The sequence below is a fragment of the Nyctibius grandis genome, chromosome 8, assembly GCF_013368605.1.
Source record: "Nyctibius grandis isolate bNycGra1 chromosome 8, bNycGra1.pri, whole genome shotgun sequence".
Taxonomy (NCBI): domain Eukaryota; kingdom Metazoa; phylum Chordata; class Aves; order Nyctibiiformes; family Nyctibiidae; genus Nyctibius; species Nyctibius grandis.
This window is the reverse complement of record NC_090665.1, coordinates 7,781,583-8,069,940: the sequence shown is the minus strand read 5'-3', so window position 1 is coordinate 8,069,940 and position 288,358 is coordinate 7,781,583. Positions and strand designations below refer to the sequence as shown.

Sequence of the window (288,358 nt, the reverse complement as noted above, 5' to 3'; positions counted from 1 at the left end):
CCATTGTGTGAGGGAAACCTACATGGAAAAAGTGCTTAGGTGCTCCTACACCCATTGCCCAGGGCTAATTCCTTTTTTGTTGCGCCTATTGCAGTGCTCATTCCTGTTCGTAGGGTGAATGGAGGGTTCCCTCAGTGATTCAGATTAATTATGTCTCAGGCACGTTAGAGGCAAAAGAGATTTTTGCTTTCTTCTTCAGGAATTCATCACTTCTGATTGTCATGGGACTTAACAGCTAACCTGGCTTTTGCATGTGACTGTGCAGGGAACCACAGCTGGGCTGCAGGGATTGAAGCTGTGCCTGTGATTTCCAAAAGCATAAGCCTCTGTTGTCTGTACGAAAGCGAAGAGTGTTTGCCATACGTGGCAGATGGCCATACCTGCTGTCAGAGCCACCAGAGGGACTCAGTGGCACGTAAAATGACTTTGTGGCTCATGGAACTGAACTGAGGGGGCATGGGGTCCGGTCCTGGGCAGTGGGACCTGGGTGCTGGACCTGCTAGGGTATCTGATGCATTTTTAATGGAGAAAATGGTCCATGGCAATAAAAAGACCGCTCTGGGGGCATGTGAGGAGGATTCATGTTGTAATGTAGAAGTCAGAACTCTGTGTGTGTGTGTGTGTGTGTGTCTGTAAGCCTGAACAATATCAAAAAAGCTGTGAAAGAAGCTCGGCTTGGCAAGTGCCGCAGTGACATGGCTGTATGAGTCACTGCTGCTGCACGGTTTTCAAAGCACTCTTCTCTGGATGATGCACACTGAGGAGACATGGTTGCTGCCCCGATCAGTGTGCGGTCTGACTAGACAGGCAAGCCATCCTTCATATGGCAGGAGCTACTCATGTGAGGCTGGGTCCTTCCTCTGAAGTCTTGATCCAGGTTTTCTCCTACCTGAAGGGTAAGGATCAGAGGTTTGGCAGCTCTGCTATTGTTTTTTTTTTTTGTATCTTAGTGTGGTCAGTGAGTGGTGTAGAGACAGGGTACTGTGGAGAGATTAGGTACACTGTAAATAGGAGAGAGGAGCACCTTTACCTGTCAGTGGGTATTCCTCAGTGTGAAATTCACTGTTCATCGGCTCCCAGCAGTCAGAAATAGAGGAGTTAAATCATTGCTGTGAAGTAAACAAGCCTCTGTAGCTATTGCAGAGGTACAGCATGTTTGTTCAGTTGCTTTCCATCTGAGGCCAGGGATTTGCCTAGATCTCAAGAAATTTGCAGATTCTTCTGGAGGCTGAGGCAGGGAAAGTGAAGTTCTTGTAAGAATAGTGTGGGGAGCGCTTGAGAGTGTCCTAATCCATATGCTCTAATTCTCTCTCTCGTGTTGCCTGATGAAGATGATACTGGTCTCAGTCCCGGTGATTCAAATATTTCGACGATTTAACCTTCTTGTGTTTCACATGCTGTCTCTCCCTTTGCTGCTAGATGGGATCCAGTAAACCAGGTGGCCGAGTGATCTTGGCCACAGAGAATGATTACTGCAAGCTTTGTGATGCCTCATTTAGTTCTCCGGCTGTGGCACAGGCACACTACCAAGGGAAAAATCATGCCAAACGGCTGCGTCTTGCAGAAGCACAGAATAACTCATTCTCGTAGGTATTGTTCAACTTCATGCTCAGGCTGAAAGCATGTGGCAGTGTCTCTGGCGGGCTTTTTCTCAGATAACTCTGAATTGCAGCTGTTCATATTTGTTTAATCTTCAGGGATGCATCGGAACTAGGCAAACGGAGGGCAAGGAAAGAAGGGAACGAATATAAAATGATGCAGAACAGAAGAAATATGTATACAGTTCAAAACAACACAGGTAACTGGGAGCTTGCATCTGTTCTATATTTGGAATAACAATGAATACTAGAGACTTGTTTTTCTTCTGTTTCTGAGGTCTGTTTCAGCAGAGACAAGTTGTGAAAGGAGCTGGTCCTAGCTCTGCTGATCCTTCATGTCTGCATGTTTTTTCCCAGCTGCTAAAGTTGCTTTGTTTTGTCAGCCTGCTTGTTAGTTTGGTTTCTCAGTTTGTAACTTAATTTACCATCTGCCTGTCTCTACGGCTGCTCTAAGTGGTGACAATTTTCCTGCTTTATTTTCTTGGCAAGTGGCCAGGCACTTTGGCTCCTACTGTAGCACATCAACCTGTACTTGCACTTCCATGACCAGAATGAGAGAGCATGTTAGCCTCCCTCTAAGACCATCTGTTCCTAGAGTCGAGTCCTTCCTCAGGTGTTAGATACTAACTTTGCCTCTTTACTGTGATTTAAAGTGGGTTTTATAGTGTCCAGCCCAGCATCTGTTTCTCTTTTTTGTTTTAACTTGTGTTATGAGCACATGTTAGCTGAAACCCTGATGCACAGTGAAGCTTGATTTAATTGTGTCATTCTAACCACTGTCATGTGGAAGAGATAAATCTTTTAAAAGTTACATTTAATATCATTTTGTGATAACTTTAAACTGAGGCAGCTTATTCTAATCAAAAGACTGTTCTAGTTCTGGAATTGGAGGGTTAAGAGGAAAAAAAAAACCAACTTGACTCATGACTTAAATGATTAGACTCCTAATTTTCAAAGCTTTGTTGATTCTTAATAAGACCGGGCCACTAAGTCAACTCTACTGCTTTAGAAAATACTAGCAAGTCCCACTCCTCTGTGTGCTACACCCCTGGATCTCAGTGGAGGAATCCTGTGGGAAAATAAGGTTCAAACTCTGATCAGTTAAAGCAGCTAGTCTTTGGCTGCTTTTTATAAAATTTGTTGGACTTTGAAGTTGTCACTGCGCTGCTTCTAGCTGTTCTTTCTTACAGATAAAACAAGTTTTTCTGTTGTCTCCTCAGGTCCCTACTTCAATCCCCGCTCACGCCAGAGGATTCCTCGGGATCTGGCCATGTGCGTCACCCCCAGTGGCCAGTTCTACTGCTCCATGTGCAATGCCGGGGCCAGCGAGGAGGTGGAGTTCAGACAGCACTTAGAAAGCAAACAGCATAAAAGCAAGGTGTCCGAACAGCGGTATAGGAATGAGATGGAGAACCTAGGCTATGTACAATGACGCACCATCCTTGGTAGTAGTTTGCAAATAGAGCAGCTTGTCTCTCGCCTGCTGTTTGCCACATGCCCTGCTTTGTGCTCCATTTGATAGGAGTATGCTCTTGAGCTGTACATGTAACACCTGCAAACTTAATGGTATGGTTAGATTTTTTTTCTATCATAGTTGGCAGGATGACGCTGTGCAGGACATGAAATGTTTTTGGTGTTTGTTTGCTAATTATCTAAGGCTCTTCATTGTATTGAGTGGCGGGGAGGACTTTATGTCTTCTCCCCACCCTTCTGCATGAATATGCAAAGCCCAAGAAGTGCTGGGAACTTCTGTGGTTCTACCACACAGGTGGACCATGTGCAAAGCCCACTCCCCTCTTTGCACACCACAGAGCAGTGCTCCAGAATGCCTCCCTACAGCAGACTGAATCTCTGGGCAGCCTGTAAAGGAGGGGCAGGAATGGGGCCTGTGAATGTGTGAATTGGGTGGTGTACGTGTCCACAGATTGCTGCTTTGGCCCCCATTACAGCCCAGAGTAAGTTCTTTCCACATCCCTGCAGAAAGGCTGTGCATACCTCTCCTCCTTGGAGGGTAATGCCTCTTACTGCTTCCTCTGTGATGCAGATTTCATTCTGAAGATCTGACGCTGGTTATCAGCTGATTAGCCACATTCAGAAATACTCTCTTCTACCAGTTAACAATGAAAAAAGAATCTCAGTGTTGTTGGCTGGGCACCTTAACACACCATGGATGTAGCTCATCCCCTGAAGAGGGTCTGTGGGAGTCTCAGTGGCTTAATGAAGTGAATCGGAAGACAAACCTGCTCAGACGAGATGTGCTCTGCTCTGGTTCTGCCTTAGACTGGGTAGGGTTGAGAACACATTGGAAGGAGCTGTCAGCTGTAATTTCTTTGCATACTGATGTAGAAGAGAGGAAGTGTTGGTCTTTGGCCTGCAGCTTTATTGCTCTGGGAGAGCAGGGCTGCCTGGACCTTGGGGAGCAGGGACCGGTATGTGCCACTTCCATGCCACTCCCTAAACAAAACCCAATGGGTTGTAGAGGAGAGGTTAAATGCTCCTTTGGACTAGAGCTACCAACATTGGATGAATTTTTTCCCCTTTCTTTTCCCATCTCAGAATGGGTTTAAATTCCATTCCCTTGATGTGAACTTCACTGTTTTAGGGACCATCAAAAATCCAAAGTTAGGTAGGATGTAAATGTCAGGGGTGATGATTGTTTGGGTAACAGCTTTTTGGCCAGGCAGAAGTATTCATGAAACTTGTTAAGCAACTTTGTAAGTATTGACAAACCCAAAGGGTGTGTGTCTGTTTTAATTTTCCTTAGCAAAAGTAGAAAGGAGAAGTAGGGCTGACATTTATTTTTCTGCTCTCTTGGATAGATGTGAGGAGCTGTGATTTGAATCCAGTTCAGAGTGTTTCTAAAACATTGGCTCCAGTGGCAAGCACAGCATGTAGCTGTTGGACCTGATTCACCACTGTGCTGCTACAGCTGTACGTGGGTATAGCTTCATTGACTTCAGTGGCAGGTGCAGAGAGAGGCTAAAGGAAGCATTGTGGCTTGTCTCTCGCTCCTCTTTAGGCGGTAAGTTGAATTAGATGCAGCTCCATTGGTTTCAGTAGCATTTTACTTAGTGCATAATGTTGAAGGTAGCTCCCCCACCCTCTTTTTTTGCCATTCTGATCCTGCCTCTTGCATTCCAGAAGGATTTTCTGCTTGCCTTAAAAAATGAGTAAACTAACAAAAAATCCAGATAGTTTTTATTCATCTTTCTGGTCCACCTCAAAAAGGTTTGTTGCACTTGGCTGCTCCTCAGAAGCCAAGTGTCATTACCTTTAGCTACCTGAGCATCACGTGGCTGTACAACCTTAATGCAACCTTCCTATATCCAGGCAAGGTGAGCTCTTGCACAGTAGTCGAAAGCAACCCCCTACATCATTCTGTGCTGATCCTTGCCCTGCAGATACAGGCAGAGCAAGGGACATCCTCTTGAATGGGATTCCCTCCCCTCCTTTGTGCAAAGCCCAATTAAATAGGGTTTGTGTACTGGAGCACGTTAGAAGGTAGGAGGACAGCTGCCCAGGTTGCAAAGTACTAACTGAGCAGTTTTGACAGCCTGTAAGTCTGTTTCTTCTGTGCTTTCCTGGCTCACCCTCTGTGTGGCCTTGAAGAACATTCCCCTTGCAAAAAATCTCTAGTCAGCCTTTTGCCCTCATCTTTGGCAGTCAAAGAAGGGCTCTGGTTTTCTCTTTGTGTTCTGTCTTTTGTTTTGCTAGTCTGACACCACTGTGCAGGGACAGAGGGAGCTGGATGAGCCTTACCATAGCGTGTTTCACCAGCGATCCTGCATTACGGTTAAACATCCCTCCTGCTGTAAATCAAAGCGTGGCATTTCCCAGGGGCTGCAATTAGTAGCAGCAAAACAACACTTTGTAAAATAAGAGCTGGACAAGCTGTAGGTACTGGTGTTGTCTAGCTAGTTGCTAGGACCAAGAACGCATTTTTGTCTGCTTTCATTTGTCCCAAAAATCAACTGTTCACCACTTTGCTTTGGTTGCTGCTCCTGCTCCCAGCCCAGCAATCTGCTCCTTCTTTGGCATTTCCAGTGACTGCTGGAGGTATCAAAGCTCAGTTTGCTCCATGTGCTGTTACCTCCTGGTGACAGCTGGTGCAAACGTGCCACAGCACACCAGTGTGGCAGTGCGCTCGGGAGGGTGTGCGAGGGAGGGGCAGGGGGCTGTTCCTGCACGCTCTTCTCTCCATGGGGCTGAGTCTGGTTTTGAGGAATGGCTTGAGTCTGCCCTGAACAGAGAGGCCTGTAGCTGCTTTATTTTGTTCAAGATACAAGTGAATATGATCATCCTGAGAATTTCAAACTGGTGGCTTATATAGCAGGTATAAAGCAGACAGTGGGACTCAAGCAACAAGAGTGGGACAGGTTTCTCACATGGGAGGAAAGATTTCTCTTTCTGGGAGAAGCAGCTGAGACTTGCTTTGCCCTGGTGCTCCCTTGTGGCCCTTCCCTACAAGTGACCAAAGCTGGCCTCTCCCTCTTCAGCATTCTTAATGGTTTGTGATTTTCCCACTCTCCTTCCAGCATAGAAAATTGTTGACTGCAAAGAGAAGACACCCCACCTCACTAATATTAGGGTTCAGGCCAATCCAAACTCATACTTGTCAGCATGAGAAGCTGGGTGGATCCTGATTTTATTTTTTTTGTGAAAGCTGTTCTCCAAATCAGTATTCAAAACACATATTGAAAACATGTCCTGGCCAAACCCTATTTGACATAGATGGGCTGAGGAGAATACTGTACAGCTGTAGTACCATTTTCAGCCCCATTGAATCTTTTTCTCATGTTAAACAAAGTTCTAAACCCAAGAAACAGGACTTCTGTGAAGCTGTTACATTGGCCAGTATGTTAATGACCTTTGCTGCTAGAAACAAAATATATATCAATGTGTTCATATTTATTTTACTGTGCTGACCACTAACTGATTTGTTAATATTTAAGGCATTATTCTGTAGGTTGTTTTTGTTTAAATAGAAAACTCTACATTGCACTTTGCTTTTGGATCAGAACAGGTATTTATTACATTTGTGAAAGTGTTTTCCTTCCAACATATGTATTGTTTTCTTTCCCTTGATGCCAAAAAAAAGAAAAAAACAAACCCAACCCACCCCAAAACAAAAAAAAAAACCACAACAAAATCCAACCAGTGGATGATCTTTGTTTCTTTTCATGCCAAACGAAACAGGGATTTCCTTGCAGCTTGCTCTTAAATGTCCATTTCTAGTTGGTTTTGGATTTGATATATTTTTTTTTTTTCCTCCAATGGTTCATTTGGTAAGTCGGGATGATATTTTTAGAGACACATGAAGTTCATCCTACACTTAAGCATTTCTTTTAAGGCAAGGAAGTAAACTATGTGGAATCCATGTATTTGTGAGGAGTATGAAAGTGATAGTGTTTGGTTTGTATTAAGCATTAGCTGTTATTTTGCATTCTGCACTAATGAGTAAATGTGTTATAATCTTGCCTAACATTGGTCTATTTTTGACTTTTTGCTTTCTTCATGTACGTCAGAAGGAACCCTGAAAAATTCTGTGGAGTTGCTTAGGATGGTCATCAATGTAACAAAATGCAGATTTTTTTCTGTAAAGCTTCTTGTCTTTTTTCCTTTCCTAGATGCCCATTATAGGGCATTAGAAGGGAAAGCTCTTGCCATAAGCACGGATTCATATTTTAGCTTACTAATGCATGATATCTTTTTGCTACCTTACTTAAGCAATACTCTCACTGTAACCAATGGGAATCTTGCCCAAATCAGGAGTAAATGAGATACCCTAGCTAAATATATTATGTTGGCTAGGGCCAGGCAAGATACATTGCTAAAATTCGTCTTTTACTCCTCTATTTGAGTTACAAGAGTCTCAAGGTTTTGCTTTTTGAGGAATGTGTATCTGGTTCTGTAAGGATTTGGTCATGCTCCAGCCAAAATAGTTTGAAGTACGTTTACTTTAGTTGAGTAGGAGCAAGCCTTGAAACTCGTCAGGAATTTCATACTGCTGGTGTTTTCTCATGTATGTGGTTTTTGTTTTGTGTTTGTTTTGTTTTAAATTTTACAACCGTATATACAAGGATGCTCTGGATGAGATGGACGTCTGTTGCCAGTTTTGGAAAAACAAATGCCATGGTTGCCAAAGGATTAACAGAAAATGGAGAAGTATTTCTTTGAAGTTAGTGGCTGAGCTCCTTTTGTTTTGAGCTGGGCTGGCTGCTTTGCCATCTGCATAAAGTTGAAAGTGAAAATAAAATCCATTTTCAAATAAATGTGGTCAAACAGTAGTTTTGGGAATCTCTCCTTTAAAAATGTATCACATTTAAGATTGTATTTTTTTTTATCTGAAGTATCTGCAGGTAAAGGCAGGACTGTGGATTTTTAAAAATAAACCCATTTTTTCAGTCTGTTTTGCAGGGGAAAAATTACTTAATTTCCTTCTGCATCTGTCCAGCAACATCATTTGCAAGTGCTTTGAATGTGTTTCATCTAGAGCCTTCTTGTCAGGTTGGTTTTGTACATTTGTCCTTATTTTCTTTATATTGTACTGAGCCCTGTGAGGGAATAGTTGAAGAAAATGATTTTTTTTCTTTTTCTTTTTTTCTTCTTCAGTATATAATAAAACATCTTGCTCTTATCATTGTACAGCCTTAGTGTTTGGTATTGCTACTGCTTGTGATATGGCTGGACTATGCACGACTGAATTGATTTTAGCCTAGCATTGAGTGCGACTACATGAGTAATATGTTTTAATACACTGATAAAGGAGTATAGGCCAGTGCAGAATTTATTACTCTGGAGAGGGGTCAGTGTACTTCCAACTATTACTGAAAGCCAGCTGAGTTCTCCCTATGAGCTGTCTTGGCTTCAGGAGGGGTTGGGAGTGCTCAGCATCTGACAGGATGGGAAGCAGAAGGTACAGGAAGGGCTCCGTTTCAGGCTGTGCTTTCCCCTTGAGTAGACATCACAAGCTCTGCTACAGCCCCAGGCTGAACCACGGACTGACTTTCAACTCTTAACTGTAAAAAGGTGGGGACAAGCTGAGCCCGATACTTACATTTGCACTTTTTTTGCCACTGTGCTCTTTCCTTCTTTCATTACTTGAGGGCTCCAGAAGAGCGTATACTTATGCACCATAAATGACTTTCCAAACAGAGAGGACATTCTGAAGTGGAGCCTTGAAGCAGAGAAAATCTGGGATTTGCTGGGTTCAACTCAGGTAAGAGAAAAACATTGCCCTTCCTTGGTGCTGCGGCCATGCTGTTAGTGCAGTGAGCTGTTGACCTCAAGGGCAGTATCCTGGTGGCACCCGTAAGATATTTGGGGTGTGTGACTGCCGTTGAGGCACAGCTCTGAGTGCATGAGTAACTGTGAACAGGGGGGTGTCCCTGCACTCCCCTGTCCTCTCTTATTCAAGATATTGGGCCATTACAGGGAATAGTGACACCATGGTGGAATTATCCTAATTTGGCATTTGGTTGGGCTGCCTGCGTGCTTAGGTGACTTCTTCTGTGCTGACAAAGAAATGCAGGAGGTCTTATGTGTTCTCATTTATAGTAAATAGGGTCATAAAGACTTGTAAGTGGAGCTTAATGTTAAATCTGACCCCAGCCCTTCATTGTCTTATGCCGAAGCAGGTTGTGTTATTTTCAGTCATCCTAGGAACCAGAGAGGAGCAAACCTCCACAGAGCAGTATATCCCTGTTACCAGATGTGAAAGCACTGCCTTTTTAATACTTACATGCACAGATTGTATTCTATATTAATTCTATAGCAATTTGGTACAGCCAAACCATAGGGACATGCAGAGGTACCTGGGCAAACTAATTCAGTCACAGGTGTTTGTTAAACTAGGCAGCAAATAAAATAATACAAAAATGGATGGAAAACTAAGACTAATTGTATGATCTGAAAGCATAAATAGCCCTCTTTCCACTTCTCTAATTACCCTGGTGTCTAAGGATCTTATTTAGTTGTCTTGCAACATTTTACAGCTGATGAAATAAAGTTTGGAAAAAATAAGTGATTTCACCCAGAAAGTCTGGGTTGAACTCAAGGCCTTTAAATACCAGGCTGCTGACCCTACCACATCTCCATTCAGTCTCTCAGTTCCCAGACTGATGAAAATGACTGGATTTTAAAAACAGTTTGATAATAATAGTTTGATTTTTTTGCTTTACAGTGTGTTAGGAAATGGACTTTAGCACATGGTTTAAAGACAATGAAATTTGGCAGAGAATGCTCTCAATATTGCTTCTGCCATTAATTCTTAGGGGAGAGATGGAAAAAGCAACAGCTTTTAGGAGGATTGTAGAGGGTGCGTGCTTGCAAAGTGCAGGTTCTGGAGGCTCTTCTGTATTCATTTATGTCCACTTCACACAAATTTTCTCTATTCCTACTTCTGGTTCTCCTAAAGCATTTGGATTGAATGCTGCTTGTCTGTTTTGGAATAGTAATGAGCTGCTGTAACAGATAATACCTAGAATTCATTGGCCTAATCCTCCAGTGAATGACACTTTCAATTGGCCTTATTCCATTGGGCTTGCTTCACCTCTACCTGCATGAAATACGAGTGGATCTATGTAAAGTTGGTGGAATTACACAAGTGTAAAGAGAGATAGGAACATCATCCACAGTGTATTATCTGAGACTAGAGAGTGTCTTTGGCAGGTGTTTGCTGTACATACAAAGATGTTAAAGTATTAATCTAAGGCTTCTTTCTCAATATCCAGGTACAAAGAGGTACTGTGAATGAAAGAACAAGGTGTAGAGTGGTAAGAAGAAATGAACACAGTTGCATGGTAAACTAGATATCCTGCATATGATGTGTCTGTGGAATTTTATGCAGGAATGCAGTATTTACCTGAAGAAGCCAGACTACGTACTTAACTGAATGCAGTGAGATCAATAGTGTGAAAAACACTACATGACCCTGTTTATTACCCTGGGTTTTAAAAGATGAAATGTAGGTATGAAAAAACCTTCAAATGGCAAAATCCCTGTGCACCAGAAGAGATCATGACATATGGGTTAACACCTGATATTTTGGGGAGCTTGTAAAGAATCCTTCAGACTTAAGGATTTGACAAAATCTTTGATGGCAGCTGACTAGAGAGTTTGGGAGCTGAGATCTCATTTATGACAGTGGCTCATTTTTGCTCTGTGTGAACTTGTATAGGTGGGGAGTGTTTCAGCAAAGAGTGGAGGCTCTTGTGCGAGGCAGGGCTGGCTGCGGTCTCAGTAGCCTTGAGGGATTCACCCTTCTGCACTTCGACCTACCACGTATGCGAGTGCATATGAAACAGTCTGTTTAAGGACTCTTCCTCATTGGTATTACCCACTATTTATAAGAGATCATTTTCCAGTAGCTTCTTATTGCATCTACCTCTAATGCTGTTTGTGGTATCTCAGCAGCAGCATGTTGGGCTTAATTAGGAAATGGCCAAGCTACCAATACATGGGAGTCTCAGACAAGTAGCTTCTGTTTGTTTGCTGGTGAGCACCTACTACTCATGTAACAGTGATACTCAGAGCATATTTGGATTAGCAGGTCCAAATTCAGACAGAGGAACAATGCAGTTTATCTCCAGGGTATTGCATTTGTTTATGTCAGGTGGGATTATGGGCTGCTGTACATTCTGCTGGTCTGTCTGGTAGCTGGCACCAGGGTACCCAGGCACGAGAGCTGGGTGCTTCTCATGCCTTCTCTTATGACTGGTCTCTGTGACTATGTCTTTGGGGGTCTGTTTTTGACTAGGCTGTCTTTGGTTTACCTTGTCACACAGTCACAGAAATGTAATTAATAGGACAGCTTTGATAATGTTTGTTTAACGGCTTTGATTTAAAGTTTATTTGTGTGAAGCATGGATTTTTATTATGCAAAACCCAAGTAATTTCTGATGAATGTTATTGAAAAGTACAAAGAAAAGTGGTAACAGAAGAATATAAATAAAACCAAGACAGATGTTTCAAGGTTGCAGTGACCCCAGGCACACAGAACTGACGAGGTAGAAATGGGAGGCAGCAGTGGATGGTACCAGCCTGTTTTTTGCCAATCCCACAGTCCCAAGACACATGGTAGATATTCAGCTGCCATACCTGCAATTATACCCTTGAAATAATATCTGATAAAATCTGAGCTATACCGCTGACCGTTTGTATTAGCCTTCCCTTGAGGCTGATCTACTGCAGTCCCAGACAACAGGCAGAATGCAGAAGGGCTGGGGATCATTACGCACAGCTGAACAGCCTGCGCCTTCCCCTGCACTCTCTTCCCACAATGGCAAAATGCAGCAGGGCCCAGTTAAGCCCTTGTCCCCAGGGTGGGCTGTGTATTAGCCCAATATCAGCACAGCAGATGTGACAACAATTGTTAAAATGTAAGATGTAGCTGCATACCTGAAGCTTTGAAGGAAGTGTCGGAGGTTGCGGGTGAAGAGAGTATGAAGAGAGGCACTAGAAGTCCAGGGTGGATGTGGACGTGGATGCGTGGAGTGGAATCTCTCCTCTTAACAGATTTCTCGATAGAGAGACAGTTAGATCAGCCTGGAGTCCTGTCGTGCATTGCCTAGTGTCTAACACATGGGACGGATTTCTGAAGACATATTGTTAGTCTAGATTAGCATTGATCTTCACATAGTTTCTCACAGCTGCTAAGAAATACAAGGATGGATCAGACCACAGCTATATGTATATACATGCTGGGTATATATTAGGACATAATAAGCTTCCAAGGGTGTAGTTCTTAATTTGGGTACAGACTATATATGCTAATTATACGGCAACAGTCTTGACAATTAGCATGCATGCTTTTAACTGGCATTTCTGTTTGCAGTAACAAAGCCAGCATTGCCTTCTCCTCTCGCAAACGTCAAAGGCATTGTCTTGATTTAAGAAATGGTGTCTAAAGTTGTTAGGAGAAAGTGAAGCTGTATTCCTGTGACTGTCAGGCTGCCCGCCTAACAAACTGCATGGTAAACGGATGGGCAGCCAAGCTCTCTGAGATGGTTTGTGAGAGCTTTGAGGTTACAAAATGCCAGCCAACATTTATTGTCATTGGCGTACAACATAATATTCTCACAGTGAATACAGCACAGGTCTTCCAAATCAGAGCATGCCTCCCCAAAATATCAGGACCTAAAGATATACCCTGGGTCCAGATTGTAGGCTGTAATACTTAAAAGAGAATATAACATACACGTCCCAGATGGAAATGTAATAATCAGTGGAATAAATGAGAATAGAAAGAGAGAGACAAAATTTGGAGTTCCCTTGGGTGATCCTGCCAACCCTTGGACACAAGAGTGGCGTAGGTCATGGGTAACATTTAACAGCATTTGGCACCTTAATCTGCTTGAGTGCTTTCATAAATCTCCGCAGACATTTTAAATTGCTGTAGCATTTTTTTTAATCTGGTTGCAAGTCGTCTTTGAAAACAAGGCTTAGAAACCCAAGTGAGGTAGTCTTCTGCAAAACTTAGCCCTACAAGGAGTGTCATTAGCAAGTGGTTGTGTGACTGCAGTGGTGCAGTTGTAGCCTTTGACCCTCGCTAGGGTTTTCCAGGACAATTCCCTGCACAGAGCTGGGGTTACCTGAACTGCCTGCATCAAGATTAGACTGCAGTCCCCTGTCTCTGCGAGGGTGCAGCATTGGTTACCAGTCTCAAGCTATGTGTTCCGTATAGAAACCCATCTCTCAATGCTGCAGTGCCACAGTCAAATTATAAATATTTGGATGTCTTCCTGGAGACTGGTTGAGGTCACCCTGTTCTCAGCAGGTGCTGCTGAAGATGATCTAGATTTCCTCCAGAAGGAAATGAAGCTGTGTCACATCACCCAGGAGCATCATTTATGTTTGGCAGTTGGGATAAAGCTTAATGTTCTACCATTACAGGGTCGGATGGCTGGCAGCAATTTTGCCAGACAAATACCACGTGTCTTTCCGAGAAGGATTCAATCTTTAATATTGTTTTGATGCTGGAGGCTTTTCCAATTTCTGTTTACTATAAATGACTTACCTTTGCTGGAAGTGCTGCCTTTAAGCCAGTGTGGCTGGTGCCACCTGCAGCACTGGGGAACGATCACAGCTGCAGCGTTTGGCTTCCGTGGAGTTGCTGTACGACCCAAGCAAACTGTCACCTTGCAGGAATTAGGCCTTTGAAGGGGTAAATGTGTGTTAGCTCTTCATCTGCTTTGTGTGCTTGGAGGCTGTTTCCAAATAGTTTCCCTTTTACACCCTCAAAGCATGGAAATCTATTGCTGAGACTGCAGGGAAGTGTTGAAAGTCAACCGGTGCGTGTGGGAAGCTCGTGGAAGAAAAAGCAAAACAGGAGCTGTGTGATGGTGGGGCTGCACTGGGCCAGAGCCAAGCTGAGGAGGGGTATGTCCACCTATATACCTTTGTGTTCTTACCTTTTTTTAAACCCAAATCACCAACCACAGTAGAGGTTCTTGTTCTGGAGTTAAACTGGTGATGAAATGTAGTATTTTGGGGGGCAATCTTGTTCATTTGCAGCACATGTACAAAGCCAGGTGCCCTGACTCCAGGCGGACTCTGTTACTCAGAAAAGATATCCGTGTACACAGCAAGAGGCCCGTTTTAGTCGGCATCCTCGTGCCCAGTCTTCCTTTGGAGCAGAGCATGGGGAGCAGCTGTTTGCTCTGTCCTCACCTATTTGAGCCACCACTTTTTTAACGGGACCTTGGTGAAGCCGTGACATTTCTGTCTCAGGGGAATCTTGCCTGTCCTGGGGAAAGAGCAAGTGTGGGGTGACTGGATTCATAGCTGTTTTGTAAGAATATAAATAATATACAAGATGTAATACAAGAGTGGCAAATCTGACTGTGCTGAATATTCATGTAAACGCAGTGATGCACTTGATCCTTCTTCTAAGGGCTTTCACTGAGCAGCTCAGGCATTTTTCTGATGCATTTTATGGGGCAGAGGAGACAAGTGAGCAGTCATGCTGTGAGATCATGTTACCCTCCTGAAATGCTCTAACAAGTGTTTAATCTTTATTCCTTGGAGGAACGGCTGTAGTAACTGAAAAACTGAGAACAGTACAGAACTGAGGCCAGTTTTGGAGGAAATGGGTCACAGTAGTTCATTAATTCCAAAATAACTCATATTGGTTGGTGTCCACCTCCCCGGGCTGCGTTTTTCCCACCTACCTGCTGGTCCAGCAGCTTTGCTGGGGGCCACGATGTGCTGCTTGGGAAACACCAACCAGCCTTGCGCCCGTTGCAGCTTCAGGCCATGGTTTCCTATTGACTACAAAAAGTCAAGAGTGAATTTTTCGAAAGTCTTGTAGCCCTGTAGAAGACTACAAGTTTTCATGTGTTTGAGCCTTCTGGATGCAGAAGTCCCATCAGTCTTGAGCCGAGTTGAGGGTTTGAAGTCCTGGCTGCAGCCGGAGGGGAGGTTGCAGAGGTGGCTGTACCTTGCGGTGGCTCTCATGGGTACCTGGAGCTGTCAAGATGCAGTTGTCCCTTGAAAGATGTGTGTGGGATGCCTGTCCCCACGTCCATGCGCCAGCATCAGTCTGTCCTGATGGCTGTACTGCCTAACTGAGCCGGCTCAGGCTCAGCTCAGGGGAGCTTTCCCATGCTGTGATCACACCTCCTGATGGCACTGCAGACATACCGATAGAAATCCCAAACAACTCTCTCCTTAAACCCATATTTCAAGCTCTTATTTAATATTGCCCCATTTTCAGAGGTTTTAAGAAAGGTGGCAGTGCTTTATTGATATTGGTTTGTTGTTTTGAGGCAGGTAAAGTGATGGTATTTTATTTTGATCTCACCAGCACAGCCATTAGGATTGTGAAAGGTGGTAATATCCCCGGGAAGCAGAAGAGGGCAGCTGCTTTTTGAGAAATGAAGAGTGTGCTGCCTGTTTTTGAGAATGAAATAGCAGTCACTCAGATCTAGATGAAAAGGCTTTTTTTTTTTTTTTTATGAATGAATAAAAATAGCACAGTATTCCAGGGCCCCTGCTAGTGTAATTAGTGTATAAAATAGCTGGACCCCCATCACCTTCCACAGAGTCCCTGGGCTTCGTCTGGCAAAATTAGATTCCTTGCAATTTTATTGCAAAGTAATTAAAAAGTAACCAAGGGAATACAGAACTCAGTCTTCAGAGATGTTCAGCGTCAGACAGAATAAAAAGCATTTGGCAGCTCACTGGATTAAGAGCCGGTTTCTTTGTTTACTGCCTAGACAGAAAAAAATAATTTTTGTGAATTGTCACTCTGTACGTATGGAAAAATATAGAAAAATCAGATTTAGTAAAACCTTACTCATCCCTCCAAATGCATATTTTTTTTAATTGAAAGACGTTTTCAATTTGTATTTAACAGCAAATGCATAAATTCCAAAACACAAACACCCTTCTGCAGTGAAATCTTTCTTCAAATCCAAAATAAGGCATTTTGTTACTTCTTAATTTTTCAAGCTTCAATTTCCAATGCAAACAATTACACAAGGAGTTTACCATGAGGTTAAGTCCATCTGAATCTTTGTTTCCTGGCAAATATTTAGCTGAAAACCCTGCAACTTCTCTTGTGAGCAGCCCTGAGCCCTGTATTTAGCCCCAGAGCAGCCACACTTGGGCAGCAGCCCCAGCCTGCCTCCCTGTCTAAGCCTCTATACCTATATTTCAACGTATGCAGGCTGCATATAGACAGTGTAGCCTTGCAGCACAAGGTGGCCAGTTTTTGCATAAGAAATTTCCCATATCTGGTTTGCCACACGATGCCTGTTCCCTGTCCAGCACTAACAACCCCTCATCCCCAGATCCCCACGGCTGGGGCTGTGCTGGGGGCACGGCTGGATCCAGAGCCAGGAAACTGAGTATAGTTTTAAAGCCAAATTAATCATACTGGTTCACATGGAAACATGTATGCTGCATGAGGTACTTAATGAGAGGGACAGTTAATCCCTGTTCTCCATGGGACTAAACCGCACCTGGAGCAATGGTGGGAGGAGGTGCCTGGGTGGTGCTATCTCTGCTAGCAGAGTAAAGTGACAAGCAGGAGAGATGGCACAGGTAGCTGCTGAGGTCAAGGCAGGCTAAATATCCGCGTGGGATTTATACCTCCCAGTGCCTTCGTTGGTCCAGTCATTAGGTAATTCAGAAAACTCAGCAGTGACTCCTTCCAGTGCCTTCCCAGTGTCCCTGTGCCTTTCTGGCTCTGAACACAAATAGGAATTTTTTTATTTGGCTTCACTGAAGAGCATGTGAAAAGCAAATTGTAGTCTTTTTTTTTAGTAGCTTTGAGGCAGGAACGATTAGAGACCCTCTATAATGAAACAGTAGACTGAAAGGATAACCCAAAAAGACCCCTCTTCTGGTGCAGAAAATAATGAGGGCTGCCCTAAACTTTTAATGAGGAGCTCAACTTTTATTTGCAGCTCCTGACAAGGATAGCATCCCTTAATAATGCTTCTGACAGTTCCAAACTCCTGAAATTAATATGAGAGCAATGAGAATTTAATGGAAGCGCTAATTACAGATGCTGGAATTATTCTGCTGCAATTCAAACCCTCTGATGTGGAGAAACTCTTAGCACGGATGGGCTGTCATCTAATTTCTATGAAGTTTTGCTGTGAAAGGTGACCCTGGCTTTACGCACCTTCATTCTGCAAGACGTGGGCATCCTTCCCTCCTGTTGACTTCCACACCTTGCAAAGAATTAGGATGCAATCAATTAATTCCTCTTGCTCGGGAGACTGTACTACTCATAACCCTCATGCGTGCCATTCCCTCTATTTCCCCTCTCCTGATTAGTCATAATGTCCTGGACTAGCAGGCTTGTATCCAGGCTTTCTCCAAAAATGCTGACTGATTGTGCAGGTGGATTAAACCCAGATGGCTGTAGCAGTTTGCACCTTGGTTGCCACCTCTGCAGCAGAAATAGCCGAACCGCACATGAATCAGCTCCTGCTTCACTGTACCTTACAGTCTCATGTATTAGGACAAACTGGTACCAACAATTTAGTGCCACTTTGCATGGTTATTCAGGTATCGGTGGCGCAAGGGATGGAGGTGGAGGCCAGGCAGCCTCTAGGAGATGTGAGAGAAGAGTGATCCATGGGGAGGAGCCACCTCAGTCTTTAATCCACCTGAGTGAGCGTCCCCAAATTCACAGATCTTTGGAAAAGAGATTTGACATTATCAGTGGACATTCTCATGCCTTGCTCCAGAGCCACCTTTCACCCTGGGCTTCCTCCAAAGCTCACAGAGGTGCAGGGAGGCCCTGCCAGGTCCTTGGGTCCTGGTGGGCTGTGGAAGGTTGTCCCCACACCGCAGAGGAGCCAGCCAGCCCCTGGTGCACGCTGTGCTGGTGGGCTGCACCCTTGGTGCATGACCTGGCTCTTTGCAGCCTTCGTAGTGATGCTGCGAGATTGCTGCCATCCTGATGAGATCCTCTAGACCCCCAGAAGCAGCCTGTCATCATCCTTCCAAAGGCTGTATCAGGTTTTTGGAGGCTGGCTACACGGCAGCAAGCCCACACTGCCCTCCTTGCACATCCTGAAAATGCTCTGTCTGGCTGTTTAGAGCTCAGGAGATCAAGAATTAAGTTTGAAGGCTTTAAAGGGAGACTTTTGATTTCAGACTACTAGTTGGAGATCAGAGGAAATCTCAGGTCTTGGGGCCGAATGTGGATCTTCCCCAAAATGTGAGCGGTTTCTGGTCTGTGCGACTTTTTTCCTGTCTCTCTCACAGCCAGCTGTGAAACCTGAACCTTCATATTAGTGCCAACTGTTGAATGGCAGTAGATGATTCATCTCTTCTATTAATACAAAAAGTAATACTGTTTTCTGCTTTGCACATAATGCCCTTTGAGAAATAGATGAAGACATAAGGGACATCGAAGAATTATTTAATCTGAGCTTTTTTTCTTCAGTCCTGTATTTTGTTGCTTTATTGAATGATTACGCTCTGGTTCCTGCCCTTCCCCAGTTACTCTGGAGATGGTGCACAAAGGCAGGAGCCATCTCGTTCTGCTTCAGTGCCTCTCTCGTAAGGGAGGGGTGTGCATCTTTTATCAAAAAGTAATAAATGTCCCTTGGTATAACAGAGTGAAGAAAAGGAGGGGAAAAACAACAAGCTGGTTCCACTATTCTCGGTTAATAAGCCAAAGCCGCTATCATAAAAATGCCAGCATGAGCATTGAAAATCGAAGTATAGTCTCAATGATTCAGCTGAAAAATCTAATTCAGACAAAGAGGTGGCTTGGAGATTTTCCACCCTATCTGGTCAATGTTCAGAGTCATGTGCATAAACACAAACATTCCCGGGAAACATTGCAATGAATCAATACGCTCTGTGGCAATAAAGATGGAGAAGTTGTTATTGGTGTGGTGATACTTGGCATGTGACCTGGATTTTGCAGCTGAAAGACGATGGCCAATTTTATGGATTTTTGAGCTCTTACTACATTATGAGGACCTTGATAGAGTGGAATTTGAACACCCCTTTCTTCCTCCCCTTCCCTTCTGCTATTAAGAAGGGAGCAATAGATCAAAGATGAATGGATAGAAGTAAAAATGAGAGTCAAGAGAGATCATATGGCATTATATTTTGGGGAAGGATATTAGTAAACCCAATACTTAGTTCCAAATATCACTGTAAAATAATGTTCTCTCTACACTTCCCTGAAATCATGGACCACATAGTGACTGTGAATGCTCTCTACCACACTTAGAGAGAACAACCTTCCCACGCTGTCAGAAACATATGCTGCAGACCCCCGTGTTGAACTTACCCAGCGCAGGGAGGAGTGGTGATGCCTCTCTCGGGACTGATGCTTCTTGGCACATTATATCCTCGTCAACATGCCGGCTGCCTCCAGCCCCAAACTACAAAACTAGTTTCCAAGGGAGAGACACGACTCTTCCACCTCTCATCACCCTGCTCTGCTCACCAAGGGAGGAGCTCTGCCAAGCCAGTGGGGCTGCCTGGTGCTTGGGTTGAGCTGTCCCAAAATATGTCTGTACATGGGTTCTGTGAATAAATACATATTCGTACTCTTTTCTCTTGGCTTGCTCCCCCTGTTCCTCTTTTTTGCTGCATCTGACAGCAGTTTCATGTCCTGTGTAGAGTCCAAGTTCACCAGGCTGTGACCTTCCTTTACATTATATTTTCACAGCCTCTGCCATGGTGAGCCCCATCCCCACACGAGATGGGAGGAAAAGGGGACCCTGTGCTTTCACTTCAGGGAAGCTCAGTCTTTGCCTTGTTATTTTGCTGCATGTTGAAGCATTAGGTAGCACTATCAGAGGCAGGCTGACCCCAGCTCACACTAAAGCTACTAAAAGTAAAAAAATTTTTACTGTTTTTTTTACTAAAAATAAATCATTTCGGGTGCTGTGAGTGGGAGGAGAGTGACATTTTACATAAGCACCTTAAAAGTGCCAGTTACCCCTATAACTCAGTGGTAGGTAGCCTCATAACAAATCCATATTTGTTGTTTACTGGGGTTTGTAAGTGCTATTATAAAAACGGTAAATTACACAGAAAGAAATGAGTTAACTTCCTGGGACTGGGAACAGATTGTCCTTTCTCCTTTAGTGCAGTTCTCGCTGCTGTCGAAGGTTTATCGAGAGGAAGCTGCATTTTTCTCAGCACGTTATTATTGTGATTATTTCCCCAGCACTGACAGCACCCTTGGTACTTTCTCATTATTTAGTAGATGTGCAAGAGCCTGGTCTGTCTCCGGTTAAAGTCAATAACTATCTTCCTTAATTAGTGTTCAAATTACGATCAGTCTCTTAACATTACTATCAATTAGGTGCAGCATGGCCATGCTCCGTTGTTCGTTTGAATCCGTTGAGGTGAGCCGGGCCTGGAGAGGCCGGGCAGGATCCTGAGCAGGAGGGAGACCCCAGGGATTTGGGTTGCATTCACTGACGATCACAGGCTCCCTGAAATGCTGCTGGAGGAGGAAGAGGAGGAGGAGGAGGATGAGGATAAGGAGGAGGAGGAGAAAGAAGAGGAGAAGGACGCTCTCCCAAAACACCAGACCCAGGACAGCTGCGCTGCAGCAGCAAAGCAGAGCAATCTGACTGCTGCGCCTGCGGAGGGGCAGTTTAGTTGCCCTGTTCCGATCAAATGAATAACTTGAAAGTGTCAGAAATGTAATTGTATCCACAGAAAAGGGAGCCTTTCCTCCTTTTCCCTCTGTGCTGGATCACCGAGGGCTGTAGTGACCTTGACACGCAGTGAATTTTCACCAAGAGCTGGGCTGGGGCCCAGAAATTAAGACATGCAGGTTTCTAAGGCCAATTACAGCACATGGGAGAGAATAATAACTGGCTCGGATGCTCCAGCTTGGAAAGCCAATGCGTAAGAGCTCTGGGTTTACTCTGCTCTGAGCGCAGTACATCAAGGAATTGATGTAGGCTGAAGAGGTACAAAGGGAGTTTGCAGTGACTGATGTGTCACCATGACTCCTCCAAAGTACCTGACAAGTGGGACGCGGGACGGTGCAATGCAGGTACTGGGGACTGCAGCTTGTGTTTGCTGTGCACGATTATTTATTCAGAGTGGGATCAGAAGTATTTGCAGTACTTCAGTCAAAAAAAAAGAAAAAAAGAAAAAAAGGCAAGAAAGAATGTGCTTTGATGAAGTTAAAGCTCAGAACAAGCCTGGCTCCCTGCTGACTGTACCAAGGTTTGCTGAAATTTAGCTTATCAGCACATGGGGATATTTGCTAGCAAAACAGACTAAATGATCTAAGGCAAAGCACATGGGGCTGTTATAAACCTCCTATGCCTTAGAATAGAAAATCACCTAGCACTGGCCATTTTCTCGTAACATCCCTCCCCAATCTAATAGAGACTATCCTCTGCAAATGTCTGTTTTCATCTATGAAAACTCAGGCTACCACCTATTTTTCTCTCACCCCAAAACCTGTATTATATTTGCACTACTTAAACTCCTGCCATTTTTTTAGGCTGTTGCGTTTCACAACCAGGTGATACATTTAAATTAATTCTGTATATAGAAAACCAAAGCAGACAGAAACCTGTGCTTTGCCCGAGGTCCCATAGGTTAATGCTGGAACAAGGACTGTTGCCGCTTGGATCCCAGACCTTTATACTTCGCTCCCTCTCTCCCTTTCCTTTATCTGAGTCAACAGAAGACCCTCCTGGCAAGGATAGCAGTGGAAGAGTGATCTTTTAATCTATATTTTTTGCTTGCTTCGATGCAGTGAACCTCTGGAAGGAGCAGTGCAGCTAGTGCCACACTGCCAGAGGGTTTTCAAGGACCACCAGCAGCTGGTCCATGGAGGTAAGACAGGCAGCTCTGGGCCAGAATGAAACTGTTAGCATTAATTTAGAGACAGAAGTATCTAAAGGAGATGGAGGGTGCTCCTGGAGAGGGCCCTCCCTCTTACTGATTAACCTCTTTGCTACATCTTGAAGGACAAGCCCCAGCCACCCCAGCACAGTCCGGTGTGGAAAACATCAGTAAATAGTGGTGGACCCAGGACTTTTCCTGCAGGATGGAGAACATTAGCTGACACGAAATACTAGCGTGATGCCCAGGCACCACTTTACCTGGACATCTTGCCAGGACTGCCTGTAGAAGCGAGCTGTTGCCAGGGCACAGCAGGAGATGGGGATTTGGGGACAGGAAGAGGGAGCAGGGCCCCCCATCTCCACCCCTCTGCCATCTTCTTTATTCATTTATATCTCGCAGCTGAGTTTAGTTTATCTAGATGTGCCAGCTCATCGAAACTTCAGTTTCTTCTCTTAACTGCTGCGGTAATCTCACCTCTGCTGCCTTTTGATAATAGAAAAAGCCATTCAGCTAAAATGGACCATTTTGATGAGTATCTTCATGCTTTTTCAGCTCACTCTTTGCTTCACAATGTAGAAAACTTCAGAACTTCACCTCAGCACCTGAAGTGCTGATTTCAATTTACATTAATTTCAGACACCACAAAGTGATTCCCTCTTAGCTGACAGCATTGTTAACGCTTCTGTTTTTTGAGGTAAAGAATGAAGAAAAGGGTCTAAAAGAAATCCATATATTGTACATAATAACAATTCGCAGTGAAGCAAATACCCTTAATGTCCCAGTGAAAGTTCTTGCAATAAAATACATACAGTTCCCTCTTTGGCTGTTAATTCTTACTTCACACTTTTTATCTGCTGAGCTTTGCAATTTTCTGAGCAAGATGAGAAAAATGAAATCTTGGTGCTCAGGAGCAGGAGCAGTCTCATTGAAGAGAAGAGGGTTTCCTCTCTAACCTTAGGTAATTCACCCACCTTTTGCAGGTAAGGTGTGGAAGGGGGGAAGTCCCCACCCTGAATAGGGTTTTCCAGGTACATCACAAGGTCTGGTGGGGAGTCTCCGGAGGATAACTTCAAAGAGCCGTCACTTAAAAACCAAAATTGTGATACATATTCTGACAAAAAGGTCATAACTTTTTTTTTTAGTTTGGTAAACTGAAAAAAGGCTTTGTTTAACAGCAACGTATTATCCCCCTTGGAATGTGAATGAAGATTAATCCTCAGTCACACTGCGAAAGACTTAGCTCTGAAATTACTGTTACAGCGATTTTAAATTAACATATACAGCACGCAGAGTGAATTCTTTTCCTCTGAGCGTGTCCACTCTGGGCACTTTTTACCACAATTTAATTGACTGCCAATTAATGTAAAGTAGTCACACATTTTTAAGGCTAGTGTAGACACTCTCTCACATTAATGTCTGAGTTGGCTGATAATTAATCTGAGATATCTCCCCCCATCAACCTTAGAGATAGTTTTACCTATCAGATATGAGGCACTTGTTACTAAAAAACCAATTAAATCTTCATTTAAAACAGCAGAGGAGCAATGTTTAATTAGTTATATGCTATATATTGTGGACAACTGACTTTCATGTAGACAGGGACTTGAGTGGTCTGAGTTATATACTTAGCTTTGCTGTCAGGTTTTCCAATCATCTTGGGAAATCATTTACTCCTTTGTGTTTCTCTTCTGACCTCCTCTCTAACACCAACAAAAGAGAACGAAAAATGCTATACCAGAGTTAAGTTAAGCAATTTTTTTTTTTTATACTGAGTTTGTGGGGTTTTTTTCTGGTAAAGGAAATCTCAAAAATGAAAGAAAATATTTCTCTCTAAATATTTATTCAACCTGAAGTTATTTGTGTCTGTCTTTGAAAAAAATGAAAGCGTTTTGAGAAGAGCCAGTCTTCTGCAAAGCACACTGCTCTTCTTGCCTGCACCTGGTCCATGTGTCATCATCTGAAGCCGGATGAAGTGACTATACAGGTGCTTTTGCATTTACATGACATTTTCCATTCACTCTGTACACAGACACACGATAATGTCAGGCTCACTACAAGCAAAGACCCTGGTCAGTACTTGCACTATTTTCTCCCCTTGCCTGGGAGCGATACCGTACCACGCACAGGGGAAGCATCAGCTCGCTGTACAAGTGTTCTGCACCCTCATATCGCACAGCCCTTTGCAAGGAGCCGCGCTGGGAATGGTGGTACGTACAGGGGAAGGAGCAGCTTCGTATAAATGCCAGAAACACGTGTTTCATGTCCTATCTCATTGCCGAGTGAGCACAGCCACCTGCTTACAGCTGCCTAACGAGGAAACCCATCCACGCTGCTAGCTGATAACCGTGGTTGAGCCAAGCTAGTCCTTGAAAGGGATAAAAAGGAGCTGGCAGCACCTTCTGCTTTCTGCTGGTACCCACCCCACCTCCCAAAGCGCTGGTGAGTCACACTCAGGTCTGGAACACCAACAGACGTGTTGCCCAGTGTTGTTGTGACAGATGCTGCAGAAACCATTGGGGCCTCTTTTCTTCACCTAAACAAAGCAAAATATTTAAGCAAGAGAGTCCCAAGTGGATTATTGTGCTCCCAGGACCCTGGTTGAATTCATTGCCTCAGGACTTGCACAAACACTTCCATGACTAGGTCTGCTGGTCGCACAGAACCCCCAAACCCCAGCAAAAGTCTCAAAACTGGGGTGCTGCAGGCGTGCTCAGCAGGGTCTGGCGACCACAGGCTGGACTGGGCTGGCCAATCTTCCCCATTCAGCCACACCAAATATATATTTGCCATACGGGGGGGGGGGCAATACAGCATCTGGAGCTGGTGCTGCAATACAGAAAACAGGGACATTCACACCCCACTCCCCAAATAATAGCAACAAAAAAGCTGTCACCTTTCGCTTGCAAAGATGAGCTTCAGCTTTGTGGCTTCCCCCTGCCAAAGTCCCCCCAAGTCTGTAGATACTCCTGTGGCTTCAGGAATAGAAACTTCTGCCAGGCTGATTGAAGAAAAGCGCCTGTACAAACACTGAAAGTGTCTTGATCAAGGTCAGTAAGTGCCAGAGCAAAATGAATTCAACTTTAGGGAGAAAAATGGCTTTTCTTTTTAAGAAAGGTGGATACTTTCCATTGATTTTTTTTTCTTTACTCAGATTTTGCAGTGAATCCATAAAGCAACTTTCACTGCAATGTTCTTGGAAATAAATGGACCACATATTATGCACATTCATTTAAACCCAGCAGATCTATTTAAAAAGAATAGGAACTGATTGAGTTAGCTTTCTGTAACTGAACAGGGGCTTGGCTGTACCAGTCTTTTTGCGAAGTAATTTATCTGCTTGAAAGTCGGATCATCAGCTGTAGTTAAACCTCATTCTGCTTTCAGGATGCTTGTTTTGTGTCTCCGGTCTAGGTTTTTCCTAAACCATCCTGAGCTTAACTTTTAGCTTAAGCCTGCATAAACTTCAGTGAATTAGACCAGAACTAGGGATGAGCCCTGCTGCTAGTCCAGTCTAACCACTACCTCAACCCCTGACCCGTGGCAGTGGATGGTGTAACCAGGGCAGCTCCTGGAAAATTGGTCGTTGGTAAAAAAAGTGACACCGATGCAAAGTATAAGCTGTGAGGAATTCTGCTTTTTTAGTGGGGATGCTTATTCACTATTCAATATGAAGTCCTGGTGGGCTGCTTGAACCTGCAGGCTCCCACATCCTATTGCCCTTTTCATCTTCTCTCTAGGCAACTACATAAGCCATGAAAAGAAGTTTGCTTTTGGACCTGTAAAACCACTCTCTCCTTTTTCCATGCTATTTTTATGGAGAGTACAGAACCCCCAAATCTTTCACTACCACTAGTCATCTCTCCTTGCTGAGCTTTTCTCTCCACCACCACAGGTCTCGGATGTTAGCTATCCTCCTGCCCACGTGCTTCCCTTTGATAACCTCCCTTGCAGACAGAGGTTAATCCTGAGAAAAACCCTCCCAAAGGATCCTCTTTCCTTTCCGCCTACTCACATGAATCAGTGAGTGGTTCCCATGAGGAGGGTTGGGAAGAGCAGGTCAGTGCTCAGGGCACATCCCCCAGCCCTAGTGTAATGGTTATGGGGGGAGCTGAGAGCTCAGCACCCCAGAGGTGCTTTGATGTCAGGAGAGCATCAGCTTTTCATTTTCGCTCACTTTAGCTTGGGCTGGCTCTGAGGGAGGTGGCACGCTGCTCCCCTCTTGCACTAGTCAGGTCTGCCCCTCGGTGAGCACAAAGCTCAGTGGGGGCCACAGGCTGTAACACCAGAGGAAGGTCGGGGTATCCCAAGGGCGCAGCAGTTTGCAGGCACAGCTTGAACCACGGTCACACCAGCAGACGGTGCCTGGGCAGTGGATGTCACCCACCTGAGCAAGGAGCCGAGATGTGAGTGCCCTTAAAAGCTTGAGCAGCAACATCATTTTGCAAGTGAGGAAGCAGGAAAAACAATCTGATGTAACATCCTCAGCCCGAGTGAGTTACAGCAGTCCTTCCACTTCGAGTGAAGTTGATACAGTCCATGATATTTATGGACCAGGACAAACAGAGCCAAACCAGCAGCTGCTTTGTTGGTTGTCCCCTTACCTGCCGAGAGGACTGCAGAGCCTGGGTGGAAGGTGCAGGAGAGCTGCCCAGCCCACAACGGCCACACTGGGTGCACGGGCTCTCCCCAGAGCTACTGGATCCTGGCTGAGGTCTGGAGGAGATACTGGGCACATGGGTGTGCTGCCAGACCCTGACAGCATTTTTCCTGATTTGCAGCCTTGAGGGAAGAAAAGCATTCAGAAATCAATATTAGTGGATTTTAAATCAAGTACTAAATTATCTCACCTTCAGTCATAGTGAATTTACTCCAGAATGATTCCTACAAAAAATTTACTGGTTTTCAATGCAAAGAAATATATGGTGAGCACAGCATTATATATCCCACTTCCTGAGCAGAAAAAAAATATGAAACAGTAACAATTCCCCTTCCCTCCCCAAATCTATGTAAAGACCTCCAGATTTACCTCACAGAGAGTTAGTGATGAAAATAGTGTGCTGTAACGTTATTTGTGGAATAAAGCTCTCTGCATTACTGCTGCACGTGGCATAGATAAGATAATGATATCATACATCAACTATGGTGAGTTTATAAATGTATGAATAGAGAATGAACTGCAAGTTGTTTTTCCTTTTGGCTGTGGGACCAGGTGCCAGTAACTTTAATCAATGTGCACTTACATATTAGTGTGATGTGAGTGAATCTTTTTTTATACTAGGAGAGAAACACCTGTGAGAGAAAAACAGCCATATAAATACTTCATCATTTCAGCCACAGCTGCTCTGTGGCTCTTGTGCTGAATTCTAAGAGATAGTAAACCCTACAATCATGTCTCTCTTCTGCAGTTTATAGCCAAAATATAATTACAGTAAAACACCAAGATTTGCGAAATGAAGAAGGTGAAATCATGACCCCTAGCACCGTTCCCAGGGTGGAATGGGGATGAACTTGAGGATAGCAGTACCCCTGTGGAGCTGAGTGCCCCAGAAGGAACAGCACCTAGACCATGGAGAAATAATATTAAGCTCTAGTAGAGGGTCCATGGTGAGGCCATAAAGCCCCATCCACTCACCAGGACCAGAAGCAAACAAGCACAGACCCAAGGACAGACCTTAAATGCAGCAGCTGGGCAGGGGTGTGTGGGTGGGGTCCCAGGTGAGGATGGTTAGGGTGGTTAAAGCTTATTGGTGCACCCAGGGTCCCACACTTTAAAAGTACCTCCTTTGGAAGGTTTTAGCCTTGTTGGCTAAACTAATGAGCAGTTATACCCCAGTGCATATTTCCCTAAAGAAGCTTAAGAAGAGTGAAACTCCATACCCTGATGCACACATTTTCTCTAGTAATTAAAGACTCTTATCGTACCAAGCTCTGGTTTAAAAATAGTTCACAGTTCCCCCTGGACTAGAGAGGGGAAAAAGTAATTCTTAAGCAATGTATGATAGAGAAGCTTATGCATTTACTATCACTTCTGAAAGCTGTGTGGAAAGCCCTTTCCTGAGGAGGGAACCTGGAGAGACAGTCAGTGGGAGAAAGGGGAGAGGAAGAGAGAATCACAGCAATGAAACATTCATCTCTTTCTTTAAAGAAAAAAAGTCTAAACCAATTTATCATCCCAAATGGATGGGTGTGGAAAGACACCCCTAGCATGGGGAAATGCAGAAGGAAGAGGTGATGTGGTGTCACTCTGGCTTGAAGCAACCCCTTGTGAAGGGTGCAGGAAAGCCAGCAGTGCCACCAGGGCTTGACCCTGTTCCTCTGGGCTTGGTGGTTGTGTTTCTGGAGCATTTTGCTACATGGGTAACCAGCCTCCCTGGCTACCATTTTAGCTCAAAAAAAAAAAAGAAACTCTGGTGTGCTGAATGAGGAAATGAGGGTGGCTTTTGCAGCAAGAGAAACCTGCCTTCCACCTTACTCTCTACAGCCCGTGGCATACTCTGAGGGATCTCCGAATTCTCTTGCCTGATGTCTGAGAAATATCAGCATCTCTGTGGAGTATCCATAATGTTCTGGCAAGAAACACAATCCAAGAAGATAATCAAAGAATAGAAATGGGCATTTGTTTCTTTACTTTTCTATTAATTCAGCTTGACAATATAATAAGGGGAAGGTCACCTCATGTGCTGCTGGTGTCAGGGTGATGCATGGCTGGGGTGGACCACAGCTGAGGAAGGAGAGCTCCCCCAGCACTGGTGTGAAGCCCCCTCCTCCCCACCATTCTGCATGAGCATGTGACACACGCTGCACGTATCACCCAAATTACACGCACAGCTGTTCCACACCAACTAGTCACATGATATTTGAAACATCAAATATTCTTTCTCTGCTTATCAACACTGTAATTATGGTCTGTCAGGGTTTTATGCTCTTAAAATAAACACCCAAATGTTCATGTTAACCCTTCAGCTCTCTGCTGTGGGCTTTCATGGCAGCTCGTGGGGTAAGCAGGGGCCACAGGGCTTGTGTTGTGGGGCAAAATGGGGGAGAAGGGCAGTGACTCTCACAGGACATGTGGTGCCAAGGCCAGGATTAGGACCTAAACTCTCAACTATCTACTAAATGGCCTTCATAATAATGTCACCTTCTTTGGCACACATGTGATGTTATGAATATACTGAAGCTACCTTGGCTATGGCAAAGTTTTGGAGCATCCTGGGCAGAATTGATAATTTTTCAATGAACCTCTTTTTATCTGCGAGACATGTTTTTTTTTCTGTGTAATCAAAGTTTTACAGGAAAGAACCACATTTTGAGAGAGCTTTTGTTTTAATTTTGTCTAGTAGAAGTCAGTTTACTCTTGATCTGTCAGCCAGTTTTCCTTGCTTTCAGTTTAGAAAAAAGGAATGAAACCCAAAAGGTTTGTTTTAAGTATTCTTTTGAGAAAAAGAAATTTTCTTTCTGCAATTTCACACAGGAAAATGGAGGTTTGCTTTGTTTTCTCAGCTGCCTGCAGCTTGAGGATGCATTACTGCTAACTGATGTTGGGTGTGCAACTGCGAAAACTTTTGCCTGGGCAAGGGCTGTGAAGACTTTGCATGCTTCATTTTGGTGGCCAGACAGGTCCTGTGTGCTGGGCTGCACCACTTGCAGCCGCTGCCGCCATTCCTTGAGCTGCTGCCCCACTGTGATAGGTACTGTGAAGGCAAGAAAGCCTCGCAGTGCTTTGGGGTCGCAGGGGGGAGAGGTCAAGTTCTGCTGAAGTATGTGCAGCAAGTACAGGCAGTAGCTTACTGCTGCTGCAGGTGGAGTTTTCAGATACTCCTGACCTGGGTCATGTCTCCCAGGCCATCTCTGCTTTTTTTGTGGGATGAGCTTTGGCAGCCTGTGCTCAAGAAAGACCCTTGGCTATGTTGGCTCAGGAGCAATGGGCATTGGCACAGACAGCCCTTGGAAACCTGCCCTGCTCCCACCTTGGGGATTGCTGGGTCCTCTGGCTGCTGTTTGGGCTTTGAATTGCCCAGCACTAAATTAACTCCAAAGGACTGGTTAAGTAAATGAGCAGAGAGAGGCCATGTACACACGTTGGCTCCAAGTGACAACCTAGCTCTGTTCTCCCCTTCTCGGTGACCTTAGTCTCTCCACTTTTCATGCCTCCATTGGCTTTGCTATGCAGCATTTTGTTTGGAAACTTGAAACTATACAGCGCACTGCAGTTAACAGTAATGATGTGCAAGCTTGTTTTTTTCATTATTCTCTGTTGCTGCTTAATGACCTAAACATCTTGAACACTTTTGATAAGTTGGCTGAGGTGTATAGATTAAATTCCTGGAGTTTCTGCTGTGAAGGGCTCTTGGTGATGAGCAATAATGCAGCTAATCTGCAGCTCTCAGGGCATGGGACATGCTGCAGCAATGTGGGGAACCACAGCTCAGCTCAAGTGGAAGAAGTCCTGCTTTATGGGTGCAGCTCCAACATCTGCCTCTGCAGCACATGTCAGTATAAAGCAGAGGAGAAAGGTGGTGGGATTGGCTTGGACTAAGAGAAGCTCAGCTGTGTCCCATCCTGCTCTTTATGGGTGTCCCATAGGCCTTTCATCACTCAATTTTATCTCAGCCTTGTGGTTACTTATTTCTTGGAGGGCAGAGCTTGCTGCTGGTTTTCATCTTGAATGGCAGCACTAATCCATTGCAACTGTGTAGGGACAGTCACCCAACTTGTGCTTTTGCACCCATTCTTTAAAAAAAAAAAGGCAGTAGTTTCATTATTTATAAGAAAATTTTAAGAATTTATATTTTCAAATGACCCTTTTGCTGCCATCTATTATTTTGCTGTTAGAGGAGGATGATCTGAAACCTTGCTGTTGATCAGATCTAGGAGATGAGCCCTTGCACAGGTCTCTGTGCTATGCTGGCCAGGTGGAAACCTCTTTTACAGGTCCCTCACAGCCTGCCCTGCTCTGTTTGGTGGCTCCATGACAGCAATGTGGCAGATGCAAATGCAGCTGGACTGAGGGGGGATGCTGCTAATGAGGGGTATCAGCCCACCATGGTACCTCAGTGCAGGCTGGTAGGTGCAGACCAAAGAGCTCAGCTGTTAGGCAAGTGTTTCTCTGCTTCTGAAGGGCTGTCAGCCATTCAGGACCTGAATTTGCAAAATAGTTTTAGAACAGCTTCTAAAAATCCTGTCTGTAACACATCCCTGCTCTTCAAAAAGCTGAGTTTTGTATGTATCTGGTATTACAAAGGCAATTCAGTGAGGCAGAATGGGCCTGTAGCTGTCTGATTACCAAAGCCTGCACCCTAGCATGAGCTGGGCACAGCAGCCCATACTTTGAAATATTCACCAAAGTTGCATAGTCAAGGACACAAGGTCAGCATCTGGCTTTGAAAATATGCCTCTAAGTGCATAGTAACCACTGACTGAGGATTGTGTGCCTCAGTTTCCCCTTGTGAATGGGCCAGCTCAGCTCTCTGGCAGGCCCTGGGACAGGCTGCTATGCCCCTCACAGCACCCAGCTCCAGCCCTTGCCTGCTCCCTGGGACCCATAGGTGGTAGAAAAAGCCCATCTCAGCTTCAGCTTTCAAACCCAAAACATTACCCAGCCTTCGAGCGCTTTCCCTGCTGAGCTGTTACTGCTGCAGGCTTTGCTCCATGCCAAAACCAATTGCCCTTGACAAAGCTGAGTGCAAGTCCTTCAGGTCTCCAAGTCTCCTGGGCTGAGTATGACAGGCGTTTCCCTGGTCTCTCCACTGTGCTTTTGCTCTGCAACTCCCACATCCCCAGAGGCTGAATGTTTCCAAATTCTTCCCTTGTGCCCAGTAGCAGAGTTGTGTGTGCTGGGGTGTTCAGAGCATGAAATACCCACTCTGAGTGCAGTAGCTAGAGCCTGGAATTCATTGCTCTGTGCAACAGTCTGGTTTGTGGTTTCTCTAAGTGACAGTTCAGGTTAGTGCAAACACCACGCTGGGTGATGTCTCATTTTGGTACCCAAGTAATGTTTGATTTGTTTGTGATAGAAAATAAATGAAAGCAAGAAATATGTCACTCTGAATTTCAAACAGAAAACCCTCATCTGAAGAGGTCAATGCCCTTTTTTGTATCTCAGGATAAAATGTTATTGATATTGTCACAATCCCCTTTGGAAATTTTGGGATAAGAAATACTATTATCTGATAGAAAAATATTTTGCTGAGAAATCAGTTGTCCTGCTTCTGTGAGTAATATCTCAGACACCTGTAGAAAGGCATGTTGCTGGGGAGCCTTTCAGTAGTTGCACATAAGGACACAGCTGCTCCTGACCTGCCAGAGTGGCCCAGGCCAAGGTGAAGGGTACAATCCTGCACAAGTAGCGTGTGGCACCTGGAGGAGGCAGAGGCCAGCATCTCTAGGTCTATTGCTGCCATGCTTTGGCAGTGGCTGCTGTCACCTTGCTCGTTCTTTGGATGCAACCAGACCTTTCTCTGGGCCTGAGATTTTATAACTTTGTGATTTGAGACAGGAAAATTCCCACTGCCAAATCCCTGCTCAGAGCATGGGCTACCACATGAGTTAGCAGGACCCATGTTAGACTGGGGCCCATGGGACCTGCTGACAGCACAACGCAGATGAACTCCAGGGCTCCATGAATTCCCACTCTGAATCCTATTTTTCTCTTTGCTACTTTAGTTCACTTGATGTTTCTCCCTGTAGATTTTGACCTTTTCTTTTCCCTGTATTTCCTTAAGTGTTATTAAGCATTCCAGCAACAGATCAGATTTGCAGGGAGATATCAGCTTCCACAGAGCAATTCTGCCTTGCTCTGGCAGAGGAAAAATCCTTCCTGCTCCAGCCAGACCTGATACTCTTAGCAGGGGAATGCTAAAATATTGAAGTGCATATATCTCAATCAACCTCAAGTAAAAAATGAATTCCCTGCAGGAGCAGTACAGTTCCTTCCTCGGAGAGCTGCTGATTAACAAGGTTAATTGTGTACCTGCCAACAGCAGTCAGCGTGAGCTTGCCTGTGCCTTGTAAAGGACAAGCACTGATAACAGCATCCTTGCTATCCTTGGGTATCTAAGCACACACCAGCAGCTATAAGCTCCAGCTGTGCCAGGCTGAGCTGGGAATTTGTGAGCAAGAAGATCTGGAGCTGAGGTCAGGCAACTCAGCTCACAGATGAGCCACACCAATGCCTCCCACAGCTGCTGCCAATGCATCACCTCTGCCCTGTACCAAGCCCTGGGCACTGGCAAGGTCAGTGCTACTGAGTATGAAGAGGTTGAATGGTTTATACTGGATGAAGCCAAGCTTCTGCATATTGATACTTACATGGCTTTTGCATGGCTACAAAAAAATAAACTTGGAACTTCTCAATGCTCATTTTTTCCAGGAAACACCCTGTGGAAGGAACTTTTTTTAGCTGCATCATGATTAACTGCAAACCCCTTCTGCAAGACAGACCTGCATTTTGCTGACTTGAGCCACCCTCTAGAAATGAAAGTGAGTCCCCAAATTTCTGTAAGAAGGACATTCTACCCATAACCACGAGCATATGCATTTACAGGCTACATTTATGCAAGGCAATGCACTATAGTTTTTAAAGGCTGTCCTTGTGCCAGCCCATCTTATAAAAGACCATCTGAACAAGCAGGTATGGTGCTCCATCTCTTCAGAGCGATGGTTCAAGGCATCGCTGGTGCCCCTGTTACTTTTACTCACCACCCTTAGCACTGCAGAAATGCAGTGGGAGAGGAGAGTGGCTCTGCGTCCCATCACTCGCTCCCCAGGTTGGCTGTGGCCTGAGATGTGCTTTCTTCATTTAACAAAATCATTCTTTCTGAGGTATTTTTCCCTAGCTGAATTTATCAGTTTAAACAGCTCAATTAAAAGGGCAGCAAAAAGTCCTTAAGGGCGCTGCCTTTCATCACTGAGAAGATGAATGCTTTACAAACACTGCAGATATATGGCAAATAGCAATGAAAATAGACCCCAAAAATTAAAAGGAAAGAAAAAATTTCCCAAGCAAATATCTAGCTCTTCTCTACGTGTTACCCCAATCAATCCTGGCACAACAACACAGCCCTGTGTACCCTGGATGTGCCCTTGGCTGATAGGTTAAAATTGCTTCTTTGTGGCTGGTGGATCATAAAGAGGTTTGGTGGTTGTACCCTGTGCAGTTCCCATCCTTCAGGGATGCAGCCCTGGGGAAAAAGTGTTCGGAGACCCAACCAGCCCCATGCTCCAGGCTGCAGAGAGTTTTTTTTCACTGGAAAATCAGCCATAAAGTTGCCTCTGGGGCTTGTGCTTTCTTTAACTGTAAGGTAGCTTCAGCTGTATGTCAAGGCTCAGCTGTACTCAGCACTGTAAAACCAGAGCAGTAGATGGCTTCATGCCCAAAGAGCTCGTGGTCTGCAGTGGGAGATCCCAGATGGACACCACTGGGCATGGGGAGCAAGCAGCTGATACTGGTTAGCATGGGAGAGACAAAGACTTTATTGTAGGACAATTTTCTGTGTTGCTGACCTGTTCTATGAAAGGGAGCTTCTGGGCTTCCATGACGTTTTGCTGGTTTTACTCTTTCCAGTCTCTTGCTTCCTTCTTTTTGCAACAGCCCTCTGAACCACAAAGCTAGTAGCAGGACTTGTACTTCTGAGGCACCCCAAGCCCAACTGCAATTAATTATGCATGGAAGGTGAGGCTCAGGTCCAGCTTGAAACCCACAGTCAGGAGGACACAGAGAAAAGTATTGAGCTACTGAGCAGTCCTTATCTTAGTGTGCTGTTAGACTGTCTCATCTTCCATAGAACTGTGTAATACTGAGAAGGTAAATGTAATTCATTATTTTTTCCAGTTCAAAAAGCTTAAGGATTTGCGACTTGCTTATGCTTATTTGCTTCCCATGAAGCAGGAGGTGCTATGCAGTGCAAACATGTGCATTGAGGTTGCATTAATTCTTTATATTTCCTATGCTGGAGATATTCTGGAGTCACTGAGCAGGAACTCTGCCAGATCCAAACCAAATGTAAAAAAAATAAAAAAAATAAGGTGGAGTCACTGAAAACAAGGACCAGTGAGAAAGAATCTGTTCCACTGTCTCCACTGCCTGTGAAGCAGGAGTCACCGGGGGGGGAAAGTTTTGAAACAATCCAGGTAACACAATTAGTTTTGCTTCATTTCTTCATGATTGTTGATTTGCCTTATCATGTTTCACCACATTTTACTGGAATATGGTGATGTGCCCCATGGCTGCTGGCAGCTGGTGGTAAATCTAGGTGGACACTCGTGGCTTATTGTGGGGATTTTCTGGGAAGAATACCCTGTGAGGCAAATAGGACTTGATCTGTCTGTGGGGCTGATGGCTGGTTTTGACCTGTTCCAACTTTTTCAAGTGCATGAACACCTGATCTTTGGCCTGGCATATGGGTAAGGCCAGGATGAACTGGAGGAACACGGTCTCTGGTGGCTGTGAAGTCTGTGTGTCGGTAGATTTTTATTTTAATTGGGGAATGGCCAGAGATGGGGATTTCATGGAAAGTCTGTTTTCTGGTCTCATTCTTGTCTATCTGCTATGCCTTGAAAAAAGTCGTCAGACCTTTCTGGGGAGAGGTGGGGCAGTCAGCATATGTGGGCTCCTGGAGCAGGGCTGGTGGAGGGGACTGGCCCTTCACCAAGGACCCCTTTGGCTGTAGGATGCAGTGAGTGGTTTGGTGACATGCTGCTTGGCTGGTGACAGCCAGCGAGAGCCAAAGGGCTAAATTCAACCCTGGTGCAAGGCACTGAAGGGGAGCTGATGGGGGCTTCTGTCCTGCAGCGCTTTCCTAGGGTTTTAACACTATGGAGTTAAAAACTAAAGGTAAAATGGCTCTGCTTCCCAGGGTTCAGAAATGTCTGATCCATCTGGAGCTGTCAAAATGTTTCCTTCAGGTTGTTTATGGTGGGGAGCTGACCTGCTTGGGCTGTGCCCTGCTCTGAGCAGAGACAAGCGGTTGCATTGCGCCAGCCCGGCAGATTCACTGATGCTTGGCAGAGTTGAGCAGGAAAAGGATCTGCAGGATTTTGGGGAAAGGAAGACTCTCCATCAGCCTTCCTTAATTTAATCCTCACCACCCTCCCAGGCATCATGGCAGTGTCCTCTGAAGGATATTAGATGTGTCTCCCTCTCCCATTCTTGCTCTGACCGTATGATACCTTGGCTGTGACCCTACCCTGGGTACCAGAGACTTGTAGCTAACAGCATGATGCTCTGCTGCAGAAAAACAGCTTAATCTGCGTGTATGCTGGTTTTCATCTCTGAGCTGGGCTGCTCGGGCCTTGCATGGCTATCTCTGGGCAGAGCTGCTTTGTGCCCTGGAGAAGGAGCCAGACAGTTCTGCTGGCAGAGCAGCGTTTGGCAGTGGTGCAATGAGGCATTGAGGGCGCACACTGAACAATGAGGGTTAAAAAAGATGTTGAGGAATGACTCATTAACTAAACGTCATTTATCTGGGGCAGGGCCAGGGGTCCTGTGGAAAATGATACATCACTGTATAGTTAGAGCCTGTATCATAATGCCTATATACAAGCAGTGCTGCATGGAGGCTTTTCAGGCAGCTCTGTTTCTGGCACTTTAACTTTTGAGTGCTTGCTTTTGCAACCTGAGTAATGTTCTTTTAAGTGTAGAGTTTGGGTGTTTTTTATTAAGATGTAATTATAGTCTTGTTCTACATAATTTAACAGCATTGGGGCAGGAGATTTTTATCTAAGGCTGGAAGTAATTGTCAGGCTAGCTTGTTAAACAGCAAAGGCAACACGAAGGAGGGATAGAGGTGCATATTTTCAGTCACATAATGGAGAAGAGGACAAGCCAACCCATGGGTGTGCATGCACAGCCTCTGCAGTGGGCAGGATGGCTTGTGAGCTCAGGACAATGGTTACAGCATTGCCATGCTCTAGGCAGCTACTGCAAACCACTGCACGTGGGGAATAAAGATCATCACCAAGATATCTGCACCACAGATGCAGAAGAAATGAAGTGGCTATTTGGGACTTACTCAGTGCCACATGCCTGATGGCATGCCTAGGGTGGACCTGCCACCTCCTGTCCTGCTCTTGGTGTGAGGTGTGAGAGCTTTGAGGGTTATCTCAGGCATGGGGTGGTAAGGCTTGAGGGCTGGTGATGTGGTTCAGCCCAGCAGAAGGGTTAGTGGCCAACGACTGTGTGAGAGGGGCCCTGAATGCTCCTTCTTCACAGTCCCCTTTGGGGACCCTTGAGTCATTTGTGGTAATGGGTGCACAGCAAGCTGCAGCTGGTAATGGCCAGCACCAAAATCAAAGGGCTGGTGACACCAAAGCCTCCTTGCCCAAGCATCTGGGTTTGGGTTAGTGCTGACCTAGTTTACATGGCTCCAATGATGGGAAGTGCATGGCATTTTGGTTTTGCTTCTCCTGCTTTCCTGCATGCCTTGACCAGCATGGCCAAGTGCTCACCTGGAGAGAGGCCAGAAGGGGTGGGAGGGGACTCTAAAAGGGTATGAAGGAACAACAAATTTCCTAGATCATTAATTTGATATTTGCGGCCAGAATGTTATTGGCTCGAGATGAAGGACTGGCAGAGATGGCAGCAGAAACCTGGGACTGCAGATGTTTTCTCTCCTTAAAGTGACTGCTCAGCAGCACAGAGTTAATGGCAAGGACACCAGAAAACTGGGAGGGTGAGTGCCTCCCAAATTCCTGCACACAGACCTGTGGGAGCTCAGGAGCAGGCACAACTTGCTGTCAGGGCAGGGGCATGTGAAGCTGCCCAGGCTCCCCTGTGCCCCTCTGTGACATGGGCTCCTCCCTCACTCCTCGCTCCTTTCTTGGGAATAACCTGCTGGTTGGAGTTATCATGCAAAGACCTGGTTTTGACAGGAGAGGATCTGATTTCCCCTCTAATGCTTGTTCTAACTTTGATACTCCTTAGCATGAGGAAAGCTCTGCCTGGTGTCCTTCATAGGATGCTTTGAGTTAAAAGTAAAAAATGGAGTGTGATGGAGTATTAGCAGAAAATCAGGTTTTTAAACAAGGCTGATCAAATTCTTCATTCACAGCCGGCTCTGTCATAGCTTCTGACTTGGCTCCTGTTCATTCAACAAGCCCTATACTCAAGGCACTTGCCTATCAAGTGTTGTGGTGTCCTTTCCCCGATGTCCCCAGAGCCCAGCCCAGCATTCCTGCTGCCCTTCGTGTGGGATTTGCAGTCCCTCCTCACCCACTGCCCAGCTGGTGGGACCCAGGTCTGTCAGTTTGTCGTGGTGCCTCTGATGATCACTGTGGGGATGTACCATGAGGGGAACTGAGCAGCTGAATATTCAGCCCCAAAGCAGCTGAATGTTTCAGTGCTTGGTATGCAGTGTGTCTCAAAGGCAGCTGGTCCTGGGTGTCTGCTCTGTGCCATGGAGGAGCACATCTGTCTTCAACCTCTTGTCTTTGATAAACAGAGGAGAAAAAAAAAAAAAATCACCAGTGACTTTGGAGAAGGTGGACCCTTTGGGTCAAAGTTGGGCTGGAAATTTTTCCATTGCAACTTCCTGCAACATTTTTTTTTGAGCTTTGCCTGACATAAAACTCTTTGACACAGAGGTTGCTGGTAAGTTAATTAGGCTGCCCCTGAGCACCTACTGAGAGCACAGGTGAGGATGGCTTTGCTATTGGAAAAAGTACTGGCTTTCCACACTGATTCACTCTTTGGGCTGCTCTTGAAATCAGTGGAGGTTTGGCTGCTGATCGCAGTGGACCAAGGTCAGATTTCCAGGCTGGATATTCTCTTTCTTTGGAAACTTTTCTTAGTTCTTTGTTTTTGATACTGAATACTTAGTGTTTAATGTTTGGCTCAGTGGGAGCAAATAGGCAGCTACTCCTTGGGAAGCAGCTCTTTGCGAAGGACCACGCATTGTGCACATGAAATGAAATCCTTATTTCCAAACAGGACATGCCACCTGCACAAAGACACACCTACAGGGACAGGTCCCTTGGCCGGAGAGGTGGTGGTAGCTAGATTGAGGGTTGTTTGGTGTGTCCTGGCTAGTCAGACTGCAATGCCCAATGCTGCCTGTGCAGAGTGAGGTCTCCGAATGTCTCATGCCCTGGGAACCCGTGACTGGAAACAGATGATCCTCTTTTCTCCCAAGCAAAGAAGAACAACTCATTTATTCACGTTTGTTTTTTGCCGTGCTTGCTTTTCCACTCTTTCCTGGATGCTGTTTAATAGAAACCTGGGACTGATGGAACTTTCCCGTGGCAGTTTACGTGCTATGAAATAACACAGTCTGTGACAGATTTCATGGCCTGTGTTTTGCTATTGCATGCGAGATAATGTGTAATACTTGGAGGCTGAGACCAGCAGCTCCTCTGTGCAGGGGTGGGAGCCAGCATGTGCTGGGGAGGGAAGAGAGTGGCCGACAATGGGAAATGTTCTGCCCCTGGTACTCATTTGCTTTCCCACCCATCTGTAAGCATATGGTAAAGTGGTGCAGGGGAAGCGGCAACTAATTACACCAGGGTTCCCTCTGTGTAGGGTTTTGCAGCCTTCTGCAGTGTTAGCAAACTCCTATCCTATTGTTCAGCTGTCTTGCTGTATTAATGGCTTTGAACTCTTGCTTGTAAGGGGAGTGATTAAGGTGTTGCTGATCAGTCATCAGACTTTGCTTCCTACTTAGTCTGTGATGAATATAACAGAGCTTATGTGCATGGTGATTAAAACCATAGGTGTCTTCCACATGGAAGGATTTCAAAGTGCTCTTTCTTCTTGCCCAGTTGATTTTGGGTCTGGAGCTGCCTGGCAGCCTCTGGCACAACAGATCCTTCGCTTGTGATCTGGAGTTAAGTGTGCAGGTGGCTGGGTGTTACAAACTGCTTTTATAATGGAAAACAGAATAGTAACTGCAGTTACACAAAAGAATAGCCAGGTTGGAGACTTTAAGGAGAGAAATGATGAAACCTCCCACCTTCCTCATATACATTATAGCATGATATATTAGAAAATCTACCCTAGCAGACTTTCTTGAATGTTTTAGCCTGAGTTGTGGGGGAAGAAAGTTTTCAATTCCACAACACTTCAGCTGTTTTTTTTTTCCTATCCTGCATATGGGATGAAAAATGTAAGTCTTCAAAATTTTCTGCAAACTGAAAAAAATACTGTTGGGTCACAGATCACTGCATTCAGGTTCAAATTTTGTTTGTGTATTTTTTTCCAAACCAAATTAATACAACTTTTGAAACAAAATGGTGTCTTTAAAAATGGAGCTAGTTTGGGGTGAATGGAATGGCAAAAACAGTTTCAGAAGTTTTCTAACATTTTTCCCTGAAATGTATTAGAAATGGAGGACACTCCTGAAAAAAAATAGCCATAAATATTTTTGCAACCTATGGCAGTGGCTGATCCTGCTGTGCTGTACCAGAAGGGGTGAACATATCTGCTCCCCTAAATCTGACCTGCCTGACTCCTTCTGGAGATGCCTCTACTTCTCACCTGTTTTTCTCAAACTTCCAAAGTAAACAAACCTTTTCTGTGTTTTGGATGAGAAAGCTGATTCCTCATCTCTACTCATCTTTTTTATGAGTCATTTGCTGCTCTTCTGCCTGGAAATGGCCACGCTTTAGTATTGCGGGACATACAGAGTTCGCAGAGCATTTTAGAATGAGCATCTCTTACCCTCTGTATTACAATAAAATCACTAGGCAATGAAACATGCTAAATTCTCACCTGAATAAGTGTAGTTAAGTTAAAAATACATACTTGCCTACCAGCTCCCTGTATGAAAATGGAGAACTATAAAATGTAGACAGGTTTGTATGGAGGGTTCTGCTAATGCTAACACACTTTTCAGTGTTTGGAGAAATTTGATTCGTTTAAAGCTTGGTGTGAATTCACCTGGCAGCATTTCCAATATGTTTTCACATCACTTCTGAAGGACAAAAAAGTCCTTTGTGTGAAATGAGGTTTGTTTTACTTCCAGCAATTGCAGGTTGGGGCCAGAAACGGCTTGTCAGGGGACTGGGATGTGGCCAGAGGCTGTGGCTTTGCTGGGCAGCGAGTGAGGCACCCACCCCTCCTGGTTCACTGTGATTTCTCAAAACAAGAGAGGGCATAGCTTGGGAGAGCCAACTCATAATGGGCCATGCACTGTGCTGGCCATGCTCCTGGGGCTAAAAGGCATGCTGAGTCCACTTGCCCAGGTGTACTGGCCATGGGCTCTGCCTCCAGGGTCCTCAATTTGCAACAGTTCAAACAATTGGATTGCATGACCTGATCACTCCATTTTATGTAAACAAAAGAAAAAAAAAAATAGTTTGGCTTAAAGCTATTATACCCTTTGAGGTAGGTGCTGTGATTTACTTTACTCATAGTAGTGACCAGTGATGTTCTCGGAGACAACGATCACCCCTGGAGCCTGGCCAGGGCTGCTGCTGGTTATGTCTGTGTGACTGACTCTGTACTTCACTGATGGGTGAGAAAAATGGAAGACAGGAAATGTTGCTGGTCAGCCTCAAAAAAAAAAAAAAATGTTCAAAATATTCGGTGAACGGAGCCATTGCTGATAGTTTTGTTTCATGTCCCTGGATTTTAAAAGGCAACATCAATTCAAACTGAAAAAAGGAAACATTTTGTTGTCAAAACACTGAAACAAAATAATTGATGTTTACCTCTGCTTTTCACTTTTTCCTGCACAACAAAAACAATTTGGTGAAGTTTGTATCCAGTTGCAAGATGTTTGGGTACAAAACAAACTGTGTGGCTTCTTTCTGCAAAATCGAGTGCTGGGAAGTGACAAGTGTTTGGTGGAGCAGAAAAGGGGAGGTTTTTTTCCCAAATCTTTGGTAGATGGTGAGCAGTACAGTGGCTAACAGAGAGCTGGTGTTACCATGCTCAGACGCTGAGTCTATGAAAAGATTGTATTGCTGCAAAGATATTGGTTCAATCCTCTTGAATGGCTGCAGCTATTTTAATAAAGGCGTGATGGTATGAGAAGGGAAATTATCTGACCGATTTCTAAGGAGATATGACCTTGAAATTATCATTCCCTTTAAAGGTTATACTAGTTGTATGGCTGTAGTCACAGCTTTCATGGTCAAACAAGTGCAGGAATCTGCTTGGACCAGGCTTATACCAGCCTGTTCTTTCTCAGCAGCTTCTTCCATTGAATTCTTTACTGGCTGGTGATGAGGATGGAGATGAGGCGATGAAGCCAGCAGCATCCCCAGCCTTGCCTTGGGACTGTGGGACTTCATTCCCTTTTCCCCCCCTCAGGTTTGAAATCACTGCACTTGTGTCTTCTCACAATGTGCAGGCTCTTGTGTTTCCCGAGTTATCTCTCCTTTCTGTATTCACCTCGAACTCATGCTGGAGCTGGGTGTGCTTGCACTCTGGGTACACTTTGTGAGATAAAGCGATGTCTCCTCAATTACAAAAGCTAAACCAAAACAAGCTTGCCGTTGTCCTAGCTGGTGACATTTAGTAAGGCTGCTGCAAGGTGCCAAGCTTGAGTATTACAGCAGGGATGCTCACACTTCAGGTTTAGATGTTCCAGAACAGAAGTAAGACCTGACATAAATAATCTAATTAAGAAAATAACTATTAAAAGGGCATGTGAATTTGGCACCTGGAACACTTACGCATGCTTTAAATGCCATAAGGTGCCTCTTGGAGGCTCGTAATGCCTTTGAACACTGTGCTGCCGTTTTCATACCGCACTTTTCCATTCAGGGGTTTTGCAGCACTGGTTGCTCCCTGCTGTCCCGAATGCCCAGCTGGGACATCAAAGGTGAAATGTTTGTACTGGGAAGACCCAAGACCAGTCTCAGAAATGCGGTGGATTTGCCTGATCACTGAATTTCACTACCATGTATTTCTCATTCATTTGAGCTGCCTACAGGAACATCAGTTCCTCTTGCGGGGGATAAATGTGCTATTAAAATGGAAGCAGAGAAAGAAATAGCGCAGGGTAATATCCCCTGTGAAACACAACCTCTCTTTGGGGCAGCAGGAGTCGTCAAAATTGCGTTTGCAGTGTTAACACTTCCGTGGGGGGTGAACTGTGCCAGTGATCAGATGGATAATTCCCTTCAAAATTATTGTTTTGCCTCACTCCATCCAATTACTTGAGTTGTTTTGCTATCCCACAGATCTCTCCCTTAATGTCAACAAAATGATTATAGACTGCAACAGCGCCGAGATGTTTTGCCCACAGGAGCGCTGGTGACATGTTTATGGCGCAATATGTTGAAAGCAGCATTTGATGTGTAAATGTCAGGAACAATCAGCTTTGCTGTCACCAGAACAAAAACGTACTAATATAGGTGCTAAAAATGTCACACACACAACCAAAGAGCTACTTTATCACAGGCCAAATAAATCATCATGTAAATGGCCAACATTAGTGTCAGTAATGGTGTTGTAAAGCCACCACAGCTCTTTGCTAGTGATGCTGTGCACCATTTCTGGTTGTGACTCTCAATTGGCAATGTGGTCTTTCCTTTGGCATTGGTGACTGAGCTGATGGTGGGGAGACAGATGAAGGACATCCATGAGGATGGCAACACCGGCCATGGATCAAACCTCTCTGCTTGAAGGGAAAACAACTTTGTTAAGGATGAAGATGCACCCTGTGAGCCACCTAAGCTGTCTAGAAATGGGTCAAGATGCTTCCTTGGCTGTGTTGCTCTAAGGGCCTCACCTAGATACCTCCCTTGGCAAAACTTGCAGAATAAGGTTTTGTAACAATGATGAGCATCTGCAGCCCCTCACGTCATGGGTACCAGGCGAGGAATACCCGTGTCCCTGCATGGTGGTACCCATGCCCATGCAGCGGAGGGGTGGGGTACCCCATCTGTTATAGAAATTTTCCACACGATTAATGAAAAAGTTCTTATGAGTTAGAGAAACAAGAATCAATAGGGGTGAAATAGAATAGTGAATAGAATAATTAATATAAGTCTATCTGAATAAACACAGGTGGGCTTTCACAGTCCACGAATATTGTTCGCAAAGCTCCTTGTGTAATCCTGACCTAGGACTGAACAAATCATCAATCAAAGCTTAATGAGTAGCTAAGCAGGAGTAGGCCTAGAAGTATTACCTTTTGATGATTTTAGTAAAGGGGATGTATGGTTAACCTTTTCTTTACCTTAAAAGAAATATAGGACATTTAGAAATAAAAATTAGTATAAATAAGGTTTTAAATATAATTTTAGTTGTTGTTAAGGTTGAATGTTTAGGAGACACTGGCGGTGGGAACCGGACTCTGATCAACCTGAATCAGGACGGGACGCTGATCACAGCAAGAACATTAAGGACGCCGATCACAGCAAGAACATCGAGGACGGGGTGTTGACCGGAGTCGGAGCGGAACCAGAACATAAAGATCAGCTAAACAATGGAAAAGAATGGACTTTTGTGGACTCTTGATGAAGGAAGAAAGAGGAATTGAAATAGTTAGTGGATTATTAACAGAAGCTTATGAAATGTTATGATGTAATTGATTATTAGTTTCTATATAAACCGGTAGTGAATTTGAGTCAGGTACCATTCACTGCGGTGGTGGTCCAACTCTGAGTTGTTAATAAAACCAGCAAACCTAGAGACCCGGACTCTGCCAATTTTCTTTAACAGAATTTGGCACCCCAGATGGGACTCTAGGACACTGCTCCGATTCTCTGAGCATTCCCGTCTCCAACGCCTAATTGCCGGCAACAAGGGTGAGTTCACCTGGTGGTCTTGGGAGCGGGTATACTCAGACACTAGGAGCCTGTGTGTTTAAAATTGCTGAGGAATTTTTTTGAAACAAAGGTAACCCGGGAAATTAAGGAAAAGGTAAAATGGGAATTGGACCCAGCATTGAAAGGGGGACGCCCCTTGCTGAGGTGTTGGAGAATTGGGATAAGATCCCGTTGATCGGGACGTTAGGAAAAAGGAGATTGATTTTGTTGTGTCAAGAAGAATGGCCATTTTTAACTAGGGTCCGAGGTGGAGGACCTAGAGATATTTGGCCCTCTAAAGGGACCTTTGATGCGCATAAATTGAGATTCTTAAGGGTAATCCTCGAGGATGAAGGGAGTCAAGATCTTGATTTTTGGTATATTTGGTACTATTGGGCAAATGCAAAGAAAGGCAAAAAAAGAGCCTAAACAAGTGAAACCTTCCATTCCTTCAGCACCCGTGCTGGAGAAATCGAATCCTTTCACTGACAAGGGATTTGGCATGTATCCCATGAGGTTGGAATACATCCCAAACCCTAGAGCTGGACCTGGAGCTCCGCCAGAGGTTCCACCAGTCCAACCTGTTGTGAGACATGAACCTTGGAAACAAGGAGATTTAGTAAACTGGCAATCAAAATGCCACGCATCAGAGAGGATGCTGAAAAATGTGCTGAGATGCTATCTGGCAATTTTACTGATTATTCTCCAAATTGGAATGATGTAAAGACCCTCATGAGAGAGCTCTTTACAGCAGAAGAGAGGAAAAAAACCTTACAAAAGGATCGGGGAATTGCACAAAGAGATCAAACTCAAGGGCTACAGCCCTGGCCCGATCAAAACCCAAACTGGAATTTGGCCACTGAGGATGGCGCCAGACTCCAACGAGAAGCCTTACAGCAACTGGTGGAGGCTGTTCGGCAAGCTGGCAAAAAAAAAAAAAAATAAAAAAAAAATAAAAAAATTACTAATTGGACAAAGGTAATGGAATGTAGGCAAAAACCTGATGAACATCCCAGTGATTACTGGAGTCGGTTAAAAGCTACCCTCCTGAAATATGGAGGAATGACAAGGGACAATTTTCAGGAACCCCTTGCAATCAGTGTATTTGTGGATCAGTCTGCACCTGATATTAATAAATATTTCAAGAAACATATGCCAGGGTGGCAAGGCGAAAGCCTCACAAAGATTCTTAGTATTGCCACCTTTGTATATGATGGGAGAAGTGAAGAGCAAAAGAAACAAGATCAAAGAAAAGAGAGAAAGGAGCGAGAGAGGGATATTAATTTCCTGGCAGCCGCAATTACTCAGAATTACCAACGCGGCAGAGGAAGAGGTTTTTCACGAGGCCGTGGAGGTCGTGAAGGGGGGGACCGAGGAAGACAAAGATTCGTTCCCTCTCGAACTAATGATCTTGAATGCTTTTACTGTCATAATTTAGGACATATTGTTCGGTATTGTCCTTTGATACCATCATCCAACAACGGCGGGAGAGACGGAGCGGAAAGACCGGGACGTCCACATTCTCGCTGAGAAATTTATGGATCGGGACTCTGGGATTAAGGTAGATAACGAGGGACTTATCACAGCTAAGGTAAATGGCATTCCTGTTAAATCCTTAATAGATACTGGTGCAACTTTATCATTGTTAAATTTTCATGTGTCACAGCTATCTGATGAATTTGTAAAGGTTACTGGGGTTTTGGGTGAAGAGAAGTTACCGCTTTCTCTTCCCCTTCCTATTGTTTTTGATGATCGTTTGATATGGGGTCGATTTGTTATCTCGCCAACTTCTCCTATTTCATTATTTGGGAGAGATTTATTACAGGAATTGGAAACATGCATAGCTCTAACTCCCAAAGGAATTCGATTGATCATAATGGGAATGCAAACTATAGAAATTCAAGAAGGTGAGCTTAAAATCCCAAAAGAGTTAAAGAATGTATCTTAAAAATTATGGAGTCTCTCCGGAGATGATATTGGACCGTTAAAATCTACAGAACCTGTAGTGATTAAAACAAAAGGAGGGACTCCCCCGTCTATTAGACAATACCCAATTGTGGCAGAAGCTATCCCAAGTATTGGAAAACAAATAAAATCATTTTTGGAAAAGGGGATTTTAAAAGAATGTCAAAGTTACAAAGATGGGGATCCAGAATATAGATTTGTATTTGTAATTGTTCCCCATCCAGTAGTACCTGATCCAAATTTGATTGTTACTCAAATACCTATTTGGGGAAAATTTTACACTGTATTGGATTTGACTGGAGCTTTCTTTAGCATACCTGTGGCTGAGGAAAGCCAGCACATATTTGCCTTCACTTGGCAAGGGAAACAATTAACCTGGACTCGGTTACCCCAGGGATTTACAAGTTCACCAACTATATTCTCCCAGATTTTGAAAGGGGATTTGGCTGATCTGGTTTTTCCGTGTAAGTCTGAATTGATACAATATGTAGATGATTTATTGTTAGTATGTCGTTCAAGGAAGGATTGTGTTACAGACACTCGGTATTTGTGTAATAAATTGGTTGTAAAAGGTCACCGAGCATCTCCATCAAAATTGCAACCCATCAAATGGGGTCTGGAGAGGCAAAAAGCTTTTACAACTTTGAAAGGTGCCTTAATGCAAGCACCGGCTTCAGGTTTACCAGATTATAGTAAACCTTTCAAATTATATTGTGATGAGCAAAAGGGAAATGCTAGAGGAGTTTTAGTCCAAACTTTAGGACCACATGAAAGACCAGTAGCATGTTTTTTCTGCTCAATTAGATCCAGTTATACAAGGAACACCATTTTGTATAAAATCAGTAGCTGCAGCAGCAGAAATGGTAGAAAAATTGTAGATCAATAGTGCTGGGACATCCCCTAACTGTATGCGTACCCCATGAAGTTGAAATATTTTTGAAACAATATGCAGAAAAATCACTTTCACCGCAACGGGCACATAGATATAAACTGGTTTTACTTTTGGCTGACAACATCACACTTCAAAGGTGCAATACTTTGAATCCAGCCACTTCAATATCTTTGCTGACTGAAGGGGAAAAAGATCAACCTGACTGTACCCAGGTATTAGCAGTATCCAGTAAACCACGCAATGATCTTCAAGACCAACCCCTGAGTGACCCAGACATCAACCTTTTGACAGACGGCTCGTCTTTTTACGAAGAAGGAAAAAGGTATACCGGCTTTGCAGTAACAACAGAAAAAACTGTGTTAAAAGCTAATCCTCTTCCTAGTGCTGTGGGGGCACAAGGTGCAGAAATCATAGCACTTACTGAGGCTGCAAAGTTAGCAAGAGGCTTAAAAGCTAACATTTATACAGACTCTAAATACGCTTTTGGAGTTTGTCATGCTACAGGTACCCTGTGGAAAGAGAGAGGATTTTTGACCTCAGCTGGAAAAACCATTGCACATGGAAAGGAGGTACGTGAACTTTTAGAAGCTATACAGTTACCTGCACAAATAGCAGTAATTTATATAAAAGCTCACACAAACCACCAAGATGCACTGTCGCGAGGAAATCACTTGGCTGATCAAGCTGCGAAAGCTGCAGTCAAACAAATTCATCTTATTATGGCAGTTTTGTGTGCAGCAGAGAAACTTGACAGGCTTCCAAGTGCAGAAGAGATGTATGAGGCTCTTCCAGAAGAAGAAATGAAATTTTGGAGACGACTTGGAGCGGAACAACAGGATGGACAATGGACATTGGCCAACAAACCTCTACTCCCAAAAAGGTATTTACTACCTCTTGTTCGGTGGTTCCATGAAAAATGCCATGGGGGACCTGAGGGACTTGCACAGAGAATTCAACGGCTGTGGGCTGCACCCGGAATCTACTCCGCAGTGAAAAGGATTACTGAAAGCTGTAAACTTTGCCGACAGTATGCTACCACTAGGATTCAGCCACCTCAAGGTAAAAGACCGCCCGCGGTGTTTCCTTTTCAAAGATTACAAATTGATTATGCTGAAATGCCAAAAGCAATGGGGTATTCATACTTGCTAGTGATTGTGGATCAATTATCAGGATGGGTAGAAGCCTTCCCAGCAAGAAAGAATGATTCAAAAACTGTAGTGAAAGCGCTGTTGAAAGAATTAATACCCCGATATGGAGTTCCTGAGGTAATTGATTCGGATAGAGGAGCTCATTTTTCAGCAGCGATTCTGTTCCAAGTTTATAATGCTTTAGGAGTCACAGGGAACTTACATACACCCTATCACCCTGAGTCCTCTGGACCGGTAGAGAGAATGAATAGGACCATAAAGGAAAAGATTGTTAAAGTGTGTAAAACAACAGGGTTGAAATGGCCAGAGGCTTTGAATTTGGTTCTGTGGGACATTCGGAACACACCCAGACAACCTGTTGGGTTATCGCCAGCAGAAATATTGTTTGGGTGAGTTTTGGCTGTTCCAGGCACTTATTTGCCAGAAAAAAAAAAAAAAAAAAAAAAAAAAAAAAAAAAGTTTATTGGATGGAGATGAACGAGTGACACAATATATACTATACTTACAAAATTCTTTCTTTGAAATGCGAAAGCATGCCTATTGGTATTGAGGTGGATCTCCTGAGATACAAGTACATAATATTCAACCAGGAAACAAAGTATTGATAAAAAACTTTAAGAGGAAAAATAGATTTGAACCAAAATGGGAAGGACCCTATGTTGTACTTTTAACTTCTCTTTTTATGCTGTCAAAGTTGCAGGGAAAGAAACCTGGATCCATCATTCTCATGTCCGCAAGGAACCCGAGGAAAGATGAAATATTTAGTTTGTTCCTTTTTTTTTTTTTCCCATCTGTAAATGTTGCTGTTTCACCTTGTGTAAGATTGCTATTCGTTACCAAGATTTCAATACCAATACCTCTCGTGTGCTTTATAAGAATTATTCTTGATGATCTGCAGGCTTCTTTATAGCAATTGAGACAAAGACTGGGGAACTCATTTTTACATGTAGCTATCCAAAGATTGAGCCCAGAGGAATTATTTATCAATTTGGAAAAAAACGATAATAAATATATCTGGGGAGATGATAGAAAAATTAGCCAATGCCTCAATGCACGGATTTCTGACATTGCAAAAGGAAATTACAGAGCTCTCTAAAATCACAATTCAAACTAGAATGGCTCTAGATATGATATTAGCCTCACAAGGAGGAGTGTGTACAGTTTTAAATGATAGTTGCTGTATGTACACAGACCGATCAGGAGAACTGCTCACAGATGTGCACAAAATTTGGGAAGTGAGTTCTGTGATGCAAAAGGTAGAAAGGGACGACACCTCATGGGGATTTACTGAAACACTTTCTTGGCTCACTTCTTGGTTCCCAGACTTGGCCTTATGGATAAAGAAGCTGATTGTAATTACCTCGCTTATAATTATTATCCTTGTGATTATACTAGTGTTGGGACAATGTTGTATGCGATGTTTTTCTTCTTTTGCTTTAAAATTAAAATCATCATGGAGATACAAATAATTGCAGGGATGCAATAAAAAACAAAAGGAGGGAATTGTTATAGAAATTTTCCACACGATTAATGAAAAAGTTCTTATGAGTTAGAGAAACAAGAATCAATAGGGGTGAAATAGAATAGTGAATAGAATAATTAATATAAGTCTATCTGAATAAACACAGGTGGGCTTTCACAGTCCACGAATATTGTTCGCAAAGCTCCTTGTGTAATCCTGACCTAGGACTGAACAAATCATCAATCAAAGCTTAATGAGTAGCTAAGCAGGAGTAGGCCTAGAAGTATTACCTTTTGATGATTTTAGTAAAGGGGATGTATGGTTAACCTTTTCTTTACCTTAAAAGAAATATAGGACATTTAGAAATAAAAATTAGTATAAATAAGGTTTTAAATATAATTTTAGTTGTTGTTAAGGTTGAATGTTTAGGAGACACTGGCGGTGGGAACCGGACTCTGATCAACCTGAATCAGGACGGGACGCTGATCACAGCAAGAACATTAAGGACGCCGATCACAGCAAGAACATCGAGGACGGGGTGTTGACCGGAGTCGGAGCGGAACCAGAACATAAAGATCAGCTAAACAATGGAAAAGAATGGACTTTTGTGGACTCTTGATGAAGGAAGAAAGAGGAATTGAAATAGTTAGTGGATTATTAACAGAAGCTTATGAAATGTTATGATGTAATTGATTATTAGTTTCTATATAAACCGGTAGTGAATTTGAGTCAGGTACCATTCACTGCGGTGGTGGTCCAACTCTGAGTTGTTAATAAAACCAGCAAACCTAGAGACCCGGACTCTGCCAATTTTCTTTAACACCATCTCTATCCCCCCCTTCCACGCTGGCACTGGTGGCGTCAAGCTTTCTGCTGGCGGATGGATGGTTGAATAAAGGTTCTGTCAGTCCACCAAAGACTCTGTGACTCCAGTCCCACTGACGATGGTTTCTGCGTATCCCACAGACTGACCAAAACCACAGTTTTGCAAGTAAACCTTTATGAATTCCCTGTTGTGTCTGCACTCCTCATTTCTTGGTAATAGAAGCTACAAATAAAAGTCTGATGAAACAAGCCAGATCTGAAGGCAGAAGATATTGAAATCTGGAAGATTTAATTTAATATTTTTATTACATATTTTTGGAGCCCTGATTATACCCTCACCCTCCAGGAATTTGTTTACTTAAGGAAAATCATACTACTGATTACAAGATTGCAGGTTTGTTTTCACTGCTGAGAACTCATTTTTTTTTTTTTTACAGCTCACATTATACTTGCATGACTTGTAAAGTTTTGTAACATCTTGAAATTTTTAATGCTACATTGCAGAAAGGTACTTATAGATGAACTAGGCAGAATACTTGCTTTGCAGTCTTTTTGAGGGGAAAACAATGTTAGTTTCTTGGTTTGAATAGGCTGTAGAAGGTTTCTTTGAGCTTATGGGATAGTGAATTCACAGGGTGCTCACAGGAGCTGCCTTGTGTTTGTCCTTCAGGCTGAGTGCAAAGTGAGAAACTGTGAGAGGTGTCTTTAAAACATAAATAAGGAATGCTTTTTACAGGGGGATAAAGATAAATTATGCAGAAATTATGACTATAGTGTGCATGAAATTATACTGGCAAGGTCCCCATGGTAAATATTTGACAGATAGGGCAACATCTTAGTCAGAATCTCAGTTTTTCCAATAAATCAGTGCACCTGGGCCTTCTAAATCATAATTCATGTCAGCCAGCACTGCATATTGAGTTAAGGTCAGGAGAGATTTCCAGACGTATTATGATGATTATCTAACAATTCAGTTAATAGAGCTATAGAACTGGATGAGATTTCTGTCAATTCCGATGTCACAGCAACAGAGACCTTTGACTGAAACAACATCATGAATATTGGATAAGATCCCACAGGGCTGCTCCTCCATGTTATGATATTATCCAAGGATGAAGATTATAAATACAGGAGTTATACTGTTCACTTTCCAGTTGGTAAAAACAAAGAAAAAAAACCCCCCATAATCAAGTTCCCATACACGACTAGATATAATATAGCTTTTTCTTTATATATATATATATATATCTGTATATATATCAAGTAAAAAAATCTAAAATAGTTGGAAGTAAAAAATGAAAAAATAGCTGATTGTGTTATTTTTTTCTTTACAGTGATATGGTAGCAAATACAAGACAAATGAATAATAAACATTTACATAAGGTGTTCTGGTCCCATCTCTGTCAATAGGGCTCAGACTACAATAGAAAATGGAAAAAGATGATTTTTGTCTTTTGGCTGCAGCTTCTGCAAGTGACAGATGATGTTGGTAAGACAAAGAAATTAGAATACTAAATAAAATGAAACTCCAAAGTGTTTTCCAAAAGGCCTTGAATGCCATAGGGTAAAATTTACTTCTGAACTGGGGGAGCAAACACAAAGCATCACCAAGTTCTACTTAGGCTGAAAATACTGTAGGCTTATCCTGGCCTCAAAATATGTCCTTTTTGTGCCATCTTACTACAAAAAAAAACCCCTATCAATGCCTTTTTTTCCCCTGCAGCCAATAAGAAAAATGCAAAGCCACAAATCCATTGGATGGATGGAGCCAGATGTGAGACCTCAGTGATGCACAAGTGGTTGGCTGCCCTTTGTCCAGTGGTGAATTTCCCCCAGAATCCTTTACATTGAAAATGTCAGTTGACTAAGCTTGGCAAATGGTCACACTGAGCCCTATTTTGGCTGTAGAAAAGAAAGAAATACTAGTCGCAGCATAAACCAAGATCATATAGACGGTCAACACAAAACAGTATTTTTTTCATTTGTCTGCATAATAATAACATCATGTTTGCATATAGAACAGCTTTTGCATTATTGCTCTACTTATAAGAATATAGTAAGGAACTTATAACAGACTTGCACATTACAAACTTAAGGTTCTTTGGTGAAGAATGAGAAAACAGTATTTTCACTGTAATTAAATCTCAGAGAAGTTTTTCTTTTTATCTGTTGATCCTTTGGAGTCTCTCACAGAGGAGGGAAAGGTATTGAGTCAGCTTTACCATTGCGACGATAGCCACCCCGCCGATCATCATGCAGGTGGGCCAGAAGAGGGAGTGGAACAGCACGTTGGAGCTGTACAGTTTGGTTAATATCACATTTTTCTGAACACCTTCGGGGTCATAGAAGCAGGAGAAGTGTTGGTACTTTCTGAAGTTTTCCATCACTATGTTCACCAGTGACATGGATTCCTCATAATTCTTGCCGCACTTGGGTATGTATGAACACTGAGAAGAAATCAGAGGGAGAAAAATACATCTTCAAACCAGATACAGTGTCTATTTTCAGGTGGCAAACAGGAAAATCTCAGGATGATTATGCTTTTCATAATAAGAGTGGAACACTATTAAGCTAATAATGAATTTATCACAGACAAAACTCAATATTTTGCACATCTACGGAATTTCCCATTGGAGAACCTCTGAGTGCTGTACAAATATTAATGCTTTAATCTGCACAGTGGCCTCATGAGATAGGTGAATATATTATTATTGCTAATTTACACATGCAAAAATGGAACTGAAGTACCTCTTCATCTTAAGTGGCATGCATATGCTTGCAGTTAGATGGGTAATTGACTCTCTGTAAATACAAATCTGGTAGTTCAGATCTCGCTTGGGTTGGATCAAAGTGATTGCAATGGGCACAGGAGTTCACCCACAGAGGAGAAGGCTGCTGAGAGACCTTTATACAAAGTGCCTCAATTAGGGACAAACAGTCTAGGAGAAAATGCAGTTTTCCTGCTGACAACCCAGAAGACTTTCATGCAACCTCTAGCTAAAGATCAGCCTGGCTACCAGGATGGCTCTTAGTCTTGTTTTTGCTCTTGACCCCAGCGTAAGTCCAACAGTTCCTTCTCTCTGAAGATGCTGCTTGAATTTCGGTCTCAGTCACAAAGAAAAGAAGATTTGGGGTTGGCTTTGTCTAACACAGTTTCAACCTTGCGTTCCCAAAGAATACTGAATGAAAGTTAATTTAAAAACTAGCTTATGGAATCCATGCATTGAAGATATGGGACATGTAGGACAGTGGTCCTGGGCTGTCCTGGCCATTCTCTGCAAAGAGCTACTGTGGGCTGGTGAGGTGGTGAGCAGACACACAAGGATTGAGGTCATATCTGGATTTTGACCTAGAGCAGAAACACCTGAATTTGTTGCTGCTGCTGCTGGTCTGGAAGAGGATTGATGAGAGCAGCCCAGGGCCCCTCCTTCCCTCCTCTCTTCCAGACACTCACACCCCTCTGCACAGGAAGGTTTTCAACACTTGCACAGGATTTTGATTAAATTCCCTACCTAGGCGATAACTGCTTCAGGATGGGTGGAAATCTGCTGCTTAACTTCTTGTTGAATGTGCGTGGGGGGACCCAGCAGGTCACTGCTCCCTTGCAGTTATGGAGTGATTGTGGGTCCCACCGTGCTCCCTGTCTGTGCTGCTGAACCTGCTTGTCCTGGCTAAGCACCTAAGGTAGCTCCAGATAATTTAATGAGAAAAAGTGAGTTTTGCAAAGGAAAAAAAGATGTTTTGATTAAAATAATGTGACCCATGGCTTTTGATTATCATTGTTTTAATGTATATACTTTATAAATGTTCCTCCGTTCCTTTTCCATGGCTGTGCTGTGACTTTTTTATAATGTACTGTGACAAATCTCTAGTCCTAATAATGATCAAAGGATTATCTCCTAACAGGATTTGATTGATTCATTGGCAAGTTTATTAGCACAGAATATGATTTGAAGAGCGGCAGAAAGATTGTCTGGTGTTAGCAGACTGGAGCATTAAGGGTAGAGCATGGCAGCCCTGCCATTATGAATATTTCATAGAGCTCTAGAAATTAGAGATGGAAAATATCGAAGTAGTAATCTCTCGTCCATTTTCCTGCTGGTGCAGGTCTGCTCCCTCCAGAATATTCTCTTGCACTCTGCCCAGCTTTGTCTTAAACGTCCAAAGCCACAAGCCCTCTTCCAGTGCCTATGTCTCTTTAATAGAACATAATCTAATAAGTAAGGGAAATTTCCCAGTGAAGCATACCTCATTTTCTTTCACTAAATTATGTGCTATCACTGTCATAACAACAGTATTTCCAGCCTAGATTTTTTTTGTTGATGTTTTTTTCTTTTCTTGCAGCTTTGGTGCTATATGTTTTTGTTTCTTGAAATCCCATGAAGTATCCTGGGGAGGAGATTAAATGAGGTCACTCTTGCTAAAGTCCAGCCCTTCCCTCTTGGCATAAAACAGCAGACACTTAAAAGCCCAAATGATGACAGATTTTTGGACTCAAAGTCTGTGGAAATGTCCCAAGAGTGCAAGGGGGGGCAGGTCTGACTTCCTGCAAGTCTGAGTATTTTCCAAGCCTTTTCAAAGGAGATCTCATGCTGAAGCAGAACTTGAGCTGTGGCCTCCTACACCTGATGGCACAGAGCCACCAGCTATGTGGGCTGCTTGGGCTGCCCATGACATGAGGGTCTGGTAGCATGAAGCTGTGAAATGCAGTTGTGCAAGGAAGGTTGATTTACTTTGCCTGTCAGCCAGGCTCCTTGTGCTGAAACTGTCTCTCTCCAGGCTATGGTCTCCCAAGCACAATCCAAGACATAAGTGCCCTTTAATGCATGTGCTATCTGCCTCATCCCAGTTCTCCTGAGCTCCTGGAGACATCTTAGCCTCAGCTTTGAGGAGCTCCTCGGTGCAAGAAATCACTGTGTGCTCCTGGCCTCCTTCCACTCCTTGACTTCCCCAGTGAGATCCTCTGCCGTGCTGGTGTCTGCAATGTTGCACAGGTCATTGGCAAGCAAGTAGGCAGACACAGATAATGGGATGTTTTGAGTGTTTTCTTTGGTTTGATCTTCATTTAGTTTTCTCCAATGCCTGGCAGGGAATTTTATATCCACAATTGTTATGCTGTACCTGTGAACGTAGACTACTAAACCTGTGCTGGTCTATGACATCTCTGCATTGTCAAACACTTGGAATCTGCAAATCTGAAAGTAAACAATGTCTAGCTCTTTACCTCAAGTGGGGATTCTGTGATACACTGTGAGAAAAGTCGTTCTTGGGTTACTTGCAATCTGATCACAAGAAGGAGACGATAGACAGTTACAGAGAGAACTTGCTATTACTTTTCCAGCTCAGCTTTTCTAATTTAAAGGACTGGAGAGGTAGCCTGTACAAACTACCTCTGGACACATCCAGTCCAACGCCCTGCTCAGTGCAGAGTTGCTCAGGGACTTGTCCAGTCAAGTTATGAGTATCTCTAAGGATGGAGATCACATAACACCTCCGGGAAAGCTGAGGGCAGTTTCATTTAGTCAATGAAGTTATGCTAACAACCCTATTGTCAGAGAGGCCCCCAGTTCAGGCTGGGCAGTGAAATTCATGGCTCTTGTCATATGTCTGTGGTTGGGGTGTATGTCCATGTCACGCTGAGCGTGGAAGCTGGGACTGGGACTTTTGATAAGGTGTGCTGTGGCAATCTTTGTGAGAAAGTGGTCAGGACAGCAATTTACATCTCTCTTGGAAAGTGCAGCAGGTTTGAAGCGAGGGCTGAAGGAGGAGTTTTGTGTCTGCGTTGGCCTGATATTCTCCAGCCCCAGCCCAGAAATGGGTCTGCTGGGAACCACAGCCAAACATTGCTGCTCCCTCCTGCACCAGGAAAACTCCTCCCTGGGTTATAAATACCTGAACCTTCAGTGGGAAACCATGAGATCTCCCATCACTTCTTAGTCTCAGGCAGTTATAGCTGGCATAGCGGTGATTCTGGTGATTAAAGCCTGCTTGTTATCTCACTTATGGAGCACGGCTATAAATCAGCAGTAGCTCCGATGACATGAAAAGAATCAAAATGATATAGTATAAGATGGAAACGGGGCCTCTAGAACTGTTTTAACTACCGCAGCCCTTCCTCATGGTGACAGCCTGGCTCCGTGATCTGGGCGCAGGGGGACACCGGCTGATTTACCTCTCCCAGAGGCTGTAACAGCCTCTGACAGCTGAGAAAGGAAAGTGTAGCTGTGAAAGCATTTAAGCCGCTATGGTTGTAGTATTGATGAGGGGCTGGGCTTGTCTTAAAGGCTAGAGATAAAGTATGCACAGCGAGAGCAACGAAAAGCCATGAAAAACCTTGTACACTTCCCTGAGAAAGATCGAGCAGCTCGACTGGTATCCATTTACTTCCCGCTAATTCCCAGCAGAGACTGGCAGTGGCACGCTGTACATCTCTATATGAATTGCACCTACTCCTCACTGCACCTTGTGGGCCGACAGCTAGGTTAGGCAGCAGGTCTCTTAGATTAATCGTTACTTAAAATCAAAGTGCATTGTTGCTCCATCCGCGCTAGCTGGTGGGGAGAGGAGAGAGACGGGCTCCAGACGCCGCTCTGTTTGTGCAGCAGTGCTCAGCGAGGCAGAGGGGTTGGTGGGGGGATGCTGACCTTTAGAAAGTCACTGCTGTTGGCCTCCAAGGGTAAGCACCGCACTCTGCAACGTCCCCGGTAATGTCAGGGCTCAATGAGCCAGGGATGGGGTTTTGTTTATTTGGCAAGGAGAAAGGTAGGAAATGCAGACCCGAGTAGGTGGATGGAGAGAGACAGCTAGCATGGAGCTGGAGCATCACAAAACCAGCCGCGCTCAGGGCTGCTCGTCCTGCTGCAAGGGGCAGCTCAGGCTGGGTGAGAGGGAGCTGAGGTGGGCTGTGCCGATCTGAGCTTGGAGCCTCTGCTGATCCCCGCCAGGCACGGGAAGCCAGGTATTTTATAGACAGTGCAAACTTCCATTCAAAACTGCATTTGGATTCAGGTCACATAGCCGGCAGCATGTCAGGCAAACCTAGGAATCCTCCCGAGAGCAGAGCTTAACCTGTAAAACAACCTTGGGCAGGAGAAGTATTAACTGTGCCTACATCAAATTAAGAGGAGGCGGTGTCTGGGAGAATTTTAAAGTCCATTTCAGCAAGCAAAAATCATCAATAACAGAATGAGAAGGTTTATGCTGAATGTCTTGATTTGTTTGAATCCAGTGGAGCGCAGAGACTGATCTGAGCTCTTTTAATCGAATTGTGGCATGAGCATCACTGGATTTTGCTTCTGCCCCAGCAGAAAGTGGAGCCGGTCCTGCCGCAGGCTTCACGGACAGCGAGTGCCTCCTTTCTGCACTGCTAAAGCGGAGGAGAAGATGGGGCACTCTTCTCCATTTTATCGTTCGTATCCAGGGGACTTGGTCTCTCAGACACAGGAGCTAATTATCCAGCAGAATAATCGGGCCGGTGCAACCACTCAGCGCTTTGACTAATTTTAATATCGCTTCATCTTAATATGCAGAAGTAATTTGGTCTACTGAACTGCTGCCATAAATAGAAACACAATAGGTTACGTTGTCAGCAGCCTGAACTGGGGCTCTGCTGTTACGGGCTGCGCTTTGCCAGGTGCCCGTCGTTTGGGGTTCAGTGACCTTGGATAACTAAGGAGTTAATGCAAATCTGGCACTTGCACGTCTAACAGATTAGCTGTGTCCCGGCTCACTGCAGCTTGCAGCCTGAGGTACCCAGGTGCTGTATATACACAGCAGGGAAGGAGGGGATGGGGCCATTCCTTGGTCTGATCCTGCCTTGCTACGTGGAGGGAGCAAAGGGCCACCTGCGAGGAGGCGGTCGCTAGCCAGGGTGTGATGCTCAGCACCGTGTCAGCCGCACAGCTGTGGCTGTGGGCTGGTGAGGAGGCAGCTTCTGTGCATCCGCTGCCTTCGTTATAGCCTCCAGACAGGAGCTGTCTCCATCCCACCTGGATGGAGTTATGCTGGATTTTGTACTTGCTGAAGCAGAGAGAGGAATTCTTCTGCAGATTTGTTAAAAATAATTTTTTTGGTTAATATCTGGAATCAGGGAAGTTGTGCAAGGAAGACAGGCTGACTCCTTAGCTTATACATGCCCAAAATCCAGACCTTTTATCTTTATGCTGCTGCTTTTATCTTGACAGCCCCTGCTCCGCAAACTTTCAGCGTCTTTGCACCATCCGCAGGGGTAAGTGCTGTGCCTTGACCCCAGCAGCACATCTGACCTCAGCAGAGATGCTGAAGGTGTAGAGTTTGTCACCAAAGATCGAGATGGAGACACGTCTGCTGTTAGACTCAGGGCTCTCGTCTCTCCCCATCGCCTTGCCTGGCCCCGCAGTAATAAGGCCATTTCTATTCTCACTGCCATGGATGCTCCACGCACGTCGCTGGGGGTGTTCGCTACCATGCAGAGCCACACGCGGGTGGGAAGTGACTTGTCCACAGCTCTATGAGAATATCAATGTGACAAGTGCTCAGCGCTAGCCTGTGCCTGTAGAGCACTGCTTGCACTGGCAAAGGACGAGGCATTCTCCAGCCCCTGGGGCCACCACCCTGTCTGGGACAAGCTGTGCTCCCTGCATGGGATGGAGGTGGAAAACTGCCCCTCCAGAGATGTGAGCACAGTTTGTGCACTGATTTCTGCTTTCTCTGCTCCGTGTTTTCCAGGGAAGCAGGAGCTGGAAGCCTTGTGTTGCTTTAAAGTGAGGAATGGGTATAATGAGGTGAGCAGCCCTCCAGAAACCCATTTAGGAAGAAATTTTATTCCATGCTCCTACCTCAGAATTAATTTTCATTGTTTCCTCGGTGTGGTAGAGCAGAAGCTTCTGGCCAGAAGAGGTGAGATTAACGTACACCTGGAGGCAGGGGTACTGGGAGATTTTCCAGCAGTCTGGACCGCAGCTAAATGAGCAATTGAAGGTTTCTGTGATGGATGCATTGAGAAGTGAGCACTGAGCCTCTTCTGTCCAGACACTAAATAGGAAAAAAGAGACGTTAGAGCATGGTGAGAATGGGCAATAAGCACTAAACGCAGCTCAGGCTTTCTGTCAAGGATATACCAGGGGGCATCTTGTAGGAGATGCTACATGTTGCAGGGCTTTGAGCAAAGGCTGGACTTTCTCATGTTGCACATCGTAAACAGTGTATTATTCTGTAATACCCAAAGTTTGTGCTTCTGGAACAAAAATACCGGATTCACATATGTCTATGTAGAAATGAAAAGGGAACTGGAACTTTTAGTCTGGAGAAGGTCTATTTGAAACCAAAGGCAAACAGCAGAGATATTTGGGAAGAAAACTGAGCAGCATGCCTTGGGGAGAGCACAATGTATGTGGTGCTGCACGAAGGAACAACCTGGACCAAGGCTTGATGGTTAACCACAAAGTCCAGTTCAGCTTAGAGTGGAGGCTGGAAGGATGACCTTACATTAGCAGGGTATGTATCTTCACGTGCATGAAGACAGTAACACACCAGTGGTACCACATGCAGCTCCACCTGCGGAAAAGCTTTTTCTAAGTGGCAGCTTGCTCAGTTTTCCCTAAGTCAAGTCAGTGGTTGTAATCATTCTGGAGGATTTCAGCTTATCTCCAATGCACCAGAGGCTAAAACTGGAACGATGGAGCCGGGGTGTGCACTGGCAATGTTCACTTGGGTTTCTTGCATGTGTTTAAAAATCTACGTCTGTATTTTCCTTAGGGACAAGAACAGTGGGAAGGGCACAGTGAGGGCTCTGTGCGAGGCCCTTCATGGGCTCGGGGAAAAGTTTCACCCCAGGGCTCCCCTTTAGCCCTGCTCAGCTCCTCAGCTCCCAGCCAGCGTGGCTGTCCTGCCCCTGCCCACAGGCTGAGGGTCTGCCCACCCCTTGCCAAACCTACAGTCAGTGATATCAAATATTTCTGACTAATTCTCTTGGTATTTTACTTTGGCAGTAATTCTGCTTGTATATTCCATTTCACATATTAATTTATGCTATGATTTCTGCAGGGAAATCAAGTGAAAAGATTTTTTTTCACCTCCCAGGCAGTATTTTGTTGGAGGGGTATTTCTGTCTGTAAAGGAGAATACCCCTAAGGAGATTGGGCTGTGCAAAGAGAAGTGACAGCAAAGACTCCTGGGTTGTCTTCTCCTCACTTTCACCTTTCTGACTGCTGTTTTATTCATGCATGGGGTAATAAAGTAACACCTACCTACAACAGACTTGTGAAGATGGAATATTTAATACTTCATAGGTGCTTTGATATCTTCTGGCAATTTTTCACATAGTTTGTAATATAAATCATCTCTTTTCACATGAGCAATTTTGACCTTAGCAGCCTCTGCAACTGACCCTGATATTGCTGAAAGGTCTGGGAGAGCAATTTGGAAAAGCGAATGCTCTTGGATACTTAATAGGTCTTGATCTCTCTTTTTGAAATCTAAACTTTGCCTGGATTTAAAAAAGGACAAATGCCTTTATCACACAAATCAGGTGCTGCAAATCAGTACAGCTTATCCTCAGGCATTGCTACTTTTTCCTTATTGTTGCAGGGTCAAGAAGGAATATTTTCCTGCAGGTGCACCAATATAAATGAGGATGTTCATACCAATCAATGGCAGGCACTTATTGCACCTGCCTAAAGAAGAAGCCTGTGGATAACCCAAAATGTGCCAGGTATTGGCCACTGCCTCGGGGTGGTTTCGGGCATGACAGACTAATGTTTTGATCCCCAATTACACATTTGCATTCTCCTAACTCCACTGATCAGGGCAGAAAAAACATTGTTGACAGTCTTATTACAGTCTGGGCTGGATTTTAAATAGGGCTGGTGCTTGAAAACTGATTTCAAATGCTGCTAATGAATCACAGGCCAAACTTCCTGCTCCGTGGCAGAGAAGGAAGCCAGAGAAGGCCTCAGAAGAATTAAGTGCAGTGCAGTAATGATGAAAGATGGTCTTTCACTTTCAGCAAATTACTATATTTCAGGGGGATTTCACTTGTTAAAATGAAAGTAATAACCTACGTGGAAAACCACATGCTACAAAGTGGCTTGATTTCTTTTCCAAATTAATTCTCCACTCGTCATGTGAGAGTGCGTTGTTTCTCGAGGCAGCTAAATATTTGTGCTGTTTTCTCCTCAGTTTGACTGGGCTTTGCAGCAGCAGCCCCTGAGAGGCTTACAGGGTTCAGCAGACTGCTGACCAGCTGATATGGATATTACACTGATGTTAAGACTGTGGCAAGTCTAAAGCCTATGGATCAAGATTTTGTCAAACAGGGATCTAATTCTTCCCTCGCTTGTGCTGGTATTATTCAACTAATTTTCAGTGTAGTTATGCCTAATTTATACTGGGGTAAGGAAGTGGAGAATCAGGTCTATGTTGACCAAAGGAAAAATTGTAAAACTTTAATAAAAAGAGTCAAAAGAATAAGCCATGAGATGTCAGCTGGAGCAGAGAGTGTGAGATCAGGGGTAACCATCACGAAATTACCTTTGCATGTAAGACCGCAGCAGGGTGATTCCCAGGAGAAAGTACATCATGATAGAGCACACCATCATGGCCAGCCCGAGGAGTATGGCCCGGTCTTCTCCGGCTTTTAGGGCTGTGACTGTTTTCCTTTTGTCCAGTAGATCATGATCCCTGATTTTTTGGTAAATATTTCTAAGGTTGAAAATAATACATTCGTATGTGAAGTTCATATTTAATGACTGAATCCTCTACAGGGTGGATAGTTCCACCTCCATACCCATCTCGTGAGAGAGAAAGGCTTAAGGGTCCTCAGGTGTCCTTTTTCATCGGATTCACTCTGACCTGGTGGAAACTTATTCATCTCCAAAACTAATTACAGCCATTTCTGAAAAGGTAAAAACCTCTTATAGCAAATATAAAGATTAGACACTTGTGCCAGCTCAGTAAATCCTTCTTTGGTACAGCTTCATTGGCTCAGTTGAATTATACCATAGGTGAATTTGACCTGTCAATGCCAACTTAGGCCACTAGATTATGTTTAGGTATACGAGGTGTCTTTTCTTCAGTTGAATATGGTAACAGGTCTTATGTTACCATATGTAGAAAATAGCCTGAAGAAAGTCATCACTAAAATTATCTGAAAGGACCACATTCTTTTTTGATTCCCTACAGGCTAGTGGTTTGGGTAATTTTGCGCCCTGAGTGTGACTCAAAGCTCATGAAACACTATGGGGATTTTGTGATTGATTTCTGTGGGTTTTTTGATTGGGAGCTTATTTACTTTATTTATAAAATAGCTTTCTGGAAGCCCAGTTACTGATTACAGTGAAAACCCTCGCAGAAAATTATCCACTAAAGCTATTTGTTCTGGGATTAAAAAAAAAGAAGATACAACAAACCATTCCCCCTTCAGCAGAGAGTCCTTTGCATTTTCTAACCATAAGTCCTTCTTTCATCTCTGAGCCTTTGATGATTCAATGGGTCATGAGGACACAACGGTGAAGAAGGAAATATTTGAGTACATTTCAAACACACTCAAACTTTGTGGGTTTAAAATGTACTTACAGACCTGAGGCTGGTCAAAATCTCCTGTGTTTTCTGTTACAGTTCTTTTGAATCATCCAGGCAGCACCCGAAGCATGTGAACCGCACGCCTCTGAGCCCTGGCACCACCATAACATGGACATAGCAGTACACGTGGGAGAAGTTCCTCTTCTACCGTCTGCAAAATGGCAGGTGAGCAACATCAACGTCACTTTGGGCTCTAGCAAACCCACCACTCATTTAAGCTGAAACCACCAAGTTTCACTCAACCTTGGAAAAAAGCACTGTGTGTCAGACCAACCATGTAACTTACATTCACCAATAAAGGCAAAGAAATAGAGTTAAGATAGATATGAAATCATACATAAACTGCAGAAACAAGAAAACAGGTTTAATCATAAACTCCCTGAAACTAGAATTGAATTTGTATTTAGATGATGAGTCATAGCCAGGAAAAGAACATATGGTGTGGGGTTTTATAGCAAAAATTTTGCTTAGATGGTACTGCCATCAATAGTCTCGCATACCTAAGACCCCTTGAGGTTTCTTCATCCAACTGTAATTCACATCTTTAGATGTCCATGGTTTCTCTTCAAAACTATTCTTTAAAGCTTGTCAATGTTTTCCTAGTTGGAAATGTAACAGTAATTCAGCCTGTCAAATTTTTCTCTGATGTTGGGGAGAAAAAATATATTGTGAACTGACAGATGCAATTGCCTTCAAAGAAGTAATGTAGAGTAATAACCTAATATTACTTTTCTATTATTATTTATCAAACCGTATTTAACTCTGAGAGCTGCTATTAGGATTTGCATTGCTCCCAAATGGAAGCAGGCAAGAAGGCAGAGATTGTCACGCAGTTCCAGCACATTAACCGATCACACAGCATAACTTATGTCAGCGTGTAGACATAAAACAGAGACAGGGCAATCGCTCACTAATGTCATCAGAGCAGCTAGGACATAAAAGGGATACAAATGGACAATTTAAAAACAAATAGCTAATTGAGAATGGTTACAAATACTTCCCATGTGGCCTTGAGCCAAGAAATGTGCACTGAGAGGTAAAAAAGGATGGACTGCAGGGTATGTTGTAGCAATGATCTATTTGGCAGGTGACTGGCAAAGGGGATGGTGTGCGGTGACTGCCTGCCAGGCGGATCTCCCATGCTCGCCTGCCATGGTAAATAAAGCTAAATACAGCTCTGCCTCAGGGGTCACGCTCGGAGCAGTGGTTTGGTTGCTCTTTTGCAAATATTTGTTATGCAAAGCCCTGAACAACAGGAAAGTGGGAGCCTGGCGCACCTTACTGAGGGCTTTTTTCCCCTGAATCCCTGCCAGGAGTCAGTGTGGTAACACTTGCGGAGGTGTGCGGTGGTGTGGCACGTGCCAGCATGTGACACACCGGTCCTGATGCAGCCCGGGGGACACGCTGAGTAACCCTCCCTCCTCCTCCTCCTCCCCGCTCGTGCCTGCGCCTGGGAGGTGCCAGTTTGCTCTGTATGATGCTGGGACCATCCACTGTTACCTGACTTCACATTTTTCCCCCAAGAGCCTTGGTTTTGGGGGAACAAGGTATGTTGTGCAGAATATTTTGCCGCTAACAGGGCAGCCTTGGCATCTCCTTAGCTGGAGCGGCAGCGGTGGCCTGCACACGTGCGCGTGCTGCTCGGTGGGGGGGTTTTCGTGTACGTGTGAACTTCTGGCACAGCTGAGGGACCTCTTTCTGCTCGGTGAGCTGGAAGAGCGCTGTGCTTAACCAGCTGGTTTTGGATCCCAGGGCTGCACAGCCACAATTAGCTGACTGCTGCGGTGTGTTTAAGTACAGATCGCTGCATGCCAGACACTACTCGTCTGGGTGACTCCATCTAATACTTATGATTACCTGTGATAACTCACCGAATATCACACCGAGGGGGGCTGTTTTTAAAGAAGTCCCAGCTGTCAGAATGTGGGATCTCTCTGCCCTGTACAAAGACACTTAATAGAAAGCAAGACTCCAAGGACAAAAGGTCTTTGCTCTCCTGATTGTTCCCAAACTGAAGTTCTCCCCTGCTAAATCTCTGTGTTCCTTTTGCCAAATTGCTCAGAGGATACGTGCTGGCTGCTCTACCTGGGCTCAGCTGCCAGAGAAGAAATCTCGGTCATGACCATGCCTGCTGGGGACAGAGCAGACATCTCCTGCTCCATATCTCTGCACAGCAGCAGTGCAGGGATCCCTCTGCAATGTGGTCAGCAGCTCGTTACGTCACCTCCAGAGGAAGGCTTAGGGAGGACCTGTGTGGTGAAATTAGGCAGCCCAGGTTATGTTACTCAGCCTTAACACAAGTCAGTCAAGGAGAATTACAGTTCTGGTTTAAGCCTACTGGCCTTAATAAGAAATTCTACGTCTTCTGTAGAGTTACTCATATTTGCTGCAGCCAAGACCTACTTTTACCATCATGAGGGACATGGCCTTTTAGCACTTGATTATACGAAGGATGAGGCATGCCACATGCATCGTGTGTGCTCTGTGCTCTGCTGGTATAGGACTGCTCTGCAGCTCCAGGGATATGATGAATTTATTGGTATGTTATAGGAACGGTCCGGTATGCCAAGGGCTTGCAACTGGGCACTGGGCAAGGCTTCTGCTTTTTCTGTAAAGCAGAAGAAGCTAAAGTAATGCTTCTTTTGACCCAGTACAGCAGTTCTTCTTTTGCTCCAAAATGGGTAGATCTAAGAGCTCTGTAAAGGGGGTCTAGTTTCCTCCCTGGAAATCTAGAATAACCAGGCACCTGCAATTACTTTGTTTTTTTTTTTAATATACACAAATTACCTACTCTCAGATTCCTTCCCTTGCAAATGGGCCATGGTGTAGCACTCAGGGAGACACTGCCTTCTCCAGCACTGCACGGTCACGGGGCTTGTCAGATGGGGATGCCTGCCTGCCTGAATTATTCAGAGTGACTTTGAATTCTCATTTAGTTCTCTGATATCACAGTTGTTATGCAGATGTCACTTAAATTACCTGATGTTGAGGTGTTTACTGATATCAGAAATCCTTGAATGCAGGGGTCAAAAACCCTACTGTATCTTACCTGCAGAATTCCCAATGCTCAGGGATTTTTCTGCTCAGAAGACAATTTCTTTACTTTTTATCTACAGGGTATATTTAGGGCATCAATTTTTGTTATTAGAGTTATGACAACATGAAATCTCTCTGGAGCTCTCACAAAAGTCTTGGTGATGGTTGTAGAAGGATTCCTATCAATACGAACAGATTTCGTTCACTCAAGTCCTTCCCACTCCCCCACCAAACGGGACTGAACTGAACCAAACCAAATCAGTGCTTTGGTCTTCCAAGCTTACAATGTTGTGGAAATATAATTGACAGCTGAGAAAGAATGAGGGCTTGACTAGTTTTCTGAAGCCTAAAAAGTGGCAGTTGGGGAACAGCAGATGTCTAAAACAGCAATGAAATACATAAATTTTGGGCTTGATCCTGCAAAAGCAGATGCCTGAGAGACACCTTCCACCCAGGAGGAGGCAATTCATCCACAGCAAGTGACCCATTGCTGCACAGGGTATTATTATGGTGTGACCCCTCAAAAGTCAGCAGTCGTGGCATGTGTTAGGTGAAAAGTTTGCTGTTCCGGCTGACAATCTTCCTGTCTGAAGTTTAAAGAACAAAAATTCCTTGGAAAGGGTCATTTAGGCAAAGTCATTGCTCAAAAACACATCGCCTGTTTGTTATAGTGATGCTGCTGGTGACCTTACACGTGTTAAAATCACTGCCAGACGCTGGCGGATGAATTTCTCCCACCAGCAACACTTGCTCTGTGTTCACACCTCTCTTCTGCAGTCCTGAGGCTGTGGTTGGCACTCTTCTGTTTCCATTTTCTTTTCCTCCCTTTCCCGCCTGCATTTTATTCATCACTCAGGACATGAACCATTCCTTCTGTACAGCTCTACAAGACCACCTGGGAAATAAACCCACCCAAAGGCTTGAAAAAAGGCATCTGAAATTACCACAGCTGGTGTGTAAGTACTGAGATACTGCTCCCTACCTCCTTAGTTCTGCAGGCAGACAGGGGCAAGCTCTGCCCAGGATTTAAGATGACCACACACCAGTGAGCCCTGTTTAGCACAGTGCTCAGTCCCAGTTAATAAGTCCCACTGAAAGGCATGGTGTGAGCTGAAGGCCATGCTAATCAGGGGCATGTGGCTTCCAGCCAGCCCAATGTTTGGGCAGATATCTCCTAGAAGTGTCTAACCTTGGACCATTCTGTCCATGATGGTGTTTTAAGACAGAAGAACATTAGCCTGGGGAAAATTCAATTAAAGAGGAGACTTACAGAAGTACATGAGGCAGCTAGATAACCAGCTCCAATCGAAAGTTCATGGAAACCTGCTGCCAAGCTGGCCTTTGTGGCTTCAAAATATCTGTTTGGGATCGGATTAGCCAAAGAGCTGCACACCTATGCAGCCTTTGCAGAAAAGTTCAGCAAATAGACCAATTCTCCAAAGAGACTCAGTGTCCTGAGGGCAGCTCTGCTGCCTGAACTCATGAGCGCGTTTTCCCAAGCAGATGCCAGCAGTAATGTCTCATTAGAATAACTGAAGAGTGTGTTTTGCTAATTGGCACCATAGATACATCGACCTCTGTTTTTGTTCCACCAGAGTCTGATTTTTTGTGATTACGTTTAGTAGTGACAGCAAGGGGAACTGAAGGAGGGGAGGCAAAGGAAGGAAGGGGGAAAGAAAAGAAAAGAAAGGGAAATGTGTCTGGTTGTGACAAGACAAGCTGTCCGGCAAATCTCAAGACAAAGGAGAGAGATTTTGGAAGGATGAGTCTGAGCATTACTGACAATTGTTCTTTCATCAGTGTTATTTAACTTCTTTCATTCCCAGCTGAGTGCTGCTTTTGTCTGTGGACTTAAAACGTCTCCTTCCCTTTCCTTCTCTTCTGTGTAATTCCCTGCTCCCCTGGGAGATCCAGTAACTCATTTATTCCTCTATCTCCTTCAGCCTATTCCCTTCAGCAACACCACTAAAATGGGCTGGTGGGCTACCCGTAATCAGCATATAAACAGGAAACATCTCTGATAGCTGGATGCACCATCCAGACGTGTAAAAGTTATATAGGGCAATGATTTGGCTGGGGGAGAGGAGGCACTGTGTGTGTGTTGTCTGGAGTATTTTATGGGAGTGGTGTGGGTCAATGGCTGGAAGCAGGACACCTGCAAAAGCCATAAAGGCTTCACAGGGGTTGGAACTGGGGCTGCAAACCTGTGGCTGGGGAATTAGTGTGCTTTTAAATGTGCAATGTCTTTGTGCTGACCTCAGAGGTGGTCACGGTGTGCTGCTGATGACCTGGGGACAAGGAAGACTTTGGCCACAGCTCTAGCATTGTCCCTCCACTCTGTTTTGGCTTGGCATGTTAAACCTGGCACTCATCTGCTGGTCCTGTTGGTGGAGCAGTAGCTGGTGGGGGTGAGAGGCAAAGGGGGGACACCTTTGCATCCCTCCTGCTTCTCCAGTGCCACCACTGAAGAGAAGCTACAGGCCACACTCCTAAAGTTTCAAAACCCATAAGAGACAATCAGCATAGATGCCGTTTACCTTTTCTCATCATGTCTGTAAGATGTAGAGCTCCGGCCACTGGTCCAAATAAACATTTTAGAGGGTTGCCCAGTGTTGGCTTTGCTCGCTGCAGTGGGACGATGGAAGGACCTGAGGGAAGAGGGATAATTTTTGTCACTGCCAAGCCAATGGGGCAGACCACATTATATCCAGCGTGCCAAATCCCCTGTGGCCATGCCCAGTGTGCTCTGAAGATGGACCATTTGTTAACTCAAGGTGAGATGTAAAATAATGGGGATGACAGATCAGTGTGTGGGAATGAAGGATAAATCTCACGAGCCCCACCGGTAAAATGTAGTCCTGGCTGATCATGCTTAGCTATGCTCCACACTGCAAATGATTTGCACCATGGACAAGAAATCATCAGTAGTTTAAGAAAAGGTAATAGCTGCATCCAATGCTCTTGTGGCAGTATTTTGAGTGTGGAAAGTGGCTATTGTTTAAGCACACACGCGTTCATTACAGCTTATTGGTTGTATGGCAGCTCTCAGTGCAATGAGGCTCTCAAGGAATGTATCTGAATGAGGCACAAGTATGAGATGTAAATGCAGCATTTTGTGGAAATGTAACTGATGTGATAAATATGTCTTTTCCCACAGAGAAATTACTGTCCCAAAGCCATTTGGCCAGACCAGTTAGATTCCTGCTCAGGGACTTCTTTGTTTCACAGCAGGGTGTGAGACCTGCTGCCTTCTCTCAGGCTCTCAGGGTCTTCAGACAAGGGGAAAAGTCTGAGGGGTTTAATTTTAAGGACTCAATTTGACCCCTGTACTTCAATTAGATCTCATAGAATCAGAAATACAGAGTTGAAAGCATCTCAAGAAGTGTTGCTGCTCTCTTGCCCTGATTCAAGGCATATTCACTGTTTCTATGTTATTTGTAGCAGATATTGGTTACCCTAGATCAACTGAATTAAGGGGCAATGGGCACAAACTGAAACATGGGAAGTTCCATCTCAACATGAGGAAAAGCTTCTTTACTTTGAGGGTGACAGACCACTGGAACAGGCTACCCAGGGCGGGTGTGGAGTCTCCTTCTCTGAAGATATTCAAAACCCGCCTGGACACGACTCTGTGCAACATGCTCTTGGTGAACCTGCTTTGGCAGGGGGTTGGACTAGATGATCTCCGGAGGCCCCTTCGAACCCCAACCATTCTGTGATTCTGTGAATGTGAACAACCATCTTTCCGGATGGCAACTTCATTACCAGGCTGGAAGCATAGGCTGTATTGGATCTGCTAGTGGGGCTACAGCTGCCCTCGTAGCTCCTCCTAATCTGCTCCTGGTTTTAGTGAGGGTCAGTTAAAATGTCAGTCTCTGAGAACTGGGCCCTTCTTGGTGAGGGCTGTATTTCACATCATTTCATGGCACAGCACTTTGTGCTTTTGCTGCATTCAGAGAAAGGCTTAAGAAAAAAAAAAGAACTATTCCAGATACTAAATATTTTAATGCCAAAGTTTTTCACATGCTGCGGGCCATTCTTTAGCTCCCTGAAAAATAAACCTGGCTGTTGATGCTGTCAGCAGAGAAGGCACATGAATTCCTCAGTGCTCCTCGCCTGAAAAAGTCTGTAATGTCACTATCTACATAATCATGCAAAGGGCTAATTTCAATATTTGCATAGTGGTGAACCTGAAAGAATACTTAAATACTGTAGAGGTGGCTTCAGGGGAAGACTGACATGGATGGGAGCCAAAATCCATCCATATGCAGACAGGTCTATGGGTGCCAAGGGACCGGGCTCTCCGTCTGGAGTCAGCCCAGAGCTGCACCACGGGGCCCATGGCACAGACCCAGGCCAAACTCATGGGCAAACTGGCCAGACTGGTGACCCCGTCACCTCCTCCCTGCTGGGCTCCTGCTGCTCCCCGTTGCTGTGGTGCTCAGAGGCACTGGCTCAGGACTGGGACTTGCAGGCAGGGACCTCGCTTGAAATAACATACAGTAATGTCTGACAAAGCTTTTGTGCTGCATTCAGGCACAGCACATTGGACAAGAAGGTGGCCCAAAAGAAGGGAGGTATAAGGAGGGGAATCTCCCCTAGCCCTCTCTAGATCTCACTCTGTGGTCATCACTGCAGCTCTGAGAGCCAAAAAAGTCTTTTCTTTCCTTACAACCACATCAGGGAATAAACAATAAGAAGTGGCACTTCCTTCCTGAAATAACTATAGTTTAGAAGGTGAAGTAGCATCTACCAGGATCTAATCAATATAGCCACCAACTAAGAAGTGCTTTTATAGTGGTCATAGCCGGAAATTTGGGTCACTCATCCTTGGGTCTAATCCTCGCTCTGGTGTGTAAGATTGCACCTACACGGCCCCAGACACACAACAGCAAGTGCCAAGCCTGCACAGAATGAGCTGGTGTTTCTGCATCGAGCAATGCGGGAGGGCTCAGAGCAACTATCCAAAGGCCTGGAGGCCACATTGTGTATTGGACTGAGACCTGCCCCAGGATGAGCCCCTTAATGCTGGAAAATAAATTTTATACATATATATTTACCACTACACCCTTTAGGATGCCACAGGTGAGTTGCACAGCAGGAAAGCCTGGCTGGCTGTGCTGGCACAGCCTGAGTGGTCCCAGAGCTGTCAGGAGACATTGGTGAATGCTATTAGAGAGTCTGCTCTTAATTAAGCAAACCTTGGGCACACATTAGAGATGATCAGCAGTTTCTGCTGCCTGTTTGAGTCAACAGGGACACCTGGGCAGGACTGCCTGGGCAGGGAGGCAGGTTCACAAGCTCCAGAGCAAATTGCAGGAGCACCACCAGTATGAGAGCTGGGAGAGAGGGGTCTGTCCCGCTGAGGGGATGCCAGGGGAGGAAAAAGAGTGTCGTTCTTCCTCTCAAAGTCAGAGTGATTTCAGACTCCCTTATAGTCCCAGTACCCTGGAGCAGTCCATATATGATAGCATTAATGCTGCCTGCTTCATTAGTTGGGCAATCCAAGCTAACCATCACTATTTAACACACTATTACACGCCTAATTTTGTGTAAAATTGTTACACTGATGACATCACAGCAGAGGTCAGATGTAAGCAACTAAAGTCCGTGTTTCCTTTAGGTGGGGGTTAGCTGTAGAGTAAGAGCCTTTTGCAGAATGGTAACAACACAAACTCCCCGAGACCCTCCTTTGAAGGCCTTTTGAGGACTTGTAACTTAGAATGGTTACAACCTACATGACCATGCCCTGCTCCACCAGGTCAGCTAGCAAACTTCCATGCATTTCTTCTCCCTTGAGTCAATCCCAAGGCAGGACTGTGAACCCTGTTCCTTCCCTGTCCCATTTCTCTTTTCTGAGAAAAGACGTAGCACTACTTTTTTTTTTCCCATTGCCTCTCTGAGTCAGCTGCTGGCAACATATTTTTATCGTGCAACATGTAATCAGCCTGTGAAACTCATTACTGCAGGATATCAGCTTGGCATTTTGAGTAAAAGTGAATTGTGTTATTGCTTGAACAGATGGAGCACCTGAAGTCATGACAATACCTGTTAAAAAAACAGTTTAGAAGCAGTGCTTTGAGCTGCTTTTTGACTATCAGGAGTCTGTGGGGGATATTCCTGTAGGGCAGGTTACCAGCAAACTTCTGTACTTGATGTGACTTTTGCTGTGTACTCTTAGAGTCAGGATACTGGGTTCAACCCTGGGTTTTCTGCTTGACTTTGCCTCAGCATTGCTGTCTCCTTCATTACTTACCCCGTGTAGCATCAACACAGTTGTCTCTTGGCGTGGTTGCCACAGAGACAGGCAAGGAGGCCATACTTTGGTTTTTACAAAACACACCTTGTTCTTGGTGTTTGGGTCTATGCTGAATAAATGCACAATGTTAGAGGGAGAAACGCAGAGTAAAAAGTGTACAATCTCCTATAAATACATGTGCACCCATACCCAGGGCACTTCACTGCTCTGCACTGGCTGAGGATTCTGACATACTGGGTCTCGCCAGGGCTGACCCACTCCTCCCATCTTCCCCCATTCTCATCCTTCTCTTGAACATTATCTTCTGGTGAATTTCATGGGCCTCACTAGAAAACCTGACAAGGTTTCCACTTTTTCAGCCATCGCAAAGGAAGACTTGAGATCTTATAAGATTTGAACTACTCTGCCCCATCCTAAGGAGTGTTAACAAGTCCACCCAACAGCAACCACCTGAGAGGACTACAGTGTGAAGAAAACATGCTGGGGCAGCATTTGCTTCAAATTGCTCAAAAAAAAGATGTAATTCTGAGGATGAATCGAAAAATCCTTAGCTGCTACCTTGGTAGCTATATTACATGCTCTGTTGTCCTCACTTTCACCCTGGGCTGGCTGCTTTCCTTCCTCAGGCTTCAGTTTGTCATGATTTATATGAAATGTCCCTTACCTCTAGGTCACCACATCTGTGAACAGCCAAAGAGGGATATTGCAGACCATGTTTTTAGATGGAAAGCTGGGTTTTATATGTGTGTTTATTTGTAATTGTCTCTGTTGATGGTTATGTTAATCGTAGGGTTTCTGAGACCTTGGAGAACTGTTTATGGCACCAAACTAATGAGCTTTGCTCCCCTTATGACATTTCATTTCCTGGGCAATGTGGACACTGTAAAAAGAGAAGCACTTGCATTAATTTTGCCTCATAAAAGACACCCTGAGTCATCAAAAGCCAACAAATCTAGACATTCACCTAAAGATACAATCACTGACCTCTTAAGCTTTTTCTGAATACACACACGTCCTGCGCTGTCTATGCTGCCAAGTGCCCTGGATGCTTCATCCCAACGTTTCCCAGCCAGAGGACTCATTTGAACCCCAAGGCAGTTCCCTGTGAGCCCTGAAGTTTTCCTGCTAGACCACCTTTTAGCCTCTCTCCATGCCACAACACAGCAGTCAGTGCCAGTTCTTGAACAGACATGGCAGCTACTGTTGAGTGATGGGAGATATGTGGTCTCTCTCATGGCTGGAGAGACTTTTTTTGGGGTGTTCCCACCCGCCATCACCCACGGGAAAAGGAAGAGGCTGAAACCAGGCATTAAAGGCAGCCCATAAAAGGATGGTGATTCACTTTGAGGTGAATTTACTGAATATGGGCAATTAGATTTTATGACCCAATATGTCTTACCCATGCCTATGTCTGATGATAGTATGTTTTCCTATGGCCTTGCTGAGCCAGAAAACAGGGAGCAGTATTGTGTGATGAGGGATGGGAGATAAATAAAATGGCCTGTTGAATTTCTGATATAAAGTGTAGCCTGACTGCCAGGTAGTCTGTCATTCAGGTGCCTTAGTGCGTGGAAGAGTTTCCCAGGCAGAATGGTGGAGGTAACTACCAAATTAAGATGCTTCTGTCTGATTCAGGAGATGATCCAGGGGAGTTTTCTAGTTCTGGTAATAAAAGAAAGCAAGACCTGGACCCAGGACTAAAACCAGTGCCTGAAATTCCTGACTCCTAGGTATGGTCCATGGCAACATGAAGAGGTAGATGGAAGCAGAGTTACACCAGGGAGACTGTGCAGAGAAACCCAGCTGGGTGCTAAAAAATGAGCTGCCTGGGGTATCTGAGTGAGACCTGCCGTGGTCGTGGTGTGACTCAAAAGCCCCAATACACATGTCCCAAGGAAGGTTTCACACACTAGCACTGAAGATGCAAACCAGAAATCAGGTGAACACCTAGCTGGCATTTCCCCTGTTCTGACACAATTCAGAGGGCAGTGTCTCTTGTGTAGTCAAAATAACCGTTTTCTCTGCAGGTCTCCCTCTGAGCACAGTATCTGCTTGCCCTAATCCCACTTGTCTGCGGCCATAACAGAAGAGCAGCAAGCATGGACCAGGAAGAACAGCAATAAGCTAACTCAATGCATCTGCATTAGTAGGAGACAGTTACCACTTAGGGAACATTTAACGCTCTGGCAGCAGCAACACTAAATTGCGAAGCAGCAACAGCAATATCAAATGTATTTCTGCCTCGTGACCGGACTTCGCTGTACCACAAGCTAATGGGCACAGTGCAGGACAGAGCGACATAAATAACTGTTCTTGTTGGAGCATCTCAGGAGCTCTGGCTGTACTAACTGACTAATCCAACTGGCAGATGACCTTGAACTTGGGGTTCCTCATTATGGCAAGGTAAAAATGGACAATGGACAGCTGGTGTTAATGTATTGACAAGAGTTTAGGAAGGATGACGGCTAATGATGCTTCATTAATGAATTCATCTCTATTTCTGGCCCTTCTCCTAAATCTCCCCAGAACTTGGAGCTCAGAGCTGAGCTCTCCATCTAGTTTTTGAGCTGAATGAGGGAGACACCCTGGACCCACAGCAGTCTTTCAGGGCTCCCATGGTACAGGCATGTCTAAGACACTCCATGTCCAAAGGAGGAGGAGAACGGGGCTGCCAGTAACAACCGAAGATATCACATGGGGATGCAGCTTAGTTGTGTGCAGAACATAGCAGCGTTTGGTTTTGTTTTCAAAGGCAAAATTTCTTTTAACTTCACATCAACTTTACAATTGTTAATTTCCTCTCCCCAGTATATACAGGAGTAAGACAGGTATTCAGAAAGGCTGAGATATCTATACCTCTTTGCTATGTGACAACATGCAATATGTTCACACTTCAAAGTAACCTCTAAATCTTCCAAGTTGCCATCTCATGATGTTTTTTCCTCCAGTGCTGGCTTTCTGTTTTGAAAAAACTTTCAAGCCTTGTCATTTAATGATGCCTGTCATCCCTAGGCTTCCCCTTTCCTAAGACCTGCCTAGTACGAGTCTAAGTAGTCCACACGGCATGGCTGTAGACTTTATAATCTTTATTCCTGATCTTTTTAATCTTAACTTCCTTCTCCACTTTTTCTTTTCCCTTTTTTCCCCCAATGCCTCTTCCTATACATTACTATCCCCATGATGACTGGCTTCACTTACCCTGGCTGCACTGTGTTAGTCTTAAGTGTTCTGATTTAGCTGATCAAAACAGCAACCTCTTGAAGACATTCCTGTGTCCCCAGGTCAGCTACAAAGGAGGGAGCTACTGTCTGTCATCACAAGCAAGAAAGTCCCAAGTTCTCTTCTTTGGTGACTTTCTGGCTACCTCGGAGCAGTCTGACTATGGCCTCAGCTTCCTCATCTGTACAAGGGCTGTGCTAGTCCTATCACTGTACCCAGCAGAGGACATTATCAGGCCACATCCAGGTAGCAGAGCATCTAGTGAAGAGCCAGCCCTTATTACCATCCTCGTGTTTTGGTGCGGGTGAGTTTGCAATCTGAGCACGAGGCAATGCCTCTCTTGGCATGTTGCAGTCACTGGGGATCAACGTTTGTGAGGAACAGCTGAGGATAATTGTCCCCTTTGCCTGTCAGGACTCTACAAACATTCTTAGCTTTCTGTGCTGAATTTGAATTTATGTAGCAAGTGACACAGTGGACAAGCACTATATTCATCGTCTCAGCTGCTCTCTGGCTTCGGAGAAGGGCACAATCCGCCTGTAAAATGGGCGGGCTTTGGGAGGGGGTGCAGCAGTGGTAAGCACTGGGTCACCCTCTTGCAATATGCCCCTAGTCAAATGAGCCAAGAGAGTTTAATGGGGACATCTGCTCTGCCAAAGACAAGGCAGCATTACACTGATGAGGAAGGATCCTGTGAAAGTGCTGCAATACCTCACTTGACGCTCTCCTTTAAATCTCAGCACACTTCTCTGTAATTGCAGAGGGATATATCACCTTAGGTGCTGCACTGCACCAGAAGAGCTATATGGCCCTGGAACAGGGTGGCTGGCTAAGAACACACCAGTGGCAGTGAAGATGCTCTGTGTCTTGTGATGATGCCATCATAAATCCAGTGGGAATTGGAGAAAGGGAGAGAGAAAGGAGACAAAGTGGAGGCTCACTGATGCATTGCTCCTCCACTCCCAGGGCTGGGAGGTGTTTCCAGCTCTAGCTCCACGCTGAAGTCAGTCCCTTTGATGGTCATGAAGAAGGAATGACCTTCTCCCCAGCTGACATTTTGTGCGTACTCACTTGACCAGATGTTAGAGGAGGCTCTTTTGGATACTAAAAAAAATATTCTTAAGAATAACTGGTTGCACAGTGGGAGCTGGACACCTCTGACTTTGCTGAAGTGAAGTGGCTTCTGACTCAACTCACATCTCCTTGCACCACTGTCATCTCAGGGCCCTGGGATTTACACCCCAAACTGTGAAGCAACAGGGTGTTGGCACTGTCTTTTTACAGGTGATGAACAGAGGCACAGAGGCTGCTGAGACTTGGCCCAAGACTCCCAGGAAGTCTGTGGTGGATGTAGTGGACAAAATAGCCTAAAAGATGGTGGACAACCACCTTCCACCCAGTGAGGAGGGAGGAGACCCAAGACGCATACAGATTCCTGTGTCAAAGAGCAAAGGCAGAGCCTTGCTTTGAGGAAGTGCCAAGTCCCGTCCATGGGGACATCCCCTCCAGCTCCAGCTTTGTGTAGCAGTGCCTCAGCTTTACACCCCTCCAGAGAAGACCTGATTTGAGAAGTACATGGCTTTTAAATATCCTTGAAGAGAGTGTTTCATTTCAGGAAAGCAGTGCTAAAACCCTCACGGTGTGTTTGCTGGTGGGAGCACAGGGAGGAGAAGAGTGATGCACTGCTAGGGACAGGGAGGGTACCAGCAGCCCTTAGGGAAGCCACTAAGAAGAAGCAGATCACACAAGCAATGTAGCTGGGGAGAGAGGTGAGAGCAGAGAAAGATAAACAGACGCAGAGCAGCACCCAGAGGAAAAGCACAAACAGCCAGGGCAGATATGGCAGGAGTGGTTTTTCTCCCACCTAATTCCTTGAGCAGGTCAGTCATCTTTTATCTCCTTTGAGTCAGTCCCTGTGCCATGGAGAGCACTGGCTGGAACAAAGCAAAGGCAGACGCGAGCTAAAACTACTGCCCAGTGGGAAGTGAATGCTCTGGCACTATTTATTTTTGAGTCCACATTTGGATTAGCTGTAAAGAGCTGTGTGGATAAGCAAGCAGGCAATTACAGCTGGGACGTGCTGCTTGTGAATGGAAGCAGCTCCAATCTGCTCAGGACATATTGAAATTCTAATTCTATTAGATTCCTTTAGTTACAGCGCTCATCACAGACACTAAAAGAGATGGGATTAAAAAATAAATACAAGTCTTATGTTGCCTTTGGTCTGCGTCCTCTGCTCCCCTTTCCCCCTTCTCCTCCCTAGTTTTAGCTGCTGTTTGACTTTATTTTCTGTGGCAAAATACAGCAGTCTGCATCTCGCCAGCTTGTTAATTTTTATGAGGATCTAGCAGATTAGAACATGTGCACTGCTAGGGAGTGGGCAGTCAGCATGAATACTAGACCACTGCTGAGGTTTCACATGTCACATCTTACCAAAGACAATTACCCAGAGATGTCTGTTAATACTGCAAAAGTGCAGGTGTGACACTGAGGTGCAGAGCAAGGAGGTGATTTGCACAAGCTCTTTACTGGCTTCATCCCTGGTTCAGACCAGTGCTCAAGTCCACCAGCCCGCACTGCTCCCCCAGTAAGCAGGTTGGCTTCCTGCTTTGGGTATTGGTGTGAAGCTACTTTGCCATTGCAGGCAACTGCTTTTGCACTGGGTTTGTGCAGGTAAGTTAGTAAAAGATCTGATCCAAAACAGTGGCCAGGGAAGAGGACCAGGAGTGCTGCATCAGCCCTGCCAGTGTGACCTGGAAATTCAAGCAAGCTATTTAACTACGTGCTGGTTGAGTTTCCCTGGCTGTCAATGAATGATGTTGTATTAAATCTACTGGCATATGCAAGGAACAGTTAGTTAAGATCTAAATGTCTGAGATTGCCATATTGGAGGAATGAGAGGAGCATGAGGCTTGGGTCTCCAGCTGTCTGGCAGTCGTGCTTCCCTTACAACCGGTCTCTTGGACCTGCTGGAGGACCTCGGAATGCAGAGGGATGTCTACAGACAGGTTGTGAATAAACCACATCAGCTCAGAAACGTGATTATGACAGACACTGGGTAGAAATTACTTGTCTCTGTTGAAACTAAGAAAAAGGCTTGATGGGGAAGGATAGATAGAATAACTCCACACTGCTGATACTGAGGCATGGAGCTGTGAAATAAACACCTCTGTGGTAAAAGCAAACACTCAGCTTGGATCTCATGAGCATCTTTGTCTTATTACAAAAGGGTAAATTTTGCAGCATAAACACTCTGTGGTAGCTCCTCATCCTTTCAGGACACAGACTTCACCATCTGTACCCCTCTTAGTTGAATATGATCAACCATTGTGTCAGATTCACAAAACAGAATTTTGTTGCCAAGTGCTGTAGAAAAGCACCAGAAATATTTTTTCCTGCATGAATTTCATGTAATTTTCACAGAACTGAATATTTTAAGAGTCCTTGTTTTTTTAAATGTAATTCTGTGGAGGCAGCCGCCTCGTGACTCTTGAGTCTAAGTTGTGCGCACTATGGCTACCTGTCGCAGACCATTGAACTCATGCATGTACTCTCTGGAGCTCCCTGTTTGCTTTGCCCGCTGGTAAGGATCTCCAAGTCACATATTAGGGACAGAAACCTACTGCACGACTGGAAAAACAATGCAAAATCCCAATTCCTACAGGGAAGGTGCATGCCTCAGAGAACGATTTACAGCGTAAGAAGAAGGAAGCGTTTCTAATGGAGTCATTTGTAGCTAGAACATAGATCAAATCCAGCCTGATGAGCAAGACTGGGAGAAAGTTAGAACTTAAGTGGGTTACATTAAGGCAGAGTATTAGAAAGACAGGGAACACAACATAAAAGGTAATAGTGATGTGCACACACAAGAGAGAGTAGGAACGGCTGCATATTGCAGAAAGGTAGTAATGAAATCTACAGAACTGGTGACGTGAAGTGGATGGGAAATTTGGCAGAGTCAGTGAGTCAAAAGACTACTGAGACGAGGCTGATGAGCCGGGCTTAGTGCGGTGCTGCATCAGTCCATTAGGTCAAAAATCCGTGTAAGCACTAAATCACCTGCTTTGTGGATGAGTTCAGTGCATGATACACTGGACAGTACAGATGCGGATTTAGACTCCTTAGAAAACCAATAGCTTGAGAGCTTGTGAATCTCTTTATAGATGTGTTCTTGTAATGTACTTTTTAGCATAAAACCAATTTTTCTTGAGAGTCAGGAAAAAAGGCAATGAGAAAGAACAAAAGCAAAGTCTCTCTAAGAGAGAACACTGTACATATGCCCTCTACGCAGTTTTGAACCAACAAAGGGAACAAAATCTCTGCAGTCCTCTGGGGCTAGAGGAGCACTCCAAACAGTGAAGGGGCTACGTCCATGAAACAGAAATCCAGTGTATTTTGGTCTCATAACTGGTCTAGAAATGAAAGCAACGGTAACAGCAGGCACAGACACTTCCATTCCTCATATGGCAATAATATATATTAATTACAGCAAGCATCCAGCTTCGAACAATGTCACTGCAGTGCTATTACTGTTGAAGAGTATTGAGCTTCAAGGAGGTGAATGTCTTTTTCTCTCCCTAATCATGATTACTTGGCTTAGTACTTGAGCTAAGCTTTTATTTAACCAAGATAAATGGATATTTCCAAAACCAGCAAGTTAACACTATGCATCACATTATTACACTCTTCTCAGATTTCTTGCCTTGTATGCTATTTTATTAGGCTCCTAAACACAAATAACAAGAAGAATAGGAAGGAGGAGCTGTTCAGAATCCCACATGGATTAAAGATCAAAAAATAAATAAATCTGGTTTTGACCCATTACTTTGTCCTATTCTGTGCTAGCATTTTCCCTCAATCAACATAACAACATTATTTTGTCCTATAATTTCCCTTTCTTGAAACATGAGTGCCCACACCACATTTTTGCAGACACCACCAGCCTATCTGACTAATATTGTGTTACTTTCTATTTGGAATCCCTGTCTATCATTTAAGCTTACATGCCAATACTGTAGGTTGACATTCAGAAGAGCAGATGAGGAATTAGAGGCAAAACTGTCAGTGATAACGGGACTTCCATGCTTCATTTTCCCCAGGGCAGAGTGAATGTTTTGCTTTTTGACAGTGCTGGGCAAAACTACCTAAGGAACCAGTGGCATCAAAACTGTGTACTGGCAACACACTGAAATTGTCAGGATTCAGGAACAGATTTTCAGTTGCTGGGCCATTTGTGGGAAGTTATTTTGCAGTAGCTCCTGGAAGATACCCATCTCGGTACAGAAGTTCAAGTGCAAAATAGCCAGCAAGAATTGCCTTTCTAGCAAAGTCAGTGAGAGGTCTGGCACTGATCAGCTTCTCCTACGCAGATGGGTTCACCTGACCACATTGCTGACCAGCAATCTGGCTTTTGATGACCAGGGCACGCTGCAGATCCAGGAGAGGTCCTAACTCATGTCCCTAAACTATGCAAATCCCGTTATTTCAGCAGCCATCCTGCTCCCCACTCCTCTGCCCTGCTGCTGGGGGGAAGTGCAAGGCTGTGCATGGGCATCTTAGTGTGTGTGGCTTCCTACCCACCTCCCACAACTCCTTACACAGTTGTGGTGTCCAGGACATGTCATGTGTCCACGTGTGTGGATGTGTGAGGTCCACATGTGTTGTACCCTTCGTCAGGGAAAAAAGCTCTCACTTTTCTCGAGCAGCTCGGTGCACCATCCGCTTTCACACGTGCAAGGGAAGCTAGCTGGTGCTTTGGGGACCAGCACTTGCAATATGAAGGACTTCAAAAAGCAGGAAGCAGTTGATCTGCTGTAGGCACAAAACTGCCCATCATCAAGGAGTGACAGTCAGATGAACGTCCCACCTGTGTCTTGGGGACACTCCCAAGCTGGAAAGCCCCGTGGCACCTCACTGGGATCAATTATCTCCGTACTCTGCCAGCTTTGCTCTGGGCAGCAGGGCTGCGCTGCCAATGCCGGCCAGCTGCCACCCAGCAGTTGCTGAATGACAGGAACTATCAGGATCAAGATAAAATTCAGTGTCCTAACACACCAAATGTCACACGGGCGATTAAAAGCAGATTCTGGCTGCTAAAGCTTGCTTTGAAGACACGCTAGAGACCTGCCCAGAGAGCAAGAACTTGTCCTTACCCTTGAGTGCCACACAGGTGGGATTTGTTCAAATAATTACCACCAGATACAGCTGTACCATCTTACCTTCTCTGAACTTTTTTTATAAGGTATCCATCATTTGGCCAGCCTCCACCCACCTTCTTCCTAACAACAAAAGGCTTTTACTAAGCATTTGATACTGCTATTAACAAAACAAGAAAATAGATGATGAAAACCAGAACATGTGGTTTATGTCTGTATTCTCTACTTTGTAGGGTAGTTTAACAGTTGCCTGTTAATTTTCACCCTTTTTGATGCTTTAATGAAGGCTCTTCCTGCCTCTGTTTCTCCCAAGAATCCCTGAGCCCCAGTGATCATGTGGATTACATTCAAACCAAAATGCAGAAAAGCTGTGTTTTCAGATCGACCTTGAAATCTTGAAGGCCATTTCCACCTCCCACGGAATACAGCAGGTGTGTATCTCATTATAAAGGTTCTTTACGGGGTAGCTTGTGACTGAGAAGGCTGCTAAGGTAAGTTTAACTGAAAATGGTTTTTGTATGTAGATATTCTCAAGATCCTATCTTGCAACTGAAAGCTGGCATTTGAATTCTTCAATTTGTTTAGATCAATTTAAGCAAACATACCAGTAGGAAAACTTGTTAAGGTACCAGCTAACAGCAGGCAGGTGACTTGAGCTGGCCCTGTTGTAACACTTGTGTGCCTTTTGCTGTAACACAGTGTAGTAGGTAAATAAAATCTAGTAGTCTTCCTCCTAATGTGTTCAGAGGGCTTTTCTCCGTATTAATTTAATAGTAGTAATTCAATTACAGAAAATAGTATCAGAGGCTGCTGTAATGTGGACTGCATTTTTATATCATAGGGTGTAAAATGTAACTTTCACCTCCACCTGCTCCTCTTCGTTACACTGGAAATGCTGTCGGCAATTCCCCAGCTCATATTTTTTTCTGTTCCTTTTAAAGATGATGTATAAGCTTAATGAAGTCTATCATTTCAATGCTCTTTGATATGTACTTCAGAAGAGACTGAGTACTTGATTCTCCTCTTATTTACATCAGTGAGGTCAGGAGCTGAATGCAGAAGCAAGCAAAGGGGTAGGGCAATGCTGCAGAAACTGTCAGCTCCAGAGCAAAGGCATTTCTTCAGTTTGCTGTGGTCTCTTGGGGAATCCTAACAGCTGGACTAATGTTGGATGTAATTTAAGAAATACTCTCCTTAAACTGGCAGGAGGTTCAGTATCCAAATATAATCCCTGCTGAAAGAATGCTCAAAAACTTTGAATTTTGACCTTCATGCAAGCCAAAAAAGGAGATTTTTCAATATCTGTAAAGATTTTTAAAATTATGTGGAACATTTTGTCCAATAGTAGCTTTTTGATTTCTTCATGCTGTTTGGGTTTACTTTTGCCTTTTGCCACAATGAAAATTCAAGTCCAATATTCAATCAAAGTCAAGAATTTTATTGCCTTTCCACTCAAATGCCTGAGTCAGATGCTTAAAAAAACAAAAAAACAAAACAAAAAACAAAACCCAAAAAAACCCAACAAACCAGCAGCTCTGTGAGTAGTGGATATATAAGTACATGGAAAATCAACCTTCTCCACTGTAGCCCAAGGAAGTGCCTTTTCCTTTTTTCTTTATCCTGGTGGAGTAATTTGCTATCAGAACTTGTTGCCATCAAAAGTGATCTGCTATTGGTGCCTTACAGCTATTGGAAAATGTTGCTACCAGAGCATTTCAGTTGCCAGAGCACTCCCCAGTCAGATCAGTTTGCTGGGGCAAAGTTCTGAGCTCGTGGTGGGAGCTCTGGTATCAAATGCATTTGCCAGTTGGGAATTGGCAATTTGCTTCCTCTCACTCGGGTGCAGACAAAAGCAAAGTTTGTTTAATCTGGAAGGTGGAAAGCTGGAGTGGAACAAGAATGACTATCATTCTGCACCTTTCCAACTTCCCTTTATGCCCCTGGGAATTTTGCTTTTCTTCTACCACCAGCTCAAAAGCTCTCACTTGCTTCACCACTGCTGGAGCAACAGTGCTTTTGGCAGCCAGCTCCTCCTGGGGCTTTCTAGTCCCAGGCTTGGCCTGATGTGAAGGTGACCATAGGGTGACAGAAGATGCTCATCCAACCCATTGCTACCATCAATCCTACCACAGGATGCCAACACTGGTGTTAAGGTGGTGGGAGAGGAAGGCTAAGTGTCAGGTCCTGCACTTGTGTCACAACAACCCCATGCACCGCTACAGGCTTGGGGAAGTGTGGCTGAAAAGCTGCCTGGTGGAAAAGGATCTGGGGGTGTTGGTCAATGGCTGGCTGAATATGAGCCAGCAGTGTGCCCAGGTGGCCAAGAAGGCCAACAGCATCCTGGCTTGTATCAGAAATAGCGTGGCCAGCAGGACTAGGGAAGGGATCGTCCCCCTGTACTTAGCACTAGTGAGGTCGCACCTCGAATACTGTGTTCAGTTTTGGGCCCCCTACTACAAGACAGACATTGAGTTGCTGGAGTGACTCCAATGAAAAGCAACGAAGCTGGTGAAGGGTCTGGAGCACAAGTCTTATGAGAAGCAGATGAGGGAACTGGGGTTGTTTAGTCTGGAAAAAGAAGGCTCAGGGGAGACCTTATCGCTCTCTACAAATACCTTTAAAGGAGGTTGTAGAGAGGTGGGGGTAAGTCTCTTCTCCCAAGTAACAAGTGACAGAATGAGGGGAAGTGGCCTCAAGTTGTGCCAGGGGAGGTTTAGATTGGATATTAGGAAAAATTTCTTCACTGAAAGGGTTGTCAGTCATTGGAACAGGCTGCCCAGGGAAGCGGTCGAGTCACCATCCCTGGAGGTATTTAAAAGATGTGTAGATGTGGCACTTAAGGACATGGTTTAGTGGTGGACTTGTCAGTGCTGGGTTAATGGTTGGGCTCGATGATCTTAATGGTCTTTTCCAACCAAAACGATTCTATGACTGAGTAGGAGACAGCACACCTAGTTCTGTTTCTGCAAGTTTTGATGCACAAAATGAATTCCTGTGGGGTATGCAAGTATTGAGCATTGGCCACTGAGCCAAGATATCCATGTGTGGGTTCTTACTCCATGTACCCTGCAGTAAATACAAACCAGCTGACTGACCTGGAAAGTTGGGTTGGCTCCAGGAGTGCCCTGGCCCCACTTTCTGCTCATCTCTTAATGAGCATCACCCCAAGTGTTTGCTTGGCCGTACGTGGAAGAGTATCAGCAATTACAATAAGTAACTGACAGTATTTCCTAAGAATCTGTATTTTCACTTCTATGGAAAACATAGAAGGAGTACTTAATTTGGGAGCTGTAACACAATCACAGTGAAAAGCAGCAGTGGAAGACCACCCGTGGATTTCAGCAGATCAGATCTCCCGTAGTTAAACTAAATGTCATCACACTGTACACAGCTGCTGATTTCAGGTTTGCTAATTTGTAAACAATGTGAAGAAGATGCTGCAGTTGTGAGCAGAGCAGCTGAATTATAGGTATTTAGGCAGCACTGTAGGGATATGAATTCTGTTTATTGCACAAACCTGCCTCGGTAATTAATAGAAATAGTAAAATTTCCTTGCTCTGTTTTCATTAATTCAGACTGATAGCTTTGGAAGATCAGCACGGATTAGGAAACACATTTTTGGAAGAACAAGAGAGAACCAGAGGACTTTTTTGGCTCTTCAGCATCAGTCCAGATCTCCTTCTTCAATGTGCAAGAAGCAAAATTACTAGCAATGCTCTGTGTGTAACAGAACATCTGTCACCATAATTGTACCTTTATTTTATTTTTCACTGCTTCCAGGAGAAAAGATCCAAACCTTCCTAACTGCCTGACTGACCTGAACATTATGGAATGTATTTTAAAACCTTGAGCAACAGCCACAGTCAGTTCAAAGCCTGCTTAAACCCTAGCAGCTCTCTAAAACCAGTGCTGGCACCTCCCAATAAAAATTGGCTTCAGGGTTTACCTAACAAGCTGCAAACAATCTGAACAGCCATGTCTTCTCTAGCAGGAATTTTATAGGCCTTTCCCCCTCTCTTAGGAGGCATAAACATATCAAGGTTTAAAATTGTGCTTTATTTATCTCAGTGGTCTAGTATGATATCGTTCCCACAGAAGCACTGGTGATACTTTATCCTGGTAGAGAGGAGGGCACCGCATGAAGCAGAGATGAGGCATGAGCCAGCTTAGCCATGGCTGGTGACAACCGAAACATGGCACAGGCTTCAGACTAGGTGTTATTTTATTATTTTGGATGCTTTGGGGACTGGAAGCAAGGGGTGTCCAGAAATGAGCATGAAAACCACACAGCTACACAACGGGCTTTTCACCTCTTCTGGTGGAAAGCTTTGCCCCCAGCCCCGTCCCTTTTGGGGTCAGAGGCATAGGAATAGGTATGTCAGAAATGAGTTATATTCCCAATGATTCATTGAAAAAAATATTAATCTTAATAGCTTTCTAACACGAAGTACATACTGACCTCTGAACCGCTCTGACTAGGGAGGGCCTTTTATTGATGTGACTCCTTAGCCAAATGTAACGCAATTAAATGATTGGATTTCGTTGCGCATATTGACATGGTGTCAGTGACAACTTCCATTCTCCCTATTATTTCTATAAATAAAGTCATCTGCCATAATTAGAAAATATGAACATGCTAAGACCTCCATTAATTCTTCCCTATATTAATCTAAGAGCTGGGCAGATGTTTATTAATACCTTGTTACACTGCGTTCATCAGCTGTTACCAAGAATAGAAAGGCTGAGACTTGATCTCACGCTGAAGGTTAAGAGCAGATCTGGCTAAATCTTGGCTTCTGGTTAACTTTTTGACAATATCTTGGGTTTTTTTTTTATCAAAATGCTTTTTAAATCTTTAACCTCTCCCTTTCTTCCCCTCAGTGTGCTTTGGACCATGTATGAAACTCAGCGGCGTTCACCTCCCTCCAGCACTGAGTTCAGCAGTCCTTTAGCTGCAACCTTATGTCTGTTTTGATTTCAGTGGAGCTGAATTACATCAGCCTATGACCCGCCCTCTGCTTCTCCCTCCTGGAAGGTATTTAAGGGGCAGTGGTGCTGGGTGAAAGCCCAGGTCCACCCCATTTGGTGCCAGGCACCCACTGACAGGTGCTTGGGATGGATGTGAAGAACAGCAGGTAGGGATGGACCTGCACCAAGCCACGATGGGTGCTGCGACCAGCCTGTGAGACCTCACGCTCCCTCCTGGGATCTTGTGGTTGGCAGGTTTCAGAGCTGGTCTAACCTCTGTCCAAGCCATCTCCCATTGTCACCTTCACTGGGTCTTCTGCCAAGAAGCTCCACAATCTACTTATGTTTTCTGTGAAAGTACCTTTTTTTGTGTTTCTTTTAAGTCTGGAGCTCAATAACCTGAGGTCACTTCCTGATCTTCTCCTTTCCTATTTGTCTGGCGTTTTCTGTCTCTTCCCACTCTCTGTTCTTTCTCACCACCACCTCAATCCGTTCTCTCGTCACTTACTGTCTGGGTTTGGTGCCCATCAGGGCACCTCTGCCGTCTTTGGCAGTGCTGCATTTACTTGTACCAGCAAAGCAACTGACCTGTGACCTCTGCAGTCATGGCAGATGCTTGGCTTTGTCTGTGTCTATGTGGCTGTATCAAGGAGCTCTGAGGTTCAGGCTGGTGCTGAACTCCTGCTCACTCACGTTCCCAGTATGCTCAGGCTGTGTACGGGGAGACAAGGCATTTGATTTCTGGGAAGAGCCAATTGAGTACAAACAATGCTGATTCACATCAGATGTTCAGAGAAACAGTGCATAAGATATATGTCTGTTTTACTGCATTGGGACTGCAATGGAGCATATTTCCTTATTTTAGGACAAGTTTAAATCTTGCTGGCAAAACTTGATGAACTTCTGAAGGACTCAGCTTTCCAGGCTAAACCAATTTTTTTCAGCTGATAATTACTGTAATTTTTTGCAAGCTCTTAATGTTTTCATGTACACTAAAGTGGATGAGATGAAATTGTACGTCTTGTGACCTTTTCTCCTCAGAATACTGGGCTCTTGTTGTTCCTCATTTAAAGCCAAGAAAAGCATGGCTGTTCACAACTCGGATTTACATTGTAGGGTAAGATGTAATGCACTGAAGTGGGTGAGGCAGCACTTGGTCTGAACCTGCCTTTGTATTTTTGTCTGGGCCACACCTGAAGTGAAACTAGAGCATGTTATGAGTTGTCCAAGGCTGGAGCTGGCCTTTCTTTACTGCTGTACCCAGCACTGAGTAGTTGGGGGTCCTGGTCTTCATCAGGCCTCGAAGAATTTAAATATTTTCAAGATAGGCTGGCTGCAATGCAGTGTAGGATAGGCACGACCCAAAGCTTACCATAGGGTCATCAGCCTAAATCTGGAGCTGATCAACTGGCTGATACATATTTTGAAAGAGTGGTGGTGGTGGTGGCTGACCCAGCCTCATCCCATCCCAGCTTCAGAGGCAACCAAGGCAGATGCAAAATGGCTCAAAAAACAAGATTAATGTCAAAACTTCTGTTGACCTCAGAAAAGAACAGAGGTGCAAAATCAAACTGCCCACCCATGGAAAACACATGCATGCAGATACCCATGCTACTCCCATACTCTCCCCTGGGCTGATTTCTATAATGGTGCTCAGACCTTGTCTTGTACAAAGTCATTTTGAGTTCATTTATGAAAAAAAAATTGAAAAAAATCCAGTGTTGCTTCCACCACTTTCTAGCCTTTATCCATCTCCTTTGAGTTGGATTCTGTTTGTCTGTCCTCTTGTCTGCCACCTCTGAAATGATCCACTTCCTTTTTGCACTCTCTTTTCCTTTCTCGGAATTGCCTCTGCAGAGATGCACATAAACAGCTATTCTTCGGGTCAGCATTTCAATTAGTTTTAAATGGGACATTTCTATTTCCTGGGTTTTTACTTATTTATTATTATTTATATTGAATCTTTTTCTGAGTGTTTGCATTGATTCCGATAACTCTGTTGGGTGCTTATCGTATAAATAGATCAATAGTGTTTGGACTGTGCTTTCTGAAGCAATAGACTGAGAGGCTTGCTTTGAACTCAAAAGCTTCTGTACTGAATTTATTAATACAGCAAGCTATTACAAATGTATGATCCATAAAATTACTTCAATCCCACGCTAAAATAAGTGGATTTTGTACCTTTTCTTCCTGGCCAGTTGTATTTAAGCAGTTGTCAATCTTACACCTCCTTTTTCCATTACAGACACCTCAGTTCATCAGGGGAAAGGACACTACTGATGTCATGATGACACTCTTTCTAGACTTGACAGGGATGGCTTAATTGCTGGTCCCAGCAGACAAGGGTGTGTGGATCATCCTGGGCTCCTCTAAGGGACCAGTCTAAAGGGAGGATCTAATAGGAGTCAATCTCCCATCTCAAATGAGAGATGCTCCCTTCTCTTAAACTGCAGTAAAACAAACCCTCCTCTAATCTGATCCGAATTAAAATCAGGCACAAACTAAGACTTTTGTTTCTGTTTCTAGCTTGCTCAAGGAGAGACCTCTTTGCACTGTTTTCCTCCAAGCCAATTTTGGCCTAAGTGAAAAAACATAATTCCACAAAATCTCTGTGTGAAGCCACCAGGAACGCAGCAAGATAATAGTGTAGCAAGATAAGGGGGATTAAGATTACTTCTGGGCTTTTTAAGAAATAAGGGGTGAAAAAGTTAATGGAACACTCAACTGGGAGACATTGCTGGGACCTGCAAAAAGTGACAGACTGAGATAGCTGGGTGCACAGCAGTTGCGTTGTATGAAACACCATTGCATGGCCAGCCTTTTCATGTACATTGAAGCCTGCTGGATTCCACATGGATTATGGCATGGAGGCTTTAGGAGCTATGGGTAATGAAGCCGATCATTTCCAGCTGATGTGTGCAACAAAGAAGTAGCTGAAGTACAAGAACTGGCCATTAGAGAAATGAGAAATACAATGGCTGGCAACACAATGGCATAATCATTGCAAAGACGGGCAACACGTCTCTTGTTGACTATTCATGGATCCCTCAGAGGATGAGCCTAGGATTCATGTGCAGGGTCTGCCTGTTGATTACACCTCATTTAAGAGGGTCTGACATTTGCCTCCCACCCACTTGTGATTTTTCTGGGCAATTTGATTCTTGTTTAATGCAGGAAATGGCTCTGGCGCAAACATAGTGGTGCCTGCTACGCTCCGTGTTCAAGAGCAGCATGTATTGAGAATTTGCTTGTATTGTTGTGGAAATTAGATGTTACTTTAATCGTGGTGGCGAGTTTGAGTGGAATATTCTGTAGAGACAATAACAGCCACCAACAATCCAAATCCAGTGGAGGCCTGATCCAGCTTGTATTGAAGCTGACAAAGTATTTCTATTGTACTTAATGGACATTGGCCTCAGCCTCAAAAGAGTGCACTTCAGATTGAACTTCTCTGCTTTTGCAGAGATTTTATTAGATCTGCAGAGTTGGTATTAGATTTGCTCAGTGGTATGAGAACATTACTATTCTTTTAAATTACTTTTTCAGTTAATAATATATTCTTTTCTACAGGGGTTTTTCTTTCTTAAGTCCTTTTTACCTGTTTGCCTTCAGCTGGTTAGGGAATTCATCCTCGCTTTCTGTCTTGAGCTACTACATATTGTGTCTTGCAGGATTAAACAGCTCTCATCCACTTCTCAAAGGAGTGCCCTGTATATTAAACTTGATTTTTGTTCCTTGGTCAGGGTGTTCCTTTTCTACTGTTGGAAGCAAATGAGAAGAGCCTCGTGAATTACAAGGAAACTTAAGTCAAAATAGGTTCTTGACTCCAAGATCTTCCAGGGCAAGGCTCAGCACTAACTTCTGGGGAAGCCCTTCTCATGCCTGAGCCTTTTCCATCACAATATACAGATACACTTCGTGAACCCATTCCTAATAAAACAGATGTCCGAGATCTGAACTGTTATATTATTTGCAGTATTTACACCTGTAATATCAGCAGCATGCTAAGTGCTTTGAAGAGATGTTGGAAGACAAAGTCCTTGCCTAAAGAGTTTAATATTCATATTTTATTCAAAATAAAAAATATCCATACTTTGAGTCTGTAAGTATCAGATTAAAAAAGCTTTTCTGCTTAAATTACCTCCCAGAAATATAACCCCCTGAAGGGAGCGCAGGAGACAGCTGTGGAGGGAAGGGAGCCAGCACTACCAAGTACAAAGCAACTTTCAGCGGCCTCCACCGGAGATGTGCTTTCAGCCACAGCCTGGGGTCCTTATGGAGATGCTTTTATCCCTGGGAGCCCAGATGGAATCAGAGAGGATCGGATCTGCTGTGCCCCTCTGTGTGGAGTTCCTTGCTCAGAAGTGAGACCCAGCCCTGCTCCATCTGGGATGAAGGAATTGGGGGCTGTATGACAGGGATGCTGCCTTCATATCTACCTGTTCAAATGGCAGCCCTCGCTATCGGAGCAACATTAGATCGCTCTTCCTTTTTGTCAGAAATCAAGGGTGCATAACGCAGTTTCTCAGTTCTGATTGCTGTGCACAGATAGCACGATTCCCAGTGTTTTGTCACAGTACAATTACCTGCTGTTTGTATTTCTGTGACATCACAGTGTCAACATTCTTTATAAAAATATGTTGAATTATTTAAAAACAAAGGAAAACTAAATAACAGCATATGAAGAAATCTTTCAGAAAAGGTTATATTTCTGCAGTTTAGTGGAAGTAGGGTACTTTAGCCATAATGGACAACAGTGAGAGAGAAATGGAGCACAGTGCTCAGGCAGGGAACAGCGAATACAACTAAAACATTTTTGAGGAAAGGAAGGCAAACCCACCTTTACATGTTGACGGTTGAGACACAAAGCTTACAAGAGTTTTGAAGCCATAAATTCCAGCTTGTTTCAGAATTTTAATGTGTTTCCACATGAGTGATATTTGGTTAGATGTTGTAAGCACAGTACTGGAAAATTAGGATTAGCAAATGAGTAAATTAAACTGAAGAGATTTGAAGGTAGACATAAGCACTTCAGTCACGATGAGCTTTGCCCTCCAATGATTTTTTTTTTTTTTTTAAATAGTGAATTTTTATTGGATTTGAAATTTTTTGCATTACAGATGCTGGAGATTTTGCAAGGAAATCTGCTGGGGTTGTAGAAGAACAGTAACAGAACAACAACAGAAGAGATGTAGTTTGAAAGTGATACAGTTTTGACTTAATGATCTTTTTTGTGAAATGCTTATCACAGATAAAATTTCTGGGCTTCGTTCCTGGCCACAACACAATGACAAAAACACTTAACGCAAACCTCACTGAGCCACTCCTGGTCCTTAAGAAAACGTCTGTTCCATGGCCAAACCCCGCATCTGTCTTTGCAGACTTAATTATTTCTGAAACCCAAGTGAGACACAAAGAAAGCTCACAGATAGACGCAGGACATAAATAACTCTGGCTATTAGCTGCATGGTGAGGAAATCACCCAAAGGCGGCAGGCAGAGGAGGTGGGTCCGCTGTGGACCCTGGTGTACGCCAGCGTGCCCAAACACCTGCACCGGAGCACCCTCCCAAATACCCTAAGCTAAATCCACTTCTGAACAATGGCACTTTGATTAACCCAGGAGTCGGGATGCTGTGCAAACCGGCCTCGTGCTGACACCAAATGAACCAGACAGCTCAAATATGGGCAATGGAAAAAGCAATAAGCATTAGTAAAAGAAAACAGCAGGTTGTGCGTAGCCCCGATGACTTTGTCAGTATATTGTCTTTTCCATGAAGAGCTGGAAGACCTGACATTTTTTGTATTGGTTCTCAAGGAACACTGCAAGAATATTAGACATAGGGGAACAGAGATGCGGAGCAGTCCGATAACTTACCATGGTAGTACCTCCCGAGGCAAAATTACATCCAAGGCTTCCTTCTCTAGTTTGTGAGGTTAGATCATGCTGATTTTATCAGCAAGGTCATTTTAGCACCCATACTTAATCCAAAACCTACTCTGATATTTGTTTAGGAGATTTGAGTAATCTCTTTAAGAGAATTAACAAGTGCTGGAGTCCTAAGGAGCAATCTTCTCTCAGCCCTGTCTGGAACAGAAGGATTTGAGGTCAAAGCTATGTGAAGGGTTTTCTTAAGGCAGTCTGGAAACAAATTAAATTCTCTTTAGAGCCAGTTTGGTTATGGAGAATGGAAGCACAAAACCTGCAAATGATTTTAGGTTGTTTTTTGGGTTCAGTTGTCTGGCTGCCTGGAGGTAACCCATGATGTGCTGCATGTATTTATAACACGATATGCAGAGGGCCTTGCTCCGTCAGAGTTCCCCTCTGAGCCACGTACACCTGCAGTCAGAGGCCAAACAACATGTGAATGTTTTGCTGCCTTTTCCAATGTCACTGTATGCTGCCTGTTGGCCCTTCACGATACAGTGCTGGCCCTGGAGCTGGGTGATGGGAGGTAACTTCTAGATAAGGGAGTGGATGGGAAAATTCAGTGAAACAGTCACTGATGCTCAAATGCCAAGCTGTTAAATCTTCAGTCTTAGTTCAGAAATCAGTTATCTTTTTTTTTTCACAAATAGTTAGAAAGGTAATCAGTGGATATGAAGTCAAATGTTCACTTGAGGCTCTTGGGTCAAGTTTTGGGAAGGGCTTTGAGGAATTGGCTTTGAAACCTTGCATCCAAAGCTACTCTGTGTGTTCTGGTTGTTGGATGGATCTAAAATAAACCATTTCTACATGTTCTCATCTGAGAATATGTGGCTGACATGGAGTAAGATTAGCCCTTCTCTTGCAATTGGGTCCAAGTAAATAATGAAAGTCCCACAAAAGCAGCATTCCCACAAGAATCCTATCATGTCAGACAGAACAGTCACCTAGCAGCTTGTGGCGTTGTTGTACTATTAACCCTTACACCCTTTTCCTTCCCAAAAGGTTGATGAATTTTTATCTAGATCCAGAAACAAAGAACAACATCCTGGCCCACAGGGGTGCTGTGGATGCTCATCTCAGGCACCCTGCCGTTTCACAGCTGGCAGCAACAGATAAATTTATCAGTCGTCTGAGCCAAGGTTCACCAGATGGAATTGCATCCCACTTAGAGAAATCATTGGACTATTGCAGCCTCAAGAGTAGAGGTACGTTTGGGTATTAATTCATCTCAGCTTCCAAGCTTTGGACTAAAAGAAAATTTGGAACATAACTGGGAATCCTGAGGCCAAATACCCCAAAGTTAAGAGCATATAATGCAGCAGCTACAGCTGGAAGGGATATTACAACTAACCTAGTGAAGTTTTGCAGTGACGTTTGCAATCCAAACCATAGGAAGGTTATAATCTTTGATTGGCTGATAAGTTGCAACAACAATGATTTTACTGTAAAAACAAACCAACCTCCCATTAGGCAAGTGAAAAGCAGTATTAAATCTCATTCTTCTACATTTGAGAGACATTTATGTAGAGGCCTATTAATATTTCGATATTTAGAGAAATGGCAGCTTATACGAGCAAATGGAAGCATCTAACGTAGCGTATAGGCAATCTCCTTGGCAAGGCCTATAAAATTGAAGGTAAAAGAGGTGTGGTGGGTGTTAGCTAAAGTACCACAATATTTGCACAAAAGGCAGTAGGGAATATGGTAAATATGAAAAGAAATTGTTGATAAATTCAACATGTCCTTGGCAGACCCTCTGTAGGGGTGCGGAGGACCCTTGCCTTTAAGTCACCCGCTGCATTTGTCAAGATTTGCCATTAAATTATATCCCAGCATCCTTCCTGTATGGTGGCTGCTGTAGAGCAGAGAGGTGAGCATAGGTGGGAAGAGGACACTGAGCGACTGCCCAGCCTTGGGGCTCAGAGGGTGCTAAAAGCCCGACAGTAATGCGGGTCCTGACATGTCTCCTTTAAAATGAATGATGAGGACTTGCTGCAAGGCAGCCTGCCTGAAGGAAACAGTCAGACATATATCAAAAGGCCCATGAAAGTGTGGTCCACCAAACCACTGCTTAAAGTCACTCAAAGGTATGGTGAGCCAGTCAAGCTGGCCCGTCGAGGTGAGCGTGCTGGTACGAGCAGCGGTGCTCCTGCAGACGGCCTGATGGGGCCCCTGTGCAGAATGCAACCCTTCAAGGGTTAAATACTTATCTTGGAGCTTGCAAACTTCCATAATAAGAAAGCTTTAAAAGAAAGCAGCCATCTGCTTCAGGAAAGCCATCATGCAGCGATCAGCCTGTACTGCTTACCAAAGCAGCGAGACGGGGAATCAAACAAGACTGGACCAGCAGTTTAGCAGCCTAAACCCCAACTGCTTTCAAGCTCTGCGGCAGGAACTCAGCCCTCCCCATGCTTTCGTGGTGATTTACAATTACAAAACCAAACCTGCCTGGCATCCTCATGAGGGTCCTCTGAATGCCCCAACAGGAGGCTGGAGCCAGAAGTCACAGCACCGAAAATGCCCACGTGCCCCGTCCCTGGCTGGGGGCTCTGGCAGGCGCTGACTGGTAGCTCCCTCCACCTGGACAACCACCGGTAGTGCCTCGGACTTTTCTTTTTCTGACACTTACAAAACTGTCAGTGAAATGGAGAAATAGGCAGCCCAGCTCCTACTGCATGGGAAAACAAAACGAGCCCCTAGCAAGGGAACAGGAGAGGAATGAGGCACGTGGTATTTCCAGCTTTCTCAGTGCTGTGTGGTAGCAGACATGAGAAATGACCCCCACTGCTTAAACCCTAAACCCTTAGATACTTTCTTCTATTAATGCCAGATGGAAAATCTTAAAGTCTGAAAGTGTACTGAAAATACTTTACAGAAAGTCATGCAGAGTTAAACAAGTCATCGAATGCTCATTTCTTCAGTTCAGTACATCTTGATGTACCATTTGACTCAGCAGAAATGCTACCAGCTCACTGGGATCCATTCCAGATTTATTCCAGAGCAATGCTGAACAGGTATTGCCCAAAGTCAGGGACCCATGAGGTTGCCAAAGAAAAAAATCTGGGGTAAGAAATACTGGCTGCCACTGCCCAGCTCAAAGGTTTGACCTGAATTTCAAGAAGGAGCAGAATTGGGCCTGATTCAGACTCCTGGTTGCCATATCTTCCCGTGATCAATCAGAAGAGCTCCAGGCCATGCTGGAGACCTATGAGGCGCTGCAAGCTTAGCTAAGCTTTTGAATGATTATCTAGATGGAGCCTTAAGTACAAATCTATAACGTCTGTCAGTGTTAATGAGAGCCTTGTAATGGGCCTCTCTGTAACATTCACAATTTATGATAGCCTAAAAACACCTGGTCCTATATCAAACTCATCACTATCTACAGAAACAAAATAAAACCATAAAAAACCTGAAAAAAACATAAAGAAATGAAACAGCTACTTCTTTGGTGGCTTCTCAGAGGCAAGGTGCCTGAGGGTATGGAGGGACCACATAATTTACAGGTGGAGAGTATATGTAACTATCATATGGGAGTCACATTCACATACCAGCACCTTTCTGTACGTAAGCACACCTGACCATTGTATTCCTCGGCATGAACTGAAACTTCAGCCTCCAGGTTCATGGCCATTAACCATGGTGAAAATAAGTGAGGCATTTGTCTCATATGAGTTTGCCTGTGGAAGCTGCAGATGGTTTGATTGACTTACAACTGCACACCTGGCACACCTGGTAAAAGTTAATAACCATGCCTTCTTTTTCAACCACCACATCTGCAAATTGAAGCCTACTGTTGCCACTGGTGCAACGCACAACTCACACAAACATCTGTTTCTGGTGGTAGTTTCAGAAATTACTAGGTGGTTTAGTAACTCAGGCCTTGGTTGTATTATGTGAGGGGATCTAGAAAGCACTGGTATTTAGTGTGGTATCGTCAAGGCATTTTTGGCATAACATATCCTAATGTTATACCCTAACGTTGCCAGGAGCTGTAACAGTGTGGAAAAAATAGCGTTTTTTTTCTTTTTCCTGTGTCTATTTGAAGAGTTAGATGTAATTGTTAATACACAGCATGCTACTACTACAAGAGTATGAATATAGATCTCCTGTTGCTAGTGTTTTTTATTATTATGTACTACTTATAAAGTATATTTTCACATGTGAGTGGAAGTATGAGATAAAGGCATCCCTTAGCAAGTTTGCGCAGTTTGCTCTCCAGCCATGACTCAGCCCTGACTCTGAGAAGCAAAGCCCAAGCGACCCAGCTGCGGTGAACTCACAGGCATTGCGGAGGCAGTTTCCTCAGCAACACGAGCCACGCAAAAACATCCAAAACATTTTCTGCCTCCTGCTCACTGTCCCTTGAAGTTGTTGCTAAATAAGTGGGTGCTAAAACTCTTACCTGTATTTCAGAAGTACAATCAATGTATCACAAAGCAAAACCTTTTGCTTGCAAGCAAGTTAACTTTTGCTACTGCCCCAACTTCAAGCTTAAGAGGAAAAATAACTTTTTTTTTTTTTCCTACTATGTTATTTCCAAACACTGCCTGGGCTCATAAACAAATAAAGGAAGCAGCTCCTAGGTCCTCAGGTGATACTAATTGTATTAGGGATCTGTTGAAGTTAATGAAACTGTGGCAGTTCAGAGCAATCAGCCCAGGATGTGCTGGGTGTTTGTGGGTTCCAGGTGCTCGTGATCAAGGCTCGATTAAGAGCAGATAAATAGTTCACCCAGGAGCAGTAGGGGTTGGTTTGTTGGGGACGGTTCTGTGGAGTTCCTTGCTGAGGCTTTTTGAAGAAAACAGCTTTTTGGAGGTGCTGGATCAAAGAATTGGGAGCTGTTTGAAATGGGGAAAGATGTTTGCAAGCAAGTGGAAAAAGCGCTTTTTGTACATCCAAGGTATTGTGTCCATTAGTCTGAAGTATTTCCTTTTTATTTGTGCTTTGTTTCTTAAAGTATCTTTACTCCTTGCATTGCAGCCTTCTGCGGTAAAGTATGTATGTTGTACTGCATCAAGGTGCCACTTTTTTGTGTTTGCTATAATCTACATTAAAGTTTAGTAAGGCTGAATGTGTATGACTAGGCATGCTGTCATGGAAGAACTGTGCAGAAATGAGTGTATTGATTTATGCCTGTCACTGCCTGACAAGAGCAGATGGGGGTCTTGGAGTTTTAGTTTAGCTGATGGACTGTACTGAATGTGGCCTGGTTCTGCTGCTATTACATGTGAGTTATCTTTGATGCAGCCAAGTCACTTTTGAAGTATGGTAGAAGGTGAAACAGAGCCAGCTTTATAGGCAATGATAGCAGAATGATATTATTTAGGCTAAAATGAGTCAATATTTGGAAAATTCCTCTCTTAGTAATAAGACCTAGCCTGAGGGAGGCTGATTGATGCTGCCTGTACCAGATGGGAGAGTGGGTTAGTAGCATGAGGCAGAGCCCTGAGTGCTCCTGTGACCACCAAGAAGCAACGCTGGGGTTGCAGCTTAGGGGGAACATGAGGGTGCAGCCAGGAGAAGACGCATGTGGGCACTAAGTAATCTCATATGGGGAGAATTAGACATGAGAAACAGAGATTTAGTTGCAAAGGGGTACTGATGGTAACCTGCTTGGTGTTGGGAGGGGATGCAGACCTGGTTATTGAGACATAAGGTGAGCATGGCATAGTCACAGGTTTCGGTTAAAGGTGGAGGAAGGAAAGGCAAACTTGGAGAAGGTGTAAAATGATGGAATTTTGAACTTTTGGGGGGCTTGTCCCTGGTAGCCCTTGATAGTGATCCTGTCCCCACCTGGGGCCCAGCATGAGGCTGCCTGACCTGCTTTTCCAGGGCTGCTGGCATTGGAAGCACGAGACCCTGGCTTTGTTATGCTGACACTTGTCCTATAAAACTGACAGCAATAATGAATGATAGTCCATATTTCTGTAATATCTTCTTACTCAGGACACCTAACCTCATGCCATTGACTACATTTTTGAGGGTTGGATTTCAGCCAGTTTCCTGAAGAAGCAATAGTTTGGCCATGGTCCCCAGTCTTTAATGCTTATGAACAGGGACCAGGGACTTGCTTTCCTTTCTCCCTGCTGACTAGCTCCCCCAAATAAACAACCTTTCCTAACAGCATATGTTGTATATGCAGGACTGTCTAGAGGGTCTTTAAGGATGTTAACTGTTCAACCTGAGCACCTAGTTGGTCTCAGCTTGATGCTCAAACTCTGAAGCCACCTCCTTTAGTTGAACAAGTGCATGTGCTCTAATCAGCATTATTGGATGGGAGCAGCTGTCTGTAGACCCAGACAGCAGATCTAATGACATATTGCTGGAGGAGTTCTGGGCTAGACTATAGCAATAACTTATTAAATATAACTCTGAGGGAGACAATTTTGCTAGTTTTGGAGAGATTACAAGCAACTGAGAAATAAATGAGTTGTCTTTCTATTGTTGGTCCATTGCACAGGTCAGGACTTCTCTAGTTATCTGTGGGCTGAATCTGTTATTGACCATTGTATTCCTCGGCATGAACTGAAACTTCAGCCTCCAGGTTCATGGCCATTAACCATGGTGAAAATAAGTGAGGCATTTGTCTCATATGAGTTTGCCTGTGGAAGCTGCAGATGGTTTGATTGACTTACAACTGTGTCTGGGTACTTGTATCAGGTGCCTACAAAAATGGCCAATCTGGAATGGCTGCTTGCTTGTGTGCCATGATGGTCCCTCCTGCAGCTGCTGGGCCCTTGGCTAGGAGCAGTGCTCCAAAACAGCTGTGGCTTTCTGGTGCCCTGATGAGATTTGCTGCTTCTGGGTTGAGAGTGTGGCTGTAAGGATTAAAAGGGGATGGATTAAATTCACCTGATCCCTTATCACAGATTATGGTGGATCCTGGTAGAGCTTTTCTGCTCAAACTTTTCGCCTTGCTTTCTCTGACCCCTCTGACACTGGTCACTTGCTGATCTTTTTGATTCAACAGCAAAAAAAGAAATAGTCGTGATTTGTACTGCAGGAGTAAGGATGGGAGCTGAAGCTTTCAAGCACCTCATGTGTATGCAAAGGAGACTGATGCACTTGAGGCAGTGACTACACTAAAGACTACTTTAAACCCTTGAGTGTGGGCCTGAGTGGAGTTTGAACAAGCTGTGTGCTTATGCAATTAAGGCGAAGCTGTGCTGCTTCTTGAGCACTTACAGCACTTGATAGGGATACAGACAGGTCAGCTAACTGCTATGTGGTCATCTATTTAATCCCCAGATGGAGGGAAATCAGCATCTGTGCTGCCTGGAGGAGGCAATGGGTTTCTGTCTCAGGCTGTGTAACTGCAGGCTCAGATCCTGAGGAGTGATTGCCATTTTAGCAGCACCTGTGCTCTTGTTTTGCTGGAGTTGTTGCTTATTTTTATGGATCAGGAGGTTGCAATCAATTCCAAAAATACCAAGAGTACAGTTTGAGCCCATGAGATCAGGAGTGGATGCATACTTTGAAGCAAGCACTGAAGAAAAAATATTTTGAAAGAAATATCAATTTTATAATCACTGTAAAGGATTGATACAACAAGGGACTGTTTTTTTCCACTGAGTGAAACAGAAAACAAGGAATCAAAATTTCCAGATTCTGTTTTCAGCTTTTCCATCAACTTGTGTTAAAAGGCAAATGAGCACCTTCCTTCCCTGCTTTTGCCTCCTGTAGGCAAGGCAGAGCTGTAACTGGGAACAGAGGGGTCCTGTGGCTTTAAGACTGTACAGTGATGGAAAGCTTTGGTGAATGCTCCTGTGGAGATATAAAATGATTAATGTGCAGGCATCTGAGAACACTTATGACTTCGCTTTTGGTCCTGTATATGTCATTTCACTTACAGGGCCGTTAATATCTCGTAATGCATATCAGGCCATATCTTAATGATTAAAAAGGGTCTGTTTTATCTGTTACTAGTGAGAAATGCAATTATTTTTAAGTAGCATAACTTCCATACCAGTCAGACAAGTGGTATTAAATGGCTTTAATAACTTGGCCAGAGGCTTGTTTTGAGGTGATGGAAGAACACCATCACTCAGATCAGCTCATTGCTACAGCTCTGGAGCTGGTGTGGGGTGAGTGCAGAGGGGTGGGAGCCACAGAGGCCATGAGAAGGAGGGCAGAGATGTGGAGGCTGGGGATAAAGCAGTTTGCAGTGTCAGAAGTAGCATCTTAGCCTGAAGACAGCTGGGGAGGGAGAATAAGACCTGTGTGGGACAGGGGGAATCTAATAAGGATGACAGAACTGGAGGACACTGAAAGATGAACATGTGCAGAGTGGGAGTGGGCTGGAGACCCGGTGAAGGGAAGGAAAGGTCTTTTGCTTCCACACCAAGACTGTGTGCTGACGGCAAATCCCATGCAGGAGCAACCTTTGCCTCCTAACGCTGATCTGCTAATAGCTGGGAGGCAGCCTGAAGTGCTGAGACCTGGCAGGTCTGCTGGCAGCAGCGGGATGCTTCCCACCACCCTCCCCTGCCTCTGAAACTTCCAGCGCTTGTCAAAACCACACTGCTTCCCTTGGAGCTAATTAACTCTGTATTAGTGCAGACAGACTTTGGTTTTAAGCAGAATAAACCCAACTGTGAGCATGTGGGTAGGACATGGATGGGCTTAAGCTATTACTGAGATTTTCATTCTTGCTTCCCTTGTACAAGACATTTTTTTTCTCCCCACCAGCCTTTATGCATCAGCAGTAGAGTTAAGAACTAGAAGCAGAGTAAAAAATGGCCAGTTTCCCAAGCTTGCCACATCTTAATGCAGAGGGCTACTGTTCAATGCAAATAAACCCAGTACAGAAGCTAATTGCTGAGAAACAGCGGGATCTTTCAAAGCTCTAATTAAAGGCAATTTAAAATCTCCACTGATATTAGCAAGAGCATAAAACTGCTGCTGGACACATACCAGTTAGCAAGACCAGCTTACCAACCGAGGGGTGCATCTGACCCCTCGGTTTTAGAAATGGACGTGGCTCTGCTGAGCAAATTGGGAGCTAAATTGACTGACATTGGGTAGGAATTTGGCCGTTATCCCTCCTGCACACCCCTGGCAGCGCAGCTGAGAAGTGATGTTTTGGAGCACTACATGGCAGGTATGTGCCTGTGCTGAAGGGCGAGCGTGGTGCTCAGTCATGTCAACTCGATCTGGACCCAGCCCAGCAGAGAACATTGATGTGTGCACAGGGGTTACGAGTGCCTGTGGGGCTGCATCAGGAGTGCAGATTGTCAGTTCTGTACTGAAGTAGAAGCTTTACCTAAATGACAACTAAGACATTTTCTGTCTAACCCTATGCTTTCCATATTGCTTCATTTCTGGTGAAACACCTATTGAAATCATGCTGCCTTGTACTTTTGTAAACAACCGAATATTCCACCCGTCTGTGTTGCCTATGAGTGGGTGCACCCAAGTGAGTCCCTGGCCACGTGGGAGCCAGAGGGAATTTTACAACAGAGTTCAACTGGCACTAAAACTATTCCTGTAAAAGTGCATTTCTACAGTTGCACTGTAATACCTCTGCTGTAGACCTCTAGTTAAATGCATGTTAAAATCTAGGGTCAAGCCACCCGGCAGTAAATTAATGGTCCATAGTGTAGCTACTGCTGTGATGCCTCTCTTCCATTAAGAGAGAGGCAATGTTGCTGTAAGTGGCTTATCTGACAAGAATAATGGTGCTCATGGCTTGCGCTTGCATAGGGGAGGATGCTAGTTGCATTTAAACACGATTATATGAGCCAAAAGGCATTGCTCAGCCCAAGAGGCACTGCAGAGCTGCAGTGTCCCAAAGTCAGACTCTCATGTGGGTGAGGACTTCTGGCATGTCCCCCATGCATCATGTCGGGGGGGTTCACACAGACCCCTGCACTGATTGGGTTGTGCTGCCTCTGCCTGCCCTTCACATGGAGGGGTATTACAAGCATCAGTATTTGTGTTTGTAGCCTCTGAACAAGCATGCAAAAACCAGGAGGCTCCTTTGCTGGCACAGCATGCAGCACCTGGTTATCGGCACACTGATCTACCAAATGGTCCTTACATTTAAAGGAGAAATGTTGCGTCATCGTGGACGCATGCAATACTCCAGTCTGCTAGGTTGCCTCTGGGCTTTTGAACGGGAGCCTGGAAGGAAAGGTTCAGTCCTCAGGATTGGGATTTCCCCAAGACCCTGCTGCTTGGCATGCAAAGTGGCACATAGAAGGGGTGACTTCTCTGGCTTCTTTAAAAGAAAGAGTAGAAAGGGAAATAAGAGGCATTTACCAGCTTTGAAGGTGGAAAGGATGCTGAGGCCTTCTGCTTTCCTTTCCCGTTGCCGTGATCCTTGTCTCTCTTTGGCCCCATGTTGCAAATCCCATGTTCCCATCTGAAGAGCACTGGCTGCGGGCTCCCTCCAGAGCCAGTTGATGCAATCTGGGTCATTTGGAGAGGGTTGTCAGGAAGGATCCTGCACCTCCCTGCTGTGCTAGTGCTGAGCTTTGCCTTCCAGGGAGTTCAAGGGGCTGCACTGGTCCCAAGTCCTGCTCCCAAACCTGGCTTGCTCAACCCACTGCAGCCTCATACTCCCTGGGTCTCCCCCGGGGGGACTGGCTGAGGTAAGGCAATGGTGAGGCACCGCGTCGGGGTCACAGGGGGAAATATCCTGTGGGATCCACCCAAGCACTTTTTTGGGTGGGGAGAAGTCAATGGCTGAAGCTAGCACAGAGTATCCCCGTGAGGCAGAACCCACCTGCCCTGCCAAGGGGCTGACAGTGAATAAGGGGATTTCTAGCAAGGCAACAAAGCCCTCCTGGGTAAAGACAGGATTTCTTCAAGTGGGACTGAGTGGATTACAACCAAGAGCTAATCTGTACGGCTGTTTCATAAGTTTCCCCAGTGCCTGCACTTCGTGCTCGGCAACAGACGCTATATGTGCTGAGAATAACTGATTTCTCATAAACACCATGTAAGAATATACGTATGCAGAGATCCAGAGCAAGCTATATCAGTTTCTTTGTATTTTAGCTTTATCTGTAGCAAAATCTCTCCCTGTTCCAACACCAGTTTATCTCCGAGGGACCAAATGTGCTCTCAAGCACTGTGGCTTGGTGGAGACCACCCTCCACCTGGCAGTTCATATTCGTCATGAATCCCCACTTCTTTCCTTAACCTTATTCTAGGTATTTACACAGACAAATGCTTGTGGCAACAAATCTCACTCCAAAGCCAGCGTTTAGACGATTGTCAACCTCCTACTCATTTACTACAGTCAAAATTCACAAGCCAAGGCATAGTGCAGGTACCCCTCCAGCCCAGGGACCACACCACACAGCGGCTGTGCTGCTGTTAGTCTCTTTCTTCAGGCCAGCTTTGCTGCATAGCAGAAGTCATATGAGCAATGAATTTCCAAGACTTTCTCGACTAAAAGTTACTGCAAAGCAGTGGAAGCGAAGACTTAAGTTCCTATCTGGGCACTCTCTTTAAGCTGCAGGTTTTTATCTAAATTACTTAAATGCTCCCTGCCTCTGTGTCTCCATTTGGAAATCTCTAACCTGCCCATGTGCTATTCCTGGATTAAAAGCACTGCGTAAGACACAGTTCATGTTCTAGCAGCTGCTGCTTGTACACATTTGGAAAAACAAACTCTGAATGCTTTCTGGGGATTACGGATATCCAAAATCAGCCCAAGGCTAGAATAACAGCACTGTTGTGGCATAGCATGATGTTTGTAAGCTGGGGAGTACCTGGAAGTTTGTGTTCTGCCTGTGGGAAGCTTGTCTGCAGTTACTGCTTCCCCAGCCCTTCTCAGTTTTAAATGCAGGCATATAAATGACTTTAACTTCACCCTAAAGTGAATAAAGATTATAAATATGAAGTCAAATAAGACTCAATAGCCCATTAAGTGCATGAAGGCTGGGAGCCTGTTTTAATTTGCTGCTACAACACCTTTAATTTGCCTGGCACAGCTGGGGAGTGCAGCAAGTGAACGCTGTACAAGCCCCTGTGTGTGAAGTTGGAGGGGGATGGACAGCGAGTTACCCACTAGCTGTGAGCCACAGCTTGGAATTTCCTGACAATTTTTTTTTTGTGGTGCTGAAAGCAGCTTGCTGTCAGCAAGTGTTTCTTGTGCTCCTTCCCTACTCCATATGCTGTTTTCATTCTCTGTCGCAGCATTCTGGAGTATTTTGCTTTACAAATGAGGCCCTAATAACTTGTCCCCCCATAATAACATCACAATATGCATTACTAAAACATTACTGTAAGCCTCTAGCTCCAGCCCACAAGTGCTACCAGCAGCTAGTTCATTCCTCAGACGAGCAAGTGTAATGTATATCTCAAAACAGCACTTGAAACTGTTTGCCTATAACATGTCCTTCACTTGAATCCTTGGTTAAAGCCTGGCTTGTGTCTGACTCATCAGATGTAACTGCTCTAGGAAATACTTTTCCAGGGTGCACTTAGAGCAAATTCAGGCTTTATTGCTAACACAAGCTTTAGTCTTCACTCCCCAATACTTCATGGAAGCCCCTCTAAGCTCTCAGCACCGTCCCCATCCCGAACGCCTCGGTGCGTCCTGCAGCTTCCCCCATAAGGATCAGGTTTACCTTAGCAGCAGCGGAGCAGCAGTGCCCAAAATGGAGATTTCAATGGGACCTGACAGGGAGATTTTCCCTCTCATCTACATCTGTAGTTTCCAGCTTTGGGAAAAAAGCCTATCTGAAAGGACGAGGTGTCCATGTATCTTGTCTCTTGATGTCTCCAAATATTTCTTACTGCTTTTGCAGTTCCCAGGCAGTTTTAATGACTTTGTGTTTTTAAATAGAGGCAAAGCACCGGTTTCAGTAGTTATTCAGAGACAACTTGCCAGAAAGAAGTGTGTGCGAAGACCCTCTGAATAAAGTCTGCCCAAAAGAGCTGAGCTTTCTCTCTCCAAACTTTATTTCACAAAGCTCCTCGTTATCTCCACTTTTATAAAAACTCCTCTTCCCATCTGTGCCGCCTGGGGTCCCCCGGGGCATGATGGCCATGCCCATGAGGGTGGGATGCTCAGCGCAGAGTCGGTGCCTTTGCTGTCATTTGGCAAAATTCATCCCTCTCACTTGCTCCTCGGAAGAAAACTGCAGGAGTTGGGCAGGAAAGTGGGTGCAGGGTTGTGGCAGTCCCAATATTGTGCCGAGCACGTGGATAGGCAGCACCTCGCCGGGCCGTGCAACCTTTACTTTCTGAAATGCCAGGGCTGTGTGGAAGCAGGTGTGCAGCTCTGACTCCAGTGCTCACTCATCCCTGTGTATCCTTGCATGTGCCTGTGTGAAATCGGGGGCTTCCCAGCCCTTCCCTCAGTCACCTCCATCAGACCACTTTGTCCTTGGGTGGTATTTGCTTTTCTGAATCAAGAGCTTGCCGGAGAGATGCTCCTGTTCATCTCGGGCTGCTCACTGCTTTCCCACACTGTGCGCTTGCTGTTTGCTCCTATGGCAAAAATAAAATCTGCTTTCGCTGGCGTGGTCCATGGTTGGTTGTGACAGGATCTTTTTTTCCCCCTGTTTAAAATGTAAGGTCTCACGAATTAAGAAGCTACAGCCTGTCTAGATCTTATACCAGTCAGTCTCTGATTCATCAGAGAATCTCCTTGGTAACTAGCTGTTCCTCTCTGATGATTTGTTACAAAAAAGCTCTCCCAATTTAAAGATAAAATACAGTGAAAGCAGAAGGAGGAGCTACATCATATAGATACCTTATACAGGAACATATGCCTTGTGTGCATGCAACTATACTGGATATTTTCTGATGCATGTGGGAAGCAGCCTCTCCATGAAACAGCATGGTATCACCCCATGGGTGGGAAACGTGCCCCAGCTGCCCCATCTCTGCTAGGAATCCTTTTTGCTGCTCTGGGGCCAGTAACCCCATCTGCAGGGTAAATAATCCCACAGGAGATGATGGTGTTGGCATCTAACCAGGGGCTCAGCAGGTCATGCTTTAATAAGCCGCATTTCTGGACTTGTGTGGGACTGATCGCCAATTACAGAGATTCAGAGAGAGGATGTCTTTCTGCAAGAGGTGTGCCCGGTGTGTTTGATGCTGCCTTGTAGCCCTCCTGCTCTGGTAAGGAGCCCCGCTGCCTGACCCCCCTCAGCGTGCAGCAAAATGCTGCCTCTGCTCTGGCAGCTGCTCCTGTCTAGAGAAGGTGCTTGCTAAAGATTTGAGTTGGTTTTTTTCTGGGAACTAGCATTGCTGGAAAAGTTGATCCAAGGTGAGGCTAAGAACGCTTCGTGTTTGAAATAGCTGGTAATTGTGTTCAAAAAGTCAGTGTAAGTGAAGAGTTTGACCAGTGAATGCCCAAGGACAGGAAGCTCTGTGGTGAGAGCTGCCGCGGTCACAGAGGGACGTGGCAGCGGTACGGGGCTCGGAGCAAGTTTTCACATTGCGCACGTCATCTTCCTCCGTGTATTTTCTCACTGGCCTTATGCCCTTTCTGTCCTGTGACGCTAATTGCTTTGAATTAATACAACAGCAGCAACAAATCCCCAGGTCTATGAGGCATCTTGTATCTCTGTAAGAGGCTTTTGAGCTCACCCTTGAAACTCTCCCGCCCCTGGGGAAACGCCCAGCAGCTGGAGGAAGGCTCTGGCAGTAGGGCTGTCACATACCACAGGTGTTGGTGATCTGGGACAAAATCTGTGTTCCCACAAGGTGTTGTGGCATCTCTAATGTCTGGGCAGGAGAGACCCAGGGTCGTGTACTCTGCTTGGGGAGGCCTGATCCAGCCCTAATCACATTCAGACCTGTGGTTTTCAGGGTGTTTAAGTGTTTGCAGGCAAAAGCTTGGGTAAATGCGCTGCCCCTACCAGCAAAGCCTAAAGTGCTCAAACCTCCATTTACCAAGTAATATGGGTGACGATGAACTGGCTCTGATAAATGAGGGTTAAGATAATCAAGCTCATTTGTGCTGCAATTGATCCAGGAACATGACCTCATTCTGGGTAAGGGAGGGTTTTTAGATAATCAAAGTTGTGATAAGTGAGGCCTCCCCACCTTCAGTCAGGGGGAAAAGCGGAGAGGGATGCTTGTCCTTCCTCTGTTCCACTCTCCTGCTGCCACTGTGGGTGCTGAGCTGTGGGAGGGCAATCGAGCCCCACTCTGTCCCCACCTTGCCATGTGCTGCTGTTTCAGGCCCGAAGGGAAATACAAGGGGAAGGCTCTCCTCTGCCTCTTTCCTGCCTTTTGGTTTTCTTTCTGGAGCTTAAAAGAAAGAGCAAAGCCTTTGTTGCTATCAGATCTCCATGTCTGTGTGTCGTGGTGGGAGGGAAGCAGAGAAGCAGACAGAGCCCCTGATAGGAGGGGTGTCCATGGGGCATGTCCTGGCTGGCTTTCTCTCCAGGCTCCCCTGATGGAAGGAGGTCAGGACCAACAGCACCGGTGCTTGGTGTTGGGGTCTCTCATACCAGGTACCATCCTGTGACCACGGTGTGGCTGAAGACAGCAAGCTGGGAAAAGCAGGCTCGGTTTTGGTCTGCCCAGGGGGAGCAGGAGCTGCATTTCCCCCAGGCACAGTGTCAGGGCAGAGCTTGGGTGCCGTGCCCCACCGTGTGACTCTTCTGGAGCAGGGGATGCTCCCTAGGAGCCTGTCCTGCCTTGTGGGTGTGGTCGGCAGACTGTTTACGCTTGCTGAAGCTCTGGAGCAGCCTGAGGGGCAGATCTCAATTTTTATGTTACACATTTTAATCACAGTGTAAGTGACTTGGAGCTTGGCATGGGGAGAAGTGGAAAAGCATCAAAACCTGCTTGTTCCTTGTCCCCCACCCGGTGCCTGCAGCCTTCAGCTGGTTCCACGGCAGGTGCCTGCAGACAGCATCTCCTTGGCTGTACTATTGCCTACCTTGGGTGGTTTGGATTACAAATTCATATTTATAAAAAAAAAAAGAGCTTAAGTACAGTGTTTTGCTGTTCCTGTCTCCTTTGCAATGTGCTGTTATTTTGGGAAACAGAGCAAAGGTGGCTGCAGCTATTTAGAGCAGGGAAAGGTGGGTGGATCTGGGTGCCTGCGGCCTGGGGTGGGCATGGGGCTGCCAGCCTGAGGGTGGAAAGAGTGTGCCCTGTGACCAGAGGTGGGGTTTTGTTTGTTTTACTGTGGCTTTTCCATTTTATTTCAATTGCTGGCCTAATCCTGAATCAGATTTGAACTTAAAGGAATGTCAGTGGCAGGGGGCAAAAAAAACCAAACCAAACCAAAAAAAAATGTGCACAGCCTTGGCGAGTATTTTTTATGAATTGGATCTCTTGGGATGAAAGCTTCATTACTGCGAAACAATGAGCCAGCTACACTCTCAGTAGTACAAATGGTTTTCATTTGTATTTGGAAAATACAAGCTTATTATTTTTAGTCTGTTCCTGTAGCACCAGGAATGTTTAATGTGATAATCAATGTAATTGAGGAACTGAAAGTACAGATAATTACAACACTCTTGGGGGTGATAATGACTACAACTGTAGTGCTGTTGAAAGGGCTGGGGGACAGGTACGGGCGTAGGAAAAATTGGCTTGCATCCTGAGTGTGGATGATCCCACGTCACTCCGGGGTCTGTGGGAGGGCACCAGGCAGCTTTAGGGCAGCCCTTGGAGCAGGGGCCAGGCTCTTCTCGGTGCCGGTAGGATGGACCCTGCCCCAAGCCCCCAGCAAGAGGCTCAGGGCCATGGGATGCACATGAGGACGGCTCTGCTGGAAGGACACAGGGAGAAAGAGCTGCTGCCTTCTCCCCCAAGGGCTTGGGAGGGGCAGTGTCCCCTCCTGTGGTCCCCGTGGGAAGAAGGACACCCAGGAGCAAGCCTGGCTGCAGAATTTGGCAGCTATGTTTGTTTGAGCAGGTCTTTACTGAGTGCTTGCAAACCTTGACAGGTTCACAATTTGGCCAGTTCGACTTCTTTTTTTTCTTTTTCCAGAAATAGCAAAAGGCACACTTTTGACACCAAAACCCTCCTGCCAAATTCCCAGCTCCTCCTCCAAAGAACAGGGTTGATAAAGCTTTTCAATTAAACGCTTCAGAGCCTTTAACATGGACAAAACGTGGCGTTTCCTCTCCAGCCCTGTGCTTGGAAACTGTGAAGCTGTTTTGTGAAGGTTTCCCTTCCCAAAACAGCCTGCGGCAGGTACCCACCATGAATATTTTCACCCTGAATTCTATGGAAAGCATAAGCAGCAAACTCACCGGAGGACTGGCCAGCTAGAGGTGGGTCACCTATAGCACTCTGGCCACCGCTCTCATGAGCCTGGCCACATGCAGCTCCCGCTCTGGGTTTGGGGAGCTGCCAGTCGCCACATACCAATTTCAACCGCTCCTGTACCTCCAGGCAATTTCACTGCTAATTTTAGTCCTTCCATGACACAGTGGGTTTTTTCTTTCTGTTTGCTGGTGATTTACTCTGTGTGTTAGTCCATGGGAGCGGTGGCAGGGAGGAAGGTGGCTTGTTGGCTCTGCCCTGGATGCTGCTCCCAGGGCAGGAGAGGAGCCTGGGGCAGGGAGGCGGGACAGGGTGGCAGGACTGGGTGGTGATGGGCGAGAAGAAATGTCTGGGACACAGGGGAGATTGCATATATTTTAGATGCAGCCTTCAAAGCTGCTAAATTCAGAGCAAGCCTGAAAGAAATGACAGCTTCCAAGGGCGCAGTCAGGTTTGTTTTCAACCCCCTCTGTTTTAATTTGTTTCACTTAGAGAAGGAAAATTTTCTCTGATAGCTAAGTTGCCTTGTTCTAGTAATTTTCTAATAAATCACAGCTTTAGAGACCAAAAGCTGTTTGGTGCCCTCGCTTCCAGGGATTGCTGCTGGAGCTCCCCTCCCTTGCCTGGATGGGCTCCTGGCTGGCAGTGTTAGAGCCAGTGCCCAGTGCTGCCCCACAGCACGGGGCTTTCTCCTCTGCCAGCCTTGCACAGACAACTACAGAGAAGCCAGGTTTGACCATTAAATGAATTCACTTTAGCATATGCAATCAGTTGTGCCACGAGTTATATTTAAGCCTACTGCAATCGGAGGGTACTTTGCTGAGGGAAAGACCAAAGCCAGAGCTGAAGGTGTCACCGGAATCAGGAACAAAACTCCTTAACACCGGGTTTACCATTAACGAACAGGCATTACTTTATTTGGCTGAGGGACGGGACGGGGATTGCTCCACCCAACGTGTCCACCGAGGCACAAAAGCACACTCATTGTATACATTATAGAAAAATGAATATTCATATAATTCCTGAGAAAAGCCCGCCTATTCCAAGAAACCTTATGCATACGCTAATACATTATGTAATGCCTTTGCACACGAGTACTGAATTGGGGAAGGGGTCTGTGGTGGTCTCTGGGGGTTGCAAACCCCCCATAGTTGTGCTGTCTGCTGTATAACCCCGCTTCTGCACAAGCGTGGTTGAGGCCTTTCTGTTGACACATGCAGGTGGCTCCGAGGAGAAGATACTGTTCTGGTTCTTACTGGATTTATCTCTTCTGGCGTCAGAGCTACGAATCAAGTCATTTTAGACACTACAAAGATGTGTTCACAGTCTTGTTTATCTTTGGCCCTTCTTTGTAATTAGTGAGGAATTTAACAGAGACCTTGGATTCTCTAAGACTAAGTGCAAGCAAGAGTCAGTGATAGCTATAACTTTAAGCGTTATCAGTCCTAGAAGCAGACACTGCCTGTGAAATGTGCAGTTAGTTTCAGAAAGTGCAGCTATTTTAGCTGAAAGGAAAATTACTGAAAAGAGAGTTGATTCTGTCTAAAGGTTACACAGAGCAGGCCTTTTTGGGCCTACTCTGAGGCCTACTTTTACTAAACAGTCTGGTATCAAAGGTATGGCTGCGGTGACGCGTCGGCCACGGTGTTCATGCTCATAATGCAATTGCTTACATTACAAAGCAATTATCAGGGTTTAAAATTCTGATAGCATTTTGAAGGCGTACATGCCTGGGGGTTTTCCATTTGCAGAGATGTTTCTTTTATTGTACCGACTTGCCTAAAAACTTTACTGTTTTAAACACATCAAGGTGTTTATAAAGCTATTTGTAATCTTTGAAAAACAAAAGGCAATCCAGTCAGTTCCTGGCAGAATACTTGCTCCACTGAAAGCTGCTCCTAAGGCCTAATTAAGGTTTTGTGCAGGTTTAATAAGGTAAAATCCTGGTGCAGTGTTTCCTGCTCCCTTTTTTAATTTTTGGCAGCACATCCTTCACATCCTTGCTCTATCACTGCGAAGCCATCAGCTTTTCCCTATTCACCCAACCCCTCCGGGAGCAGCAGTCACTCTTGCAGTAAATTTTCACCCCCAATAACACATACATCATTCTCACAGCCCGCTCCTGGTGCTCTGCAGACAGGCTGGTGAGGGGGTGGGAAGGGCAAACTTTCTCCATCAGCTGCTAAAGAGCAAATTTGCTGCTGGTATTTTGAGGTGGTGCCATGTTGGAGAGCTGGGTGCTGGGGCAGGGCTCTGGATAGCTCCAGTCCAGCCCAGAAGGGCCAAGAACTGAACTGGCATGTACCAGAGGAGATAATTCAGACAACCCTTATCACTTATCAAGGGAGAGACTTTCTGCAGGGAGGACAATGTCCAGACCTGACGATTCAACACCTCCAGGAGTGTTACAGTTCCCTTAAACAATATCATCAGACTTGTTATCACACAACTGTTTATCACGTGCAAAATGCATATGAAACAGCATAAGTAATTTCCATAGTAACCATAATCGTATCCTTCCTATGTAGGGATTCAAATGCCAGATTGACGCATACTTGATAGAACCACATACGTACATGTCCTTGCATAAAGCACATATGCTCCTGGCAGCCAGCATTTTGTTTCTAAGCACTCACAAAACCTTGATTACTCATGTGTAATACCTTTGCACTAGACACATGCTTCTATAATGTCTTTAAGATTTTGTGGAATTCTATTTGCAACTCCTTTTATAAATAATAATACAAAACACTTGCTGCTAAATCTGGCTGTCAGCAAGCAAATGCCAGGAACCAAAATGATTATTATTACTGTTATTTGCACCATTCCAAAATCCATTAATTTGTTTGTCGAGGCATTAGGTAATGAACGCCCCTGCAGCAAGGTCGCAATTCAGTTTTACATCAAATAACTCTCTTTTCTCATGTATGATACATGAAGCATATTTCTTGCTTAGGGCATAATGTTTTATTAAAATTATTTTCCTTTGTTCTTTCTTACAGGTTGTCTGTTATGACTCTAAATATTGCCTGCATGACATCTCTTTTTAAATTCGATGCATAATTATATAAAACAGAAATTCATCTGATGCTACATTAATAAACCTCTCATCATTTTCTTTGAACAGGGGGACACGCTGCTATTATTTACCAGACAACAAGGATTTAGCTAAGCTTCATGGAATTTCGCAGTCACTGATACACATATTGGATACAAGCAGAGCAATGATGGAAATAATGTGAAGGCCAACTGCTCAGTTCAAGCCAAAAAGACTAATGGAAGTAGTAAAAATAGTAAAGATATGAAAGCAAGAACTACCGAAATAAATATCTGAGATGGGAACTTGCAGGAAAGGTTCACTGCAGCTGCAGACACGCCTAGCTGAGTGTCAGCCTGGGTTAATTTGCAAGGTGACAGATGTCTTGGGAATGAGAAAATGCTGAAAAAAAGAGTTGGTGTCCCTGGGCCAGGTCTGCTTGTGGAGCTGAGCCACTCTCAGGTGTCCTTGGAGCATTGCTGATTTACTGCAGCTGTGGCTTTGGTGCTTGTGTTTAAGGATGATTATGCAGTCCTACACCTTTCTTCTTTTAAATCTTCGGCAATGCAAAAAGCCTCAACTCCCTCCTGGCAGAACAAATACAAGTTTGATTGACTGGCCCTATACTGTTTGTTCTGCTTCATCCACTTCAGCTGATCTTGTCTCACCTCTGGCTCTTCCTTTGAGCCCAGTTTTCCCTTGACTGGCTGTAACCATCTCTTGCTGGGCTTCTCAGTGCTCCTGCCAGCCACCGTGCCCACCTTTCTCTGGTTCCCCCCGGCTCCTCCTCCATGGGGGCTGCACCTAAATATCCACATGTGCTGCCCTGAGAGGGGACTTCACTGTCTCCTTGCTCTGGCTGGAGGAGTCTCAAGGATGTCCATAAATGTCGTAGCACCCACCGTGCAAGGACAGAGCACCAAAGTGGTCCCCACACACTAAACTTGACTCTGAATTTGCAGGAGGTAAGTGCTGCTGTTTGTGTTTTGTGGATAGGAAACCACCTGTGTGGTAGATGTTAAGTGTTTGGCTCAAGGTCACAGTGCGCATCTTTGAAATTACCTGATAAACACTTCATTCTCAGCAAAGGATGTGCTTTGGGCTGTGATCTTATCCTATAACAACAGCTGAGATATGTTCCTCCTCTTTCATTCTAGTCCAGTGGTATATTTTGTTCACACTTGATAATAAGTGGAAAATCATTAACTTTGCCTTCTGATATATGTTTTTAATTTCTTTATTCATAATGAGTTCATTGCTGCAGTGGCAGGAGTGAAATATGTGATACTACTGGAATTTCTTTGCAATTCAGTGTTAATTAATGTCCACTTCTTACACAGCGTTAACAATAATGTGCCTAATCTTTCAGAGGCGGTTGTGGGAAATTCTTTGCTCTTTTCTACCTGGCAAGAAGTGAGATTTGTTTTTTAGCCTTTTGTTTAAAATTGCCTATTAAGGGTTTTGAAGTGTTGTGAGAGAGCTGAATGTAGCACTGTTGTCTGACCCTGCGCCACGTAACTGGGATTCCAGTCAATCTGCTCGCCTTGTCTCTTTGTGTTTGTCAGTCGGTGCAGGGAAGGACACCTCATTTCCACAGAGACCATGATAAACTTTTTGTTAGAACAACAGGTCTGTCAGCCCTCATTCCTCTTCTCCCAGCAGAGTTTTAGTTAAATGCACTGTGTCACTCGCTACTGCTGGGACTCTGCCTCCCCTTGCGTGGGATTGACTCCGGGGTCCATAAGGTGCTTTTCCTCACCTGTCCATTGCAATAACAATGTCCCGCAAGTTTTGTTGGTCTTTGGCTCTCTGGAGGGTTAGACATGCAGTTTAGCAGAACTGGCCATCCAAATGGTACAAATATGACACTAAAATCAAGTCGCTATTTGTCTATACTGTGAGACTTGCCTTAATACCCTCCCCAGGTTAAACCCATTTCTTCATGTGTCAAAGGGGCTGGACTTACTGGTCTGTAATCCTGATTTTTCAGTACACCTCGCTGCTGCTTTGGGTGTGCAGTGTGTGGGGGGGGGGGCCTCCTGAGCCCTGCCTGGGGGAAAGGAGGGGCTGCGCCTTGGAAATCCTGACCTGTGGCTAGCGGTAGAGACTGGGGAACAGCCAGGCTGATAGTTCATGGCTTATAAACGTTGTGCAGCCCTCTGTATTTTAGTGATCTCTCTAGGTCAGCAGCAGGATTAGGTGGACTTTTTAGGCCTTCAGCACCACACTGAATGCCTCTGTTGTGAGAACCAAAGGTATAACTTGCTGTCAGAAGTCAAAGGCTGTTCCACTCTCTCTTCATGACCCTTTGAAGCATGGTGTAGTGTGTCCTTTCAGTGTAGACAGAGAGCTGAGAACTTCATTAATGCACTGAAATGCACACAGATTTAAACATGAGATGCTGTTTCCTTTTCTGAGAGCCCTGTAAGGCTGTGTGGGAGTGGGATGATGCTGCATGGCAAACTTGGGAATTTCTGTGTGACCTTGCTGCTAAAAGCTTCATCTTTCTGCACCAGGGGATACCGCTGAACTTGTGCATGAACTCTTAATTTTTGCTGTACTTAGGCTGCTTAATAAGCAGCTGTGGAAACCAATGGGTTTGAGTACAGAGATTCACTCTTAGGTGCAATTTCCTGTGTGGGTTTTTTTTTTTTTAAAGTAGAAAATTTGGTGATCCATGGAGGGTGTAGACCTCTGTGTGGGGACCAGATCCCCCTCTCCACCTCTCCAAGGCCATGTGGGAGTTGGAAGCACACCTTCTCTGGGGTCTGCATGCTGCCTGTGTCCCCTTCCCCTGCCTGGATGGGGCTGCCTGGGCTCCGAGCACCCTGTCATGCAGAGCAGGCAGTGCCCAGCTACCAGGGCAGCATGAACTGCCAGGGTGGCTCTGACCCCTCTCCAAAGTGGGCAGCTGAAATACCACTGTCAGCTGGAACATGCTGGCACACATATTGCAGGAGGTTGAACTGGTTGCATGTAATAAGCCCCTTCTGCCCTAAAAAACCTAGCTAAACTGTTCCCCATCACCAGAGAAAGGGCACGATTTGTCAGGAGAATGCTAAGGGAGCTAATGGGCTTCACCAGCTTCCTCTCCTTCTGGCACCACACTGTCCTCCTGAACAGCTCTGTGGCTCCTTGGACCCAAGTTAAAGAACAAGAGAGAGCTGTGTCGCTGTGCTGAGACTGTGAACGATGCCATTGTTGGGGCAGATTGTAGGAGGTGGGGATTTGCGGGAGAGCTACCCCTCGCTGGACCCTGCTGTCTGTTTGTGCCTGAAGCCACCACCTCATAATTTTGCATGCCACAAAGGGAGCTCTCTTGGACCTCCCTTGGTCAGGCAGTGGAGAGAATCTTTCGCCTACCAGCATGGATGAAGGCAGGGTGAATTGCTCATTTGCTGCACAGTGCTTCACGTCAGGGCTTACACTCTGCGTGCTTGGGATGGCATTCCCAAAAGCTCTTGCCATGGCCCAGGTCAGAAACACCTTGTGTCCGAGGACAGCCTGGGGATGGAACACCCTTGTGGTGTGGAGGGTGTGCTAGAGGGGGCCTGTCCCTCACCTTGTCCCCGTGGCTGCCTCTGAGCGGCTTTGCTGGCTGGGACAAATGCAGCTGAGGAATCCCTCACACTAGCACGAATCATCTTCTTGCTACTTTTCATCTTTCCAGCCCTGCTTTGCTCCAGGTTGGAGCTCACCCAGTGCTTGTGCAAAGCGGCAATCACAAAGCCAAATTTTGGGGAAGCTGTGGGTTGGGAATGTGGAGCCACTTTGGGCTCTTGTGCGCTGGGGTGTCTGAGAGGCACTGCTCTGGCTGCGCTGCCCTGGGAGAGCAGCCGGGGCAAACTGCTCCTTTCGTACCTCTGCGCTGTCACATCGGAGAGAGAACTGGAAGTGACAGTTATTGCCGTTTCCCATCCTTGCTCACCGGGGCTTTGCAGGGAGATGGCGCTCGCTGTTACAGCCAAGCCTGCCATCTCCTGACCCAGCAGTTTGGTGGGAAAACTCAGAGGGAGGGATGTTGGATCTGCTCCATCCTGCTTCCCTAACCTTCCATTAGTAAAGTTTCTTGCTTTTGTTTTTGTGCCTAATTTGAAACATATGTAGATTTTGGTCAAGAAACATGAACAATGAAGAACACATTGCACCCTCAGGCCAATGGAATCAGCCTCCCCATCCTGCACCTAACTTGTTGGGACTAAGCGGGGGTTAAATAGAAACTCCAGTGGTAGCACAGGCTCTTTAGTAGTATACCTTCTCGCTTATAAATGTGCTTTGCAGAAAAAACCATAAACCTTCCTCTTTGCTATGCCCACTGACAAATGTAGCCCTGATTTAATATAATGCTGTATTTCCAAAGCTCCCATTTGCATCTGTCTGTGCTGAATTAATACTCAGAAGTTTTTATGAAGAAATGAATTGCTAAAATTCCGGATGAATTTGGTTATCAGAGAGGCCGTTCTAATAAAGATAATATACGTCAGCAGAGCTGGCAGGTTTTTACTGGGGCAATTTTTCATTGAGTCCAGAGTAGATGTTCTTTGATAGATCTTGTTAGTGCTGTCACTCTGGGTCTTAATGGCATGAATAGCTATTGAGCTCGTGAAACAGCAGAGCCATTCAGTGGCTCATGGGTTTTGGCATCATGCTCAAGTGTTCTCCAGCCTTTCCTGTATTTTACCAATCTCTCTAATTCACTAACTTTTTTTTATAATGCAAGAGAGGCTCCCACAATATATCTCTTAATCCCTGCTCTTCAGACTCTTATGATGGATGCTGCCTACTTTCACTGCAGGATGTGATCGTCACTGCAGTTTACCTGGCTGCATTATCAGAGAAGCGTAGATGGAGTTAACACTTTGTTCTTAGAGCACCTATATGGTTTGTTTTGTATCTTTCCCTTTCAAAAGCTTTTGAATTGGACTTCCACTCTGGCTTTCATAGCCAGTCATAGCTCTGGACCAAACCGAAGCCTTGGAGATAAATCACGCTCTGTATTTTTCGTGCATAGTCTTGTACAGCAAGTTCATTATGGGGGATGCTGCTGCTTGCTGAGCCACTGCCAGCTAGTTGTGTATCTCCTGAGCATCGCAGTCTGTCTCACTGAGACACCCGCAGCCCGAGGCTGCGAGTCCACAGCTGCGATGTTTGCTTGCTATCATGATGACAATGACCTTGTTTCCCTGGCTGAGCCTGAAGTCACGGCTGCGTAAGGCAGGGCGTGCATGCCCTGCAAATGGGGACAAGTGGGGAATTTGGAAACAGCTGCCCTGTGCTGCCCTGCACTAGTGCTTGTGCGCCTTCCTCGCCATGTGCTGTGCAGGACCAGTGGATCTTAGTCCTGCTGTGAGAGCCTCACAGTAGCAAATGGTGGGAGGTTTTTTCTTTATTTCTTCTCTTTGAAGTATCTGTTGCTGAGCTTACGCGTCAACAAACTCCAGTGTCTGCAGCAGAGACAACATCTTAATGAGTTCATTAGCATCTGTGGAGGTCTCAGCAGAAACAGAAAAATGAGTAAATGCCATGCAGTTTAGTGAGACCTGTGTATCAGCTTTATCTAATACCGACCTTGCGAGAAGTCCTTGGATCGTGTGAACTGATAGCTCTTATTGCTAGCAGAGAAAATAAAGTTGAAGCAGTTTATACCAGCTGAGCACCTGGTCATTATATCTAATGTTGTAAAAGCTGCTGTGGAAGCACAGGCTAAGACGGCTATTCGTCTTTGATCCTTTGGCAATACAAGAGTCTCTAGTAATCTCTAAGATGAGGGTTATAGAGAGCTCAAATTTTATCTGCAGCCTGCTGAACCCTGTTTACAAAATCTTTCAGTTCAAAGAGGGAAGTACTACACATGCAGCATTGCATGGGTCTCCCCTCCTTCACTGTCCCTCTTTTGGGCTTTTAAGCATGTGTATGTGGTGCCTTGAAAGTGTGACTTTGCAACATGCTGGGTGTGCTGAGCTGAAGGTCAGCACTGCTGGCCCCAGCACCTGGTGTTTCCAGGGCAGGCAGCAGAGTTGGGTGGGGTGGGTGGTACCACAGGTTTACCAAATCACCTGTCCTCAGGGAGTAGGGATGGAGCCAGATTGGATTTGAGAGATGATGTAAAACCAAGTTAGAGGAATACACTGTCCTGCAAGACTGGGGTTAGTGGCTTTGCTGTCAGCTGGCTGTGTGGTGAAAGACACTTCAGATTTCCAGGTGGCTTTAATTATACCCCCTCTGCAGGGGAAGGGGTAAAATACAACTTCACAAATAAATCTGAAAATGATGGACCTAGTAGCACAGTTGCAGGCTCTTAGTTTCCAAGCCAACATACACCCCAGCTGTTGTTTCTAGGTTCCCTGTGTATAAATCCATCTCTTATAAAAAGCAATTAATTGAAAGGCTTTCAAATGCCAAAGCAGAAAGCCACAGAGGCCAGGAGCCAGCTTGTCTTTGGCTGTCTTGGGCCAAGCCTGGGATTGCTCCTCAGGCTTCAGTGGAGTGACAGGAGGTTTGCTCTGGGAGAACAGTATGCCTGACCATTAAGAGAAAACATGGCTCAGACTGCAAAGCAAACCAGGATGAATGTTGTGATTTGCTTTCAAAAGTCTTGTTCTTTGTCTGCTCTGGTCTTGTGTATGATAATGAAAAAGGATGGATTTGGTAAAGATCGGGGTGCTTCACTGATGGATGGAAAGCTGTTTTCTTCCCTCTCAACTTGTAGTAGTAACACTATGTATCTGTTCAGAAGTTTCTTAGGAAACTATTTGTGTCCCTTCCGCAATACTCTGTACCCTGGGTATCTCGGAGACAGCAGGAAATGTTTCCTCTGTCTTGTTTGCCCCTTTTCCCAACAATGCACAAAAGACAATTTGGAAACGGTTGTGCCTTTTGATTGACAATAGAAATTGTTGCTTTGAGTTTTGGCAAAAGGTTCACAGTCCCTAGAATGCTTTTCAGTTAACTCTCATTTCATTTGCATCACTAAACAGTGGTTCTGCATCGCTTCCTTACAAAAGATTTGCAGAGTTCCAAATGTGTTTCATTGCTGGAAAAAAATCCAGTAGTAAATTAAGCTCTATGTATGGTTAAATTGCTTTAGACTAAAAATCTCAATAGCAACAATTCCTTTTATCCCTTCAAATGTAGCCTTAGGCAATACAAAATGGTGAGGCTTCAAGCCCCAGAAGAATCTGGGTGTGGATGGTGGAAACAATGAGAGATGCCTTCATTTAAGAAATAATCCTGGTTACTGTCAGTGCAATAATGTGAAATGCTGATGATTCACTGCTGGAACTTGCTATCACATCAAATGTGTTGCCATGAATTATTTAGCAAATCTAATTGAATATTAATTTTGCTAGTGGAGATAAGTAGCCATTGAGCTTAGGCCGAAAAATCAATTTGTATGTCATAGTTATGATATCCCTTAGAACTTGCTTGGGATGATCCACAGTGTTGCCTCCTTTACGCTGCGGTTTTATACTCTTCTGTTGGTACTAGTTTGGCCTGGGATGTCCAACAGCCCTGAGCTCTCTGAAATTTTATGTGCAGGAAGATGTAAATCTTCCTGGATTTCGAGGGTGGGGGACATCTCGAACACTTCTTTGTCCTTTCTGGAGTATTTACAACATTTTAGGGCAGTACAACAAAAACACACGGTTCACTGAGTGGTGTAGAAGGGCTTGGGTTTGCTCCCTGCAGCTGGCAGGACTCGCAGTGGAGATGTCGTGGATCTGCTGAGCCACAGTGGAAACAAGCCAGGATGTCACAGAGCTGAAAAGTAGCTCTGCAATGGAAGCTGGGAAACAGCGTAAAGAGGTTGTGTAGGCTAAGAAGCCTAGATTTGGTCTATCGAGGTCAACGTCATCTATTGGGGATTAGGTAGGATCAAGTAATTAATGAAAAGGATAATTTATACCAGTTTTCTAATCCCTGCAGACAAAGTGGATGACACACTTCTACTGTCGACCCTTCTATATTTGTTTTTTTGTGAAGAAGTGGGAGGGGAAGGATGGGCAACAGACTGCAGAAGTTGTCACTAACGCTCTTCTCTGCCAGTCCCGCAACCCTCTTCCTTGCAGATATCTGGTATGTCCAACTCAATGCCTGCTCTGGCAGCCTCACTGCAAGGGTACTGAAGCTCCCTCCGAGTCCCCTAAAGCATCGAGCAGCGCAACCCGTGCTTGCTCCAGCACACTGCTGCCATGCCACAGGGAGGACAGTGATGCTCCTGAGTCAACTCATTGCTGAAACTATTGCTGGAGACATAATCATGAGTGATACAAGCCTCCATTGCTGTAGTTCAATAATTTGAAAGCAGCAGAAAAAGCAGCATCTTTGGGGATGCCCAAACTCTGGTCTTAGCTATGTGGTTTGGCCTAATCGCCTCCACGGCTCACACAACTGGAGTATTTGCATGGACACTGGTGTGTGACACGGCTGGAGCAGGAGGCTGGCGGGTCCTGCTGCTCTGCGGAAAGGGCTGAATTCTGAATAAGCTGATCTCCCTGTTCCTGGTTTTTCTTGTCGGTTATAACTAGGAGTATGGGGGGAGGGGTCTTTCTCTTAGAATATACATCTAAATGACAAAAAAAATATTTGCAGTCAAAGGTAAATTGACCGACCAAGGATTATCTACTGCAAAATTATCCACTTGGTCCATGAACAAATGGATTTGCTACCTTGTGAAAGCTGCATCATATCAGGTGGATGTGCAGGTCTTAGCAAACTACAACTCCATTTGACATCTCCAGCAGCAGGGTTGAATGAGCTCGGTGGAATTTTTCTGCTTCAAAGTACTCAAACTTTTCACAAAAATGGCCTAAATCAGAGTGATAGTTTTGGCTGCAGATAGGAGGAGGACTTCTGAAACTGTCACTCCCTTTGTTTTAAAGCTCACAAATACTGTTTCAAAACTTTCAAAATTAAACTCTTGGACTCCGTTTTGAAATATTTTCTAGTTTAAAAATTTTCCTTTAATTTAAAAAAAGCTAGATATTAGAATATTTAAAGTAGACTCGAAATATGGGTTTCATTATTTAAATGAAAAATATTTTTTGGATCAACTGCAACTAAATTTTCCTCTCTGACCTGCTTTGTCCATCAGACTGGAAACTCCATTATTTGTCCATCTCTGCAAGAGATATTTGATACTCGGCAAGTGGAAATGCTGATCTTCTAAAGCGGGTGCTGCTTCTGCCCGTGCCCAACGTGGACCTTGGGATGGGAGAGCACACAGCCGGGTTAGCCATAGGAAGAGTTTGTGCCAGGGAATCCCCTGCTGGGTTTTGGGGTACAGAGTGTGATGTTTCAGCACACCACTGCACTGCTCTTCCTGACACAGCAGCTTTGATGCCAAAGCAGCAGAGCTTGAGTGCTCTGATGCTTGCAGTTTCAATATGGATATCAAAGGTTATTTCTCATAATGTTCTCGCTTTTATTGCTGAAACATGACACTCCAAATTACTTGATTGCGATGTCTGGAGCCGTTTAGCTGTGTGCGAGAGCGTGTTCTGGGTGTACATTGCAGGGCTGTGTCTTGCCCTGCTCCGTAGGCTGTGCCCACTGCCACTCTCCTGGTCCATGGTTGCAAGGGTGTCCATCCACCCTCTCTGGTGCTCTGTTACAGGGACCTTAATGCTAAATTAAAGTTGTGGAAATGAGTCATTTTCTTAGTGCCTGTGTTCCTGCTTTGGCTGGAGGCTGCCAGGGCAGGAGCAGGCAGAGAGCAGGAGCTCAGCTGCAGTCCCCATGTCAGAGCTGCAGGGCTCAGGAGGGAGTGGAGTGCTGCCACCCACAGCTGTGGGGATGTGGAGGTCCCCTGGGGCCAAAAGCCATTTAAACTGCTTCAGCCTTCAGGGACAGATGTTCAGATTTGGAGGCAGCTTTGGTCCTGCTAGGAAAGGTTTTGCTGTGCTTTCCTCCCTGCTCCCATACCCATTTTGCACAACGAGGGGCACTTACCATCTCCCCTGCTGTATACGTATTGCCTCTTCTAAAACTTTTCTGGAAGTTTGCAATTTGCTTTGCCTCTGACATCAGAGAAGTGGTGCACTCGCACCCTTTGAAACCAGTGTCTGAAATACAAAAGCAGCATATTTGATTACACGGGATTTGGCCTCTGCTAGGCAGTTCCTTGTCCCTCTGCTGCGGCAACTTGCTCAGAATAATGTTATCTAGATTAGCATGACCAAAGTGGGAAACAGCTCCTGAAACGCTGGGAGACATAAAGCAGCGTAATCAGATGCAACATGCCTGTTTTTTCCAGCACTTGCGAAGAGATGTGATAGATGGTCACCCCAGCAAAGGCAGATAAGAAACGCCTTGAGGTAAAGGGAAGAAAATGGGAAGCTATTTCCCACTGCCTGTTTGTAATAGTTTGTAGGGCACTACAAATGAAACTCTATATTATTGTCAGCCTATAGCATTTGGGAACGTTTATGATTTAGAACAGTTTTTATGTGCGCCCCTTTTTTTTTTGTATTTTACGTCATTTTACAGCTGTGTGATACACCACTGAGGCCGCAGCCAGATGAGGAAGCTGCCAATGGGGCTGTGGTAGGACACAGAAAATGCAATGGGATCTTTTCCATTGAAGGTACATTTCCATTTCAAACATTTCTCCAGCAAGACAAGCGCTTTCCTCCACTGTCCTCTTCACCTTATCCTTCTCAGAGTGAGCCTGAGTCCTGGGAAGCCTCATGTTCCCAGCGAGACCTTTGCATCATTATGACCCTGGTCCTCTAAAGCCTCGTGCATGTATTTTGCACTTAGTCCCCCTCCTACAGCACTAACCACATGCACACAGGTATGAGGGATGATGGCGCAAGGCATTTCCCAAGGAAGGAGGAAGCTTTGCTCCCTGCTTGTGAGTTGTGCTCCCTGTGAGCATTATGCACAGCCCGGGCTGGGGGGCTGCTGCTGCGCTTGTAGGTTTGAGCACAGGCTCAAGTATTGACTTGGAGAGGATAATGGTAAAGCTAATGTCAAAGTGAGAACAGTAGACCTAGAGAGCATGAAAGACGAGCAGGTCAAAAGCTTTGGGAATTGCATGCAGGCATCCAAAAGCAGAATAAAACGCAGAGCTTTTGCCAGCTGAAGTGGGAAGAGGCACCCGTTAAATTTGCAAAGAGCTGTTGGGAGAAAGGCCAGATTCAGTAGTGGGCTGTCCGTGGCTCGTGCCTGGGCCCCTGTGCCATAAGCTAGCAGCCACGCTGTTTTCTGTGGCCCTTGGGATGGGCAGTTTCCCTCATCCCTGCATGGGAGGAGGGTGATGGCATGAAGTGTCTCTCCTCCAGGAGGCTTTGCAGGCAGGAATCCCACCCCAGCTACTCTTTCCCTGTGCAACAGCTCCCTGGGGCTTCACTGCCAACTGTATGTGAAGCTCAAGGCCCCGAAGACACCTAAAAATCACCACCACCATTCCCAAAATGTGCATTTAAAGCTGCTTTATTTCTTTTCATTGTTGTGTTCTCTGGGCCATACTCTCCCCTGATAGTATGGGTACTGCAGGCAAACTTTACCTTGACATAGCTGTAATGGTTATTGAGCTGTACACTGAGTGTCTTTGCACGCATTAAGGGCGCAATCAGTGTAATGGGGCTCAGCTGCCCTGCTCTTATAACTGATTGAGCAACACAATGGTGTTTTGACTGGCAAAGGCTGTGATTTAAAAGGTTATCAGCAAGAGGAGGAGGATGGATCCCATAAAAGTGAGGGCACAGTTGGGTTAAGTTCTTTCCACCACCCATTTGCATGGTTTGATACAGCAGAAATGCTAAAATGAGCAAACAGGCTGTGCTTGCTTCACAGCTGCACGGGGCAGAGGATTCTTCTGCACACCTGGAATTCACTGACCCTCCCTTGGCAGCTGTTTTGGCCCTTGTTCCTGCCCAGCCTCTTGATACTACTGGGCCTTTTTGTCTGCTGAAAGCCCTGCAACTTGCAGCAGGAAAGCAGTTAGCTGGGGTAGGAACCTCTTGAATGGCTGGGGGAACAGGTCTGTGGTGGAGGACAAGGTGGAGGGGCCACAGGGAGCAGGGAAGGCTGTCCTGGGCTCGTCTGGAGGGGATGGGCAAGCAGCCAGAGTCTGGGTGGAGTAAAAAGGAGAAGAATTGGAGAAGGAGGGGCGAGAAACTGCAATAGCCCCACTCCCTGGTTTCATAGATCTGTGGCAGATTAGGATTTTCCTGAAGAGTTAATGTGGAGTTGGAGCACCAGGAAATCAATCAGCAGGAGTCGTGCATTGATCTGTTTGGAAGCACTAACCTGAGGAATTTCTCCATCTACATTTGTTTTCATTTGGGTGCATGTTCACAGGGATTGATTTTTGAGCATTGAATTAGATGTTTTTTCTGAATGCACTGGTTCAACCTCAGCTTTTGTAAGGCGGCATCAGCTGGGATTTCACCTAATTTGACTTTGTTATTGAGATTCACTGACAGTAAGCAGTAGGTTTGTGACTGCATTTTCCTCAGCAGCCCTTGAAAGGGCAGAGAGCTCTTTTATCTGTAAGGCTTAACTGTGTTTTCACCAAAGTGCTGCTGGAAAGGAGGGGCCAAACACAGCTATTGCTGTGCAACAGGGTTGTGTGGCATGATGTGCAGCTGAATTCCTACCCCAACAAAACACAGTGGCCTCTTGGCAGGTGAAGAAGACATTAAACTGTCATCTTTTCTTAGGAAAAGTAATGTGTATAGATACATATGATGTGTATGTAAATATATGTGTGTGTGTGTGTATTTTCTTCCCAAATTGCTTTGTTGCCCTCTGGCCATAGAGGAATGAGAGTGGAGCCTTAAATAAAGGGAAAGACAGGTGGTCCTAGGCTGTGCAATTCTGGTGAAAAACATTTTTTGGGAGAGAAGTCAGTCACAGGATATACCAGAGGGCTAGGGGAGAGGCTCCCCCATTACATCTGCTTGGTGAAGGTGATGCCCATCTTCCAGCTAATCTTGTCTGGCTGCAACCATGCCTGCCCCTTGCTGTGGCTCTTGGTGAGTGCCAAGCCCTTTTAATGAAAGGAGGAGATATCTGTGCCCAAATCACTAAAATGGGCATTAATAAGGTCTCGCTTCCCCTGTCTTCACCTCCTCCAAGGGCTCTCTGTATGCTCCTGCACACTGCTTGTCACTTAGCCCGGGTTGTCCCAGAACAGACTGCCCTGAATCACAGTAAGACTGCTCTAAAACCAGCTGTGAATGGAGCCACTGCATAGTTACAGAAATAAAGGAAGAGTGACTTTGTCCTCTGTAGGCTTAGCACCTCTTTACCTTGAACCCATGAAGAGCTCAACATGCAGGGGTCAAGTCGGACTGAGATAAAGTACGATTCATTTCAGTGGTATTTTGTATGCAGGGTCTGAGCTCAGGCATACTGTGTTACCAAAAGCTGATAACAAATAGATATGAAACACCTTTGAAATGTTAACTTATCCCAAAAAGCCTCTTTCTTGAATACTTTTAAGCAACACAAAGCTTCATCCTAGACAATCTGCTCCCTCCTCTATTTTAATAAGCAAGAAGCGTAGCATATGGCTGGAAAGGATGTGACGAATATTTTTGCATTCACACAGCTCAGGAAAGACAGTATGTTGCAAAACTTCAAGAAATCCCAGTTTCAAAGCACAGAGATGAAGAGAGAGAAGAGAAGAGAAAGCCGGGATCAGCGAGTGTGCCTCTCCCTCCCAGCTGTACAGCCCCATCTTTTCCCTTTGGGCTCTAAGTGGCTGCATAGGCTGTTCTCTTCCAGGGGATGTTTTATTTTTGACCTGCATTGCAAAAGCAGCCAGAAGACCAGGTTTCTGTTATGCCAGGCTCTGTTTAACGCAATACATGCTTGCTCTCCCCAGCTGCGTTTTCCCTGTGCTCCTTCTGAAGTCGGGTTTGCTGCTGAACTCCTTGTGTGGGTACACTGTGACCCATTTCAGTTCAGATGAACCAGGTTAGCTAAAGCAGTGTAAAATGTAGGTCTCTTGCTATTTTGCCTCGCTTTAAGTGAAATCCATTGGACACAGAAGACCAGTCCCTCAGCTGATGTAAGTCGATGTATCTCCTTTGACTTTGATGGAGGCTCGCCTCTTCGTTCCAGCTGCAGCTCTCGCTGTGTGGTGTTTATTTTAATAGCCTGATAAAACTATTATTCTCAAGGGGAGACAGCAGCTGGTAGCTGTGTGTTTAGCAAAAATCCCCACCCATACAATTCCATAAGTATTTTCTTCAAAGTTGTAAACACCACATTACCCAATTAAAGGAGTGTCCTTAATAATTTATCAGGCAATTAAAGCATTCATTGCCCTTTATCCCAGAGAGCTCTGCCAGTGATATATAATCTGAACCTAAGTTAAAATGCTACAATAAATGAACAGTGATGCAATGTATCAAACATAATGAGAACATTAAGGCAATGAAGGGTGGTTTGTCAAGAATGGAGGATATAACACAGCTAGTGAAGCTAACTTAATTTCTGGAAATACCACTGCGCTTGAGGAGTGGGGCATGGAGCCGGGGGTGTCTGGGGCGGCAATCTCAGTAATATGTTCCAGAGAAAATATACCTGTTATAAAGTTAGAGATGGAGAAGATCTGTCTCCCCAGTTGTTATTAATAAGCCTCTTGAGAATGTCATGAGAAAGGGAAATGAGCAACTGAAAGAGAGGGATTATAGCAGAAGTGGTGTTTCAGCTTAGCTCTGACTGCCTGTCATAGCACAATATTGCTTCATAAACATGTAATGAAAAATGCAAAAGCAAAGGGAAAAAAAAAACCCAAATGCTTTTGTTACTAATTCTGGCCTGGATGTTTTAAAAAAAATGACCCAAGAGGTTAGGAGTCCAATTCACACTGAGTTGTAATCAGATTTGGACAGTTCATTTCCCTTCTGAAAATCTCAGTCACTAGTGTAAAAATGCCAGAGCCTTGGTGGAACCAAACCTCCTGTCTGTTCTGTTACCTCTCCTGCTGGGGGCTGCTTCTGGTAGTGTTTTGTGGTGTGAATGTGCACACGAAGATGTGCAGGTAATGTAAAGATACAGCTGGGATGTGTCGAACTGTGGATGAAGGAGGGATGATGGTTCCATCTTCCCGTTTTTAAATAGTATCTTGAGGTGAGGGTATGACTAAGGGCCATTATTACTGCTTTTGAAAAACTGTTCTTGAGCCATTCAATTCTGGATATGAAAAAGGATGGGATGGAAGTGAATGGAGGTACAAAAATGATGGTCCCACAGTTCCCCTTTCCAAGCTCTGAGGTTCAAATGTGTTGGCAAGTGATTTGCTTTAATGGGAAAAACCCAAATGAGACTTGTTCTTAGACCAAAGTTTGAGATGGGCTTCACAAATATTCACAGCTACTTTGACTGTGGGCATGAATGTGGCATGGTTTGAAAACCAGTTCCCACGATAGTGGTTTTAGTGGGTGTATCTTTGATCTTTTTATGGTGACACCCATTATCTGCCAGTTTAGGAAAGAACCACCCTGTTCGAGGTGCTATTCCATACTTGCTGGTTTATTTGTAAGCCTTTATAGAGCTATAAGATGATACCTATGCAAACTACGGTCATTAATACTGGAGTCTTAGCACAGCATCTTACACCAAAAGAAAGTGACCAACCAAAAGGCATGTTGTGGAGTCCACTGCATGCAGCAAGGACAAGAAGGACATGGGCTCTGTTCCTGCCTCAGTTACTGACTTGCTCCCTAATCTTGGCAGCTTTGCGCTATTATTATTTTTCCTTTGCTTACTTGGTCTCTTGTGAACTCTTTGGAGAACAAACAGCTGCTTGCTGCAGGATTGCGTGGTGCTTAGCACGGTTACTATATGGCTACTCGTAACAATAACAGGGAGGGCTATGGTATAGTAAGCTTTATATTAACTAATTTGGAGTGGATTATATGGACTAGAACAGTGTAATTGAACGCAGGGCTCATCTTTTCCCCACCACTTGCAGTATACATTAACTCCATTTATTTATACTGCTGTGCTTTCTCCTTTATGTGATGCAAAGGAGAGTCAGCCTCCTGTTACAAACTCCCCAAAGCCTTTTTGGGGTTAGGATCTGCTCTTTACTACACATCAGAAAGCTTTTGTAGTTGTTGGTAGTCTCTGGAAGAAGCTACTTTCCAGATGTACATGCAGCTCTGCCATCCTAGCCTGCACAGCAGCGTCTGTGCTGGTGCACTGTTACCTGCCCTCCCTGGAGTAATAGGCTGGGGAGCAGGACACTTCTTAGCAGTCCTCTGTCCTAGTTTAAAGAATAACTGCATCTATAGGGATAAAATATTTTGGTTTGTCAGGTCACTTCAGAAACAACTTTTTCACTGGAGAAAACTTAAGGACAAAAGAATACATGTAAGTAAAAGCATGAGCCACAAAAACAATAGCAAAATATGCTTTTAATGTGATACTTAATACAAATAACTTGTTGTTGGTTTAACTCAGCCAGCTTTTAGTTCCTTGTAGGTTAAAGCAGGCATCTCCCTCTCTTAGCTTCAGAAAGGCCCACACAAAAGTGATATCCTCACTTCTGCAGTTAGGAGCCTGCATGTCCTTGCTTTTCCCTCTTGCCTTTTGCACTTGGTTCCCTTCTTTTTGGAAATGAGCATTTGGATGCCGTTCAGCCCGATGGGGGACTACAGCTGTTCTTTTCCTACTCATTCTGGTCATTGGCTGACATTTCTACTGTGTACCTAAACTTTCCCATTCCTGGATCCAGTCTGCGTTTTTTTGCACCCTTTTGAAGACAGAGCAGTGAGACCTTTGTATTTTTATGAGATTAGAAAAAAAATATCTAGGCTTTTTAGGACAGTCATAACTATTTTCTCTTGAATTAAGATGTCTAAATGAGAAATAGCTTGTGTGGTTTACTGATGCTCCACTTCACTGTGGGATTATAGGGACTGATGAAGGTCCCTCTGCAGCTAGATACTGCCACTATTTTCTTTGTATAACTGCTCTTGCTTGGCATAAAACTTAGAAGATGACCTGCACCAAAGCCAATGATCCAATATCCTATCCTCAGAAAATCAGGAAAAACTCAGCTTTAAATTTGCTGTGAAAATATTTGATATGTGATGAATTTCTAGGGGGGAAAAAAAAAAGCTGCCTTCTAAAACCACAAGAATTTCAGTAGATACAAGAGAAGGGTTCTTTTTGATGACTGCCTGAATCCTCCTCATGTCATGTAATTTATGTTAATTAAATGCTGATGGAATCTGAATAAGCATATTGATGGAAGATGTATTTGAGATACTGTTATTAATTCATCACTCAGTAGCTAGTGCGTGAAATAATACATTCCTAGGCTCTGATTTAGGACATTTCATTTTCAATATTACCAAGATGTCTCTTTCCTACAGAAATAACCCTTTAATCTACGATTTCATAAAACACAACACAAGAACACAAAAACAAACAGCAAAAAATTCATCAAAAAAACCTCACTGGAGGCAGCCTGGTTGAACAGCTCTGAAGCAGTAATTATTTACGCACTTCCAGAGCTGTAGCACATACTGATCTCAATTCTCCAGGCAAACGGACAATAAACCATTCATTTAAAAATAGTTATAACATTCAAGTGTGAAGAAGGAGAACCTCTAAACTCAACAGCATGTGCTTTGCCACACCCCAAGCTTAAGTTTCAGCAAGTGTAAGGACATGGCAACCTTTCTGGAACTACGCTTTGTACCTAAATCCTCACCTCACTGGTAGCGAGCTGCAGCCAGGACTCAGCATCCTCTATCCAGCCTGGTGTGAGCTGAGGCTTGCGGCGAACTTGACCTTGTGACAAGGTGATGTTGGGACACTGGTGATGTCCGCTTGATGCGGATGGCTTGGTACTGTCCCAGCAGGCAGATGGTGGCCTCAGGGGTCAGGGATGGTCCCTGTTCCTGCTGAGTCTCCCCTTCTGCCAAGGTTTCCACTAGTGCCAGTGCTTGGGAGGGGTTACCCTTGGCTGGCCCTGCCACCAAAGGGACTTCAGCAGCTGAAAACATGGAAAAGGGGCAACCTTGCCTCAGCTCTTGGCTCACCACCTTTCCTGCACAATGGCATAAGCAGTTAGGCCAGGTGAGGCTATAGAGCATCCCAGACAGTGCATCGCTGCTGTGCCTGCTGCCAGTGCTGACAAAGAGCAAAGTAAGGATGGTCTGGATACCTCAGACCCTCAGCTAGAGCTGAACTAGGAAGCAAACTCTACAAAACAGTAGAATGGGACACTTTGGAGTACAAAAGGCTAAGGAACAGTGGTAATGATAGTCTAATACAAACCTGAAAGTTGCCTTCACTTAAGGGGCAGCATTTCTATTGACTTCTATGTTTTTTGGACAAGGTCCCAGGTGACTAGGGTGCTCATAAGTGGTCCTGAATACTTGGAAGGAGGGAATAAAAGCATGGGAACCAGTCTCCCACCACGTCATGATGTTTACTGGTGCTGGAGCTGGTTTCACAGGTCATCTGTAAATGTTTAGTGAGTATTTTATAAGCTCATTTGAGGAATCAACAGTGCCCAGAAACAAAACTGCTTCCACTATCCTGAGCTGCACTGGAAGAAGGGAGGCAATCTGGTCTCTAAAAGTTACAGTTCTTTGCTAAAGGTTAGCTCTGTGACCTGCACCACCTATTATGCTTAGTGTCACCAAAAGGAAGGACTGACACATGCAGCCTGAAATTCCCTCAGCTGAGGGGCAGGAGAGGTCTAACCCCAAATCCAGGAAGAGGCTGGTGGGAGGCTGTGACATACAACTCTCACTGACTCCATAGTGTCTCTAAAAGGGCTTTGCTGCTTTTGTGGGACCACATGAAACTGGGTCCTGATTTGTCTGCAAAGGTTTAAGGTGTTCACCCAAGGCTCACAGCTTTCTCCCCTCTATAAAAGCGTCATTGCTTCAGGAGGTGGGGAAGTGTTGATGTTGACAAGTGTTACGTTAATGCATGAGGATGTTCACGCTTTACCCATCACTGCATTGAGCCCTGGGGATGAGTTCAGAAACGATGGAGAAACCTAATGATGAGTTTCTCTGAGACAATTACAAATGCAATGGGGAATGGAATGAGATAAGCAATGAAAATTAAGGTGAAATTTCCTGACCAAATGAAGCTAAACTAACTGCGGGCACTGATGAAGGAAGCTGTCTGATCCTCCGCTCCTAGGTGTGCAGGTTTTGCCACCTTCCTCACCCAATACCACCACGTGGGTGGCAAGCTGAGTTGTCTTTAGAGCTATGGGGTTAGTTTTCAGGGGGATCACTAAGGTTAAGTCAGTGGGAGACTTCTGCTCTTGCTTAAGATGGAGTGAAGTTGCAGCATTGCCAAGCTGTACTGTATGCTTGAAAGTATAATGGGATAACTGGTAATGCTGTAGGTTGGATATATGGGCATATGTGACAACCATGCTCTCTGCAGCGAGGAAAAGTTGGCTTCGCAGTGCTCATAAGTAACTGGAAGTATTTAATATTAGGTTTTAGCCTCCAGGGACCTTTTTATTGCACCATCAAGAGAGAAATTAAGATCTGGGAAGAGGTTTCTTTGAGCATCTGCATGGAAAGGACAGAGGCGTTCCAGATTGCAAACAGCCTCTTTCCCCTTCTGCTCCCCGAGACTTAACAACCCCAGAGTCATTCTGTATTTTGCTCATAACCATTCAGACTGGTGAACACTTTTATTTAAATGTAATTCCTGCGGCTTCTCAAACGGTAGCTGGAAACCTTTCCTTGTGACTCTACCAGGTTGTTTAGAAAAAAGGACTTTTAGCCTATTGTGTTTTGCTGAGGAGACTGTGTTATTCAAGTAGGTATGAAAGGGGTTTGAAAACAGTTTGTGTGTTTGTATACAGCAGGGAGAGGAGGCTGCTGACTTTAATTCCCAGTTAAGGCTGTGCTTGAGGAAGGCTCTGACTATCCCAAAGATCAAAGGTGACTGTATATATAACCCGCTTCTCGTTGCTTTCTGCTAATGATGGTGTCTGGCCCAGCTACTAGCAGTTGTAATACATGGACAGGTCAATGTAAGAGGCATAAAACTGGAAATACTCAGGAATTGCTCTTTGCCCCCCAAATCATTTGAATCGCTGGAGGACTGACTGAAAAAGGCCCTCACAGGAGACATAGCCAGGAGCTACCTGCATGTCACACTGGTTTCACTCATGGATTTGGGCATCACTATAGCCTGCAAACCTGTGTTTTCCCTCCCTAGTTACTATTCTTTAGCATTAAGATGCTTTCATGACAGTAAGGCTTGTGAATATTGCTTGTGAGGGCTGCAGTTGGTTTGCTGCTTGCCTTTGGTTTTGGCTTCTTCACATCCCAGGGTTGGGGCATGGTGCACAATCAGAAGCTGTGCAGTCTGTAGAGCAAAGCACAAGACCTTTTTAGCTTCTGCATCGTGTTCACGTCCTCTTTGTTTTGCATTGCTGTGGTTTTATGTACATCCACTTGCCTGGGGACTTGTCATCTTATTTGTAATCTATTGTTTTAATTATTTTCTGTGAAGGTGCCCAAAGACCTTGGGGTATTGGGACATAAATACATTATTTATTCATTAATTATTCATTATTGCTAACTACTTGCTACAATGTAGTTGTCTGCAGTAATGTGTCTGGGTGAACCTTCTCCCATGGATAAGAGGGTAGCTGCTTTATTTGCCAACTATTCCTGGGTTGGGGTAAGATTGCTAAAAGAACTGAGGGGAAAAATAACTACATTTGGCCAATAACTTTTTTCTGATGTGAATCTCTAAGAGTTGACTTAAAATAATCAGATGGAACATAGGCTCCCTAATCAACGTCTGGGGGTCATAACCTATTGCTGATTTGTCCCAAAATTGCCAGGACAAGGGCTTTAATTGCCCTGCTTATCACTGATTTTCCCACTTAAGAAATGTCTCCTCCTTCCTCTGCAGCTTCATCTAGGTCTCAAACCACTCCAGTCACCTCTGCAATTCAGTGCACAGGTAGTCTTTTTCCCTGCATTTTTTTTTTTTTTGAAATGCAGAAATAAACACAGAAATATTAAAAATAGAAATAACCCTGAGCTGAAATAACTTCTCCTTCCTGGCTGACTGCCTCGCACACCAGACTTCAGCCGTATTTCAGCTGAGATTGTTGAGGCTTGAGCCTACCCATTGCCAATGTCAATGATGGTTTTCTCAGAGAGATACTTGGTCCCAATTCTTTATGGGCTTTTTTACTCATTTCTTGTCCCTCTGTGATCTGATTTCCATGATTTCCCTGCACTGATTGCTACAAAAGAGAGGCCTGCAGCAAACCTCCAGATGCCATCCTGCCTGATTTCCACAGCAGGAGATGCATCTTCTTGGCCAAAACTCAGTGACTTCAGCCTGCCTTCCTCCCTAATGCTGCAGTTCATCGCACCCCTGGGTACCAGGGAGTAATTGTGTGGTATTGTCAGGTAGGGGTCTGAGCTCTGGTCCTGCTGGGGGCTGCAATCCTCTGTCAGCCCCACCGCTGCACGTGTGGCTGTGGGTCCAGTGGGGATGACACCCGCTGTGGCTGCTGCTGGAGGACTTGCTGCTTTGGGAGCTGGTTAAATACAACTCCGATGAGCAACAGCTTTAAACAAGGTCCTTTGAAACCCCAGGGAAGTTTTAACAGGCTATAGGAGATCTGTTTTGGTGTTTTGTTTGAAATAACTAATAATTACTGAACTTTTGATTTTTAGCTTGAGTGGAAACCTCTTAATTAGGTAATTGATTGGTAATGGGTCAGAGAGGTTGAAATACCTCAGGTGGATTGATGAGACCAGACTTCTGGGGATGGGAAGACTGACTGGAGGGGCTGGAGGTAGGGAAGAGCTGTGTGTAATATCTAGTTGACGGCATTTTGTCCTCCTAAAAGAGCGTCTCCTCAGGGACTATTGCAGCAACCTGAATTTGTGTGTGCATTTCTGGAAATAAAGCTCCCCCACACAGGAAGATCAATGCAGGCTGCCAGGCACTGTTGTGACTAACAGGTCCCATGAGACCATCAGAAGAATTTTTTGATGTCTTGAGATCATTTCTGGGAGCTCTGAGACTAAGAGGATAACCTCTTTGGCTTCATAGTTTCATCAAAAATCCCCCTGGGACATATTATGGTCATCATGACTGTCTGCTCAAGAAATTTTTGCATCTGCTTGATTAGTCTGTTGGATTGCTGCAGTAATCAAGGAAATTAAGTCTTTAGTGCTATGAACAGGTTTTCTGACAGTCTTGGAGAGGGCAGAGAGGAAGCTTGGGTAAAAAATTCTGGCACTGGAAGGGTAAATCGAGCAGCCAGCATTGCTGTCAGCTGTTTAATGGAAGACAGCTCAATCACCGGCAGGATCAATGCCTATAGACTGAGCCTATGGCTATTATCAACTTTTCCTGTGTCCTTGCTGCTTATAAATTTAACTCCACCTCTCAATAATTTTAAATGAAAGGCACGGCAGTGCTGCAGACAAAGGAAACAAAATGCTTTCCTATCATGTTGCTTTTTGATTACATCTCTTCTCTGTATGAAACAGCTTCTGCCTGGGGTCGGCAAGGGTTTGTAGCTTGAGTTTGTACCTCTCTCTGCCCCTCTATAGTTACAAAATCCACTTTGTAAATACTTTAAAGAAAATGTTCTTGGGAGAGCACAGCCCATTACACACGGTTGTGAGTGTCTCTAGCAGAATTGCATATATTAAATGGTTAGCGTCTTAGATGTTTTGCAGGGTAATTTTCCCTCTGTTGCTCTCTCCAGTACTCCCAGTGCTCCTGCCACGCTTGGAGCTGTGTGAAAGTAGGACTCAAGTGTTTTCAGTCTCTGGCTGATCTACCTGAAGGGGTCTAGAAAGCAAGGTGGGAAAGCACTGAGAAAGTGACTATCAGCACTCTTGCACTTGCCAACAGCTTTGGAGCCGTGCTGCTCCATGAAAAGGGGCATCAGTGACCACTCCAAAGCTGTCGGGGCAGTGGCTGAGTGCTGCTGGCTCAGCTGCTGGGAGGAGATGGCCTGGAGCTAGGGTGAGGAACGACAGAAGAAGCCTGCCTAATGCAAGCGCCAAATTTGGCTGTAGGTGCACATCAAGTATTTTTAGCTTTCACGCTCTCCCTGACACTTAGGTGTGAATTTTATAGCACCCCAATCTGTTTGCCTACAACTGTCTGTCTCGCGCAGCCCTGCTCTCCGCTTCGCGTCAAACCCAGGCACGAAGCCAATGACTGGAGGCATTGGATATGGCAGCAACAGGAGCATCCTATGCCAAAACCACCTCCTAGGCCTGGGTTAATGGAATACTGCTCAAATGCTTGCTCAGTTTAACAGAAAAAAAAAAAAAAAAAAAAAGAAATGTCAACATGTCCTGGCAACTGAAGGCCTTAGTTTGTAATTGTGTAGAGACTAAAATTGTGCAGAAAGTGATAAACTCAGAGCGTCTCAGCATTTATGGGAATGAATAACCCATATGCTATCATCAGACATTATCATATAGATTATCACCTTCTCTATACCTCCCAATTGTACTATAATCTTCCATAACGCTGCTCCTCGCCATGCAAGGAGCAGTGAGGAACCTGGTGCTTCACACTGCTTTTCATACAATAAAAGTGCAACATTATTCTGACAGCCATTCTGTTTGGTGCCTGGAGCACATCCAAAGCCATCTACTCCACACCTGTGAGACAAGCAGAGCTGATCTGACACTGCATTCGCATGCTCTGTCCAATGCTCTTCATAAATAAAGAAACAGTTCAGACCGACATCTGTAGAAACTGGATTTTACAAGCTTCGCTGTCACATATATTTCAATCTTTGCTCAAAGGACAGAGAGAGAAACAGAAGTCTGAAAGGATCCTACCTTTGATGTACGGTTGCCATAGTAAAACCAAACTTCTTCCATGCAAAGGGTGTGAAAAGGTAAAAGTTTGTACTTAAAGCAAGCAGGTTCATTACAGGGGGAAGAAATAATAGAGGGAAGAGCCACAGGGAAGGAAAACACTCCTTCAGAAATTTCATAATGGATCACGTGAGACAAAGGAGCCATTGAAAAAGCTTTAACGCATTTCAATTATGTTGCTTTCAACAGGTCTTGCCAAAGTCTGAAACCACAAGCTTTCAGGCAGAATGTGGTAATGAGGAAGATGGGGCTCACAAAAATGCAGATGATGGAAGCTGGATCTGATGTGGGGAGTTTGCTTGAGGTTTTGCTTGAGGTTGTTTTGAAAAACATTTCTCTCCCAATCCTCCCTGTGTCTCAGTCTGTGAAGAAGATATATACACGTATATAGGATGTGCTCAACACCAGAAGTAGCAGCAGAAAGATATATCACTGATGATAAAGAACTTTGTAGATTAATACCTGCAGGTTTAACACATAAACAAACAGTCTTTGCTATAGTAAGTTGCTGCCTGTCGCAAGCTTCTAGTAAGCAAAAATATGGTATGGTAAGCTAACACCTTTTTGCCAACACGTTATCTTCAAATGCATAATTGGTATCGAGTTGTGACACTACAAAAGCTAGCAAAAGATGTACCTGATGATCAGAAAGCAGCATTTGCTAGAGAGAAAGTCTTCTCCCTGGTTTTGCAGACCCTGTTAAGCTAATTTAGCTGACCATGTAGGGTAGATGAGTGCTGTAGCAGCTTACAGCTAAGTGCCTACAGCTGCTCTCCACATTCCCCTCTGTCCACTCCTCACAGCTATTTTGATCCCAGGCATATTTTGCCAGCACCTGAGAAGGTTTGCAAATAGGCATTGCCCTGTCTCCAGCCAGGCGGGCTGTTTGCCTTCTGTGCTTGACATGGGAGCTCTGCAAGGGAAGTGAGCTGCAAGGACGCTGTATGCAGAAGTCTGGGGCTCCTTCTGTTAGAAAAGCAAAACAGGACCCATCCTCAGGTCTCTTCCCTGTATGAAGGCAGTTTTTATTCAGTCTTTGTCACAATATGCATATGAAGCCATTCTCCCTTGACCTGTGATAACTGGTCTGTGAAGATCACGCACCACTCTCAGTGATTACAAGGTCGCTTTATCCAGTGTGGGGCAAATTCCAGGGCTTCTACTCGGATTTTTCTCAGCTGTTATTTCAAGCCAAAGATCTCCTTTAGGTAAACCATCTGTAATTGTAGCTGAGCTAATGTTTACACCATTCCCCCAGCAACCACCTCATTCCAGGTCCCCGGCTTTCACCTTGCAGAGTGTGCCTGGCTCGAGACCTTATTTTGCCTTGGACGAGCTCAGAGGAGGCCGAGGCGAGATGCTGTGATTTGACCCAACTCTAGCTGAAGTCAACACAACTTTTCTCTCTCTCATCCTATTAATTTAATATGCATCAGGGTAGGGTTTTCTAGATGGGGATGGTATTTGCAGTAGTGCTATGGCGTGGTAAATAAACATCAAAGCCCACTGTGCTTATAGAAAACAAATTTGCCCAAGTGAGCTCGCTGTGCAGGGCAAAGGTAGTTGCAGTATGTTGAAAAAAGACACTGAATGTAAGGACCTGGAGGGAAGAATAATAAACAAGAAACTCTGCTCCACAAATACATAGAGAGTTTGTGATCAAAAGCAACATATTTTTTAGATTATGGAAATTATTTATGAAAAGTATCTGGGGATTTTTAACTGGTACAAATTAAAGGAGCTCATCCTCCCCTCCCCACAATTTGTCTGTCTCCAACTTCCCACCTCCTAGTTGCTCAACTCAGAACTGGGCTTTTATCTGAGGAAATGAAATTTAGAAAAAAAATATTTTTATAAAAGCAATCTGATCCCTGAGACTGGGGGAAAACATTACAGCTGCAGTATTTAATATAATTTAAAAGCTGATTACCCTGCATGTGGAATAAGTAGTTTTTGTAAGGCTTTCTACTACGTATGGTATACAGCCTAATTCGTATTAACAGCTCCTAAGGAACCATCATAGTTTATCAAGAAAGTAATATGCATTTTAAAAGCACTCAAATAGAGATTTATATGATAAACCTTAATGACTCCGGAATACATTATTAGCTATCCTACACTCCCAGAAGCAGTCACTCACTTCTGGCAAATTAGATAATTCAAGAAGCCCATGAAAAACTTCAGCTCAGAATTAAGTTGTTGTTCAGTCACTCTCTAGGAGTTATTTCATGCATTAAAGGGCACTTTTCACCTCAGCCACTGTATGGCAAGTGGCTATTTTGTGCATAGGAACATCGCTATGATCCCTTCTAAAGAAAACAACCTGTTAAGCTTTAAAGCTCATTATTTATATTATAATGGCCTTATATCTCTGGCAGTATTTCCCTGCAATTGTCCTGTCAGCCAGATGCTAAGTAAGATATCAGTATAAACCAGTTTCACAATATCTGTGAAATATGGCTGGAAGATAACGTTACTGAGATGATGTTTTTAGATCATGACAAAAGCCAGCCAGTAAATTGATAGCTTCCGTAAAGCCAATGGAAAAATTAATACTGTGGAGAAGTGGGGCTAGCAACTGCATTTCCCCCAGCAAGATGAGATCAAAGCAACTGTGAAAATGAAAATTCAATGATTCTTAATTGTGCTGAAGATTAGGACCCCCATGATACAAAGACTTGCATGGAACAAGAAAAAATACATCCTAGGGAATAACTATATCCTCCAAGTAACAGGATTAACTGACCTTTCTGTGCCCTAGTCCTGATAATTTTGCTTTAAACGTACTTCTTAGTGAGACTAGTCATGTCCTTAAAACTGAGTGATTTACGCTTTTTCCCCACTGAATTCTGAACTGACATTTTCATGCTGTTCACTCTCCATTTTTTGACTGTTCTATATTTGCAATTATTCTCATGTGGACAGCCTCAGTACTAGGGGCTCGTGTTGTGTGCTGCTAGCTGGTCTGGTGCTGTCTGGGCGTGAAAGGCTGCCAGCCCAAAAAAGGGAGGAAAGATTTAACCACCTAGCCCCATTGTCTGCATCAGCATGCAGCCAGTGTGCTGCCAGGGCACTGCCTAGAACACTTTTTTAAAAAATTATTATTTTTGGTCTTTAGACTGGCTTCCCCTGTGGGCTTGTTGTGCTCTTATGGTTTTACACCTTCCCTGCAACTTTGGGAGAAAGATCTCTGGAGCACAGGTTTGGGGGGCTGCAAATGTTTGCATATTCCACTGCCATCTAGAGAGAACTAATAAGAGTGGAAAATCAGGTTTTACATGCAGTATACTTTTTAGACACTTAGATACCAGAGGGTCTTTTCTGGAGGAAACTTGGATAGCTAACAGCTGGTGAGGCAAATTGTTCTGAAAGATTAAAAGCCTTAACTTACTGTGAGTGGCACTATAAATGTCGACCCACCTTTGCGGGGCATGTGCTGCAAAAGATCAGCTGCTCGCTGTGGTCAGGGGAAGGATGTAAAGAGGGGAAAGGGGATCGAAGGGGAGAAGGATAATTATACCTAAGTGATCTGCTCTTTACCCATGTCTCTGCGTGACAGGACAGTGCAGAAAAGTGCATGCAAAGGTGAATTATAGCTGAGTGGGGCAAAGCAGGAGCTGGCAGGAGATGGGGCCGGCTGTGCCAGAGCAATGACCAGTGAGTGCCCAGCAGTACGTGTATGGCTTGCGTTACCCAAAAGTCGTTATCTGCTGGACTGCAGAGCAATTACTATGGCAAAATCACATAGAGCTGGTCAGTGCAGAGCAATTAGTGTAGTGCACTAATTGCTCCTCACCTGGGCTCAATCGCAAGTGGGCTAGCCTAGCACTGTGGGTACCCGCTCCACAGGCAGGGGAAAGCTCAGCCAGCCCTCGCTGGCAGCAGGGGTGTCCTGCCCAGATACCCAACATCGAAGGGGAAGCTGGAAAAGGCTGCCTGGGGATTTGCTTGGATGGTTTGTTGTTCTTAAAGGGCTGCGTAGCAGGGGCTGAAGGAGCAGGGCCAGGTTGCTGCCAGCAAAGAAGGGGATTCTACCATCTTTGTTCTTTCAAAGAAAAAACATAACTTTTTGGGAGTTCTATGTATTGTGCAGGGCAGTGGTAACTGAGATACTGCCTTCGGACCCTCTCTGCCTGGGCTGCTGTCAGGCCACGCACGAGTTCACTGCAATGGGAGCTTTGCTGCAGGGCAGGAAGGAGCCCTGGCTTATCCCCAGCTGATCCAAGCTCATTACCTGTTTATAAAAAAGCTAAATGTCCATGAATGCAAGTGCAAATCTGAAAAACTGGGCTGCCTCCAACCAAGCTGCAGCTGCCATTTGGGTAAATGACACACAGATTTGACTTGTGCTGGGGAGTGGAGAAGAGGAGGTTTGGGAAGTGCTGCCCTCTCTGAGGTCTGTGCAGCCTGGCTGGGAGCAGTGCTCTCCTTCCCTTGGACAGGGTGGCTCTGAAACACCACAGTCCTGCCTCCGTCCTTGCTTCATAACCGCTTTCATCACTTCATCAGAAGCAGATGGGGTCAAAGGCCACTTTTAATGTACATCTAGTCCCTTCAAGGTATGTCTCTAATGAGGTACCTAAGAGAAAGCATGTTCATCGTCTTGGCCATACCCTTCCCTTTCTTGTCTGGTGAGCTCTGTAGCAGCCTGGGCTTGGGGTGGAGGAAGCCTTCTCCTAGTGAGACCATGCGAGGCTGCAGAGAGGGAGAAGGATGATCTGGGATATTTGGAGGTAGCTGGAGAGGCAGTGGTAGAGACAGGTAAGGGGTGAGTGCAAATGGGGTGAATGACTTGTACCCTGGGGTATTTTTCCTTAGCACGTGAGAGAGGAAGGTGATGTGAGCCTCCCACTGAGGTTTCTCTGTTGAGTAGCCACTCAAGCAAGTGAAAAACAGAGAGTCTGGACTCATCTTACCCTCCCTTCCCCTGAGTGTCTCACTAATAGCTGCCTGGAATGGATTTTCAGCTGTGTTAATTACCTGTAAAAGGCTGCAGATTTCTGGCCAGCCTCACCTCTCCCCAGGAGGTGATGGCCACTGTGGGAACAGGGGTGACCTGATCCAAGGCTGAGGAGCTGCTCCTCCTGCTTGTGGCCAGAGAGCCCCTGCACATGTCTTTGCCCAGTGCTCAGCACTGAAGTGCTTTGGGCATCTTAGTATCTTTGGGTACTCAAGGGAAAATTAATGTTTTATCTCCCATTAGTTTGACAATAACTGTGTAGAAATATGCATATAAAAATAATGGGTTTTCCATGTGGGTTTCTTGTCATGGATTTCCTTCAGCTGCCTGATTCTGCTGATCTCGGCTGGAGCATTATATGAGTTTCTGGGAGCTGTAATGGGAAAATGAACTTTGAAAAGGGAGTTTAAAGTGTTCCTATAAAGATATAATGAAGTTTTCCTTCCGTCCTACCCCAAAGCTAGACTTTGCTTTGTGTGCTTGAAAAAAAGCTGGTTAAGAGTTTTAGGTGCACTTGGTATCTGTTTGTGCAAAATCTAGGGCTTAGCTGTGATGAGATAAAAGTAAATCTGGCTTTATTGTTTCTCTTCCTCATTTAAGTGATCACAGAAAGAGCAGGGGTAGCCCTAATGCTCAGACATGCTCCTTTCACATTTGGTTTTTGCTTGTATTAGCATAAGTCAGACTTTGAAATGAATTTTCTGCAAATTTGTTTGTATGAAGTTTGGCACAAAGCAAATTCGAAACTTGGCATGGCAACAGTGAACGGGAAACCATTCAGAAATCCAGGGAAACAAGACCTCTGGCAGCATTTCAGCGTTATTTACCTTGATCTAAAATTTCACCTGTGAATACTGGGACTAGTCAAAAATATGCTGTGCTCCTCTCCATTCTCGTCCTTCATTAACCTGGTAGTACTCATTAACTGACAAGCCTGTGTCTCTCATACTATCCTCTAACGTCCATCGCAAAAAATGTGCTAATTAAATAGGTAACCAAATGGTTTGGTGTGGGAGTGCGATTCCTGAGATGGAGTGGACATGTCTATGGGTAATGTGAATGCTTTGAGCAATAATATTTAACACTAATAAATTAGATTTTGAAACGGCCATAAAAATTCATGCTTCAAGGCTTAAAGTTAATCTCTGTCAGGATAAAACCTTCACTGGCACAGATTATCCTGCATTTACCAATTATGGGATTTCTTGTATCTTCCTTGGAAGATCGTTGCTGGCTGGCTTTGGAGACAGGATTGTGTCTAGGCAGAGCATTGTTCTTACTGGGGTGGCGGCGCTCACACCAGGTGCACTGACCCGGGGGGGATAAGGCAAAAGTGGGCACAATTCCACGAATGCAGGAGTAGGAGACATTAATTGGGGTTTAGTCATTGTGCTGGGAATTGGGAGACTGACTGCTAACTTCATTTTAGGCTTCCTGTGTGGTTTTGGACAACATACTTAATTTTTCTGTGCCTTTCCTCATCTGCTTTAAAATAAGAAAATACCATCCCTCTTCCCACAGCTTTTCAGTCGAAGCACTAACCCTTTACTGAGTAGGGATCAGTTCTTGCTATGGGCTGGTACAGCAAGTACCTGGCACGGTACAGTCATGGAACACTGATTGAATTTGAGGATTTTCATTTTTAGCTGTGATGCTATTGCCACTCTTGATGCTAAGGATGACAGCTGTAGCTTTGCATTTTCCGAAGTTTATTGGTTTCAGTATTTGTTTATGTTTCATTTTCTTGTGTTAAAAACTACTTTTCACGCATAATAGCCTGTTTGTTTGATTCTTCAGTTGTGAGGATAGATAGTAAAGACAATCAGGAGCTAGCAGAAGGTGAAGTAATTTGACAATATCACTAGAATCTGAATGAAGAAATCGGGATTAATTTATGATAAAACGCTTCTTTTGCAACAACATGTTCTGCCCTATTCACGTGGATTTAGCAAAGAAGGCAGCATGGAGCAAAACACATCTGAAGTCTCGGGAGCTGGGGAGGTGCTGTCAGATATAATTTGTAACTGTTTTTTCATGTCTGGAAATAAAATAAGTTATAGATGAAAAAGATGAGTTAGGAAAAGGCACTTTGTTTGGATTTGCAATGTTTCCTAGTCATGTGCCTGTGAAAGCCAGTAACATAACACATAAAACAAAGCATAAGAAGGAATGGGAAAGAAATACTCTCCTGGGAAATGTGCGCCCGAGAACCTGAATGGCAGATATTGCTTCAGAGAGTGAAGATTTGTTTCTGTAGTTACTATGAAACCTCATGAATGAAAACGTTGTTCTTCTGGATTTATGGTATTATACAGTGCAATTTAATGGCAGGCAACAAGCTCTTTGAAAGAAGAGCTGATGGTCTGGTTCCCGTGATGCTGTAAATACACACACACACACCCCCACCCAGAAAAAAAATAGCCAGAGAGAAAGAGCTAGAAAACAGCGCAGACTCTAGTTACCCCTTCACCTCTCACTTCCCTGGCCAGACCGCTACTGCTCTGCTTCTCTCTGCCCCAGGATATTAGTTATCGCCCAGCCAGCCTCAGATAGCTGCAAAATAATCATTCAGTACCTGCGATACGGCAATTCATTTGCAGCTGCTACTGTCCCAATCTTTCATGTCTCTCTGCTGCTCACACCAAACAGCTCAGAAATATGAATAAGGCCCTCTGGGAAGTCAAAGCAGCCAGAGAGAACGTGTGTGTGTGCGCGTTTAGTTGCTGGGGGCTGTGCAACCTTCCCTGTACCAGGCACAACAGCAGCTCATTGCTCAGCACGGTCTTGGGCTACACCCAGTTCTTGGCCAATGCCCTTGACTCTTCAGGATGGCCACAGCCTGCGAGAGCAAACGTGGCCAGAGGCTGCTGCTTTCGTTACAGTACACAGTACATCACGTGGAGCTGGCGTGGTTTCACTCACTGCACACTACCGGTTCGGCACAGGTGGCATCTCTGTGTTTAAGGAACATGGAGTTCAGCAGGATAATGCCAATGGTATCTCAAACATAGCCAGCCAATTGCTGCCCTGTCCCTCTGAGACATTGCAAAACCATATATCTAGGTGCAAAACATACACAGCAAACATGCACATGCTTGGGGTTTCATTTCTTCTCTGAAAGATGTACTCAACCCCGTCCCACTGCAGTTGCTTTGCAGTCCTGCTTGGGGGGGCAAGAAATGGAGTGAGAAGTGCCTGGGTGAGGCTGTGGAGGGCTCTGGCTGCAGCGGGGACTTCAGTCGTGCTGAAATCCAGCCTGGGAACTGGCCGGGGGTCACCATGTGGTGTGACGTCCACGAGCTCCAGCCCGCTGAGCTCATTTTCCCAGCAGGTTCCCCTCCCTGCAGGACCCTCTTCTGTACCTCTCTGATGTACCTCTCCAAAGCCCATTGACGCATTCACAGGGGTGGGAGAAATGGGGTGCTGCCTCTCCTCCCACAGCTCGGGCAAACCCCACCGGGCTCTCCAACGCCTCTTGCAAGTGTTGCATTCATGTGCGATGTCTAAACACATTTAATTGATCTTTATGGCTATGTGTTTGTCTTCCACCTGGCACAAGCTGAGGCTTTCATTGCTACCATGTCACACACATCAATAATAAATATGCCAAATAGGTAAAATTATGCTTATTAGTTTGGTAACTGCTTTGGATTACGTATCATGCATGAAGGTACACAAATGCTGCTGTACTCTGGCTGTACGGTCTCATGGACTGAATACACAGACACTCACTCAGATCTCATGCCAGGGACTTGCTTCTGTGCTTCAGCTTGAAGCAGCTGACAATGTGACTGCTTCATCACAAAAACCAGAGACTTTTGATATTAGCTGACACTGCTACAAACCCAGTTTATGTGACCATTTGTGACCTTGAAACCCCTTAACATAAAACCACTTGCCCACATCACGCCTGTTTTCTAACCTGTAGCAAAGGTGTCATGACTGCCAGTTGTTTTATAGGGGCAGGCTGAAAATGAAAGACCAATGCCCCTGTTCTCAGTCCTCTGTTTCCCAGGGAAGTCTGAAGGCACTCTTGATGACAAGCTGCTTTGAAAATCTAGCCCTTAATTTTGGAAACTCTTTGAAGATAAAGTGTTGTTATTATTGGTGTTCCAGCTTTCAGCAGATCCCACATTTGTGATGCTGTATTTCTGTCTCCCACCAGCCAAAATAAGGCAGTGCACAGCCACCTCGTAATGAACAGAAGAAAGGTCGGTGGCTTTGTCACACCTCTGATGAAATATTTGTATTTGATTTTGTATCAACTTTGAGACAAGAATCAGGCTGGGTTTTGTCCAAGCCAGTTTGTTCATCTTTAGTTGACAAACAGAACTAAAAAAGATCTTTATACTCAGTCTCTGGCTATTGTTGGCACCTTGCTGTATAATCCCTTCTGTTGGGTTATTGAACTCCATCATAAAAATAGTCAGGGATTTTTCCCTTCCATCACTGAGGGACACTTTTCATTTTCTGATCCCTTTAGTGTGAGGTGATTTGACACCTAACACAGTTTTCAAGGCAGAATATATTATGAAGGCCAAATTAAGCAATAGCATTTATTCTCTGATTGCCTTTATAAACTCCTAACACGTCTTGGCACACTTAGCTTTTTTATCTCTCTGACATATGCGTAAGCAATGAAAGTTATCAGTGTAAAGAAATTAAAAAAACATTAAGGATGCTGTCACAGGTGACTGATACTTATTCATGCACATCGGGGGGGGCTTCTAAGGCTTATGGTATAGTTCAATAGAAATTACAGGGTTGGTTTTTTTTTAAGTATTAACAGTTGTTAAATGTGTCGAAGCTAGTGAAGTCAGAGGAGCTTTACAAAGACAAATGTATGAGCAGCATGACAGCTCGTGAAACTCATTGATGAATTTAGTAAGATTGATTGGCAAGAATCATCTCAGCTTCTCGTGTGTTGGTGGATTTTAAATTAATTATGTTTTAACCGCTATGGAGACAGACCTGAGAATAAGTTTGTGGAGCCCAGTGTAAGTGTTCAATAAATGAGAGAGGAATAGAAAAGTAATCAACATTTTAGCTGTGTACAGAATGAAAAAGAAATCAAACACTGAAAATATTATTACAATGCCATTAACATAAATCAATCGCATGCTCTATCCTCAGAATCTTTTTTCATTTCTGGTCATCCTATCTCATAAAGTCTTTAATGGAGATAAAAAGAGTGCAGAGATTGACAGCAAAAATTATTAGAGACGTGTAGAGATTTTTGTAAGAGGGGAGGCAACGAACTGGGGCTGCTTAGAGAAAAGCTTCAGCTCCAACAAGAGACTGAAACACCTCAGCAGGACTGAGGCAGGTTCTAGGTGCAAAATGTGGTTCCCTGGCCACCTCACTCGCCTCCTCCCTCGCCCTCAGGGTCCCTAAACTCCACGAGCACGGCGGGTTTTTAATTCGAGGCCCCAGAAGCTCATGGTTGTGCATCTGTGCCAGCTGTTGCTCCTGCTGTGGGTCACTGAAAGGCCCTGCGGGACCGAGATACGTGGCAAGTGGGAACAGCTCACCCCTACTTATGGGACAGGCACGATCGACCGCAGCCCAGCCTGAGGCTCTTCCCAAGACCCGTGGTTATAGAAACAGTTGAAACGACCCAAAACACTATGTAAAAGGTGCAGTTCTCTGAAAGACCAATAGAAGGTCTCACCCTTGAGAGCTGGTTCTGTGCCACACATCCCTTGGCGGAGGCGGGATTTCAAGCCTTTCCTGTCAGCGCCTTGTCCAGATACCTTGGTTTGTGGAGCGTCCAGCACAGCACACTGGCTGATTCCGAGGATTTTAACTCCCTGCCTCCTCCAGAGCCAATTGCTAAAATGAAGCTGCTGGTACTTCTGTATCACGCTAAAATATCTGCCACACGATACACACCAATTGCTTAATAGGATTTAAAAAAAAAGCCTAGAAAATTCTGTAGGTAAAGAGAGCATATATCAGTTTTATTGAGCAAGCTAAATATTTTAAAGGATATACTATCTCATGCTTTAAGGCATAAGTCAAACATGCAGCTACAGTAGGTTCAGGCAATGGTTCCCTTCTTGGCAGATTCCTCTGCAGTTTTGTGCCATCCCAGGCTGGTGGGATTCCCAGACACGATGCAATTTAGGGTTCCCATGGGCAGACTTCTTGGGGTGTTTCACCAAGGGGAAGGAGACTCATCTTCCCTGCCATTGCATTCAGGGTGGGCTCAGCCCCCTACTCCCACAGGTGCTTCTGACACCTCATCCTTTCTACCTTTCTCCTTGGTAAACGGAAGCGAGAAAAGAAACAGCATTTCTGAGTGAGATGTAAATAATGTTTAACAGGCAGGTCTTAGAGTTGTAAAGGAACTCATGCATTTATGCTTAAATCATTTTGGTGGTTGATTTAGAGCCAAATCCTGCTGGCTTTACTGAGGCAATTAGCCTGATTATTGCCGGAGGGATGCTCACACAATTAAGGTGAGCAGTGTTTGTTCTTTATTCCAGAAACCAGTTGTCTGTGCAGAAGTAGTTGACACAGTGTAGTGATGCTGAGGCAGTACAGTGCCGGGCACAGAGAGACACCTTCAAACCCAGGCGAAAACCTGGTATCTTTGTAAGAAGAGGGAAGGAGGGATGGATAGAGGGACCATCCGCCTGACACTGTTCTGAGTGGAAAGCTAAAACTCGAGATGCGTGTCCTCGCGTGTTTGCTCTGTGGGACTGCAATTGTTGTTGCTTCCTGAGCTTCTCTAAAAGAGGGAACGGGCTAATTAGATCTACAATTGCCATTTATCAAAAAGAGCATCTGAAGTCTTCCAGTGATATTTTTTCCCTTTCTCCTTGCTATTTCTAAGGCACTTATGAATGTGGTATGTAAGTACCATCTGGATATCTGGCTAGTGACCAGCAGGCTGTGATACGTGAGGCTTTTTAAATAGAGACAAAAGAATGGAGAGGAGAAGGAGTAGACAAAGAGTGTAAAGTGTAGACAAACAGCATGTTTTAATGGAGGCTGAAGAGGGTATAAAGGAACTTAGAAACAAAGAGAGCCAGAGAAATCCAATTGTCCAAGATTCCTTGCTCATGTGAAATCTTCTAGGAGCTTCCCTAGGTATATTTAAATTGCCTGGGAAGTGTACTTGCAGACTAGCAGGGCTGTTGCATTGACTCTGTAGATGAACAATCGCCACAGAGCAGGAACATCTCTGTGGAGGAAATGTCTTCCTGCTCTGCCAGGAGAACCTCTGCACCTTGAGCTGGATGCCAGCACTTATTTGCATTCACAGCACAGATGTGCTGGAGTTTTATTAAGGAAGGGCACAGCTTTGAGACCAAGAGTTCTGACTTCCTTCTCTCTCACTCTGAATTCAAGGAAATTTAGAGTTTTTATTTGGTTCCTAAGAAATCCAAGAAACGTTATAAAATGGGAATTTGCTTTTTTGATTGACCTTCAGAGTTTATGAATACTCTAATCCAAGGTTTTAGTGTGAACACGCTTAGGTCTTCTTGTTGGTGATAAATTCACTCATGGCAATAGAGTTTTCTGTTTATGTTAGTACTGTCCCCCATGTGGGCTCCTGTATGTGCAGAATATAATGCCTCAGTCTGGCAGAATATCATTGCTAAGAAAACTTCTGTTGTCAATTACTGGGAATTTTCCCTCAACTCTGATGATGCTGGAGCTGAGTTAGAGCCTCTGATGGTATGACAGAATTTTGCAAGTTCTGTGATGGCTTTTGACAGTCCAGGTCCCAGCAGGGAAAGACTCCTCACTTGAAATCAATCAACTTCATCACACAGGAAAAAAGAAACCCACCTAGAAACTCAAACCTAGTTGAAAAGGGCATCCTCTCTGCCTGAGCCGAGTCACTGCCGATATCTCTACATGACAAGCATATTCATGTAGGGAACAATCTAAAGGCGGGCGCACCTAACAAAGACATCCTGTTCATGCTTAATGCACCAGATAAATCGTTTTAAAATGCGGAGTTATTTTGTGACTTCTTAGTGAATAAGCGTGTGCACATATGCATCTCTGAAGAGATTTTTTAATTAATTGCTTTCAGTCATTTTCTTTTTGTAAAATTAGAACAACGATGGAATAAACTGGCTGTGGAGTTTGGCCGAGGAAAGATTATACTAATCCACTTGAAATATGACTAAAACAGAAAGCAAAAAGAGATAAAAGCAATTTTTTTTCAAAGCTTGTTTACCTGTGACAAAATCCTTCCAAATCAGCTGCACACAAATTACCGGATCATCTTAATTAAACTCTACCAAAAAAGATTTTGCTGAGGACTTCTTGGGATATTTCACAACCAGAGAGTATGTCCTGTGATGCTTTTTGCAAGACGGGGGAATACAGGTTTCATGCAATTAATAATTAGGAAAGCAGCAGTGCTTTCAAGAGCAGAGTGGCACCAAGATCAATGTGTTATATGGAAGCAAACGAGGTGGGAGAATTTGTCAGCAGTTTATGTTATACCCTGATGCATCATTAGGATGGGTTTTCAAAAGTCAGGGGACTTTTCATTTGCAGATCCTCCAGTTAGTAAAATGCTATGGTTACAAATGAACTTCCTTTGTTCTCTCCTTGGATTACTGCTCCCTGTGCCTTGAAGTATATGTGCTTTGTTGAAGGAATTGAAAGATGTCCTAGTTGCATTGATGTTCTCCACTCGGGCTTTCTTTCTGATGCTCTTATTTCCTGGATCAGTAAGCTTCACCAAATCACAACAGTCCTTCTTACACCTGCTCTGCAAGAACTATTTTTCACAGCCAAATCAATTCTTTCCCTATCACCACAACAGCAGCTCTGGAATTCAACATAAAAGCTTAAAAACTGCTTGTCAATAGCTAGATGGGCATCGACAATTGAAAACCAATGAGCGCAGACAAGCTGTTGTCCTTTTTTGCCCTTCAGTTCTTTAATAACTCTTGGGCTCTGCAACATGTTGCTGTGGTCAACATGTGGTTATCTGAAGCCTGTTTCTGCAGCAGTCTCACTGGGTCATTAGGACAGAGGAATTTAGGGGTGTTTAGCTGTGCAACTGCTCCTTGCTCCCCATACCTCACCCCTGGCTATGCTCTTCTCCTACTTGTCTTGCACCAGCTCTGGTGCTTGTTGGTTCCCAGATGGGCTCCCTCAGCCAGCCAAAATCAAAGCACAGTTTCCTGAAGGTTTTGTGAGCTGAATCAGCTCCCCAGAGGGCCAGGAGAGCCTGGGAAGGTGCTGGAGGGGGTGGCTGGGTGGGAAGGGGAAGGCAATGGGAGAACGAGGGGTGACACCAGCCCTGGGGCAGCTGCAGGCTGCCAGGGCAGCCCAGCTGCTGGGTCCCTTCGGCTGTCCCTCCCAAAAACATACGCTGCTAACCGAGGTCAGAGAGTCAGTCTGGCTGGCAGTAGTGCTGAGGAGCACACCCGTTCCTGTAGATGGAGAGGGATACAAGTCTCCAGAAGGATTTTGTATTCCTTTGTTTCCTCTGACTTTGATTTAACCATGGGCTGTGATGCTTTAAGTACCAGATATTAATTAGAAGTGGTAGGGAGTGTGTCCCAAAGGGACCATACTCCTGGTCTTCTCACCATTCCTAGTTTGACTTATTTCAAGTTATTGCTCTGAAACATTATTTATTCATTCAGGAGCCTGACGTTTATAAGGCCTATCTAAATTTGCAAATAACTAATGGTTGTCAGTAAGGAGTACCACTCTGCTGAGGTGGAAAATAGCTTGCCCGCAAGTAAAATACAGCCAAGTATACTGAATGTTTTCTGCAACAATACTTTAAGGCAGGCAATGTTATCTCATCCCTTCTTTGGTACCGCGCCTCAGCAGACACGCAAGGACAATGCTGTCCAGAGGGCTCCTGCCAGGATGGTGACCTTGGACAGATGAACCACTTTGGGCTTAATCAGAAACTTCAGTCTCACTCTGATCTCTGATCCACTGAAAGGGAAGTGGGGAAATGGGACAAATGCTCTTTTGTGTCCTCTGGTCTTCAAACCCCTTCTGGCGGTAGTTGATTTAGGACAATGCAGTGGCACGCAGAGCAGGAGGAACACTGAATTCAGACAAAACTGCTGGGTATCTGGGAATGGCTGGGGCACAGGTCCTGGCTGCTTATGCCCATCATGTCTGCAGTCTGGGGCTCTAGTTATAAACCCCTCTCAGTGTTTTGAAGACACTTAACATCTACAGCTAGTTTGATGTTTTTCTCCTTTCCCCTGAAGGACACCTTCCCCATTGCTTTTGGATCTACCAGTTCCCTGTGATGGGGAGTTGTGGTGCAGATCAGTGTCAAGGGTTCAGCATGCAAGATAGGCTGGTGCAGGCTTTGATGAGGTTTTGTCCAGTTATGTGATGCAAAGGGTTACCTAAAGAGCTTGTGCATTTACTGGAGTAGTTTCGAAAGACTGTTGAGGACCTCAGAGCTGCCAGGTCACTCCTCCTGTGGAGTTATAGAAGTAGAGGATAAATAAACAGTGGGGACGTCCAGGTCCACTCGTGACTGTGTTGCTGCCTCCAACGTTTCAAGGATCTTAGAAGATGCTACAGCTCCAAGATGTTGCTGTGTGTCCTTGCAGGGTTTATCAGTGGGAGCACTCTGCTCCCAACCGAGTGTCAGAGGCACGGACCAGAGGGTCGACTAGCAATGTGGGCAGAGAGAGCTGGGATTTGACTTTTTCTATGTTTTCCCTTTAAAAATCAACTACTTCCTTAAAAGTGGTCCATACAAAATTATCCCAGTTGGCATAAGCAGAGATGGGGGTTAATTATGGGCAATAGGACAGCTTTATATTAAGGAAGAAAAAGTATTTGAAGACCTAATAGAAGTTTTAGCGGTATCCAGGGGGAGTTTCAAGTTGGAATTTCATTCCAGGCTACATTGAGTCAATTTTTGTCCTAGCAAAGATCCTCGGTGTTTGCTTTGATTTTAGCTCCTCTAATTCTTCTTTTTCTCTTATTCTCCCCAAGCAACATTACTCTGGTGTTACACGTGCCCTGACAGAATACAAACGCACATGTATTGCCCATAGTGACTCCCGCTGCGTGGCTCACACACAGCACTTACTGCGTGTGATTTAGGCACGTTTCTACTTTTAGAATAAATAAGGATATCTAGGATCATTGGAGTTTAAAATCATTAAAAAGGTAAAAAAGGCCATCTAATGCCTGTGTAATACTGTCGGTTGGCTCTGTGCAGTCACAGCAACCCTGTTGATTCATCACACACCTGACTTGTTCTATGTAAAGTGGGAAGTAGTTGGACAACAGAGCTCGCTCGGTAGGAGACCTGAGATTTCCTCCTATATGACAGAAGTACAGTGCAAAAAATAATTCAAAAGGCAAATATATTTGTGTTTTATTACCTTTTCCTCCTCATTTGTTTCTGAGTCAAAAGAGCTTGGTGTTTTGACAGCAGAATTTTTTTTTGTCTCTAAGAGAATACACTTGACAGAAATTCTTCGCCCAACTGATTTTCGCTGCTTTTGAACCATGCATCAGACATTCGTTAGTTAGTTTTCTTCTTGTCTATTATTTTCACAACTCTTCCATACCTCCCTGGCCTGCCATCAGGCCCCTGCCTGACAAAAGCTAAACCAATCACCTCCTTGCTTGACTGCACCTGCAGCGAGCACCCACGTAGCACCTGCATGGGGAAGGTTGGGCAGCTCCAGGGCTTGCCGTGGACTGGGTCTGGTAAGACCATAAACCTTGGGGTTAATGACCTAAGTTCACTAGATTCTTGGTTAAAAATTGCACTGGTGTATTTATGTGTTCATGCTCTGTGAACCGCCATCTCCTAATGTACAAGTGCGGCTCATCTCCCCTCTGCCAGTGGTCACCCTGATTTTTCCCCTCTTTCAATGTTTTATCTCCTTCACTCACTGCATCACCACTGTTGCTGTCTTACTGTCCTCCCTGTTGGCTCTCTTCATGTCAAGCAATGTGCAAGACAAGCACAACAGGAGAGGCTACAATGTGGAAAATTTAGAAATTTCCATGATGGTGTTTTTTCCTTTTATTTCGGCTGCACAAACAGCTTTCACAGTTATCGTGGACTTACATGAGAGACTTATGGAGAACATGGGGACATTGCAAACGCTGTGAGAGAATGGCCCATGCAGTGCACGATGGATGATGCTGACTACTCATTCTAACAGAGCTGCAAGAATTCAAACGCTTTTCATGAATATTCATATAAAATGGAAAGCTGTTTAACCCTGCTCTTGCATCTGTCTGGTGGGAGCACTTCAGTGCTTATGTGTTGCTTATATGACTACTTGCAAGATAGGAATTTTAAACCTGACTGCTCAGATAGTGATGGAAATCCAATATGAAACAGTATACTTGGTCGTGAAATTTGCAATTCACTTTCTGCGAGTTAACTATACAAATCATCTAATCAAGGAACACCACATGACTGAACGAAGCAACACAGCATGAATTTGCTAACATTCGCCATTCCCAAAAGATCTGTAAGTTAAGAGTTATTCACTGAAGAATTTCCCAAATAATATCAAATAAATAAATTAGAAAATTGCATGAGCTCCACAAACAGTTCATAAGCTGAAGGGCAAGTAAGATTCATGGCAAAAAGTACTCATTGAGCTTCTGAAGAAAACAGGGAAATTGTTCCTCAGCACAGTGAAACAATCTGAAATGGTTTGCTTCATTGTCTGCTGTACATTGACGGAGCAAAGGGAACGCTGAGAGATTTGGAGTCACTTTTGACAGGCTCTCAGGTGAATGGATATTTGCTGCTGGCAGAAGCTTTTGTAAGTGGCAAATTAGTCTGGAATAGTTTTGAAAGCAGATCTAGTTTTGGATCATGGGATTTGCTATATGTCTTATTTTCCAATTGAAAGTGCCTGAAATATTAACCTGCTCCTGCTGTACAATTTTGCTTTGCATTTTGCCTTATCTGGAGCTCTATGGAGCCTCACTCCCCAAGCACCACCATCTGTATTTCCATGCAAACAGGCTGGGGGACTTGCCAGAGTCCCCCAGGAAGTCTGTGGGTGGGCACGGGTTGAAGGCAATCTCCCACCTCCTCATGGTTTTACCCCTTCAGCCCCTTCTCTCAGAAAGGCACCGAAGTAAAACAAAATAAAATTGTCTAAGAGTCCGGACAAAAGTGAGATGGAGAAGAGAAAAAAGTACTTGATTGCCACATGCATTGCTCATTTCTGACACAGATTTAATCTCTCTGCGTAATACCTCTTTGATCCATAGTGCACACCGCTAGAAACAATTTCTTTGGAAGGAAGTTTTCACTGGTATCATTATATACCAAGTAGTATATATATGCACAGCTTGAAATGCCTTTTTCCCCAATTTGCAATGCAAAGTAATGCACTTGACTGAAAAGTTTTTGCTTGGACCAAATGCAGAATATTTATGTTATGTTTCTTAAAAGGGATTCTTACCATTCCTGATCCAATATTGCTTCTCTTTGGCACCGTCTGTATTTACTCTGACTGAATGCATTTAGCACTTTTGTTGTTATCAGGGTTTTATTATTAAATGAATTATATCATGACCTATTTACAATGTAGTACAATACAGTGAAATTCTCCTTAAAGGGAACATTAGTTAGGATGAGTAAATTCAAATTACTTGGTAAGTCCCTGCTATATAGGATTTTTTTTTCTACTGAAGATTTAATGAAAACAATCAAACATGATTCTCTAAATTGTGAGCTTTGGACAACAGTATTGTAAAGTATGTTTAATGGTACTCACATTAAAGTAGATCTAAAATGGCATCACAACCTTAATTTTAAAATTTAGCACAGCAAGTGATACCAGACCTCTTACTGCAAGATATGACTCTCAGCTCCTTTAAGTGCATTTTTAATAGCTCCTGCGAGAAGCATTTCCGCAAGCAGAACATTTTATTGTTACTAAATACCACTCACTCTGAAGTGTCTCTGTTGTTTGGAAATGTAACTTTAATGCACAAGTCAAGACAATTCATCAACCCAGGGAACACCATACTCGGGTCAAACACCCCGAATGAAGGATCCTGCATATGCATGAGCACAGGATTTTCATTCATTAAGTTCCCGCTGCTTATCTCGGTGGGGGTCATATGCAAATACAAAAATGCAAACTCGCAGCCCAGCACTGATCAGGACCCCGTGCAATCCTCACTGCCCTGTTCTGCCATGCAGACCCGACTCTTTGACGTTCGGACATTTTCTTGTCCAGTAATGCTAAACAAGAGCATCATAAAAAAGTACATGAGGCTTTTAACTTTGCATATCACCTCCTGGACTCCTGGCTGGGGAGAAACAAGTTTTTCAAGGGGAAGCTTTCCTGTGATACTACTGAGCGTTCATTCTCCCCTCAGCCCTCGCTCCCAACCCTTTCAGCATCCAACTAAGCGTCATTTACATCCTTTCCCACACTGTTGTTTCTCAGAGGGAGGGAGGGTGGCAGGGGGCTGGCGGTGGCAGGGAAGGAAATTGTACCTTTTTCTGTCTGAAACTACAATTCTCATCCAGCAAAACAATGTCACTAGTGCAGAGGAAGCTTTGATTATGCAAAATGGATGGACACAACATGCCTTTTTTTTGCAGTAGGTTATAACCTAAGGAGTTCCTCACCTGGAAAATCCCTCCCGCCTGCCCCCCACCTCCCCGGTTCTGTTTTCCCCTTTTCAAATGACATCGGTGGCACTCCAGACACATTTTACACATTAATAGCATGTCTCCTTCATCTTACAGGCTCCATAGCTTTCCTCTTCCCCTTTTATTTTGGGGCAGCTTCCCCTCTCCCTTCTCCCATCTCAGAAAGAGCCTGTCTGGCTCAGTAGAAAAGGAGTAAAGTGTTTTCTGCGTGACCTCTATGTATTTACTCCGTGGGAAGAGCAAAGTGGAATGCACACTCAGCAGGCGGTGAGGTTTGAGCCGGTTTGTCCTCGAGGCATTTCTGCCATAAAACACAGGACTACCAACACTATTTCCACCCTTGGCTTTCCAGCCCCCCAGTCCCATCACCCCCTCCCCACCACCGCCTCGCCGCTGCCCACCGCACCTGGCTGCGCTGGGAAAGCCAGGGAGCAGAGCACAAACAATGGGCACCCAACAGCAACAGCTCCCTTTGTTTCCCATGCAAATCCTACCTCCGATAGTTGTCACATCTTCCTCCGAGGCGAAGCCTAATTATTAATAATGAGAGATCCAGCGGAATCCTCCAAACTGCCACCAGTTGTTAAGCGCTGTCATCGTTCCCTCCGGGTGCTTAAACCTTTTTGGACCATTAATGTCACAACCCCTGCTAACTCATAGCTTAGTACTCCCTGCTCAAAATGTCTGAAATAGTTTGGAAGGACAATAGGAATGACAGGCACACTAGACAGCCATGCTTGAAATTAGTTATCTCCAGCTGACTTAAGGCTGTTTCGTAGTGCTTTTAAGGCATGCACTCGGTGGGGTTTATTAACCTAGGCTAGATGTGCTGTTCCTGCTTTTATTCAGTGCTCTAATAGGATGGCTGCTAGAAAGGCAGCGATAGGTCTAACCCCATTCATCCCTCCGTAGCTTTTAAACCTCCTCAGGAGAGGAAATAGCTTCAGTCATCCTTAAACTTACTGAGGCTACTGTGGCTGCAGAGCAGGGTTTCACACATTGTTTTGAAACTAAGGAGAAAATCACTCCCGGCAATGGAAGGTGCCGTAGCTCTCGCGACTGATGTGAACGGCAAAACGAATGCGACAGCATCCACCCCCACCGCAAGCCGAGGCTGTCGCAGGAGTTAGCGAAAGTAGTGACTGTAAACTGAAAGTTCATAAAACTCTGTAAGGCAGATGTGGCACAGCGTATGAGGGGGACGTATGGACCGTACCGTGGGTTGTATTTACAGAGTCACAGACGTATGCTACACTTCCCAAAAGGCAAAATACAGTTTGCAGAAGGCAGGGTCTTGCAATTTAAATTTGCAAGTTGACAGCACCCAGGATAATGAGCAGCAGAAGAAACGCAAGGGATGCACGGCATTTGTGGTGCCTGTGATGTGTGGAAGAGGGGTGGTGAGAGGATGCTGTTGCAGACTGCTGTTTTCAGTACAACCACGCGCATCTTTAGATCCCAGGTCAGAAATATTAGTGCTCTGCTGAGATCTTGGAGCCTTTTTCCTCTTGGTTGTCAGTTAATATCCAGCCTGGGTCAAGATGGATCAAAGCTTGTTAACGTTTGCTGTCGGTTGAGTGTTGCTGATCTCAGTGTGGTCCCTAGTGGACAAACGTAAAAGCCACCAGCACAGATGTGCCTCTGCCAGCAGCAATGGCACATGGGCTGAAGGACTCGAGAGGCAACCTGGGGCCAAAGCAGGCTGGGAGAGAGCAAGTGGGGAGTTAGCACTTTTGCCGCTTGTTCAGCACCTGCCTGATTTTTTGGTACCACCCAGTTCACAGCCCTTGGCTTAAAATGAAAATACCGTGCATGAAGACATCTCAGAAATTAATGGTGTTTTGAGACATTAAGGAGGAAAGCAGATCACAGTGAAAACCCAGCTGTGGTTGCCTCACACCATGGGAATGAAACGGTTAAGAGAGCACTAATGGCAAATACGCATTAGGTGTTTAAATGATTGGGACCTGAGGGCTGGTTAAGGCGTGAGCCCTCTCACACCTCTGGTTTGGATTTGTGTTGGTCCTTTGCACTGGTGACTGTTATAGACTACCTGAAAGTTGCCCTTGCAGGAGCAGAGGCTGCTGGTCTGTGCTGAACCAGCTGCTAAGTTCTGTCTTGTTCCTGGGGGAAGAGTGGCCAACTTAAACCCCTCTTTTTTCCCACATCACCTCCTGCCACCAACACGCCAGGCGCCCACACTGCCAAGGGGTTTACCAAACAGCACGTCAGTGTGTGTGCTCAGTGTGGGCTACAGGTCTCTCCTGAATTGCCCTTCATGGAAACTATTGGGTGAAAGAAAGCTTGTTGCTGGTGCAAGCAAGCCGTAGGTGCTAATGGGGACATCTGGGGCTACCACAAGCATGACATTTGCCCCCGAATCAACATTGCTCCTAACAGGGCTGTCTTTGCACTCTGTGCTTCCCCATGCCTGTACTCACTCTCAAGACATCCTCCCTTCCCCTTTTCACCCCCTGCACCTTACACAGTCAGAGTGTTGGAGGGGAGGTCTCAGGGCTCCAGGTTTTTTTCTCATTTTATAGTGGGAGATTATTAGCACCTTAAGCTTCTCCCAAAATTTGGACCTCAGGGTGGACTGTTACATGCTGACTGCTAGCATGGCTGCCAGAACAATACCTGCTTTATGAATAATTTAAAGAATTTTTTCACTGCCACTTATCTAGCATTTTTCATAAGCACATTCACCTTAAGGCCTTAAAAAAAAAAAAGGAAAAAAAAAGTTCTCCTTGACCTGAGCAATACACTCCTGTCTCACTGAGGGGCTCACTGTGCAGTTCATTTGTAAGTGGGATGACACAGCAGTTCAAGAGACATTAGACAGATCCCTACTGGAGACACACAGGTCTAGGAGCGCTGACTTTGGTGATAATCTTTTGAGAGATTTCAATACTGAACTGGACACAACAGTGTTCACTGACAGGTTAAAGCAGGTGATCATTGCCATCCGTGTCCACATTTCCCCAATTATGTGTGCTGAATACAAGGCGGCTCGTAAAAAATGGGAGACTACCCCAGCTCCCCTCTCCCTTATGCAGTGAATAAATTACCGATGGACCTCCCTGCCATGGTGATCCCAAAGGCTTCGGTCCTTTGCAGTAGGTTAAAGTCACTCAGACTTAGCGGTCAACAGATGGTGACCGTGAGAGCTGCGCAATCGACTAGACAAGGAGATGTACTCACATTGGGTGGTAATTGAAAGGAGGGTAAACTGTTCAAGGTGTAAGGTGCAGGGCAACGCAACAAAGGATGATCAGAAAGATCTTCTAGGGGCTGATTAGTTCAAAATGGTTCAGTCTTAGGGAGATATTCTGAGATACTCCCCCTTTCCTCAGGCTTTTTCTGATCACTGAGCAGCAACAGCAGCTGCCATCAGTGATGGGACTCATGCATACTCCCTATCCTTACCATGGCTCTACTGCTATTGCATTTTTCTGATGCACCAATCTGCTCCTTGCTGGAAAGAAGATATAGAGAGCGATGGAGCACTGATCTGATTGGGCATGGCAATTTTCTGACTTCCTGGACTGTATGCATGTTGCAAAGTAGGATTGCCCTGGGAAACAGAGGGCTCACATGTACTTTCAGTTTGCCCTCCAGCAGCAAAATCCTATTGACTTCTGCAGGAGCTGAGATTGCTGCTCAGCTCTGCAGCAGTAGCCCCTCTTTGAGAAAACCCATTGCTTGCAAAGCAGTTGAAACAATTTAAAATGCCTCTGCTTCCACCCAGTATTCGCTTAGGAAATGGCCAAGGAGGGTGAAGGAGAGGAAGAATTCAAAAGATTTGTAGTTTGCATGCTGACTGTAAGTCAACCAATATAATGAATGGAGCAATTTATGCATAATTTCATTATGAGTCATCCTAATTATAACAAGAATTTGATAGATACATAACTAGAAAGTGTAACTATCTGTTACAAATACACATTTCTAATTGCACGGGGAAGTACACAATATAATTAAAGCTGCAGGTTACACATACAATAACCTTTCTTCCCCTGTGGTGACAAATTCTCCAGGAACAGTATGAATTTGTTTTGAAGTTGCATACCTATCAGGCAGCAGTCTTTCTACTCACTTGCTGGGTCTTTTTCAAACAGCAGCAGGGAGTCTCACTAATCCATAGATGCTTGGTGTGAATGGAGTATTAAAAGAATTGTAGGAATGATCCATTGATGGGTCTTCCATGTTGGGTCTCTCTGTAGGGTGTCAGTGGTCAATGCAGCGTTATCCTGGCAGCGCTACAGATGTGATGTGCACAGCAGGTAATGGATTGTATTAAGTATGTATAATTACAGTGTAAACGAAAACTAGTTTTAACAAGAAGAAGGATACTTTAAAAGAGGCCAAATTCTGTTATACACATCTAGATACTCCTGGGCTTTGTGGAGCGTGAACTCAGAACTGAGTTTTGCAGATGTTAGCTGTTCCCTAAAATGCGTGAGTCCAGTGTGGGGGCAGATAAATTCCTAACGGTGACCTTGGCTACATGCATTAATCCCACCTCTGTCTTCTAAATGAAAGAATTATCAAGAAAGCCAGTTGACATCAGCCTCATTTACAGCTCTAGCTGGTCTCCCTTCTTTTTCCTGCAGTACAACAGGCAGCACCTGTGCCTTCTACAACTTCAGAGGGCAACAGCTGACATGCTGCCACAGGAAAACAGCTCAGCCAGGCAGTCCTGGGTGACTAGTCATAAACTATTATCTTTAGCATAAAGTTAGAAATCACTTATTTAATGATGATGAAATGCAGCCCTCTGTTCGGCCATAGTCTTGCAGTCTCTCTTGTGCTGAGAATCACAGGACACCCAAATGTCCTGGAAATCTGTTCATTTAACTGAGTTACATTACACTGACTAGCTAATCACTTCCTCATGCTGCTTGTTTGTCCTCCTTTATATGCCAACTCTGTCTTTTTCTTGCATAGCTCTTTTTGAGCCACTTGCCTAGGAGAAAATAACTACATCTGCAGTGTTGTTAAATGACCCAGAAGTTGCTGCTTTGCAGGCTGACAGTATTTGATGCAAATAGATGGCTTCTTGCTGTGAAAATCTCCTTGGTTGACAACTCATTGGGTACTTCTGACGACAGTTGTCTGAAGAGTTAAAACACAGGCTCCTCTTTGCATATCCACGCCATCAGTCTTACAGAACTGCTGGTACTGAATTCTTCCTGTGCAGTTTCAGTGGAGGCCTTTCTACTCTCCATTTGTTCAACAGCTGCTGGTGCACGTTGCTGCTTCTCTTTGCCTTCAGCTTTTGCCATCTGCCATCATTAAGTCGCCCAGGTGTCGGAAATCTTCTTGCTCTTCTCTTGTAAACATTATTCTGCCTTCTTCACTAACTCAACTTTCATTTATATAGAGGCTGATGGATCAGGCTAGCTGTTCTCAAAACATCTGCTACATTTCATACTTCATGGGGGCGGATGGGGAACAGCGTACGTATACTTGCTGGCAAAAATAAAGACTAGTTAACTCTTCCTTCACTTTCCTTTCCATCTCTAAGAGCTCACTGTTTCCTTGCACCTCTAGATGTGCCAGTTTAATAAATACTTGCCAGCTGAGACGTTACCTAGAGCAACTATATCATAAAGCACAGCTAATTTTCAGAAACGTCAAAGCTTCCACATACTGCAACAATGTCTAGTCCTCAGTGGTATTTAGAAGCAGCAGAGATGGGACATACCTAAGCCAGTTATCAGCAAAGACATCAGAATAAACCTTTTTCCCTCTTTGGACTGCTTCTGCTGGTGCTAACAGAGGCCACTCCACTGACTTTGGTGTGTTTTCTGCTCAGATACAGGTCAGGAATCCTTACATGATTATCTGGAGGGGAGACTCAGACTCAAAGAGCATCTTTCACAATGATGAGTAGTGTAAACTATAGAAGTCTTTTGGCAGAGATGATGAAATTAAATGATTTCTGGTGTGCCCAGTCCTCAGTAAATCACTGAAGATTGACTCTAAGTTTGAACAGCAACAAAACAGAATCCAACAAACCAGAATCCAACAAAACAGGCTACTTACACAATGCTGCTTGCTGGGCCCAGCAAATGTTTACTGCTTAAAGACCAGTAAAATATGTATCTGAGGATGCACACCCAGTTGTGGGGCCAGTCTCCAGTGCGAGTGTTGAGTAATTCCAATAGGATTTCATGCTTCAGTGACTTTACTCTCCTCAGTTTGGGTCTCAGTATCAGCGCTTTCAAAGCCTGATTTTGTGTGCAGCTATCGGGCAGAGATGGTTTCCTGCTCTGAACAGTTCTGCTGAGCAGCAATTGCTGCCTGCTGCTTTCCCATTTGTTAAGCAATGGATTACTGTTCAAACATTTGCAGCCCATGTTGGTCTAAGCTCTGTGTGTAGTTCTCCAAATTTACTCCTCTCCTGGAACGCTGTGATGAGAGGTGGTTTCTTGCTTGTTCAGTAATTTCCTGAAGCATTGCTCCAATCAGCGCTACTGTGATTTCCTTGCTTTGTGACAGATAACGCATTGTGTTATTCACCTTTCACAGAAAAAACAAATTGGCCACTTAGATTCTTTCTGATTTTACATACAGTGCCTAGCTGTTTCTCCCACCAACTCTCAATAGCTTTTTCTATCCACGTTTTCCTATTTCTATGTTCTTATTACTTCTCCAGCAACTTCAGCAAGATATTGCTAGATAATTCTTTCCTTGCCTTTTTTTCCACCCCCCCGCAAATCATTTGCTATGCAAGGCTCTCCTTTCTTCAGGATTCAAGTATCTCCTTTAATCTGTTCTTCCTTTTATTCTTTATTCTTTACTCAGCTGCTGCTTTCCTTTGGTGGAATAGTCACTACTTTGATGAAGCTCGTGCTTCTATTTCTGTTTTCTCCCTTTTTGAAAGGCCTTTTGCATCAGTGAAATGCCTGTTTGGGTTTCTTTGATGATTTGGTGCTGTATGCTAAGCTCTACTCTCCAAGTGTGAAAGATCAAGTTGTAGAGAGAGCATGCAAAGGGGGAGGGAAAGGGACTATTGAGGGGAGTTTTCAATGAAACAATGTCAGCAGCAGATAGGTAAATAGCCTGGGAGTTGGGATCTGTACTGTGGAGAGGCCATTTTTTAGCACCGTGCCTCAGTTTCCCCATTTGTAAGCTACGAATAATCCTCTGCCTTTATAAGCGCTTTGTGAGCTTTGCCTGAGAACTGGAAGAAGACAACCGAAATTCAGTCTTGTTAAGCTTATGTTGTTGCTGTCTTGCTGATAAACTTTAAATTCAGAATAGTAAGAGCTTAAGACTGCCTAAGTAGCCTCTGTATTGTGCCGCGTGTTCTATGCTGTATGTTGCTGGTCACATACATCTGCTTCTGAATGCACAACCTCCCTTGCAGTGTCCTCACAGCCATTTTACTTTTCTTCGGACTAAAGGTCACCCAGAAGGAAAGGCTGTTTTTCTTATGTGTCCAAGATGTCAGAGCCATCAAGGTCTCAGCAGAGCTGTCACAACTTCACTGACCCCACAGGCCTCTCAGTTTTCTTAAACTGAGGACAAGCAACACACCTCACGATATGTGCTCTGGCCTGAGCATTGGCAGCCGCCTTTTAGCTGCAGAGGTGTGCGGAAGTGTGCCTGTGCAGGAAAGGCAGAACAACACGCTCACCTGTGATGGGCCCTCACCTCCCCTTGGGCTGTGGATGCCGTGGTTGTCTCCACGCTCATGCCAGGATGCACTGTGCGTTAGCGGGACCGCGCATGGAGCCGGGGGTTTGCACCTTCTGGATGGTTCAGCATTGTGCCCGGCCTGGGAACGGGGTGGCAGGAAACACTTGGGAATTATTCTTCCATTTTCCCCCAGCTCTGTCTTGATGTCCCCCATCTTGATGTCGCTGGCCCTTGTATCCGTGATTGCCACGGACGCTTACATGGGATGCTGCGGGTGGTGCAGCCCTGCATGGAGGGTGAAGAAGGATTTCAGTGGCAGCTTCACAGCCACTGAGGAGTAGGAGGGACATTGCCTGGGCTGAGATCAAAGCCCAGCCTGTTTGGAGAAAATGTGTGCTGACAGGGCCAGGAGAAACCTCTCACAAGATGCCGTCTTTTAATTTTGTCGACGTATAGTCTGTAGCAGGTGCTCAGAGGGGCTTAACCTGCACTGGGGCACGCTGCTGCAAGGTGTGTGTGGCTACCGCCAAAGCTACCGGCAGAGGATTTATGGTTGTGAATATCAAACATTCACCAAGGTCCAAAATCCTTTCTCAGTTTTCCTGTGTATATCTGGAGTGACCAGAGGGATTTGACTGTATTTACTGAAATAGGGTTGTTTGGGATTTGTACCACTGAGGGCAACACTTGGTCTCAAACATACATCTCCAAAGATACACAGGTTTTGTACAAAGTTATTTCCCCCTTGTGAAAAACTTACAGTGCTGTACAAAGCTGCCACCTCTTCCCCATCACGACAGCAGCTGAGGGCACAGGACGTGCTCACGGATAAATGACTTGGGGAAAAAAAACCTGGTATTTGGAAAAAAAGCACATGCTTTCCAAGAGGAAAAAAGGCAGAATGATAAAGCTTTGCCTTTAACACAGGCTACAGGGATACCCCTTTGGCATAAAAACACATTTTTTCATCCATAAAAGAAATCTCTCTTTTCCATCCTCTGTGATATGTTTTTCAATCTTACGTATGCAAAAATATTAATGTATCATTAAAGGCTGAAGTGAAGAGGACTCCAGAGGAATTTAGCCAGTGAGTTATCTCTGGTTTTAATTACCTAACACTATTTGTTTACATCTGTTGGAAATGATTTTATACTCATTATGCCTATTGAAGTAATTGTTTCATTATTTCTCCACTTTAGGTAGTTTTAAAAACAGAAAACAGAAACAGGCACAACTTGTCCATAAATACACTTTTAATCTGACCTTTTCTCTGCTCTGAGTAGTCTTGAGTAGATTCTCTAAATTTTTGTGTCTGTACTTGCTCTATTTTAGGACTCTTAGAAATAATCTTGACTCTAAATCGTGGACTTTAAGATAGGCACAGAAGATGCACTGCAAGCTGTGGAGCTCATCCCTACCGGGATGAGGGGCATCCTCAGCAAAAACCACTGCACAAGGATTTGTCCAACAGTACACAAATCCTGCCTTTCTGTTGCAGGGGCTCTCAGCTGGGGCTTGAGACCACAGAAACTAGTTATGTTTTAACGGTGAGTGAATAAAATTGGAAAAAGAGTCCCAGAAAGTGTTTACTTTTGCAAATAATGCCCCAGCTCTGGTGTGACCAGCTGGGTGTTGCAGGATCAGGCTCTGGGGACACATTTTGGCCTCAGCTGCCTGTGCTTAAGGATAAAATCGCCCTGACGCACCTCCCCCCCCCCACTCACACAGAGGCACACACACTGCATCTGTAACCCTTGGCTCAACTCCTCTGATCCATTCTTCTCCCACCCACAGCCACCACAAGAAGGATGTATTTTCTTTACTTAGTTTTCATGTTTATATTTCAAACACCTCTTGGTGCAGTAAACTAGTAAAAAACCCCAGTCCCTGGAAATGCACTAGTCCTTGGGGGAAGCGTGACGGATCTGGTAGTGCAGGAACAAATATCCCCAAGGGTCCCATTTATCTCAGACAGCATGTCTATTTACCTTTTTTATTCCGCCCCCCACAGTTGCTATTATTTTTGCACAGAGGACTAAACCAACCCTCTCCCTTCTTTGCCTCTGCTGCCCAGTGGCTCCTGCTTCACCCTCCTCACTGGTGCGCTCAGCTGGCTCATTAACCCCTGCCAGGTTGGCGGGCTAAAGCCACGCTCAGCCTCCAGCAGCAAGCTAATGTAATCCCTTAGCAAAGGAAAGGCGACTCCTTGGAGCGCCTGCCTGGCTCTCCAGACATATTGTACTGTCTGTGGAGCGGAGGTAAATAACTGCAATAGAACAACAGGCCCTCGACTGGCTCACTAGTGCTAACAGGAGTAAGTCCACCAAACAAGCAAAGTATCTCTGTCCCTCTTGGTCCAATGCAAAACCTCTGCTCTGGTCAGGTTTAATTGCCAGTCGGTACGAAAGGGTTGGGAAGCCCGTGTGAGCAGGGAGGTCTCTTAAGCTGTGAAGAGCTCAGGGGGCACCTGTCAAGCATGAAGCTGCTACCTGGTATAGAAGCACGGGTTGCTCTCACTCCACGGGTGTGCACAGGGCATCGTACGGTGTAGCTGATGCAGAGGAGCACTGGGAGGATGGTGGGGATGGCCCTGGAGCATGAAGCTCTCTGCAATGGGGCTTTGCCTTGCCAGGCTTCCCACCTGAGCTCGACATAGCCTTTCCCAGGGAAGAATGCACTGAAACGTCCCCCGGACCGCAGGGCTCGAGAGCCTCCACACCCTGCATCAGCGATGGGCCTCCACCTTGCATACAGTCTGCAGGGTTTAAAATATCTGTGTGAAAAGCCGGTCCAAAAAAGAGTAACTTGCCCGTGGGTGGGAAGCAGAGCTGGGCTCTCTTGGGCAGCAGTGCGGGTCCGTTTCTCTATAGTTTTCTCTATAAGAAAACTCAAGGGGAAGGCAAGGCAGAGGCTATGTTCATATATGAGGTCAGTAATGAGATACTTCAGCGCATTTGTCAAGATAGGCTTTCAAGAGGAAATCCAAATTATATCTTTCAAAGAGGCAAAGAAATTGAGACCCAACTAAGCTCTCAGCTCCACCTGTATAAATGCAGAGCAATTCCCCAGCAGTCGATACAGTTGCTCCTACCTGTGCCGGTAGAAACGGGCAGAATTTAGCTTTGCCAAACCTGGAACAACATGAAGGATTATTGATCTGGAGCCAATTAGGAACCCAGTGTTACTAGACTGGCAGCAAGTGACATCTCTCCCACACACTGCAATGAGGAATACAGGTCTGAGTCCAAAAGCTGAAGATCTGCTTTTTCTTTCCTCTCTTTTGCAAAAGAATCAATCACATGCGTTACTTATTTCGGACAGCTCGGCCCTTTCAGGGTTCCCTTGCAGCGGCCACTCCGTTGTGTCAAGAGACTTACAACCACTGAACAAAAAGACACTGTCTGCCCAGAGTTATTATTGTGCTTTATTTCAGTAGCCTCTTGACATTTTAGCTACGAGAACATTCCTTGGCCCATACGAAATATTTGAGACACTGTGAAGAAATTTCATGCTATTAATTTTTAATACAATCATTTTTAATGAAATAGAGGGTCAAGATTCTGCGTTTATATATTTGGTATGATATATACGAGATATATTCTCTACTGTATAATTACTAGTGTCTGCTATAATTCCTGACTCTAGATGTACAAACGCATTTTACTCTTAAAAACTGAAATCCTGAAGTGGGATTTTGCTCCAGAGATCTTTTGTCCATTTAATAATGACACTCAATAATGTCTGAGTATAACGAGAGAACCACCTAAATTTAAGTGTGAGCCCGGTTACTGTCAAGCAGTATAGTTTTACAAAGGAAGTCTTAAATTTTCCTGAAGCTCTTCTGATTTCAGTGGGTTGACAGGAATATAAATGAGAAGGAAATTTCCCCCTTTGCTGGCATCTGATTTCTGAATTGGATTAATTACGACAAGAGCTTTTTTCCCTGCATAATCAGATTTGCTAAAATTTCCTTACCAGGTTCATAAAACTGTTTTGTGAAACAGAGAAAATGAAGTGGGGTTTTCTTTGCCAGTAAGTCCAAATTTGTCTGAACTTTCAGTTGGACTCTGGTATCCTTTTAGGATCTGTCTTTGATAATAATCATGTTTCGGTTTCATTACTTTCTCTTCTAATTCCTGTCACTCACCATTCATTTTATTTTTTAAAATAGGAGTAGGAGATTAATTGTCCATGCAAGGCTGTTTGAGATGGTCTTAGAACAGCTCGAGTGAAATGCCCTCATTTTTCTTAATTTTCATTAACTCATTAACTTTATTGTTTGCACGTAGTATAAACAGTTAGTAAAATGCCGTATTGCAGTCCTGTACAGTACGGCCTCAGTAGCTGTTGAAACAGCGTTAGCGCTCCTACATCTTGTCATGGATGCTGAAAATGAGGAGGGAGGATGAGATGCAGGGCCCTGGCCAAGGGCTGCGCTGAACCAAGGCGCAGCAGAGGAGCAGGCTCAAGAGTGTATCATTGCAATGGACAGTCAGCCATAAGAAAGCTAAAACGAAGCATAAAGATGTGATGTGACCTGCGCAAGGCACAGCAGTTCTGGGACTGAAACCCCTCCGGCTCATGGTCTTCCACCCTCCTCTACCCCCATCTTCCTCCCTTAGATAAACTGCACCTCTCATGGGCGAATGATCTCTTTAGGGCTTACTCACAGACTGGATTTATGAAAAGCTGGTGCTGTTTATTATCTGGCAGGATACAATCACATCTGGCTGTCCTAAGGGATAGTAACATCACCAAAATAAGGAGGGGGAAAAGTGAAAAAGCTGCCCTGGCTGAGCAAAGAAAAAGGAATTCCTTGGTGGGTAGGATGAAGGGAGGAGGGACAACAAGGGAGAGAAAAGATGTTGATATGAATAACTTGCTAATAAATTTAGCACACGGGAGCCTATCAGGTCCCCAAAAGCAGGTCCTTTTCCATGAGTGACTGGAGGATACAGAGAAGCTCAAGAATTACATCCCCAGCCAGAAGGCTGTGAACATCTAATAGCCTGTTAGCTGCGCCATCCAGAAGCCTTTGGATCAAACCCAAGCAAAACACACGTAACATTCTCAATTTTATTTTCATTTCTAATCACCTGCTTCTATGCACTTTGCAGTTCTCTTGCCTGTTTAAGGGAATATATTCCCCAATTGCTATGGGAAAAGATACAGCATTTTGTTTCCACTGGTCATGTGAAAATACAGGTCTTATATTATTTTTCTAGAACTTGGTCTGTTTGATTCCTAAACCCCTGATTCTGTACCTTGACACTCTAAAAGCATGATTTCAAACCATTTTTGAAGTAAAGAATGTAGAAAACTCCAAACATAAAAAAAGTAGAAAAGCAGGTAATAGAGGTTAGCTGCTATTCTTCTGTGGCTTTGCTGAAGCCACTATGTAGGGAATCTGTCTGTGGATGGGGCACTGTTCCTACCACCCCTTTGTATAGTACGTGCGTAGTATATTTTAAGAGAAAAATAGGATTGATGTGACTAAAGGCTGGTTTGTCTGACCTCAACGTTATACAAAGCTTTATGAAGGAGAAAGACTTCTTTTTGACGGAAGAAATGCAATACAGCTTTACCAAAGGTATACTGTGTTAGATGAATTTGGTGATTGTATTTGATAAGATAATTGATTTTCTTGACAAATGCAGTGCAGTCGATCTGATTTCTCTGGACTTCTACAAAGTATTTGACATAGTGAAAAGATCAGTCAAACTAGAGAAAACGGGAATTAGTGGAATTGTGCAGGAAATGTCTGGAGATTTAAGGAGAGTATATAACGTATTTGGGAACGTTTGGGGTGCAGTGGCTGCCCCTGGACTCCCTTTAGGGTTGGTGGGGGAGGTTGATTGCATTTATAATTCTAATGTTCCTGGCACAAAAGGAGAAGCTTTAACATTTGTGGCTGAGAGGAAATTAGAGTGGATTAGCACAATAGTGGAGGTCCAGAAACTGTATTGAAAATTGGGATGGTCTTGAGGGGCAGCAGCAGGAGAGACTGAAGTGTGAAGAGGGATGTAATCGTACAAAAAGCAAGGCTGGGCACTGGGGGAATCATGCCATGCATTATTTCTGTGAAATGGGGCTTACCTTTTGGAAATGATAGAGAAGAATGAAGTGATGTTAGCTGTTCTGGGGTGCCCCAAGGGACCCCGGAGAAGGAATTTGTGAACCTCTGATGCACCAGACATCCAGTGTGAACAACACTGAACTGGGGATGAGACCCTACCTGGAGCACCAGGTAGGCAGTCCTGGCACACAGGCTCATACAAGGTCTGATAAAATAGGAACAGCTGCAGAGAAATGCAGCAAACGCAGCCTTTATTTGGCTTTGAGAGATATGATTGATGTCTAAAAATGCAGGGGGGAGGAGGGTTAACACTGGAGAGAGAGAAGAGCTATTTAAACTTGAGAACAGCATTTGCACAAGAACAAATAGGTATAAATGGGTCACAGATAAACTTAGGCTGGAAATTCTGAGAAGGTTTCCATCCATCAGAACAATGAGGCACTAAATTAGTCTCCTCAACAAAGAGGTGGAGGTAAAACCAAACTAGTTTTAAGATACAGCTTCACTGCTGGATGAAAGGGATCTTATGATACGGTGACTTGTGATTGCAGAGGGTTGGGCTCATTGACGCAGAACCCCCTCCCAGCCCTCTGTTTTTCTGCTTCTGTTGGGAGATCTTTAGTTTCGCAGTGATTCTGTGAAATCCCAACCCCTGCAAGGCAGTGGCTGAAGAGGGCTCGGAGAAGAGACTTTGCACCAGTCAGGAGCATAGAAAATATCTACTGAAGGCCAGCTCTGTGAGCCCATGCGTGAATATCCCTGGTGTGCACATCCGTGGGTGTCAGCATCTTTATGGCCTCTGGATGAAAGAATCAGCTTGCTCCGAGCTGGGCACTCCAGCCAGGCAGCATTGAGCTTGGCAGGCACAGAAGAGTGGCTGCTTTCTTGTTCCTGCCCCGCAGAAAAAAGAGTCAGTCTTTCTTGCAACTGAAAGATTCATGACCTGTGACTGAAACTTTTATCTAGATCCTGAAAATAGAGCTGGTCTGATCCTCAACTCCCAGGAAAGAGCAGCAGCAGAAGGTGGAGCAGGCAGGCATTGGCTCAGCAGCAGCAGTTCTCTTCCCCTTTTCCCTTCCTCTTGCTAAGTGACCTCCAGCTGCTGCTGCTTCTGCCGCCTTCATTTGGGGAGCAGCACTGAAGCAAGCAGTGTCCCTTCAGAGGGCTGTGACATCTGCAAGTGGAGCGTGCGCCGCTGCAGACAGGGCTGCTGCTCTGCTGCAGTACTGCTCACAGGCCAGTGGTCTCAGGACGTGCAGCCATAGTCTCCTGCAGAGAGATGGTAGCTTGTTTTACCCCCAGTCTAATTGCACCAAAACCTGCATGGATGTGGTTAGCTCGGTGCTGGCCTTGTGCTGATCACATCGCCAAGACGCAGGGATGCGAGTGGTAGGTCAGGGCAGTGTTGAGGCACTACACGTCTTGAGGTTAACTTGGCACTTTGACCGGGCTTGCTTGTGTCTGCTGGGAAATGCCACAGCTCTGTGCCACGGTGCATCTCAGCAGAGAGTGGGACTCAAGCAGCATGATACAATTCTTACGGAGCACATTGAAACATTCTCCTTCTACTGGCATGAAGTAGATGTCTCCTTAGCTCACATAAGAAAGGCTAGTGGAGGAACAGCATGGCTGAGATGTCATGTTACCCATGAAAGTACCTCTTGACACATTTTCTTAGGAGTGACTGAAGCAGCAAGGATGCCAGTCAAGGAGTTGTTCTTATCTGAGCAAGCATCTCCTCAACTCATCCTGCAACTGATCCTGCCTTATGGGCATGAAGGTACTTGCAAAGTCCATAAATTTACTATCATCATCAAGTCAGGAAGCAAAGGGGACTCAGTTCCTGCAAGTGTCCATACATTTTCTTTTAAAAAGTTCAGGCCATGAAGAGTGTACTGCACCGTATCCGAGTGGTATTGTCTGAAATGAAAATAAAAGTGTGTGCGTGTCCAGATTCTACATGCGTTTGAGAAGTACCTGGTACTTCAGGAGAGAAGAATGAACATTTGCTTTTGGGAAGCTTCTTTGTGTCACAGGGTTAAAGATGGGAAAATAAGCCTAGATCTGTAATCACTGCAGAGGAGAGTTTCCCAGACGTAAAGAGCTCAGACCAAACCTCCCTGCTTTTTGGTGCTGTGTGACACCCACTAGAGCTCCTCCAGCAGAGAGATCTTCACTGAATTACTCCTGTAGGCCTTTGTAACTGGCACTGATATTTCTACAGCTTCTGCTCTTTTCGGAGGAATTGAAAAGACTGTGTCAAATAAAGAGCACAAATCTTGTCTTTGACAAAAATAGCAGATAGAAAAATTACAAAGACCCAGAGGAAAGAAAATGATTATTTAAAAGAAAGACAGACAGACAGACACAGGTCCATTTTTCAGTTTGACTGAGTTTTGGCTCTCATTTTCTTGTACTCTCTGTATGAATGTCAGGAGCTCTTGGAATTATAGGTGTGTTGTTCAGTCTGCTACCACCATCCTGAGCGCAGGCACCTTGGGGTAGCTCCAGGGTTATGGAAGGAACAGACTTGCCCTCCTGAAACTACCTAAGATTTTCTTCCAATGACGAACTTCTCTAGAGAAAGGAAACACTTCAAAAATTGCTCATTAAGAAAATGATTATGGATCTTGTGAATACCATGTGGGATTATTCTGGTGATGAAGGATTCATTGCCATCTTTTGTTGCTGAGCAATATGTGTGAATGTGGATGCTGATACTTTTCCCTGGCTTACTCCCAAGGAGGATGCAGCTAAAAAGGGGGACTGGCAGCCGTAGTCTCTGTGGTTGCTGAATGTGCTGTTGACTTCTTGGGCAAGACTTTATATCCTTGTGTTTCAGTTTGCTCATTTGTAAAGCAAATATTTTCTATTGCTGAAGGTATTTGTAAAACCAGGCAGTGTCCATGGAGTGCTCTGAGATCCCTGACTCTCCAGGATCACCTGACTCCATTGGAGTGGATAGAGCGCTGCTACTCAAGACCAAGGTCATGCTGACCTTGATTGATGGACATGACTGAGCCGCCTTTTTTTTTGTTGCTGTTAAAATTCACTCACTTTTGCCATTTTGGCAGATTCCCTTTTACTCTGAGAGCTTGCTTCAAGTCAAATGGTCAAATTGTAAAAGGTTTCCGTGCATCCGGTAGATGCCTCAGAATGAGAGGAAGCCAGCAGAGATGACACTGCAGCAGACATAAGCTGCCTGAACTCAGCTATTACAGAAGGCTTTTCCCCATCACCTCATCTGCGTACTAAATAGCTGAGAAGTAATTATGCCTAATGTTTCCTGATCCCTTCCCTCTTTGCACGAGGTAGGCTATTCTGTTTCTGAAACACTCGCCTCATGTTCATGGCATTTGGCCTGCAGCAGTGAGGTTGAGTCCAGCCCCAGAATGTCTAAAACATTTTCTTCTAATAGATGGCTCACCATAAGCTGGAAATGCGTCACACACCAGCCAGTTATTTCCACATCATAAACTCCTAATGCTTCTTTAGACTGATGGGGTTTTGTATTTGCTAAGACCTGGAAATATGCCAAATATTCTTCCATGCATGACGCTTTTATTTTAGCCACTGCTGAGTTAATCGTTGGGTATTTCTGGTGCTTGAAAGCCCCTCCATTTGCTCCTGAGTATTAGCTTAAAGCACCAAGCCACTGCACAACTAGGAGCACCCTGTATAACAGGGACTGGAAACATTTGTGCTGAGATGTGACCTCCCACCCCGGCCATGGGGTTTGCATTGCAGGCATTCCCAGGGAATGCTTCAGGGAATTCCTGGGGCTGGGAGCCAAGCTGTCCTCATGTCCAGGTTCCCAGTCAATGTACTCCACTTTGCTAGCTGGTTTCTAATGGCCTTATCAACACGCTTTGCTGTCTGCAAACTGTCCCATCTTTGAAGTGCCCTGCCTGGTCACCTCTCCCTTTAATTTGTTCCTTTTATGGCAAGACCCTGGTAACTGCAGAATCTCCTCTTTTCCCCACTGAGTCCAAGTCTGATGTGCTTTCCGGATTCTCCAGCTGCTCAACACTAGTTAAGATTGTGCCAACTTGTCAGTGATAAACCCTCCTTTACTTTTTTTTTTTTTCCCCTGAGAGGCCTGTGTGTACAAAGCTTCAAGCACAAAAATCTGCTTCAGTCCTGAAGCTTGGCAGGCAGCATCTCAGGCCAGGAGCAAATATCTTTGCCAGGTTAAAAACAATAATACATTTGGCCATTTTTCATTACTGAAAAGTGTAAAAATAATAGTTTGTGTGATGGAAGAGTTTATGAGCTTATTTAATTAAAATGAGTTTGATTTAGCACAAAGGTTTTGCAAGGGATTCATCCTCAATACAGCTTTATTGAAGTGCTTTAAATCCCTCCTCTTTTAAGGTGAATGCAGTTGTGTTCACACAAAGATGAAAATATATTCTGCAACTTCATACTTTGTTCTCCAAATGCGTCCAGGCACCTAGCAGTTAATTATATCCACTAACCTACTTGCATATGCACATGTATGCAAATACACACAGGTGCAGGCATGCATGGATTGTTTTCTCTTTGCCCTTTCTAAAAGCTCTGACCTTGTACCAACTCTTCTGTAGCTACAGGAGCTGCTCCTTCCAGAGCTCTGCAGAGCTGCTCTCCACAAACAAAAGCTTTACCTCCTCAGTGCAGGGCACAAAGTATCTGTGAGCCACCATTCGTGACTCCTGGCTTCCCAGGCTGACAGCAGACCTCACCACACGCAGCGAATCCTTCAAATGCCAGCTCCCCTAGGGACTACATTTCAAAGGACAGCAGTAGCAGTAATGCTGTTCACTTCTGCCACACTTCTCATTACAGGGTACCAAAGCATTTGACCAGCACTAGGTCCTGACTACAGGCTTGGAATAACTTTGCAAAAGAGGGACGTGCTGGCGTCCTCTAGCCTAGAAGCAAAAAAATTCTTGACTCAAGTGCAAGCCTCACCAGAACTGCCTGCTATGACTGTGGCCTGCTTGCACTGAGCCAGCTGTAGCACTAGAGGTCTGGACATCACCAGCCACGCAGGCAGGACGTGGTGCAAGGAAGGAAGAAGGGGCAAGGCAGTTAGAGCAATGAGATCCTGCTTTTACTGAATCTAGACTGTGCGAATTAAACTGATTCAGCCCAAAGTGTTTTCAAGACACAGCAAACTGCCATAAATCATAGTAAACACAAACGCCTGCAAGATCACCTCTGCATTATCAGCATACCTCCTGATATGCCTACTTACATGACTGTGTAAAGGTGGACAAAGTCTCACACTTCAAGGTATATGAAACCTCAAAACATTTCATGATGCCTAGAAAATAGTTTAGACAATGCAGTAAGTTTACTATGAGTCATAATGCACAACAATTAATAACAAGAGCAAAGTACCTGCCCAAATCCCTGTAAGCACAAAACAAAAGCCTTCCTGTTACAAACACAGAATCACATTATATTGCTTAATTCCATCCCAAAACACTTCAGATCCCCAGTCTCACTGGAAAGCTTGACAGTTATCAAAAATCCGGTAGATGAAACCAAAAAGGCATGGCAGAATCCAGATTGTCCAAATTAAAGCCTCTGAGATTCTCTGTAAATCCATCACAGAATATAAAAATCATTAATTTATCTCCTGGCTTCACATTTTCCTGACAATTTAGTATCCAAATGCATTATCAGTGGCCCTTCCTTTGCAGTTGGTTACAGCCAAAAGAAAACTGGGAGGGAAAGGGCTTGTGCTTACCAGCATAGACCAGGGCGCCACAGGAGCTGCACTTTTGCCACAGGCTTGCTGTATCCTCTTGGTCAAGTTGCTTAACCTTTTTATGCCCCATCACCCTCTCCATCCTGGATAACAACTGCTGATTTACTTCACAAGGCTTTTGTGAAGCTCCATTTGTCAATGCCTGTGATGTATTATTTATTGCCAAAGCCATAAACAGTCGCATCCTGAAGATGCTGAGCACATCACCTGCATTTTGATTTCTGCCAAAACCTCTCTTCCATTTAGGACAAACCCTTTCTTTCTCCTTCATTAGCATAATATTCCTTTATTCAGTGATGATTAAATTTAACAAGCCGATATGCGTGTTTGGGGTACCGACTTTCTGTAACAGGGGAGGTTCAAGGGAAAGCCATTGGGTTTGTGATGCAGTGGTGGCAAAAAACATTGCTAGTTTTGAGGACTCTTTGTAAGATGCTTGCAATTGGTGGTCCTGTCAGCATCTTCAGCAAGGTGTTACTCATGTCTGAAGGAGAGCTTTTAGGGTGGGAATATGCCCTGCACAGATGCTTAAAGAGCGGCAGGGTAAACATATGTGAAGACAAAGCTGAACAGAGCCCAGATACAGCACTTCTATCTCTCTTAATGCTACACAGGGTAAAGTATCTGAGAAAAGGCACATAAATAGAAGTACATTTTCTATATATCTTGGTGACAATACTGGTTTTTTTAAAATATTTTTCATGCTGGGGATTCTGGTCTATCAGGCTCCCTTGTTCCTGTTATAAAACCTGATGACAAACTAGACAGTGGCTGGATTTAACATCCTGACTGACCTTATCTAACTGACCTTGCACCAAAACAGCACAGCGTGCTGCCAAATTTTCCAATTCTCTTCAGTATCTGAAGTCTCAGGAGCTCCATTTCCTAAATAATTTTGCATCTGCTGACCTTATCACATTGCCCAGAAACAAAACTGCCAGGCAGGCGGCGGGGGGCATTTAAGCTCGCTCACAAAAGGGGGAGCTCAGGGTGCACAGCTCTTCTCTGAAAACGCAAGAAGGACTGGGCTTGCCTGGGTGATGGGGGGTGTTGTAAATTACTGAGAAGAACAAGGTCTGTGTTGCTAAAATAAATTTGGCATCCAAATACAACCAAGAATGAGTATTTGACTAAAATCCTGCCCCACTCTGGAAGGCTGAAGATGGTTTGAATGATACCAAGTGATGCATTTCTAAAGATGCATGATTTCAATTTACAGTGGAATCTTCTCAACACTTAAAAATAAACAAGAGAAAGTTAGAAATGTATCTTGTGACTCTCCAGAAGAGTTTTATGTTATGGCACTTGTTATGCAAGTCAAAAATGGGTTTAACACAAAATGGCACTGGCTTTTCAATCATTAATGGCACAATCAACTAAAATACATAATCTGTTGAAGTGAACACAGTGTTTGTAAACACGTGCAATTAAAATGGAATAAGATTCAATTATAATGGATTATGTGTGCATAATAATGCAGATCATGCAATTCTTATTAGTTGGGCTGTACCCTGAGCTCAGTTCAGGAGGAAATTATATTGAAATGCGCTATAATGAAGAGGAAATTTTAATGAGAAGACAAGGTTGAAAAAATATTACTCAAAGCAAGAGGAATGAAAGCGTCCAGAGGCAGAATACAAATTACAGTAATACAAAGTCATTTGACTATACCCCCGGCTTTATGCAAAGATTAGAAATGCACACTTGACAGCTGCCAGGAACTGGGCAGGCAGAATTCGCCCTCTCCCCAGATACGCTCTCTACAAGCTCTGCTCATTTTAAGGAGTTTCATGTGGTGCAAGTGACAGAAGAATTCATCTCTCAGTGCTACAAGTGTCTAGCTTCTCCCAGGGTGCTACTTTTTGGGTGGCGGCAAACAGTACTCCCAAAGATGCTTAATTTCATTTATTTCCACTTTTTTCCTCTGATAGTACAGGCTTATATCCAAGGTAGCTATTATGCACCTATCTGATCTTTCCCTTTGTTTAACCACCCACGGAAGTTGATTTACTTCACAAGAATTGCTTTAATTAACCATCACTAGGAATGGAGGAGGACCAGATCACATTTTCTAATGCACAGAAAATTACCAGTAAACAGAGCCTAGGTGATACTGAACACAGAATCACAGAATCAATCGGGTTGGAAGAAACCTCAAGGATCATCGAGTCCAACCGTTGCCCCCACACCACCCTGTCAACTAGACCATGGCACCAAGTGCCATGTCCAGTCTTTTCTTAAACACATCCAGAGATGGCGACTCCACCACCTCCCTGGGCAGCCCATTCCAATGTCTAACAACCCTTTCTGAAAAGAAATTCTTCCTGATGTCCAACCTGAACCTCCCCTGGCGAAGCTTGAGGCTGTGTCCTCTTGTCCTATCGCTAGTTGCCCGGGAGAATCTCACATAAGAGCTGATCTCAGCGAAAACATGCAGACCTTGTCTAATTCCAGAAACAGATAGCTCACAAACTGCTTTACAAAAACCGGTTATAATGGGTACACGTGTATAACAACGCAAACTGTGCTACACTGATTAGTACAAGGCCTTGACTTGACTTAATCAATATTTGAGAGGTGAAAGCAATACAGTGTATGAAGTAAAACAAAATAAATGAGAAAACCAAGGTGCTGTGTTGCATTAGCTACACAATCCTTAGGAGGCTGAAATCCTGAAGAATAACATGCATTGGCTTGGACAAGGCATTAAGGATAACTGCCCTGAGCTTATTGCTGTTGACACAGAGCAGCTACACTTAAAGACATAAAGGTGCATTTCTGTAGAGAGGTAACAAGTGACTGTAAGTGTGAGAGATTAAATTGGAAATTTTACATGGAGGAGGAAACCTCTGTGTGTGTCTGGTGCCACAGTACCACCAAGCATAAAAACTCTCGGATAATCGAAGAAAAAATTGTGCAGAGACAAGATTCCAAAATCTTCATTCTGAAGAAATGCTCACCAGAGGAAATTTGAACTTATATGAAGGAAATGATAGTCACCACAGCCCACAGTGAACAATAGTCTCATACATATTCATACATTCATTGTTGTCACATAACCCCCAGCTAGGGATCTGTGCTGTTCCCACAGAAAGCAGTAAGAAGCACAGTGCTCTTCTGCCTCTCTGGGCAGACTGGGCGATCATCCCCCATTGCACATCGGGCTTTTTTTTTCACTCTAAGTGTTGCAACCTATGAAGCTTCCGTTGTCCTATGAGGCTTCCCTTGTCAGGAATTTTTTCTGAATATTTAGTTTATGTTTCCCTTTCTTGCTTCTGACTCCTCATACTTTCTTTTACACCTTACCATGCTACCTAGTTCCTCCCTGTCTTTGGTGTTTACACCATCCAGCACTAGATTGTAATGTCTCTCTGTAGCCATTTTTCTCTGAATGACAGTATATTACAAATTCAGTTCTTCCAGTACTGATTTAGCTCCTTTAATCTTTCTTTATAAATGAATCTCTTCATCCCCTTGATAATTTTTGTTGCTCTTCTCTGAACTCACTGCAATTTTTCAATATCTCCTTGCTAATGAGTTTCCCAGAACTGAGCACAGTGTTCCAGGTGCAGAAACAGCAGAGCAGCACAAAGGTGGTCTGAACCTGTGCTACCCCCAACTGCGCTGCCCTTTTGCTGCCATATCTCATTTCTAAGTTGGGTCTAACTTGTGCCCACAAGTTTTGAGGGAGAAGATGGAATTTCACCTACTGTTCTGTTCCGCCCACGTGGAAGTCAAAACCCTGCCTTATGTCACTAACTTAGAAAATATCCAAACTGTACAACTGGATGTGTAATTCAAAACCTCCCATTTAGGAAGGATGCTGGGATACAAGTGGGTTTTCACAAGTCTTCAGGCCAGCAAGATTCACATCTGCAGAAGCAGAAATGCAAAATTACGAACCAAACCCCTCTTTCCTTCTACCAATGAAAACTGATTGATCTGGTTTGTTCCAGTGAAGAGGAAAACTGGCCAAATTCTCTTGTTCCGTAACTAACTCTGAATTCATTTTATAGCGTCCTGACCCAGCTGCTTCTCTCTCTGGATCTGTTTGCATCTTTTGTGGAGGATTTTAGTTCCTCCTAATTTAATCTCATCTGTATATCTTATTAAAATGTTGCTTCCTCATCCATTTCTATGTGAACAGTGAGGGTAAGAAATAAACCTTATTTAAGAGTAAGCTTTGTGATTCTTCTACGGTCTCTTCCTCTTCAACTCCATGCTTTGCCACTCACTGTTAACCTATCTTTATAGCCTTCCACCCTGTTTTCAATCAAGAAGACAGTGTTCATCTCCAAGCTGATTTAAATTAATTTCTCTAGAAAGATTTCATGAGGCACAGTATCACATGCACTACTCAGATGCAAATATATTACAGCTCCAGCATTCCTTTCATCCGTTAATTTTCTATCAAAAAAAGCAATCAAATTTGGTGAGATTTATTCTTGCTAGACCGATGCTGTCTGAGGCTTCACTGGGGCCAGCTCTCAGGCACATCAAACACCCACGACCTGAATGGCCTCCAAGGTAGCTGGGTGTATCAACGTCTGCGAAAATGAGTGTTTGGGGGGCACTATTATGTTAATCCTACACTGTGGGCTGAGCTAATTGGCAGTTCTGTCATTATCGCATCAGTGCAAGCCCAGGCAGGACTGTGATTTCTGTCCAGGCATGGTTGGGATCCCGCATAATGACCTGGGGTGCAGTTTCCCTGGAGGGCTACAGCCAGGGGTTGTGGTTCCTTCATGTGCTGAAACCAGCTGCTCTTGTGTTGTGGCAAGGTCACCCAAAACACCTCAGAAAGCCCTCTTGCTCAGCACGTCTTGCTCAGCACCATCTTCAAAGCGTCCTGTTCCCTGCCAGGCATCACTCCCAGGGCGCTCTCTACAGTGGCACGGTGCCTGGTCAGGATGGGGACCTCCTGCCTGGAGTCTCATGACAGGTTTAGGAGTAAAGAGTTGCTGGGCAGCACTGGCCTTTGCCGTGAGGACTGCAGCCACCCAGGGACCATTGCGGTGACTTTTTGATGGGCCAGGCTGTGCTGGTTGCCTTTGTATTCCTCACCTGCACTGCAATCTAAAGCAATGTTGATTTATTTATTTTAGAAAGGTAGAAGGTGAATTTTCAGAAAACAGTGTTTTGGGATCATTTATTTTTCCTTTTAAGTGTCTGTATACACTTTAGTTACTTCTTAGTCTTCTGTTCACAAATTAGAAGAAATAATCACATGCAGTACGGCATTTTCAGCACTTCACCCAATATCCTAGGCTCATCGGTATCAGCTGATTTATGTATAGGCTCATTTTCCCTCAAGTATTTTCTCAGTTATTTCTAAGAAAAGATACTTCATTGGCTTTTCCTCATTTCTGAATAGTTCACATTTCTTTTATCTGTCTCATTAAAGATAGATTCTAGCCATCATTAGTTTCATACCCACCCTAGTTTACTAATTAATGGACATACTTTCTCTCTAGGATTTTTGCTGTCTTCCCCTGATACTCATATAATAAATGTCTTTCGTATTCCCCTTAAATCCTTTGGCAGCATTAATTCACTCTGATTTTTTTTTCCTATCCTTATCCATTCCCTGCTGAGCTTTAAATGAATCTGTATTCTTATTTGATTTCCTTCCCACCATTTCCTATTTCAGTACAGGTTTTTTAACCTCACATCTTTGAGCAGTCTCTTGTGAACCGTAACTGTAGCAGATAACAAACTTTTCATGCACACTTATTAGTCATGTAGATTTGTGCCTACCTGACTGAATTATGGGTGCAGGGTCTGGGTCAAGGACAGGGACTGCTGTCATTGGGTCTTCCTAAGCTGAGCATCCTCCCATGAGCCAGGCAAGATGAAGGTGGGCTCCCACCCCAAAACACTGGCCATTAACCCCCCCAAAGCAAGCAGCAGCCTCAGCAAGTTCAACAGGGTCCTTCAAAAGATCCCTGGCATACATCCAATGCATGTGCTCAGAAAAAGCAATAAACATCTTTCTGTCAATAATTAGCTCCTTAAAGAATTAGTTAATATTTGTACAGTACTTTGAAGATGTTAAGAGCTCTATAAGTGCACACATTATTTTTGGCATTTAGGGGTCCTTTCAGTCTCTGCTGGCAGTGCCTCGTTCTCAGCATTAACGAGTTATGTGACATTGCTTAGGGGGAGATGCGTTTAGCAGAAAGGATTACTTGCTATCTCTCCTCACATCCTTTTTTTAAAAAAACCCTGAATTTGCTGTTTGCCGAGACAGGGAGTATCTAGCTTCACTGCCCCCTTAGGGCAGCAGAAAGCCTCATCTGGGGCCCCTGGTCCAGCTGAAAAGCTTTTGTCCTGGGAGTGGGGAGCATAGCTAAGCTAGTCTGACCCTTTTCAAGGCTGCTCCTAACAAGTTCCAGCTGCAAATCCTTCCCTCACTCAGTTGTGCCTTGGTGTGGGGTAAGGGGAAAAGGCAAATCCTCCTCTTCCAGGCCAGGTAAACCATTATATTTTTTGCTGTCAACTCTAAAGTTACATTTTTGAAAATGAAACATATTTTTTATTAAGAGTCACTAAGATTTCAGCAGGGACACTGGTGAAGTTACTCTTAATGCTGAGCTATCAACATATTAAGTAGCCTCTCGATGTGATTTATCCAAAGCAAAGGGAAGTGGTGTCTGTGTTAGTACTGTTTATATTTTTTTTTTACAAACTTACTTAAAGCTCCTAGCTAATTCATTATTCTGGGATTCTAATGCAGGCAGCAGGTACTACAGTTCCCCTGCAGAGTCTATTTTCAATATTAATTATCTTGCTGTGCGTTAAGTAGTTTTTGTTTTTGTGTTAAAAGGTTTATGAAGATTAGATGATTAAAATGATAAAAACTAATTTTCTCAAGCATAGCCACTCTGCAGCAGTCAACTGGAAAGAGAAAAATATGTGCACTTAGTTGTCTTGGAAAAACAGCACTCTTAACTGAATTATCATACGGGGGGAAGGGAACAGTGGGAAAGGCTGTTTCATCACAATGTTGTTGCTGTCCTGCTGGCCACACACTTCTGCTTGTGTTGATGTGTCTGCTGCTCATTTTCATTCCCAATAAAGCAGATTTTTGTCTGCAAAATTAATTTCAATATATGACAGGAATGGCTATCATTTGCAAATATACCACATCTGCTGCAAAGCTAAGCTCAACGTGACAGCAGAGTATATTTTGACTGCTCTTTGAGGAGGAGCGGGGCTGATGAAATATCTCTGTGGCTGGGTCTGGTTTCATGGCATTAAGCTGGGCTGCAGTACAAGTGCCTCTTACAGGGGCAGCTGTTACTGGAGGATGATCTTATGGTTAAAGGAATCTCTTTTACAAACACTGTTACCGTGCCTCGGTTCCCCAGCTGCAAAATGATGAGGAAACTCTGAAGAAGGATAAGTCACAGCCCTGCCTTCTGTGAGACATTGCTATTAGTCTGCTACTGCTGACAGATACCTGGTTTCACTCGTTTGCTCTTTATCCCCTGTGACATCCAGAGGGACCCTGCAGAGCTGTTACGGCTTATTACAATATATTGCTAAACTTGGGGCTATTGGACCTCAGCAGTTTTGTTGGTTTTAATTTTGGCCTAAGAGCGAACTCTGAAGTGAGGATCAGTTGGTTAAGGAAGATATAGCTATCCCTTTCTCTTTGAAACCAGTGCACTTGAAATGCGATCTGAGCAGCGCAGAGTAGGGATGGGGCAGCTCTCAGAGCCCTGCCCTGCCAGGCTGCCACCCTGATGAGCCCATGCTGCAGTTTTCTGCCCTGTCACCACGGTCACATCTAACTTGCTGCCCACTCTCACCTCTGCTGCTTCCATCGCAAGACATGTATGTTGGGTGAGAGAGGGCAAAGTGACCCTGGGCAAACCGGCAGCGATGCTGTCCCCATAGACAGCCCTTCAGGTCGTTTCCTGTGACCCTGGCACAGAGTATCTTTTTCCTTCCCTCCCCTCCTTATAAACATGGTGACTTATAAGCAGCATAAAATGTTTTGTTATAACAAAGTTTCCTGCCTGTCGGGTAGAGGAATCTGCACAGTATTTGCTAATGCTAAAGCCATGGGGATTAGAGTCATTCTTATCATTAGCAGTAGTCGCCCCCACTGCCCATGTGAGGATGAAACCGAAAGAGCAAAAGGTGCTTTGTGCGATACAGTCTTCTTCCAAGCCAAGAAGCTGAGGACAAGCAGGAGAGTTGCTCTGATTATCTTGCATGTGGGATATATCCATTTTATATGGTCTTGTGGTGGTTTCTGCATTTTGGGACACTTTCCTTCAATGACTAACACTCTAAATACATTTTTTTTCTATGAGGTTGTTGTCGTTAGTGTTATGAACTGTTATTTGTTGGTATCATGCAGTCTTTTCAATGTCCTAGAATTTATTATAGGTATTAGAGACGCCAATGTTTATCCATTTTACACCTTCATTATCTCATCTAACCTCATCATTACTCCAAATACATACAATGGTTATCACTGTTGTCTTGTTTCATTGTAATTCACATTTGTTTAGTGCTTTATTTCTAAGAAATAATTTATTAGAACATATGCTCAAGCATAATCAGCCCCAATATTATGTATGTTTGAATCTCGAGCATTTGACAGAAAATGTCTGTGACTCAGAGGTGGCACAGTGTCTGTTTTAGGCCAGTGTTGGTAGACTGGGCCAACAAGCACACTTAATGCTGGATCCTGAACAGCCTCTGACAGCCTAAATTGTCCGTAGTAGATACCTCGGTCTCCTGCAAGTCCACAGTGAAGGTTCCTCCCTGTGCTCAATACAATCTCTGTGCTCAGAAAATAAGGAGTTTGTCTTATTAATGTATGTCCCACCTACAGTAATAATGACTGATGTATATTTGATCTTTTTCCCCTAGTTCTCCTGAACTGGACCTGTATGTTGTGTGAGGCTATGTAGTCAGTTGTAGAGAGGGGAAAGGAGGAGAGAAAGAGAGAGGGGAGGGGGAAAAAAAAAAGCAGGATACAGCTGCCTCTGACTAAGATGGACATAGACATCACCCTGTCATGGTGGCAACTGTTAGATTTTTTACGTTGAGAAGGATTTTAAGAATCAACTAAGTAGAAAGTAAAGCTGAGGTGAGAATGCAGAGAGGAAAGGGGCCAGAAAGACAGCTGTGACACGTCTGACATGAGGGGACTCTTGGTTAAGGGAACAGCCTGTCCACACTGGGCAGAGAAAGTGCACTCAGAGCCTAGGACAACTCACTGAACACCCTGCCTGAGAGAAAGCATTGAAAAAGCTGACCTGAATCCATTTTTAGCAGTGATTGTTCTAGGTGGAATTGTTTGCCGGCTACAGTGAAGCTGCACTCAGCTGTGAGCAGGTTCTGCTGTGCCAGACTCTCACAATGCCAGCTCTCGGCCTTCAGTGTGAGGCAGTGGGATGTCACCAGCACATGGAGGAAGACAGCCTTGGCTTGCTCAACAGCCCTTACCTCCGATAGCATGATGTAGCTCATGGCAATATTTGGCCACAAGTAACAGAGGAGGTCTCGCAAGAGCATCTGCTGCAATAAAAGCAGATAACTCTGTGTTTTAGGGAAGCTTACAGTGAGTCTGAGTTAGGAATCCCAAACATAGCGCTTCATCCTTGTTAAAGGCTGGAAGGGAAAAGCATTTGTTTCTCAGCTTGCAAGGTGTCATTAATAAATCAACCCATGGAGAAAATACCAGAAACAGTGTATTGGAACAAATGATATGATTAAAAAAGTATATTTCATCCAGCAAGTAATTATCACACCTGCTGATATTTGTTAAGATATAATTCAGTGAAAAAGAAAATCTATGTTTCTGCTATAAATTCTGGCTTGATTCCCACAGATACCAACCCTCAATCTTTAGCAAAAATTTGCTGAGGCATTGTCTGACACAGAAAATGGACTCTGAGCTCTAACATAAAACCTAATTACAGGAGGTGCTGCAAGACAGAGCAAGAGATGATGCCTATAGTGCTGAAGAAGACAGGGTTTGGTACCCACTCTTTTCCAGAAAAAAAAATACCAGATATCAGTAGCACTGCCTTAGATGCAGAACACGCACCCACACACATACATGCTCCAGTATTGAAAAGCATAAACTGCCTTCTCTCCTCTTCACTCCAAACCCAAATGACCACAGCAATATCAACAGATACCACAAAAATTAGAAATAACGTTCCAATTCCCAGCGCAAGGAAGCTGTGGGGGGTGGGTGTGTGTGTGTGCACAGGGGGAAGTGTGAGGATTTGGCTGTTAGGTAAGAAGTCAAAATTGATTCTACGCAACATAATCTTTTGAAAGCCTGTCCATCTATTCATCATTGTCTGGGCAGTGATGGCAGCTGGGTCAGCCACTGCAGCAATGCCCATCTAGGGACAGCAGGATATTGTGGGGGGCTTATGTTTCTGCAGGCATTAAGACCCCTGGCATCAGGACTGGATTCCCCAGATGCCTTTCCCTGCTTAGCGCTCAGGGAGCTGCACTTTGCTGACGGTTTTGCCTGGAGGCTGTGTATTCACACGAATGGGAAGTCTGCCATAGGCTGTATGAAACAGCATAGGAATGAAGAGGGCTGGCAAAGGCAGGTTAACAGCATGCCTTTGAAATAGGCTGGAGGGAAAGTGCTGCAAAATGCTCTTTTGTCTGGGAATTGCTCAAAATTGAAGGTTCAGTCTGCTGTGGCAGTAGTGTGCAGGTAGTGGGAACAGTCAGTGACTGTTCAGCAAAGTACTAGCTCCCAACAGTGTCCAAGCATGGACCACAGGCTGCATCAAGAGTGAACGCAAGTACCTACTCTCAGTGTTTAGCTTTTGTAACAACTGCATAAGTGACGAGGAGAAAATGTTAACACAAGTTAGACAGAAATGAGAAACAGGAGATGTCAGTTCTGGAGAAGGTGGAGGGAATCTGCCTACAGCTTTGTCAGATAGGTGGTATAGGCTGTGGTATAGGCTGTAAAGTACCTCTGCTCCCTGCTGTTTCTCAAGCACTGTTTCTCATCTGGGACACGGTTTGACATTGCAGAGTGGTGGGTAGGACCCATTCCTTTGTAGGTTTGTCTCCCTGCACTGCTATTGTCTGTACCCACAGTTCCATATTCCTGCTGGATTGCCTGGACACTGCTGCACTGAAAAGTGTCTGTATGGTTCCTGTCAGGGACTAGTTTCTATATGATGAAGTGGTGACAACTAAATGTACTGAGGTTAACGAGGCTTTTCCTTCCCTGAGGTATATGCCTCCTGTATCTCCTAGCATCCACCTGTGTTGGACTATGCTGCAGAAGAGCACCTTCCAGTTGCTCCCATCACTGCACCCTACCATTGCTCTCTGCCACCCAGCTAATTCTCACTGCATGTCTGAGACCTTCTCATTCTATGAGCAGCATCACATAATCTTCACACACCAGCACACAGCAGCCACCAGAGATCATGTATAGGCATGAAATGCATTTGTTGAGAGGAGGGTTCTCAGATGGAAAAATTAAAGAGCCATTCTCCAAGGTTTGTGCCTGATCATGCACCATCCCTCCACTAAGCTGGGATTAATATTTCAAAGGAAATACAGTCTCCTGTGGGCACTTTCAGAGAGGCCCCAGGAACCAGCTGAACTAGGATAAACTTATAAGATATACAATCTTCTTGCTTCTTTCTCTCTGCAATATGTGTAGTCATAACCCCCTTATATAAGTATATGTGGGCTATCAGGGATGCAACATGAACTTTGTTAGTTGTCATTACCCAAGGACAGGTAAATCTGCTATTTACTGTTTCAGTGCTCACAGCATACTTGTGCAATGGTGTTAAGCGTTCATCTGGCCACAAAGAATTCATGCTATATCCTGCACAGCATGGGATACACACAAGAAGACACTGTTAATACAGCATCTCTCTGCTGGTGGTGAGACAAAATTACCTTCCTTGGTTGTCCCAGATGGCATGGGATCAGCTGGGTAATGAACACCTTCAATTTGCATTCCTTGGGGCATCAGAAAAGGAGGAACAACACTTTACCTTAATGCAAGGTGAAAATCATAGTATGGCAGTGACGAGAAAAACTGTGTGGTTGCCCTCGGGAGACAAGGGAATATTTGTCACTCATTTAGGAAACAGCAGGATGAGACTCTGAGATTTGCTAAAGACCTGAGTAAAGTCCCCAGAGGAGAAACAACTAATACGCTTTCAGGTACATGTTCTAATCTTCCATCACTGGTTAGCACATTGTGGTAAGCTTACGGTGGTCACGACATGCTTTATGATAGTGATCAATATCTAATTAGGCAAAATGATAATTTGTTAATGCCTGAAGCTTTAAGCCTCACCTTCAAGCATCAGCTCCATGTGCATCACTGCTCTTTGTGACAAATCACTTGTGTTCTTGTTCTTGACCTAACAGGTTTAACTCCTGTCACGACAATGCCATTAGCTCAGTTTAACCTTCTTTTTAATCTGTGTGAAAGCTAAACTACAGCTGCCACATAGTCAAATTGTGATGCAGAACACGCTGCTCAGGCTTATTCCCTCTGCTGCAATCCCTGCAGGACGTACGGACAGAGAGCCTTGACCTGTGTGCTGGTTAACACAGGAATGAAGAAGATGCTTTTTAAAAAAAGCACTTTCTGGTGATCCCGAACTGCTGCAGTTTCCTCCCGCACCATGAGGAAGTCGCTGCCATCCCCTTCCCTTTCCCTTTCCTCCTGCCGGGAGATCCATCGCTGGTAGCGCAGCAGCACCTAGAGGCCCTGGGCCGGAGATGGCAGCGAGCTGTCGGGGACAGCCCCTGCCCCGAGGAACCTGCAGCTGGGGGCACTGGGGCTAAAGAGAGATGATGTCGGGGTCCCACTGAGCACCCACAAAACTCTGGGGCTCAGGGAGAGAGTGACATTTTCCTAGTGTCACAGAGGATTTAGGGATGAAACCAGAATGGACCCAACTTCCTACATCTCGGGACTGTTCCTGCCTTCCATATTCAGACCTAACAGACTTACCAGAGCTGATTTCTGGGGGGGATCCTCTGATCACTTGCCTTCCCAGCAGGCAGGGGAAGGGGAAAGGCCAGCCAGTTTGTACTCGAGAGATATGCCTCCTTATTCTGTTAAAACAGAGGCTCCCTGTTGGCAATACCTGCACCCCCAGCCTGCCCATACCCCGCTCCCTGCCTCCCTCCTCCAGAGCCTCTGCTGCATCCCCAGCTCCTCTGCCTGCTCTGTTCTCCTGTGTGCCTCTGCTCCAAGGCAACCCCAGGATCTTCAGGGGCAAATTACCCTAGAAAAAACCTGCTAACAGCTCTGCCCCATGGAAGGGGTCTCTGCACAGAAAAGATCACAGCCTTATCATTGAATAACCCCTCTCACTATAGGGTAGAACTTTTTCCAAGTAAAGCTTTTTTTTGGATGTTTCTGTAGATCTTGATATAATGCAGTTAAAACTTCTGTGGGGCCTGGGCATGACATCTGATCCTGACTTGGTCAAGGAAGGGAGAATCTGCCATCAACGCTGACGTGGTTAGTTGTTAGAAGCAGCTCCCCTCGCTGCTCACTGGAGCTCAGCTGGCTGCTTCTTCCAGCTGTTTTTCCAGGCACCTTTTTCTGAAAGATTAAACAGTTCTTTATGACCGATATCTTCCTTTCATGAAACTACTTTTGTGTTCACATTAAGTCACTCCTCTGTCTGACTTTAGCTAAGAAACATATTTGTCCTCTACAGACTTTTGTCATTGCTATGGATCTGAACTGGCTTTGGTATTTAAGCATTCATCAGAAAATATGGATGCTAGAAATAGTGCAGCAATTTAGTATAATGCTATATATGGAGGTGACAACGTTTCCTCCAATTAGTCTTAATTTCCTTATTAATATAGCTGTGGAGCTCAGTCTGCCTTGGAGAGATGGTCGTTTCACTCTGGGTTTAGGAGGGGAAGCTCCGAGCAAAGGGGTGGAATTAGAGGAGGACAAGCAGATCTGAGAAGGGTCAGGCCAGTCCAACCCTTCACAAGGGGTTGGGACACATGACAGGTTTAAGATTGTAGTTAGTTTCTGGCCAAGGAAAGAGGTCTCAAACATTTGAACAAGGGGATGAGATGGCTGTATGCCACCTGCTCTCCAAATAGAGCTGTGCTACTTCTCTGCTGGGGGAAATGAGACGGATAAGATTGAAAGAGAGAAACTCGGTCCATTGACTGGGGAAACTAAGTACGTGCAGACCTCGCCTTGCCTCTGCCTGTCACTGCTTGGGCCAACGGTGGGTTCATTCTCTAATCCTGTGGGCCGAGCCATTTCTGAGTTGCATGGCTCCTGCAGTGAGGGGTATTGGCAAAAGCTGAGCTGATGGAAGGGCTCTGCATAGGAGAGATGGGTAACATATCTGGAAACAGATACAAGTTAGAGAAGACCAGTTTTTTGTGTGCAGTCATGCTTTTCCAAACTTTTCTATTGATCTTATTTTAAGCTAGGCCTAATCCTAGCATAGACAGAACAACACTAAGGATAGAAACGTCCCGTAAGACAGGGCAACAGTCTTGTGCCACATCCTACTGGCTTTCCTTTTCACCCAGGGTTTTCTCTCTGCAGCTGGTGGCAAGTGTCATTAATGCTGTTACACGGATGTCTAGGAGGTGCAGCTTATGTTCGTATTCCCTTTGCACAGGACCTTTGACAAATGTGTAAGTACGTACTAGAAGACAGTCCTGGAATAAAATGGGCAGGCAATAGAGATGTAACCAGAGAGAAAGGAGAATGGAAGAAATCTTCACAAGAGAGACAAGTCTTTCACCACTGCCCTGCCACAGAGACCCCTTTCTTTTTATGCTTTCAGTTGTTTTCTTTCAGCTGTTTTTTCTTTCCTTCATCTCCCGTTACCTTCAAGTTACACAAGCTGTGGTTATGCTTTGTACAAAAGCTTTTATGCAACACAGGTATTGTGGAACCTTAGTATTTTCACCGTGCCTTGCCACCATCAAGCTAGCAAGCTAATTCATCACTGCTCTCCCTGTGCCTGGCAAGCTGAGAAGTAGTGCCTTTAGATGTCAGTGCTTGTAACGGTGATTGTATTTTCACTTGCTGGTTCATGATGTGCTGGTCACCAACCCCAAATAAGCAGGGAACATTTCTCACTCCTGCAGCCATTGCTGACTGATTGCCCAATCCCCCTGGGTACTTTTGGCAATTTCTCACCACCTCCACAAACGGCTTTTGGCTGCAGAGGGCCCTGGGCTGGGCTGAAGGTGGTGGGGTCACTCTCAAGCATTGAGGTGTGATTACTGAAGGAGAAGGTGCAATTCACCTCCTTCTCATGTGATGAGCAGCAACATTGTGCAGATCTACAAACTCCTCGTTCCTTAATCAAAACGTGGTATACCAGCAGGAAGCGGCATGTGGAGCCGAGCAGGACAGCAGGACTAGCATAGTAGTTAAAGCATGTCAGCAAACAAATTTATTGTTAATATTCATAAATAAGACTCTGTGCAGGTGGAATGCTTTGGAAAGAACAGGAATGTACAGGTTGGTCTGAGACTGTTGCTTGCTCTCCTACTTGAGCAGCACTGTTGGGAGCCCTTTTCTTGCTCTTGAGAGCAGCATAATGCATGGAAGGATTTATCTCTGCTCCCAGCTTTCAAAAGGATAAAACTGGTAGAATGAGGCTTTGATTCCCACTCCCTGATTAGCTCCACTGCCTAAAAAACCTGAGCTCTGTGACTGGTTGTCTCTTTCAGGGAGAGCAGAGGTGGCGCAATCCCATCTTCTTGTCCAACTAGCTCCCCCAAGGCACATTCTGCATTAACCAAAGTTTTCCTTACCACTGTTCCTACAGTGCCAGCACCTAGCTGGTATCCTAAAGTGAGCATCTCTGCTACTGCAGCTATTCTTAACCTGTTGGGAAAAAAAACATTATGTAATCTAAGTCTAAAAAAGTGGTCTAGAGGGAGGACGAAGGGGGCTGCAGGAAGATAATTCACAGCAGAAGAAGTTACATAATTGCAAAAAAAGCATATTCTGTGCAGGCCTAGGCACTGGCCTACAGAGAGGCCAGGTCTGGAGGTAACTTTACTTGTGCTAATAAATCAATATGAGTGTGTATGAGATCAAGACCTATGAAAATTGATAAGGGCAACTAGCCAGCTGGTGTGTGTCAGTGTAACTCCACAGAATTTGATTTGCACCAGTTGGTCAGCCACTGACCATAAGGCCAGTACGTGTGCCACGGGGTGTGAGCTGCTGCAAAGCAGGGACCCTACAGAGCTCTGCTCATCGGGTGCTTCATGGAGTCCATTAATTGCTGAAAGAGCAGATGAGCTGTTTGAGCATTTCCTCAGGAAACACCGAAAGAAGCAAAGCAAAGCATTTGGAGTGGGGTTTCACAGGCATCTCAGGGCAGCCGTGGAAGAGCAGCTGGTGGGCAGCAGGAGGGCAGGGCAACAGGAGGCAGCGAGATGGACGCTGCCTGCACACACCATTTGACATTAATTATACCTGTTGAACTTCTGCATGCTCCTTCAAAACTTCTGTGGGAGATCAGGCATGGCACTATTTTAACTCTTTGAACTGTGGTAGTGATGCTTGTCTGGAAACTCCACAAAGCATGTGAGTTTGTTTTCCAGACTGTAGGTAATCTGTAGGTAAACCTGATTTTTCAGCAGGTGTGAGGTCTGCTGGTGCTCTCATTTTCAGTGAGAGGTGCACAAGTAATAGCTGTCTTGCTCAATGTCCTTAATGACTAGTGAACCCAGCATTAGCTGTGAGAGCTATTTCCCTTATTGCATTAATTCTGGTGTGCAAGATTTCATAAATACAAGAAAACAGACATTGACTGAGTATTGCAAAGCCTCTCCTAACCGCAGTTACTCCTTCTTGTCCTTTATTTATAAACTGAGTCCTTACTAGAATTGTACATGTAGCAATTAACTTAAAAAGTGACAGTAACCAATATCTTTGCAAACTCACAAATAAGAATGCTTTTAGCCTCCAGAGAGGGAAAGGTTGTATTTCCCATTCTACGTGTGGAGGTTTGAAGCCCAAACCTTGCCTAGGGTCTCTTCTGTTACCTGTGTAAGAGCCAGGAACTGAAGACAGATCTCCTGTACTCCAGCCCAACCCTGTTACTATAGGGCTATTCTCTAGTCTCTTGTTCCTCTAAGCCATTACGCTATAAACACGATAAATAGACTGGTAGAAGTGTTTAGTGTTGAATATTTCTAGAGTATAATCATTCCAGCCTCCCTTGGCAGCAGAAACAATACTCTTATGTCAAAGATGGGGAAAATGGGACACAGTGCTTTGTCCAAGCTTGTGGACTGTTAGGATCAGAGTCCTACAGCTCTGGACTGTGGCTCCAGGTCGGTCTTATGAAGTATGTTCCCTGTCAGTGCTAGTTACTGCCAGTGAATTAAATAATAGCTTGGTGGAAGAGGAAAATTACGCAGTACTGACAAGGGAGACAAGATACGCTTTTCAATGAGATTTGAAAATTGGGACAGAGACTTGATTAAGTTCGTATCACTCCGCGATCTAGAGATGCTAAACAAGCAGCTATCCACAGCCATGGTGGTGGGAATATTGACCAGGTAGAATTGCTCCTCCTGAAATGCAGTAACCCATTAGCACTGCGGTGCTGCTTGGAGTGGGCTTATTTTGTCATGGGAGGAAAGAAACAAACCTTTCTTTCTCTGACCCCCAAAATCTTGGGGAAACCTGTGTGCAACAACATGGTACTTAAATTTTCTTTGACTATTTTGCAAAGAAGATAGTGTCAGAGAAGCACATGGAGACACAGTGGAAGAGAGAGAGGTTATAGCTAACAACCCTACTATTCTGAGTACAATAAACACATCTGTACTGTGAGGCCACATCTATACTGTGATGGGATGAATTGCAGGAAAGACAATGTTTGAGTGTGCTGAGCCCCAGGATGTGAGTGCTTTTGTCCCTGGCACAGGCTGTACCTTGGTTGTGGTTCAGAGGTGCTGGATGGAGGAGAGACCAGGAGGCAAAGCAAGTGGCCTTCGCTGCCTCTTCAGGTACTGTGGCTGAATGACACTGGGGCAGATCAACTGCCCTCAAGATTTCCCCTTACAGAATACTCCAGGGAATATCAGACGACAACAGGGGAGAGTGATCTAGACAGTAGGTTGAGAACTGCAATGAGCTGACAAGTGGTACAGGCATGGTGAGAGAGAGACGAGAGTGTGCAAACACCCACACGCTAAACATTCAAGGCACAAGACTGAGAGAGAGGATTATGGATGCTGAAACTTTTTGGAATACTAGTTTTCCAAGAACATCTATCTTTGCTATGATGCTCCCTCTCCAATTACATCACTAATGCTTTGGTATGTGAAGTCTAGTTTAAGCTGACTGATGTACTGTATCAAACAAGGCACACCACGAATTGTTGTGTCAGCCTGGTGAATTGAAGAGAAAAAAAAAATGTCCCTGTTTCTGAAAACTGTCTTTAAAAAAAAAATTAAACTCTACACAAACAAAAATAACAAACAAGCTGCCTCTCTATACCGTTGCTTACAACTGCATTACCAAAAGGCAAGGGTATGCTGTTGAGACAAGGTGGTGAGGGTCTAGATGAGGTGGAGAGGCTGATTTTATTCCCTGTATTACTGAAGTCCTGAGGACAGTGAAAGGCAGCAGCGGCAGCTGCTGCTCTGTACCCACACAAGTGTCTGCCTGTCAGTTCTGCCTGACTTAATTGGGTACCGGGAGTTCAGGAGGATCGCCTCATGGTGAATCCTCCTCAGTTCACATTAGGAAGTATTATCTGCAGCTCTTGTTCCCCTCTACAGACTCTGCTGTCTCTCAGTAATGGCCCGGGGTGGCAACAAGAGAGCTGAATAGAGCTGTAATGCTAGTGGAGGTCTGTCTGCTTCTTTCCAAACTGGAAAAGAGTGTTTTGTTGGAATGGAAGAGATTAGGGACTATTTACAAACATCACAGCTTCCAAGGCTTTGGAAAACCTTTCAAAAACTTTCTTTGGTTGTAGAAAGGTCTCTCAAAGCACCCTGCCTTTAGTACTGTCATAATCCTGTTTTCCCCATGATGATTAATCTGCAGAGAGCAGAGGGCTCCTGGCTCTGCTCACCTGCTGCCAGAGATGCTCCTGCTGACCAGGGGATAAGCGTGGGCTCTGAGAGCCCTGGCAATGGCTCTGCTTGGGTGATCTTGGCTGGCCAAGGGGGACACAGCATGTGGAGCTGGAGGCAGTCAAGGTACCAAAGGGTTTCTGGAAAATTAGCAGTATTTCTGGATGACAGGGCACAGTGGTGAATTTCTAGGGCTCTTCTGCTGCCTCAAAAAGGAGCAGCAGAGAAGCGGGGGTGAGGGGGGAAGGATCAGCATTGATTAAGCTGATGGTTCTGCTAATGTCACTGTGGACACAGCCACTTTCCTTTCCTTTGCCGGCAGCAACTTAAACAATAAGATGCAGGGGGAGAAGGAGGGAGTGTCAGCACTGGGCTACTCACAGTGCTGTTGGCAGTATTTAGATGAGAAACTGGGGGTGTGATGGATGGCCATGATGCAAAGATACATGGTGATCAGTGCTCTGGAAACGCAGGCAGATTAAGTAGGACTGTGCCTGACTAGTCTGAAGGTGACTCTCCTAAGAGCCACTTGCTAGATGCTAATCGCTTTTTGTCCCCCACAAATAATATTTGTACTGAACTCATTTGTGGACATAACAGTTCTTCCCGATATGTTGGCAGATGCTGCTTTCTCACTTTGGCCTAGATCTGCATGCTGTGCTGCTCACTGGGCTCTAGGGTTCACAGGCAGAGATGAGCTTGTTTGGTCCTGATCAGATCGTGACAAGCAAAGTAGCACTTCAAGCCTTGGCAGAGCTGTAAGTCGTCCAGTTGTCTTGTCTCCGTGCCCCTGTCCCATACCCTGTGTCCCCACAGATTAGCCATTGTACAGGCTGGCTGAATGGCACTCTTGTCACACCATGGTTTGAAGATAAACTCAATTCTCAAACTCTACAGGAGTCTTTTTCCATATTTTACCTTCCTTCTGGCAGTCAAGGATGATCTATACAGCTCCATCTAAGCACCTCTATCTTCATGACCTAGTGTAAGTACATCCCTTGGCCTGGGATGTACTTGCAAGCTGTTGTGAGATGGGGTAGTCTTTGTCATCTTCACAGACACCAGTGAGGGCTGGAATGAATAGGGATAATCCCCAGGTGAGGAATGTGAACCATAGTGTCCATGCCCTGTATCTGTATCAGACCTGATGATTGAAACAAAATCTTTTACATCCACTGTTTTAACCCTAAACCCCTCCTTTAGAGGAGGAGGAGGAGGGGTATGTAGAAATAATATCTAGACTGGCTGCTGTATTGTGTGCGTTACCATCAGCACGTGTGTCTGTACTTTAACGAGTTTGTAAGTTTTTTAACTGTAGTTAAGGACAGTGTCCACCAAATCTTGCATTTCACCCTGTGCCTCTGAAGTCTTATGTTAAACTGCTGTACTTGGATTTAGACCTCATTCCATCCATTTTCATGGACAGATTCAGAGTAAGTGAAGTGTCTTTCTTCTTTGAGAAGAATCATTCATATAAACACCCAGATATCATTATTTGGATCCACATCTCCCTGGTTGTTATGAAGAGGTGATCTTTTGACATCTTTCAAAATACCACGCCAAGCTGTTTCCAAGGAAGTTTCTGCTTGGAAAGGAGTACAAAGCTTTAGTTTTAATTTTGTAGGAGTTAAATTGAATGTTAATAACATCTCCAACACTAGACTTCACATATAGAACATTACGGACATCTATTTAATGTTTCCAATTAACCAGGGGCACTGTCTTTGCTGTCTGTTTCATCCAAGGACAAAAGTAATTTGTTAGGATAGTAAATTGGCTTCCACTCTTGCAGATTAGCATTAGAGCATCACTATAGAAATAATCCATGCTATCTGGATTAGGGCAATGAAATTGCTATAAAAGAAAGCTGTTTTCTGAACTAATATTTAGAGAAGATGAGTGTGAGATATATACATGAGGGGCAATACTAATGAGGGGCATTACTAAACAGATTTCAGTATTTATTTTTTTGAAAGAGGTTCTTTTTCTCCTGAAAGGGTAATGTACATCTATCTTGCAAGGAGTTTCCTTAGAGGGTTTAAATGAAGAGTGAAGCTTTAAGAACAAAGTTAAAATGGAAGAAGAAATATACTGCCATGGGAAGCTCAGAAATGAGGCACTTGGGGTTTCAGAGAGTTATCATTAATCCCCTCCTGCCCCGAGGGCGTTCCTTTGTGACCATCAAAATGACACACCTGCAGCTGTCTGGCAGTTTGCCACGTCTCTAGATTTGATGGACTTTGCTCTGGGGATGGCTAAACCTCCAGCTGTTCAGAATGGCAGTTTGTTTTCCTTGACAAAGATGCTTAGATGTTCATCTGATCTGAGTCCACAAAAGTAAATTATAAATTGTTTCAAATGTTTTTTTTCAACACCTTTTCCTTGCCAGAACCTGGAAACACAAGAGGCCGTCAAAACCTGAAAGCCTGTCCTGCCTGAGCACTGCTTTACTGTTAGAGTAGGATCAATGGTTGTGCCGGGGGCCTGCTAATATTGCTGTTGTACTTGTGGCTTAACAAAACTTAATAAGGTGCTCCTTATTAATACAGGGGGGGAAACCCGGGCATACGTCTATCTGCCTTGGGGATAAGACTGCAAAGATCACATATGCCCCAGCACAGCACGAAGCAGTCCCTAGCTGGTTCCCTGGGGCAGTACAGCTCATGCAGTTCCGTGGCACAGGCATACACTTCAAATGGGTAAAAGGAGGCACAGACTGAGTCAAAGTGAACTCTTCAAAGTGGGCAGGAGGTCAGTGGCAGAGCTGAGGGCATGGCGGAGGGGCATCGGCCAGGGGCTGGGGCCGGCAGCAAGGGCTCCCAGGAAGGCTCCCATTGTGTTTCTGGGCGCATGGCTGAGCCATCAGTGCCTGAAACGCTTTGTTTCTGATCACCTCATCAGTTTGAGCAGTCTCTAAATCAAGAGATTTAGAGCACTGGAAAACAGTTTAATAATAACTGACATGATATTAGCATTGATTTTGAAAATGCTGCACAGATATGATAAAAGAGCAGATGTGTGATGGATGACAGGGAACTGTATGAACCACTTGTTTGGCTTTGTTCGGCGTTGAGTAAAAGATGAGAGAGAGAGAAAAAAGAATCTTCTAATAGTGCCATGAACCTTAACAGTGTAAGAGCCCACATAAATTTCAGAGCCTTCCTTCCCATCCTATGCAGCAGCACACTGATACAGGGATGGTTACTGAGACAATATCTGATGCCTGCAGACAAAATGTTTATTTGCTTTTATAAAAAAAAGTGAGCTGGAAGTACAGCTCATGAGTGCAAACTGGGAAAAAGGACAGATATTTCCAAAGCTACTGCCAATCCCCTTACATGGACATGATTTGACTCCTGCACTTACTTGAGAGGGACCTATGACTAAACACCTGAATCTGAACTGAAGTGCATTTACAGGTTTCAATGCATTATGACTCCTAAGTTCCAAAAACAATAGCCTTTCAAAAAAAATTATTTTAATAAGAGACCAGGGGGTGATTTTAAAAAACCAGCAACAAACCAACCCCTCTGAAATAATGGGAGCAGCTGTACATGTTTCTTAGCAGTGAAAGAACTAAAATCCACGTATTTTCTGACTCAGATAAATCTGAAGTTTCCTGTGTGTACAATTGAGACTGTAAATTTGGAGAAAGACTGCTGCGGGAAGATGAAAGTTCCCTTGCCGGATGAGGACTTGCCTCTTCTTGCTCAAATACACACACGTTTTCAAGATTATTTGTTTTGTGATAGACAGCTCTAAGTCCAGGTCCTTCAATCTCTTAACAAAACTCCTGAACAAATTAAATGCACATGCAACAGACAGGATTCAGGGAAATTGAAACCTGTTGTATGTCTGCCAAAAAGAAGAGTGCATCTGCAAAAAGGAAACCCAAATTGGGAAGTCCGTTCCCTCATTTAAAAGTTAATGCTGCAATTGCAATACCAATAGAGTAGAGGAACACAAGTCGCTCAAATCAGTGATTTGAGTCACACAGACTAATGTAGGCAACTGGATATTTTCTAAAAAGCTGTAAAATGGTTAGTGTTTACACGCACAACCTTTCTTTTGCTGGGAAAGATTTCAGCTTTTCAGATGTCTGAAAACACAGACAAAGACTGGCTGTGCATGTAGCCTGTTAGCTCTCCTCCAGAGCTGGATGACTGCTCATAAAATGAAAGCAAACACTCCAAACTGGCCTCGTCTAAGCCATCCTGCATCACTTCTGTTATTTGTCAACAAATACAGGGCCAGCTGTCTCGTTAGTGAAACAGAAGCATTAAACTAGAGAAATCATAGAAAATGGAGACTGAGGCCCCTTAAATGTCACCTAGTCCATCTGCTGCCCTGAGGCAGGTTCAGCTTTACCTGCACCACTTCTCTCTGGTTTGTCTAACCTGTTTTCCAAAATCATCAGTGATGGAGATTCCAGAATTACCCACCATTAGGTAAAAAGTAAAAGATGTGCTTCATGAAAAATACAACTGTTCAGCTAGTAGCTTCTCTCTATGAAGTTAATCTGGTGTACAACACATCCACTGTGTGGTTTACTAATGCTTCAAGGAAACACGCTGATCCTTTGGGGACATGCAAACCCTAGCACTGGAAAATTGGAGATACAAGCTAATTTTTGCCTGTAAGGTTGTTCTTGGTAATGTGCATAGATGGATTTTGGCTAGACGGGATTTTTGGTCTAATGTACTTACACAGTTGCCTTTAAGACCTTAATTGTAACAAATGTGATTAGCCTACAACTCTCCAAGAGAGGCTGCACTGTGACAGGGATGGGAGTGTTTGCTTCCAACCTACACAGGCCAGACAGCACACATCCTAGCAGAGGATGTTGCTGTCTCACTGGCTGCTTGCTTTAATTAACATGCTGGGGCTGTTCAGTCTGTACAGTGATGAAGCATGGCCATAACCCTTTATACATCCCAGCTGCACTCTTTTTAACTGTCCTCAGCCTCTCCCAACATATGTAATTTCAGAGTTTACAGGAAAGTTACTCTATTGCTTTCACGTTTCTTTCACCGTTTCTCTATTTCCCAGGCACATACTGAGAAGCTCTCGTGTAGTGCCCTATTAGTCATTTCATTGAGACTGCTCAACTCTTGCTTTGCCTACCCAAGGCATACAGTAAAATGGACTGAACTCTGGTGCATCCTCCTTTTCCTTCTACTTTTCATCCTTGAGCACATTTTTTACGGAGGGGGTCAAAGTGCCTCCCAAAAGGGCCCACCCCCAGGCTCCTTAGGAGAAGGTTGCCACATGTTCCTTGGTGAGCCTCTTCCACACTTCAGGTCCAGTTACTTCTCCCCAGCACCTATTGGGAACGGCACCAAATCTCTTCCTGAAACCTGGCATCCTACCAGTGCTATCCAGCTGGCGCCCATAGTGTTCAAACAGTGATCAGTGCTAGAGTAACAGAAACATGTAAGCCTACCGTCAGCACATTATGGATTTTTTTTTAATATTAAATGTCCACATCTTAATCCTAGTCAAACTATCTGAACTCATAAACACTCTTGTAGGGACTGTAAGTGGGTGGAAAGGAAGAATGTAAATGGATGAGATAAAACAGCGGGAAGAGGTTTTCACAGAAGAGGCAATTCAGAGCTAATCCCAGGCTCTGCTGCGTGGCAGTGTCTCTGAATGCCCTCTTATTTACTGATGAAGAGCAATTGACTCTTGGATGTTACCATTTATGCAGTTTCTGAATTGTACTATTTATAATACGTTTTTAAATTTTTTCCAAATCTGCATGGTCTCAGGAAGATGAAGGACAAACTGGCAATGGAAAGGAACAATTGTAAACTAGTTAATAGGCCTGTCATTTTTATTCAGCCTGTATGTGTAAAGCTGTTTTAAAGTAGCTTTAAGGAAAAAGAGAATCAACCCTCTTGAACTTATGCTGTCTTGTACAGTCTGAGGACCTAGTGCAAAGCTTGTATTCCCTTCTTCTGTTCACAGAATATAAATCAGAATATTAAAATTAGAAAAAATAATTCTGAATCTGCTCCGCTTAACACTGGGAAAATCCATGATCCCAGTGATAGAGAGTAACAGTATAAAACCATATCAGGTACTGCAAGGCTTCATCATCAATTTCTGACTTACCAGCAGCTGTCTACATCAGTTGGACTTTCTTCATAGCCTCATATCCCAGTATTTTCCTAGCCTGAATCTTCCTAATTTGCAAGATATAGCTTGATGACCATACAAAACCACCTCTCCTCTGGCAAATCAAAACTCCCTATGCCCAGCACAGTGGACACATACATATTACTTGCTTTCTAACCCAGGACTCCTAGAGTTTCACTGTTGGGCCTCATTTAAGATGCATTAAAATTAGAGAAGGATGAAAGTCAAAAGATTTGAGGCTCTGAGGTTTTCACTGAAGTTTAGGTGTTTGTTGTTTGTTTGGTTTTTGATGGGTTTTTTTTGAACCTTATCCAAAGTACTTCAATGTGGTGGAATTAGAGAAAATTCCAAATTGCTGGTCTACCACTTGCTATCTTTTTCTCCCTATGACTTATCCTCCTGTTTGGTAATTGCTCTTGTTTGAGTAGATTTGGTTGAGTGCATCTTTTGTCTGGGTATTTTAAATCCCTCTCAGAATGAGGCCCCAAAGAGAGAGCTGAGGAAGAAGAAATTAAGAGGAGAAATTCCTGGGGGCAGAGACATTGAGCTAAAATCCTACACTCACACTTAGAACTTTCACAGATGCTTTTTAATGTCTGCACACATATCCAAAAGAACAAAATATCTATCAGAGGCAAATTACCTTTGCCAGTATTTCTCAACAAATCACCAGAAGCTTTGGGTATGCAAGAAGTACTGGACATTTTTCCCACTTTTTTAAATGTCACAGTATAATCAGAAATAAATAGATTACTGTTGGTTTGCACGTAGCTTCATACTGTCCAGAAATAAGGTGGTAGAAAAACCTTTTAGGTAAAAGCAGAAATCTCATTAAGAAACAACAACTGAAACACTTTCTTTGTTAAGCATAAATAGCAGTTCAAAGACACTTGCCTTTAAAAAGATCTGCTTTGATTCCTGTCAGTGATATGTGCCAGGACATTTGTCAACTAACTCTCAACATAAAAAGATGTGATGACTTTTCTCTAATTGAAGGGATGGGAAAGCAAACTTTTTTTTTAAAATGAGCTTGAGAAATAATTTAAACGTCTGTCAAATATCCAGCAGCGGTTAGTAGAAAACTGGATGGAAGATTTTCAAATTCAGCTGTTGCCCATTCCCAGTGTTTTTCTTTTGAAAGCATTTTACTTTCTGACGTTTCAGATGTTACTTATAGGAATATTTTTTTCCCTGTTTTTAAGATACCTCCTGTTCAAATTTGCCTGCTGACTTCATTATGCTGTTCTGACAGCTTTCTTTGGGACCAGTCAGCTCTTCTGCAGTATATTCCAATTGAGAAGTTTCAAAGTAGTTTTATTTTATTTTTGATCTTCCTGTGACTATTGAGTATTATGCTGGTCTTTTTTTTCTAGTTGGCTGCTCTAGTGTTTCTTTCTCTTTATTCTCCACTGACTCCCAACACATTTTTATTTTACAGGTGGATATTGTTTTGTGTCCTCCTCTTTGCATATTATTTTTGTTAGCCCCTGGATTCTACAGTTAGCATGATTCTGCCTTTTTACTTTAGGAATCCAGCTAGAATAACTCAGGAGCAGAGGGACTTGTGAGTATGAACTGCTCACAGCAGAAATCCAAGGTCTATGCCCTAGCTGAGAGCTCAGGAGAGAAGGGGTGACTGTTCCTACTTCATCTCGAGTACCTCGATATGGCTTTGATGACTGCAGCAGGTTATTTCCATGCATCCAAAACCTGCCCCTTCAGATTTTACACAGGCTATAGGCACTGTTTCAAGCTGTGCAAAAAGAGAAACTGAAAAGCCAGGATAAATACTAACTGGTATAAGTGAGTTAAAAATCAGGCTGTGAAAATAGCTATACAGGTTAATAATGATCCTACATCCCTGTTTCTTTTTCTGTATCAGTGGTTCAAGGTTATAAACATAACTCAGGCCTGTCTTCTGGATTTGTTCCTGACACAGGACCTTGTCTCTCTTCCCTTGTTACCAGTCTGACAGCTTGGAAGTGTGACTGCCTCTGGTTTTGTCTCAGTGCAGTGTATGAAAAGCAAACTCCTGCAGCAAGAAGCTTACTGGAGGCCTTGGTGGAAGAGGAAGGATGTACTTTGGAAAAGCAAATGTTCAAAGGAGCCATAGCTGCTGCTTTGCAGAGAGTGACTCAGCTCTCCGGGCATGGATTTGCCAACATAAACGCAGTTTAACTCAGTGTTTCCATGAAACCAATGAACTGACAGTCATACTTTTGAGGTCTGCTACTGTCACGTAAAAACTTCCATCAACTTAGTGAACTTTTTGCTGTGGGAAGGGATGAATAAAGCCAGCAAATTTGATTTATTATCTGTGCTATGCTGCTATGCAACTAAGAGCAAGATACTTGCAAGAATTGTATGAACAGTCAGGGAAGGTCCCTGCCCCAAGGAGCTTTGGGTCTACATGGGAGAGGAGGTCAGGCAGGAGGAGAATGGGAGAAGCCAGAGGTAATGTGACCAACAGAAAGATAATTCATATATTCCCAGTTCAAGGTTGCCCCACTTTAACACCCTTACAGAGCTAACATCCTCTCATGTTACTTATCCTTCACAGACCAAAATGCAACTCTGCTTTCTGGTACTTCACAACATCAGGGAGCACAGTGTCTGGTCTATGTGAACAGAAGAAGAAACTAAGCTAAAAAGTTTGTTGATTCTACAAAATAGTTTGGGAAAATGTTCATTCTATTTCATATATGAACTAACTTTGTGGTCTCTGAGCTGAAATTGTTTGCTATCAATATTTTCCTAAAAAATTTTTAAATAGAAGATTGAGTGACCAGCAAACAGTAAATAACAATGATTTCTTTTTTTGGCAGTTGAGTCTGGAAACCTGTCTCTAAAAACCATGATAATGCAGTTGGAGACCAAAACCATACCATAGGTGTGCATGCAAAGCTAACGTAACTTAAGGTTTGATATTAGAAGTATTTATTCAACAGTATAGAAAAAATCTCCATCTCAGTAAATTTCAAGATTCTTAAAAGGTAATTTAGAAAACAGAAAGAAGGGGTACAAGAGTATTTAGTATTTTATTGCCTGCTCTTGATGGACATGTAGAGTCTTGTTTGGACATGCACCTCTTTCTTCTCTAAACTGAAATATTCGCCTCCTTTGCACAACACAATAAACGACTATTTTCATCCACCTAACTGCCAGATATGACACCCTATGAGTAAAAGATCTGCATGTCATCAAATCCTGTACTGACGCCATACTCAATTTATCTCAAAGTCCAGCTTAGCTCTGAGTATCTCTTTTATGCCAGTAGCACCAAATTGTATCAACATTATAGGATTATGAAGTGGGATCACTTACCCTGTCAACTCTGGCTTCACATAGAGACTTCCAGCAGAGCAGGTGCTATATTGTATTAGTTACAGAGATTCATTGTGCATCCAGAAACTACCCTCTGCACCCTGTTTTTATAATAGGATTCAATACAGCTGAGCAAATACAACCTCTGTAATATATATGAAATACAGGAAGATAACAGGAGCAGGATAAACTCTCTGATTAGGCATGGTGTGCAACAGTGATTCAGAAATACAGAGACGCTTTGCAAGATGAGGAAAAAGGAGGAGGGAAAATGTGTTTAAGGTCTGCCATGAAGGCCTAGGAAGCCCTGCTTAAAGGATTTCTGTCCTAACCAACTCTGTAATCCCTACCAAGGGCCTGAACGCAATTACAACTTCAGTATATTTCCATGCCGGACTTTAGTTAAATTCTTAACATTGCAGTCAAATACGGGGAAAAAAAACCCAAAACAAATCCAACATACTAGTTGTTAGAAACTTCCGACTAACGAACTGACAGCAATTCCCCAGCCCAAACAGCTTAATCCATTTGTTTTTACTTACCTCCATTTGTCTCTTGGATATTTAAAGCAAAGGCTCATTTTGTCCTGCAGATCCGGTGCTGCTGCTCAGTATTATCTTGCCTGATCATAAAAAGGCTCCTGACCGAAAGGAAGAGGAAAGCAATACGTAAAACAAACACAGAAGCCCAAGAGGAAAGCTACACCCTAAAGACCAGCACTAATAGCAACTGTGAGACACGGAAAGAGAGAACACTCCCAGTTACTAACTTTTTCCATTGATACATCTGTTACAAAACAATTTTGCTGCAAACTTCTCTTCCTCCTTGCAAGCAATGCTTTGCTGTATGTGTAGACCTCAGATAAGCTACATGATGAGTATGGGGTTTGTGGTTGGTTTTTTTTTTTTTTGGACGAAGTAAGCAAATTAGCGAAATATAAACCAGAAGCTCAGCTGGCTGCTTTAAAAGTCTAGTGTTAGGCAGTAATTATCACAAGGTGCATTTCTCCATACTTCAGATTTTTTTTAATTCAAAAGTCTTCAATAGAAGCAGAGTCATATTTGGAATAACCACCTATGGGCCTTTCTGGCCAGAAAGCCTTAGTGCAGTGGAGGTGAATGTTTAGATGATTAATAATTTGATTTTTTAAGAGCTTGATGGGCAGGCAGGGAAAATATGACAAACTGTCCTTGCCTCAGAGGGATTTTTAGTGCCAAAAAAGAACTGCATTGAGAAGGAGAGCTCATTATTTCACCTCTAAAGACTTTCAGACTAGAGGGATGTGCAGAGGGGCAAAGTGGGATTTACTGCAGCAGCAGAAGCTGCTGGGCCCAGCTGTGCTTTCACACCCTTGCATCGGTGGATTTAAGCTTCTCTGAGCTCCAAGGCTGTTCCTCGGTGTAGGTCATAGGGTAGCTATGTGTGTGTGCCCACAAAGGCTGTATGGAAACTTTTGTCACTGACATTTAATATGTGGCCTGGAACAAATAACGAACAATTTGGTTTGAATTAAAAAGTTTTGACAGTTACATTTTGCCAAATGTTAGTCAGAAAGGAAAACTGATGGATGTGTCATGTTTGAAAATTCCCAGGGTGTGGTAAACTCATTTGTTTTCAAATAGTTCAGATCAGATTCTCTCCTTGGCTCAGACTACATCTGGAACTACTTCAGGGAGGCTGACAGAAATTAAGGTCGTTCCACTCACCAGGGTAAAAGAAATCTGCCTTCAGCCCACAGCCAGAAAACGCTGTATCCAGTAGCAGAGGTGTGAAAGAATTGCTGCAGGCAGTTAAGGCTGACAGTGGTCCTATTAAAGGTAATATTATTCCCCCAACATTAGCCCTCCCTGTGACATCTTGCTATTGCAGCTTTCCATCTCCACATGCTGAGGTGACATGCTGATGGACTTTTTAAAAGTTATATAAGGAGACACACAGATCATGTATAAAGATGATAATTCAGCTCATGGGAGAAAGGAGTGTTCTAGTTCCCACCTGAGATATTCAGAGACCTGAAGGCATTTGGTCCCCAAATCCCCTTGGACCCAATGGAGCAGGCGTGCCTGTATCCTTGGTGCTCCTTGAAAATTGCAGTCAGCATCTCCTCCAAGTCTTGTTTTCTGAAGGAGCTTTCCTATGTGTGCTCCTCTCAGATAGTAGCAAACCAGAAAGCCTTTCCATCCCGACTGCCAAACAACGGTCATTCAGTAAGTGATGGCCTTGGGACGCAAGCCCAGGAGAGGCAGAAGTGTCCCCAGCCCTGATTTACCCATTTCCTTTAAGTTGAGAACTGCTCACTGGGCAGAAGTAGCCCCCCAGACAAAAGGCAAAGTTAGATACATGTCTCCCCTCCAATGCAGCGGGGCCCACTGCCAACCCTAGAGCAGAATCTGGCCAAGGTTTTACGACCGAGGTACTAAAACACTGTACAAAGGGTGAGAACTGGTTTCAGAGGGACATGACAATTGAGTTAAACCACTGAAGTCCTCATGTTTAAAACCAGACCTTTACAAAGAACACAGGAACAACTCCTTTTTTTTTTTTTTTTAAGAGTCTTTTTGGTTTATTTCTTTACGAGTGCTCCTTTTGGTCTAGCACAACGTGGAGTTACATGGCAGCTTGGTTTTCTTCCCATTTATCATTTTGTCTCAGAAAAAGCATCCAGCAATGCTGCCTTTGTGTCTGGTGAAAAGCTTGACACACCAACTCTGAATAATTGAGCCAGGTTAACGGTAGAACATCATTTACATGCCTTCCAATTACTTTTAATGAGCCTGGTTGGTACAGGTGTTTGGAGTAATTGCCAGCTATGGATTTGTTTGGCTTTGTACTTTCTCACTGTTCACAGAGCTGGTCATCCTACAAAGGAAAATCAGTGGAGTCATTCCAGCACAATTATATTGAAGCTACTGGTTTGCAAAGGGCCTTTATGTAGCTTGGAGCAGAATATTTTCTTCCTCATCATTAGTGTAGAATTGCCAGCAACATAGGTAACTTTATCAGGATTACCAAAATCTGCTGTACATGCAAGTAAGGACATGGTTTACAGTCAATCCAGAGGTTAGTTACTACCAAAAATAGTGAAATTGCCCTGTTCTCCCCTCTCTGTATTATTCTGTACATTAATTTTGTTAATACTTGAGCATAATATATATTTAGCTGTTGTAATTAATACAATTAATTATATAATTACATCGTATCCTGTACTTACCCTCTTTTGCATTTCTGCATGCCTGCACACACAGTGAGCTTGTTCAGGGAGTTAAGTGGGCAGCAAAGTAACTCTACATATAGGAAGTGAACTGTTTTCTGCCCCTTTAACTCCCTAAACCAGGTCTCCAAGAAGGTTGACAGCAACAGTGCTGGCACAAAGCAAGTGGTAGGAATGGGTGGTTCAGGATATTACGTATGGGAGCCTGACTATCTCATTGGATTGTAAGATTGTCTAACTGTGCTAGATTGGTTTAACCTGGAAGGTTTGGGGATTAAAAGGTGCTGAAAATTGACAGAAATGGAAGTTTAACTGTTCTTGAGTATTTGTACCTAGTCTACGAGAGGCAAGAAGACATCTTTCACTGAAAACAGCCTGAACAGCCTGTTGTGGAGCCTAACTCCACAACATCTCAAATCATAGGGAGAAAGAGCTAGGCCCTGCAGAGAGCTGACTGTCAAGGTAATGGATTTCCTGTCCCAGAAACGCCCTGATAGTGGGGGGGTGTGAGACTTCATTGCTTAAGAGAGCAGTGCAGCAACTGCGGGTGGAAGGACACATTGCCAACAAGCCAAAAGAGAACTGGTTACTCCATTGCTGCAGGAAGATGCCATCATTGCAATTTAACACCAAGGAGAACTAGAAGGATTTCTAGCTGGAGGCTGACTCAGTAGTGTAGTTGTAGAGCACCCAGACACTGCTCCAGCTGGCTATTCTACATTGTGCCTAAACAGCAGGAGCCATGGTGGAAAGCTGGGCGCAGCTGGGAGGGTGTTCAGCAGGATAAGAGCACTGAAAGGCCCTGCTCTTCAGTCTGCATGTGCTGCTAGTGCACCGGCAATATAGGTGTATTTTTATGGCTGTTGGCCTTAGTGGCCTTAGTTCAGTGGAGCTAAGGACAGCTTTAGGCCAGCAGTGCTCCAGTCAGGCTTTAATTCGTCAAGACAAGGTCATTACTGATTTGCTGTGCTTGCCTCACTGACATGTTTTGTGATCAACTTATTCACTGTGTGGCCCTTTGCACACCAGGGAGCTGTTACAGTAGGAAACAGATTTCTCTGTGAAGCTTTAAATAAGATTTGTTTTCTCTTTTTTTGTTCATCTGGAAGAAGCTCTGTGCTGACATGTCAACATGTTTTTCTTCCATCTGTATGTGTTTATCCTTGAATTAGAGCATCTCACAAGCTAGAGAAGGGGAAAATAATTTTAGTCGATCTAATCTATCCAGGAGGTCAAATATAAGATGGGCCACTATTGTATATTTTTCAGAGTTAGTGTTCCAGTTGATGTGTCACTTCTAATATTTTGCATAAAAGAATTTTTTAACTCAATAGATCTTTCTCTTTGAAGGAGGTTTGTGATGGCCTTTGTCTCACTGCTCTCCTGGTAACTATAATGCCATTGTGCCACCTCCATTCATCTGTGCAGTATTGACACTTTTCCTTTCGAAATCAGCTTTTAATAAAAGTTGACCAAGCCCAGACAAATTCTTTGTTCTACTGTTCATGCTTCCTATTGGCAGACCCTCTAATTGCATCTTTGTCTTTTAATTGAAACACAGGTTTGCATCTGAAAATTAGGCTTGGCTGTTTAATATGACTCTGTGACCCCCATCCTTGCCTTCATGGAGCATTAGTGGCTTGCAGACCACAGGTCGATGGCTACCTCGGTTCCTGTGCTGTGGCTGAAAGCATTAAAGTATTTTCCTCTTTGAATGAGCACTGGAAGGCATTTCCACAATGGTGGTGTTTTATGGCTAAGTCTCACTATCACTGTTCCTGGTGGTGCACGGAGGAGTGCAGACATGGAGGCAGGATTTCCATTTCTTAGCACAAGGCAGTTCACCCTCAATGGGCAGATCTTCAAAAGAGCCCAACAGGGTGGAGCCAAGGATTTGCACAATTTTGGCCTTAAGTAATTTGCTCAGAGCCATCAGTGAACAAGTCTGTGACTGTCAGATCGAACCTGCTAACTTGAAGAGAGAGTAGATGCCTCGCACAGCGTTACACACTTCAGTACTGTGGTCCAACGCTACAGACTTCAGTGTTACAAACTCAGGTTTCTCCAGAGTTAAGGCTACAGGTTACGTGACAGCTGAGGAGGCACTTTTCAAGTCTAATTTCTGGATTTATGCCCTCAAAATTTGCCTGTTAATCTTTCAGCTCTGAATGCACTCTATGGGCTTGGGCCACAGACAGTGTATACATGAACATACACTGTTTTATATAGCATAAATACATGTGAAGTGAGGTGATGTCCATTGCAATAAAGTACTAATGAACTTCATAGAACAGTGGAGCTGATTGTATGCAGCTTTGTTTGGAAACAGAGATCAATGTAAATGAAATTTGTTCTCATAATAGCAGCAGGATCCCTGGGAAAGCAGACAGGAACTGGAAAAGGGCATTTTAGAAAAGACGTTGCAAAGTGATTTACAGAAGATTAAAGAATGACGTAAAATACTAGTAACCATAAAAAGCCTGGAGGCTACTCTGTAATATTTTGAAACAGGAAAATTTACTCTTGGGAAGCAAAAGAGGAAAATAGAAACAAAGGAATCAATCTGTATTAGAGGGGGCTCAATTGTAAATTCATTGCAGTCAACAGTATTTTTTCCACAATGAGTCAAGTCCATATAGCTGTGTTGTAACTGTTGCACAGGAATCCTAATGGTGCAGAAAATGGTGGAGGGCATTGGTGCAGTTCCTTTTAAAGAGGCGGAATATACTGTCCTTTGCTTTGCAGACAGGATTGGGAACAATGGATCTCACCTGTCCCTTGGGACTCCCAGGTAGCTACAGGGCTCAAGTCAGCAGGCAATAGTAAAGTTAATTATGTGCAATAATGTGATGAGGGTGAAAAGTGAGTCAGTGAAGGGAGGGGTTGAAATTTTCCCTCCTATTCAGTAGAATATTAAGGCCTCTTTACGTTGTTCTCCTTTCTGGTCTCTTTTTTTCCTTCTTCTTTTATCTTTTTTTGAAAATCCTTTTTTAAAAGAGAGACTAAGAACACCCTCCACTGCACATTTTCTTCAAGAAAATCCCATGCACGCTATAGTTTTGTGATGTTTGACTGTACTATTGATCTTCCTGAGATAATCTATTTGAAAAATTCATCTGCCAGGGACTGTGTTGTCCAAGGCGGCCATTTCACAGCCTTCTCAGGGCAGCTGTTTACAGCAGCACCGAGTCATGGGAGTGAGACTCGATCTCAGATGAGCAAGTGGGGATTCCTCAGGTGGAGACGTGAGAAGGCGTTTCTCCACCCAGGCATAGGTAGTTTGTTTATAATTGATCAAAGCCGCCATCATACGGGCTGATTTTGGCTGCCTTGGCACGGTACACTCGCTTCCCCCGTACCCAGTGGAGCTTCCCCACAGTCTGGGATCTCTGAAGTGTGCTGAAAGGGATGGTCACGGCCCAGAGGGGGTCAACACGCACGGCCCAGCTCACACAGTGCTTCCCAAAACATCTCTGCGAGCCCAGAAAAACATTTTCCCCGTGAGCGTTGCTTCCTTCGAGAAGTTTGGAGTTTCCTGGGTGCTAGAAACCCTCCTTTGGGCTGGCTTCTGTCGGTGCACTGTTACGGCACTCCAGCTCATGCTGGGAAAAGCCGACTTCGGTGGGGCCCCGGCCCCGCCGCTCCGGGGGCCGCCGGGGCACGTAGGGAGGGCGGTGGTGGGCCCAGGGCCGTGGCGGTGGTGAGCCCACGGCCGTGGCGGGCCCAAGGCGGCGGTTCCCGCGCGCCGGCGAAGCGGCTGCCGCGAGATGGCGCCGCCGCCATGGCGATGAGCGGCCCCCGCCGCCTGTCCGAGCCCGGGCTCGCTGAGGGTCGCGAAGGCGAATTCCTTTGTTTTAGTGTCACCTCCCGTCACCGCGGCCCTGCCCGACCATCCCAGGCTGCGGCTGACCCTGGTTCCCCTCGCTCAGGCCCGCGGGATGGTGGCTGAGCCCCATCACCCCGAAATCCCCGCTGAGGTGAACATGGCCACCGCTGCCAGGCTGGCCCTGCTGTGTGACGGGACAGGCCCGGCCGCCCAGCGATGGCCCTCATGGGCACCAGGCTCCTTCCATAGTAAGAAATGGGCACAAACTGGTGTCGGTTCATCCTCGGTAAGGGTTTAGCAAGGTGCAAGCCCAATTCTGTGCTTGCCACCAGCACCCTCCTGACATTACTCAGAACAGTTCGCTCAAAAGCAGCTGTATTGGTGCTGAAGCTTTTTGTGGACTTTCTAGATTATAGTAAATACACTTGGGAAACAAAAAAATACGTTAATAGTGTGGCCAGCAATGTGGAAAAGATTATACTAAAAAAGACTTTGAAAGAATAATATGGGAGGAAAAAAAAAGATTTTCCACTTTATTATCTTTTCGCTAACAGATTTTCCTGTGAAGGGAAAGCAAACATAAACTTGAAAACAACTGAACTGGGGGTATAACTGCACTCTTGAGGAAAAATGGATACTTTTGTGGGGTTGACAGAAAATCCCAAGTTAGATGTGTAGAGACATACAGATCACCCTTATAAATACAGCATCAAATTCACTTTCTTGCTTCCAACAAAAGATCGTGCTTGTGTCAGGTACTTTCAGGGGATAATACACGTTTCTTGATAGAAGTTGGGTTTTTCAGCACTTACCGATTTCTTGAAGTTTATTGTTCTTCCTGCATTTTATTCACAGTTAAAAGTATCTGAATACTCTTATTGATAGGAACAGCTGAGCAGAGTCCTGCTAATTTGGCCTCATAGTAATTCATGGCAAATGCATCGCAAATTAATTATGTGTTCTGGGAAACAAGATTTCCTATCATCCCTTCTGATTGTTGCCATTTAATTTCATTGGTGCACCTCTTGTTTATATACTGTGAGACACAGTAAACCTTTACAGTCTCTTTTCCATTTATATTTCATAAACATCTGTTAATGTCATTTCTAATTTACTTCCTTCTTCCACTAAATTTTATTTGATCTGTATCCTCATGAATGTCTTTTGCATGTTAATAACTGTTCTTGCTGTTCGTTGAAGCTTCTCCCTGTTTTATGATTTGTCAAAAGGGGAGTCTAGCTGAGACAGCAGTATTAAAAACATGGAGGTGAAAAGTGGAAAGGGCTGATGTGATGCTGAATACAGGTGGGAATGCTGCACAGGATAGAGTAGGTGGTATTACCTCTGTAGTAGTACTGGCAAGCCCGTATCTCAGTGCCATTGGTGTCAAGTCCTACTGACAGTAGCTCCAAAAGCATGTTGAAAATTTGGAAGAGAAGAGCGATGAAAACACCAACACCTTGGAAGACCTTACCTGCAGGGCAGATCTATCCGTTTACCTTTATGAATTTAAGGAAGATTTGATCAGTCTTAAGCATCCTACAGTAAGAATATGAATTTCATAATAAAGAAATCTTTAATCTGCTAAAATAAATGTAAACAGATAGCTGAGGGTAGTCAAATGTAGATTTACAGTAAGTTGCAAAATCCTAACAGGAGAATTTGCTGTCAGAACAATTCTCTGTAGGCTTTGGTGGCCATACATCCTTGGGAGTTTAAACGCGATCTACCTAAAAATCCTATAATTTAACATGGTTCTTTTACATTTCCTGAGTATCTCTAGTAACAGAAGGAATCAGAACCAGAACTCTAAAAATACAGTTTATTTCTATAAGACCAGCAAAGGCAGCCAAGCAAACACTTCCAGGTAATAGATGCAAAAAAGGAACAATCTGTCTCATGGAAATAATATTTAGAATAGCTGAGATTAAAGAAGTGACCCTGACCCAGAGGCTATTCCAAGATACTGGATGATTCTTTATGCAGCCAAATTCCCTGGGAGGTTGTGAGCAATGTTTAGTGGGCATAAGATGCAATCTCATTTCCTCTGGATAAAAAACACACACACTGTTGGATTACAGGTGTGCACACTGGAAATGAAAGGGGAAAGCATATTTCCAAACCCAGTCAGTACTTCACTAAAATTCCCTGTGATGATACAGACTCACCTTGGGATTTTACACCCAAATGTGGATAACTGAACTAGGGTCCTCGCTGATTCCCTTCTAACCTTATCTGTCTATTCATCGTACCTTGGCCTGAGGCAAAATGTCTCAGCCCTTCTCATGGGCAGCGCCCGGATGTCCTGGGAATTTCTGCTGTGCTGTCGTCCGTTCACAGTATTTTCATTCTATTTGGTAACATGGGAAGGAAGCACCGGCAGTGTAAGAGCGGGAGGGAAGCAATGGTGGATGATGTCTGTTAACCTAAATTACAGCAACACCAGACCAGAGTGTGAGCTCTGGTAATGAGCTCGTGTGGGTAGTGCTGCTGAGGTGAAAAGTAAACCCAGTATCCTGATGGCTTGTACTCACCTTTTTTATGCAGCACTGGCTTGGACAATGCCTACCCAGGTAACTTTCACACCTGGCCTAGCAAACTTTTGATCAGTGTTGTTGTGAAAAGATCTCTCCTTGCAATTTCCACCCTAGAAGGGCTGCATTTTAATAGGGAGGAAACTGAATCCTGTAACCTAAGCTGTATGTGTTGTGAATGAATAAACTATGGGAAAACATGAGACACAACACCAGCTCCAATATGAGAACAAACAAACAAACTTGATATTTACCTGCCCAGTCAAACAGGACAGGGTTTAAGGTTCTTTTCTGGCTACTAGCATAGAGAAACCTGACCAGACCTGACCTAAATCCCTTTGAAATAACTGTGTGTTATTGCCCAATTCCTTTAGGTTTCTCAGCATAGATGCAACTGGGAAACTGGCTGCTGCCAGTTTAACAGTTTGGAAAGGAAATAAGAGGCCCATTAATCCCTTGAAAAATCCACGTATGTTTCGCCTTGGGGCTCTATGCTCAGCGTGACCTCAGTTTGCATCCTTTACTCACACAGAAATGTTCTTGTCTTTAGACCTGTTGCCAGGAGTTCATTTCTCTGCTGGGCTCTGCTGCCAGCCTCCTGGTGGCCCTTGCCAATGGCACTTTCATTGAGTGTGCCTTCTGTTGGCACCCCGTCTTGGGAACTGAAGAACGGCAGCATACCAAGGGCTAGTCACACCTTCTGCAAGGGATTTTTTTTGGTAGCTTCTTCCTGTTTTTTTTTCTTTAGTGTTATCTGTCTCCTAACTTCTTATTAGCTCAAAGCTGATTGTTTCTAACCTCTCCCTTGAATGTGACACTCCCTTTGTGTTTTTCTACCATGCAGTGTTGCTATTCTGAATGTTTAGAGATTTGGGGTTCCACTTTCGATTTCACTTTGCTGAACCATTGCATCTTCCGTCATTTGGCATTTGGTTTTGAGGTATAGTTTCCTGTGAACCTGCTGCCTTGTTCTCACTGACTCTGCACATTTGCTCCAAGGAAGTGCTTGCTATGTAAAACCTGTGGACTAGAATATCTGTGCAATGCATGTATGTGAGAGGTAAGGCATGGAGGGAAGCCACAGAGCTAATGTGAACAGGGCACATTAACACAGTTTTTGCTCTGAGTTTCTGCAGCCTTGGTCACTGAGGAATGGCAGTTTCAATGGCTTATGTTGGATAACTTCCAGAATTGTCCTTTTGTGGGACTGAAAATGGCACTGAGAGGTTTCCGTGTAGCTCATGCAAATGCTGTAAACATTTTAACACAACTAACGCATCGAGAATACATAGCTACCGTATGGTACGTCAGAGACGTGGGCACTTCTCCAAAATAGTAATTCTCTCAGTGCACTTATTTCTTTGGGGCGATGATGATGAGGACTTTCCTTTAACATCTGTAGAGGACACCTGGGCCTGCAATGTTCTTTTTAGAAAGGTTATTTCAACAATAGGTAGATATTTTCTTGTCATTATACACAGTACACTATCTGTTTCCAGAGTAATTGCTTTAGTAGAGAGCCATTTTATTGAAGTATTATTCACTGATAATAGTCATATTCTTGCCGTGTATTGCCAAATAAATATAACAATAAATGAACAAATATTACTGCATGTGCACGTCTGAGAACCTCAAGTCACTGAAGGTTATCAGTGCAGACAAACTGTAAAATAGCCAGACAAGGGCTTAATCCTGCAAGGTGCTTCCCTTGCTGCAAGGAGTCTGTGTCCATGGCGGTCCCAGTGACATATTTGTCAGTGGTGGGCTGCCAGCCTCTTTGACAGAAACAGAGCTCAGACAAGATGGGAAGCAGACCCAAGGATGGACAGTACAGATAATATGTGCCACACAAAAGTAGCCACCTCTTGGAATTTCAGACTTATGGTCATTAATGGCCACCACCCACTACAGCCTGAAGCCTCTCCTGTGCCTTTCTCTTGTTCCAGGTGCGTGTATGACCCGTTCCTGTAGCACCTAGGAATTCTGTTATGTTGATGTCACATTGTTAATGTTTCCATGAGAAATGCACCAGAAAAAAACTTGGTTCACCTTAGTTTATATATTTATCTATAATATGTAGATGTGGTGGTTTTGTACTTGGATAAAGTCACATAAACCACTACTTCGGATCAGGGTTTCTCTCAAGAGGCTGTTTCACATTGTGGCCAGTGGAGCCCAGGCTCAGCTGTGTGTTGCTGCTTGTCAAGCATCAAAACCCCTTGGGATCACTGGCTGTATGAGTTCAGGGTCCCTGGGCCATGATTCATACCTTTGCTGTGTTAAGAGTTATAAAATACGGGCTCCAGCCACTGGATCTTTCTCTCTCCCTTAGGTGCTGTAAATACATCTTGCTCCAAGTCATGGTGCTGTCTGCAGAAGCTGCAGGCGCGTTCTGTAAGTTGCTGCCCTCGCAGTTAGGAGATGTGTAAAATACGACATTTGTTTGTGTGTCAGAGCAGCCCTGAACATTGTTACAGGCAGTTAAAATTTCCCATCTGTTGAACTCGCATTGTATTGTAAAACACTTCGCCAAAAAGGTGGCACTTCTTTGGTTTGTCTTCTGTGAACGGGCCATTTAGGGTGAAATGCTGCATCAACACTTGTGTGGTGATGCTGTAAATTGCCAACAAAGTATATTCCCCCGAGTACCCTACGATACCTCAGGTAGATGCATACCTCAGTACACTGATGTGGTCTTTCTGCGCTTACTGCCACATGAAGATCTGGTGTGCAGAGGTCACAGCTACTACCAGACAGGAGCTTCCCCATCATATGAGGGTGAACCAACCCTTGGGAAATTTCATTTGCTTTAATGTCCTTGATCAGCAACCAGATGAGAAAACTTTATATTCTCAAAACATTACTCCTAACTTCTGATCATTTCTGACAGTTTTCTGCCTCGCTTGTTTGGTGATAAACTGGTCAAAGGCTCAGTTGGCATGCTGGTGGACATTTTCTCCATTGGAGGCAGGAGGGGCTTGCATATTAATTATTAAGGCAAGAGAAAGGTACATACCCCCCTCAGCTACCCCAGCCTGACTGGTAAATAACAGTGCAATGCAAAAATCCTGAGGTACGGAGGAGTTTGTACCTAAAAGAGAGAAGAGAGGGCTTTGGTTGCTCACCAGTGTCCCTATGCCCTGTGAGTGTGAAGCCTCACTTAGACTCTCAGTGAGCCTTTCATTTGCCATTGAAGTCAGAAGACCATCCTGTTGGATGGATACTTTTGTACCTATGTGCACCTATTTAGTCAGCTATCTTAGCTCCATGGTTGCAGGGAGCCTTCCTGCTACTAACACAATGCACAAATAAAGATTTGAAATTAGATTCAAATTTACACTTTGAAACAAGTCTGACCGTATTCCTTAAGTCAGGATTCTCCCCTACCCACTCCTGCCTTGTATTTGAGCTGTATTTAAGCAGGGCCGTCAAGCTCTTGGAGGTGGGTGTGTTTTGCTGCCCTTGGCAAGGTTGGTTGCTGGCATTTTTGATACTGAGGTTAGAGCAGGTTCTAGAGGGCTCTGCTGAGTCCAGTCCTGGGGCTGTCCAGATCAATTGTGAAAGAAAGATCCTGCCCAAACAGGGCAGGTTCACACATGGGCATTGATCAGATTATGGATCTTGTAGACTTGAAGTTATTGAAGGATACAAAAGCTTATGCGTCTTGAACAGTATTTTCTTTCCTCTTTTGTAAGTGTCTCCCAAGTAAAGAGAAACATATCATTAATTCCAAAAAAGGGAAAGCTGGAAAGATCAAAGCCTTTCAGATGGCAACAATTCCCGCCGCCCCCCAAGAAACTAGTAAAAGAACAAAAGTAGATTTTGGAAAATGTTGTTACGCCTCCACCTTATGAAAAAAATGTAGTTATTTTGGCAATTATTTATTTCCAAAGGATTAGAAGGTAAGAAAAGATAGTCCGTTCCATTTTGTAATTTAAAGCAATTAGAAAGGCCCAATTTTGCAAAATTCTGAACTCTGGTAAGGACTTTGGTATCGAGGGTCACTCTGGGATTTACACATTCTTCCTAGTTTCCTTTGCAAAATTGCAGGTTTTGTATTCATAGCTTACCTCTTCTTCTGCTGCTTTCCTAAAATCTGCTATGCTGGTGATTTTGAGGTGTTCTTATTGTCTTTCTAGATGTTGGCACAGACCCTCACGAGGAATCCGTGAACTACACTGACTTGAGCTTTTCTTCCTTGCCCAGGTTTCTGCTGACCAAAGAGGAGGAAGAAAAAACAGGAGCCTTACAACAGCTCCCTATCACTGCTGTGTTATCCTGATTCAAGCCTTTGGTGGCTTTAGGAAAGTGGCAGGAGCTTTGCTTGGCACCATTAACCTTGACCGTCAGGGTGAGCCTGCAGGAAGAAGAGGCTCTCCAACTTATTGTTTTGACCCTATAACATGCCAGGTTAGTACTAGTTTAATTCCAGTAAATTCAATATGGTTACACCAGGGATCAATTTGTTCTGAAGTGGTTTTGGTGCATTCATACATAGAAGTGTCAGGTATTATTAGCAACAGAAGTTTATCTTGTGAGGTAGTATTAAGAACCTGACAGAAGTGTGATTTTATTTCATACTGGCAGAGAATATAGGAAATGCTGTTTGACTCCCTTCACAGCATGGATTAGCAAAATTAGACTTGTCTCCTTTGCACTAACAAGCCCCGAAACAGAATGTGAGCCATTAAATAAAGGAAACTCCTTTCAGAAACACACACACACACAAAGCTGTGGGAAAATAAATCACCTAGGCTACCAGGAGGATAGATTATTACTGAGTTCATATCTGTAGGGCATCTACTCTGCAGGATTTTTTGTGCACAATTACATGACTTTATGGTTTTATTTACATTTTCTGAAGAGTTCACATGACTTGTTGCTATGGGGAACACTGCAGTTGTCTGGGATACCCTTTTATATTTACATCACACATGCACAATTCTGCCTATATACTGACTTGGTGCTGCTTGACAAATCAGTAAATAACTATGATGGGCCTGATAATTTAACAGTTTGAATCAGATTTTAATCTAGTAAGTGTATTGTTGAATCTTTATTTTATTTTACCATTTGTTTATTTTTCCTTTCTTTGAATGTTTCGTGAGTAATGCCTTTGGTACCCAGACAAATCTGCAAGCTGTAAATACTGTTCAGCGAGGCTGCGCATAACACTGCTTGCCCTAGGCAAGGTTTGCAGAGAAGCTCATTTCTATAGAGACACCCAAATAAGTGACCAGAATCTAATTTGACCTTCAGGGACAGTCAGAGCCTGGATGCCAGTTGTCCCCTAGTCAGGTGGTTGAGCATTTCTGGTGTATGCATCGGGAACACTTGAAATTTTCTCTGAAATCTTTTGAAAATCTGCCCTCAAGACTAAATCCTGGGCTGATGTAGTGTAACAGAGAGACTTCATTCATTTTCATCTGGTGGGCCTTTAATCTGGCCCAAACTGGTTTCACTTACAAATAAAGCTCAACTTTGAGTAGTAGGTAGGTGAGGACAATAAGTATGAGTTAAAATAAATAGATATTCTGAAGTCTGCTGTTTTAAAGCATGTCTCTGTGGAAGTTTGGTTCACAGACTCTGTTCACACAGTGAGGAGTAAACAGTAATGTTTCAAAGTATTCCTGGAATTTTCCTCCCACGGCTGTCACCTTAAGCACATACCATCCTCTACTTGATTTTACAGAGGATTGTGCTAGAAGAGTCTTGGATTTAGAGCTCACACCTCAGGCAGCAAGGCCTCAGGGTATAATGAGAAAATTGCCATTTTTTCCTCAATAGATTCTTTTGAGCTGGAAAGAAGTGTCCCTTCCATGACATTTTCCCTTCTTCACTGCCTCCTTTCTTCTCCCCCACTTTAAACTTTTCAAGATACCTGGCTTCCAAATGTCAGAAGCTCTACAAAGCTTTAGGGCTTCATAAAATCCTCAGAGAAGTGGTTGAATGCCACAAAAACATTGCTCACATCCAAATGACGTTATTTTGGTTCTGAATGACTGTGCATTTTGACCACATTCATGTTCTTTGTTATTAACTAATCTCAGATGTTCACACTAGACTACTTTTGCTCGCATGCATGTTTAACTAATCACTGTCTTTCAGAGGAATTGAATAATTAGACATTCGTTCCCAGAAAGAGTATTAACTGCATGTCACGTATTATCCATTATTTCATTAATTATCACTTGTAATCCTTATTTAGGAAGTTCTAGTTATCCAGTCATCCAAGAGTGGTATCATGCAACTTGTGCCATAATTTCATAATCATATAAAGTCATGAAAAGCTGTCACTACATCTGGAAGATGGTGCTGCTGCCTGCCCATTCTTGTCCCTCATCCTACACAGTCCCTTCTTTCATCACAAGAACTCACTTGCTCTTTCAGAGAAGAAAGCCAAGAAACTGATCTAGGTTAAAAACTAACACTACAAAGGAAAATCTTGGCCAGACAAATGCTTGTGTTGGTGCACAAAGGAGCTGGCGGCACAGGGATTGCGCATGAGTTTCTGGAAGAGAGCTTGACTTTGTCTTCTGGTGGCCTGTGTAAACTGGCTTAAACTGATTGAGAAACAACATGGTAAAATGACTGTTACCCATTCCTGAGGAGGAACTGGTGTGTAGCCAAAGCAACAAATTTGTGAATTCCCTAGATGGCAAACGTGTTTTAACTTCTAGATGTAGATACTTTCTTTTTCAAGTGTGGAGGGATCTCCTACGTGCCCTTGGCAGGCCTGTGGCCCCAGTAGTCCCCACCATAGCACTGTACGCTAAATTTTCAGGTGGAATTGAGAGTGTGGCCTCATATAAAGACACTAGCCAGTGGTTCTCTGTCCCCACTGGAAAAGTTGGCCTAGTTTTATCAACATAAAAAAGATATAAATTAATCAAATAATGACTTTGTATCATGTTAGACTTTCTGTCTAGTTCAAGCTGGGACATTCCTGCCCCCAAAATGGCTTTCTCTTGCCTCACCCCTATGTCTCCAGTGCTGTCACTCACTGCATTTCCTCATACAGTCATAACATGGTCTAATCACACAGGCTGGCATCCAAGTATGTGTTGGAACATCACTGTTTTTTAAAATGCAAGTTATTCAATAAAGAGCAGCATGGCAGAGCATAGGTACAAACCCAGCACACTTTGAGGCTCTCACAAACTATAACAAAGCGCAACGTCCAATGCATCACCCCTTCTACCTATATTTATAAAGGCTTGCTGGCAGTTTCCCCCACCTTGGCCCACAGCACTTCAGTCATTGCCCTCTGCTCTTCGCTCAAGAGCCAAGCACTTATTAAATGAGAACGAGAGTAGATAAATGTATAACAACAGAGTTAATTCTTTTCATATCTGGGTCAGAAATAGGCTGAAACACAGTCAGAGATTTTAAAAAAAAAATTAGAAACAGCATAGTGGTTAGAGGGAAAACAAAGCAAGCCCAGCATGGTGCCAATTACTAAACAGCCTAAAGAGGAAGAATTTTGGTGGCAATGACTGCTGATCAGCCAAGGTGCTCTTGAAAGAGATAACTGCATCCTTGCATTTCACATGGCTGTAAGAATGAAGATTAACCATTGACCTGTGTGTTTTCCCCACGAAGAGTGTTTCCTTCAGCTCCTAATGAAATAGGGCCCCAGTCTGGCTCATTTTGCATGCACAGCTCAGCTGCTAGAAGAGCTGTGCTCCCCTTCTTGGCATGCCTTGTCCTCTCACTCTCCCTTTTGCTTTTCTTATTGTCTTATGGATTGTTGATTTTTGGTTACTTATCTACTTCTCCCCCACCCAATCCTGCCCTGGAGAATGCACACAATGAGTCTGGTCTTCTATTTCTCTTAACTCTGGGATTAAGAAACAAAGCAGCACATCTCAGCAGCGTGCATTGTTTTTTGACCTTGAGCAGTTTGTGAGTTTGATTTTGCTGTGTCCTCCTCCAGCGTCTCCAGCAACCTCAAGTCTCTTGAGCCCCTCTCATCTCCTCTCCAAGGTCTCCTCCTACTTTGTGTTCCCAGAACTGCTTATCATGCAGGTAAAGGGAAGCATCTGTTTACTAGAAAGGGAATTATACATTTAAACATCACCAGTCTGACACATATTGATTTTTATTTTAGCAGGTAACATGTAAAACACAAATAAAATGCAGGCTTTGGTGGCTTCCTGCTAGGTCAGGTTGCAGCCACTCTGTCACTGATATCTGATCATAACAATGTTCACAGACTGTGCAACCTACCTCCCCACACTGACCCAACTGCAGACTTTCTCTGGAGATTTAATTCCTCCTGGGTGATTTGCATCACAGCTTTGTGTGTGTGTGTTTTTAACTCCAAAGTGGTACAATGACACACCTCCAGCCCTCTATACTGCTTTGCATCTGAATCAGACCCTTTCCCTCTGTGGTGTCTTCTGCCTTGGATGGCTTTTCAGATGACATACCATGTCACTGCTTAAGTTCTCTTTGAATATACATGCTGAGAGTGACTCTGTGCTCCAGGCACACCTACCACATTCAGCTAGATGTCCTGTACCATGGCCATTCATCAGCCTGAATGTGTGCTAAGGCTTGGGGATGGGAAATCTCAGCACCCAGGTATGGAGACACCTTGGGACTGCTGGGAATCTCACACAGTGCTGTAGAGCGAGACCAAAAGTGGGTTCAAAGAAGAGCTGTATGTACTGCTTCAGACGTGGCCCCCTTAAGAAAAGAAAATGCAGGCAGTTTAAGGCCCGTCAGCTGGAGATGCCTCACAACTGCAGGGCTGAAGACCCATTGACTTCCCCTGCAAAGTCGTTGGGATTGACCCAAAGCACTTGCAGCTCCACTGCAGTGGGTTAGAGAGAGTTTTGCATTGTCTTTCAGCTCAGTTTTCCCCTGAGCACAAGGGCAGTGTTATCTTTAGCTGTCCAATGAGATATGCAAGGGGGTGATGACTTACAGCTCTGAACTAGGTCTTCATGGGCATGTGGTGGGTGCTAAGGAGAATGTGTTAGGGGGATTGTCTTTGTGGGATCAAATTCCTCTTGCTGACCTCTTCTGCCTCTGAGTACACTCGAGCTGCCAGCAGAGCTGCAGAGGGAGTAAGTATCTGTGCATTTGCTTCTGTCGTGAGTGACTGCAGTTTGTGCTTGGTAGGTGCTGTGTTTGTCTAGTCCCCCAGTGCAGAATGGTCTCAGCTTGGGCTAGATGAGCCCCTTCCTGGCTTGCTGGCTGCCATGTACTTCCATCCATGTAGTTGGTGTATAAGCTACTTTAGAAAAAATAGCTCCTTTCTGCAGAAACCTGTTGTATCCTTTATTGCTGTAACTCTGCACCCTGTGTTTTAATGCCAAGTTGGTTGTGGCCCCTGCCATTTCACATACTGTTTGTGCTCAACTCCTGACTGCTCAAAAAACCTTAATGCTGGCCTGTATTTATTGACAATTGAGCTTTTCATGGTTTTGTGAAAAAGTACATGCTGCTTTTTATTGTGAAGGGAATTAATGCAGAAAATCAGCACAAGTTGTCTACCTTTTGAAATTTTAAGCATGAGGATTTATTTTCATTTAAGTCTTATTGGAAGCTGCTATTTTTAAAAATCATGGAAAAGTTTTTGTAGTGCAACATACATTTTGGAAGGGCTTTTTAAGTATAAATGTAATTCTTAGAGGACTTCTTTTGAACAGAAAAACTTTTACCAACGCTGTTCTTAAATTTACTGTGAGCTGTGCTGAAGTAACACAGAAGATCAAAGAAAGTGATTTACTGCCTTCCAGTCAGCAGAAGTTCACAGGTCTTGCCTGTGACCATACCTATTTGTTACAGATTGTTCTGACTTCACATAGGGAAAGAGTGAACAGAAATAGCTGACATACTGAAAAAGAAAGAAGAAACGCTGTCGTTGGATATTAGGAGCTCCCATATGTTGTTAAAGGCAATCACTGTGCAAATAAAACCACCCCCTGCTAAATGTCTCTGATTGCAAGACAGCTTCAAAGGTCCAGACAACTTTGTACTCGGGGTGTGAAATGAAATTTTTAGGCAGTTGGCTGACACTGTAACTTAGCTAGCTAATTCTGGGGGTGGTTCTTGAAACTGGCAGGGGTTGTCTGTATTGCTCTTGTAGGCTGTCTGGGGCCTGAACGGGAGCATGCATCTCTTAATGGGTTCTCTTACCCTTAGTAATGTGTTCTTAGGTATTTTTATTTCTTGACTATGCCGAAGAGGCAGTCCAGTCAACGTGGTGTAAAGCAATTGTTTTCTGCTTTCATTCTGAGAGTGAGGCTGTATTTTAGCAATTTGCCAGTAAGAGGCCATAGGTGTTTCCTGGAGAAAACTAGGTGATGACAAGTAAAGCTTACTTTCAGGTTCTGAGTTTTTTTGGAACGTGCTTTTGAAACTTTGAAAGGTTTTCCTGAAAAGTAGACATTAGTACCTAGGAAGTATTTTAATCAGTATTTTAGTTAAGCATTCAGACAAAGGAAAAGAGAAAACAAAGGAAATTGAAATCGTTAAAGAAAACTATGAATATATTTTGTATTGCTACGTGAATGCTCTCAGCAGAGGATATATAGCTCAGAATGTGTTCAAATCTTAAAATACTATCATTGTGAAAAGTAGAAATGAGAGAAAATACCTGATGCTGTGTGAAGTGTTGCCAATCTATACGAGCCTTAAGTTTTCTAGTCCTTGGGATGTGAATCAAAATGTAAGATGCTGCATGGGGTTGTTGTGAGACTTTTAGGACAGCTCAAAAAGGTTATGGCATGGCCAGATCCTTATTCCAAGTTATCAGCTGACCCAGATCCCCCTCAGCCTTGAGGGCTCTGTGCTGCCCCAGTGCCTTGCTCCCAGGACCTTTCCTGAGAGCAGGCAGCTCTTGGTAGTTCTTGTCTTACTTTCCGCTTCTCTGTCACTTATGCAGCGGATTTATCAGGTGTGCAGCACTTCTTACTCTAGAGGTCAGTATTATGTTAAGAATGGAAATGGTGCGTATCCAATTCTTTCTCCCTGATGAGATGTTCCAGAGTGAACTCTAAATTATACTCCCTCCCTTCCCAGGATGGAAGAGAAATTTCATACTGGGGAAATGTATTTGTAAAAGCACAACAGCCAATATGAGAAGCTCAGAGGGTGTTAAAGAAAACAATCATTGAGCCTCTTTGTTGAATGGAAGTTATGAATGCACTAGTAGTAATTTTCTGAAGCCATAGACAATAACATAATGTGAGTGGGTGATGGAAGAAATTACATAGGGTGAAATTTAGAGAGCTGACAGCAGCCTATGCATCACTTAAGACCTATTTCTGAGGGCTTAATTGCAGCTTAAATAGCACCCAGTCCTTGTGCTCATCTTCTGCGTAGAAACAAATTCCATCTAGAATGAGCACCATGAGCAGAACATGGAAAATGTAATCTGATCAGCTGTAAAACTCCTGCTTTGGGGAAGGGGTGTTCTGTACTGGGAACAGATGTAGGCAATGTAGATTTATATTGTAACACGCACACTATAAAGGTCTAATGCTGTGTTTCACCATAGGATGCACTGATGTTAGTCCAAAGAGATGCCATGAGAATATCAATCTTTAAACAAATGGGAAAACTGAGTAATGAGCACACCCCAGGCATTGTGGTAATCTACTCCATTTGTGTGTGAGCTGTGTGGCTGATAACATTAAAAGCAATCCCACTTACAAGTGCTTTGGAGGCATTTATTTTACTTTTGGGCTGGCTTTCTGCAAATATTCAGAGTTAGTGGTATGAATGCTTACAAAAGTAAATTTTCAGCTTTGTTATGTGACTATATAAGAGAAATCAGAACTCGACAGTCACACATCTTTGCTACAAAATGGTTGCATGCTGGTTCAGTAAAAAGAGAGAAGGAGCTCTGTACAGCCTCTCTGAGAGAGATCAAGCTAGCAAGCCACTTTGCATAGTGAATATTGAACACTTAGTTTTTCAGTCAATTCTCAGAAAAAAAGTATGGTGGACAGAATTAAAGCTGAACCCATTGAACTCTTCTTTATCTTTACACGCTTAGATTTCTTGTAATATTTAACTTTTTCTTTGCATTTCCTGGACTTAGGTTTCTTAGTTCTGAGATAATCAATATTCCCTTGTAATGTATTTTGACATACATTCCTGATAAGCATTTTCAACTGGAAGCCCTAACAAATGTTATTTTTGTTAGAACAGAAAAAGTAAATTGAAGTAGTCTCCTGATAGCCACTTTGAAAGCAGAAATAGAGATGAAATATTAGGACTACACTAATAGCACTTTTCGAAACACAAAGCTTGATGGATTTAACTGTTTTCTTTTTAATTGAGAAGCAACCTGCAAATCATTGCTGTTCTCTGGAAAGAGATCTGTTATTCAGATGTCTGCTAAATGGTTTGCATGAATTCTATTCCGGTTCTGGGTTTGTTCACAAACCATTCACAAATTGTCTACTTTTATTATTCACAGTGTGCGATTGGGCATGTGGTATATTTTCTGCTCTCTGGTTTAATGACTGAAACATTTTGACAGGAAATAGCAAATGGTGAATGACAACTAGAAAACAACATGCAACTTGGGGCATTTGCACACACTTTCAAGAATATTAACAATCAGAAGAATGTTGCTGAAGCCCGGGTAGTCTGACCTCTATGAATGATAATGATTCACGTTTCAGCCATTTAGTTACAGATGTATTTGAGTCAGTTTGTCATTTGTCCAGCTCCGTTAAGTTTGCAAGCAAAATCATTGTTGATGAATGATGCATCTTTCAGTCAATTCAAGCCTTGAATTACTTGTAAATAAAGTCTAATTCTGAAACTTGGCCACAGAGGAGCAAGTTCTCTGATTTCCATATCAGAATGATGAACTAAAATAACGTACTTCTGTTCTCTAGGACTGTTGACACAAAGGCAGGTACCATATTCTTCTTCAAAGAGTTATAAATGTGGTGCTAAAGTCAGTTTACCTGTACATTAGCATTAGAAATGCTGCATTTCTGAGATATAAAACTAAGTTACGGTCATTTAAAGATATCCCGATGTTCTTATTTGAGTACAATAATTAGCCTAGTCTTATTTGATAAACCTCAATCTCTGTTTCCATGTAAAACCCACCAAGTTTCTTCACTTCTTCAGCCTGGCAATTGAAAAACAACCCTATTCCAGTTCAGAAGGTTTTGAAGTGGTGGATGGTATGATTCTCACACAGAATATGTGCAACTTTTTTTTTTTTTTTGCCGCAGCCTGGGGTTCTTCAGCTGTATGAATGATTAAGATTTCATAACACTGCAGGCAAAATTCTTTCCCTTGATCCATGCTGTAGATATCGTTTGCATTTTTTGCACACATGGTACTTTCATTTCCATCAATGGGAATTCCACATGCTGAATAAGGAAGAAATATTTGCATTCTGGATAAATACCTTATTTGGGCACTTATTAATACTTACTTGGGCAACGCTTCTACTGATTTTGATCTTGTTGGCGAGCTGCTCACTGGATTTGAATCCCTGATTTGAAGAGTTGGTAAATGGCATTTTAATGGCAAGGGTCAGCAACGATTGCTGTACAATTTTTCTTGCTTTCCCCACCACAAAGCTATCATCTGAAGTAAGGCATTGCAGTTCTTTTTGGAAGATTAATAGTTCTCCACTAGTAACAGATTTTCCACTAGCCAGAAAGCAATACACCCACTGATGAGTTTATCATTTGAACTTTGAATCCAGCCGGGAAGTTGAGACATAAACTCTTCCGTGATGGTGATTTGTGGTATATTTCCAGTTTTCAGGGTCAGGTTATTAACTAGAGTAACAGTGATATAAGCACATGTCGTAGAGAACATGAATCAGAGGAAGCGTCTGACAAAGACCTCACTGTGCAGGCAGCTTTCCTAGGAAGCTATGAAAGTCTGACATGTGTCAGGTTTGAAAATACCACAAGTATTAACAACCTGTGTATGTGTATATAAAACTTTTCTTGGCAGCATTTTTGGTACTCGGAAGACTTTATGCTGTGGCCTGTCTAAAGAAGGATTTTCACATAGCTCTAAGATATGCAGTTCCTAGAGTTTTTTCTTTGCTTTTCCCTGTTTGTTTGAGGGAGAAAAATAGTGACAAGAAACCAACCCACCCACCTGTATTGGATAGCTTGTAACTTTTCACATAGGAGGAGACTTTCTCACTTTGTAATTGGTAACAATGCTCTCTGTTCCTGTTAATATTAAGATATTGAAAGAGCATAATTGTCTGCAAATTTCTAATGCTTTTCCTGTCATCCCAAAAGTACTGAGAAGTAAAGCATTCTGGGAGAAAACCTGTGGTGTAGAAGATAAATATTATTTGAGCTGTGCTAACACTGGAAATCATTACCTATAGAAAATTCTGATATTCTGACAAGTTTCTGTCCTGAACTGGAATAAATATTGAAAATATTTAGGAACAGGGAGTTCTGAAGAGCAACGTAGTGTAGAAATATTTAACCTTTTGTTTAGAACCAGTATAATGTTATATGCCTTGGGAACATGTTATGGAAATTGTAGTTCAGGTGTCTCGCCTCTGTACAAGTGCAGGGGTTAGATAGTTCTGCAGCGTGATGTATCCCATGCTACGCTCTTGTTTTATGGCTTCCACAAAATACTAAACATGGAGAAGAAACCAGAATGTACTTTCTGTGGCAAATTTCAGTCTGGCAAAATATGCTTTTATTGGGGTGTTTTTCCCATTGCAAATCGCTTTGAGGAAAAAACTCCCAGTCAGATCTTATAATAATAGTATGGAATTCACCCTGTTATTTAATAGTTGTACTCACAGTTATGATACGGCAAGTTCTCTTTCTGTCTATGCTATAATGATCTGTTCAGATCTACTGTGTTAGGGAAAAAAGTCTGTCCTTTAACTGCATTCAAAATAATGCTGCATCCCACTTCTGAAGTGACTCCTACTCAAGTTGATGTAGACTGCAGATTCGAGGGTGATTCATAGGCAGTGAAATCACACAAGTTTTGTGGACTAGGTGAATAGCATGTGAGACTTAGCAGTGCTTGGGTTGGGCTTGGGAGAAGAAACATTTATCTTCTGTTCCGGTGGCTTAAGCCATGCCCGGGGGTCAGGAGGTGAAGCCTTTAATTGCAGTTCTGCAAACGACCTGCCTTTCTCTGCTTCTGTGTGGTGGCTTCTCCACTTTCCACCTGGGAAGAGAAAGTAGTCCCCACTGAGGAGCTATTGTCATATATTTACATATTCAAGCACTAGTTCTCTAAATAAAATATGCACAATAAAATTTCTGCATCTTGCATGAAGTTAATTCTGTGCATTGGAAATGTGGGAGACTGAAGTGCTGGGAGAAGGAGCTCATTCTCACAAGCGTCCTTGCTCCTCTGAAGGCTTTGCTTTTGCCACTAGATGATGCAGCAGCTTCTCTTTGTGTCATGGGAAGTCGTGGAGGGAGAAGCTTGGAGAGTCTGGTGCATAAATTAAGAATGAGTAACAGGAGAAGATCCCCACTCCTCTAGAAGCAATACATAGACTAGATAATAGGCCTTGGAAAACTAACGAGATGATAGGGTTTCCAACTTTTCGTTTACTAATTGCTTCAAATGAAACCCCATTAGTAACAGCTGGTCTGATTCTCAACTGATATAAATTGTCATATATTTTTAGATTTAAATAGCACTCGGCTGGTCTAGCCCAGATGTAAACTCTGGCCTAGATTATGTGATAGCCGTCAGCTTGGAATGGAAACTTTAGCGCTACTTTTACAGGCAATTTTATTTTAATGTATTATCAGGAAAATCCAGCATATTTCCAGGTATTGTGTATCTGAAAAAATAATCGCCAATACAAGACTGCTAAGAAGACAGAGTTAAAGTAATGCATGTATCCACATCATCACTGCTTAGGGCAGCTAGATGAAACTTAAATCCAAGCCACATGCTGGTAATGGGTAATTTAAGGTCAGATGCTCTGAGACAAGAGCATCTTCAGCTTCCCGAATCCAAAGAAAGAGAAAGGGATAATATTTTTCAGTGGCTGCTGAGACCCACACGGAACTGGAAATACATTGAATAAGATACTGAAAATAGCTTTTAGTAAGAGTAAAATGAATCGGATTTATCCTGTGAGATATTGTGATTCTTATTTGAAAGAAAATTAACAAATGATTTGTTGTTCATTCTAGGCCAGATTCTCATCTACCTTAAATTCAGAAGAAATCACAAATCTGGCCCTTAATATTTCCTCTTAATTGGAGTTTGGATGGCTGGTGAACAGTCCATTGCTATAGCCCTTTCCAACTTTGTTTTTATGGATTTTGATCTGTGTTGAAAGAATTGTCTTGCTCTGGGATCTAAGGCCAAAGGGAATTGGGTCATGGTATCTGAAGTCTGCAGGGAAGCGAAACTATGGGGGTGGGGAGGTTTACTTGTCTCTTGTTTCTACATTTCCATGGTGCGTTTGTTTTCTAAAATAGGAGGAAAAAAAACCAAACAACAGGATTAAAGTGAGAGGGAGAAATATTTTCCAATAACCCTGAGCTAACCACTGATCTATTGAAGATAAGGTTTTTATAGGCAATATGTCTATTTCTGACCTAATTTAAACTAATTTCAGAGCAGTCGATGCCAATATACATTGCTTTAAAAGAAAGACTTCAAATGAGCTCGCACAGGGAATGAAACAACACTGAGGTTGTTAGATATTTAAAGCTGTAGGACTCATTTTTGGGGAATAAATTGTCTGAAAGAATTGGATTCCAGATTACTTTCCAAATTAATGACAGCTTTCCTGCCTGTTTCTAGTTTTACAGAATTCCATAATCAAGCAATATAGAGCTGCGTGAGTAATTAAGGGTTATAAACCTGAAGCCCTGTAGTATAGACATCAATATAAATATACTCAGCGATAAAGGACTGTTATGTTAATCTGTATATATTGATCAGTTAAAAATTATTACAAGGGCCCTATTCAAAAACTCTTGGTTTATAATGGGACATTAGTTGATTAAAATTCTCACATCACAGGTGACAAATCCTTTCTCTGATAATAAAGCATTAAGTTAACAAAGCTGGGAAAATTCTAAAAATACAATGGACTTGTCTTGTTGCTTACATTTCTCTCAATGCAGACAGTGTAAATCACTGTTCATGTTATTGCTATTTACATATTACTATTTCCTATCATCTGTTTCGTGTTAGCCTTGCCACAGTTCAGTGTTTGAATCGCAGCCATGGCTGGAGACTGTTTCGCCACGATTTTTTCCATTGCAGTTAAAGCATATGAGGTATTATTAAAATTGATCTTGGTTTTTTAAATGACTTGTTCTATCAAAATTTCAGTTTGGGGATGCATTTCTTTTGGCCGTGCGCTGATGGAAAAAATGAAGGCAGTGTACTGGGAATCAAGACTGGGCAGAAAAATACAGCACGGGGAACTGGCTTGAAGGCTATGTAAATTAAAAGCCCTCTGTGAAGTTGGACCCTATTTCAGTACCTTAGAGGTCATGGTCTCATGCTTTTCTGTCCAGTCTTAAGGACTAAAATTTACTTTCTTCAAATATGGAGGCCAGGGATTTCACATAATAACATACTTCCAAGAGGAGTTTCAAGAAGTCATTAATACTGTAAAACCTGTTGTAAAATTGTGTGGGTGGCCAAGTGGTGGGACAACATACTTGCATATATTGGTAAGATCCCATTCCAAGAGAGAAAGTAATCCAAAATTGACATCACCTGGCCATCTGGCCCAGTAAGGACTGTATTACATTCCAGGTTAAGTGACTTTAGAGGGGACTATACCCTTTTCTGGACATGTTTAGTGAGACTGACATTTTCATCTGCAGCTTATGTTAGTCTACTGATAACCACGTTTCTGAAACCAGCTGAATTGAATGTGGATACACTTAAAAATTCAGAAATATTTGGTGTCATTTGCTCCTCCCCCTCCTTGTTTTTTTTTCACTGATGAACATTGATGCTTTTAGGGGAGTTTCATCAGAGAGTTGCTGCTATAGATAAGATGTTTCTTCATGTGCTATAAAAGCTTATATTTATGTTCATTTGATTAAGACACTTCAGCTGATAGAAACTGGCTCTCACTGTGCTGAAAGCAAAGGAGTTCTGCTGATACATGCCAGGGTTTGTGGGGCTAGAGATACCAAACTGGTCTTCTACATGTGCATATCATCATTTTGTATGAAAGCAGGGAAAAAGGAGAGGAAGGCAAAGCAAACACAGTGCAAAGCATCATTCCCTAGTTTGTATTTTTGTTTCCTTCTACCATTCTCAGTAGATCATCTTCTCTGTCATGGATGAGAACGACAAGTACTGTTCACACAAAATCTGGCAATAAATCTCCTGCTTGCTTATATGGCTGCTCCTAGCTCTTTTTCTGGGTACGTTTTCAGAGTAGTTGCCAATGCCACTTATCAGTGAGTAGGTCTGAGGAGTGAGAATTTGAATGAGATGCCTGCTTAGAGGCAAACATGGAGCCTTTTAAATCACAAGCCTTGTACTGCTCTTTACTTGAGGACCAAAATGGGAACACGCATCTTTCAGTATTTACTGACTTTCCATGAGGGGAGAGGCTGTCTGCAGTTGCTTGCAGCTTTTACTCTTTTTAATCATGGCAGATTTTAATCATTTGGGCTGAAATTAGAAGGTACACTCAAAACCTGAAACAGCAAAGATCTTCTTGGTGCTCTTCACTCAGGTGTTATCACTGATAAGGGAAGGACTAGATTTGCTCCGTTGGTAGCTGATAGCATTGAGCTGACACAAATAATCCATTATAGAATGCAAAGACAACACGGCTTGACCTGTCTTCCCCATGAGAGGAGGGGCTGCCCACTTTGGAAACACCAGATCTCTCATTCATACACATCCTTCATGCTGAGTGAAGACCGTGGGAGTACCTTCTGGGGATGCTTTCCCAGTCTGCCCGTCACCCAAACTGAGAACGTGCCAGGACCTCCTGTGTGCACCTAAGCTCCGTGGAGGCTGGTCTCTCATGCTCCTGGCATTCAGCCTCACCTCTCTGCTGCTGAGGCAGCTTCACCGATGTGCGGGAGGTTTCAGCAAGACTCAGGCTGATGAGGTCAAAGGCCGTTAAGATGCTGAGCCTTCTGCCACTAGGCACCAAAAGGCTCAGTTTTCAAGGCCCTGTCCCAATTTCATATGTGTGGAAAGTAATTATCCTAAAAATGTGAAGGAACAAAGGGATTTTTTTTTCCCTTTTAATCCCCTTGCATCTCAGTTTTGCATCTGTAAAATGAGAACAACATACTGCTGCTCATAAAAGTGAAGATGTGTGTTGTATTCCTCATGAATCATGCAAATACTGTGTGATGTCCCATATTCTAGTAAAGCGTACAAGGAAACAAACAATACTGTTGTCAGAGCTGAGCATTGACATAGGCAGGAGGGAAAAGGCTGAGATCCTTCTGACTGAGGCTATCTAAGGAAAGCACTGAGAGGTTGCCCTTTCTGCAAATGTTTTCCACCCTTTTCACTGAACAAGCAGGGGATCTTGAAGAAAGACAGTGTACTGGAGAAGGACAAATTTTATATTCCCATGTATAGCAGGATGGAGTGAAAGCAGTGATAACTTCGGTGTTTCTGGACTTTGAGTACTAATTAAAATGAGGTCTGCAGGAATCTTTCCTGGTGACTTCAAGCCCCAGGCTCGGCCTGGATGAAATGGTATGGCGAATAGGTATTAGTGGTTTTTAGGGATCCCTGTGCTAAAGAGGTGACTATCATAAATTCCCCTTTCGTGGGGAGTTTATGCTTGTGGTTAGGTCTCCACTTGTGACTGAGTCTGTATTCACAGACTGTCTGTGCAACCAGGGTCTTGGTCCTGGCCAGTGACTGTGCTGGCAGCAGAAGCTGAACCGCTCTTCCCTGTCGGGATTCACAGGTGTTGAAGAGGAGAGTTGCACAGCTGAGGTGGGAGCACTGGGGCAGGGCAGGGGGGAATGTGGGATAGTACTTCAGCAATGTGATATTTCAGCCTCCCAGTGAGCCCTGTGATGGGTTTGTAGGGTAAGAAGGGCTCCTCTCGTTTGGCAGACTTGGTCCTCTGATCTCCCAGGCTCCCACATCACATAATCCATTTTATAAATGCAGCAATTTAGGCTACTCAGTAGGTGAGTTCCCAGATACACTGTCTGTCTGATGCTGAAATATTTTAATTTGATTTCCCTCTCGAATGTTCTGCTCACACAATGGAAAGTTGTGACAGTGGAGGTATCCTTGAGTCTGCTCAAGTGAGGACGTTCCCATGGTGCTGATGTGAAGGCCACAGATGAGAAGAGGTGGTATGACTCAGTCTTATTAGAAGGTATTAAACCACTTCATCTTTTATCCCTATAAGCATAACCTGAGGAAGGCTGTGGGTGGCTGTAGTGTCGCTGTCTCATTTTTCTTTATATTTCTATTGCTCAATAAACATTAATGCACTGTAGGAGAGTTAGAGATTTTATTTAGCTGGAGCTGTAAAAGTGCTTGTTCCCCTAAAATTTAATCTCATTTTTTTCCTTTGTTCCACTGATGACTGGCATCATCTGTTCGTCTCCTGGAGGGTGTTGAACTCAATTATTATGATTGTCTCTTGCTGCCCTTGTTTTCTGTGCACAATTTTTGTATTCCAATTGTCTTAGATTAAATTAGCCCAAATCCAGTCCCTAGCCTTAGAAAACTTAAGCCTCAATATGGGAAAGAACATTCCTGATTTTTAGTATGGGAATTGCCTAGCTGGCTTGGGAACTTTGTGAGCTTTTGAAAAATGGTGATCTTGTTTCTTGTAGGACCTCAGTAATGTTCTTGCACTTTCTGCTCTTCTCCTCATGTTCTCATCTGCTCAAGACACACAGTTCATGGTTTAGCACCTTGGTTTCACAGTTCATAAAAATTGGCCTAGCCTTGCAGTTTTTACTTGAGCAAATCTTTTTTTATACTTGCCTAAATTAGGACCAGGTCCTAAAGCACTGGGGTCTTATAACTGCATAACAGAGCAACTGCCTTTTTCAATGTAGGTGACTCCTTTCCCCACAAACCTCTGAAATTAATTTTGTGTGAAATTAAACTTTGGTCCACAATGCAGGGGAGGAAGAGTTCTGCTTATGGAGCTTTTTCTGTTGGAATATCTTCTTATGCCAAGTGCAAAAGAAATAATTTTGAAACAAAACAGAAAGATGAGACATTGTTTCAAACTACCAGATTAAAATATGCACAGACTTTTTTTTAAAGCTTGTTTTCCCTTCTTTTATTAAACCTCTGAGGCAATTCAGTGAATTTGATCTGCATTTGCAAATTATCTCAGTTGAGAAATAAGTCCTTTTTGTGAATAAAATATTTGCCTGAAAAATATTTGCTTGGCTCTAGCAATGTGGCATATGGGCCTGTGTAATTCCTCTCCATGGGATGCGTTTAACCCTGGGTGACAAGCATACTGTCAGTGCTTAATAATCCTCAGTGGAGAATGTGTCAGGAATAATGTTGTGGTTCTTGGGATCTCAGCTTATTTTATGCTTACCTGTAATGGACCCTTACTCGAAGAAGATGGGTTGCCTCATGGGCAAGTTCCCAGCTGCAGATTTCTCTTGTAGCTGAAAGTTCCTTTTCACACTTTCCAACTGCCAGCCCACGAAACACACCTGCAAAGGAGCGCTGAGCAGCAGAAATGCTCTTCAAACCTCAGGCTACCATAAACTGAGCAATAAGCATGCTCTTTGTTGCTGAACCAGACTTCTTTTAAAACTCCTTACTGCCTCCTTGTTACTTATTACTCTCTCATAGAGAGGAGGGGTGGAAAAATGGTGTAGCATTTGGTAGTAAATTGGAGAAATGATGACCACAGGGTTCTGCATCCCTTAAGAACTTTTCTGCTGTGCTATGTTGGAAGCTATTTAAACTGTAGGTCCACCCCAACTTAACAGTATGCTAATATATTAATTTTAATGACTGAAGAAATGAAGGAAACTTGTATAGCTGAAGTTCTAATACCATATGTAAGACTGAATGAAAAATAAATTAATTTCAAATGGTTTGCAGACATACAAAAGGTTCATTTGCTGCATATAACATGCTCAGTGAAATAATATCCTTTAATGTGCTGAACTCTTCATGCTTTTCATGAAGCTGCATCTAATTGTACTACTCAAGAGTTGACTAATTCTGACACTGCCTTCCTTTGAGAAAAATAGCATTTCAAGACATGACTAACACTCTAAGTAGTCATTAATTCTTAATTAATTCAGAATGAAAATTAAACTTCTGTACTGTATATACCAGCCTGAATACCATACAGAATACATACAGTCAGGTCACTTATTTTGAAATGAATATTAGTTAATACTATGTGATTAAAAAAAAACAAAACCAACCCCACAGAAAACAGCCACAACTCCTTAAAATATTAGCAAAAGCCAAACCATTTACTAATATAAATATTGGCTTTATTGTCATATACATGTTGACATATTATAATAAGTATTTTTTTATATTTATATTGCATGATGAAGCTCAGCTTCTGGGAACACTTTACATTTTGAACGTTAAGTATGAGCTTATGATCATACCAGTGTGAATGATCCACTGCTATTTTTATTACGTTTAGAATATTTAATCTAACTTTGTTCATTTTTTTCAGTTTGCCTTAATTAAAGGAGAAGAGGTTGTCTGCCTATCATTCTCCAAGTAGATGTTTCCCTCCACAATTCCTAGGGAGCTGAATTAAAGGTTTCTGGGATAAAGCTCCTTCATGAAGCAAGAAATCTTACTTCTAGAGATAACCCTTCAGATGTGGTCCCACGGTTGTCTTTTGTTCCAGTTGTGGTTGTGAAAGAGGTCATAATAAGCCAGGTTAGCAGAGACATACATTTAGAGTAGGCCATCTTGATACTGTGCCTTCTTGTGCTGACACAGCTAGATCCAGACAAGGACTTTAGTGCTTAGGGACATGGTGGATGAAAGGATCAAGGAGTTTCCTTTAAGTAAGGACAATAGATTCAATGACTCGTGTTTCTGATCATGACCCCTTGGCCCCCTTGCCTAGTGAAAGTATTTGGCCAGATTTAGGCTTGTGCAACATTTCGGCAGCCCTTAGGCATCTATGGTCACTAAGAGACACTTAAATACTGTACAAGTACACTGATACCTTCCTCCAGTGAATTTGACTTGAAATTGCGTGTATTTTTTTTATTCATTCAAAATGGCTATAAAGAGCAGAAATATAAGGTGAACATTATATATATACACACCTGAATATGAATATACATGTATACCTGCATGTCTGTGCCAGAACCATTGATGGATCATCTTGATGTCTACTTCTGAGGAAAATTCAACTTCATCAGTCCTGTATGCCTTTGATCTTTGCATCAGAAGTGATAAATAATGAATTCTGGAAGAGGCTCTGTGGGCATTTCACATACAGCAAAATATGAAAAGAAATGACGTCTTTGAAGGAAACCGTGATTTCACTAAAAATTGTTTGTTAACATAAGAAGGGGGTAAATTAGCTTAATCCATTTGCAATGTAATACAGTGAGAAACTACATGAAAACCAAATGAAAACATCTGTGAAATACTGTCCAGATTGATGGTGGGGATAGTGCCAGAAGGGATGGAGCATGGGATGTTGAGCAAGGGCCTAGCCTCTCTAGAAGATGAGAATAAAGAAATCTTTAATGGAGTAGGCAAATAAGAAGTTCCAAGATCCTGAAAGACATGATTGAAAATATTTCTTTTGAAGATCTGGAACTGAACCCAAAGCCTATTTGCACACTCTAGCACGTAGCAGGTTGCGTTCATTTCAAAATCTATCCTTTCGCAGCCTCTGAGCATCAGACTGAGAAGCTGCTTCTCTCTTTTTCTTGTTTCTCTTTTTGCCAGGACCTGGCATTATTTATCTCTTGGGCAGCAGTCACTGGAAATAGGTTTCCTGATCCCTTGTGATGACTGGGGGAGAGTGGTGTCCTGAAATTTAAACCTTCTAATGAAGAGCTTAGGAGGGGAATCTAGCCTGTTCAAAGGCCTTTCCACCTATTTATTAGACACAGTGCTACACAGAAATCAGCAGCTGTCAGACTGCCAGCGAAAAGACAAAACAATTCTTTCCGAGCCCCTGACCAATTTTTTTTCATCTCTGGAATTGGTTGTTCCTGCCTCTAGCATTCAGTCTCTTAGAATAAAGACAGCTGAGTTTAAAACTATAATTTCAATGCAGCTCTAGCTTCTGCGCTGGTAATCAGGACACAATGTACTGCTGAGGATGCACGCTGTATTATGCAACTCATCCAGCCTGTAATTATCCTTGATTCCCCTCCTGTTGTAGCAGAACAGCTACAAACACTTACGTGACCGTTCCAGGCTGTGCGGCTCCTGCTGTTTGTTAGCTGCTGAGATAACAAACTATACTGGTGGTGGTGAGCTGGACTTCAGAGAATACAAAAACTTTAATTTTAAAAGTTAATTTATTTTTAGGGTTCTTGTGAACATGTCAAATATACAATGTTTACAGCTCAGAAGCAGGATTTGTACTGTCAGGATCTTATAATATTCCCTGATGCTAAGTGCTGAAATGTTTTAAACCCTCCCCTTCCTCTTGGCTCTTCAGTAGAAGTTGGTCTAGGCAGTTATGTTGCTTGAAACATTAAGTGGTTCCCATACTTTTCAATTTGGCGTTGTTCAGAAGTCAATGGAGTGATGGATTAAAGGAAAAAAAAAAGTGTTATATTGACTGAAACTATCTACTAGCTGTAGGGAAAAGCAAGTGCAGTAGTAGGGATACTGGAATGACTTTTTTTTCTTACAAGAGTGGATCCTATCCACAGACAGCTGAGAGTTGTGCTTCCACTTTAGTCTGGTATGTGGCACTACCCCTTGGAAAGCCTGAGGGACAAACCCAGCCTCCCTGCCCACCTGGGAGGGAAGGAGATGGGCAGGTGAGCTGGTATCTGGCAGGGGCTTGCTCCAGCAGCAGTACCCACGACCAGTACTGTTTCTGCAGCTGGTGGCACAGCCAACTGGGGACAAAAGACCAGAGATGCCATTCTGTGACCTTCTTCATCCTCCAGCCTCTACTCCGGTACATTTATCCTATACTTTACTGTTCTACTGGATTTTGTGTTATAAACATGACAAGTTCATCAGCCTGTTTCTTTGGGGAAAAAAAAAGAAAAAACCTAACAGTTCCTTTCAACCAAGTCCAAAGGTGCTGACGTCAGTGGAAGCCTTACTTTCCTTGACGGACTTTGGATCAGATCATCAGTATGGGGTGTGGTGCGTAGGGCTTCCTATAACTTGTTAAATAGGCAAAATAGGTGCAGCCTTTCAGAGGAAAGGGGAAAAAATACTAACAGAGATAAACACACCCTTGTGTAATGTAGGCTTCGTGAAATTCAGAAATTTTTTTTTCAGGATTCTGAAATATTTAACCTTATTGATTTCCATTTTCTCCTGCTGAATTTCCAAATGGTAAAATAGAGACCATTCTGTTACTTCAGTCAGTGGCTCATCCTGGATTTCTCACTGTACAATGTTTCTGGTCCTCAGAGAGCGCGGTTCCCCAGGCAGGAAGACACTCTCCTAGGAGCCAGGAAGACATCGCTTTATGCCTGAAAGCATTTGCCTGCTGGCACCATATAACATTTTTCTTTCTTCAGCACATGCCTCTCTATGGCAGAGCAACAGGAAACTGAGCTGGTGCATGAGACATCCACAAGCAGTGGCTTTCTGATATTTCCAGTTGAAAATTTTGGGGATGGATTTTAAGCCTTGAAGGTGTGGGTATGTTCAAGTCTAGGCTTTTTTGCACTGACTAAACAAAATATAAGACAACCCTGACATTTGAACCAAGACATCTCCTCACAAGTCTTGAGACCCTGTAACCTTGGGTTAGATTATGCTTTCATTTACATTTGTTTAATTTTTATGTAATGACACTGCATTACCAGCTAATTCTCTGCTGGATGTAACTGAAGTTAGTACATGAGCCAGGATGTTCTCAATGAGCCTTTTTTATACTTACTGAAGCAATTCACATTGGAAGCATCAAGAACATTGGCCAGGACATGAGTAAATGAAACACGGAATAATTCTTACCTTACTTTGTGTTTTTGAAAAATAACTGAAGCACCGTGCTGTTAGACAATTAAGTTTAGTGAGAGACTTAAAACACAGTTTTAAAAATTTTGTGCTTTTACTCTGCTTTTTATAACTAGAATATGTCAAGGCTATAAGGGAGAAAAGCAATATAACAGGAATTTTCAGTGTAGTGAAGCTTCATTGAAACAGAAGTGGTATTACAGTAGTTCTTAAACAGAACATACTTGCTTCGGTAGAGAAGATTATTTTCAGGTAACAAAATAATAAGCAAATGATTATACCATTAAATCATGATAAACACTGATAAAATGCCACTTTAAAATTGTTAAGTGACAGGAGGAAACAAAGCATTACAACCTACTGAAAGAGGTATACATCTATTTTTTTAGAAGTAACTAAGTGCTGGGATCAGGCTTTGGGCAGAATTGCTGGTCGTGGAAGATGAGGAGAAATTATTTACCTGCTTTTGTGTCTCAGATACAACCTATGCCTTTGGCACCATTGGGTTTAACTCTGTACAAATGCAACCTTATTCAAAATTTCATGAATTCAGTGAAACAGAGTTTCATTGATTTCCTACAACTTCTTGACCCGAATTTCATTCAAATATAGCTTCTGAATGGTAACTAGTGGTACTTGACTGCTAATAGGAAAAGTGAGTTTCTCCCTTCACCACCCCGGACCCGAGTCTCAGTAAGGCTACTACCAAAGCATACTGTCATTAGAATTTCTAAAATAAATGAGACAGGAGAAGGCAACCTATACTTGAATGTATTGCTTTGAATATTTACAAGGGGGAAAAGGTAATGGAAGTCTGAATGTCTGAATTATTGCTGCAATGCCTTTAAAAAAATATATTACCATATAGAAACCAAACCTGCCAAGAGTGTGTACCTATGAACCCAGCAAGGACTCCCCTCCACACACTCCTCCTGTGGGTATAATTATGGTATTTGACTTTTAAATCTCTACATGTTCCAGCACAATGGTGACTGGAATAATAATAATTGAAAAATCTGATGTTACCTAGCAATGATGCAGTTTATGCCTTACCAGTGTGTTCTAATGTTATGGCTAATAAAAGATGACAAGACTTGCTTCAAGTCTTAATCTATCAGCAACACTGTAATCTACTCAGATGAGTATTTTCCTTCTTGCACAGATAAATAGCATAAAAATTGAATCATTCAGAGAAACTTTGAAGCAATGTTCTGGGAACAGGTACTGTGTACACTGGTTTCCTTTTGTCCTCCATACCTGGCCCAGCTTCAGAAAGTGCCACTTCACTGAGGAATTTCAGGTTATAATTGGGGATGATTTTTCTTTGAAGAGAGAGGTCACCTTTCCCCCTCTGTGTTTAGAGCGAGGTGCACATCAGGGACTAGGAGACCAGCTGTGGCTTCCATGGACATGTTTGACCTCTGTGTGGGCCCGTGGCCAAGGGTGAGGTGCAGGATATTTATGTTTTTTCATCCCCATTCCTTGCTACTTAGTTGGTCAACCCTTCTGGGCAAGGACTGCCACCTCCCATGTGCATGTAGTAATACAAAACGAAAATGTGGCAGCAGCCAGAGCTTTGTCAATGATGGTCACTTATTCATGGTTGATGGTGAGAAAGTACTGAATGGAGAGGAAAACTGTTTGCTACCCAGAAAAGCTCAGTGCCTTCACGCAGAGATGGCTCCACAGCAGAGCCAATAATGCTGAATTGTTGTTGTCTGAAAGTAGGTAGGGGAGAACCGGGGAGAAGAGCGACAGTGTGCCAAGGAAAGGATGGGCAACTTGGTTTCATGCACAGAGGTATAGACCCGTAGCTTGCAAATTGAATACAGCACAATAATGCCTTCCTTTCTTTCTTCCAAAAGCTGTTGCATTAGTTGGAAAACCATGAATGACTGTGGGGAAACCGCAGAGCCTATTACATCTGTGCTTAGCTGTCGATGACACCATTCCTTAAGTTAAAGCTATAGGCAGTAACTTCACATGTCACGGATGTGATCTAGTCATTATAGAACTCCAGCTCCTGTTATTGGCTCCCAGAACTAAAGATTCAATTTTAGAGAAGCATATGAAAGGTCAATTAATTTTCCCAAACCTTAAGCTTGAAATATCTATGTTTATTTGACCTTCCAGTTCAGTCGGATTTGGCATGAGTTCAACCTCCTGCTAAATGAATACTGCCTATTGATTTCACACAGACTTACACCAGCTCAGATATATTTAAAAGGCTTCAGCTTTCTGAGGTTTATAAATTGAAGTATTGTAAGGCTGCCAGGTGTGGGTTACCTGGACAAGATATCGCAAATGAAAGTCCTTTGTGTGGATGTTTCTTAACATGTAATGTTTTTTGTTTGGTAAGGTCAGATCCTGGATTAGGGGTCTAATACACATGGCAGTCTGGGCCATCAGTTGATCTCTTTGTCTCAACTTTCAATTCAGTTTTTCTGTTAGAGCAGAACTGGTCAAAATTTTTTGGCTAACACCCAAATGTTGAAAAGTTTCAAAATGGCTTCAGTCTCCTGGTGTGGAAAAAAAATCAATTTTTCCCCATTTAAAAAAAAATATAAATGAGGATATTCTTCTTGAGTTTTCCTTATGGAAAAGGTGTCGGTTTTCTCACATGCTCCTTTGAGCACAGGATTTTTGCGTGCCATCTTCACGCTTCCTGGGAAGTGGCTGCATTTCAATGGCAAAAAGATATACAAAGCATTTAGGATGCTCTGTGTTGTACCTGTCCTTGTATATGGCGAGTGGAGCTGACTGGTTAGAGTAAAATGAGTGGTGTTAAGACCAGTATGTAGTAACTGAGAATATGATACAACAGTCCTGAAACACATCATACAGCTTTTTTAAAAAAACCCCCTGTTGAATTCAATGAGGCTTCTAACTGTGTTACAGCAGCAGTTACATACTTAGCCTATTTAATCTTCGTGTACTTTTAGTATAATTCTCCCTTCTTGAACACAACTATAAAAATCTACTTATTCTTTCTCTCCATTTCAATATGTGGCTTTAACTTTTAATCTTTTCTCCAACGACTCACTTTTAAATTGGAACAAGACATTATTGTGTGTATTTATTTCATTCATTTGGTGAATTTTGAAGCCTCAGTAAGAATTACATTTTGTGCTTCTAATAAGCATAGACTATTTTCCTCTTATTTTTAATCTATGGCTTGGTCAGTCATTCTTTATATCCATTACTACAGCCCTTCTTTGTCAATTTGTCCTGACTACGAGGTGACTTACTCAATTATCCTTCTTCCAATTCAAGTTTTCTCATCCAAGTAATCCAGACAAGCTGAACAGCAGGTGGGATATAGTTATCTTCATGACTTCAGCACAGTCTTTTCCCTTTGTCCCTTCAGTACCTGCAAGGCTGTAACTAAAGGAGTGCAAAATCCTCCAAAAATTGCCCTATCTCTTACTGATAAGAGCTTTGTTTCACGTTTGTCATTTGCAGGTATTTGTGTTTTCCCATGGCAGCACAGACCTGCTGGTCATTAATCCCCTACAGATGACATCCTGAAACTGCCTAGCCCTTAAAATGGCTGTAAACTCCATACCCACACGATTTTCAGCACCGTTTTCTGGAGTGTTCAGGTAAGTCTGCTTGACTTTTTTTCAAGCTTCTGAGGTGTTCTAATTACTTGCTCTGATTGGAATTTTTTCATGTCTTATAATAAAATACATGCTCACCCTTAGAATTACGTATCTTAAAGAAAGACTTTAAATTTAATAAGTCATTTATTGAACAGTGTTTGCTAAATGCTACAAGATTATTAAACAAATCTTTATGATGTTTTTGGCCAAGTACTTTGTATATTATGCTGTGGGAGTTCAGTAAAGGTTTTGTCAGTGTTATTTAATATATGGCAACCAACCATTGTTTTAGTTGTATCGAACTGCTGAGTTCTCTACTCTTTAGAGGACAGCAAGGACTGTGAGACTGGAAACATGGTATTTGTCGTTTGGTGTATTTAATGAGGCATTGGAAATGTTCAGAGATGTCACTGAACGTCTGTCTGCAATGTAGGAGTAGGCTGGTCAGCTTGGAGAGGTGTGAATTTGCTCCAGAGTAGGACTTAACACTGCAAAAGATCCTGTGAAAATGGTACTTTTAAATTTTGTTGAATAGCTCCACTGTGGAAAAAGACTCTGGTCTTTTATGTTCTTGGAAGAGCCATGTAATAGCGAGGATCTGCTGGGAGCTACATGTCAGCTGTCTCATTTTGGAAGAAACGTGATTTTTAGGAAATGAGCAAAAGATTAGATCACCTAATTAAACACTAGGCAGGTTAAAGGTAGATCTGTTTTGCACCGTTATGAGCAGTAGGTCTTGTAAGCTTTGGAAGTTACGCTCTGAACATTCATATAGAACATGTTTAAATTTGAAGTGTGGCCTGGCAGAATGAACAGGAGGGTGTGATTGCTATGGGCTTGGTGAGGTATCGTGTTTGCGCACAAAGTGGTATTTTCCAAAACACTAAAGTGACTCAGGAGTTTTAGTCTCACTGTAAAGGATTATTTAAGCATGTGAACTCTTTAGTATGTTGACTTCTAAATGAAACCTGACTTCTAATTGCTTGAAGGCCAGATCTGCAAAGGAATTCAGATGTTTATTATGAATTTCAAGAATACATAACTATCCAGGATGCCTACTTCTGTTGATTTCAGATTATTTCCTTCTAAATTATTCTTGCTGTCCTCCTTAGATTTTATGCTCCCTACTAAACAATTTTACTATTTTGGCTAAATTTCTTCCCACTGTAAGGACTTTTACTTAAAACACTTGTTCTCAGGAAAGACACTGCATTTTGCTCTCCATTTCCAGAACAGAAAAAAACAAAACAACCCTTAGATTGTCTCTTTGGAGTTCCTCATCTTTTTAATCTGTGCATTTTAAGATTCACAGAGAGTAAAAGTTATTTAAAAATCCTCATTATTTTGTGTTTGTCAGCTTTGAACTGTCTTTGCCATTAGCTTCTAAATGATCTAAGTCTTTCTATAACTGACGGCAGTATTCCTCATTTACCATTCCCCAGGCTTTAACACCATCAATTTATAAGCAATTCTTAATTTGCTTCCTGTTCTAATGCTTTTTGTATTCTGGGCCAGCTTTCTCCCTCTGTCCTGCCACTTGCAGTATTGCAGGTATTTACTATTGACCTTGAATTTGTGTTTTATTTAAAAAACCCAGACAAACCCCATAATTTTCAATAAAAAGAACCTGTGCAGTCTTCATTATATCATTGTACAATGAAGTGATATATGACTGTTTCAGACATGAATCTTTTTGCTGTCCTCTTAAAGTTCCTGGGCTGCCTTCTGGTCTTGCCAGCAATACAACTGTAAGTGCAAGAATACTGTTGAAGACTACTTGTTTACCGAAACCTAGCCTAACATCCCTTTTACTGAGCTGCCAAGCAGCTGCCGTTGCTCCTGGACTAAACTCATCTCCTGTTGTAAATGATTCTGTTAACAAGTCAATGAGTGTGGGCAGGGAGAAAGCAGTGGTGATATGCAAGTAGAATTTGCTTATTTTGCATTACCTGGCCAACCTCTCCCTGACTTTCTACATCCCTTCTGGTGTCTTCATAAGAGTTAATACTTTCCTCTGGGAAAGCTCACTCTCCCTAGGTCGACAAATTTATACTAAACCAAGACAGACAATATTTTCTTCCATCCCTGGCTGGATTCTGTTGCTGAAATATAAGATCTTGCCAACACTAGAAAGATAAAGGCAAGATTCGGGAACTACCTCTGTGAAGGATCAGTGTTTTTTATCCACCGTAAAAATGAGCTATCAATGAACACCACAGATATAAACTGTTATATATGCACAGATACATATATTCCCTGCACCTGATGGGAAGAGAAGCTTTTCTGGAGGGTGGATATGAGCCTGTTGGGCTTTGATTGCTAGCCTTTGATTGCTAGGTGACAAAATGGTCTCTTCTAATTCAAACTCTTACGTCTCAGTAGACTGTGAAGATAATGGTGAACGTTTACTTTGCCACCAAGCTGGGAAGCATCTGAGGTTTTGCATTGCTACGGTGTTACTGCTAATTGCATGCATTAGGAATAAGAGATGTTACAGGAGCTAGACAAAAAGACAAGTCCTTTCTCTGCAGAGCTCGTGATGTAAATCAAGGGCTGAAAGTAACAAGCAATCATGGCAGGAGAGAGGATGGGAGCTGCTGAGGATAGCAAAGCCAAAAGGCAAAGCTGACAGCTCTTCGGCTGCTTAATTGATATGGTGGCAGTGATTTGTATCTGTTACAGCAGAAGGTGTTCCTGTAGTTTTCCTTATTTCAGTTAGCATAACTTTTTCTAACAGCTAACCGTGAATCTCCCAACACTGAGAAAACTGCATTATAACTAGGAGTAATGCTACAGTAAATACTATTTTGTACTAGTTTAAGGTTTTTACTTTTTGCAAAAATACACCAGCAACGGAAAAATTCCAATCAAATTTTTTCACAACAAGGTAAAAAGAAATAAATATGGTGATTTTTTTGTTTTGTTTATTCCCCCCTAGATAGCCCCCAGAACAATTTATCTGTAGGAAAGATATATAGTATACCAAACTGCAAGTAGTGACACTGTCCACTAATTCTTAAGTGAGCACAGTTTGTTGACAACCCTCTGATTAAACTTTCCTCCTTCCTCCCTTTCAGCCTAATTTAAATCAAAATATCGACAGAAACAATTTCTGTGAGGAAAATGGAAAAGTTCATAGGGTAGTTGAAGTTGCATAGCCTTTCCTGTTAATGTGCTTGGGTTCGTTCGATTTATGTATTATTTATCTTGCCCCTGAGGTGTAACATGAATAACATTTGTAAGACATTCCTAGTAGACTTCTTGCATATTGTGAAGAAGTAATATTCCAAATAGGACCAAGTTACACACAGTGATTTACCATGACAAGTTCACAATTACAGTTGTACAATTATAGTTGTACACAAATAAAATTCTGTCAAAATAGGTACGTATTCCACTTATAGGAAAGCTACTCAGAGGATCGGCAGAGCTCTGTAGATGGACTCATGAGAGCTGTGTTTCCAACTCTGGCAAAGAGCTTTTGTTTGACCTTGGGCCAATCACTTCATCTCTCTCTGCCTTCATTTCTACTCCCACCTTTCTCTGCTTTGATATCTTGGCTAAACAGATTGATGCTAGGACTATCTGTGTGTGCTTACACCCACACTGTGATCCTACTCCCTTCAGCCTTCGCTGTGACCTCTTGGCATGATGCTAATGGAAACAGTGAAAAGTCCCACCTTCCCTTTCAGTGGGGCTGCAGGACTGCTAATAAGCTGCATCCATTGACATGTCAGCATCCCTGAGGTGTGAAGTGGTGTGCACCCACCGCTGTTATCACCTCCAGGCCAGGGTGTGTAAAACAGAAATGCAGTGGCACCGGGGGCATTAAACCTCACACCTTTCAAAGAGGAGTCTATCCTGCCTGGGAGCACAGATCAGCTCCTGAGGGACAGAGCAAGCAGTGATTTACCTCCTTGAAAGCATGACTTTTATTTTTAAATGTAAAATAAATATATAAAAATTTTAAAAGGCAGTAGAATAGATAGGGTGATAACTGGTAAAAGCAAAACCACTGGTAGCTTGGTGTTTGCTAGCTGAAGCAGATGTTTGTTCAGCCTGCAGCTGTCCTGTGTAGCCCATGCTGCAACCTCCCTGCTGGAGAATGGCCATTAAGGGATGTGTCCTCAGGCTCTCTTGAAGACAGCTGAAGGGAGCAAGGCTGCATTGGATGAAATGCAAGCCAGCAATGCCAGGAGCAGAACAATAAAGATTTCTGCTGAGCCAGGAGCAGAGCAATAAAGATTTCTGCTGATTTTAGTGGTCCTGCTTCCCTTTCTCTGGCCAGTAATTCCATGCAGGAGCAGGTTTCTTCTTTTCTGGCCCATCCTTTGGCAGAGCAGAAAACATTCCTCGTGAGCCAGTGCCAGAAGAAGGTATTGCACACCACTGGCATCACAGCTGGAGAAGGGAAAATACTAATTTTGGCAAACCAGCCAAGGATTTTGAAGAGAAAGGACACGGACATGTAGCAAGTTAAGTAGCTGTATTTCTCCTTACTGGTAACTGCAGGTACTACACAATCCCTGGGCTGAATAGCACTCCCAATGCTGCACAAGTACCTCCACCAGCAGCAACAAGGTTACTCCAGATTTATGCCAGTGTTCCCACGAGATTACTATGTTTTTCAGTCATCTTTAAGAATGATCACTGCAATGCCACTGAGCTCATAAGAAGGATGAAATGTAAATATTATTGAAGCCTAACACAGCACAGACATCGGTGTGATATTAATGGCGTTTTTTTATCAGTAGCCTCTCCAAAGATTTATATCCATTTATGAATGCCTTTGCTAAATTAAATACATAAGATCTTTATGTGAGACATAACAAAAAGTCATGAACAATATCAGTATTCAGGCAGTATTAGTGACATTCAGCATGACGAACTGCGTAGGAAGTTGGTTGTCAAAGCCCTGTGATAGTGAAAATGGCGCCGTTCACAGTATGAAGATATTACTTCTCTCTCTTAAAGTCTGAAAGGCTGCTAAAAAAAATCCCTTATATATTTTGTATTTACATTAGAAGCTTCAGCATACCATTAAAGTGCTTGATGTTTTGTTTCTATTGGTCTGCCGAGGATATGTGGGAGCAGTCCAGCCTCTCCCATCCACCCAACTCCCCCAAGCAACAAAAAAAACCAAACCCAACCCCTGAGCAACTGCAACTGTTTGTTTTTTTACCACAGTGCCAAACACAAAGGCGTGTTGAGGGTTTGCAAAGAGAAATCTGAAGATGCCAATAATAAATTCAAAATCTGTGTGAGAATTGCTACAAATGTCTTATTTCCAGACATGGAAGCATGCCCCTTCTGAGAGTCGAGACCTGAATCTGCACATCTTCTGTTGTGAATTAACTGTAAAAAGGGAAAGCCTGAGCATTTCAAGATGATGTATAATAGAAGTAACAGACCTATAAAAGTTTATCTCTTGTTTACTTTAGTACACTTGGAGATTAGAAAGCTCCCAGAAGCACAGGAACCAATACAGTAGGATAGGGAAGGGATCTAGGTGTTTAAGTTCTGTTGGTTTTAATGGGAGATTGGTACCTTAGCATCTTTGTACATCATAACTAAGGTGCTACAAGATACGCACCTTGCCAAACAAATGCAGCAGATGCACAGGGCAGGTATGTACCTGATCAGAGGTGTTCACGTGGTACGTGGAGAAGTGAGGGGGCATGGCCAGCAGCATTCAGCACATCTGTGGGAGGACCTGCCCTGGGTCCAGGCTTGACAAATACCTTGACACCTGAGGTGAGTTAGAGTTAATCCTGAGCATAGTATGCTGAGGGGCTGGGTTTTCATATGAACATTAAAGTTATTTTTATGCCAGAGTTAGTGCAGGAGAAGCTAGAAATACAGCTGTTACTCTGAATTGTGATTCAGGAGCATTGCTCAAATTTGCAGTGCGAAAGATGCTTGGAATCAGATTTCTCCTTGCAGTTCCTCGGGGTTGTTAGCAGCATCATGGCTATTTTTTCATATTTTTCCAGTGTTGTTGCTCAAGGTCTGTGGAACATGCCCATTGAAATAGAGACAGAAGAGAATAAATGGGGAAAGAGCACTGTGTGCTCTGCCAACCTGCAGCTGTGACCTTCCTGTTTACTGTATTTTTTTTTTAACATTTGTTAAAGGAATGAAGCAGCAAATCACCAACAATAACAGAAAAATCAATACCCGCCTCTGCTTCTTTTGTGGGATCTGGAACATGGCCTCAATCTGTCAGACTGAATTACAGAGACTGTGGGTGTCAGCGAGGGCTCAAACAAATAGACCTGCCACGCTGCTCATTGATAAAAGGCTTAGGTCTGTACCAGTGTCACCATTACTGCTGCCTCCAAAAGGCATGGAGGGAACACTAACCTTTCAGATGAAAGGCGAGTTATGGAGCAATGAATGTGTTCACTTGCACTTTGCATGTAAGATTGCACCAATCTCCGGAATAAAAAGGGTAAACAAACAGTTTGACAAATACAAGGCTCTGGGGCATTACCTTGCTAATGGATGTTAAATCAAAGGGATGTATTTGAATGGAAGGCGATATATCAACACAGGAATGTCATCCTAAAATAGGTCATTGATCCACTAGCTGAGAATCCAGTGTTTGACAAAGGTCAATGCATCAGAGAGGAACAGCCTCTTCCAAACTCTTTTACTGTTGCCTGGGAAAATGACTGTATCAGTATAAAGAGGAAAGCTTCTTCCTGACTCCAGATGGTAATTAGTTTATACCCTGGAGCATGAAGATTAACATCCCTTATCACTTTTAATTTTGCCAGTGGATCTTAAGCTACTGCAATCAGCTTTTGAATCTTTGAGTAATATACAATGTGATTTTCATCTTAGAAAAAGGAGCTGGTGGGGAAGTCCAGCATGGTCTTTGTATTGTTCCACTGCCATTTCTGCAAACAGACCAGGCAGGATAGCTGCTCATGGGGTGGAGGAAGAGGACTGTGCCCAGCAGTGCTGTCAGTAGCTCCAGAGAAATCAAAAGTTAACATCAGGTATTTATAGGCACAGAAACAAGCTTACAAGAGGAGCTGAACATAACATTACTATTACATTTACTATGAGAGAGGATTAGACCATCTTTGGTTTTCTTATTTAAAGATGCTTGATACCTTGAACTGTAGCACAGTGCAGTTTCCTGAGTAATAAAGGCTGCACTGATGAGTTTGTATGGCAAACCCCAACCCAGAGAGCAGTGCGGAGCTTGGGCTGAGTGCTGTGCAAACAGCTGCCCTGCTTCCAGAGTTGCCTGGCTTGTGTCCTGCTAGGCAGGGGCTCAGCATCCAGCTTCCCTGCCCCTCTTGCCCCAGGCTGGGGCAGGCAGTGCCAGCTCGGTGCCCCCTGTGCCCATTACTGCTGACATGCCCCAGTGCAGCTGATTCGCCCCAAACATCATTCCTGTTTTGGGACAGACAGAATTGCCCATCCTACTACACAAGCTCACCCAGACTTCTGAAGGTCTAAAGCTTGTTGACTCTGCATGTCGCACTTCCTTCCTTGGCTTCTCCCTTTTTTTCGTTAGGTTTCTTACCCCCATCTGCTTTTCAAGTATCTCATTCTAAGCCTTCTTCTATTAAGAGCATTGTTAAGGCCAGTCCGCCAGACAACAATCAACAGCTTCCTTAAGGGCCTTGTGCAGACCAGTACCTCCTGTTTCATCTTATCTTTTAACTAAGATGTTCCCTTATTACTGTATTTCAAAATGTGCTTTGAGGATATGACCATCGCTGGATCCCACATAAAAAAAGGGCACTGAAAATACGATCTCGTTCTTCCTCAACTTTGAGTAGGCAGCAGTTAATTTCACAGGCTAGTTATAAACTACGTTCAAAGAGGAAAAGTCTTTTCTTTAATCCATATCAGCCTTTGCAGCCTTTCTAATTTCATGAAATGTCTCCTTATTCTTGTCCTGTACTATGGGTAGAATAGGAAAATCCAAGGGGCTTTCATTTGCGTTGTTCATTATTTCATATTCCTTTGTCATTCTACATCTATCTATGCAGCGATGAAATATTGTTAATAAGGGAGCAGAAGTCTTTTGTTGAGGAGAGGAACTAATCGCAAGAGACACGTAACTGATAATGTATGTGGTTAAGATCGTGATTTGAACCAAGGCTAGCACCTGAGAAAGCAGTGAGGAGCATACTGTTTCTCCAGATGAAAAGAGCCAATGCCATAAAGGAAGGAAAATAAAGATGAGCATCTGGGAAGGAAAAAAAATAATCCCCTTTTTTGAGATTGCATTCACTTCTATACCAAATGCCCCCTTTTTAGCCTTTCTTGTTTCAGTTCTCAGTATAGCAACAGTGCTGTGTGAAGATTTATTCTTGCAGTATCCTCATTTTCAAGACTCTTATGGTAACTTTTGCTCTTTCAAAGTGCAAAAGTCTTGGTGATTTCACGTATTCAACAGATCTAGACAAGTCTCTGAACTTCTGTATGACTGAACCAAACCTGAATTTGCAACCTTTGTTAGTGACCTGATTCAGCTTCCCAAGAAGTCAGCTGGAGTCTTTCCATTTAAGTCAGCGTGACCATTTAGAGGCTAATAGGCTTGTACAGGTTTGTACTAACTTGCTTTTTGGGTAGCATCGTTAGAAATGTTCCTACACAGACCCAAGAAAGGAAATGATAAGCAGTAGATATTTAAAGTAAAACGTGGCAAAAGATCATGCAGTCTGAGAGTGTTTGGATTTTCACAGAAGGCTATGGTTAAAAGTCAAGCACCATATCAAAGGAAATTTGAATGTATGGTTTCTACCCCAAGATCCCCAACTCCTGGTCTGGCTCTAGCTGAAGTGGAAGTGAGATCACACTGCTCCCTGGAACCCAACCTAGTGCACCTTTAGTCGGGTGTTAACCTTATTTTCTATGGAGGTATAGACATCTATAGCAAATGAGGATCTGCTGTTATTGTCAGAAATAAACCTTGCTAGAAGCTGATATTGCTGTTTGAAACCAGCATGTGGAAAAACAAAAGTGAGAAAACAGACTGCTGTGAAGTGTTGGGGAAACTCCTCTGCATAACCAGAGACCAGGCAGTTCAGTGCCCGGGAGCTACAGCCTAATTTGGAAAGAAATGAAAGAAAATAGGCTTTTGGAAGGTAGGGCTCCCAGGCTGGTGGGCAGTCAGCCTGGCAGGTGGGTTGCTGGCATCTAGCAGACAAGATGCTCATTGTGTTTCTGCCATACAGTTTCCTGATGTGCCTTGTTATCATAATCAACGTCTTTCCGCAAAGCGTTTTTGTTTCACTGAACTAGTATTGTCTGTTGGCATAATGGTCTCCCCAGCTCTGTTTCTGAGTTTGCTGCAGTGCTGCTTTCAGTGAAGTTTCCTGCTTAGGTTACGTGAGATGCAACTGGAGGTCTATTTCAGGCTCAGCTAAGGGGGCAAAAGCTGTTTTGCTTGATCGTTCCCTGCTACTCATTTGCCAAAGTCTTATCAGCCATTATAATGTCAGCAGAGAGCCAGGCATGTACTCAGCCTGTCATCTCGGAGATGCACTAAGGATCGGCTTTGGAAAAGGATTATGCTGAATTTTCTTTGCATCTGTATTTATAAATTTTTTGGCTTGGTTTTGCACTGTGCCAATCTTATGCTTGCCCAGGGGGAATATGAACTGCAGCTTTCTTCTTGCCAGCCATTTCCTGAATACCTGTGGTAACAGTTTCCAAGGGGCTGTGCGACTTATTTGTTCATCTAAACGGAAAAGTATTGCAGCAGCAGTGCTTGCAGCAAACTGGAGGGGACTGAAGGACAGTGAAGTTGCTACAAATTGAAGAGCTAGGAAAATATGACTTACCCTTGTCTGGAAAATATGCCACAACACAGCAGACCCTTTTAAACAAAGCATACAAATATGCAAATACCAGTGTGGCTGCATGTCTTATGGAATTGTTTTGTGAGCACAGTTTCCATTGGCAAAGACATCCACATTACATGAGCCACAATCCATCAGTTTGAGAAGAGTGTATAGCTTTGCAGAATGGTGGCAAGGCATAGTTATGCACTAGGCATGTGTCCATAGCTGTTTCCTACGTGGCATTGATGGAGGATCTCAGTAGCTCAAGAATAGCAAACAAAATTCATATGCACCATGTACAGCACTCTGAATAATTCACAATCCAAACTATTTGTCCTGCACATCTGGTAAGGTGGTAAACAGATAATCAGAAGTATCCTATGCAGGAAAGCCAGCCAGGTGACAGGATGCATCAAGGATGTATGAGATATACCAGGATTATTTTGCATAGCAAAAGGGAACTAGAAAGAGTTGCTGCTCTCATTCACCCACGCAGGCGTTTGAAGTCGAGTAGCTTCTTAATGCTGTGGTCTGTGGCTCCAAGAATATATCTGTGGCACAGAGCTTGGGAGAGTTGTGGTTTTACTTGTGCCTCTGCTTGATTTTAAAGAGGTCATTTAATTTGTTTCTTTTTCTACCTTTTGTAGTTTAAGTAGGAAACCTCCATAGACTGGACATTGTCCCATTGATCATTGGTGCCATTAGGTCTTCTCAGAAGACTTGTACAGTACTATTTAGGCAAACCCCTCCACCTCAGGCTTGACTGGCAAGCAAAGGTTGACCCCTGAGAGCCAAAGCTGGGTGCTGGGCCCCGGGTAGGAGTCGCGCTGCCTGGCTGCAGATACCCAGTGGAGATGCCAAGTGGCCAGTGGAGAAGATGCACCAGGCGTTTTCAGAGACAGCTGGGTGGGAAGTTGGGCAACAGGAATATTGAGTTACGCTGAGTGACACGGGCTGAGTACTGTCCTCTGTAGCAGTTCGCTGTGTGGAGTTGTAAAAAAAGCGTGAGTTTCTTGCCTTGGGCAAGTTTAGGGCAGCAGTGTCTTTTCACTAGTGTAGAAGTGGATGATCTGCAATATCAACCTGACGTGAAAATTTGTAGTTCATGGAGCTATAGAACCCTACGTCCCCTTTTGTCCCCAGAAAAATAAAAACATGAGCACACAAGTAATGACTTTTTGCTGGCAATTGATTGCTTCATGGCTTTTCACATGTTTCTGTCCTACCTTCAGCTGCTGTGCCTTTGGTGGCACCATGCCAGCAATTAGGTTCCTGCAGAATAATCACATCCAGCAATGTTTTAGGGTTTTTTTATCCTGTACTTCTGGTTGGTACTTTAAAGGCAACAAATGGTTTTGCGCTCAGTGCAGCTTAACAAAATCCCAGTTACCCAGCAACCCACGATTTGGCAGGTGAAACACTGGACACAACAGAAGTGCAGGGAGAAAAGCTCCAAACAATCATGGAAATTTTGCTCTTCTCGGGGTCAGCAGAGACTGGAGAGAGCTGGTGACTGATGGGCGAGAGGTCTGCTGCCCGGCACACAGGAATGGGGTCCAGGCAACACTTCCCAGCGCCAGCTGTGCCCTGCCACTTGCTGCAACATTTTTCTGATAGCAGGTAGCTGGAGTGAACATAAGCCAAATGGGGAGCAAATGCATGCACAACAAACTTGGGAAGATATTTTAGCAATTAGTTTGTTTTCTCTGAGAGAAAATTCGCTCAGAGGCTTGGTACAGCTGAGAGTGGTTTGAGGTGGTGTAGAGAGACAACCACTTCCTCGCGCTGACTCAGGCCTCCCCACCCAGCATGTGAAAACCATGTTAGTTGTCCTTTAATATTCTTTGGAAAAGGCTTCTTTTCATTTTGGTGTTTTTTTTTGTGGTGGTGTTTTGTTTTGTTTTTTTCCTGAGGCTTTGCAGGCACAAGCATGTTTCACAGCTGGTTTAGCAAGGATGCATCCAGTTTAGAGGACATCGAGGGTTCCCACAAACTGTAGTGACACTGATGGCATGGGCAAAGCAAAGCACTCAGGAGACTCTCTCCTGAAATGGCTGCCTGGCCATTTCGGTGATGCCAAAACCAAGAGAGAGGTAAAGCACCAAGTAGCCTCAGAGCAGCACCTGCGGTGACAGCTCAGACATGGGAGATGGTGAATACCCTGTTCACCGGTGAATACTCTTTCTTCCGCCTCTCATACTGAGCTTTCCAGCTTTAGTCTCCCTTATTCACTGTGTTTTCTGCAAAGCCATTTGACACACTTGAAATTTTAGCACTGACCATTCACTTCTTCCTCATTTTCGACTTCTCCTGATGCCTAGGACACATTGCCATTTAACACTTGGTAACAGCACAGCATGTCAGACGCCAGTCTGTTCTTCTACGTTGCACGGTCTTGTGACATTAACTGCACCCTGCACTGATCAGGCTAATTTATTGTGGTGAGAAGGGACATCTGAAGCTCACCTCAGAAAGTGCAACCTGTACTGCACCTATCAAAATGAGCATCTATCAGAGCTTGGTAGAATTAGTCTTCTTGTTAGGCTGTGAAATGTAAATGGTGAAAAGATCACCGATGTACGTGATCAACAAATACAAACAAAGCACTGGGTATATAAGTTGCTTTGAGAGGAGCCAGTGGCAGGGCTGTATGTAATGCCTCTGAGCACAGGCCTGGCTTGAGCAGCCCAGGCTCTGCCCCTGCTGTGGTAAATTTCCAGATCCTCCAAATAGAAATAGTGGTTGGGTAGATACACGATGTACACAGTAATACTGTTTAATTTTTTCTTTTATTTTTTTCAAGAAGGATGTGGTTTCTTGTGCCAGTTCTGGTAGTACTTGGTTGAAGCCTTGGGGAGATCAGGAGGAGCTAAGGACTTCCCACCCAGTTCATCTCTCACTTGTGGTCCTTCATTTTTGTCTTATTTAAACAATTGTAGTATGTCTCATCTGGTTTTCATGTTGAACCAAGACTTCCAGATGGTTCTGTTTTTTCTTCTGAGTGATGATATCCCAGCTGTGATGGTAGGACAGCCTCACAGGTCTTCCTGTTGCCATGTGAGAGGATGTCTGGTGGCTCAAATCAGATGAGGAACATGTGATATGAAAAGGCCTTTGTAGCACAGAGTCACGCTACAATAGCTCTGTGCTCAACAACAGGTTGTGGTTCAAAGAAATATTGCTTCTGTCAGCCTTGCATAATGGAAACAGTAATCAGCACCCATTAGGTCAGAATGTATTGTCAATCCACAGTGAAGCAGAAAGGACTACATCCTGGAAAACCTTTTCATTAAGCAAAGAAAATTGATACCAGTGCTTGGCTCAGCCTAACACTTTGTTCATGGAGCCGAGTGTGGATAATGGCTGGGTTTGTTTTCTTTGCGTTCGTTTCTCTATGCACAGTTATTTTGATTAGGAAACATTCACCTTTCATTCTAGATGAACAATTCTAAAAACTTTCTCCCAACATTTATTATCTTGTGCACACAATCAATGGTTGTGTAAAGAACAATGTTAGAACATAGTTCAGAAAAAAGTATTTTGGCTTATGTGATTGAAGTAATGAAATCTCATTTTAGTTGAAAAATATTTTTTTATCTGCTTAGTAACTACAATCTTTTTTTTCTTTGTGGATTGTGTCAAAATAGATATAGACCCTGAGCATGAGTAATACTGTGCCTATGAGTAGCTCATTATATGTGTGCATTTACGATGTAGTACTGGCTACATGGGGGCCTGTCTGGTTAGCTACCTAGCCAATGTATGAAAGGACTAAGGGTCGAAGGGAGTAGGATGGTGATTTGACAGAAGGGATAATGAAAAATCTTTGTAGTGGCATTCTGTGAGGGTAACAGAAAGTAATTAATGCTAAGTCTGAATCATTAACCAGAAATCAGTACTGTATATCAGCCTTGCAAATACCACTATCCCATTACCATGATGGACTGATGATGATGAAAAAGAGCTGATGGATGGGTGGGCTTTTGCATACCATTATCAAATCTAATACATGCAGAATGAGTGGTGAATCACTGCTCCTCCTGTTGCTAGAGGATATTCTCTCAATACTTTTCCTATTACCATTAAGCTTCTCTTAGTAGAGAGGAGTATCCTTACCGAACTTTCATTCTAGCCCTTCTAATTTCATTTGTTTTTCCTGCTTGCCCCAAACCTCCTTTGTTTATAGGGATGTAATTAGGAGTAGCTCTTTCTCTCATGCTTATGCCATCAATAAACATTCTTGGTTAAAAAATAACTCATTTCAGGAGACAGAGAAGAGAAACATTTTACTTGTACTCTGTCGCAGGTGGCTTTGGGAAGCCTTGATATTGTGGGTAATGAAACATAAAACAAGAGGCCAAGAGCTGGGAATAGCAATGCTGCACGTCAGGTGCAATATGTGTTCTTTCTCTTCCTTTGCATAATTCATGGATGATTGTGGTGAAGGGAGTTTGTTGTTGGGCTCTCCCCTGGGATCTGTACAGTCTTCTGACACATGGGTTGCCAAGGGTCCTGGGCTCAGTTAGGGGGGCTACAGACAGGTGGCAGAACTGGGCAGCTGTGGCTTGGGGCTACCTTCTTTCCTGTGGTCAGTGAATCTTGACTCCTTGATGGCATTTACTCAGCTGCAGTGTGGACTCCACAACAGGTCCACTTGCTCTCCCACTGCTGCTGAACTGTCTTGTTCTCCAGGGTTGAACTGGGGATGAAGTGTTCTGTGATCTGGTGTTGTTGGTATCCTATGGTTTATTGTACAGTTAACCACAGTCCTGCATTACTGTGAAAGTTGCTGTCCCTGGATCAGGCTTGATCCAATGTGTATGAATATGAGGAATGAGTATGAACATAACGAATATGCATAAGAAGGTTTGGTACTGATATCAAGTATAACGTGATATACCATCACACCAAAGGAACTGTTCTTTGCAGCTGGAGAAAGTCATCCCAAACTTCTTGGCGGGTAAACCTTCTGGGATCCTGATTTTTGGCTTCTTGCACTTCATTTCCCCTTTGTTTGCTACTCTAATTGCTTGTCTGTCTCTAGATGTAAATGGCTCTTTTCACCACGGAAACTGAACATCATGAATAAAATGAGATTGTAAATTCCTATAGGGGACATCTAGCCCACATCCAAGTGCTATATAAATAATGATCCATCTAGAAGGAAGGTGCTAAAGAAATATGAAGCTGTTAGCATGCTTACTTCCATAGTATGTACACCCAATATTGGGTGTAACTGCCATAAAACTGTTTAACAAGTCCCTTGTCGCAGAGTTCTAGAACAATTCCTCCCCAGACTTGCTTTCTTCTTTCTTTGTGCATTTATCTCCCAGTCTTTTGGACCACAATCATACATTATACTGTCAACTTTATGGTTCTTTTCTACTATCACTCATAAGAATTGTTATGCTTAGTCATAAAATTGCAGCTAAGAAAAAAATTAGTGCATCTAACATTATTAGGAAGCCTTCACGATATCATCTGTCTGTTCAGCGTTTCCTTTGATTCCTCGTTTGTGACCTATCACAAATCTAGGTTACTGAGGAAAGATTTTTTTGGCAGAGGAGATTCTCATCCTTATTTGATGTATTCATTTCAGGGAAGTAGTCTGTTCTCCATGTTATTTCATTCTTTTTCCGTATAAATCATGAATCTGACTGTGATACAGCAGTTTTGAGTAGAAGACTTTACAAAGAATTTGGCCCTGGCCTGAGATGCAGAAAACGAAGGTCAATATTAGTGATCCCAAAAATTCTTGTGTGAAGGTAAGGGCTGCAGTAACCTGAAGGACAGCAACAGACGTTAAAATGTATAACAAAGCTGCAGTATGGGTACATCTCCGATAGGCAGAGAGCATAATGAAAGTTCTTCTAGAAGTAGAAGACTTTTGCCCCAAAAGAACTAATCTAAAATGAGTACAGAAGGTGTTGCTTTGGCTTTAATTTGATTTTGGGCTTTTCTTTAAACCCTACAAGTTTTAATGACATTGAGTCACCACTCATGTTCCCAGAACAATTTCTCTATGAATTTTCTAAAATATTCTTTCTTAAAATTATTTTTTAACTAGATCAGAACTTCTTTGGTTTAACTTTGATTAAAATGCTAGGTAGGAGAAAAATGTCAAAAAGAATTTCAATAAGATCATTAGTCTGTTTCAGTATTTTAGTAATGATTTTTTTCATCTGAAAGTGATAATCTCAAAAGCTTATTTCAATTATTATTTAAGAAAAAAAGAACGTAGAATGTTAAAAAATATTAAAGTTTCATTTTCCTGCTAATTCACAGAATTGCAGAATCGTCTTGGTTGGAAAGGACCTTTAAGATCATCTTACTTTTCTTTTTCACCTCTTGAAGCTCTCTGTGCTGGCAGACGTGGCATGGTCCACTCAGCTCTCTTTAGCCTGGGGGAGTGCTGGAAAGGGGGAGACTGGTCATAGGGTGAAAATTTAATTTTTCTTCTTGGGTCCTAAAAAAAGCAGCTTTTGTGGTTGATGTTCCAGCTCTGAAATTGTGCTGGAGACAAAGCAGCTTTTTCTAAGGCTGATCCAAAAAAAAATAAAAGGGGGAGGGCAGGGGGGAGAGATGTAAAAATGTAGAAAATGTAGTATTTACTGACTACCTCATGCTTGGAGAATGCTACTTTCCTTTTGTGTTTCGGCCATTATATCATCAAAGTCTGGCGTGTTTTCCATCACCTGCAGGGATTACCAATACAACAAGCCTGTACCTGGAGGCCTGAACCTTGTCTTAACTATTTAATGTTGTGCAATGATTAGGCCATGTCTCTAGGCCCATTTACTCCATCAGATTAACACATCAGGCAAGAACACATACTTAGAGAGAAGTATATCCTGACAGATATAATCAAACACCGTTTAAATCAAGGGAGAAGACTGTGACATTAATCTACCCTGGTATAACAGCCCATTTAAATGAGTAGGAGGAGGGAGGTGGTACAAGTGAGGATAGATGGTCTGTTTAAGTAGAGAAATGAAATCTGTAGAATGACTTCAGTGGAGCTAGTTTTGATTGAAGTCAAGTAGTAAAATGAACAAGTGAGAGAGATAAATTTCTTTAAGCCAGAGACACTTCAGGGTAAAAAATGTGTGTGCATACCAGGGATCTGTAGCCTGCTCAGACCCACAGAGATCTGTGGTCTTGATATAGGTAAATTAACAAAATGGAACAAACCAGCTCATATTCCTTGTGGAAGCCTAAATTTTTTTTTCTATCTTTTTGCAGAACAAATCATTCAGTGTGAGCTTGAGTTAGTAGATTAAGGCCAACCAGATTATAAATAAGAGGATTTTTTGGGCTAGAGACCTAGTTTAGGTTGCCAGTTGTGAAGTAAGAGAAAAAAAAGTAAGGCAGGTTCATAGACAAGAGTGAATTACTGAAGGTCTACACAGAAGGCAAGACTGAAAGAGTGTGCTGTCACTAATTAACTGGAGCAGCAATGCAAATAAATACAATCAGGAAATGCAGACATGCAGGGGCATCGGTACCTTGCTTTGTGCAGTCTGTTGTATTTGAAAAAGGCAATGGATGCTAGCTAGGGAAGGGGAATTTCTGGGGTATCAGACAAAATCACGGCTTAGTGTACATGCTCTGAAGGTACTGCTCGAGGCTGCAGGGAGCACGGGGTCTCCCTTCTGAGAAAAGGCTGGCAGAGAACTAGTACAGAGCACTCACTGGTATGTGTATCTGTGGGCATGTTGCCTCAGCTTGGACTTCTGCAAAGTCTCTGTCATTTCACTCTTATTCTTGATGTGCAAATAATTACTTAATTCATATTAGACGTGGGTTTGGCTCACTGGCTGATTTAAGTGGAAGAACAATCTGTAAACAGAGAGAACAGTTTAGCTGTGTCTCTGCCCTTTCCGCAGAGCTAAGGCCTGCTGGTGTTCCTGAAATGATGACACTTTTTCTTTTTTTCTTTTCTATGAGTTACTAACTACTCTTACTCAGGAGGCTTGATGTGGTGTGTGCCTGCCTTCTGCCAGGACTCTGCAGCTAAGAACCCAGGTGAATCAGGCTTTTAAGAGACATGCCCATAGACCATGAGTAGCTCTTCAAAGTTGCATAGCAAACTGGGAGAGTTCTGTTCCAACTAAATACCACTACAGATTACACAAAAAGAGATTAGAATTGAAAGGTACTTGCTGTGCTGTTCTGGAATTGCTAATTAGCTGATGCAAATCCAGTCCAAAGTACTGTTAAAGGAAATCAGACCTAGGAGGTATATATGAGTATTGTGTAAGTCTCACCAGGAAGAACCCTAAGACTAGACTGAGCTTGCTAGACAGAAATACTAGATTTTTTTATCATAGGGAGACAAAGAATCCAGGGACTGCAGCCTTTCTGTTAAAACCTTTTCTTTTTGAACTCAAAAATATATCCTGAAGATATAATTACAAACCACTGTTACACCTCAAAACTAATTTCTTGGAGCAGACAGAAATCGGCCAAGGAAAAGCTTTTTTAATAAAGCACCTTACAAACACAGATTTTTTTTTTTTTTTGGTCCAACACTTTTTTTTTTCTTTAAAGGTCATTTTAGCTACCATCTTCCTTTGACCTCAAAGAAGTTGGGGCATGAAGTTTATAGAGCCAAGGGCAGAGCATTCATGAGCAGCAGATGAACCACATGTCATGTCACATACCTCCAACGCCCCGTTCAACAAGATTCCTTAAAGACTGACTCAGATGAGCCTTTCCTTTCTATGTGGCTTTTCTGTTTCTCTTTTCTCTATTTTAGGGTAGGGGCACTGTGTTAGGAGAAAAAACATCTCTCAGTAGGTCTACTCTCTTTATTAGGAGTTTCTTTCACTTAGGAACATGCTACATTTTTCTAACACAATGACTGTTTTGTCACACTGAATAAGTTTTCCTACTCTTCATCTTCCATTTGGGAATGTGGGCTAAACCTCAGAACAAAGAATATGATAAAAGACATGCGTAGCACTTTCATTAGGAGGACAGGGAGTTTTTGAAGTACGCTCCTGAAGTCAGCAAACAAAAACTAGGCAGCAAAGAGAGCTGCCTGTTACAATGTGCTGCAGAGATGAGACTAAACCTAAATGAAATATTATACTTTTTAGTCATTGGTCCTGCTCCTGAGCGATGAAAAGGATCTGATGACTTTCTCCTGAGTCAGAGCTTTCATTGCCCCTGAGAAAGGGACGCATTGGTTATATAAATGGCAATTAATTGAAGTACCTCAGAGCCTGGGAAACTCCAGAGCAGAGAAACACAAGCCCTTGTAGGTGGCACACAGAAGCTATCAATCAGGAAAAGTGTAACTTTTTTTTATTCTAAGCAGCAATTGTTCCTGCTAATATATTTATTATTGAAATCCTACATCCAGCCCCTGGAGGCTCAAAGATGATGTGCATTATCACTACAAGACCAAACTCGCACATTTGCAATGCACAGAACATAATGAGGAAACCCTCATCAAACTAGAGCAACCACTCTTGCTATTTTGCCTGAAACTGTCTCTATATCCCAGATGAGAGCTCTTCCCCACGCTCATCTTCTAAAGATGTAAGACCTACTTTAGAGAATGACATTTCCTAGTATGGAGGGCAGAGCTATGAGAAGCCCTTGGGATATTGGAGTGGCTTCAGATTCCTCTCTGTACTGAGTTTGTTCAACCATGCTCTATCTACAGTCCATACGATTAATTAACGTGTGATAGATTTATAACTCCCAAATAGGAAATCATGCTTTTGCCACAGGCTGTAGCAGAAGTGCACAGGGCCTTGTTCTGACATTGCTTGTGCTGATAAATCCTGAGAGCAACTCTGCTGAGTCTATCAGGCTGGCAAAGTCAACGCAAGGAAGATCTGATAGGACACAGCAGCTAGCAAAGCCACCCATCACCCTCATACCTGAGTCAGCCACTACAAATACACAGACAGACACACGTATATTATACTTGGTCTCAGTCCTTTTGTTTAATAGGATGAAAAATAATAAGCATCCAGGGAAAAGCATAGCTAAAGGTGAGTGAAGCAGTCTGTCTAGTGATATTCCACAGCCATTGCTGCTTTAGCTTAATTTTCCTTTGTCCTTGCAGAACCCTCTCTGTGAGCACATCTTTTGTGAGTTTTGTGGCATTGGTGCCAGCCTCTGCTGTACAGAGGTGTCTCAGGCTGATGCATCTCCATATCTCCGTGCCGTGCAGCACTGGGGATCCTGGCTGGCTGTGAGGCAGGAGCAGCCCTTGCTCTTACCCCGTGTTACTGCAGCACTAACTACAGTTGCAGCAGTGGGAAACACAGACGCTGCTTCTCTACAGAAGTGCATGTGCTAATAAGGACTTTCACACAAACCAGGCAACCTTTCCTTGCTTTTAAAAGTGGAAAAGCTGTTACTTTGCAAAATCAGTTTGCAAATTAGTAGAAAAATATAAACTAGTGATGGTTACCTCTTAAAGCTCTTCTGTCTAGGTTGTTAAATAGGACAAGTTATACTGAGGATGGGAGAAGCTCAGCTGCTTTATGAAAGCAGAATTACCATACCAAAAGAAGGAGCTGTGCTTGTTGCATATAAATATTAGTGTTTTGTTTAAAATCTTGGGAAAATTCAACCCTAATTGCAAATCCACCCACTGTTAGTATCCCATAAACATGAAAGAATTGTGGATGAGCAATCTTTTGAGACACATCTTCAAGTGCTATACTTAACCTGATTGCTCCTAACAAATAGATTTATTTGTACCAAATCTGAAGGTTGGAATCAAGCACAGTGTGGTTTTTTTCTGCTGAGGGTTTCGATAAAAGATCAAACAACATCAATACTGTGGCTGTGGTCTGCAGCACAGGCAGCCTGTAATTTTGTCTTCCTCAGTAAAATCTCAATACATTTGGGTTTCTGCACACTCAATCTTTAAATTGCATCTCTACCAGAGGGTGGAAACCCATTGATTTCAGTGGGGTACCAACAGGCTTGTCAGTGCATGTGTGGTTTTTTAATATTTGTCTTTGTATCGGTATATGACCCTGAGAATTTACAGGAGTCCTTTATCAGCAAAAGCCCCATGCATTCGTATGTCATTTCCCCTTCCCCCTGCCCCCGTCTAGATCTCACCTCGTTAATCTGTGCATTGCAATGATTTTATGTGGCTGCAGTAACATTGCTGAATTCACAACGACTTGAGTTGATGTTTTGCTAATGGACCACCCAGCTATGCTTGGGTGTCATCTTCCATACTTAGAGGAAGGAAAAGTGATGTAGCTAGTCCAGCAGTTTGTGCTTAGTCTCTGATGTGACTGCATTTCACTTTGCTTGGATCAGATGTTATTCGCTTCCGTTTCCTTTTGTCACTTTTTCCTCTGTACAATTTTCTGAAGTCAGCTGCAAAGAATCTCTCTCCATCCACCTTCTTAACATGAAAGGGCTCTTAGCTGAATAGCGCATATTTCAGGTTCACTTTCCCTAAGTGTTCCTCAGGATTCCTTGGCAACCTGTGCAGTTGAAAAACAATTATGCCAACAAGCCTGTTTTGAGAATAGTTGTAGAAATTTGCATTCTGTCCCAGTTTCTGACACAGACTTCCCTTCTAAGGATGGAAAATTGCTCAGTTCTTATCTGTCTCAGTTCTCTGGCTCTAAGGCGGGAATAATATTTCCTCTCCCTAGTGCTTTCTCTGTATATTTAGATTAGAAGCGCAAAAGGGACAATGGCTGCTTGATTATGTTCTAGGGTAGCTGCTAACACACAGAATTGCTTATCTTGGTTATTACTAATACGCATAAAAATGATGCTTTCAAATACAAAGGAAAACTAGTTTCAAATTTGAACCAATGTTGATTTTCAGTATTTTCCAAAGTCTAATTAGTAACAAATGAGGGGAGTTCTTCCTTCACAGTGTTTGTATTGTTTGCTACTTTGCTGTGTCATATTAATCCTGGTGCTAAGTCACTATGTATGTCATGCGTGTCCTCAAAGAGTTTTTCCTAGGCTGCTCCTGGTATGGTGCAGTACTATGTAGTCCTCAAGCCTGCAAATGAACAAGACCATTATGGTTTGACAGCACATCTTTTAAGTCTTTTTTTACGGCTATTTAGAAAGAGGGTTTCACTGTAACTTACAGTTATAGTTGCAGACTAGGCCACTGGGTAGCCTGTCGTTCCTTGAGAGTATTTCCATACTGCTCATGTTTCTGTTTTGCTTTGATACTTATGTATTCTGAATAGTGAGAACAGCTGGTTGGGAGGCTGTATTACCTCCTGGGGTGGGGGGGGCGGTGAGGAGAAAAAAGATTGAACTCAGTAAAAAAAAAAAAAAATCTTCACCAGCATTTTTTCAAGTTTTATATTCCAAAAACTTATTGGTCATCTGAAACTGAATGCTTTCCAACTTAAACATGCTTTTTTTGTGGAGACATCCACTTTAGTAAAAAAGTCATTTTCCTTCAGAAAGACAATGACCATTTCTGTAACAGCGAGCACATTGCACATCTATGATTGTTTTTGTCATGTATCCGTAGTGCTGTTAATACAGACGGGGCTCTGGGTCACTTGGAATCACTCCTCTGCCAAATATTGTACACAGTGCAGGGAAGTAAGAACATCTGTTTCTCTGGTAGTTTCCAATACTTTTTAATCTAAAGAAATATGTCAGGTGTTGGTAATTTTAACAGTGGTCAGCAAGCCTCTTAGCCCAAGATTCATACTTTTAGTTTCTGTGTTATTGGGAGGAGAGTGTTTCATGTCTGAAGCAGTTCAAATGAGTACTAAATTCTCCTCTGGTTTTGAAAGTGTTAACTAGTGGTCACTTAATCTCCTTTATTCCTGTTAACTGTCTGCAGTATATCTAATTTGCTGGGTTTCTAAGATACTTGCTTTGTTTTTAACAAGCTTTGAGGTATAAGTTAACCGATGTCTTTGTAGAGTATCTGACTACAATCTGCTGAGCTAAAATTTGTGGCTCAGCTGTCTCTTTTCTCTCCATATCATAAGCAATTCACCATTTTTATGATTTTACCCCTACCTTGACCCTGGAGAAAAAAAAAGTCCGTAGATCACCTTGCAGTCTGAGCCTTGTACCTGGCAAGGTAGTTTTTCTGCTAATTACCAGAGCTGTTAATTCTGTTGTCGGGTTTGACAGTTGAGAGATAGTGGCTATAAATGTCCACTTCCTACCCGTAGAGCGAAGAGTTAAGAGCAGGAATGTAAAAGGATGAAAAGCAATTTTGAAAGCATTTCTGCTTTTCTCACTGTAAGATTGCAAGATTTCAGCGATATTCTGTTTCCAAAGGAGGGATCAGCTCCTGTTTACCGAGTACCCCTACAGAGACAGTGACCTGCGTGGTGAGGGGCTTCCTGCAGTTTTGAGAGGTTATTTACTGCGATATTATTTCAGAAACACTGCACAGTAAATTACAATGGATGTATGGTAACAACCCAGCACCTCCCCACAAACAAGAATAACTGCATGGTTATCTTGTGGCAATACTACTGCTTTATCTCGTGGTCACATGACAATTAATTTCAGTCAGCACTGCAAGTGATACATTTAATCCAGGGCTACCTTCATGCTAGATATTAAATTCTAGGTTTGACTGAAATACCTTTGCCCCTGCAGGTTGCTTAGCAGAAATGTGAATGTCCATCTCGGTATCCAGATACACTGTGGTATTTCACGCTAGGAATCAGCAGCATGAACAATGTCATCTTCTGTTGCGATGGTCTCTGTTGTCATACTCTAAGGCCCTTACCTTTTCATGGTTTCCAAATCTGGTATCAGTATCTTACTTTACATCTCGTGCACATGAAGAGGTAATGGCACAGTAGCGTTAAGGAATAAGTAGAACTGCTCATCTGTGTGTCATAAGGATCAATCTGTTAAAGTAAAAGGAAACGCTATCTTAGCTCAATGCACCGGGGTTTTGGAAGGGGTAAAGACATTTGTAACCACAGTTTGCCTAGGGACAGTACGGAAACTCTGTCACTGGAGGGGTTTAGAAATACTCAATAGCATCTCTGCTCTTCTTTTATAAGAAAATAGAAAAGCGTTAACGTATACACACGTATGTTCCCTGCAAGTGATCTGTGTTGAGAAGCTGTGGATTTCTGACCTCCCAAGATCTGACACAGCTTCGGACGTGCTTTGCCAAGTCCAAAGATAGCTACTGGTTTCCCAGTTCCTGGTTCTGCAAGAAGTTGGTTACTCCCTTCCGTTCTAAACGTGTTATAACTTACAAATGTGGCTGCTGCAATTCAGCTCCCAGGTCAACACAGGTATGCATCAAAGTCTTTCTGATTGTGTTTGGATTATATTTTTTAACAAATTACTTCTTTCGCTGCCCCTCAAGCATGTCAGTCTTCGAAGTTGAAAGTCTTCTCAAGCATAGTTAGAGAGCTTGCTTCAAGCATAGTGCTGATTTGGCTCTTGATCATCAAAAAGCCTCTGAAAAGCTTAATTTAGCCTTCCTAAAGAATCTGGACATCTTCAAGTACTTTAAAGTATATTAAGTATTTATATGGGTTTTTTTTGCATACAGAAAAAGTGGAGATTATATGTATTTCACAGAAGCCCATGGTTTTTAGTACTTATCTGGGAGGTTGAAAACATTTCACTAGGGTCTGGTTCCACTTCCTGGAGGCAGGTGTTCTCTCCACAAATTATTTTCTACTGATAACGTGTTATTCTCTGAGTATACGTGCCTTAGCTGTCAGCAGGCAGCAGAGGGATACAAACAAGAAAATCTTGAAAACCTTGTCAGTAGGGCTGGAGCCTGATTCTTCAGCTTTTTGCAAGCAACTGGAGCTTCCTGTCCACATGGGACAAGTATTTATGGGGAAAATATTCCACTCTATTATTTTTGTTTGTATAAGGCTGGATGGAATTATTATGGAAAAACATAGGCTCTGAACTTCAAAATGGGAATTTAGCATGAAAGTGTTTATTTTTCCTCACGAAAATCCTTTAAGAAAGATTTTTTTTTCTTCTCATTTTTTTCAGTTTCCTTTCACATCCTTTGCTAAGCCCTGCCCTACGGGTTCTAGATGACCATTGCCGACCATGACAGCTCTCTGCTTCTGTTTCTTCCTCACTTTCAGTATCTTGCCTAACTCTAGGAGTTGCTTCTCTGAGGAGGGGAATGTCTCTTGCTCTTCAAAACAGAGCCTCCTCTGAGGCTTGAAGGAGGTACCATAACTGAAAATAGTACTATTGTGTGGATGTCTTCAAACCTGCGAGGGTTCTTTGCATTCTTCCAGGAACAGATGATGAAAAGCTTGATATTTTTCCCCTGGTGATATTCCACTTTGAAGAGGTGTTTATCTGAATATTGATTGAAAAGCAGAGCACAAGATCTCAGAATCAAGCTACACTGAACAGCAAAGCTCTTGTGAACCCCTTGGAGCTAAACCCATGGTGTTTTTCTTAACCTTGCCAGAGAGGATGAGGAGAGCTGGGAAGCCTGTTACAATCCTGCTGCTGCCTCTGGGCATAGCCGTGTTTTGCTTTAGCTGTCAGCTTATCTTTGTGAAACAGAGATATCCAGATTTTTTTCTTTTTTTAGATTAAGGTTGTTCATATATTTAAGTCTTCTATCTCCCTGCTGGTAACTGGGATAACAAAGCCTGCCGATGTTGTCTCTCTCAATATATGCTTTAATACATTTGACCCACTTGTCATATTCTTAGCATCACAACCTGTGTGTTTTAACAAGACTGCTTTGGAAATGAGCTAATGACATATACGGGGGATCTGCGTGGATACAGTGGACTTACACAACTGCGTGGCATGAAAGCATTGGGAACATGGAGCGGAGCTCTGTAGTCTGTCGCTTGAAATGTATATCGCAGCAGGGCTGGACCTATTTAAAAATCACCAGAGGTCTTGCTAGTTAACTTCCCTTTCATGTAGTAGAAAAAAAGGTTGAATGAGTCATGTGAAGCCAGCCATGAGATTAATATAGACAAAGATGTCATGTCCTCATGCATGCAGCTGTGACTGGCATATCTACTTTGCCATCTGCAGATTAAATGGACATAGTGTCTCAGTGGCTGCTGCAGGGCTTGGTATAACTCAGTTGTCATCAGGCAGATTTCCTGTTGCCTAATACCCAAACACAATAGTTGTTTAGCATCAGACTTTGGTTTCTGGAGTAGTTTCAAAACCCGCCAGCCACAGTATGTAGTTTTCATAACACCACCACCGTTAACTAATTACACTCACTCGCAGAATTATGAAACCCGAGAGGATAATTTGGTGCATCATGAGTATATCTTTGTGGGTTTTTCATAGGCAGATTATGTTTTAGCTGATACTTAAAATGAGAATATTTTCCTGTAGATCTGTTTGCTATATTTTCTTTCCTCCTGGTAATTTGGGACTTTCTTTCCTAACAATTAGAAAAACAACATTGTGTTTAATTACATTACTTACAGAAACAGCTTTTTTCCATATTGTATGTTGTAGCAAGTTTTATGTCAATTAACCTCTATATTTGCAAAGACACTTCAGTATTGACCTTTAAGTATCATTCATTCCATTTGCAAATTGGACAGTTGAATGTGAGCGCTTGATTTATAAAAAGCATTTAAGGACATGTTAAGCACGCAATTAATCTCGATAGGAAAATACCGTAACTCCCTTAAATCATTGTGGTATTCTGGTCATGGCTGATATCCCTGAGCAAGTTTATCTCTATCTAGAATCTTCATCAAAACTTATTTGTGAGTTCATTCCAAAAGGCCAAAGCTGGGAGAAAATCTGTGCTCTTCATACTGAAATCTTTGATGCAGTCACGTAATTCCCATTTACTTCAGTGAGTCACCCATGTGCACAGAGACGAGAATTCTCCCTTTTTAGGGCTTTAAAGATTTCCATGAGAGTTTGCTTCCTTGAATATTTTATTTTCAGCTTTGTTATGGTAAGATGATTTTTCTGACATTTCGCTCATCACAAAGCAGCTGGCCACATAAAAAATAAAGCACACACACAAAGAAACAAATGACTGGGTGTCTGGGGGAAAATGTGAGTTTTGTGTCTGAGCTGCAACAGATTGTCATCATTAAAACAAAGCATCAGCAAATGCTGGAATGATGGGCATTCAATGAAAAGTGGAAGCCTTTTCTCAAGTTGAAAGACGAAAGAGCTGGTACTTTAATTAAGCCATTGTTCATTTTGGGGGTATCACTTAGCTCTGATCATTTTAAAAATTCTAAAATAATGGTGTTAAATACAAAGAAAGATGACAAGTAGAAACACTCTAAGGTGCGCTTGATTTAACTGTACAAATCACACCATCCCTTATTGCAGGTCTAAATGTACCCCTGCACAGACGTGACAAGATTGGAGCACCATAAACTCCAAAAATACAGATGCTTGTCCATGTTGGGGACTCTCTGACAGAGAAGAGTTGAAATCCAAATTTAAAACTGCAATAGAACCAACCCCAGACATAGCCATTTTCTACTTTGATCTCTCTTCCATCTCTGCAGTATTTTTATAGCAGAAGTTGGTCCTTATTCTGCATCTCCACAGCACCCCTTTGCCAGTTCCTACCAGGGTCCTTGCTTCTAAGAGAGCAGGCAAGTGATGGAGGGGTCTGTAGCTAGGTACTGGAGGGAGACATGGGAAGGACCTGGCCTCCTTGTTGTACCAGCTCTGTCACTGGAGGAAGAGAGGGAGCTCTACTAACTCCCAAAGATTTTTCCTGTCATAGGAAAAGACATATTCAAAAGAAATGGCCCATGAAGGGCAAAAAAACCCATCCAATGGTATTAGACAGGGACCTAGTTAATTCCTTCCCCAAGTTTTTTACTAAATGCTTTCTTTTCTGAGTTTTCCATTTATTTTCTATTTCTATTTAATTTCTTGATTTGTTTCTGCTTATCTATATTGCATAAGTCATCTTGCTGTTAAAGACCCTTATTAAGGAAAATGAATAATCTCCTTGAAGTTACTTATATGTGTGTCTGTTCCCTCCACTTATGGCTGTTTTCTCCCTGTTTATTGGAAATTACAGGCCAGAAAATGGTTTTGGTGTGGAATTTTCATAGGATTTTTTTTGAGGTTTCCCTTAAAAGCTTTTTAATCAAAAGCTGGATCTAAAACCCAAATGACTTCTACGTTTTCAAAAGGAATAGGTCAGCACTCTAGGTTTATATCAAATGTCACATTTTCAGAAACAAAGAATTGTAACCTCAAGTTAAATAAAAATGTTCTTAGGCAGACAGTGTTCTGGCCACTGGCCCAGGCAGCTGCATTGTTTCTCCCAGGGCCGGGTTTCTGAGCAGTCAGAAGGGATGCAGAATCTGGAAACCAAGACTTCAGAGCAGAACAATGATGGAAATGAATGTGCTGTCGTGCAGGGATGATTTCCTTGGTCCTTTTTCAGCAGCTCTCCTGTACTTGCTTTCATTCCTCTCCCCTCCTTCCTGTTCACTTTTCTTCCTTATTCTTCCCTTTTCCCTTGTTTATCACCATTCAATTCCCTGTGCCCTACTCACCTTGTTGCCTTCACTGTTCTTGTGTCTTTGTCCTTGCAGTGATGCACTAATATGACCTAATACTGGCAAAACTTTGCAGGGGCACATTTCCTGCAGAGAGTCAAGATGGGTTTCAAAGCAGGCTCAAAGTGTTATTTCTTCTGCACAAAAAAAAAAAGAACTGGGTCTGTACCTCAAAACATATTTCCTTGTTCATCATGTGGTTGCTTAGCTGGTGCCTCACAAAGCCAATATGAATTTTAACTCGTGGTAGTTCATTGAGAGGGACCTTTCAGGTCTTGGAGTGGTCTCGTGGCCTTTCAGAGCTTCCCCCTTTCTCTTTAGGCAGCTATCAGAGACAGGTCTTTGTTTTTCTTTTAAGTTCTTGTTGACTACTCTCTGTTTGCCCTATCAGCTGAGAAGAAGAAATGTGAAGATGTATGTGTCTGATGAAATATTTAGACTTTTAATACTAGCAGCTCACAAGATGCATAAACCATAATTTATTTCTGTTTACAGCACTTCTGGATGTATCCTGCTAATCTACCTAATATATGTAAGAAAATGCAGACTGGGCGACCTTTTTTCAAGAAACTCAATTGGGTGACGTAGTTTTCCTACAGGCTTTAGGTGTAAGATTGTGTCACTTTTCCAGATGAGGTTGCATTAGATCCTATACACATGCATCATTGAATGAGACATCCTGAGGCTGATGCCATCATAGGAGCTGTAGGGCCACATAGCTGGACACACAGTGGGGACCAGCCTGGGACCAGTGGAGGAGCAATATTCATGAAATGGTCCTTCCCTCAGGCCTAATGCTCAAGGGAGCATGTCTCAGAGATGAGCCTGGGGACTAAATTTCCAAATTTCCAGGGGGGTAAAAATCATGTTGACTTAGGTCTTTTTGGCTTCGTGACAGCCGACTCCCACATCCCATCTCTGGCCAGGTCCTTGAGGCAAAAATGACCTTTCCCATTGCCTTTCTCTCTCACCCCCAATGGCCAGCAAACCTAGAGTAATTGTTTTGTAACCATATTTACCTTTCGGCTTGCTTCCACTTCAGCCCTGAACAAAGGATTTATAACCCTGAAACTGATCGATGTTTTTTCCCACTTGCAACCCTTGGTTTAGGAAAAAAAAAGCATCTTCTCCTTGGATTGTTACTTTTTCTCTTTCCTCCCAGTTTTTATCTCTAGGTGGACGTGGTTTAGCCCTGTCTCTTCCTGTAATGCTTTCATGTGCACTGTTACAGTGGCATTAGCAAGGTGTATTTTCATGCTCAGACGCTGTTAGTGGATGTGGGTCTTCTCAGGATAAAACTTTAGAGAATGAGATCTAGCTTTTTCCCCCCTTTCATCTTATATGGGAACTGGTTAATTGATGCTCTGGTGACTTCTTGAGGCAAGAACCCTGGTAAGGCAGACCAAGGGAGCAGGAGGAGTTTAACCCCCAGAGCTGGCAGGGAGGCAGTCTCAGAAGTGGGGTCTGTACCCCACACTTCTAATTGGCAGTTCTTCCAGCTTTCATAGCCGTGATAAAAATAGGTGTGCAGCTACAAATGGAAATACACATAGACCCCAAGATAAAGGAGATGGGCAATAACAACATGCTTGACTGGCTGAAGTCTGCTACACGTTTTTAGGTTAACCAGATGTCCTGCACTTGGCTTCAGTATACAAGATCAAAAAATAAATCCTATTAATACTTTTATTTAAACTAGTCATTCAAATCTGAGTGGGCTGAGAAGCCATACACACCCACGTTTGCCCAGGATTACCTCTGGCATAAATTATGTGCACGTATCAGAGGTATGAGAATATCAAGTGAGTTCATTTAAATTAATGTTTTTAAAACAAATGGAAAATTGATTTTTGGTAATAGAGGGCTTGATTTACCCTAGCTTAACTCTATTGACTTTGGTGGATTTGCTCCTACTTCACTTCTGTATAAATCAGGGGAACTCCAAGTCCAGGGAGTGTAAATGCTAAGACTAAGTGAAATATTTACTGTCTCATGTCTTATCACTTTGAAAGTAGCAGAAAATGCGTTTCCTCTGATTTATTTTACTGTAATGCAGACAGTGGCCAGGAACAGCGGAAGTAATGATTAGCTGTTTATTGCAGTGTTTGGCCTTAATAACTAATACCATGCTAACACAAACATAATTACAGATTCAAATTGAGCTTATATTTAAGATATTTATAAAGCAACAAGCAGAACTCGGGTATTGACCATTCACAGACAGAACTGGTTTCCAACCTCTGGGCTCAGCAGCGTGCTAAGGTCTGAATTTGCTTATGTACCTGACTGGAGTCCTTCCTCCCCCTTTTAAAAGTGCCTTCTTACTGCTCCACGAGTGAAAAATTAATGGACTTTCTTTTGTTTGACTTTGTGACGAGAAGGAACCACTTCCATTAATGACACTAAGAATAGGATTTACTGTAACTTGGCCTCAGATGGTATTTGTGGTTCCCACACATCCTGTAACAATATGCTTTCTCAACTTAAACGGATATTGCCACACTGTTATAGAAAAGCAGAAAGAACATGATGAAGCAGCTCCTCCAAGTTAATTTTTTTTCTGAGGCAAATTTATTGGCCTCATGTTCAACACCTCAGCAAGGGAAAAAAAAAAGCCCCGACATGAAAGTGAGATGGGTTGTGAGTGTAACTTAGCAGTGTGTCTACAGTGGGGTGATTTCCTGCAATTAATTACTGATGTGAGGGGTAAAGTAGAAAAACAGATTTCTACAGCTGGTTTTTCACTCTTGTGTGGTAGTATTATGTGACAAGGGCACAAATACCGTATTCAAGTCCACCTTTCCCATTCCTCAGCAAAACTTCTCCTCCACCTTTTCAGCAATTCCCCCAGCAGCCGCATCCTTCTAGCAACTTTCTACGGATCACTTTGCACACAACCCCCCCAGTCAATGCTCCTCTGGGGTGGCTCCGTCACCGACTGATGAATTGGTCGCGTTCAGCTCCAGCTGGCAATCAGCTGCCTCTGCTCCTTGACCTCTTGCCCGAGGCTGCCTGTAGACCTGTCAATCATGGAAATATTTTTTGTGAAGTCAACTCTTTAAGCAATTAAGCATCTATATGTAGGCAGCCAGCGCATCTTGCATGGTGTTTGGGCCAGCTAAAACTTCTCTTACCCATTACCAGCCTCTGAGTAAGCCAGGCCTGCATAGAATAGATAAATACCAGCCATCCATCATCCCTCATATGGCTTAGGAGTGTAATTTCATGAGCTGCCTGTGTGGGAGAGAAGTGTGAGAAGATGCTGCGTCATTGTGTGGGCTGCACAAGGGACAAAGAGGTGACTTAAAATTTATACTGGAAATAGAGAGTGAATAATAATGTGCCCACCACGGACCTTTCTTCAGAAGAAATATGTAAATGAAAAATGATTTGAATGATGGATTTAACTATCAACTGAAAATGAAGCCGGGAAGCTGAGGTGTGAGCCAGCCCTCTGGCAAGACATGGTAGCAAACAGGCATAAATCACAAAGTGAAATAACTCTGTGTGTGTGTGGGGGTGAAGTTGTGTAACTTGGAGCTTGGAAAGAGAAAGTTTCTGTGTACCTGCTGGGTTGATTTTTTTTCTTTCTTTCCTCTGTGGTGCTTTCCAATAATTAGTGGAACCACCAGGAGACTAAAGTGACATGATGCTCCAGACCTGAAATCTGAGTCCTGAGGGATTTCTAAGATGAATCCAGACCAGAACACTGTATCCACAGGGCTGTGGGAAAGGGATTGGAGTTTGTGCCTTGGACTTTATGGACAGATGGATATGAACCAGACCACCAGATCAACCCCTTCAGATTTTGGAGGCTTTGTAAATAGGGCTCGTATCCAAACATTAGTGCGTTGTATTTGCTCTAGCGAAAAAAAGCTTAACATGCATGCATGAAACAGAAAATAAACTGCTAGGAAAACACAGAGACTGTATTTGAGCTGAAGGAATGATCTTTCTTGATGTGATATGTGTCAGCTGTGATATCCTGAATTCACCTATGCAATTCTCCAGCATTCATCAGTCAAGCTGAAACAGGTTTTAGCAATAAAGAGAGTACTTTCTTCCAAGAAAGTCTCTCTTCACGCACATGATCTGGAGAGAGCATTTCTCTATTTTTCCTGTTGCCATTTGGGGTGAATAGGATATAATCTCTTTCTCTCCTGTCCATTCTTATGCATCTTCCTGCTTGAGAGCCTTACAACTGCAAAGTCAGTTTGGTGAAAAATGTCTTTCTTCCATCCCCTTCCTTCATTTCTTAAGAAAATAGATACTTTGAAAGGCATGAATATAATGCCAAGTGCTGCCTTCCTAAAGAATGTCTAAAATTCCTGTGAGACAATGCATTGTTTCAAAACAAAGCTATTTCAGGCAATTCTATCCTCATCTGTACAAAGCTATTCGTCTGAGAGAATGTTTTTTCAGCACAAATATTCTTGCTCTGGGGTTTTATCTTTTAGAAAGAAAAAAGAAAGTGTTTTGGAAGATCAGTTTCATATTGTTACAATTTAAAACAAAACAAACAAAACCAGACTCTGCAGAAGTTCAAACCAACTGCCATTCTTGCTGTCCATGTTTAGTCAAAGCCAGAACGATCCCTCTGGAACATCTTTTATGAACATTATTTATTTGACAGCTTCTGGTGGGTTTTTTGTCAAATGTTACCAAGAATCCTGTGCCATGCTAAACTTTTAAAGGAAGAGCGTAGTGGGTTTGGTTTTACACACTTTAGAGTCTTGCATGGATCTTGGTGTGGTGGGAACTACCGCCAAAACTGCTGAATGTCTCCATGTCCCCATCTCCGTGCCAGCTTTCCCAGGGTATTGGCACCATGTTTATTGCTGTTTGGTGTGGCTAGCAGGAGAGAGAACCAAAGTACTGGCCTGTTGCAAGGCATTTTCTACCAGCGAGAATATGGCCTGTAGATTTTTATGAACTTCAGTTCACAATTTCACAGAGCTGGAAGGTTATGAGCTCTGTAGAAGTGCTGTCATTTCCAAATGAAATGTTTTATAGAAGGCAGGTAGGTTTTGGCCAGGTAGAGAACCTCAGCTGCTGTTTTATGTACTCTCCCCATGCGTGAATTCTTTGTGGGCTTGAACCAGGAAAACCTGGCTAATGCTGCCATAGTAAAAGACAGAATGAGCTCAGAAGTATGGATAGAGCAATGATGCCTTCATTTCTTTCACTTATTTTGCAGAAAACAGGGCCTCAGACCATTAGTGCTATCTCCTTTCTGAACTACAAGCCTGGTCACTGAAATTAGAGATACAAAACTATTTCACTAGCCCCTCGAAGTGACTGGTCTTGTTATTGTGGTAGGAGATAGATATTCACAGAGCAAAAGCAGGATGCTATTGCACTAAAATGTGTAACGTGCTCTCTGGGAAGTAAATTGTAGTTTTCTACTAGATAAAGATGTCCCTTTTCATTTCAGTGCTGATGGTAACATGGAGGAAGCTGGTTTTAGCAGCCATTGGTAACTAGCCAGTTTGCAGTGTTATCAGAAATATGTGCTTTTTTGCAACAACAACAACAAACCCCAGAAACATCCTTTCTTTAGAAATATTTGTTAAACAAAACCGAAAAGTGGAAAAAGAAAATTAGCAGCTGCTATTGCGCTAAACTTTAGCGTACAGATACTGCTTTCTGAGAGCTATCATTAGAGCCAAATTAAAATATAGCCAAGATTTTTCTAAATAAAACTGTCAATGAAGATAAAAAGTTTTTATGTTGACAGTAAAGCAAATTATTTTTTCCACTCTGTTGAGGTTTTGTAACGGTGCAGCATATCTTGTTGACTTATGGCACACTAATGACAGATTAACAGCTGCAGGAGAGACGATTGCTCTGAGAATCTCTCTCGAGCGAGCAAAGCTGAAGGCCTGTGGGCAGGGGCTGGATTTGGAGTCAAAAATGGGTGGAGGATTTACACAAGGCTGCACATTGGTAACACAGAGAACAAATTAAGAAAAGCAGTTATGGATGTGAGAAGAAATGGTTCCTTGGGTGGGGGAAGCCCTGTGCTGGAGGTTACATCTTGGCACTGCAGGAACTGAGGTGCAGCAGCAAAGTAGCTGAGCTCGTGTGTCTTCTATAGGTTAGGGAAGGTGTGCACCAGCATCAGTGATAATTTCTGGGGATATTAAGTAAGTTAAGCAAGAATCATGGTCTACCACAGTCTTTTAATGCACTGCTGGCATGTTCAGCCAGCAGAAATATCCCCGCAACCAGCCTGGAACAGTTATTTCCTTGGGTGTTTCCCTAAAATATTCACATGGGGAGAAAAGGTCACGCTAGAGGAATTTTTCCTCTTCTCACCATGCAAAACTGGAGACCTTGTTCCTGCTTTGGGGTGGAAGAGGCTCAGAGCTCAGCTGTCCCTGTGGTCTGGTAGGAGGAGGAGGAGTGCTGCTGTGGTGGGTAGATGCTGACCTGTCCTGCTGCACTTGGGGTTGTGACATTTCCTGCTGCAGAGATATGAAATGAAGAGAAAGATTTGGAAAGTTGCCTTCTTGGTGGAAACACCCATTGGATTAAAAATTCCCTCTAAAGAGATCACTAATCTACTATTATTTTATCTATCTAAAATAGCGCTTGGTGTTTTGTATTTGGAATTTGTGTTATTTGTTGCAAATGAGGCAACAGAACGATTTGAATATCATGGTTTGAAGTGGAGCAAGCATCTGTCTGCGTGGTACCTTCATTGTAAGATGACGGCAGTGGTGGCTGCACATTTTATCTGATGATCTTTGTTGTAAACAAATAGACAAAGAGGGGCTGGAGTGGAGCGGCAGCAGAAGCCATTCGTTGCCTCTCTACCCTCTGTCCTCTGTGCCCACAGCAAGTGGAGAGAAAGGGACTGTGAATCCTTGAGCCATAACTCATTCTCAAGTCTCCAAATGTGCTGGAGCTGCTCCCTTCATTGTACAGCACTCAGTTACAACCTTGTCCAAGGACAGGGACTATTGGCAGCAGTACCAGGTCCCCCACCCCTTGGTTCCTGAGTCCTGATATCACCACTTTTAGCAAAACCCATGCATTTAGCTCTTCAAAAGTACCATAACTTGAATATCCTTGGATGCTCCAAAACCACTGTCCATGATAACCTGAGTTCACTTGGAGATATCTTCAGCGTTTAATTAGACGAGCTATTTTGGCATGGAAGAAGGAGGAAAAAAAGCAGAATGCTTAGAAAGGAACAGCTTTTCTTTGGATTGTGACATCTGAATAATTTAAAGAGGTTTTGAGAACTATGCTTTATTTTAATTAGTTTCTGAATCAGTTTCTGCTTTGCCTATTCTTTCTCCCCCCTCTTTGTACTGTTTATTTTTGATGACTTCTGCAATCCTGAAATAAAAGAAAAAGGAAGCAAATTAACTTGGTTCAAGCCACATCAGCACATCCCTTGGAAGATCACAGCAGTCAGCTGTAAAAAATGGGCTTATGCTGAATGAAAATGAGGAGCTCAGAGGGCTGAAAATGTACTTACCTATTTATTAACTACATCTATCTTTATTATTTTTGTATGATACCAAAAAGTGTTCTTGGCACTTCAGAGATGTGCACAAGGGACGTGAGGTGGACTGCTGTGGCACTATTTTATTAAGGCCACTCTGCATTTACATCTGGCAAACCCAGAACAAAGTCCATCCTTTGACAAACTCTCAGTCTAAATAGGCACAGTCTGGGAGAGGAATGGGGGAAGAAATGAGCTGTGTGGCTGTGATTAATGCTGTGATTAAGGGACATCCCATTAGTTCCAGAAAGCTCTTTTTTCCTTCTTACAGACCCCTGCACCGTGATGCTCTGCGTTTTGCCAACAGTCCTTCTTCTTGTGTTCTGTTCCCACTAAGCAGCAGGTGAAGGGTAAGCTCTGCAGAGACAGTCTCCCTATTTAACCCAGCTGTGGGCCTAAGGAGAGTGAAGAGAATCAGAGTAAAGGAGATGATGCTCACAAAGATATTAAGCAGAGACACGAGAAGGAAGAGATCCACCAACCCAAAGCCGAAGGAAACAGACCTGATCAACTGATTGCTCTTGGCCACAGCGTCACTTAGCTACAGCTATCTGTCTTTTCAAGTAGGACGAGTTGTCCCTGTTGAACATGGGCAATGCTATTCGTAAACTTAAGTTGGCCATACAAAGTGTTACTCTCTATGGGAGCAAGGAAAGGAGCTACGACTCCCTTCTCCTAAACCTGAGGGCTCCAGAAGCTGATAGAAAGATATATGTATCTTTGGCCTATCATTGCCAGTCCACATTCAACATTGATAATCCTGGATGCTTCCTGGAAAGATAAGATGTCTATGGAGTAAAAGAACATGAAATACAGTTGTAATTTCAGGATAATTTTGGATGAAAAATGAAAAATTGCCTTAACTGATATATTTTGCGAATTAATATAAGCTTTAGCTAATATTTCAGTAAGAAAGAAAAGCGCTAAGCAACCTGTCACAAAAAAAAGGCAGAATGACTGAAATGTTTAATTTCAATATTTGTCAAACAATAAGTTTTGAATTTTTTATTTAAAGTTAACATTTTGGGTTTTCAGATGTATGCCCTCCCTCCTCCTCTTTTCAGAAAGCTCGAAGTGAATCATACATTTGTTTCATCCCCAAACAATTTTTACTTTCAACCTTTTTTAAATGCCAGGCAGGCCAGAAAAAAAAGTTATTTGTGCAACTGTGTGAGATGTGGTTTCTGAACAGCCCGTGTTGTGATGAGGTCCTGAACACTGACTCACTAGTTCTGATCTGAGTTCAATAAACGGTACGTGTAAGGCGGGTGATGGAGGTAATTTTGTTATTGTGTCATTCTGTCCTGCCAATCCTCTCCTAAGCGTTATCAACTAATGTGTGACAGTTATAAAATGGATTATAGGTCAGTCTGTCTGATATAGCTAAGCTGGATCCATCAAACATATATCACTCAGAATCTCAAATTGGACTTGAACCTTGGTCTGTGAAGTTGCCGATAAGTAACTTGTCACATTTTGCTAACACCTTTCCTCTGCTTGGTGTGTCCCTTGTGGTCCTGTATGGCAATTCAGCATGCTCATTTTAGCTGTGTTTTCAGGATGTAATATGAAAATTACTAAGCATTATGAAAAGGTCAGATCTGTTAGACTCACAGAGTAAGTAGGAGGAATGGAGTTGCTCTTAAGATATTCATAATCTGTCATTATGTCTTATTAATCATCCCAAATAAATCTTGGATGGCAGTTCATTAGAGAGTGCATGTCCTACAGCTGTCTGTGATAGGTACCATTTTTACTGTGTCTTTTCTTTCTGACTTTTTCTTCATGTTACTAATTGGGATTCTTATTGTGGTATTTTGCTTATTGTTGGTATAAAACACATGCAAACATGTTACCTCTGTTAGGAAAAGCTGAACAGAGAAAAGCTGTGTTGAAGAGTGAGAGTTAGCCTTCGTGAGCAGCAGGGCTGTCTGGATGGGGGAGTACCTGTGTGCACAGTTCACTGCTGAAACCAAACTCAGTGGTTTGACAAGATTCAAGAGATCCAAAGCATTGTCAGTATGAGAGAAATACACGATGTCAAAAATGTTTGACACACTTGGTCTAAAGGAGGCATTAGACAGCATAATAATGGAAGTATTTAACTCCCTAGTACAGCCAGTCTGCTGTTCACAGCAGAGACGCAGCTTTTGTAAGAGCTTTCTCTGAAAGAACTGCTGGTGCCAAAATGGGCTTCTGCACAGACAGACTGGATGGGGTGAGTCCTTCCTCAGGAGTTTGACTGAAGTTGTGTTCCTTATTTCTGGGCTTCACAAGCAAGTCCCTAATAACAATGTGGAGGGGGAAGGAGTGTATGCAATTGAAATATTAAGCTTATTCCTGTAGAGCTGTGGAGCCAACACGTGCTTTGACACTTCAAAACATTCCTTCAGAAGGAACAGGCAGATCCTGTCACTTCAGAAGGGCTGAAGATTTTAATGGACTAGGTGGAAGTACACTGGAAAACAGGCAGCGTTCAGGAGTTATCCTCTTGCTAATTTGGAGATTAGAAGAAAAGGCTTGATGCCTTCCTAATATTTGTCTTCACACCTCAGATGTGAAAGTTCAAGAGTTTCTTTTTGTTCTGTGTGTTTCGATGGGGTAAAGAGAGGGGAATAGAGGTGCAAACTTTACTGGGAATGCATGTTTCTTTTACTACCCCTTTAAACGGGAATAGCGCTCCAGGTTTTTCACTGGTGGAAATGTGCTGCTGAATTTAATGATACTACTATCACTAGATGTAACACTAGAGCCATGTGTTACATTTTTTCTGTTGCAGGAATTGCAGGGTTTGCAGAGAATACATTAACCTAGTTTCCAATGGGGTTTTTACGTGAGCCCTCAGAATGATGAGAATAAAGCAATAATCTTTTCAGAAGCAGATGCTGATTGCTTTTTTGAAACCGTAGGACCAGACTCCCCTCTTGTGTAAACAGGCCCAGATATGTGTGAGATAACTGGAGTTACGCAACTCTGCTCAGCTCCAAAGGCTGTCCCAGCCGTTTGCATGGCTGTCTTCTCTAGCAGAGTAAAGCTTGTGATGAAATACCAGGAAAGACAAGGAGATGGACAGGTTGACCAGTATTTCAGCTCAGCTTGCATAATGCAATGGTCACCTTATGCAAACTGCTCTGGCAACACCTGCACTGCTTCCTCATGCCTCTTTGCTAAGTTGCTTTTCAGTCCTCCTCCCACACACAAGGGGTTTCCATAAGACAAAGCCAAATGGTGAGAACGACTCTGCTGTCGTCCAGCCTTCGGCTTCTTTCCCCTACGTGGCTATCTATGTATGGTCACAGGCAAGGAAGAAACATGTCCCACCTCATGGTGGCACTTCTTGCAGGGGCTGTAAGCATTATTACAGAAAGCGCTTCATTCCATAACACAGGTACTGACAGAGAAAAGGCTTTCGCGGGAGCTTTGCTCCTTGGTAAGTTGGATCCTGGTGGTGTAGGCTTTGCAGATCCAGGCCATGGACCAACAGCACTTCACACATTGGTACCAGAAGGATTGGCCTGTGGGAGCAAAATCTGGGGGCTCTGCTGGGTATGTCCACTTCACCTGGTGGTTTCCTTAAAGGCAAAGGAGTTTGCTGCATTATGACTAAGAGATGCCAAAGAATGGAAGCATCTTTGTTTTTGTCTAGGTTCTTCCTTTATGTTAAGTGCAAGAAACAGGAGAAATATATTTGGATGGTACAACTGGAGGTGGCCCTATCGTAGGCAGGAGGGCTATGCTGATCCACGGCAAGCGGTATCAGTCTTTAGCTTGGTGATGTGGGCTAGCACATGTCTTTTCCTTCTGTGTTCGCAGAGATCCTAGCACAGTAGAGTATGCTTTCAGAAACTGCCACAGTACGAGTAAGAAATGGATAACAATGTATTTTGTTTGCTTCTTCTGCAGAGTTTGGTCTATTTTTAGAGAGTTATATGTAAGATGAGCCACGTAGATAGCTTCTCAGCTCTCTTTCTATTTGTCACACTGCTGGTAGATCGATACATAGCAAAAAGTTCATAACTTGGCTTTTTTTTTTTCCCCCCCCCATATCCAGTATTTGTTTACAGAGATTGAATCTGTCATTCCAAATTAACAGGCATCCACCAAATGATTTTGTGATTACCATGGGAGCTCGGTTGTTGTGGGGGTAAAAGGTGGGTGTGCAGCATGGTATTTGTTTACGGATAACCCTTTAAATAAATAAATAGTTGTAAGAGCAGATTTGTTTCACGGGAGTTTCAAGAATAGCACGCTTCAAGTCTCTCAGGTATTTGTTGTGTGGAGTCTGGAAAGCAGATCTTTGTGTACGATGCCCTTCAATGACATGAGTGGCAGGACCAGGAGACCGAACGTGGCATCCTTGGCTGGAAATGAGGCGCTCCTGCCCTTGGGAGCTACAAGGCCTCCCTCTCAGCAGTGAGAGGTGGAGGGAGCAGTCGGACAGCTGGGCTGTATCAATCCTTTTATTGCTCGGCCACCTCTAGAGGGTGACAAATGGCCACATTGAAAGTTGTTACCATAACTTTGTCATGAGACTCTCTGTCATAAGACTTTGTCATAAAGCTATATGTCAACATTGTCATAAGACTATCTCTTCTCAGTGCTCTTCTGGTACTCCTTTGCAGACTCTGGTAGCAGGGAAGCTGTAGAGCCATATGAAGAAAGTGAGCAGCAAATAATCATTTACTGTTTCACCTAAAGCAGGAAGTGGAGAGCATCAAATGAAATTGATGCTTTTCATGCAGTTGAAACATGGCACTCCGTGTACAGGGCTTTTTTGATGCTGACACTTCACATATAACCTCTAGGAAGTCCTTGCGTTGCAGATTTTTGGAAGTGAGGGCAATCTATTGAGGCAAACAAGCTTTCCCTGTACTTTTGTTCTCTCCTGGGCTACAGTAATGCACTGGGTTTGAGCTAGAATGACCTTTGGTTTGACTTGGTATGATAATTCTCATGTTGGGATGCATTGTAATGGAACAAAACATAACATTTTGCAAGAATCAAATGGTTTTGTTCGTTATGATTGACACAGACTTGGAAATCACATGAGGGCTTTGCAGTAGCATAGCCATATGCAGTGCAGTTCTCTGAGTAAGGAAAAGGTGGTGATGTCTACTACCAGGTTCAGAAACGCAACATGAAACCAATGCCACCACTTAGATCATCAGTGGACCTTTTAAATAAGCAGAAGACAAAATGTAATTGCTTTTTCTCCCCAGAATGATGACAGAAACTTTAAGCAAAATATTCTCCTTTATATGTGGAATTAATAGTTCTAGCAAAAGCTTTACATTTCTGGAAATCAGAAGAGCTTCTATGCAGCAGGCAAGTGAACTCTAGTAACCCTAACGGGAGAAAACGATCAGTGGTGCAGGAGGAATGATATGATGTGGAGATTTGTGAGTGCACAGGAAGGGACTTGCATTCATGCATCAGCCATGAATAACCTGAGAATCCACTCTCAACATAAAGACATTCAAAAGCATATATTCAGGATTAGTATATTAGATAACCAGAATTGAAGGAGAAACTCTTTTTATATAGGAAAGTGAAGGTAGGATTTGGAATCTGATGTCAGGATTTGTTAAGCAAAATGCCAACCAGACACAGCCGCTTTGTCAGCAACGTCTACACATCTATTTTTCTTTTGCGAGGGATTGCAGAGATGCTTATGATAGAATTATATATTATGGTGCTATTGTTGCATACAGAATGTGAGAGGGGAGAACGTTTGGAAGGAGGCACAGAAATAAAATAAAAAAAAAAATTAAAACCATCAGGACAGCCAAGCTGAATAATACCAGCTGAGGACCTGACTCATTTTGTGATGTCTGTGGCACACCAGAGGCATGCACATGTATTGTGCTTACTGCCCTGTGGGAGTAGCTGAAAGAAAGAAAAAAGACATGTCTAGAACAATACTGGCATAGGGCACGTATTATAATACTAACCCCCCGATGTGTTATGGTTTTAGAGTAATTGTGTGGGCGTTTGGTGTTTGAAGGAGAAAGGAGAGATACTGCAATGAATAACCTCTTCTTCTCCTGGCTTTTGCACCATGCACAAGGCTGGTGGTACTTCAAAGCTTTTTCTCACTTAACCACAAAGATATGCATTGACCTTTTAATGTCTTTTAAGGTCACATGGGACCATTTTGCTTCACTTGACGTAATCCAGTCCAGCAAATGGTGCCTGAGAGAGGGGTGTCCTGACTGCCCAGGGTGCACCAGGCATCCCTCAGCTCCCCAGCTCTCCCTCCACCCACTTGCTCTCCCCTCTGGCACAAACAGCTCATTGATTCTGATGTTCTTTTCCTTTGGTCTTTTGGGCTTTCTGTCCTCTGTAAAGGAAAAAAGAGCAGCCTACTTTAGTCCTGACTATGCAAGTGATAAGCCTGCACTGTCTGAATTTCATTGTCGGGTGGTGGGATGCAGGTGCATGGGGGTTTTCCCCCCAGTGATGTCTCCTTGGAGGTGTGCTCTGGAGTTGGAGTCTTGGCCACAAGGAAAGTCAAGGGAAGGTTTCCATTCAGTCTCATGGGGATAAAGCCTTAGCTGATGAGGCAAACACATAAGTGATGTATTCCATTACTGCTCTACATGATTAATACGGGGAACCAAATGTCTGTATCAAATTCAGCGTCTGTTGTAGTTATGCCAAGTTTCAGGGCTCAGACAGCTGGCAACCAGTAAGGAATTTCTTTGGAAATACAAACTGTTTGCAAATGGCCCTAATTCCTTTACTACCTTTTTCCTTTTCTTAGCTATTTTTACCTCTCTTTTTGTTCATTCCTATTATGTTTGCAAGGGATTTTTCACAATCATTTTGAGACATGTTGGTTTGCAGCACAGAGAAGATAAAGCCCTGTTTGGCTGAGGCGGCCAGCCCCGCTGAGGAGCTGCTGGGATCCCGCTGCACCTCGCTGCCTGGCTCTTCAAAGGGAAGCTCTGATGCAATGTATCTGTGGCCAGAGCGCAAAATGAGTCCCATGGGAACAGCTTCATTTCCTTTGATGTTTGGTGGATTTGGCAGTTCAGCATCACTTGATTCACCAGCCTGGCAGAGAGCCAGGATGCCTGCAAAGCAGGTCAAGGCTGTCATAATTTCACTGTGGAACAAACCCATTTTCTGATGCTGTTTCATAACAGCAGCCTAGCATTTCCCCTGCCCTGTGGAGAGGCTGGGCCCAGCAGCACGCAGCGGCGAGTGGGTGAAACCCTGGCTCAGCACTTTCTGGTCCCCAGCCCCATCTCTGCTCCCGGCCATGCTCACACACGCACTGCAGCACTGCAGCCGAGTCACCGTCCTTGCTGCAGCTGCAGAAATGAAAAAAACACCCACACGAGAAATAAACTGAAATTTTCTGCTCCAAGGGGACAGCTGTGAGGTGCAGGGAAATTTGCAGCTTGTTGGCCAGTGACAGTGTTAGTGGGTCAGGCCCTGCACAGGAGCACCGGCTTGGATGGCCCGGGAGTTGCTGGCTCCAGGGTGCACCCAGGGCCTCAGAGGAGAGTTTTCCAGAGGTTTGCAGCTGTTCTATGCTCTCTTGCAGCGCAAGGCAGGGGGCTGTGGGAGCTTGATGTGGCCTTCTCTCATGCCCACTGCCGCAGCCAGAGGAGCTGCTGTGAGCCCAAACCTGGCTGCAGGCTCTGCAAAGCTGGAGCCTTCTGCAGCCTTCCCCAGGGCTGCTGGAATAATTTATTTTTGCTGTGCAGTAGTGTCCAGGTACCCTGCCCATAGTAGGTGTATATATGTACATATACATGGTATGTATATATACACATATATATGTATGTGCATATATGTAATATATGTACGTGCATATATATCTTCTTTTGGGAGCCTGAATAGTAGCTCTGTATGGGAAATCTCTGAGCATATGTTAGGCTTTTATATCTTTAGCCCCCTAAATCTGCACTGGCTGTGTGTTCCCAGCTCTCTGAACAATACTAGTGATGAAGAGAGGGATCAAATGCAGAGATACAGGTTCTGCTGAGCTTAGATGGAAAGCAGTTATGCTTGCTTTATTCCCCAGAACTGGTCATTGCCACAGGGCTTATTTTGGCCTAAAGTAACCTGAAGAGGCAATGTTGATTGTCAGGAGTGGGGATTTTAGGGTTCAAATGAATGTTGCATTAACAGAAGTGTTCAGTAGGGATCAATATGATGATGTCTGAGTCTGTAGGAGGTTGGTCAGCTGCTCGCAAGTGACTGCTGTTTGCACAAGGAGACCATGTTGGTGCTGGTTCTGCATGCATTGAAGGGACAGTGTTGGTCCCCCAGTTTAGCTCACATGTCCCTGTGCGATGGACTGCCCGAGTATAATTCTGTAATGATAGCTCTTCTTTCCTGCTTCCCTCCTCACCTTACATGGTTAACTGGCCGGAGTTAGAAGCCTCGGGATATAAGAGCAAAATGCAAGCATGCTGTACATCGGAACTAGTAATCAAAAGGGTTAATTATCTTTAATACTGGGAGCTGTCGGAGCTGAATGAAATGAGATAGCAGCTTAGAGTGCATCTGACTGTGCATGTGGGAGGAAGGTGTGGAGGCTGTTTATTTACAATTATTCCCTTTCTGGAGAGCTGCTGCAAACCAGTGCTCCCTCA

The 288,358-nt window shown here is 43.6% G+C and overlaps 2 protein-coding genes across 4 annotated transcripts in view; one reads left to right on the top strand and one right to left on the bottom strand.

Moving 5' to 3' along the window:
• Positions 1-8,225, top strand: part of ZMAT3 (zinc finger matrin-type 3) — a 14,387-nt gene extending 6,162 nt beyond the window's left edge. Inside the window, exons 4-7 of one of the 2 annotated variants that reach the window (XR_011048696.1) lie at positions 1,420-1,586; positions 1,698-1,798; positions 2,819-4,620; positions 7,679-8,225. Coding sequence is in view for 1 of the 2 variants with exons in the window: in XM_068406992.1 (XP_068263093.1) it covers positions 1,420-1,586; positions 1,698-1,798; positions 2,819-3,030 (480 nt within the window). In the remaining variant the exon portion in view is untranslated. Of the gene's footprint in view, positions 1-1,419; positions 1,587-1,697; positions 1,799-2,818 lie in introns of both variants that reach the window. The other variant, XM_068406992.1, reaches the window with a different exon arrangement.
• Positions 8,226-51,217: 42,992 nt separating this feature from the next.
• On the bottom strand, positions 51,218-205,332 carry LOC137666559 (calcium-activated potassium channel subunit beta-2). Of its 2 annotated transcripts, XM_068406649.1 has the most exons (5): positions 205,245-205,332; positions 69,021-69,131; positions 62,398-62,568; positions 59,706-59,901; positions 51,218-53,336 (listed from the first exon to the last, which is right to left on the bottom strand). In XM_068406649.1, exons 1-5 carry the CDS (start codon positions 205,280-205,282, stop codon positions 53,052-53,054), a joined length of 801 nt encoding a protein of 266 aa, XP_068262750.1. In that variant the 5' UTR covers positions 205,283-205,332; the 3' UTR covers positions 51,218-53,051. The 2 variants fall into 2 exon arrangements, with proteins under 2 accessions (XP_068262750.1, XP_068262751.1); XM_068406650.1 differs by lacking the exon at positions 69,021-69,131.
• Between the last annotated feature and the right edge of the window lie 83,026 nt (positions 205,333-288,358).

Coding starts and splice junctions, on each gene's coding strand:
- LOC137666559 (XM_068406649.1), bottom strand. CDS start 205,282: ATGAGCCTTTGCTTTAAATATCCAAGAGACAAATGGAG. Junction 62,569..69,020: donor TACAGACATGATGAGAAAAG/GTAAACGGCATC, acceptor TTTCAACCTTAG/AAATATTTACCAAAAAATCA. Junction 59,902..62,397: donor CTGCGGTCTTACATGCAAAG/GTAATTTCGTGA, acceptor TTTCCTATTTAG/TGTCTGGACAGAAGAGGCTC.